Source organism: Xenopus tropicalis, chromosome 4 (genome assembly GCF_000004195.4).
Source record: "Xenopus tropicalis strain Nigerian chromosome 4, UCB_Xtro_10.0, whole genome shotgun sequence".
In the NCBI taxonomy this organism is placed as follows: domain Eukaryota; kingdom Metazoa; phylum Chordata; class Amphibia; order Anura; family Pipidae; genus Xenopus; species Xenopus tropicalis.
The window spans coordinates 88,523,902-88,812,259 of NC_030680.2; the positions used below are offsets into that span (position 1 = coordinate 88,523,902).

At 39.4% G+C, this 288,358-nt stretch overlaps 3 protein-coding genes across 13 annotated transcripts; 1 reads left to right on the forward strand and 2 right to left on the reverse strand.

Annotated features, from left to right (window-relative positions):
- Nucleotides 1-939: 939 nt before the first annotated feature.
- Nucleotides 940-14,160, reverse strand: med8 (mediator complex subunit 8; the record flags this gene model as incomplete). Its single annotated transcript, NM_001016614.3, is given in 8 exon segments — nucleotides 940-1,165; nucleotides 1,166-7,737; nucleotides 7,855-8,100; nucleotides 9,225-9,306; nucleotides 9,384-9,524; nucleotides 9,601-9,745; nucleotides 11,035-11,153; nucleotides 14,096-14,160. Coding segments are annotated over 7 exon segments (804 nt in total).
- A 61-nt stretch (nucleotides 14,161-14,221) lies between these two features.
- On the forward strand, nucleotides 14,222-128,028 carry szt2 (SZT2, KICSTOR complex subunit). Of its 7 annotated transcripts, none has more exons than XM_031900918.1 (74): nucleotides 14,222-14,337; nucleotides 27,474-27,599; nucleotides 28,279-28,452; nucleotides 28,833-29,003; nucleotides 29,208-29,339; nucleotides 30,462-30,600; nucleotides 30,803-30,909; nucleotides 33,603-33,813; nucleotides 34,224-34,394; nucleotides 37,876-38,101; nucleotides 38,962-39,091; nucleotides 39,177-39,319; nucleotides 41,071-41,223; nucleotides 42,381-42,495; nucleotides 42,660-42,865; nucleotides 44,007-44,237; nucleotides 45,517-45,595; nucleotides 45,693-45,784; nucleotides 45,898-46,069; nucleotides 46,153-46,267; nucleotides 46,354-46,467; nucleotides 52,475-52,666; nucleotides 52,761-52,846; nucleotides 54,737-54,872; nucleotides 55,677-55,808; nucleotides 56,048-56,231; nucleotides 57,505-57,561; nucleotides 66,270-66,382; nucleotides 67,446-67,716; nucleotides 67,794-67,941; nucleotides 68,428-68,520; nucleotides 68,823-68,907; nucleotides 70,815-71,084; nucleotides 72,671-72,809; nucleotides 73,025-73,141; nucleotides 73,309-73,372; nucleotides 73,602-73,787; nucleotides 75,006-75,254; nucleotides 78,972-79,182; nucleotides 79,421-79,492; nucleotides 80,013-80,151; nucleotides 80,861-80,963; nucleotides 82,908-83,034; nucleotides 83,770-83,925; nucleotides 90,780-90,882; nucleotides 93,201-93,318; nucleotides 93,398-93,509; nucleotides 100,202-100,320; nucleotides 100,438-100,602; nucleotides 101,205-101,283; nucleotides 101,404-101,583; nucleotides 102,310-102,495; nucleotides 103,094-103,257; nucleotides 103,531-103,691; nucleotides 103,775-103,872; nucleotides 108,800-108,932; nucleotides 110,975-111,102; nucleotides 111,231-111,293; nucleotides 112,667-112,797; nucleotides 112,953-113,135; nucleotides 113,326-113,587; nucleotides 114,489-114,568; nucleotides 114,678-114,800; nucleotides 116,638-116,840; nucleotides 119,312-119,390; nucleotides 120,161-120,241; nucleotides 120,330-120,404; nucleotides 121,171-121,230; nucleotides 122,179-122,576; nucleotides 122,867-122,989; nucleotides 123,760-124,204; nucleotides 125,522-125,638; nucleotides 125,814-125,882; nucleotides 127,493-128,028. In XM_031900918.1, exons 1-74 carry the CDS (start codon nucleotides 14,314-14,316, stop codon nucleotides 127,634-127,636), a joined length of 10,743 nt encoding a protein of 3,580 aa, XP_031756778.1. In that variant the 5' UTR covers nucleotides 14,222-14,313; the 3' UTR covers nucleotides 127,637-128,028. The 7 variants fall into 7 exon arrangements, with proteins under 7 accessions (XP_031756778.1, XP_012817023.2, XP_031756779.1 ...); XM_012961569.2 differs by having other exon boundaries at nucleotides 83,773-83,925; XM_031900919.1 differs by having other exon boundaries at nucleotides 68,826-68,907.
- Nucleotides 128,029-128,739: 711 nt separating this feature from the next.
- Nucleotides 128,740-138,796, reverse strand: hyi (hydroxypyruvate isomerase (putative)). Of its 5 annotated transcripts, none has more exons than XM_012960564.3 (9): nucleotides 138,648-138,796; nucleotides 137,668-138,020; nucleotides 136,600-136,711; nucleotides 135,763-135,877; nucleotides 135,602-135,680; nucleotides 133,669-133,718; nucleotides 133,447-133,516; nucleotides 130,426-130,560; nucleotides 128,740-128,921 (listed from the first exon to the last, which is right to left on the reverse strand). In XM_012960564.3, exons 2-9 carry the CDS (start codon nucleotides 137,855-137,857, stop codon nucleotides 128,848-128,850), a joined length of 825 nt encoding a protein of 274 aa, XP_012816018.1. In that variant the 5' UTR covers nucleotides 137,858-138,020; nucleotides 138,648-138,796; the 3' UTR covers nucleotides 128,740-128,847.
- Between the last annotated feature and the right edge of the window lie 149,562 nt (nucleotides 138,797-288,358).

Consider the following 288,358-nt stretch of genomic DNA (forward strand, 5'->3'; position numbering starts at 1 on the left):
TAAAAGTAAGTCTAAAGGCATTCCTTTTAAGTACTTACTGCATATCTAAATTCCAGGTCCCTGCTTGCTTTAAAATATATATTCCTTGCTATATTTACTACTGACAGTAGATCCTACTGTAACACCCTAGGTGATACAAGACAATAAGGCAGAATCACCTGCCCTCCCCTCTTCACAATCATGCTTATTAGGTAGTACTCTACTGGTACATGACATCTATATGCAAACATTCATGTAGTCCTTAACTTCATCTTAATTGTGTCTGAAGATGCCCAGACAGAGGCTCGTCTCTTCATATCTTGGTGGGTATACCCAAGAGTTCTGGACTTCTAGAAAAAAGTATTCAGTATCTGGCTAAACAGCCAATCCAATGTAGATTTGCCCAAGAAACAATCCAATTTAGGCCATAACGATCTATCAACTCCATTAGACCAATGCATTTCCACATATCATATCCAGCAAACATATAAACTACTAGTTAGTATACCCAAAAATTAGTTCATTATAAGTGTAACTCATTTACTAATTTATGTATTTCTGTCTTACTACAAGTGGCGTTGTAAACAGTAAGGAAAAGGAGCTGTATACTTGTATGGTGTTATTTTGCATATTTGACACATATTTAGGGCATAACCACTGCATCAAAAGGTGAAATACAGTATAGAATTTCACAAAGAGAAATGCTGTCACCTAATTTGAGTACAAGAGTTCACCTCTTAATAACTATGCCTTAATAACTTTAGCCCATTGGGGATTTTTAGGACAGCTTATACCACTTCCTGACTATGGTGGTACATACTGTGATGCATTGCCCTTTGTTGGCATATTAAAGTTCCATACTTTTGAATTGTAAGACAGTAAATGCAATCATTTCTTATGCATATGCTATTTACTGGATTTGCACCCAGGTGAGTGAAAGAGAATGGCAAACAATTTGGATTTTTTTTTTAATAAAAAAGTGTAATGCACTGAATCATAGCACTTTGCAGGATTCCAATTCAGTCGATTCCTGAGCACTAGACAGATCCAATGCTATATCAAGTCACTTTAAAGCTCTTTCCAACCAACTGAAAATGAGAATTCTTTTTCAGATGATGCAATTTTCTTAGATTTTGCCTACATTTTATATGCAAATTAGGGTTCAGATATGGTGTATCCCTAACAAAGGTAATGTTAAAGCATCAGGAAATATTTTATGTCAAAATTATAAAGCTCATGCAAAGACATGTTTTGATATATTTAAAAAATAGTTTAATTTCAGGTGCCAGTATATCTTTAAAAGTCCAGTAGTAAATAGGCAGCTATGGAGTTCCACGCCTAAATGCGTTGAATATTTACCATCTGATACACTCTAAATTGCCTATGAAGATTCTCATTCATCCAGGTCATGATATACAGCAGGGGTCCCCAACCTTTTTTTACCCATAAGAAACATTTAAATATAAAAAAAAGTTGGGGAGCAACTCAAGCATAAAAAAAAGTTCTGAGAGGTGACTAATGAAGGCGGTTATTTGGTAGCCCCATGTGGACTGGCATACTACAAAAGGCTCTGTTTGGCAGTACACATGGTCTTTATGCCGCCAAAACTTGGCTTCAAGTTAGATTTAAAAATAATCACCTGCATTGAGGCCAGTGGGAGCAACATCAAAGGGGTTGGTGAGCAACATGTTGCTCACAAGCCACTGGTTGGGGATCACTGATATATAGTTTCTAGTAGAATTAAGTCTAAAACAATTGGACTTTTCTGAGTTTTCTTTAAAACATTTCACCACTCATCCAAGTGGCTTCTTCAGTTCACCTGAGTGGTAGGGAATTCCCCAGCATTTAAACCCTTGAGAGCAGTACAGTCACAGACATCCAATCACAATGGTTCCATTGAACTTATTCAGTTAGGTGTTGGCTGAAACTCACAGGTGTAAGAAGGTATGATCCAGTCGCAATGGATGAAACAAAATGGACAGAACAATGCATACATTGGCTATACACATAGAGACCAGATAGAATGATTAAATACCATATAAAGTAATATTTTTCTAGAAAAATGCATTGCTTCTCAACTGGGTGGGTGGAATGGTGGCACGATGGCTAGCACTGCTACCTTGCACTCCTAGGTTCAATTCCAGCCAGGGCACTTTCTGCAAGGAGTTATGTGGGCTTCCTCCCAAACATCAAAAACAAACAGGTAGGTTAATTGGCTCCTAATAAAACTGGCCATAGTGTGAATGAAAGAAACTTGGAATGTAAACACTACTGAGGCAGGGACTGATGTGAGTCATATAGGATTACTGTAAAGCTCTAGCACAATAATGCCCATATGTATGAGGTAAGAACACATCATAAAGCATATTTGATAGAATACTGTAATTATAGTCATACACACGCTGATATAATCATATGAAACAGAATTTTGTATGATTGTTCGGACCGTGTGTGGGCTCTGAATTATTGTCCGACAATTTTCGCATCATGGCGATTGGACAGGTTAGAAAATTTCTGTTGGATAACAGTAATATCTATGCATGTATTGCCCATAGTGTGAATGAAAGAAACTTGGAATGTAAACACTACTGAGGCAGGGACTGATATGAGTCATATAGGATTACTGTAAAGCTCTAGCACAATAATGCCCCTATGTATGAGGTAACAACACATCATAAAGCATATTTAAAAGAATACTGTAATTATAGTCATACACACGCTGATATAATCATATGAAACAGAATTTTGTATGATTGTTCGGACCGTGTGTGGGCTCTGAATTATTGTCCTACAATTTTCGCATTATGGTGATTGGACAGGTTAGAAAATTTCTGTTGGATAACAATAATATCTATGAATGTATTGCCGTTCTAATGATATCCACGGGTGACCTACAATGTATTTCCAGGACACAACTTTTTTATGATGTTTTTTTAAGAATTACGGCGACTACCCCATCTGTCTACACCATAAGACAACTAAAATCTTAACGCGTATGGCCATCTTAAAAAACCTGGAACATTCAAAGCAGAGACCCATAAAAATAATGGATTCCACAGTACATTTTGAATAGATAAGACATGGGCTTTTCTAGATGTTGAATTTATCTTAGAAAAAGGGGGGCAGTTTTTCCACTTTCTTGCTGCACTAAAGTAGGTGAAGTGTATGTGCAGATCTATTGTGCCAGACATAGAACAAAGAATGAAGAGAATGTTGAAAAACAGGCGTAGACACCACAGATTCAAAGCTAAATAAAATAGCAGTTATTGACTATGAAAGCAATCAAAATATTACAGGGAGATCACATTGTGACATTGCTGGTTAACTGGTACAGAAATGTGCCCCTTTAAAACATTTTGTGTGTGGCATTGCTGGTTTACAACTGACAGGTTAAAAAAGCTTTTTTTCTTAGAGTCTGATTAGGATATGCTAAGTATGTGTATCAGGAAGTATTGCACATGCTTTTTCAGAATGTGCACTGAAAACAATTTTATACAAATGAATTGCTCAAAGCACTGTTCAGATATTTCTGGAATTTCAATATAGAGACTGATATAACAATAAGAAATATGTAATATTTATCTGTAACCTTTCAGTGAGGCAAAGGTAATAACTAAAATTTGGCCACAGAGGGTTGACTTATAACGCAAAAGTCTAAAACCATTGGCTTTATGTTGTCTGTTATAAAAGGCATAGCCGATATAAGTATTTGGGGACTTTTGCAAATACAGGATGGAATTTGTCATTATAGTACACTTATGAGGTGATTTATCAACACTCGAGTCTGATTTTTTTCACAATTCAAGTTTTTTTAGTGCTAAAATTCTTCCAATTCAAGTTATGGTACAAAGAGTCGAATGTCTGGTATTTATTAAATGCAAAACATGAATTCACAAACTTGAAAATTGATAAACTCACTTGAATGACTATAAAGGGTCATTTATGTTTAAAGATGCAGTGTGTTATGCAAAGTGTTCTGATTTCAGAAAATGGCCATAGGCATCTGTGCTCCATTTTGGAGTGCAGAGACCTGTGACTAGCCCCTTGAAGAGAAGCACTAAAATAAATAAAAAGCCCATAAACAAAAGACAAAAAAATAGGACTATGGGGTTTGCCAACCATGCAGTGGTATCCTTTAAAATTATGGTTCTTAAAGGGATTCAGTCACATGAAAACACTTTATTCACCAGCAGAATCATACATTAAAAACATTTTTCTAAATATTTTTTTTTTTATATTTAAAGGGGTGCTACTGTTTCTGCAATAACATTGTAGTCACTCTTTATATGTATGCAAGCTAATCAGTAGCAGTATAGCCAACATGGACTGGATATAGTGTAAATGCTACAGACTGACCAGGTGGCCCTGGCTAATCAAGAACCCTGAAAGCCTGGCTAGTCAGTCTACAGGAGAGACATAGAGAGGTCTGTGAGTGGCAGCTGATCTAAGCCTGTGGGTGAGCAGCACAAACCCGAATGCAAAAGAGCCTGAAGTGCTGTGTATATGTGGATATTAAGTATATAAACAACACGCTACTTTACTATATGTAGAAATGCCACTTCATCAGCACCCAGCCCAGCTCCATTCCTTTACTTTCCCTTTGCACATGTTTGCTGTTAAGGGGTGTGGCCTCATGACATGGGGCAGCAAATCAGCTTTCACCTGCTTTGTTATTCACGCATTTCTGTGTCACTGACACAGACCCGGAAACTAGAGATTCTGGAGATTGGGGGGGCTGCTTCAATAATTAGGCATAACTAAAACTGTTTGTCTAGACTTTATATTTTCAATATTGTAAAAAAAATTTCATGATTGTTCCCCTTTAATTTTGAAATTTGATGTGACAAATTAGACATGTTCTTAGTCTTTAAACTTCAGTCACCCTTTACTGCTCCATTGCAAGTTGGAGTGATGTCACACACTCCTTCCCTCCCCAGCAACACATCAGCAGAACACTGGGGAGGTAACAATATAACAGCTCCTTGACACCTACATTGTAAAAAAAAAAGTCATGTCTAGTCATGACTTCTCTAACTACATTAAGTAGGGGAAACAATTGCTTATCTGAAAGCACTTGCATTGTGAAGTGCTGGCTCTTTCGGAAAGCACAGAATCAGGCACAATGACCCGAGATGGCTGCTTACACACTATTATTACAACTAAAAAAAATAATTTGTTATTTATACAACTTGAAAATATTAAAAAGGCTCATTTGGTCATTTATGTTTAAGAATGCAGTGTGTACTTGATAAAGGCTACTGGATTAGCTGAAACTAATTAAACAACCTGTTGTTTTCACAATAAGCCCTGAGAGTGTGGATTCCTTCTCTGTTATGGAACTAAAAAAATAAAATTTATTGGTTCAAGTATAACATTTTAAATGGTAGAATTAATTATTTGCAAAGTATATGGTATAATTTAGTGATAAAAATGACAGCATAAAAATCACGACAGACTCCCCCTAAGGAAAAAAGATGTTATTAAGTTGTAACAAAGAATTTAATTCTAGAACTGTATAGATAGACCTAGTCTACAACGGCTACCAATACATCCATATGTTGATGCCACTATATTGTATGGATACAACAAATCCCATATTCGGTTTTGGGATTCAGCTGAATCTGAGCCATTTTTTGTCAAGATCCTGGCCAAACCAAATACGAACCCTATTTAAAGAAAAAAATTTGCTTCATGCCCGTTGGCAATTTCCAGCAGTGCTGAGGGTTCGGATTAAGCCAAATACAAAACAGGTGGGTTCAGTGCATCCCTATTATACTGTGTTCGGGATCATGCATAAATTCGGTGTAGGGTGTGTGGGGTGCCAATTGTGAAACTGCAATTATGTTAACCAAACATCTGACATTGTCTAATTCCCTATGGCAGTGTTTCTCAAAGCTGCAGTTGTGCATGAGTAGCTCTGCAATGCCCTCTACATTTTACTGCATAAACAAATGCATATTGTGTATGACGTGCATCTATACAATGAACAGAATGAGGTGTTGAACATAGCATTGAGAGATGACTGCTCCTTTACAGGCATAAAAACAACAAAAATAAAACTACATAAAGGCTTGCCAGCTAATCCATATAATGACAACTGCAGCAAATAAGCACAATAACTAAAGGCTAAGTAAGTGCATAAAGCTATCAATGTGACACAAAAAACCTGAATAACTAGTTGTATGGGGTAACACAAGATTGTTCAGTATTACTTTGTAAAGTTAAAGCGATACTGTCCTGATTTTTATGCTATACTTTTTATTTCTAAATTATACAAATAATTCACTTTACCATTTAAAATTTTATTTTTGAACCAACAAATGTATTTTTTTTTTAGTTGTAATTGGGTGTGTAGGCAGCTATCTCAGTGCATTGTGCCTGAGTCTCAGGAGCCAGCGATACACATTAGAACTGCTTTCAGGTAACCTATTGTTTCTCCTTCTCACATGTAACTGGGGGAGTCACAAGCCGGACTTCGATTTCTTGCTATTGAATGCTATTCTGATACCTCCTGGGAGCGGATATCTTGCTACCTTCCCATGGTTCTGCCGATTGTCTTCTGGGAGGGGGGCTATATCACTCCAACTTGCAGTGCAGCAGTGTGACTGAAGTTTATCAGAAAACAAGTCACATGGCTGTAGCACTCTGGGAAATGAAGAATATGTCTAGCCCCATGTGAAATTTCAAAATTAAATATAAAAAATGTGTTTTTGAAAAACAGATTTCAATGCAGAATTCTGCTGGAAAAGCTCTATTAACTGATGTGTTTTGAAAAAAAACATGTTTTCCCATGACAGTATTCCTTTAAGCTAAAAGGGTGGACCCATTGCTCGTGTGTAGACAAGTTATAAGATAAGCTGCTCATAAATGATACTGAACTCCACCCAAACTCTTTTAGTTTCATAAAGGAAATTTTAATTCCATGCCCTATTCCTATATACATTAATACATCTTGATGGTTTTAAAGTGTTAAATATTTTCTATTGAAAAGTTAGACGTCTATTCATTTTTTCATTCTATGCATTGCTCGATCTGTGTCTTGAAACAATTTAGCAGAAGCCAACTAATTAACACCTGTGAAGAAGCATGCAAACCATTGTGGAAACTTGAGTTTTGGTTGGAAGAGAGATGACAAAACCACAGAGTACAGGTATGGGATCCGTTATCCAGAATTCCGTTAGCCACAAAGCTTATAACTACAGAAAGTCTTTCTCCTATATCCCTTATCCGGAATACCCTTGGTCCCAAGCATTCTGGATAATGGGTTCTATACCTGTACTAGAAAGTTGTTTATAAACCTTTTAATTTTGAGGATAGTGCGAGTTTATATTTCTATCAAGCATGCCCTTGCAGTCATATACAAAAACCTAATATCTGCTCACCTTACAAAAAATATTTTATTTTGCAATTTTAGTGCTGCAATATCAGCAAAAATGACATCTATGCACATAAATAAAAATCCCACAAAAAAAAAAAAAAAATTAAGCTCAAGTGTTATATTTGTATTTTTACAAGAACATGAGTGATTTTTCACTAATGCTGTAATATGTAATATCGAACAATTCTGAAAATTGTCCAGCCCAAGCACGCAAACCTCAACAGATGTCAAAGAAATAATCCAATATGAAGCCAATGAAACTGTGGTAGGTAATATTTCCTTGTAGTCCTGTTAGTGTCCCATCAGAACAGGCTTTCATCGCTGATATGGGTGCATTGAGGCAGATTTAATGTTGGTTTTAATACTGCTGGGCATCTTACCTGTTTAATGACATTAAAAGATAATTTACATAAAGGAATGTGGTCAAAGTAAAATGAATACATACAAAAAGAGAATATCCATTACTAAAATAGGTAAACCATGTAAATAGCACCTACCTGGCTGGCTGCCCTGTGACATTGATACTCCAGCCATGTGTTGTTGCTGTTGGTTTGGTGGCAATGACATTGGAACCTGCATACCTGTAGCATTTGGAAGCATGCTGCTGGCTCCTGTCTGTCCTGGAGCCATAGGACCACCTTGTCCTGGTGGGCGACGATTTGAAAGTCCTTTTCCAAATGCCACAGCAGCTACAAGTGCATTTGTGTCGGTAGGATTAAATGTTTGCTTGTTCTGTCTTAAACCTAGATTAAGAAATTACACATGTACAATGTGACCAAAACATGAAGTTACAGAAAAATATAATTCTGTGATACACATTATTTCTACACTACAAGTATGGGATCCATTAGATAGTTTGTAGTCAATAAAGGTGTTAAAGGGATGGGTCACCTTTTGCCGCCTTCTACTGCTTCTTTTCACCTTCAAATGAGGGTCACTGACCCCAGCAGTCAAAAACTATTGCTCGGTGAGGATACAGTTTTATTGTTAATTATTATTACTTATCTCTCCATTCAGCCCCTCTACTATTCATATATCAGCCCAGTAAAGTGTCTGCCAATATTATAAGTGCAGAAGATCAGTGAATAGCTAACTGCAAATTGTTTGCTGTGTGCTAATGGACCAGGGCAAACTTTGTCCATGTTTACATAACTCCATTTTCTCCCTTAAGCTTTGTAAGAAACACATATATGAAATATTTAACACACATATACAATCATTTCATATTTTACATATTGCAGAGAAACATGGCATTAGAGATGCCTTGTTTGACTAATTGTTGATTGGTACTAACCCTAACACAAACCCAACCCGGCCTCCTGGAATTCCCTATATACCTGCACCCAACCTGCTTTTACCGAAGGGGGTGAGCATAGAACAGCGTGAGTATATAAATTAAATGTACCCGTGCCATTTGATTAGGACAGTTTGTTGGTGAAGGCTAGCAAGGAGGAGCAGTGGCAAGGATCCTGACCCCTAGAAACTAAAAGACACCTATCAATCTTAACTGTTTCCCCCACTGAAGGTGTGGCCTAAAAAAACTTGCAAATAATAATATTTCTTTAGGTAAATTCCCACAGAATAGGATATGTTCCCGGTGCTGGCACATAATAAGTGTGCTAGGGCACATCCGCACTACTGCAGTATGTCTGATATTTGCCCAAAGTGTGGACACTGGCTTTAATAAAAAAAAGAACTAGTATAGAGTACTTTATATACTGGTAGATAATTGACATTTTCTTATGAATGCTGATTTAATGCAGAGCACTATTTATATAAACAATTCTCTGGTACTGCACAGAGTCCAGAGAGAACTATAGCAAACTCAACATGTCATAGCAGCTATCAACCCAAACCAAATACTCACTTCCAAGTTCAGACTCCCTCTCTTCTTTGCTAATTTTGTCTAACAGATTGGAACACATTTTGTTCATACTCTGAACTTGTTTCTAGAGAAAATAAAACCAAATCAGCAATATGGACAATGTGGCAAAAACCAATAAAAATGCTTAGAGGGGAACTATACCTGTGCAGCCTCAGAGGTGATACGGGCTGCTTCAGCACTTAGCTGTTTTTCTAGCTCTTCCACATCAGGGTCTGGTTTTGTTCTCAGGTGATCTGGTACCACTTCATGGCTAAATACTGGAACCCTACCTTCTGTCAGACGCTGTAGGCAAGGAAAGGTATGACAGCCAAAGTTTGTACAAGATTTGTCATCAAAAGCAGTTATTTCATAAACTTACCATGATCTCCTCATCTCTGTCCGGAGACAAAAGAAGTGGAATGATGACCTGGTTTCTTAGAAGAGGTGTCTTCTCGTTTTTAAGCACTTTGTTCAGTGTGTTCAATTGCCCAGACAGAAGTGCAAAACTATCAAGTACAGATGGCCTAAAAAAGATATACTAATCAGACAGAAACTGGCACATGTGGCTGAGACACACAAAAACAGGAATAATTCAGTCCATACGAATCCTGCCTTACTGACGGATTTTAGATTAACATTACAATTATTATATATTCTGCATTAGGAGTATAAGGAGATTTAAAATTCGCTTTCCATGGCTGCATAAGCAAACCCGCTGAATCGAAGGAAATGTGCAGTTCCTGTTTTGGTTGTAGAAACAAAAATAAAATAGAAGGCAAAAAAAATTAGACTTTAAAGAGACACATTTTCTGTTGCTTATATGACAAGAATTAAAAAGCAAAAAAAAGATTGTAAGCTTAAAAATCAAGGCCCTATGATACATTTATGCCAATAATTATCACTGTTTGTACTGAATCAAGGATGGGACAAACACTCTGATATTGATTCAGCAGAAAGAAGCCCAAAAGATTCTATTCCCTTTAGAAAAAAATGCAGAATAGTGGAAGTAATAAACACAGAAGCATTTTCAGGCCAAAACTGGCCCCTGACAGGTGGATTCCACTGCTCTCTGCAAACACTTGGGGGACTCAGATTTTATTGGCGTTTCCTTGTTGGTGGGAAAATGTCAGTTTCTGATTGGTACCACAACAGACTCGGTGTTTCCAAGATGGTTTTGTTGATTTATGCTGTTGTCTGGCAATATGCAGCATGGCAAGATCAAGATCACTGACTGCAAAGTAGTTTTATAAGAGACACAGCAGATGAGATTTCAGGTTAGCCGCTGGTCACAGGAGTGGGGGGGGGGGGGGGTGTTGAGGGTTACAACTGGGCTCTAAGCCTTTCCTTCTTAAATTTCACTGGGTATTCAGTTTATGTTGGCCAATAATTTTTTGTGTTCATCAAACAGTGAACTGCCCTACCTGAAAAACCAAACGTTTAACATTAAAATGTGTTTTATTATTGGGTACATTCACCCACAAATTTACTTTTTAACTTGCAGACATTTGCAACTGCTTTTCCAGTGTGATCCAACCATCCCAATCAATGCAGAATCTGTGATTATTTCTGACAGAGGGATTCCAAACCATCTGTGGCTAAATAATATTGGGCATATCTGGCATATGTTGTTATGCCAGATAAAGCACTGTTAGTAGCCTTTGCCAAGTGCTTGCTGTCCAGTGGGAGTATTTGAAATAACTCATGTGCCTCATCTGTAATGTTCTAATTTTGAGGCAAACCTCTCCTTTAACATAGAAAATAGTCTTCACTGCCAAATGTGTTCAATACTTTAAAAATATCTGCTTTAACACACCATGTCAGTCGGTCATACTCATTTTCAAGTTTGTGGATAAAGCCAACCAAAGAGTTTTTGATGTCAGAAACTTGAGATATAAGGGCATCCAGGCAAGCCTCAAGCTGCTTCTCTTCTCTCTGTAGGAAAAACAAAATTTGTATTCAGTCATATAAGTCGTATTCAGTCATACGAGTCTTAAAGTAGCCCTACAACAAGCAGAGAAAAGAGCTTTAGGGGAGATTAGTTGCCCGTAGTTAATCTTAGCTACCACGGGCAACTACTCTCCCTAAAATACCTTTGCACCAGCAATAAAGTGAATCGCTGGAGAAAAGGCATACGTGTCACTTAATTTTCCAAAGTTGCATGAAGTTTCCTGCAGGAGATTTAACCTCAGGCAACTAATCTCCCCGTGGGCCTTCATCCTAAGGTTATTGGCCCACGGGGAGATTAGTCATCCGCGATAAATCTCTGCTACTGCAACTAATCTGCCCAAAAAGCCTTTCCACCAGCAATAAAGTGAATTGCTGGTGGAAAGGCCTATGCATTGCTTTGTTTTTTTTGAAGTTGTGCAAACTTGCCTGCAGGGCTGATTATTAAATTCTGTTGTTAGCTGCACTGGTTTCAGAGCTGCCATGTAGTAATATAAGGGTATTACTATTACCCTTATATCTTGACATTTATATTCTCTATATACAGAATATTGAGTCAGCATCTAAACTCAGTAATGGACAGCAGCACATGTGCTGGGAATCAGCAGAAAAGAAGATGCAATTGCAAAAAATGTTTATGGCAGTTTTACTGTCCATATTAATCATAATTAAGAACTTCTTATGTAAGCTGCCATATGTCTACCACTAACTTTGCAGAAGGATGTAAGCTTAATGGCAGCAGTAGTATTAAAGATTGTCCATGTGATTGGTTATTGTTATAAGTAATGGAAAGCAGCAGAGCAGGAAAATTAATTTGTGCAATTTTGCAATATTTGGTGCAAATTAATGGCAACTTCTGACACAGACCTTAAGTGAAATTTGGTGGACTGACTCAAATAGTTGATGGCCCAATGCGAAAAGTACTGAAGCGCAACAATGTAATAGATTGTTGGTACAGGTATCGGACCCTTATCCAGAAACCCATTATCCAGAAAGTTCAGAATTATGGAAAGCCCATCTCCCATAGACTACATTGTAATCAAATAATTCACATAATTCCTTTTTCTCTGTAATAAAACAAACTGTACCTTTTACTTGATTCCAACTAAGATATAATTAATCCGTATTGGAGGCAAAACAATCCTACTGGGTTTAATTACTGTTTAAATAATTTTTTTAGTAGACTTAAGGTAGGAGATTCAAATTACGGAAAGACCCCCTATCCGGAAAACCCCAGGTCCCAAGCATTCTGGATAATGGGTCCCATACCTGTATAGGTAACAGCAGTCAGCATGTCAGAAGAAAAAGAGAAGTGAAAATTAAACTGAATGAAATTAGATGTCAGTTTGATGCTGTTAGTGATAAATTTCTGTTAGAAGAAGTAGAAATGAGCAGACTAAGAGAAAGAATATGTACACATTTCCATATCTACCATAGGTCTGCTGCAAATTTGACAGTGAAATTGCATGAGAACTGGGAGAGTAACAAAGAAATGGGTCCAATTCATAACAGCAGTATAGGGGGTGGGAGGAGGATAAGGTTGGACTCTCGCCTAATCATTATTATAAATTTATTTTTCCTTTTGTTCTGAGCCTGATGTCTGGGTTTATTTTCTGGGATTGTCCATTTTTAAGTCTAGTTGAATTGTTGAATGTGTTGGCTTTCAGTCCATGTAGTTCATGGGGACCATATCTTTTTCGTATGAATAAACCTTTTTTTAACCTTTGTTTTTATGCCTTTTTTAACCTCTGGCAAATGTTTAAGCTGTGAAGCACCCATCCAAAAAGAATATTATATGGTAGTTTGCACTCTTAATTATTGAAAGCAACAGGAGTGTAGAAAGGATCTAAGGTTTTTTTTTTAAATTATTATAAGCAGGAGAAGGTGTTGCATCAGTTGGATTGTTAGTGCATTTTTAAATAGCTGCCATAGATTTGTAGTTCTACAGTGGAATTGCAAAAGAACAGAGTGAATTTAGTGAAATTAGCAGAGAGTTCCAGTAGTCCAGGCGAGATATTATAAGAGAGTGAATAAGAATTTTGGCAGCATCTTGGGTGATCAATGATTGTATTTTGGAACTATTTCTTAGGTGAAAGTGACATGATTTGATAAGTGACTGGATTTCAAATGTAATTTCAGGATCACTGCCTTCTCCACCAAATAACAGACTATATCTTTCTGTAAAATACTAAGGGGCACATTTACTTTCCCATGAACGGGCCGAATGCGTCCGATTGCGTTTTTTTCGTAATGATCGGTATTTGGCGATTTTTCGGAAAATTATCGCAACTTTTTCATTGCCATTCCGAATGTTGCGCAAAATCTGGCGATTTTTTCGTAGCGTTAAAACTTACGCGAAAAGTCGCGCTTTTTTTGTAGCCATTCCGAAAGTTGCGCAAAATGTTGCGATTTTTTCGTAGCGTTCGGATTCATTCAAGCTTCAGTATGGGCCAGATTGGAGCTGCAGGGAGCCATTGAGTCCTATGGGAGGCTTCCAAAATCATGCTAAGTCTGAAAGTTTCGGCCGCCGCTTCCGAGCGCTCAATACGAAAAAGTCGCGACAAGATACGAGCGCATCGTAATGGCTACGAAAAACTCGCAAATCGTATTGGTAACGAAAAAGTCGCGACAATTTCCGAAAAGTCGTAAAGGCGCCGAAAAAAACCGCAAAAAATACGAAAAAGTTGCAAAATGTTCGTTTTCCAATCGGAATTTTTCCAATTCGGATTCGAATTCGTGGGTTAGTAAATCAGCCCCTAAATGTCAGTTGTACTACTCATTGCAGACACAAAAGGTCTACTTTACGGACGGAGTAGCGTTATTTGATAAGAACAGCTACTAAATATTTACATACAAATTAGCGAAAACAATTCCACTCCGCCTTTGCACTAACATAAACATTAATGAAACACGTCTTATGTCAATCTTACCTGCATTTTCACGTTTTCCGCCAAATCCCTCTCCTTAGGGCTATAAAGATTCCGGTCACTTCTTCCACGTTCAGACGGAGCACTTCCGGGTAAGAGCTCGCCTCTGGAAAAAAAAGAGTAATTCCGGGTCAGAGGGGGTAGGACTTGTGTACTCCAGTCTCGAATGCCTATCCGCCCCCCAGACCCGAAGACAGGGGTGGGGGGAAACTTCTGGGGACATGGCAGAAAAAGGAGATACAGAGGTACAAAGAGGGGATTGTGTACATATTAAGTACATGCGAAAGTATACGCCGCTATTTGTAGCCGGTCTGTTGTAGCCACTCCTTCCTTAAAGTGACGGCCACACATTACACGTCTGTACCTGAGTAAGCCCCCTTTGGCTGATTCCGAACATCCTAGGGATTATTAAACTGTGGCTTGCTAGCAGTTACACTATAAGTCACTGCACCAAGCTATGGGAACATGCATAGAGCTGCTGTTCCGAGAAAAGCAGAGTTTTTATTGTAGTTTGGAGAAATCAGTCATATGTTGTCTCAGGACATCCTGTTGTGTGGCTTCTGCTTGCTCTTGGAGCAGGCAATTTGTCCCCACTTGAGATGTGCGACCCTTAAGTTTCTTATGAACCAAATGGATGTTTTGCCGAACTTCCTATGCTCTTAATGAAATATCTGTATTGTGTCATGCAAATACTAAGGCAGATAACACATGCATGTTTATATATACAACTCATGTGGAAGCATTTTACCAACATTTGATCATTTTTTTTTGCTGTGGAAATCAAAGTAAAGCCGGCTATACGCCATAAAATCTGCTTGTTTGCCAAGGTTGTCAAACCAGCGTATCTTTCCCCCAATATGCCCAGCTAAGGTGAGTGATATTGGGCTAATCCAGTTGATTGGCCACAGGCAATCAGCTGACGCAGTCCTTGAATCAAACCTGACTATCAATGTCTGGTGGATTTTCTGGGAGATATCAGTTGGGTAGGCCCAATGGAAGGCCCCATGGCTGAGCTGCCGAATCAGTCTGAAGGGCCTAAATCTGCAGTTTAAGGGCTGTGACAGACGGGGAGATTAGTCGCTGCATGACAAATCTCCCCGATATGCCTTCCCACTGGCTAGAATGTAAATCGCTGATGGGATGGCATATGCGGCGCCAAAATCAGCGAAGTTTCCTCTCAATGCAACTTCAACAATTTTGGCAAATCGCTGCACCGCGTGTGCCATCCCACCGGTGATTTACGTTCTAGCCAGTGGGATGGCATATCGGGGAGATTAGTCGCCCGTGACAAGGGAGATTTCCACGTGATTTCCAAAGGGAGACATCCACGTGTGTATGATCACTTTTAGAATGGCATTCAGAAGTTCAAATATTCCTACGTATGAATAGATAAATGGAGTATGGTTTTACCCTCAAAAATACTGCTAACAAAAGCAATTTTCCTCCAGGTTTGCCTGCTCAGATGTGGCTTGAAGCCATGTAATGTTATGGTTACATTGTAGCAAGTTTTCTATTAAAATCTTAATTTAAAAGTTTTTGATTTTTGCTTGCGTTGTGTGCCATTTTTTATTTTTTTATTTTTTATAATGGACATCTGTGGGAAAGAATTGCTTGGCAGACAGATCTTTTAACCTGCAGGGGAAAAAAATATCAGAAAAAAACCCTATTTTCCCAAGAAAAAGAGGATGAAAACTGTTAGTAAATCAGTTGCTACTGTTTAGTCATTTTACTACCTTTGAAATCACCCCATGGTATCTCAAGTTGTAGGGTATGCTTTATTTGTGTACCTGTACATATATATCTCACTATTGTTTGTTCATGTATGATATTTACATACTGTCTGTACCAGACACCATAAATCTATTGATATATCTTTCCAATATTAGTCTGTATTCCTCCCTTCTTATTACTAAATAGTAGGGCCAAATGATCGAATTACAACAAGGGGCATAGGCTTTGTTGGATTGGGGACCACATAAACAAGCCAATGCTGTCCCCGATCCGATGGAAATCAAACCTGCCTGGTTGAAATCTGCACAGTCTTTTAGGCCAGATCTCATTCAGGTAGGCCGAATTGGCAACTAAAATCTTCCTGTGTATGGCCACCTTTAAAGAGATGGGGGGCGGGCGCCTGTATTTGACATGCCTGACATGCCCTTTTGGTTTACTTACTCCGTTTCACAACACATTCTACTTAGGTGCACATTTTTTTGTACTGTGCGCATTTTTTTCGACTTTTTTGTTAATTTGAGCAACTTTTTCGTACTTTACGACAATTTACGCAACAATTTGTGCAACAAAATTGTATTTGTTGAACCAAGTACGAAAGTTCTGGATTCTTTAAAGCTTCGTTATCGTGACTTTCCGTTTTTTTTTTTTTGAAGCTTAAGGGTGAATTTTCAGCCTCCGTTTATCCATAGGCTGAGAATCTTCACTGTGGCATCAGCCTTAGTTTTGTAATACTGATGCTCAAAAGCAAGCTGTTATTTAGATTACAGGGGAACTTCACACAAACACAACAATTAAAAAAAAATATGCAGCCTTTTCTTGATTTTCAATGTAATAATATGGGTTGGAACAGTACTTAAAGGAGAATGCAAAATTTAAAAAGCATACTGCCCAATAGTCCTCCTATTGTTTAGTAAAAACACCACACTTTTGGCTCATCTAATCAAATATTTACTCAGTCACACTTACTTCACATTTTTTATCTGTTTTCTAGAACAGGCAGCCATCTGTAAAAAGGTATTCTCCCTTCCTTTCCCTCCTTGCTTCATACTGTGCATGTGTTTCATTCCCTCCCCCCCCCTGTGGCAGATCCGCTTCTGATTGGCTGGTGGGCATGTGTAGCTCAAAACAGGAGACAGGATCAAGTTACGCACATGTGCAGTGCTACTGAAGGCTGCCGCTGGCAGCCTACAGGAAGGGGAGAAAGATTTCAGTGATGTCACTGTAGTCTTCACACTGCTGTTGGCTGCCAGCACCATATCTCAGAGAAGCAAGCAGGGATCTGGGAATTTAGATATGCAGTAAGTACTTAAAAATAATGCCTTTAGACTTACTTTCAATTTATATTAACCTTTCCTTGTCCTTTAAGCCTAGCCCCCTTTTCTCCTGTTGAACTGGCTGACTACTTTGAGACACAAAAAATGTAACATTAGTCGACATGATGTCAGTAAGGAAAGGAACATTGCAGTGTGGTGTATTTAGATCCTGCATGCTGTCTGTAAGCTGTGGAGAAGTTGTTACAATTTGTAATATCAGTGTTTTAGTCCCTTCTCCCCTTTAGGACTTCAAGGATGCAGAAAGAGTAGAACAATTTTGCAGCTGGATTTTAGCATATATAAATGATACCTGTTTATACTTTTGAAAGAACATATTACAGTGATATTTATATTAAGGGTTTCTGTGTTGTGTGGGGCACTTAACATATTTTGGTTTGGAAGCTGGAGTTCCCCTTTAAACCGAGGAAGAAGATCAAAGGAAATTTATTGAAGCATCTTGTTTTCATTTGCCGTCCTGGTTTTAGTTTGGAACAAATAATTTTTTATCCTGGCTTATAATTTTTAAAATAATGATGCATTTGCCTGCCTCAAAAACATACTGATTTGAGAGACTGCTGTAAAGATCCCCATACACGGGGCGATAGTAGCTGCTGATATCGGTCCCTTGGACCGATTCGGCAGCCTATCAGCCTGTGTAGGGGCAGAAACGAGGGGCCTGCCTGACCGATATCTGACCTAAAATTGCCCAGATATCAATCGGCCAGGTTAGAAAATTCAGTCGGATCGGGGACCGCATCGGCTCGTTGATGTGGTCCCCGAACCGACTGCCCAATTGCCTGGGGCCAAACGATCAAATTATTTATTTTTTTAATCTACAAGTTTCCTGATATCGCCCACCCGTAGGTGTATGGGGACCTTTACAGCCAAAATGTTACCTTTTACATTTTATTAATCCTTTTGTTCAAAATAAGACCTGTGAGTGCAGCTTTCCTTTGACACTTGGGATAAGGGAGACTTTTACTATCTCAAATGTTTATCACAGAATAAATAGCTGTAAGAAAATTTGACATTACTTGACTTTGACTTTGAGTTTGCTACACATCTATAGATTTGCACTTATCTAAACTCAAACTTATACCCCTGAACATTGTAGATCTATTTTAAAATATATTATATAAAATAGCTCATATGTAAAACGAGTTTCATCGAAACAAACCATTTTCATAAAATGGTACATTTTAGTAGTATGTGCCATTGGGTATTCTTAAATAGAAAATTATCATTTTAAGTACTAAGGACTCCCTGGGATCATTTGATTCATGGTGCACACAAACAAACCAAGGGCACACATACTGCTAGGCCCCATCAGCCAATTCATGGACAGAGTTCTGTCTTTTACTTTCATACAACTTCCTGTTACAGTTTAGAGCTGCGTTATTTCTGGTCAGGTGATCTCTGAGGGAGCACACAGCCCATCACTAAATGGTGGTTCAAGAAAAAGGATGCAACAGGGCAATATTTATTGTTATGTGTATTAAATAGCCTATCTATTGGTTTAGTATTCATTCTGGGAGTACAATTTTCCTTTAAAGGACAAAGAAATTAATATTCACAGGAGGTGACCAGTTTATCAAACGCCCCAGGGGAATAAAATTGATTTTTTTTTTTTTTTTTTTTTTTTTAGAACAAGCTCGTGCTCTTTTTCTGTGGAGCTTAGGGTATGTTCTGTTGGAGCACAGCTCCCATACATTTCCCATATTCCCAATTTTAGATTTTACTATTATTGGCAATTTGTTCCCAAAGAAATTGCCCTGGCTGGGCATTGGCTTGGGGTAGAAAGCATGCAAAGTTAGCAGTTTTATTCAATTGTTATCCATCTAATTGAAATGTATTTAAATTATAGGTGTGCCTTGAGACATGGGCTTAAAATTGCAATGCAAATTCTAAAAACTGGTTCTAAACAAATCAGAGGACTAACTACCCATTGAGGCAATAAGCCGCTGATACCCTCAAAATAAAACATGGAGGTATGGCTGGTATTGATGAATGTTTTTGTTTAGCAGAGCCCTAATGAAAGAGATCAGGTGTTAAGGTTGGGGTGGGGCATTGGACATCCAGGGCAGAGCTTGGGATGTGTTGGTGGGGCAATGGGATGTGTTGGTGGGGCAATGACATAACAAGGGATCATACTGTTAGAGCTTTGTTGATGTGAAAACTGGATTGTGTGGTTAAAAACCAAACAGGTGGCAACTATACATGGGATTTATTATCCAGAATGCTTGAGACCTATGTTAGTCTGTGAAAATGATTCTTTCTGTAATGTGGAGCACTGTGGTTTAAAGCTACTACAAAAAATTCAAACAAAAAAAATGTTTTTAATTTGACCACAGAATGCATGGCTCACTGGTATTGCATAAGCTGCTACTTGAAAGCTGTCTGTGCCTTTTTTGTGGAGATGTAGCTGAATTGTGCAAATTAATTAGTGACTTATTAAGAATATGTGATTTATCTTGTTATCATTCGATAGCACAATTTTACTTTTTCACTTAAGAGGTAAATGCATTCCAGCGAAGTGGTAATAATAAATCCAAATACTGTGTTGTGTCGTGCATTGTCCTCAGGCATAATAAAGAATACAGCATACAAGTATATTGAATGCTGTTCTATTTCATGAGAGGGCTACTGGCAATATTCTATTTACTTGTGATAAAGACTTAGAGAATCTAAACTATAAATGTGTTCAATGTGGGGAATGGGTCGGTCACATTTTATTTTTGTGCCAAAAAAGCTGTTGAATGGTCTGTGTGAGACCACTGCAATATTCAGCAAGCAGCACACATCACAACATCACCAGGCCAATCATTGCATGCTCTCATGGTAAACAACCATTTTGCCTTAAAGTGATGGTTTAAGTTGACTTTTAATATTGTATAGAATGCCCTATTCCTAGCAACTTTTTTTATTTGGTCGTTATTGTTTATTTTTTTATAGGTTTTTAATTACTTGCCTTCCTTTTCTTCATCTCTTCAGCTTTCAAATGGGAATCACTGACCCCATCAGCTACTGTGAGCTTACATTATTACTAATATATAGTACTTTTTATTTTTATTTAGCCCCCCTCCTATTCATATTCCAGTCTCTCATTCAAACCACTGCCTGGGTGCAGGAACATGTAGGAGGCATAGGGCTGAATTTTCAGCAATCACTTTTCCGCTTGCCGAAATATCTGCCCTACGCCTCGTGTGGCATTAGCCTTAAAGGACAATGAAAGGTTAATATAAATTAAAAGTAAATCTAAGACTATTGGGCAGTATGCTTTTTAAATTTTGACTTGCATTCTCCTTTAAGGAAATATGGCTCCCATTGTCATAGCCTTACTTTGTTATGAACTAAGCACATCTGGCCAGAAGGGATGACTTTGGCGTAGTTGGCCAGCTTGAAGTACTGAATATTGCAATGTATGGACAAACAATCCCTCTTTTGGGTCTGGGGGGGAAGGCATTTCTTAGTAGCTGAATGCACAGAAATGTCCTAATGTCCTATTTCTACATATTGATAATGGGTGAGTGCAGAGGATCTTTTGCGGTTGTTTATATGTATTTTGTGGTCACAGCCTCATTGCACCCCCGCCTAATGGTTTACAATTTAGTGGTTGAGCACAACTTTCCCTTTTTCTTGTGTTATGGATTTTTTTATCATTACAGAAAAAAGGAAATCATTTTTAAATACCAAAATTATTTGCTTAAATGGACTTGGTTTTCTGGGTAAGGAATCCCATATCTGTTCTTATTATTAAGAAAATATTAAAAATGCATAATCTACTGCAACTATTCTGTATTTTCTTTCAGTAAACACAAGACAAGACTTTAACCTTTGAATATTTATTCAGATTTATTTACATATATCCAGATTTTATTGCCTTTCTTGTGAAATCTGTTAATGCTTAGGAAGAGAATGACGTGTCCAGTTCAGCCAGTTCTTTCTCTATGGGAACAGCAGGTGTATGACAGCAAGTAACATAACATGGCCATACACAATCTTTTCCTTATCATAGGACCAAGCTTATCCTAAAACGATTGTTTTGTGTAATGGATTTGTTCATTTGAAAACTGTGGGTAGCTACCTGCTTGACCCTGCAAACAGTTGGACAATGGATACATTACATTGTTAAAAGTTTTCAAACCTGCCTGATCGATTTTCTGACAGATGAAAAATCTCTAGATGTACGATCGTTGAGTGCCCACTAACCTTCCGATAATTCTACTGATTTTTTGGATAGCACTCAAATTTGTCTTTAGGAAGAGAAAAATCTTAGCGTGTATGGCCACCTATAGACACATTTAGATAGGAGATGATGAGGACAATACCACATGGGCTACCCTATGTTTTCCAGAAGCTGCAATACATTGCAATTACATATACTTGTGGTAGGTGTTGTTTGATTAGTTGCTCCTGAATAGACTGTATATATAAGCCACGTTAAGAATCTTGCCTCAGGTGACGTCGCCCACAAGTTACCAGAGCGAGCAAAAAGCCATTCCTGGTAACTTTAAGAGCCAAAACTCCAGTTATCAAATCAAAATTTTGGCTCTTATAGCTATCAGTGTTGACCTGTCAACCAGAGGGCTAAACAGAACTACTTTTTAAAATTAATAAATATTCTATTATTTTATGTCCTGTCACAAGAATTAAGATTGATAGTACGACTGGTTGTCGCCATATACTAGCAGATTTTAGCTTCTGATTCTCCTCCTTCATTTAGGCAGTCGGCAGCTATCTGCCCATGTATGGGGCACTTGGATGGTCCTATCTGGCCAAAATTTGGGCAAGCGATGATTGATGTGGTCCTCACCCCAGTAGCCTGTATTGCTGTTATTGTGATCAGTCTGGTATTGCCAACCTCAGTGTATAGCTAGTTTAGTTCAGTGCAGAGTTTGCCATATGTATTTATATTTGGAACAGGAGTTCCTTAGTGCTTACCTCGGTAGCTGATGCAATAACGACTTGAGGGGAGACTCACACTTAGGGGGGCATTTACTAATCCACGAACGCTCTGAACGTTCGTTCGGATACCGCAAGCGTATTTTCGGCGACTTTTTCGTACTTTGCAACAAAATGTGTGTGATAAAATCGTATTGTCGCGCCGAGTACGAAAGTTTTGGATTTATTCAAGCTTCGTTATCGTGACTTTCCTCAGGCCAGGTTGGAGCTGCACAGTGCCATTGATTCCTATGGGAGGCTTCCAAAATCATGCACAGAAGGAGTCGGAAAGGTTTTCCTGCATTTTACAATCGTTCGGTATGAAAATTTCCCGATACGATATTATCGTGACTAATATGAATTTTTCGGAAGCTTATTCGTGATATTTGTGATCTTAAGAAATTATTGTATCCAATCCGAATTTATCCCATTCGGGATTCGAACTCGTGTTTTCATGAATGTGCCCCTTAGGGTTTGGGCCCAATAGGTGGATTGTCTGTCTGTGTATAAGCGATTGTAATTGCTAACCTGAAACCCCTGGCCCACCGGCCAGTATGTATGCAAGTGTTCCTCTATCTCCTTCTATCTTCGTGCATGCGCGGTAGAGCGAAAAGCTGAACTTGAACAAAAAAAGCTGGCTTTTCTGTTCAACTGCGCATGCACTGGTCCCGGGGACACCTGCAAAAGCAGAAGGTAGAGGCTCATCTGCATTTTCCCTGGGCTGGTGCACCGGCTGGGGTTTCAGGTAAGTGATTACAGTTACTGCCGGGTGCTTAACATTTGGCAACCCCTAGTGATTTAACCTTTCCTTCTCCTTTAAAATGAATATAAATTGCATTGTTCCATTCAGTTTCAATGAAGCTCAAAATTTTTTTTTCCATCTGATACTTATTGGAAAATAGAGTTTGAAAATGCAAATTTGAATACTGATAAATGTGCTCCGTTGAACTTTACTGTTACTAAAAAGGATTTGGTTTAGACAGGAAAAGTATTTTCTTGTGCTTTCTGCTTCTCTTCTGCGTCCATAATGTCAATAACACTTGCTAATTAGTAATGTTGAAACTGTTGGCAGAAGAACATTTTAGTGTTCTTCAGTTAAGTTTTTTTTTTTTTACCACATCGATTCTTACTGGGAGACGGGTTCAAGGTACTAGAGGTAACGTTAAGTGTTTACAGAGTGAGGTGACGCCAGTCAGTAGTATAATGTTTGCAGTGCAATGCCCTGTATGCTCTTGGTTTCTTCTAAATGGTAACCTGTGCGGCTAGGTACTCTACAGTGAAGAACATTGTGCCCTAACACAGTATAAAGTATATTAACTGCTTCTGAAGCAATTCAAGGCTGTTCATTCAAAGAGAATTTTCATTGGCATATTGGGATCAGGATGGGATACATGTGTATCCAGGAAGACTACTTCTTACTGGACATGTGTGCAGTCCCCATGATTGAGAGGTATAAATACATATTATATTTAACCTAAAGAGCCAAGCTTCTTGTATAAAACTTAATGAATCTGAGATTGCAGCAGCATTTTCTTTAGTCAATGACTGCTTTTCTTTTTGCCTAGCCCCACAGCTCCAACAGAATGTAAAGTGTAACCAGGAAAATCCCAGGATGTCACTGCAAATGTCCACACTGTGTGTAGATCTGACTAGATCTTCGGAAGTCAGTTCTTTAAATGACAAATGCAGATAATTTGATTCTGAATAATCTTTTTTTTATTTTAGTAATAAGCAGTCAGGTAATCAAAACATTTTTTCAACCCTATTTATAAAACCAACTTATGTGGAATTCCTTATATGCAGATCTTAGGGGACCTGAAAAGAGCATAGCCATACATTTTACATGCAGTGTGTAAACAAGCTATTATTTAAATCATGGAGACAGCGTGTAGCAGTCATAGTGTGAGAGAGCTAAGACCTACATATATGCATTGGACTGGGGTCCCTGACACAGTTTTGTTTTGAATCTGAAGCTGCGATATTTGGCAGGCACACCAGTGTACTGATGTTACAGGATCGTTGTGCCCTCTCCCCCAGGAAGGAAAATTTTCTCATTAAAAAAGGAGCATGGACATCAAACTGTTCGATGCAGGAAAGTTCCTCAGGACCAAAGCCCTATCAATATATAGGATACTGTAAGAATCCTGTGGAGAGTCTATAGTCCTAATCATCCACAATGACAGGAGCAGGTGATTATTGCATGGAATAATCGATTAGATATAGCAAGCTTTTCAAGGGACCCATGAAACATATTGGAATGTACATTTCATGAGTTGGAGATGGATAGCAGCAGGACACTGATCTCATTGATAGTAAAGGGACCAATACTTTTGGGACCTAGTTTAGGAAATAGAAAATGGCTGTTTTTAGTGGACATTTTTCCCAGGTAATTTTCTGTAGTACTCCAGATGTCAATGCTGTCATTAGCAGTAGGAACACAAGAAATTATAAAGTCCCAGGGAAAGGACAAAGGATGCTGGCCATAAACACAGAGGAATGGTAATATTTCTGTGCATCAACTCCCCAGTGCCTAGTACAGGTATGGGATCCCTTATCCGGAAACCCGTTATCCAGAAAGCTCAGAATTACGGAAAGCCCGTCTCCCATAGAGTCCATTTTAATCAAATAATTTAGAATTTTAAAACTGATTTCCTTTTTCTCTGTAGTAATAAAACAGTACCTTGTAATTGATCCAATCTGAGATATAAATAATCCTTATTGTATGCAAAACAATCGATTGGGTTTAATTAACATTTTGTTGATTTTTTAGTAGACTTAAGGTATGGAGATCCAAATTACGGAAAGACCCCTTATCCGGAATACCCTTGGTCCCGAGCATTCTGGATAATGGGTCCTATACCTGTACTTACAAAAGTTTCAAATCAGGCAGGGTCTCTCTCTTTTTTTATTATCTACCTGATGGGGAGCTTTTCTTTGTAAGTACTAGGCACTGGGGAGTTGTTTGCATGAGGGGCAGGTTTGACCTATTTCTTGCCACTGAGACTTATTACTGGTGAGCGTGGTATTGGGTCACTGTATGGAATGTGTGTGGGTTTGATTTGGTGTGATTTCACACATTGATGGCAGGATTTTTAAGCCAATTTTTTAGATAGTGATCAGAGTTATAGTGGTTCAGGAATCTAATATATAATCCAGTATTCCACGTGTGTGTGTATATATATATATATATATATATTTTATTTTTTTCAGATTTTATGTTATTACACCTACTCATGGTGTGCATGGAGTTATATTTTAATGAGGAACTTTGTCTTGGACAATCCAAGAAGGGAAGGTGCATCTTTATGGTCATACTTTTTTTTCTTTTGCAAAATAATAGGTTCATATAATTATGATCTTGCACACCTTCTTGATTAATTTTAGTCTTTGTCATTGTGGTGGTGCTCACCTTTTGTGGTAATAGTATAATTAACTTTATATAAGGCTGGTCAGTCCAGTGGGTTAAAAAAAAGTCCTTACAATACAAGAAGGAAATGTTTTTTAGGGAGACCAGACTGGTTGAATGTCCTTTGAGAGAACATGACTATTTAAATAAAGTAAGGGTGTGACCGTATATTACCAAGAAACCAAATTAGATCCTCTGCTGCCCCCACCTGTAAAACAACAAAAAAGAAGGAACTGTTGATATAGTTTATTGGAATATTATATACAAGTATGGGACCTGTTATCCAGAACCTGGAGCTTTCCGGATAAGGGGTCTTTCTATAATTTTGGATCTCCATAACTTGTCTGCTAAAAATCATTTAAATATTTAACAAACCCAATAGGCTTGTTTTGCCTCCAGTAAGGATACCTTATATAAAACTTGATAGTTGGGATTAAGTACAATGTTCTGTTTTATTATTACAATAAGAGAGACCTGGAGCGGTTTGCAAAGGTAAAGTGGTGAGAGGTGTAAGAAGCTTATTAATTGTCATAGGAAGCGACTGATTTCAGTTATTTTTTCCAAATGGTGTGCAACCAAATATTAAGTTAAGGGTGCCAATAATTTTGTCCAGCCCATTTTTGGAGTTTTGTGTGACATTATGTCCAATTTGCTTTTTTTCCTCCCTTTTTTGTTCTGTTCCAATACACACAAAGGGAATAAACATGTGTATAGCAAAACAGGTGTTACTGCAATACTTTTCTGTGAGAAATACTTGATTTTCTGGAAAACATTTCTGGGGTGCCAACAATTTTGGCCATGACTGTAAAATATAATATATATATATATATATATATATATATATATATATATATGAGTGAGTGCAGAGGACCTATTGTCTTTGTATGAGTTTTGTGACCATATCCTAATTGCACCCCAACTTAATGGTTTAAAATGTATTGCTATATGTAGAAGGGGACCCCCACACAAAATATATAGGGTTCACTTACCCCCAAAGATGCAGTGAGCAAAGTGCAATTTCCTTTGCAATTGCCATGTTTTCTTCCTCAGTACAGCGTTTTCTCCCAGAATGCAAGTGTCATTGCGGCCATAAGTGGTGTTTGCGCCTAATGCAGTTGTGCTGCAACTGATATCATTTCTTTAGATTTGCGAAAATTAACGCAACTCCTTAAAGGAAAAGTAACACTAAAAATTTTAAACTAAAAAATCTATTCTATCCTCCCCCAATAATTGCCCTATCCTGAAAACCATTTGTTATTTTGAATGCTTTAGTAGAAAATACCTGTAAAAAACTTGGCTTCCTGTCATTTGAACAAAGGCAATACAGCGATGCCAGGGAAAGTATCAGGAGATGCATCAACTATGCGGCGATCGGTTGATCGAGCCTAGCCTGATTTCTGTATAGGAAGGAGTCAGGCTAGACTCGCTTAGTTGATCGCTGCATAAGAAAGAGGAGAAATAGATGGAAGAATAGATGCTAGCTTGTAAATAAAAGAGACTAGGAGAATAAAGAGGTTGGGCGAGGAAAGGAGGAATAATAGTTTGGAGGGTGGGCCTAGGGTCCAAGGTTTTCTGGAGGGCCCCTGGGTTTCCAGTCCGACGCTGTTTTCTTCTAAAGCATTCAAAATAACAAATGGTTTTCAGAATAGGGCAATTATTTGGGGAGGGTAGAATAGATTTTTTAGTTAAAAATTTTTAGTGTTACTTTTCTTTTAAGGCAGGCATAATCAATGTTAGTGTAGGGTGGAGGGTGTGACACTAGATAAATGCCAGTGTTGTGTGACCTTTATCAGAACCTGATAAAATTAGCAATATATTAGAATATATATACAGTTAAGTGGATTTTACTATTTGTGTCTTATACTTTGTTCAGTTCATGTAATTTCCTGTTTGTCTTTGGCCATATCTGATTTTACTTGCACGTTTTCCAATCAGATAATTGTGGAATAAAATTTTTTTATGTAATACTTTTCATCTGTAATATTTTTAGTTGGAGGAAGCTGGCCAGGTCTTCCTGCTGATGAAGAAAGATTACCGCATCTCTCGAAATGTTCGTCTTGCTTGGTTTCTTTCACACCTTCATCAGCCCATATTGCCTGTTCCAGAGTCTGAGTTGGTAGGTATGCGGAATGCAATGGAGGGCTTGCCATTATGTTTATTGTAGAATTTGGTTAAGAACTGGTCTTAACTTGCAAGACATTTGTGAAAATACATTTGGAATTTTTTTATTGATGTGCTGATATTCCCAATGCTAATTGTGGTAATATGATGTTATGTATCCCAGATGGGTGAGACGTTTACTGCAATTTATAAGCTGGGGCTGTCTTGTTGCATTCATCATAAAGCCTCTTAATGTCATTTAAGTGATATCATCTGAGACACCAGCTAGTTAACCCTGTAGGCAGAGAACATAATACATGGTTAGCCGCTTGTCAAATATAGCTATGTAAAATAGGGCTATACTTCAACTTTTGTCTTTTTTTGTGAAGGAATAGTGTTCTAAAACTGCTGCTAACAGCAGCATCCAATGTCCCCTGCAATGCACAAACAAGGTAAGCATTCTGGGAGCTGTTTTTGGACCATAATTGAGGTTTAGATGTAATGTCATTGTTCAAAGACATCTGCAATCAGGAACAAAAAAGTAAATTTTCCTGAATACAGTGAATACAACTAACAATGCATTTAATGTTTATTTTACCCTGCACTTACCTCTGATGTTTTGTTTATTCATTTACTATAACCATCTCTCTTTTAATTATTCTCTTGTTTTTTTTTGCTGTCCATTCTGGTTTTAGGGCTTGCATGACAGTGAACTTGAAGTAGTGAGCATTGTTCCTCATGGCTGGCAACCTGATGATTCTTTTCAGCCTGGTCCATTCCTTTTGGTACCATCCACATCGGTCACATTTCTGGCAAGACAGTATCGTTTTGTAATAGAGCTGGACCTTAGCCCTTCAACAGGAATTGTGGTAATTAGCTTTTTTCAATCATCAAGCCTGACAAACTATAAGCAAGGAATTATGGTTGTAACAGCTTTAAATGTGTAAGTAATATTTTATAGCATCCACACACTCATAGATATATTTATAAAATTATGAGCAGCAGCATTTGTTCTTAGATGGGGAAACTTTTTTATTGGTTCACAAAAACACAGTCATCCTCTGAGTTATGGGGGAGAAGTTTCTGCAGTGTCTGGCACAAGGGTAGGCAGCATAATCTATCTTCACAGCTGTTAACAGCTGTTAACTGTGACAACACTTTGCACAGTTATTATTATTAAACACCAGTGGCCATTTATTCTGTGCAAGTCTATGAGCAAATCCTTAGATGTTTTCTTTGTTCTGAATAGGATGACTCTACTGGGGAGATAATTTTTGATGAGATCTTTCATTCCTTATCACGTTGTCTTGTGGGCCTTCTAAGACCTTTTCGAATTCCGGGATCCAACACACTTTTCCGTCCTGAAATATTTGTTACTATACAGGCATATTCTTCCATCATAGGACTTCAGAGCCATCAGGTAATAATTTTATCATAGTGATTATTTGAAAATACATGCATTAAGCATAGTTTTCAGATACTTGGACCGGTTTATTCCTAATATATACCTGATATTCATTCATACAGGCTGTAAGGAAATTTGTCTAGACTAGCTTGCATATCCTGAAGGCAAAAAATGGACTGAAAATGAACTGAAACATGCTTTTGTCTTCCTTTTTCTCAGGTATTGGTTCAGGGTTGCCAACTAGAAGAACACAAGTTACAGAAATTTCTGCAGCAGGTCTACCATCAACTGGGTGCTTTTGAGAATAAAGTTGCAGAGATACTACAGCAGCAGCATCGATCGCTTACTCAGGTAGTTTTGTTCTAAACACATTTTTTTCTGCTAAATGTGACTCTTGTGTCAAATAGAACTTTTCCAAACACATATTCTAGAACTCACTTACATATTGGACTATGCAAGCCTGATGGTGAAGCATACTAAGTGGCTAATTAGAGGGGAAACTTGTGATATGGCTTATTATTACTTGAAAAAGGGAATAGTTCCTGAAACATGGTGTGATAAGCATGTTTCTACACTGTCTTTTGGAAGTGATACCACACTGTGGATGGTGTGTGTTTGAAAAACGCAAGGAAAAATAAGTGGCAGCTTGGGTTCCACTCAACTATCTGTTAACTCACTTGGGTAGCAAATTTAAAGGGAGGAGTATAGGGAATGTACAGGGCTAAATTAAAAAAAGGGGTGCTAGGCAACACTGTAAAGCAAAAGAAAAACTATGAAACTAGGAGATGACCAACCTGAGTTGCCTTGACATCCTTCTCCTAAAGGAGAACTAAACCCTAAAACTAGTATAGAAATGACAATAATGATCCAGGCCTTTAAAGTTCTCACTGGGCTAACCATCTTGGATTTTTTTTTAGAAGTGTCAGGGACCCTGAACTCATTGTGCTCTGGCATCTGAGTTTAGGGGTTGTCTCAAATTATTAAAGGAGAAAAATCTGAAATAATTAGTAGTATCAACCTTATATTGTGATTTATTCTATCCATAAAGTATATTGCAAGTTGATTCTTAAGTTGAGGCAACTTACAGCATTTTGACATACTTAACAGTTCTTTTACATGTATTTGCACGTAGAAATAGTGGAAAGTATCCAGGATGCAACAGTTTTTGGTCCATGCTGGATTGCTTAAATCAACTACCCACAGCTAAAGATCTACTGGTAGAGCACAATCTGCTTTTTGGCCATCCCTGTTCTACATGCAGCCAAGCACAGCAGCAAGAAATAACAAGGCTTGCCACATTTCTTGTACATATACTTGTACTGTTGCCCAGCATGCAGCATGGCTGCTATATTATGGGAGGTACTCTTAGTTCTGCTGCCACACCTTATAAAAATCGCATGCACTCTTTGTGAATACTCATTGTCTCTTGAAACATCATCACTAAACTCCTGCATGTGTTTGTATCATTTTTAGGATTGTATTCTTCCATATGGAAATCAAACATCTGGACGAAAAATTGGGGTTTCCATGGTAACGGCTGATATTGGGCTTGTTAGTATGATCCGACAAGGGATTCTAGCCCTACAGTTATTACCAGCAAACTCTAGTGCAGGTAAATCTTGCTCACAAATGTTATACAAACATCAATTTGCCATATGCTTCTTTAATTATTCTAACTACACTGAAATTGTAAGGGCTAACTTAATTTGTTGCAGGTTTTGCTTTTTTGTGTATATCTCCCCTACTATATAATGTATAATGCAGCTAATCTTGCAAATCAAATATGCAGTCTATATATTGCTGTTAATTTACAGGAATAATTGTTATAACTGATGGAGTAACCAGTGTCCCAGATGTTGCAGTATGTGAGACACTCTTGAATCAACTACGCAGCAGTACCATTGCATGTTCTTTTGTGCAGGTAAATACCATCAGTTTTTAATTCAGCTTTAGCTTTTATTTTATGTTATGATCTAATCCATTGCTGTCCAACTTTTGTGGTACGGAGGGCCAGAATGTTTCTGGCCTACATGGTGGAGGGCTGCTTATAAATGTTTTGACCATTGCCCTTTTTTAAACCGCACCCACTTCAAAGCACACCTATGTTATCACAAGAGCTTTTAAAACCATACCCACATTAATGGTGGTAGTGCAGCAAAACCCAAAATGGTTGCTGCTCATGTAGGGATATCACCCTTTCGTTCATATGTGAAAAAATTATATCATATTAAGACATACCCTTGAATCCATATGCCTTCTGCTCCCCGTGTGGATAACATGGCTCCCCCAACCCATAATTACATTCCATAGGGACCATGTAATGACTATTTCCAAATGCTAACAAACCCCTGCCAGGTTTACCCCCTACAGTCAGCATAGGGCAGGCAGAGTATGGCACACACAGGTGGTACCCTGCCTGCCCTACCCTGCCTGTATGTGCCATACTCTGCCTGTCCTATGATGCCTTTGTGTGCCATACTCTGCCTGCTCTATGATGCCTGTGTGTGCCATACTCTGCCTGCCCTATGCTGCCTGTGTGTGCCAGGGGGGACAATGTGGGGGCTTACAGTCTAAACCTAAGGTGTGAACAATGCAGGGGGTAAAACAATGCAGGCCCTAAAAGGTGTAAACAGTACAGGGTATTACATGTAGAGTATGAGCAATGCAGGAGGCCAGTTAATCTCCATACTGATCCTATTTAAGGCTTACACAAAATGTAAACGTCACAGCAGCCAAACGGGTGGGGGGCCATACAGAGTGGGGTTGCAAGACAGATGCGGTCCAAGGGCCATCAGTGGGAGAATTATATAGGTGATAATATATAGGTGATAATTTAGAAGACTGGGATGATCAAAGCTTGATTTGGGCTACAGCCAAACCAGCCATGCAGGGTCAGATGGAACAAAAAAAAAAGACCTTTTATGAGAAATATCTTTTACTACACAAAACTAAAACTAAACAAAAAAACAAAAACTAAACTAACAAAACCATTCAAAACTACCGACTTGCCAGCAGAGAAAATAAAATACGCAAAGACAAAAAAACTTTAACTGAACAGATCAGTTCAGCCACAATACGTATACAAAGACTGGCCACCTACTTTTCCCTTCAAATAATCTAAAACCTATATTACATACTTAGGATCAAAGTGCCAAGACATCAGTTGAACATCCGTCAATCGATAGACACCATACAAGAAGAAACAGTGAAATGTCAAAAATCAACTCTCACCTTTGTAGGGCAAATACATTTTATAGAAATGTTCCTATTCCCAAAATTATTACCAAACTCCAAATCATGACATACTGCATTAAATCCTTTATCTGGAATAACAAATGTCTAAGGATCAATATGTGGAGTCAGTTGGTAAAATTTCCCAATTTATTGAAATACAATGAAGCTGTGTTACTACATTTAGCAGGGGACTGGCTTTTCTGCAAAAATCTATACACTACTGTAGAACTAGATCAATACTTGATCTAGGGTCTTTCCCTCGATTTTCTCCTTCACTCTTCCCTGTATGTTTTTTCCCTGAGCCATCCAAGAACATCCTTTGGTCATAAGTACTTACTTAGTAAGGATGGGATTCATTTAAATGTAGTTTATCCTGTATATACTTCAGTTTAACTAACCTGGCTTATAGTTTTAAATTTCCTGTAGGGAAAAAAAATGTGATTCTCTGTACTTGGCAGTATCATAATTTACAAATTATCAAAGATAGTACTAGTCCTTCTTTATAGTATTCCCTATGGAACTTGTTTGTAAATTTTCTTTTCTAGCCAAATACTCTCTTTACCCTTACAAACAACACATTTCACGACATAAGTACTTTAACAATCAACAGATAATGAGAAAAAAGAACCCTATCAATTATCGCTGGCCGAATCATACAACAAAGAAAACTATTTTGCAAATCTATCAAATTATTTAGAATTCAATATCCATCAATAACCCTGACACCCGCATTAAAGGAACAGTAACACCAAAAAATGAAAGTGTATAAAAGTAACTAAAATATAATGTGCTGCTGCCCTGCACTGGTAAAAGTTGTGTGTTTACTTCAGAAAGTCTACTATAATTTATATAAATAAGCTGCTGTGTAGCCATGGGGGCAGCCATTCAAAGGAGAAAAGGCACAGGCACATAGCAGATAACAGATAAAACACTATTGTATTCTACAGAACTTATCTGTTATCTGCAATGTAACCTGTGCATTTTCTCCTTTTTTCCAGCTTGAATGGCTGCCCCCGTGGCTACACAGCAGCTTATTATATAAATTATAGTAGTGTTACTGTATCAAACACACCAGTTTTACCAGTGCAGGGCAACAGTGCATTATATTTTTATTACTTTTAAAGCTCTTTCATTTTTTGGTGTTACTGTTCCTTTAACTAGATGGACCTTTCTAATTCTAAAACAAAGATGCTACCAAAATACTCCAATACCATACCCGCATTATGAAAGTTTAACTGGTAGTAAATACCACAAAATGTATACATATAATAATCAGATGTGTGAAATATAGCATTTGAATTTTCTCCAATAAATGTTTATGTATAATCTATTTTATGTTTACATATATTAATTCCTGTAATGTGCTTTTGGTTATTGCAGGTTGGAGGGGTGTACTCCTATGACTGCAGCTTTGGCTATGTTCCCAATGTAGAGCTGATGAAATTTATTGCTATGGCAACTTTGGGTTCATATTTATCTTCCTGCCCCGAATTAGAGGCAGCAGTCTTGGACATGAATGTTTATCATAAAGCTTTCCTCCTGTACTCTTTTCTGCGAACAGGGGATGCTCTGAATCCTGACTATTACTGTGGTGAGTAATATGATGATGGTGCAAGCATAAGTCATTTGTAAAAAAAAAAAACCCAAAAAACTTGCCTTAAAATATGCTCATAAACAGCAAAGATTTCAGTGGAATAAAAGCAACAACATTTATTGGCTCAAATCAACAAAAGCATAACTCATATAAAAAGCATACTATACCAAACAATGACCAGGTGCATCCTAATCTCCTAACGCGTTTCACACCATGTGGCGCTTCATCAGAGGAGGTCAAATATGTTCCATTCTTTTTTCCACCATAACAGAATTATATGAATATAAAAAAAAAATGTAATAATCTTCTATGTAAGTGAATATAGAAGATGCATGTAATATATAAATATTATACAAAGTACATAATTAATTTAATATCATACTTAATTATGTTTTATGTGTTGGCAGGTTCTCAGCACAAACTGTTTAATGAGCACCTGGTCTCAGCAAGCAGTAATCCTGCTTTAGCTCTGCGGCGCCGGAAACATGTTGAGAAGGAGGTGCATGCTGACCTTGTGAGTGTGGTGTCTGTGAGGCTCAGGGAAGGATACAACATCCGTGAGATTCGCATAGCTAAAGGTTAAAGTCTTCACTTATTTAGCCAAGTCTATTAAAATTGTAATTTAGGTGCACTTCACAACAAAGCATGCAGTGATAAACAGCAGGCTCAGCTCTCATAAAAAAAAACAAATGATGTTGCTTATGGTACATGACACAGTTATTTTGATGCATGTTTTTTTTCCTTTTAATACATAGCAAGCTTTTTTCTGCATCATGTTTTTCTGTTTTGAGACCTAGATGTTGTAGACTTTAGCAGTGTTTATAGGTATCTTGGGGCAGGCAGACTTGATCCCCAGTTTGTAATTGCTGGTATCACTGGAACTAGGGCAAAGACCATAGCTACTTAGCAGCAGAGTCCATCAACTTCAACCCTTCCAAGTAATCCCAGCACACACAAGCTTATTTTGACCTATCTATACACTCACATACATAAACTATATATACCAACATCAATACTAATTGTAGATTTTAGTATCACTATAGCTGTGGATACTATGCTTGTTCAAGAACTCATCCAAGCCCCTCTTAAAGGCATTAACAGAATCTGCCATTACAACATCATTAGGGGGCTGATTTACTAATCCACGAACGGTGCGATGGCGTCTGAATGCGGTTTTTTTCATAATGATCGGTATTTTGCGATTTTTTCGTAAATTGTTGCGACTTTTTTGTAGCCATTAGGACTGTTTCGCAAAATGTTGCGACTTTTTCGTAGCGCTACGACTTGCGCGAATTGTCGCGACTTTTTTGTAGCCTTCGCGCCGAGTACGAAAGTTCCGGATTCATTCAAGCTTCAGTATTGTGACTTTTCTTGGGCCAGGTTGGAGCTGCAGAGTGCCATTGAGTCCTATGGGAAGCTTCCAAAATCATGCAAGCTCTGAAGGTTTTGCGACAATTCGTGCAAGTCGTAACGGCAACGAAAAAATCGCAAAAAAAACAAAAAAAGTCTCAAAATGTTCGGTTTCCAATCCGAATTTTTCTCATTCGGATTCGTGGATTAGTAAATCAGCCCCAATGAATGTGTGATAATATTAGAGGTTAATGTCAAAATGACATAGCTGCCTATACACTAACCTGCTACTGCAGACATCCCCGGTTGGAACTTTCATTTAGGTCAACAGGTGAATGATTGACTTCATTAAATTTTTATCTGGTGAACAAATACTTTTTTCAGTTTTCACATGGTTCAATGTAAGTAACCATTAACCATGTGTGGCCAGCACATTCCTTTTGATATGACAACAGGTCTTTTTTTACTATTCTAATTCAGAACAGTTATAGTTAATGTGTATCAGAATAGCACTCAATAGTAAGAAATCCGAGTCCGGCTTGAGACTCCTCCAGACTGAGATGGCTACCTACACACCAATATTACAGCAAAAAAAAAATAAAAAATACATTTGTTGGTTCAAGAATAACATTTTAAATGGTAGAGTGAATTATTTGCTATGTAAACAGTGTAATTTAGAAATAAAAAGTATACCATAAAAATCATGACAGAATCCTTAAGAGGGTGGTAGGAATATATTGGGAGGTTTAGACTGAGATCTCAACTGAGTTCCCATTCAACATCAGCAATTGCCTTTTTATTTCCAAAAAGAGTAGATCATTTTCTTTGCCTTGCTAGTTTACATTTTGAAGGGCTGTGCAAAGCAGCCTTTACTTTAAATACTGATATCAAACTGGGGTCCAGATGAAGGGTCAGATAAATAATTTTAAGAAATTTCAGTGGCACATAACTGGCCCTAAGGCTTGATATATTTTTTTGTTTAACATAACATAATCTAATTTTAATTCAGTCTACGGACACTTGGTATTCAGCTTTCTATAGAGAAAGAGCTGATCAACATTGCTAAAGGGAATATTTAATACTGAACCTTTTGTTATGTAAATGTTTATATGTTATTTTACCCCTTTAATCATTACCATTTGGTTCATTAGATAAGGCTAATGTTTGTCAATTGTAGCATCTGTTCCATAAAAGGCAGTAAAGCTGAATAGAATGAGAAACAAACTGCATTTAATTGTAACAGCCCAGTGAGACTAAACATGCTGAGCTGCAACAGAAAAGCAATAGGGACAAAGATGAAACAAGTTTACTCTTTAAAAAAAAGAAAAAAAAAAAAGAAAAACAAAACTGAGGAATATAAAAAATGTAAATCTTTTTAAATGTATTCTTTTGTGGTGTACCATTTGAAAGCAATGAGGGACATATTTATTAGTGGTTAAAATGGAGTCACAGTTCGCCAGAGAGAATTTTTTTTTTTATAATCTCTTTATTTATCAATTTTTCCTTTTTTACATTAATTAGTAACAATATCAGTGACATGGGTTACAGTACATTTTAGTAAGAAGCGTTGACTAGTGTCAATGTCTATAGATAGTATTCTTTGGCCAGAGAGAAATTTAAAGAATAAGTAAACCTTATATCAGGGGTCCCCAAACGTTTTTTTTTAACCAGTGAGCCACATTCAAATGTAAAAAGAGTTGGGGAGCTACACAAGCATGTTGTGTCAAATATGGGCTGTGACTGGCTATTAGGTAGCTCCGATATGTACTGGCAGCCAATAGGAGGTTCTGTTTGTCAGTACATTTGTTTTTTTTATACAACCAAAACTTGCCTCCAAGCCAACAACTTAAAATTTGTTTAGATGCTATTGGGAGCAACATCCAAGGGGTTGGTGAGCAATTGTTGCTTACAAGCCAATGGTTGGGGATCACTGCTTTTATTTTAAAATCCCTTAAACTCAGTAAACAGCCCCTAAAATGACATACCGCTCTCCCTACATTAACTCTGGTGTCCTTTCTAAGATAAATGCTGAATGCAGAAATCAGTGACTTCCTTATCTAGCATGAAACTCTGCCCTTTTAGTATACTGAGCCTTCCGCCTTAGAATAGGAAGCTGGTAACATGCTTGCTGCCTTCTACTCCAATGGAAATCAATCAGGCATGTGTAGTTGGCAGCTCTTTCACCAGTTTCCTATTCAATGGAGGAGAAATGGATGGTATACTAAAGGGGGGCAGAACGTCATGCTAGATAAAGAATTTACTGATTTCTGCAGCATGTTTCAGCTTCTGTCATCAGACTCAATATGGGAAGAGAGTTATGTCATTTTGGGGGCTTTTTAAGGGATCAGTTCACTTGGAGGGTGTTTTTAGGGCAAAAAAATACACCCCTAAATATAATATGCAATCTGAAATAGATCTATAAAAATCTTTTGAAACAAAATGTTTACAACCCAAAATATTTACAACCATAATTAGAAGGTTTTTTTTTACTTTTAGTGATTGTGCCCCCTAATGGTTGCAAAACCCTATGCTCATTCTCACTTGACAGCATTTCTACAGGATGTCCTCATTGGTGCCTTGCTAACCAGCAACTAAGTGTGAACTGTTACAACAAATACTTGTTTCTGTCATGATATCATAAAAGAACAAAATTTTTCTGCTGATCTGATCTGGAAGGAGGCATTTTAAATATTTCCTTTTCACTAAAAGGTATGCTAGAGGTGAAGTTGGTACTTTTGTGGAAACATAACATGCGTGTTGAGTACCTAGCAGCAGCTTCATGGCCCCTGGATGCATCGAAGCGCAACACATTAGTAGAGGTTGTGATGGAAGGAAGTTATGACATACTTCACGATATCAGTTGTACGTTAAAGAAGCCCATCACCAGCATGTATCGAACTAGCGTCATCAGGCGCTTTTGGAATACTCTTCAGAGGTACAGCGTATACTTGTAATGTTAGTTGAGATCTTCTTTGTAACAATGTTAATTTAAAACCAAGCCAAGGATTTTAATTGGTGAATTCCAAACTGCTTGAGAATAAGTGTTGATATAACATTGTTAAGTTATGATTTCATGTTAAATCATATACCCTTGAGATGATCAAAACAAATCCAAACCCTTGTTTTACTTGGGCAGTATTCTTTATGTTTTGTTTATTTCAAATATTCTGCTCTTAGGACATCATAGACTATTCCTTTCCTGTATAGTTAAAGATTATATTGTGGAAAAAAAATAAATAAAATAAATAAATATATATATATATATATATATATATATATATATATATATATATATATATATACACATACACACACACATATATATATATATATATATACTGCAGAAAATTACCTTTAATTCTGCACCCAGGCACCCTAAATCCTGCTGATACGTGAGTGCCTGATCCATTTGGATATATATAATACATATACATATATATATAATATTGTGAAAGTACTATTTGCCATACCAGAATAAAATATGAAAATTGTCTTTTGGTGATAGTAAATTATTTTACCGTTCTACCCAGAGTGATTGATATGCCTAGATAGATACATAGATGGATGGATAGTTCAGGATTTCAGGATTGTTTTTGATCAACAAAATGTACTTCTCGCGTATAACACAAACTGTTCTCAGTATCCTTTAACCTGTTACTTTAATAAATAAAAAATATCAAAATATATATTTTTGATAGTAATGCTACTGTATATAGAATGCTTTTTCACATGTTTTAGAGTCAGTTTGCCTGGTAAGTCGCAAACTAACTTTCTGCTTTTTTATTTGTTGTACAGTATTAGTCAGACAGATCAAATGCTGGTTCACCTAAAGTCATTTGACAGTGTACCTGAGCACTTCAAGATCCCTGAGAGCACCAAAAATGGAGTCCCGCTCTTTTACATTCCTCCAGGATCTACAACCCCTGTAAGCGGTCAGGTTCCAGTCCATAATCTGCAGTGATTTTAGTCCAATTCAGCAAGCTTAATTTATTTATATTCCTCCTTTGCAGGTGTTATCTCTGCAGCACAATGGCTCTGATTCCAGCCATTCCCAGTTTGCTGCCTATTGGAAACCAATCTTATCAATGGATGCCAACTTCTGGCAACGCTGGTTGCATGTGCATCGTATTGTGTTGCTCCTCGAGCATGACATGTAAGTGAAAACACTGTGGAACTCGCGAATGTTTCTGAAACAGTAACATTATTATTCCTTCCTAAGGGGGCCCCCTAATGACCTAATAAAATTATTTTAGTCTGAAGCTGGTGACCAATCTGTGAATGTCACATATGTCACAAGTTAAACAGAATACATGGAAGTGGTGAAAATGTTTTATATCTGCAGTTGTGGCTTTCAGAATTTACAGGGGCCACATATACGCATAAAAGGTTGCTACACATGCCCTTTTGATTACTATTTGTGTAAAATGTTTAGCTCACTTAGTTTCCATAGTTAACTAACCTGCCACCACTGGAAATCTCTTTTTCCATACAACCATTATTTCAACTTACTAAACATTTTATGTGGCCATCATGTGTCAATTGCTGTTGTGGCAAACACCATTCCCTTCACAAGAGAACATTTATGTAGTACAACATGCCAAACATATATCAAATTTTAAGACAATGAAAGCATGCAAATCTGGGAACTTTTTGAGAGCAACAATTTTCAGTTATGGGAAAAGTGAATTCCTGTTAAAATGGGTACAGTCTGAGTTATGGTAATAGCTATTGTTGTATGCCTTGTTGACATGTTATACTTTCATACTGCATGGTTCAGATTTGATGCTGAGGTTTCTGTACAGGTATGGGATCCCTTATCTGGAAACCCGTTATCCAGAAAGTTCCGAAATTACGGAAAGCCTTTCTCCCTTAGACTCCATTTTAATCAATTAATTTAAAATTTTAAAACTCATTTTCTTTTTCTCTGTAGTAATAAAACAATACCTTGTAATTGATCCAAACTAAAGGTCCCCATACACGAGGCGATTTCACTCGTTGTGCGACGAACGATTATATCGACAAACGATCGTATGGCGATCGGGTTTCCATACGATATGCCATCCACGGGCAACGATAATTTGCAAAAGATTTCATCGTATCATTATCGTAAAATACGCACGATCGTACATCTACGTACGATCCAATGTCGTGGCGGAAGCGGTATTTATTTATTTATGTTCGTTGACTTCCGCTGCTGGCAATCATGACATGCGCAGAGAACAATAGTTCGAAGACAAATGTCTGACACTCACACCAACTGGCAGATTTTATCGTTAAACGACTAAAATTTTTAAACCTGCCCGATCGATTTTGGGGACGATAATGTCGGGTCGATTAGTGGGCCGACGATCATTCTCACACCATCAACTATACGATAACTTAACGATAGTATCGGATAGTTCGGGAATTGGACGTTTGACAGTAAAAAATCGGCCCGTGTATGGGGGCCTTAAGTTATAAATAATCCTTATTGGATGCAAAACAATCCTATTGGGTTTAATTAATGTTTTATTGATTTCTTTAATGGACTTAAGGTATGGAGATCCAAATTATGGAAAGACCCCTTATCCGGAATATTCTTGGTCCCGAGCATTCTGGATAATGGCTCCTATATTATTATATAATATATTGTATTATGTTTCTATATTATGTAGAGTAGATATACCCTAAATCTTTTTCATTGTAGTTGTCTCTCTTGCTCATTTAAATTTATATGACACAGTTTGTTTTAGGTACCACACTACATGACCAGTGAGTCAAAAAAAAATTAACTTGATTTTTATTTTGTTTAATGGTCTCTTTATTTTATCACTTTGTAATGTGGTACAATTGATGGCTTGTTTCTATTTCAGGAATAACTTGACAGTAATTTTAAACAATATTTAAATCACTCCTGTGTTTCAGGCCTCTTCCAAAACACATCCACACACCTGGAAATAATGGGAGATATAGCACTGTTTTATGCCGTATCTCTCACACTGCCCTCACTTCCCTTCTGCGAGACTGGAGCAGCTTTGTGCTTGTGGAAGGATATTCATATGTCAAACTGATGTTAAGGTAACTCAGCCTTAGATTAGAAGTATGGCAAGGAAAGTATGTCTTGCACATTCAAAAACACATTTTTCAAGATAAGTACTATTTACTAGTTATTTAAGTATATCTAGTACGTTTACAGCACTGTTATTTAGGTATATCTAGTACGTTTACAGTACCATTATTTAGGCATATCTAGTACGTTTACAGTACTATTATTTAGCTATATCTAGTACATTTATATTTGTTATTCTAGGCACAGCACTTTCAATGCTCTGGACCAAAAATGCTTGCATACGCAGTTTCAGGCAGAAATATTCTACACGTGTACCTGAGCGTATTCAAAGCTTTCAGGTGCAGGCACAAGTAGGAGGTTTTCACTGTAGCGGGCGGATTTTCAAGTGGTTTTTGGCTTCCCGAGAATACGCCACACTTGGCATTAGTCTAAACTTTCCAAGCTCACACTGGCAGCATACCCCTAATAAAGTATGAGTTTAAGAATAGGGCTAATATTTTAATCATGAATAATCAGTGGTTTGTTAATTGTTGAGCAAATCGAAATTGAACCTACTTAATTTTTGGTTCTTGCAAGGTAGATACATAGATTACCACTATACATCCCCTTCACTCTTTGTTGTTACTGTTTTGTAAGCAGGAGTCCATTATACAGGGGGATTATCTGTGGACTGGTGATCTAATTATCTGCCTTGCAAGGGTCAAACATGGAGTAAACCTCATTCTACCTGTTAGCTCACAAAATAATGAAAAATTATTTTTCATGATTAAAACCATAAACAAAAAAACTGTATGTTCAGCAAAAGCACTATTCATAAGGCTGATGCTGAACATGGGATATATTGCCCCTTTAAGAGATATTGCTTCTTTAAACTGGTTTATCAGCATTCATTTAATGATTTAATTGTAAATGGCTGCAACAATCTACTTATGCTTTCTGAAACCTGTTCTCAGACCTCGCCATTAGCGTGTATTTTTTAGATATCTGCAATGGTGCTCTGTTGAAGGTAAATTAATAAATTATTCTGATTGATCCATTTGTTTTTCTCTTTGCATATCTAGAAAACATGCACTGCTGGAGATCTTTAAATATAGCATTAATTAGAAAAAAAAACGTGTCTTACTTTACAATCTCATGATACCAAATGTTTTTTTCGTTTTGTTAGTGATGTAAATCATACACCATCCTCGTTTTGTGTAGTCCGGATAATTTGGAAAGCCCCTTGCATGGTTCTCCGACTAGGATTTCCCCTTGGAACTCCAGCAAACAGCAGGAACAAGGTAAATTAGAAACAATTTGTCCTTTAGTCATAGATAGTGAACAGCCATTGTCAATTTTATTTGTAGCTTTATGCACAATAGCACTTACAATATTGGTAAGAGTTTACCAAGCATATCATAACTATCCCTTGCATTTAATATTTTTAAATTGTGCACTATTACAGATAGTGGAAGAGCTGAGAGGCCGGATCCTTCAGCTTCGCTTTCCACATAGAGTGCAGAGTAAAGAAACTACACCACGGGTAAAAAGAAAAATGTTTGGAATCAGCTCTCCATCCAAGTCTCCACCACCACAGTTGCCATCCCCTGCTTTTTCTGACCGATCCTGCCTTGTTCTTTTGCACAAGCCCCTAGAGAAGTTACTCATCAAGTAAGTATTTAAATTTTTGTAGCCATTGGCTTTATGCTGTCAGCACGTGGGTACACGGTGTAATGTCAATGTGGAAAAGTTAAGCTAGACTAAAGGTTTTTAGAAGTACATGGAGGGGGATAAAAAAGACCCTCTTATTTAAAGGGGTAGTTCACCTTTGTTCCCATATTTTATAGCTTTTCCTGAAAATATAAAGTTTGTAATTAGCTTCAGTTATTTTTTTGCCCTCTATTTGAGATAAAGAGGATTAAAATATCAGTGCTTACACTTTCCCTCGCAATTCTGCTAGATGCAACAGCTAACACGTTGGCTGTCGCAATGGAATGTCACAATCTTCTACTGTGAATTCAAAAACTTAACGCATGAGCATGGCAGAACCTTGTCAGCCTGCCTTTTTTAATGAGCACATGCATTGGTGTTGCCTAATATAACCTATAGTAGCTATGTGAATAGGCCTCTTAGGCCCATGCAGTCCCCAAATAATTAAAGCCAATAACTGTGTTTTGTATAAAAGAGAAGCTGTTGAATGTCGAAAATTTAAACTAGTGAACTAAACTTTAACAAATAGCGCTTATTTGAGTGTCATTATATTTTGCTTGCATTTATATTCTATTATTGTTTTTATGTGCAAGTAGTACTTTACAAATAAAAATATACATATACAGTGTGAAACTAAACAGTAATCATTATACAATTAGAGGAAAATAATCTACTGTTTCTGAGAGCAAATTCAACTGCCAAACCTGTCAGATATATGTAATAATATATGTAAGACAATATATGTAAGGACACATTCATAAAAATATGATGAAAGTTAAAAAATGCTGTAGTACCAAGGGCAAAATATTTGTATTGTCTAAGATCAGATCCAGCTGTCTTAATAATAATTCAATTCCCTTTGCGTTTGTAAAAACTCATTATATCAGTAAAAGAGGCAGATGCAACATTTCAGCCATTTATTTGAACTGTTTTTTATTAATGGTTGCATTAAGTGAAAAAATACAACAGGAACTGATTTTTTACTGAGCTATTATAGCTATTGCTCAATTAGAATTTTAGTAAATCTGCTCCTTATTGATCTGTTTTGGTCACCTGATGATAGTATTTTAAACACACTTATTTTTTTTTTTTTTTTTAATAGATATGATAAATTGCCTTTGGATTACCGAACCCCATTTATCCTGAATCTTGAGAGTTTGGCACAGCATAACTCAGTGCCTGGACCTCTAACAGCTAATCGTTCAGCATCATCTACACTTGCATCACTTTCCCGTTACTTTTACCAACAGAGATGGATATGGTGTGTTCAGTCAGGTCTTGCATCATCTGTTCCTACCCCAGCAATGGCACAGATTTTGTCAACACTTACAGAGTAAGTTCTTTAGTTTTATGCAAATTATATTGCTCTATAACTATGAGTAGTGCTCAAACAACATGTACAGAATTCCTGATCTGATATTGTAGAAGGTTTGCTTTGCCAAATGAATGTACATTGAGTTCAGCAAAAGGAGAACGTAATTTTAATATGACTGTATTGTGCTGGATACTTAAAGAGATACTGTCATGATTTTATAGTATACTTTTTATTTCTAAATTACACTTTTTTTTTTATTTTATTCTTGAACCAACAAATGTATTTTTTAGTTGTAATATTGGTGTGTAGGCAGCTACACATTAGAACTGCTATTCTGATATCTACTGGGAGCTGCCATCTTGCTACCTTCCCATTGTTCTGCTGATCGGCTGCTGGGGGGGAAAGGGAGGGGCGTGATATCACTCCAGCTTGCATCCCAGCAGTAAAATGTCACTGAATTTAATCAGAGCACAAGTCACATGATTGTGGCACCCTGGGAAATGAAGAAAATGGCTAGCCCCATGTGAAATTTCAAAATTAAATATAAAAAACATATTTTTGTGTTTTTAAAAAACACTGGTGGAGAAGCTGTATTAACTGATGCATTTTGAAAAAAACATGTTTTCCCATGACAGTATTCCTTTAATGACAGGATATTTGGTCACAAATTATTTTGGCAAGTGCATGTTTTGCATAAAAACACCTGCGCTCAGATTTTTATATTCAAATTTTAATTCAATTTGGTATAGTTAGATGGAGGTTTCAATATCTGACTAAATCCAAAATTTATGGGTTTGGTGCATCCCTTTGTTTCTTTACATCAAATTTTAAATAAACACAAAGCACAATGGCAGTTGTAATGTGAAATTGATTTAAGCTGGCCATATAAAAAGAAGTTTGGGCAGGTCACCAAACAAACAGATCTTATCCAGGGCCTGTTGGGACTTTCTTCCTAGCACAAACAATACCTGAGCAGCTTGCGATTAGATCATGGAGATAACTCTTTTAGACTCCTAAATGGGCTAACAGGCTTCCAACTTTTTTAGGAGAGGTCAAGTAAACAGCCAAGTCTGTCTGTGTGTAAAAAAAAAATATAATATATAAGAATAATAAAGTATAAATAGTGTATGAATGTACTAGTTAATTTTTAAGCCCAGTTGTCTGCTAACTTGTATGCTTATGTGCCTTGGTGTAGAATTACAGTATGTTACTCAGGCCTAATGACAATGAAGAGATGACAAAAAGAAAAAGTTAAATTACATTAGTAGATGTAAGTTCAGATTTATGCTACTTACAGAATCCGCCTCTCAGAGGGATTCCATTTTGCTTCTACTGGAGAAGGAATTATTAACATGGTTTTAGAAGTTCCGATTCAGGTGAGACAGTCTAATTTTGCTTTATTTGAAAAAGTGTATGTTTTATTAATAAAAGTGCTTTAGTTGATTGCTGTATTTTGTTGTGGTCTAAATGCAGAGTGATTCTGTAAGTGAAGGCAGTATAGAAAAGCACAGTTGTATCATCCAATACATTCTGTTTCCACCACACGTGACCTCTACAAAAGACAGGTAAGTGCCTTCCTCATAGCTGTCCCTTTTTCTTTACATTCCATTAATAGCTCAAATACATTTTAATGGTCTAAATAAATTACTAAGTTAATAAATAAATTGCGTTTACTTAGTTTCTCAACTGATGAGGATAATGATACTGAAGTAGAAGCTATTGAACAGGACACAGAACTGCATCTGGTTTCTGAGTGTTGGGTGGAGCCACAAAGCGGGCGTGTAATGGGTAACAATGAATGCTGGAAGGAACATTTACAAGGGTTGACATATTCTGAAATACCTCAAGCAGTAAGTATGCATGGCAGCTGTCAATTCATGTGCATCTTTACACTAATGAGATAATGAGAAAAACAATATTCATTATTTTTCAGTTGTTTCCCAGAGATCAAAGCTGCATCAGTATCATGCTAACATTTGAGTATATAATTCAGCTTTGCCAGAATAAAGATGGTGGCTCCCCCATCATGGGGAAACCAGAGAGTACAGGTAAAAATCTGTTGTTGTCTAGAGGCAAATGGCTATATACTGGCTACATTTAAACAGAGTCTTTGCTAATTTGATGTCTTTTGCAGATCATGCAGAGAACAGTGGCCTGTGTATACATGAAGTCCCCTTTCATTTTGATCTGATGAAACTTCTTCCAAAATGTCAACAGATTGAGATGCTCTTTCTCACCCTCAGCAGAGGTAATTACATAATACTACAGTTGTGGTTCAGAGAGCTACACCTTTAAAATGACCAGTGCAGAAACAATGCTGGCTTAAATATTGGTCTATATTAATTCCTCTTTCATTTCAGGGGGACACAGGCACTGATGGGTTAGCTCCACCTTCCGGGAGGAAAGGACACTAAATGAACTGTGACAGCCCTCCCAGGGGGCCCGGCTGCCACTCCCAGCAGGCTACACCCCCCTGTGGGGGCTGGAACTTCCCAGTTCTTTTAGTGTCCTCATGGGAGGAGGACACAACTCCCCCTTGGGAGTTTCTTTCTTTCTTTCTTTCTTTCTTTCTTTCTTTCTTTCTTTCTTTCTTTCTTTCTTTCTTTATTATTTATTCCTTATTCATTAATTACTTTCCCTTACAGGACTCTGGGGCAGGAACTACGGTTCAGTCCCCAGATGCGTGTGGAGCTCTGGAAAAGGGCAGGAGCTTCGGCTCAGTCCCTTAAGCTCCTGTCCCCACACAACTCTCCCCTTATGGGAGAGGAGTACAGGGGCTGACAGACTGCCGGTCTCCATCCACGGATGGCCCCTACAGCTGCAGGTACCGGTAAGGTAAGCCAGCTTCTGTGGCTGCGCTTACGGAGGTGCGACCCCTGCACCTTGAGGGAGAAGTGGGAGCACGTCACTCGCACACCATGGCGGCGCACAACAGCGCGCTCTCTCTACCCGGAAGTAGGCGCCAATAGCGCCCGCCCCTCTCTATCTTCGCACAGACGCCGCGGGATTAAACATCTACCGCCCTTCCCGCATTTAACGAGCGGCACATTCAAACAGCGCGCTCTCTCTACCCGGAAGTAGGCGCCGTTAGCGCCCGCCCCTCTCTGTCTTCGCGCCTTCTTTCCGACCGCGCTCCAATCTGCACGCCTACCTTCTTACCAGTGCGACTTAACCTGCTGCCCTGCACACAGGTCCTGAGTCTCCCTCCAGGCTACACTCCTCTCCATCAGGGAAGGGGTCACCAGATTCTCTGACTTCTCTGCTCCATAACAGGTCAGCACTGCTTCTTGGCAATTATACCTGCTCACATACACATTGTTTGTGTCAGCTCCGGTGCTCAGCCCCTACTACACCATATCTCTGCCATCTAGTTTTATTATGGCAGATCCTTCCAAGCAGGGCCCCAGGTTGCGCTCTGCACAGGCAACTTTCAAGAACCCTGCTACAGCGCGGGGTTACCTTCCTTGCTTGCGCCCGTTGTTGCGCTAGACTCCCCACTGGACATGCTGAGTCCTTATGTGCCTCATGCACACATCCTGCTCCTCCAGTGCCTTCTGTCCCTCCTGATGTTTCAGGACCCTCGGCCTCCATGCCTGAACCTCCATGGGCCCGCCTCCCTACAGGGCCTTGCCAGACTGCCTGACTCTCTGGACAAACTGGTTAACCAATTAGTCTCCCAGCCTCCTCCAGGCTCCCTGGGCAAGCGCAAGGCTCTAACCATTCCTTCAATTCCGGACTCTGACGAAGAGTCGGAACTTGCAGAGGAAGGGCAGCTTTCAGAGGGTTCTTCCGAAGAGGACACCCCTCAGACTAGCACTGAGTCCCCTTCTCCATCTGACATCGATGGCTTAATTGATGCTGTCCTAACAATGCTCAATGTGTCCGCCCCTACCACTGCAGATCCATCCAAGGATCTCTTTAAAAGACAGAAAAAGACCTCTAGAGTCTTCCCTTCACACGACCAACTTTTCTCTGTTGTCAGGGATGAATGGGCTTTTCCGGATCGTAAGACCAACACCTCCCGGCGTTTTTCCCTCCTTTACCCTTTTCCCAAGGAGGACATGGATCTTTGGTCCGTTTCACCTACTGTAGACCCTCCCATCTCCAGACTATCCAAGTCTACCACCATTCCTGTCCCTGACGCCGCGGGATTTAAAGATCCCATAGACAAGAGACTTGAGGGGTTCTGCAAATCCATCTTCTTCGCTTCTGGCTCTGCTCTAAGACCGACTTTTGCCACGGCCTGGGTCAGTCACGCCTGCGAGGTCTGGGCAGACCAACTTATTCAAGCTGTCCTTGATGGCTCTGACCAATCCATGATCCTACAACTCACCGAACAGATCAAGGAGGCCTCTCAATTCCTCTGTCAGGCGTCCCTTGATTCGGCCAAAATGATTGCTAGGGCCTCTTCCACATCAATAGCCGCAAGACGGTTCCTTTGGCTCAAACATTGGTCTGCGGACCTCACCTCTAAAAAATCCCTGGTCTCCATCCCATTTCTGGAGAAGGTTCTCTTTGGCTCAGAGCTGGACAAGATCATTAGCCAAGCCATTGGAGGCAAAAGCACCCTTCTCCCTCAGAACAAGACAAAGCCTCAGAACACAAATCGATGCTTCTCCCGTTTTCGCTCCTTTCGTCCCAAACAAACCAAGCAGTCTTCCTCGGACAAGCCTTCACCCTTTAGGGGGAGGGGCAAGAGGCCCACTTGGCCCTCAGGCAAGCAGGGTCAAAAGCCCTCCTCAGACAAGTCCACAACCGCCTGAAGGTGTGTCCACCCCCGGAACGATAGGAGTAGGCGGACGTCTCCTCCTGTTCCGGGAGGTGTGGGATCACCCATTCACAGATTCCTGGGTGAAGGAGATTCTTTCTCAGGGCTACACCATAGAGTTCTTGCGACCGCCCCCCTCAAGATTCCTGCCCTCTCCTCCCCCCGCCAACCCCTCTCGCCGAGCAGCCTTCTGGAGGGCCATCTTTTCCCTCCAAGAAGCGGGAGTCATAGTTCCTGTACCAAGAGAGGAGGAATGTCAAGGATTCTATTCCATCCTTTTCTGCGTCCCCAAAAAGGACAGAGGCGTCCGACCCATCCTGGACCTCAAAAAGCTCAACCGCTGCGTCAGGCGATTCACCTTCCGGATGGAGTCCATCCGCTCGGTCATTGCAGCAATGGAACCCGGGGAGTTTCTTTCCTCCATAGATATCAAGGACGCCTACCTACATGTTCCCATTCACAGGGCCCATCATCGGTTCCTCCGATTCGCCGTCCTAGGAAAACACTTCCAGTTCGTTGCCCTGCCCTTCGGTCTTGCAACCACTCCCCGGGTATTTACCAAAGTGCTGGCCCCAATCATGGCACTCCTTCGGTCTCAGGGAATCTCAATCACTCCCTATCTGGACGACCTGCTCATCAAGGCTCCCACCTTTCACCAGAACCTTTCCGCTCTCAACCAGGTGATCCAGACTCTGCAGTCCCACGGATGGATCATCAACCTCAAGAAGTCATCTCTGACACCCTCTCAGGAAATGACCTTCCTGGGCACGGTGTTCAACACCCAGCGATGCCTCACCCTGCTCCCGCCGGACAAGGTCCAGGCCCTTCTCCTCCGAGCACAATCTCTCACCACTGCTCCCAGGGTCTTCCTCAGGACCTGCATGCAATTTCTGGGCTCCATGGTTTCAGCCATAGACACGGTCCCCTTTGCCCAATTCCACACCCGACCCCTCCAACGGGCCATCCTCAGCCATTGGGATCCTGATCACCCCGACCTGGACTCCCAGATAGTCCTCCCCCTCTCGGCGAGGAAATCCCTATCCTGGTGGACCCAGCCAACACGACTCTCACAGGGCAAGCCCTTCCCCTCGCACAACTGGACCATCCTCACCACGGATGCCAGTCTTCGGGGTTGGGGTGCAGTCTGCCAGGAACAGGTGTCCCAGGGCAGGTGGCTCCCACAGGAATCATCCCTTCCAATAAATGTCCTAGAACTACAAGCCATTCGCCTGGCTCTACTTCATTGAACAAATCTTCTCAGGGGCAAGCCCATCAGAATCCAGACAGACAATGCCACTGCGGTAGCATATGTCAATCATCAAGGGGGCACTCGCAGCAAGGGGGCAATGCAGGAGGCCGCCCACATCCTTGCCTGGGCAGAGGAGAATGTCCTAGCCATATCTGCAATCCACATCCCAGGAGTGGACAATTGGACAGCGGACTTTCTCAGCAGAGAGACCCTAGACCAAGGGGAGTGGGCACTTCACCCACAGGTCTTCCAGAATCTGACCTCAATTTGGGGGACCCCAGAGGTCGATCTTATGGCATCCCGCCACAACTCCAAGCTCCCCCGCTTCATCTCTCGGTCCAGGGACCCAGTCGCCGTAGGAGTAGATGCGATCACAGCCCCCTGGCCCTACCAGTTCGTTTACATCTTCCCTCCTCTCCCACTTCTCCCCTAAATCCTCAAAAGGGTCAAGAGGGAGAGGGTCAAGACCATCCTCATCGCACCACACTGGCCCCGGAGAGCCTGGTTTGCAGACCTAATCAACCTCTCCGAAGCTGCTCCCATTCGTCTGCCAGACCGGCCAGACCTCCTAAGCCAGGGCCCAGTGTTCCACCAGAATTCTCAGCTGTTCCGTTTAACGGCCTGGCTCTTGAAACCCTAGTTCTACGCCAGCAAGGGTTCGGGGACAGCGTTATCACCACCATGATCGCAGCCAGAAAACCTTCCTCTTCAAGGATCTACTATCGTACCTGGCGAACCTACATCTCCTGGTGCTCAGCCCACGGTCTCCCTCCCCAGCACTTCAACATAGCCCACATCCTGGGCTTCCTCCAACAGGGTCTCGACAAGGGCCTCCGCCTGGCGTCCCTAAAGACCCAAGTTTCGGCCCTTTCTGTACTATTCCAACGCCAGATCGCATTAAACACCCACATCAGGACCTTCCTTCAGGGCGTGGCCCACGTAGCCCCTCCCATCCGCCCACCCACTCCAGGGTGGGACCTCAACCTTGTCCTCTCTGTCCTCCAGGGGCCCCCCTTCGAGCCCCTTGCCACGACATCCGAGACCCTCCTCACATGGAAAACCGCCTTCCTTCTTGCCATCACCTCGGCCAGAAGAGTCTCAGAGCTCTCAGCTCTGTCCTGCCAATCCCCGTTCCTTGTATTTCACCAGGACAAGGCCGTCCTTAGGCCCACCCCCGCGTTCCTGCCCAAGGTGGTCTTGGCCTTCCATCTAAACCTGGACATTGTTGTTCCGTCCTTCTGTCCTCACCCCAAAAATTCCAAGGAGACAGCACTCCATTCCCTGGATGTAGTCAGGGCTCTCAAATTCTACATCCAAAGATCAGCAACCTTCAGGAGGTCGGATGCCCTCCTCATCATCACCTCAGGCCCCCGCAAGGGCTTACGGGCCACCAAAACCACCCTTGCGAGGTGGATCAGAGGCACCATCACCAGAGCCTACCAGATCGCAGGCAAGCCCTCTCCTCTCAGAGTCACAGCCCACTCGACCAGATCCCTAGCTGCCTCATGGGTAGCAAAGAACCTTGCCTCTGTGGATCAGATTTGCAAGGCCGCCACCTGGTCCTCCATCCACACCTTCACACGCTTCTACCAGGTGCATGTAGCATCCTCAGCGGAGACCGCCTTTGGCAGAAAGGTACTCCAGGCAGCAGTACGGGCTCAGACATAAAATAGTTTCCCACCCTATCTATCTCGGGACTGCTTTTAGACGTCCCATCAGTGCCTGTGTCCCCCTGAAATGAAAGAGGAAGAGGGATTTTTGTCTTACCTGTAAAATCCTTTTCTCTCTTCATTGAAAGGGGGACACAGGCACGCCCCCCCTTCTAGTCTCTGCCTGCCAAGTAACGATTCCTTGGAACGTGACCGGTGCCTCAGTCTTCCTCGGCCCTCCTGGGAGGGAGTCTCCCACTCCCTGACTCCAGGAAACCCGGTCCCCGCAGGGTCCGGTGTACATAGTTGCCAAGACACAGTTCATAGACCTTGGCCCACCATTATAGTTCTTGTTTCTTCTTCTACTGTTCTACTACTTTGGGAAGTTCCAGCCCCCACAGGGGGGTGTAGCCTGCTGGGAGAGGCAGCTGGGCCCCCTGGGAGGGCTGTCACAGTTCTTTTAGTGTCCTTTCCTCCCGGAAGGTGGAGTTAACCCATCAGTGCCTGTGTCCCCCTTTCAATGAAGAGAGAAAAGGATTTTACAGGTAAGACAAAAATCCCTCTTTGTCACTTTTCTTATGCTTTAAAGGTGAAACTGAGGAGACTACATCAGAAGCTTCACTTTCCAATGATATGCTACTCAGCCTTTTCCACAGCTGCCTGCTAAACGATATCAATGATCGCGAGATTCCTCTTTATGAACAAGATCACTTGGCTTTCATGGAGCAGGTTTTGCAGCGAGACCGCCAGGGTCATCCTTCTCCATTCTCTGTCCCACAAGGTATGTGTCTTTTACTGATGACTGGACTTGTACTAAAGCTCTTTTTGATTTAACTTTACTCTCCTTAATGCCTGTGCTACTGGTTTCCCTGCAGAGGATCTTTTGAGCAGTTCATTGACTCCTGAGTCACCTCAGGCCAATAGCCAATATGAGATTTCCAACTCTACAAGCTCCTTACAGGTAATACTGTGTCATCTATATATATTCTGATCGCTTTGTAATTCCCAGGATGAACCACTGCTGTGACTTATTTTTTTTCTATACCTCTCATGCTCAGTTATTTATCATTGACACATGAAAAAAATGGTTTTAGTGTTAATTTTTTACCTCAAGTGACCAAATGGCCATGTGCCTAAAAACTTTGTAAAATGTTAAGGTAAATAAAATAATGTTCACTTATCAATTTTATTTAATTTCATGGTTATTTCTTCCCTATAAGCATGTTTGTCTTGTATTATAATTCCAACATACTAGCAGTCATAAGGGGTTGAGACAATAGGTTAAAATAAGCTAATTTTCACATGCGCTTCCATAAGAATCTGACACAATTGTGCCATTCTGGAAGATGTCACTTTTGGAGCTTAAAATAATTTTTTCCCAAATCTTTAGCACAAGTTTGCTGTGTTCATTTACAAAGCCCCCTGTGGGAACTTTGGAGCTACCACCACCATCTTTTGCTTAGAAAAGCACCACATAAGTAGGCAATATTTTCCCCCCTCTATTTTCTTTTATTAAGTCATGTTCTAGGTTTGTTTATTTTTTTACAAAGTTCACCACTTGAAGCACAAAGGTATAAAAATAAAGGGGGGGGGGGGATTCATATCCACAATTTACATATGTTTTTTTTATCATTATCTTGATTTGTAAATTGCTGAACATTTAACATTTTGAATAGGGAAGAGATATAAAAATCCATAGTTTACAGGTGCATTTTTGCATGTCTGCTAAAGGAATATATTTTAGGATCATATAAAATACAGGGAATAGATACTGGTTAAATAGAAATATTTCTGGCATATAAAATATCTAATCTAAATTACAGAAAGAGCTGCAGTTGTATGCAATTATGTTTTAAATAATGAACTTGTCAAGAATGCAAAAGAACATAGTAAAGTGTGTGACTGTATAAATAATATATCTGTGAATGCAGTTATATAGAATAAATGTAGAATAAATGTTATTTTATTATGCTACTTGAAGTGGGCCATATAAAGCTAATTTCTGATAAAAAAAAAATCAATCAAATCAATAAAAAACAAACAAAAAAAAAAACACATACACACGATAGACAGTACAGGTATGGGACCTGTTATCAAGAATACTTTAGACCTGGGGTTTTCCATGTAAGGGGTCTTTGCTTATATTGGATCTTCATACCTTAAGTCTACTAAAAAATCATTTAAGCATTAAGCATTAAAGCCAATAGGATTGTTTTTTCTCCAATAAGGATTAATTATAACTTAGTTTCCATCAGGTACAAGCTACTGTTATTGCAGAGGAAAAGGAACTCATTTTTAAAAATTACAATTATTTGCTTATAATGGAGTCTGTGGGAGATGGCCTTTCCATAATTCAGAACTTTCTGGATAATAAGTCTCCGGATAATGGATCCTACCCTGTACGATTAGCGTTTTAGCTCCTGTGAACCATGCCATATCTGTTTCTTTGCTCCCTTGAGCTAAAAAGCTGCATCCTTTCTTTGCCCCCAAGTTAGCAGGTCCCTGTTGTAGTCTTAAATCTTAGCTGATATGGGAACATCGGATGTTTTAAAAAAAACTCTTGTAATTTTAATTTATGGTGCCTATTTTTTTTAGCTTTTGAATGTTATTGTTGCCATGGTGCTAAAATCTTTCACATGCTATAAAAACCTTGTACAGACAATCTTAATTGGATTTCTGTATATGATATGAACAAACTAAGAGAATTTGCTACTGCTTACAATGCCCCTCTTCCAAAATGTCTTTAGACCCAGCAAAGTAAATGATTGCTTGAAGTAATCCACTGTATCATGCATTATAGTTTATGCTACTTATATTTTTAAAACTGTAACTGGTATTTTGTTTCTTTTAGAGTCCATGTCCCTCAGAGTTAAATAAGGGGAACAGAATGTCTTCTAGCACTGAGCCCTCGCCAAAATGGCGCTGTTATGCCCGATTGGTAAATCCACAGCATTTACTGCTAACTTTTCTTCCTGCAACATTCTCAGGTATATTGCAGATTTCATTCGGTATTAAAACAATTCCTTCCTTGACCATCATCTGATAGGTGCTTGGTTAGGTATGACTCGAACAGGTTAAAATCCTCATCAGCTAAGGACTTCATTGGGTTGTTGGATTGTAGATATGTGGTTTTGATGCTGCAAAGGCTGCTGTGTTATCTGATCATTGGCCTGGTAGCTGAACGATTTAAAAATCCTTATTTGGCTGTCTTCTGAAGTGACTAGGCAAAAAGCGATCTCTCCAAATGAGCAACTTCTACTTCATACAGCTAGCTAAAACTGTATATTCTTTATCTAGCATTGGTGCATTTTCAAGGCAATATATGGACTCAAATTTCCATATTCACTGCAAACTGGTTGAGTATTGTGCCCATTGAAGTGATTTGCGAACAGGGAAATATTGTAAAACTGTGAATAAGGAAAAGTTGGCTTTATACTTAATAAACAACAGTTGGTCTATCATGCGAATGACAGTTTAAGCTTAACTTCGTGAAAATAAGAAAACTGTGATACCTAATCAGTTAAAAAATATATTTCTACATGCAGGGTAATGTCTAATACAATATTTAGGCAAAGGAGGCACAAATTGATAATGTATTAGCTTACTGACTATCAGTAACTTTGACTTAAAGCATGCATCTGTACCAAAAATGTGCAACCATGCAACAGAGGAATATTTACAGTGAGAAAGATGCCATTCTGAGTGAAAATCAGACTTTGTATTGTCCACGAACTGACTTTTTTATTCTTATTGAAAAAATGATTGGGATTGTTATTATTATTTTATTACAGATTTACAGAAGCTGACAACGCCCCATGAACTCTCACAATTAGCAGAGGGCAATTCATTGTGTAATACCTCTCAGCAAGAAAGTGCTCCTTCAAGCATCACAATCTTACCAGGCAGCATCCCATGTGTGTTGGGTAAGGCAAGCTGTAAAAGTAATGAAAATGAGGGACATTAGATATGTAATGTCATAGTAAGGGACTGAATGACATCAGCACTGTGGAACACCACCATACTGAAGTTAAAAATACTGTTGGGTGTGTAAATTATTTAAATAACAAGACTTTAGGATATTTGAAGAACTTTTTGTACCTATGTGACAACAACATCATAAAATTCCATTGCTGTTTTCTAATTTTCTGTGTGCATGGTATAGTTCAAGATAAAGAGAAACGGAGAGAACCTTACAATTCCTTCAGTCGCCAATCATCCACTCAAGATTCAAGTTCGAGTCGCAGACTACCCTGTCCAGTTTATGTTTATAATTGTCCTCTTGAGGCTCTTCGTGAGCAGTTAGTCAACAATCGAAACCAACAACTCTGCTGTGATGTGTTTTTCAGGTGAGTTGGTGACTTCAAGTTATCCCTTGAATCTATTTAATTTTTCTGACATTTTCTTAATTTACATTTACTCTTTTCTTTTTCTTTGGGATTCTAGCGAGCAGGTGGTGAAGGACATTTGCCACTTTTTTGAAAGGGAAAAATGAATTTGTTGTTGCATTACACACCTGTTAAACAGAATAAAATTGCCGTTAAGAGTGTAAAATTTTTTTTACTACTACCTCCTGAGTAGCACCAACTGTTCCACTTCTGGCTGATTTTCCAGGTGGTGCAGAAGAGCTGGTTGCTCTCAGTGCTTTGCATTGTACAATGCAAGGTAAACAGCAGCTAGGCAGGTCTGGCAGGAGACTGCGTATTTTACCCAGTGTGAAAGCAGAGATGAAAAAATCTAACCATATCCTTCTGGACAAGAACCAATAGAATCTACCCACTACTCACTTGTAACACAGATTGGTCAAGACAAACAAATCCTGTACATTATTGGGCCCTGGATGTGGTAATTTTCCAGACAGGTCTGCACCAGCCCCTATGTGAATGTATTGTTAGCCCCAAGATGTGCTCTTTCTAGACCACCCTAATTAAGTCACTATTACGTTATATGATCAGCTTTAAAAGAAAGCTAAGCCCACTTAACTAACACAGGGCTTCTGCACTGGTCCCTCTTCCAAACTTGCCAAACCCTCACTCTCCGAAACAACACTGATCCTTTGTAGCAATTATCGTTAGGCAGAGTTGTGCAATATGGTTGGTGATCACCATGTTCAGCCGCATTGCCTTTGCGTTGATTACAAACCAGGAGCAGTCACTCTAGAAGCCAGATTTGCATCTAGCACACTTCTTTTCAACAATCAGTGCCAAGGAGCAAGGGAGTGGAAGTAAAGCTGTCAAATGTATATTCCATCAGGCAGATACAAAGAGAAAATACAAATTGAAGGTTTATATGTTTTGATTTCAGTCATATGCATCACTTAAAATTACTTATCATTTGCTGCTCATTTAGAAATGCAATTATCATTTTAAATTCTACTCAATTTATATATCAAAAAATAAATTGCTATTTACGTCCAAGGCCATGGTATCTTAAAATATTTGAATCAGAACTGGTGCTTTTACAATTATTCTTCAAAGCTATCAGTCTTTACATATTATTACCACACTAAAATGCATTGGTATTGCTTGACAGTTAATGTATGTTCTTGCTGTAAAGACAGGTGCTCAGAGTCCAATATCTTTATTGACTCAGGGGCTGCTAACTCTGTGCTCTCTTTCTCAGTGAGTTTAGACTACAGGACTCTGTATCCAGGGTGATCTATCAAGAATTGAAAACCAGGTAGTATAACAGCAAATGCCGCTTTGCTAAGACAGGAAAGGTGCTGGGGAAAGAAGGGAAGCTGGGTGAGAAGGAGTTAACTAAGAGGAGTTGAGCAAAATCGCTGCTTGCGCTGCATGTGCTCATCGTGTTACTGGTGTTTTGGGAATAGTAAGCAGCCAAATTACAAATGGTAATTGTTTTGTCAGGAAGCTGCTTCTGAATGGTGGCTGGCGTGTTTCATGGTGTCCTTTTTGTCAGATAGGTGATATCAGGGTTTGATGTGATTTGGTATGCAGGCCCCTTCTGTGAATACCCAGTGTGAAGGAGTGAATTAAGCTAAAAAATTTTTGTTTGTTTGTTTGTCTTTAAATGTTAATTTTACTGGCCAGTAATTCATTAATTCAGTAATTTATTATTTGTGTAAATAGCTATGTGTATAATCGGTATATATATGTGGTATATATGTGTGGAAAGTACAAACTGTGCAACAGTATTAGCTTTGGGTTACAAACTGAGGCCTACTTTGTTTGGAACATGTGCCTCAGCTGTGCTGGAAGTATGTTTTAAATCGTGCTGAAACTACTGCTTATAGAAAGCTAGGTTTACCATAAGTGTATATAAAAGTGAGTGCATAAAACTACTTTGTTTCTATACATAACATTGCAATTGCATGTATAAAGTAAAGTTGAATAAAGCACTTACCTGGAGCTCTCAGAGAAGCCACTTCCTAAAGGGGTGGGCAGCCTCTCTGAATGAATATTTATAGAGTAGATGCTGACCACCGGGGGCAGCATAGAGCAGTTTGGAGGCTATAAAAGCTGCAGACTGGTTTCTTTTGGGAGTCTGTGTTAAGCCTTTGTAAAAGGTAGTTATAGAGCTCCAGGAGTGTGCTTGACCCCCTGCTGGTACAAGTTGGTATTGCACCATTGAAAAAACTGTTTTTCTTCTGCATGTGATAAAAAATAAAGCACAATTTCCACTCAAGATCTGTCTGGCTACTGAACCTGCACACGCCCAGTGACATTATGGTGGCAGCAGTGGGATAGTAAAGTGCCGCAAAAGGCAGTGCCAGGGTAACAGATGTGGAAAAAGAAAGCCTGGAGAGAATCCCCAAAAATTACCCAGAAGCAAAAACCAGGTGCAAAAGTGAATACAAGGTCACAAGCGGGAGTAAAACTGCTAGGCGAGTGGAAGAAACCTGCAAGGAAAGTCAGAATGTCCAAGCAGGAAGATGATCCTTCTTCCAGAGGCCCTTCACATGATTTCCCTGAGGAAAAGGAGGAAATAACTAGTGAAGCAGAACTTCTGACTGGTGCCACAGGGATAACTACTGCTGAGCCTACAGTGAAACCAAAGACACATATTGCAAAGGTTTTTATAACAGAACAGGAAGAGCAGCCAGAGCCAGAGACTTCTGCATCTTCACCTCCTTCAGGTTTAGATGAACTTCTGAAATGGATGGTTCTGAAGCAAATAGAATCAGACCAGAAGCATAAGGTGGAGGAGCAAAGATGGCGGCAAGATGAAGCTAAAAGGCGAGAGGAGGAGCAAAGGAGATTTCAACAAGAGGTACGGGAGCACCGTGAGGAAATGCTCAGGCTACAACAGATGCAGCACAAGCAGCTTGCAGAAATACTTCAAGCCTGGAAAGAGCAGAGTCCAAAACCTCAAGAGACTACAAGTCTTAAAGATCTCCGTCTGACTAAATTGACTGCTGAGGATGATATTGAATCCTATATCACCATGTTTGAAAGAGTTGCCAAAACATGCCTTTGGCCCAAAGACCAATGGGTGGTACGCCTTGCTCCGTATTTAACTGGCAAAGCACAAAAAGCATACAGCAGTTTAAATGCCAGAGATGCTCAGGATTATGACTATGTAAAAGATGCCATATTTCACCGGTATGAGCTAAATGTTGAAACCTTCAGACAAAGATTCAGAGCCTACAGGTACAGCAACTTTGATGGTCCTCGGGAGGCATATGCCCAGCTGCATGAACTGCTCTTAAAATGGATCCAGCCAGAAAGGAAAACTGGTGAGCAAATCCTTGAAATGATTGCACTGGAGCAATTTATTGAAATCCTACCTGATAAAGTAAAGTTATGGGTACAGGAGCATCGTCCTGAAACAAGTACAAAAGCCATTTCTCTAGCAGAGGACTTTTTGCTAGCCAGAAGGGAAGCTGAGCAAAGAATTACTGTGCGAAACAAACCCCTTCTGCAAAAAGAGCCGCAGCTCAGAGTAAATCCTCAAGACCGTGGAGATCCAAAATGCCACAACTGTGGGAGAGTTGGACATATTGCGAGATTTTGCCGTAAAACACAAAGCAAATGTAACCCTTCTAATGTTGTTGGAGACAATGGTGGTTTCCTAGTTGAAGCATGTGTAAATGGCCAGAAAATACAAGCCCTACTGGATAGTGGAAGTCCCCAGACACTTCTTAAAGCTGGACTGCTGAGAAATCTTCATATTTTGGGAAACACCACTATAACATGTGTCCATGGAGACAAGAGAAAACATGCCTTAGCCAAAATACAAGTTAAAATTGGAAAGACTGTCCACAGAGTGATTACAGGACTGGTTTCCAAGTTGCCTTATCCATTGATTATTGGGAGAGACTTTCCTAATTTTCTAAGTTTGTTGCCACGTCAGAAAACTGAGCGACCTGTGGTAGCAGTGACTACGCGGGCACAAGCAAAGAAGGCTGATGCCAGTGAAGGAACCTGGGAGAAACTTTTTCCTTTTTCTTCAGATTTGTTTAAAGGACAAGGTAAGCCTGGTAAGACTAAAAGGGAAAAAAGACTTTTAAAGGCTCAATGGAAAACTGAACACAGTGAGCCCAAAAAAGACTTTCCTGCTACAGCCAATTGGGACATTGACATTGAAAAAGCTCAGAGAAAAGACAGCAGTCTGCTGCCATTATTTAAAAAGGTTGTAAGTAATTCTGAAATATCTGATGAACAGCCTTGCTATGTTTTACAAAATCGTATCCTTATGAGGGTAAGACAAAACAAAAAATTGGGAGTAACACAAGAGCAAGTGATGGTTCCAAAAATGTTTAGAGAGGAAATAATTCGTTTAGCACATGAAACACCATGGTCTGGTCATATGGGTAGAGAGAAAACCCTGAATAGAATTTTATACAGATTTTTTTGGCCAGGTATTCATCAACAAGTTGCTGAATACTGCAGTTCTTGTCCTGTATGTCAGAAAACTGCACCTGTTAAGCAAAGTGACAAAGCTCCCCTGATCCCAATCCCAGCTGTGGGTAAAGCTTTTGACAGGGTAGCAATGGATATAGTAGGTCCCCTAGAAAAGAGTAGTAAGGGTAATCAGTATATACTTGTTGTTTGTGATTACGCAACTAGATACCCTGAGGCCATACCCCTAAGAAACATTACAGCCAAAACTGTGGCAGATACTCTTATTAAAATATTCAGCTCTCTTGGTATTCCCAAGGAAATCTTAACTGACCAGGGAACAAATTTTACCTCAAGTCTTTTGAAGGAGCTGTATGTACTACTTGGAGTAAAAGCACTAAGAACTGCTCCTTATCATCCCCAAACAGATGGTTTAGTAGAGAGGATGAACCAGACTTTAAAGCGTATGCTTAAAAAATTTGTGGAGGATGACCCTAAACATTGGGATAGGTGGTTACCCTACCTTCTTTTTGCCTATAGAGAGGTCCCCCAAGCCTCTACTGGTTATTCACCTTTTGAATTACTTTATGGAAGGCAACCTAGGGGTATCCTTGATGTAATTCGTGAAAACTGGGTAAGTGATGAGCACAGTCCTCAGAGTGTCATTGATTACATTGATTGTATGAGACAGAAATTGTCCAAAATGTCAGAGATGGCACAGCAAAATTTAGCTGATGCTCAGGTTAATCAAAGTACCTGGTATAACAAACGTTCAAGGGAACAAACATTTAAACCAGGGGAAAAAGTCCTACTTTTACTTCCCAGTCAGCAGAACAAATTAATGGCTAAGTGGCAGGGTCCATTTCAAATCTTAAGACAAGTGGGTCCAGTAGATTATGAAATACAGATTCCAGGTAGAAGGAACAAAAAGATATATCATGTAAATCTCCTTAGAAAGTGGAAGGAGAGGAAAGAAAATTTTTCCTTGATGGTATTGCAGGAATGTTCCCCTGATATGGCTGAGGAAGCATATCAGAGACTGGACAAAGAGAGCTCTGAAGCCTGTAAAATTAATTTATCTTCTGAGCTAATTCTAGATGAACAGAAAGAATTGTGCACGTTACTTGACAAATACAGTGATATTTTTGTTACAACACCCGGAAGAACTAATCTTATTGAGCATGTCATTGACACGGGTGATGCCAAACCTATTCGTCAGCAACCCTATAGGACCCCTGAAAAATACAAACAAATTGTTAAACAGGAGGTTGTGCAGATGTTAGAACTTGGTGTAATTGAACCTTCTGTAAGTAACTGGTGTTCACCAGTGGTGTTGGTTCCGAAAAAAGATGGTTCTATTCGTTTTTGTGTTGATTTTAGGAAAATAAATCTCATATCTAAATTTGACTCATACCCAATGCCACGCATTGATGAGTTAATTGACCAGCTGGGTGGAGCTAAATTTATCTCTACCATTGACCTGTCAAAAGGTTACTGGCAAATACCTTTAGATCCAGAGTCAAGAGAGAAAACAGCTTTTGCAACAAGCCAGGGGCTCTTCCAATTTGTAACCATGCCATTTGGTCTTCATGGGGCTCCTGCAACTTTTCAGCGTCTTATGGACCGCATCCTTAGAGGGCATGATGCCTACTGTGCAGCCTACTTAGATGATGTGGTGATATTCAGCTCAGATTGGCAAAGTCACCTTCAGCATCTAGATACTGTACTGTCTCTCATAAAGTCTGCTGGTCTTACAATCAACCCAAAAAAGTGTGCTCTAGCTTTTACAGAAACTAGATATTTGGGTTATATTCTAGGAAATGGAGAGGTAAAGCCTGACACAACCAAAATTAGAGCCATTGCTGAAATTCTTCCACCAAAAACAAAGAAAGAGGTACGTTCTTTCTTAGGTTTGGTTGGCTATTATAGGAGGTTCCTGCCAAATTTCTCTGAAATTGCTGCTCCTTTAACCAATCTTACTAAAAAGAATTGCAAAGACCAGGTTATATGGAGTCCACAATGTGAAGAAGCTTTTCAGAAGCTTAAAAACATGCTCTGTACTGAACCAGTTCTCAAGAGTCCTAAGTTTGAGCAAAAGTTCATAGTACAAACTGATGCATCTGAGAATGGTTTAGGTGCTGTGCTGAGCCAAGAAATTGATGGAGAAGAGCACCCTGTGCTCTACATAAGCCGCAAACTATTTCCTAGAGAAACTAGGTATAGTGTGATTGAAAAAGAATGTTTAGCAATAAAGTGGGCACTAGAGTCATTAAGATGTTATCTTCTAGGCCAAGAGTTTTCCTTAGTGACTGATCACCACCCACTTATATGGATAAACAGAATGAAGGATAAAAATGCAAGAGTTACAAGATGGTACCTTGCAATGCAGCCATTTAGGTTTACAATTCACCATCGGCCGGGTAGTCAACACCATAATGCTGACTATTTATCTAGATATGGTGCAGAAACTGAAAGTGAAAAATAAGCCTTCTTAAGGAAACTCAGTACTGAAAAATTCCCTTATTTTTTCTTGAAGAAGGTAACCTTCTTCTTAAGGAGGGGGATATGTGAAGGAGTGAATTAAGCTAAAAAATTTTTGTTTGTTTGTTTGTCTTTAAATGTTAATTTTACTGGCCAGTAATTCATTAATTCAGTAATTTATTATTTGTGTAAATAGCTATGTGTATAATCGGTATATATATGTGGTATATATGTGTGGAAAGTACAAACTGTGCAACAGTATTAGCTTTGGGTTACAAACTGAGGCCTACTTTGTTTGGAACATGTGCCTCAGCTGTGCTGGAAGTATGTTTTAAATCGTGCTGAAACTACTGCTTATAGAAAGCTAGGTTTACCATAAGTGTATATAAAAGTGAGTGCATAAAACTACTTTGTTTCTATACATAACATTGCAATTGCATGTATAAAGTAAAGTTGAATAAAGCACTTACCTGGAGCTCTCAGAGAAGCCACTTCCTAAAGGGGTGGGCAGCCTCTCTGAATGAATATTTATAGAGTAGATGCTGACCACCGGGGGCAGCATAGAGCAGTTTGGAGGCTATAAAAGCTGCAGACTGGTTTCTTTTGGGAGTCTGTGTTAAGCCTTTGTAAAAGGTAGTTATAGAGCTCCAGGAGTGTGCTTGACCCCCTGCTGGTACAAGTTGGTATTGCACCATTGAAAAAACTGTTTTTCTTCTGCATGTGATAAAAAATAAAGCACAATTTCCACTCAAGATCTGTCTGGCTACTGAACCTGCACACGCCCAGTGACACCCAGTGATATATCTCTGGGCAGTTTAGCTATCAGTTTACAATTCTGACTTGCACCTGTCATTAAAAACAAACCTTGACAAGCAAAAACAACAGGCAGTTTAAGTTAATAAAAAGTAAAAATAGTAAAGATAAGTATACTTAACAAGCAAATAGAACAATCAATTAAAACCGCACATGCACATACTGGAAGAAAAAAAATCTGCATCTGTTGTCTATTATTTACCAACAGGGTCTTAAAAGTTGTGCAATGCACTCAGACCATAGAAGGCATGAGAAATGACAGTGGGCCAGATACTTGCCTCAAATGACAGTGGGCCAGATACTTGGCTCAAATGGCAGCGGGCCAGATACTTGCCTCAAATGGCAGCGGGCCAGATACTTGCCTCAAATGGCAGCGAGCCAGATACTTGCCTCAAATGGCAGCGGGCCAGATACTTGCCTCAAATGGCAGCGAGCCAGATACTTGCCTCAAATGGCAGCGGGCCAGATACTTGCCTCAAATGACAGCGGGCCAGATACTTGCCTCAAATGGCAGCGAGCCAGATACTTGCCTCAAATGACAGCGGGCCAGATACTTGCCTCAAATGGCAGCGGAGCTAGATGCTTGCCTCAAATGACAGTGGGCTAGATACTTGCCTCAAATGACAGTGGATCATATACTTGCCTCAAATGACAGTGGGCCAACTGTAGGCTTTGCAAGGATTCACGTGTGCTCCCCTCAGTAAAGCGCAAGACAGTAATGAATCAGTATTGTCTCTTATCGATACACATATTTGTCCGAAACCTCTGATGCTCAAAGCTTTAGAATCTTTAGGTTTTGGTTAAACAGCACAAGAAAGTGTTCCATCCTGTTCTTTTGTAAATCTTAAATACACAGTTTTCACCAAATTGGGCTCTCAAAAAAAAAAAAAAAGAAAATTTCTAAATAAGTAATAATGGAGACTTTTTTGAGACTTGTTTTACATGAAAGCTTTATGTATCTAGTAAAGACTACACTTTAAAAGCAGAAGTTGTTTCCCTTTTCAGTACAACCACAATACAATTTCTCAATTAGACCTGAGTTGCTTTTTTTAAACAACTGTCCAGTGTTGTTGAAGAAACCAGCCTGTAATTTTCAATGGATGTACTGTTTAGGGATGCACCAAATCCATTATTTTGGAATTCGGGCCAACCCCAAATCCTTCCTGAAAGATTCAGGCGAATACTGACCCGAATCCTAACTTGCATATGTAAATTAGGAAAAGAAAGGGTTAAAGATAACCACATGCTGTGAGCATAGTTACAAATTTTCAACTTCTGTATTTATGTGACAAAAAGTCATGTGATTTTAAGGATTTGCATTCGGTTCAGCCAGGAGAATGGATTCGGCCAAATTCAAATCCTGCTGAAAAAGGCCAAATGCTGAACCAAATCCTGGATTCGGTTCATCCCTAGTACTGTTACTGTTATTCTTTATGCAGTGCTTCAACCATTTATCCATTCCTCTAGAAAAAAGAAGTTTGCAAAACTTATTTACCTTATTTTATACATGAAATATAATACAAACATCTCTTGTTATTTAAAAATGAAAGCAATTCATTTTTTTGTGACAGTACTGTACTGAAACGCAGATTTTCTGTTATAATAATAGTCTTTTAACATTTAAATACATATTACTGGAACTGCTAGAGAAAATGTATGTTAAGGCTTTTGCTGTCATTTAAGACTAATGTACATTACATGTCCTGTTTTAATGAACACAGGGACAATTTATATTATGTTAAAGATCCCTAGAACAGCAATAGGTATGTACAAAAGGAATTATAATTTTCAGGTGAATTTAATTTTTTCATTAGGTGATGAGATAACATATGTATTGCCAGAGTAAACCTTAGGCTGATGCCACACGGGTGTATTCTCTGCAGGCCGAAAAACGCTTGCCGAGAATACGCGCGCTACTGTGCCCTTACCCTACCTTGTGCCTGCACCCGAATGAATGAAATACGCTAGGGTTCAGGCACATGTAGCCGATATGCACCAAAAAACGTAAGACTTGCCGAGAATACGCCCGTGTGGCATCAGCCTTAACTGCTGCTTTTATAATTATTTTTTTACACACATATGCTCCATGCACTCTTGCCACTCTGCTACTTGGGTTTTCAATATAATTTGGGTCATATTATTTGTTGTGTTTGTTGCTAATGGAATTTTGTACTGTATGTTGAGCTGCATCCTTTTTTATTATGTATAGTGTGATTATATGCTTATTATAGGAAAGGACCCTTAATTAAGTTGTTTTACTTTTAAATTTGTTGGCAACATTAATTTCTACAGGTCTCAGTCACAGGAACGTCCACCAGCAGCTCCCTTTATACACCTCAAGCAAAAGGAACCAGTTCACTATTGCAGTTTACTGCAGGAACATTATCATCAGTGCTATGTAAAAGGTTAGAATTGACATGAAAATTTTTTTTTTATGAAAATGGTTTATTTAGATCAGTGATCCCCAACCAGTGGCTCGGGGGCAACATGTTGCTCACTAGCCCTTGGATGTTGCTCTCCGTTCCCCAAACTAGGGAGATATTTTTGAATTCCTGACTTGATGGCAAGTTTTGGTTAAATAAAAACAAGATTTACTACCAAATAAAGCCCCCAGTAAGCTGATAGTGTGCATAGAGGCTGCCTAATAGCCAGTCTTAGCCCCTATTTGGCACCTCCATAAACTTTTATGATGCTTGTGTTGCTCTCCGGGTCTTTTTACAGTGACTGTGGCTCACGAGTAAGAAAGGTTGGGGATCCCTGATTTAGATGAAGCAGGGTTTTACATATGAGCTTGTTTATGCAATATATTTTTATAAAGACATATGTTGTTGGGGGTATAGTTTTCCTTTAAGACAGCAGGCATATCTCATATGTATTAATGTAGAAAACTAATGGAACAGTAGAATGTGCAGTATGTTTGTACAATTTAGTCTCTTATTAAAAAGGATATATAGTTATAGAAAAGTGTGCTGGTTTTGCATTCGTTTTGAGGGTAAGGCCAGTTTATCATATGTAAAGAGATGCAGTCAGGTGCGTATATTTTTTTTAATAAAACCGCTTATTCTCCTACTTGCAGATTATACAAAAAGGTAATCTGATCCTCTTACTAGGAGGTCTGCTGGCACATTTTTGTTACTTCAGAATGTGTTAACCCTAGAACACTCTGCAGTGACTCACAAGTGGGCAACCAGCCCTTTTAGCACAAGACTCATAGCACATTCTTGTTTAACATGCATGTGACAGAACATGTGTTTATTAATAATTAGTACAAAAAAAGTAACGTGAATGTAAAATTACCACAGTATAATAGCAAATTCAGCACACTTTTTTCAAATACATTAATGATTGCACCTGCTTCTATTCAAGATACATGATAGATGTTTTTTTTTCAATAACCTTGGTTTGTATTCTTTTTGACTTTTCATAACTTTTTATATTTTGCTTTTTCCACATTTCTTCTTTGGTCAGGCTTATTTAAGGCCCTGCAGCAATCACTTGGTGTATCACACCAAGATCTGTTAACTGCTGTGGATTATTGTGAGGAACAACTGCAAGAAATAGATATCACAAACTTTCTCATGACACTTTGTGGACATCTGCGCAACTTCCGCGAGTCCCTCACAGTGAGCAGGTCCTCACTTAGTGGTCAGCGGCAAAAGGCTAGTTTCCGTATTGGTAGCTTAGAACAGGAGGATGAAATGGGTACTAGAAATGCAGCAAACCAGCACTCGGAGTCCAGGTACAGAAGTTAAAAAACTGAATAGGCACACCCATTATATTACACTGTAACCTAACCCAAGTTTTTTTTTAACTTAGTGTGGATATGGAAGAAGGCAGTGAGCAGGAATTAAAAACCATGTTTGCTGTGGAACCCAGCAACAGTACAAGTGCTGAATTCCATCTGCCCCTGTTAGAGACTGGCCAGCCATGTGAAGTTTCTTCTGGCCTTCACCTGGCCATTCAGGTATTTTTTTTTTCTTTGTCCAGTTGTTTTCTTAAAAATTAATAGTTCCATGCAGTGATAGATGATAAACCCAACTGTTTGTCAAGCTGTATCCATAAATGTTTGTGTTATTCTTTGCCATGAGACAAGGTGAGAATCTTTCATCAGGCGGCAGGTAGGGTTGCCACTTTTTCTGATAAAAAGCCTTCCAATATGTTTTTCTTTTTTTTCTATTAATAACATTGTGGTCAAGCACCACTTTTACTGTCAAAATACCAAACAGATGACAACCCTAGTGACAGGCAAAAAGCCACCTCTGGTAATTACATTTTTTTAAAATGGAAATTACAGTTCAGAGCGCACAATTGTGGCATTGGGGATGCAGCCTCATACATCAGCCGCCGCTGGGGCACCCCTGACTGTTCATGGGATGTTTTTTATTGTATTATTTGCTTAATGCCATTCAGATTAATTGTATTAACTTGCTTGTTTCTACTTCTTTTTTAGGATAAATTTCTTGCAGTTGGAAGTCTTCATTTTAAGACTGTGCCATCCAACCCACATTATTTTTTCTACTGCCCTTCATCACCAAAGAAAGAGGTAATGCTACTGAAGATTGTCTACACTTGCACTGCAATTAGTTAAAAAGGTCAAAAATGTTTTTGAGTAATTACACCAACTATTGTTGATCCATATAGGTGGCAGTACAATATGTGCTGGTTTTATTCAAATATTTTACCTTAATTGTATTTTTAAATGCCATTTTTTCCACACATTTTACCATTTCCTTTGTTATATTTCACATGCTAGCACTCCGGATACATGCTGCATTAAGGTATAGTTAAGATTGTATTCTTTAAGAAATTAGTAACTTATACATTATTGTATCATTTGTCTATTAGCAGGAGGATCTCCTTGTCGAAAATACTGAAAGGAAGCCCAGCGAGGATATGGAGGTTTCAGAAGCAGAGCAGGCAGTTGAAGAAGGTAGGAATTCTTTAACTCTAATTTAATTGGTGAATTAGATATAAAAATACAGCAAGCCAGGTTCCCGCATCACGCACTGTCTAACATGAGGGTCCAAGCATTGCGAGTAAAGAATCCCTTTTCTCCTAACCCCTCCCCATTTTTTTTCTTAGTCCTGTGCTTTGTTTTGCAGTTTCATTCCCTGGCATTTACAGCCTACATCCTCACTGCACTCCCTTGCTGTGTTTTCCCATTTTTTTTTCCTCATTACCCAGACCCCTACTTAGTCTTTCCACTGCTGTGTTCTCCTTGTCTTCATCCTTAGTATGTAGACTCCTGCTTCCTCTGTCTGCTTTTAGTTCTGTTGTTGCAAATACTCAGCTCAGATGTCATTAGTACTTTACATTTTATTACTGGCAATGCTATATTAAATTTTCGGGGATATCTCCTTCCTCGGGCACAATTTTTACCCGGGTAAGGGGTATTCCCTGTGAAACTCTGCACTGAATTGCCCCCTGTAAAAACATATATTAATTAAAGGCTTTTCACTAAGTTACTGGTGCTTAAAAGAATAATATATCCCTCTATTGTCATGTACCAATTTACTTGGAATTATGCAGAATAGGTGCAAAAACACTGAACTTCCAAACAATAAATATACATATATATACAGCAGACATATCTGGTTCCATAGACTAAAAGTAAGCCATATTACTTGTATAAACCATTTCCTAACTCTTTTAGAATCATAGTGTAATGCAACCCTTCCCTTACCACATTCCATTAGGAAGGTATGGATGTGGTATTCATGCACCTGTTAGCTTAAAAGGGGCTGCAGAACTGGTCCCTGCAGCACAGGCAGACCATTATAGTTTCCTTTTAGTGTGTGGCTTGTCTGTGTAAAAAAAGAATACATTATATTTATTTTTGAAGTTCAGTTTATACACCTTTAATCCCAACTAAATGAGCACATGTCAAAAACAGGGGTATAATTTTCCTTAAATATTGTATGCAAGCTTTGTCCTTACTTATTCATTCTACACCTCCAATTTTAAGCAGATCAGCATATGCACTATGAGCCCTGTAGTCTATTCCTCTGCTTACCAGGCTGGAATTTGACTCTGGGCAGTGCAGATCAGAGGCTGTGTGTAAGGGCTGTTGCCCCTCAAGGCAACTTCCGCGATTTTGGGAAATTGCAGCACCGGGTATGCCATCCCACCATGATTTACATTTTCGCCGGTGGGATGGTATTTCAGGGAGATTAGTTGCCCGAGACAAGGGAGATTTGTTGCGGGCGACTAATCTCCCCCGTGTACCACAGCCCTAAAGGTGGCCATACACGTGGCGATCCGACGATGTTTCGTACGACCATCGGTCGCACGAAACATCGTAAGATCCGCCACACACCATTCAGGGCTGAATCGGCAGGTAAGGAGGTAGAAACAATAGGATTTCTACCTCCTTCTGCCGATTCAGCTCTGAAGGGAGAATTTTGGTCAGGCGCCTTCTATGGCGCCCGATCAAAATTTTCAAACTTGTCCGATCGGCGAGTCGTCCGATATCGGCAGCTTCCTGCGATATCGGTCGACTCGCCGACATGCCATACACGCACCAAACATCGTTTCGTACGATAATATCGGTGCGTGTATGGCCACCTTAAGTGTTGGAGCAGGTAGCAGGGGTATCTGTCTGCCTTTTGTGTCAGGGCAGTGTCATATTCATTTACTTCTTATCTCTAATCTATGCAGCCAATCAATGTAGTCTTGCCACTTAAAGTGTCACTTGTGCTGATACCAACATTCTATTTACTGTGTGAACCTCTGCCCACACTCCTAACATTGTTATATTCTATATTAACCATGTGCCTGCAGAGATAGTCTAATACTTTTTTTTCAGACACAGTGTAAATGGAAATGCTTACTTTGCAGGTAATACATCAACAGGAGGTATAGCAACAGAGAGTGATCCAGACCTGGAGGTTGAATATCGAGAGCATTCTGATAATGCAGACTCGATGTCTGAATCAGAGACTGTGAACCAAGATGAGGACTCTTTTAGTGTTCTAGGAGGAGAGTCACTGAATGGACAAGATCTCTCTGAGAATGAAATGCCTCCTCTTTTTGTGCACCTCATATGCTCAGTTTCCCACAAAAACCAGCATGGATCTATGCCTGTTCTGACACTACCAACATGTCTAGGTAAGTTGGTGCTTCAGAATTTTTCCACTTACCAGGACCAAAACATGAAAAAAATGCACTGCTTTATTCTACCTATTTGAAATTAATTGATTCAAAACTTGATTGTATGAAAGAGCAAAACGCTATAATGGGAAAGACTCAGAATCTAATATTCATGTGGCAGAACAGGCTATGTTAAAGTCTGCATCTCTGTACATGAACAGAGCAGTAAATATAAGAAAATATACTACTTCTTTAAAGAGGCATTATGCCTAGCTTGGTGAATAGGGCTAATGACACTGTTTACCTATTTTAATTACAATAAAATCTATGGTATTATTTCCTTTGCAAAGCAGGAAAGCTGAAACTTTTCCATGTTTGGTCCTTGCAAAGTAGATAATTAAATCTGTAGTATTTTTTATTTAAGGAATTAAGGTTATGTTTTAGTTCAAAGGTATTTTTTGTGGTGAGATAGATCCTGTTTCAGTGTTATTTGAAGGATATAAACTTTAGCTTTATGTATTTTAACACTATTATTTATACAGGAATGGGATCGGTTTTTTTGAAAACCTGTTATTAAGAAAGCTCTGAATTATGGGATGACCATCTCCCATGGACTCCATTTTAATCAAATAATTAATTTTTTAAAAAATTGATTTCCTTTTTATCTGTAATAATAGAACAGTACCTTGTACTTAATCACAACTAAAATAGAATTAATCCTCATTGGATGGAAAACAGTCCTGTTGGGTTTAAAATAATCCTGTTTTGTTGAAATAATTTTTAGTAGACTAAGGGGCACGTTTATCAATGTACGAATTAGTATGATTACAAAAAAATCGTATTTTTTCGAATTCATAGAACTGTACGTATTTTCTAGGGGTTTTTCATTAATTTCCGCAACTTTTTTGTGCTACAAAATCGTATTTGTTGCAACGAGTACGAAAGTTTTGTTATACATTCCAGCTTCGGTATCGTGACTTTCCTTAGCCCAGGCTGGAACTTCAGAGTGCCATTGAGTCATATGGGAGGCTTCCAAAATCATGCACTGAAGGATCAAAGTCAGAAATTTTTTCACGCTCACGTTGGGGTATGAAAATTTCGTAACTTTCAGATCGTAGCACAATATTTTCGTACGACCATGATACGATTTTGTGTGCAATTAACGCACATCAGAAATTTTTGTATTTAATCCGAATTTTTTGCAATCATACTGATAATGATCCGAAATTCGACTTTGATAAATCTGCCCCTTAAAGTATGGAGATTCAAATTATGGAAAGATCCCTTATCTGGAAGATCCCAAGTCCCCATCATCCTGGATAACAGGTCCTATACCTGTACAAATAAATATAATAAACATAATAATATACATAATATTCTGCACTTTAGAAAATTGTTTGTATCGGAAAATTTTTATAAAATATTTATAAAATATTATTAACATCCCACAAGGCCAGGTGGGGGGATATATAAACAATTTCCAGACAGAAAAGTAAACATAAAGCAGGATTTCATTACAAAATAAAATATTTGTAAAGAAGTTTCTCCTGTGTTACATGCATAAGATGCTACTTCTTTGACATCTGTGTAATGATGGTGTGTAGGTGAAGTTATAGGCTGTCTTGAGAACAGAGACTCGCTTAAGACCATAGCCCTGGAAGATCTAAATGTGATGCTGGATATATACATACTTACTTTACCACTTGAGTTTGATGGTGTAAATGAAGAATCACAGCACACTCGGTAAGGACTCTTTGTCTTTTTATACCTCTTCTTTTTCCCCGGTGTTTCTTTTTCCACAATGTTATTAACAGTGTTTAGTTTCCATGCTGAGTATATCTTACAGGTCCACATATATTGATATCTCATTTTTTCCCCAATCACTATTTATATTCTTTTCTGATTTACTGTTCATTTGGTGAAAACTATTCCAAATTTCACATTATTGTCATGTGCAGGTACACCTCAGAGAGTAGTGTGTCCTTTCCACGGTCTCCAGGGCAGCCATCTTCATATCGTTCTGATGAGGAGATTCCTCCTGCTCTTGAGCGCTTCCCTTCCAATGTAGATCAAAGGTAGTCAGACATTTATGTTTTGAAACTACACAAGTGTACACTATGTCAATACGTATTAATTATTAAATAATTAATTAATTTGCTCTAGTGCAGTAACCCATACCAGCAATTCAGAGGTTCATAAACCACAAGGTATTAGGAATGTGTGTTGCTTCTTTGCTCCACAGATACTCTGCTCTCTCCAGGCTTCCTGTAGAACACCGACAGGCAATTGAGGCTACAATGAATGAGGTGTGTTCTTTATACTTCAGTTGTTGCCATGCAATAGATATTGTGAGTCTTTTTAGCTATTGGCTAACTTTTCACTTCTGGTATATGTCCCTGGTAGCTCCTTGAGGTTGTTAAGTATTCTGGGGTTGCAAAAAAATTACTGTAAATCCATTGGTGTACATTTCTGCTGCTTCCATGTTACAGGTTTTTAATCGTTTCTAATCTTTAACTGTTGTTGCCTGTGTTTTAGATTCGATGGCTTCTTGAGGATGAGCTGGTGTCTGCACTTCGTCACTCTGGTGTCATTAGTAAGTCTGTCTTGCAGAAAGTTGTTTCTCACATCTGTGAGTCAGAGGGAAGGCAACATTGCTACAGAGAACTTGTGCAGCTTCAGTTTGTATTTGGACCAGAACATTCCTTACAGAAGTTTAAAGAGGTACATCTTTGCTTTTGCTTTGTGATGAAAATGCTTAACATTTTTGCTAAAAATTGACAGTTATATTTTGTATATATTGAGTTTCAACTTCAGGACTTTACGTTTTGATCACATTGTGATTTTTTGAAATAAATATTAATAAGAGAAGTAGAGAGGGATTATAGGAGTAAGGATCATAAGGGATCAAAATCTTAAACCTTGCAAAAAGTGTAAAATTAAGGAATAGTCCCCTGGTCAAAGAACAGTTATTAAACAGTATTCAGGTGGTGAGTGAACAGGAATTCTGCTGTGCACAGTAGGAACCGTAGTATTTGGAAGAGGATAAAACAATTATAGTGTGTTTAAGGCACTGGAGAACTGAAAAGGCAATAATAAAATATGATTTAAATGACATATTTAGATACTGATATTTTATTTAATGAATAAGGGCAAGGAGTTAGAAAAAAAAAAAAAGGGATTTCATGTTTAATAGGAAAGGGGTGGGGAATTACATAAGTGCATAACACTACTGGAACAGCACTAGTTGAGGATACATTTAGTGTCACAGAATTGCTGTACTATTAGTCATGTATAGCAGCTAAATAACAAAAAGGCTAGACCACCTTAATGGTCACTGGCTTTAATAACTCTTTAACTGTCGACTCTTGAAGCCATTTTCATATGTTCCTTATACTTGATCATCCTCCATTATGTTCACAGTGCTCTGAACATCTTTATTTTGAGCCACTAGTTCCTATAGAAACCAAGTTATTCTTGAAAATCTAGTGGGTTTGGTATGCAAATCTGCTGCAAACTAAAAGCAGTGATATTTCAGTATTTATGGCAAAATTGATGAGATTTCACCTGAATAAAATGGATTGAAGATTTTTTGCACAAGCATGGGAGTGGAGTGTGCATTTGTTGCAGCTGAGTACACATTGAGCACCTCCCTACAAGTAACCTTGATACTATTAATAAGAAAGGAATTATTCATTTATTGCATATTTATGCCAATGTCTCATTAACTGATACCAGGTGTAAGTTTAGCAGTGAGCCATTGGTTGCCCCAGACTCAGAAGAGGAAATATTCCAACAATTTCCCAGGTTTCACAGGAACCTGTTCCTGTGGCTCCAGCCTGTGTCTTTCTTGCATTTTCTTTTTCATTTAATTTTTTAAATAGTTTTCTTTGTTTTAATTTTATATTTTTAGCTCTATGTGGTTTCCCTTTTTTTCAATAGGAATTTCGTCATCTCTCCATTTCTGGATACCAACTTAATGAGGAAGAAGAAGACTATTATTATGTTTCATTAAGTCGTCTTCACACTCATCTTGTTGAAAACACTACCTCTAGAAATGCTACTAATCAGGCTGAGACAGCCTCTGACAGAAAGCAATGGCAGGACCCCGAAGCCAGCACAGCTGTTGAAAGTATGGAGGAAGACACTGGGCCAAAAATACAGTACAAAGAATGTCATGCAGAAGATAAGGTAAGTATCTCAGGAAGAGGTCACGAATAAACCGTAGCTAACATCTTTGAGAAGATAATAGAAGCATCACTTAGTGACTTATAGTTAGTGTTCAAATATTCTGATGAGAAAATAATATGCTCTTGTTAATTATCACTGAAAAGTGCTCAGGCTAGTATATTAATGCACCAGGGCACAACAAGCTGGAATTTGCTGACAATTTGTAAATGAGTACAATATGTACAAGCATGTATGATAACTAACTTATGATATAATGGGTAGTTTTGAAATATGGCTCATTTAGGAGTGTGCCCTAGTGAGGGTAGATCAACATTTGGGGCTTGTTCATAAATGTAATTTAGAAGATCAAGTGTAGCAGCGGCATAATTAGAAGATGCTGGGCCCTCAGGCCTCAACAAAATAATTTCAAGTCCCCTGAATATATTAAAACAGCTTAATAGTTTCCCCCACAGACCCTCTGTATCATCTGGGACCCCAGCAGTTACAGAGTCTTCTTCCACTGAACTGAAGTGACATACCTGAGATACTTGGGCAGTGACGATAGTGGCACTGCAGATCTTTATTTAATTTACACATCTGCTTTTTTTCTTACCATAACTTTGGAATATTAGAGCACCAGGATGTGACCCCTTAAATAGACAAGACTAGCATTTATCTTGTTTGCAACCAAGTGATGCCTTTTAATGTAAACCTATCTTTTAGTTGGATTTTAAATACAAGCAAGTATGTTAAAATAATGTGAGCATCATGGGGAAAACTAATGAAAACATCCTTACTAATTGCAACTTAAACAGCACTATTGTAGTATAGTCAATGAGTCAGACATACCAGGGATATGCATAAATGAGCACTATAGAATTGAGACATATGGTATTCCACAGCTGCAAAAGGTTACTGGCATGGAGACAGGTCAAGCATCAAAATCAAACAAAATTCAATCGATGCAAAAATCATAATTGTGATAAAGAACACGGCCTAATTTTTTTAACATTGATATATTTCCAGTCCCCAATAACCACACACTTTTCTCCTAATGGTAGAAATCTTGATAAAACATTTTAATATTCTATTTGGATGGAAATATTTTGTACTTGTAAATGTTTTTAGCAACACTTGAATCTTAATAAAAGTGACATTTTACATTTTTAACCAGACGTAAAAAATTAATCTCTCACTAAATGAAAAATATATATAGTCTTGGTGCTTAGGTCCTAAACCCATCAATAGTACAGGTATAGGACCCGTTATCCAGAATGCTCGGGACCAAGGGTATTCCGGATAAGGGGTCTTTCCATAATTTGGATCTCCGTACCTTAAGTCTACTAAAAAATCAATAAAACATTAATCAAACCCAATAGGATTTTTTGCATCCAATAAGGATTATTTATATCTTAATTGGGATCAATTACAAGGTACTGTTTTATTACTACAGAGAAAAAGGAAATCAGTTTTAAAATTCTGAATTATTTGATTAAAATGGACTCTATGGGAGACAGGCTTTCTGTATTTGTAGCTTTCTGGATAACTGGTTTCCGGGTAAGGGATCCCATACCTGTACCTTTAATAGAAGATTTAATCTAACGATAATGCTAATTAAACCTCTTTAAATTCCCAGCACTAAAAGACATTGCACGTTCTGCTCTTACAGCAGTGCTGGATGTGTCACAAGATGCGATGAGTCACATTTGAGCATGTGTGTTGTGTGATAACGCACATGCTTTTTTGCGATAAATAAGTACCGATTCATCAAAGTCATTTCTCATGCGTTAAAACACATATCGCATGTGCAAAAAAAAAGCACTATCGCATGCGTTATTTACCTCGTATTGCGTTAATTCTTGCATAGATATAATACGAACGCATGATTCACAAACACATATGAAGCATTAAATGCGCTAAATATTGCATTAGTCTGTGCAAAAATGAACACTACTTGGGGCAGGCGGTACTTAAAGAAAATTGTGTTTGTGAGCTTTTGGCAACACAACATGGACTTTACAGTGGGATTTTTTCAAGTATGTGTTGGCCCTAGAGTGATGCATCCTCCAGTTTTCAGGGAAATGGTATTTTTCAGTAAATGAAAGTAATGGCTACGTGCGTTAAATCGTGCGCTAATATAGCACGCAGCGAAATATATCGCACGCTGCAGAAAATAACGCAAGAAAAACGCTCATCGCGAGTTAAATAACGCAAAGAACATTGCATCTAAATTATGACGCCTGTCCTTTTAGTGAATCGTGTGTTAAGTCGCAAAAAATAAGAAGCGATAAAATGTTTTAACGGCCCCAATAGGTGATGGTTGATACAGTGTATGAAAGACACCCTTTTGTAAAATATTAGAAAATTAGAATGTCACTCTGATTCTCATGACCATAACAACTCCCAAAACCATAAACTAAAGGGGTAGTTTAACTTCTAAACACTTTTTTCACTTTCTCCTAAAACTGAAGTTTAAACTTTAATACTCGTCTCTATGGTGTTTCTGGCAGCTCAGTAATCTAGTCAGGCTCTGAACTGTGCTGAACCGGGATATTTACTGTCCAGGTAAATACTGTGTTCTAATTCTTGTCCATTTGCAGATTCATCTTACTCCCTTATTAGCTACATATGCCACACTAGCAGCATTAAGGATGTCATAGTCCTGTTTAGAAAAATGCAGTCATTCCTGTCATTTGCTGTGTTTATGAAAGACCGTCAAATACATTTCATATTAGTATCACAATAGCCTCGGATACTATGCTTGTTCAAGAACTCATCCAGGCCCCTCTTAAAGGCATTAACAGAATGTGCCATTACAACATCACGAGAAAGGGCATTCCACAACCTTACTGCCCTCACCATGAAAAATCACCTACGCTGCTTCAAATGGAAGCTCCGTTCCTCTAATCTAAGGGGTGGCCTCTGGTGCGTTGATTGTTTTTATGGGAAAAAAAGAACACCCCTTATCTGCCTATAATCCCCTCTAATGTACTTGTATAGTAGTAATCATGTCCCCTCGCAAGCGCCTCTTTTCCAGAGAAAACAACTCCAACCTCGACAGTCTAACGTCATAGCTTAAATCTTCCATCTCTTTTACCAGTTTAGTTGCACATCTCTGCACTCTCTCCAGCTCATTATTATCCTTCTTAAAGGACAAATTCACCAGCGCACGCGCATTAGAGTAAAGAGCCGACTTCTCTGTTAAAGTTCGGCTTTTTCACTCTACTGTGCATGCGTGCGTGAGCAAAGCAGGAAGGAGAAGCGCTGCAGCTACCCTGGGCTGGTGTTGTTCTCTCCGAACAGGGGCACCAGCCCGGGGTAAAAGGTAGGCGATTTAAGTCACTTGGGGGGTGCCTAACATTTTGGCATCTCCAAGTGACTTTGCCTTTCCTTCTCCTTTAAGGACTGGAGCCCAAAACTGCACCGCATACTCAAGGTGAGGCCTTACCAGGGACCTATAAAGAGGCAAAATTATGTTTTCATCCCTTGAGTCAATGCCCTTTTTTATACAAGAAAACACTTTGCTTTAGTTTACTTTAGTAGCCACAGAATGACACTGCCTGGAATTAGACAACTTTGTATCTACAAAAACCCCCAGATCCTTCTCCATTAAGGATACCCCCAACAAACTACCATTCAGTAGATAGTTCGCGTTTATATTATTTCTACCAAAGTGCATAACTTTGCACTTGTCTACATGAACCCTCACAACTATTGATTTCTATATTTCTCTTAAAGATATCTGAACCCTCTACTGAATGGGGAAAGACAGCCTTGGAGGTCACTGAAAGTGATGTGTCTTCAGAGATATCTGGAGTTTTTAACATGGAACAGGGTAACAGAATTCAAGTGGAAGCTTCTCCCAGTGAAAGAGTGCCCACGCCACCTAAAACATCATCTAGTGTCAGTCTCCCTGAGTCAGTGCAGTCTGGAAACATCAACAGTACAGGTATTTCAATGTTCTTTCTTCTTGCTTCTCACTTGTTGCTTCTCACATGTTTTTTTCTTTTTAGATTCACTCTTAATAGCTTTGTTTGTCACTATTGCTTTTCATTAAAGATGACATTTCTACATATATTTTGATCTAAACGATGTTTTCCTTTCCATCAATAAAATATTAAATTGGTACTTATGCTCATATACCAGTCTATACATTGTATTATTTTTTTTTCTTCTTCCAACATGAGCATCCCGCCAAAGACCCAGCCGTGTCCAGAGTTTAGTCTCAAGTCATGGCAGTATAGAATCTGATCACCTGGGTGAGAGAGAATAATCTACAGAATAAAAATATATGTGTGTGGTGCAGTCATTGTACATTGTCAGTATGGGCAAGTGTGTATTCATATAGCAGAAGAGTAAAGTAAATATAGAGTTCATTGTACAAGTGATTACTTGTAAGTAAAAAATTGGGGATACTACTTATGCTATTGAGATGTTGGCTTCATACCAGCTTACATAGACAGGGTAAAAATAAATGATTTAAAAAAAAAAAAAAAAAAAAAAAAAAATGATGTTAATACATGCACTAAGCTTGACTTACCAAAATGTGTTTGAGGCACTATTTAAGAGCCTAAAAAAGGGTCCACAAGCTTTGAATTGTTCTGCTTTTCTCAATTAAATCTTGGTGAATTAAGACAGCTGTTTGTGTTGCACCTGTAGTACTGTATATGGCATTAACGTATTATTTTACAATCATTTTGTTATTTTTAGTCTATCTGTATTTGTCTTTGAAATTGCATAAATAGGATTCAGGTATGCAATTAATAATTCTATCCATAGGGTACGATGGCGGAAGCAGTGACTCAGAATGTGAGGATGCTCTAATAAGTGAGCAGGATTCACGCTGCCCATTGATGCCGGATTTTTGGCTCATTGTGAAGATTCACCAGGACAGAATTGAAGTCTGTACTCATGCCAGGTATCTCACTTAAAACTTTTAGAATTGGAAGGCTTTCATGAAACAAGGCTATCACCTTGTGTTAGAGAGAACTATATGCAATGAGCCTTTCTGAAATTCCATAGAGATTTTTTCAGAACATTTACAGTTTTCATTTACAGAGTTTGTATACCATGGATTAAACAGCAAGTTTAGCATTATACAGTAAAGTAGCATCAGAAAAGTGTTCACTGCATGATCCCCCTAATTTATTCCCTGCATACCTTATAACAGCACATTTTAGGGTAGATGCACACTTGATGCTTAGACCCCCGACCCCATCCAGAACTGCAGGCTCAGTTCATTTTTACCTGTTTTGACCAGCTACATAATTTGACCCACAACTGCTTTATCTGTAACCTATTCTGCTATCTGCTTGCCACCATAAAACCTGCTCAGTCATACAAGGGTATGGTTAGGCAACAAGTGAGGCAAAGAAAAGCTTACTTTGAGACATGTTGGCCTGCACCCATATCCACATCTGTAGTTCTTCTTTGCAATCTACCAAATGCCATCATTCTTGGTTGTAACCTACAGATTCCCAAACCTCTGTCGGACTCGACCATGTTGGGCAAATGTACAAATTATATCTAATTGCCATAGGGCAGTATATCTTTTTCTGGCAAGGGACTGTTTGATGTCTTTCAATATAAAATGATATCTTTGATTTTGGATGGTTTTCTCATTACAGTACTGACCCTGCTCCAAAAGGGGGAGAGGAAATTAAAGAGAGCCTACGTCTACATCAGTTTGTGGTGAGGAAAGTGGGTGAAATCTGTCGGGTTGTAAACCAGGTAAATTTTCATCTTCTGTATTTTTTAGTGCAGAAATAAAGTAGTGATCATGTGCTACTTTAAAAATACACATTTACCTTTTTTTTAACTACTGTTATTGTCTAGTTTGCTACCTCAAACACAGGTCCCACCCAGATTTATATTTGTATTATATTAAATATTGAGCTAAACCTAATCCCATTGAATAACAGGAATAACAAATCTAAAAATGCTTCTCAGCCTCTTGTTTTTACTGTTCACGCATCAACTGCAATGCATATGCCCACTATCTAGGAAGCATGTCCTCATCTCAAAAATTGTCTTTTCACCAATTACTATTAACAGGGATCTGAGCTTTACTGGAATGTAAATGACATTACTTGTCCACATGTTAGGGATCATTTCTCACCCATGCAGGTCTGACAAGTTTTCAAAAATATAGGAATTTTTATAGAAAACATCTACTATCTGTTAAAAAATAAATTTTAGTGCTATGAATTGTATACCAAGGCATAAATTCATAAAAATTGATTATAAAATGGTAACTGTAACTCAAGTGTATTGTTTTTAAAGTTTGCTTGGAGTAAAGCAATAAAAGCCTCAAGTGGATGCAGCCAACTGCAGAGTTGATTAATTAGTTTGGTTTATGAGAAAATTATATTTTAAATTTAATTATCCTTGTCTTTGTATTGTGCATCCACCAAACTTTCCTTTCGTTGCAATAAGAGAATCACAGAAAAGAAAATCCATAGCCCTATATTTACTATAATCTAATCCCCTAATCCCCTGTGTGTCTCGGTCAGTGAAAATTTACTTCATAAACATGTTCTTGAATGCATTATGGTACTGCTATATACACTAGGTGGGTGGAGTTATTATAGAGCGATCTACGATATCCATACATTGCATTCAAGACTTTTGAACATACATGGCCACAAAACAGAAAAAGGAAACAATAAGCACCTATTAGATATAGGCACTCTGTGCATTCACTGTTATGGAACTCAGCCAGCTCAACTGCCTGCCACACCCACTATCTCTCCCTCTATATCTGTGGTGCCCCCTAGCTCTGATGTCCTTTCTTTTCAATATATGCACTAAGCACAAGGTTTAAGGCTAAAGAAAACAGCTAAAAAAAATGGGAAATATACCTTTTATTAGGATCTGAAGTCCATTAAAAAATGCACTGTAGTTGATCAGCTGTGAGATCATTTCATCATTCAGTATTTATTTACATAGATCAGACTAATATACAGTGTACTTACAAAGCTAGTGTAGTGTTCAGTGTTGTACTGGGTTAGCCTTAGATCAAAGCAGGCAAATATAGAGTAATACCTTTTATTGGCTAATTTAGGAGATTATAAAATGTGAGCTTTCCCTGCTTCTGAACCTAAATTGTCTTGAAGGATTATCGTTTATAATGTACTAAACTGTGCAATAAAAGGTTTCACTTTCACTTTTTATTTTTCTGCAAGTATCAATCAGACTTCATAGTTAAGGTGGTCTTAAACCTTAATTCCAATTCTGTTAAGCATGTGGTAAGGGGTGCTAGGTAATAGTTGCCACAAGGTGGATACATGGTGTCAATGAATAATTTTATGATGTGTAAATAGGGTCCGAAAGCCATTTATAAAATATCCCTAAATACCTTGGATTTTAATACACTAAACCTTCCGCAAAGCAAATATTTGCACTACAGTTAAATTCTTGTTTAAGTGGGTTTTGTTAGCTTTGTGAGAGTAGGTTTTTTATTTGTCTGTGTCTTAGGAAACCTAATTTAGAATTACAGAGTTGTAGGCAATATTTGCTAATTTTGGATTTTTTGGGACAGGTCTTTGAAATATGAATTTAAGATTTTATATATTAAAGTAAATATCAGGATAAAATACTTCCTGAGTTTCTTGATTATTGTTCAAAGTGATGAAGCAACAAAAACTTTATCTATTGTACTTCCCCCACCTCCAGCGACTGCTGCTGCAGGATCTCCATGATACACATTTATGCAATACTCTGCTGGTTGCTGAGAGTGAAGAGGACATTTGGAAGAGTGAAAGCCCTTATGCCACTTATCGACGTACCCTTGTTAATGAAGGTGAAAATTAAGTTGTTTTTTTGCATTAAGAAACAACAGTCCCAACCAAGAGTAAGAGAATTTTAGGGAAATACAATAAAAGCATAAGATTTTATATATGAAATAAGAAACAATTGTTTGTCTTGCACTTATTTGTTCCAATAACAACTTACTAAACAATAATATGATGTAGCTGACCTTTACTGGTATTTGGTATCAGACCTTTTGTGTCCGTTGGCAGAGAATATTGCTATAACAAGAGGAACCTCGCACAAGAAAAAAAGCGGGTGCGAGAGAATAGTTGGCAGAGAATAGTCATTTCATAGATAATTATACAATCTATCTTTGCAGTAGAAAAAAAGGACATTTTTAGCATTTTCAAACTTTATAGAAAGTAGATCATTTGTAAGGTTCTTCATTTGTCCTGCATTCTGCTGTGTGAGCAGGTATTGGGGGTTATGCACAAAATCACAGGTAGCCCAGAGTTCTCTATTTGGGCCCCCTGTATTTACACCACTGACTTTTTCTTTAAATATTTTTTTAAATATATGCTCATTGCCATTCTTTTATATGCTTAAAAATGTACAGTAGCAGCATGTATAATTCATTGGTAAGCTTCCATAGTACAGCGTTAAGCATCACAAAGTTGTAGTAACGTTTGTTCTGTATATGGAATTTTAATTATAATTTAGTATTTTTCCTTTATTCATTACATTTGTTTAATTAAAAGAATGAACTAACTTGGATTTTACCCAGCAGATTACACAGGGGAGGATAGCTACCAGCCAAGAGATTATCTAGCAGCCACCATGCACTTTATTCCTGGACATTTTGCTTGTGATGTGGTGTGGAGCACGGTTATCCAAATTCATCCACGCCTCAAGATGGGACCCAATATGGGTGTATCCAGAGGTAATTACAAGAAACAGTAAATTTTAATTATTATTAATAATATGATATGCAAAAGGTTATGTGTCTTTGTTACCCAACAATCCGGTTCACTTCTGTGAACAAAATATCTGACCCCAGGATGCATGGTATTTCAGCTTGATAATGTAATCTGGTAAGCCATATGTTGAGGAATCCCCACTATTAGAATAATTAGAATGCACAATTAGAATGCAGAGCATATACCTTAACTTATCCTGACTACATTAGGCAGAGACTATAGGCAGTTTCCTCATTAAGAGAAATATGCAGAGAAACACCTTTAGAGAATGGGATACAGCAAGTTATTGGCTCTAGAACCGTGGTTCCTGAATTGTGTGGCTCTTCCCCCCCCCCCTCCCCCACAAAAGCCCAAAGCAGTGGAAGCAAGGCCCATAATGTAATAAAGTCTTGATAGCAACATTTGTGGGTAACATTATTCCTCTTTCATTTCAGGGGGACACAGGCACTGATGGGTTAACTCCACCTTCCGGGAGGAAAGGACACTAAAAGAACTGTGACAGCCCTCCCAGGGGGCCCGGCTGCCTCTCCCAGCAGGCTACACCCCCCTGTGGGGGCTGGAACTTCCCCAGTTCTTTTAGTGTCCTCATGGGAAGAGGACATAACTCCCCTTTGGGAGTTCCTTATTTATTTCATTTATTCTTATTTATTTATTTATTACTTATTTTATTATTTTCCTTTCCTTTACAGGTCTCTGGGGCAGGAACTACGGTTCAGTCCCCAGACGTGTGTGGAGCTCTGGAAAAGGGCGGGAGCTTCGGCTCAGTCCCTTAAGCTCCTGTCCCACACGACTCTCCCCTTAAGGGAGAGGAGCAAGGGGCTGATTAGCCCCTCTGCCAGACTGCCGGTCTCCATCCACGGATGGCCCCTACAGCTGCAGATACCGATAAGGTAAGCCAGCTTCTGCGGCTGCGCTTACGGAGGTGCGACCCCTGCACCTTGAGGGAGAAGGGGAGCACGTCACTCGCTCACCATAGCGGTGCACAGACGCCGCGGGATTAAACACCATCCCGCTTTTTAACGAGCGGCACATACAGACAGCGCGCTCTCCCTACCCGGAAGTAGGCGCCATTAGCGCCCGCCCCTTCTCTTCTTCGCGCCTTTCTCTCTTCCGACCGCGCTCCCCAACTGCCGCCTCCCCTCACTCCAGCGCGACTTAACCTGTTGCCCTGCACACCAGGTCCAGAGTCTCCCTCCAGGCTACACTCTCCCCAGATCATCCATCAGGGAAGGGGCCACCAATTCGACTGCTCTGCTGCATAGCCAGGTCAGCACTGCTTCTTGGCAATTATACCTGCTCACACACACGTTGTTTGTGTCAGCTCAGGTGCTCAGCTCCTTCTGCACTATATCTCTGCCATCTAAATTTTATTATGGCAGATCCTTCCAAGGAGGGCCCAAGGTTGCGCTCTGCACAGGCAACTTCCAAGAACCCTGCTACAGCGCGGGTTACCTTACTTGCTTGCGCCCGTTGTTGCGCTAGACTCCCCACTGGACATGCTGAGTCCTTATGTGCCTCATGCACACATCCTGCTCCTCCAGTGCCTTCTGTCTCTCCTGATGTTTCAGGACCCTTGGGCTCGCGAATTAGCTAATTCGCTCGCCTCCCTACAGGGCCTTGCCAGACTGCCAGACTCTCTGGACAAACTGGTTAACCAATTAGTCTCCCAGCCTCCACCAGGCTCCCTGGGCAAGCGCAAGGCTCTAACCATTCCTTCAATTCCGGACTCTGACGAAGAGTCGGAACTTGCAGAGGAAGGGCAGCTTTCAGAGGGTTCTTCCGATGAGGACACCCCTCAGACCAACACTGAGTCTCCTTCCCCATCTGATATTGAGGGCTTAATTGATGCTGTCCTAACAACGCTCAATGTTTCCGCTCCTACCACTGCAGATCCATCCAAGGATCTCTTTAAAAGACAGAAAAAGACCTCTAGAGTCTTCCCCTCACACGACCAACTTTTCTCTGTTGTCAAGGATGAATGGGCCTTTCCGGATCGTAAGACCAACACCTCCCGGCGTTTTTTCCTCCTTTACCCTTTTCCCAAGGAGGACATGGATCTTTGGTCCGTTTCACCTATTGTAGACCCTCCCATCTACAGTCTATCCAAGTCTACCACCATTCCTGTCCCTGACGCCGCAGGATTTAAAGATCCCATAGACAAAAGACTTGAGGGGTTCTGCAAATCCATCTTCTTCGCCTCTGGCTCTGCTCTAAGACCCACCTTTGCCACGGCCTGGGTCAGTCGCGCCTGCGAGGTTTGGGCAGACCAACTTATTCAAGCTGTCCTTGATGGCTCTGACCAATCCATGATCCTACAACTCACCGAACAGATCAAGGAGGCCTCCCAATTCCTCTGTCAGGCATCCCTTGATTCGGCCAAGATGATTGCCAGGGCCTCTTCCACATCAATAGCCGCACGACGGTTCCTTTGGCTCAAACACTGGTCTGCGGACCTCACCTCTAAAAAATCCCTGGTCTCCATCCCCTTTCTGGGGAAGGTTCTCTTTGGCTCAGAGCTGGACAAGATCATCAGCCAAGCCACTGGAGGCAAAAGCACCCTTCTCCCTCAGAACAAGACAAAGCCTCAGAACACAAATCGACGCTTCTCCCGTTTTCGCTCCTTTCGTCCCAAACAAACCAAGCAGTCTTCCTCGGACAAACCTTCATCCTTTAGGGGGAGGGGCAAGAGGCCCACCTGGTCCTCAGGCAAGCAGGGTCAAAAGCCCTCCTCAGACAAGTCCACAACCGCCTGAAGGCGTGTCCACCCCCGGAACGATAGGCGTAGGCGGACGTCTCCTCCTGTTCCGGGAGGTGTGGGACCACCCATTCACAGATTCCTGGGTGAAGGAGATTCTTTCTCAGGGCTACACCATAGAGTTCTTGCGACCGCCCCCCTCAAGATTCCTGCCCTCTCCTCCCCCCGCCAACCCCTCTCGCCGAGCAGCCTTCTGGAGGGCCATCTTTTCCCTCCAAGAAGCGGGAGTCATAGTTCCTGTACCAAGAGAGGAGGAGCGTCAAGGATTCTATTCCATCCTTTTCTGCGTCCCCAAAAAGGACGGAGGTGTCCAACCCATACTGGACCTCAAAAAGCTCAACCGCTGCGTCAGGCGATTCCATCCGCTCGGTCATTGCAGCAATGGAACCCGGGGAGTTTCTTTCCTCCATAGATATCAAGGACGCCTACCTACATGTTCCCATTCACAGGGCCCATCATCGGTTCCTCCGATTCGCCGTCCTAGGAAATCACTTCCAGTTCGTAGCTCTGCCCTTCAGTCTTGCAACAGCTCCCCGGGTATTTACCAAAGTGCTGGCCCCAATCATGGCACTCCTTCGGTCGCAGGGAATCTCAATCACTCCCTTTCTGGACGACCTGCTCATCAAGGCCCCCACCTTTCACCAGAACCTTTACGCTCTCAACCAGGTGATCCAGACCCTGCAGTCCCACGGATGGATCATCAACCTCAAGAAGTCATCTCTGACACCCTCTCAGGAAATGACCTTCCTGGGCACGGTGTTCAACACCCAGCGATGCCTCACCCTGCTCCCGCCGGACAAGGTCCAGGCCCTTCTCCTCCGAGCACAATCCCTCACTACCGCTCCCAGGGTTTCCCTCAGGACCTGCATGCAAGTCCTGGGCTCCATGGTTTCAGCCATAGACACGGTCCCATTTGCCCAATTTCACACCCGACCCCTCCAACGGGCCATCCTCAGCCAGTGGGATCCCGAACACCCCGACCTGGACTCCCAGATAGTCCTCCCCCTCTCGGCGAGGAATTCCTTGTCCTGGTGGATCCAGCCAACACGACTCTCACAGGGCAAGCCCTTCCCCTCGCACAACTGGACCATCCTCACCACGGATGCCAGTCTTCGGGGTTGGGGTGCAGTCTGCCAGGAACAGGTGTCCCAGGGCAGGTGGCTTCCATAGGAATCATCCCTTCCAATAAATGTCCTAGAGCTACGAGCCATTCGCCTGGCTCTACTTCATTGGACAAATCTTCTCCGGGGCAAGCCCATCAGAATTCAGACAGACAATGCCACTGCGGTGGCATATGTCAATCATCAAGGGGGCACTCGCAGCAAGGGGGCAATGCAGGAGGCCGCCCACATCCTTGCCTGGGCAGAGGAGAATGTCCCAGCCATATCTGCAATCCACATCCCAGGAGTGGACAATTGGACAGCGGACTTTCTCAGCAGAGAGACCCTAGACCAAGGGGAGTGGGCACTTCACCCACAGGTCTTCCAGAATCTGACCTCAATTTGGGGGACCCCAGAGGTCGATCTTATGGCATCACGCCACAACTCCAAGCTCCCTCGCTTCATCTCTCGGTCCAGGGATCCAGTCGCCGTAGGAGTAGATGCGATCACAGCCCCCTGGCCCTACCAGTTTGTTTACATCTTCCCTCCTCTTCCACTTCTCCCCAAGATCCTCAAAAGGGTCAAGAGGGAGAGGGTCAAGACCATCCTCATCGCACCACACTGGCCCCGGAGAGCCTGGTTCGCAGACCTAATCAACCTCTCCGATGCCGCTCCCATTCGTCTGCCAGACCGGCCAGACCTCCTAAGCCAGGGTCCAGTGTTCCACCAGAATTCTCAGCTGTTCCGTTTAACGGCCTGGCTCTTGAGACCCTAGTTCTCCGCCAGCAGGGGTTCGGGGACAGCGTTATCACCACCATGATCGCAGCCAGAAAACCTTCCTCTTCAAGGATCTACTATCGTACCTGGCGAACCTACATCTCCTGGTGCTCAGCCCACGGTCTCCCTCCCCAGCACTTCAACATAGCCCACATCCTGGGCTTCCTCCAACAGGGTCTCGACAAGGGCCTCCGCCTGGCGTCCCTAAAGACCCAAGTTTCACCAGGACAAGGCCGTCCTTAGGCCCACCCCCGCGTTCCTGCCCAAGGTGGTCTCGGCCTTCCATCTAAACCAGGACATTGTTGTTCCGTCCTTCTGTCCTCACCCCAAAAATTCCAAGGAGACAGCGCTCCATTCCCTGGATGTAGTCAGGGCTCTCAAATTCTACATCCAAAGATCAGCAACCTTCAGGAGGTCGGATGCCCTCCTCATCATCCCGTTAGGCCCCCGCAAGGGCTTACGGGCCACCAAAACCACCCTTGCGAGGTGGATCAGAGGCACCATCACCAAAGCCTACCAGATCGCAGGCAAGCCCTCTCCTCTCAGAGTCACAGCCCACTCGACCAGATCCCTAGCCGCCTCATGGGCAGCAAAGAACCTTGCCTCTGTGGATCAGATTTGCAAGGCCGCCACCTGGGCCTCTATCCACACCTTCACACGCTTCTACCAGGTGCACGTAGCATCCTCAGCGGAGGCCGCCTTTGGCAGAAAGGTACTCCAGGCAGCTGGGAGAGGCAGCCGGGCCCCCTGGGAGGGCTGTCACAGTTCTTTTAGTGTCCTTTCCTCCCGGAAGGTGGAGTTAACCCATCAGTGCCTGTCCCCCCCTTTCAATGAAGAGAGAAAAGGATTTTACAGGTAAGACAAAAATCCCTCTTTTCTGCTTTGTATATACTAGCAGTGTAGAACTGGAAAACCAAGGGCCCACCAGAGAACCCGATATGAAGGGCCCACCAGCTAGAGGGACAGTGTCCATCCAGAACATTTTTATCCCCATGCCGTTTACAGCTCAAACTGTGTATATTCGCTCTTGCTCTACCATTTACACTGTGCAAATTCTTTCTGAGAAACTCCCCCTGTAAGTCCTGTATAAGTCCTGAGAAACTCCCCCTGTAAGTCCTGTCTCCCTGTATTCTTTTGCTTACCTGAGGCAATAAATTTGGCCTCAGTTATATTTTGACCCCATCAAAGACTCCTAAACTAACTCTCTCCTATCTTTCTCACTGCTGGATATCATTGAAAGACAAGTAGAGCCTGGAAAAGGTAGAAATTGTTAATGCTCTGGCCTCCATAAATGGAAAAGGCAGGCCTGTCTGTCTGTTATAACTATATTGAAGTTTCTCTTTATGGCCATATTTTTACAGGTTATTTTGTTAAAAGCTACTTACAAAAACAGTGGTTTAGCAGTGGTTATTCCCTATATGTAAGGTAAACATCACATAATGCTATAATATTAAATATAGGAGCTGCACAAAGATATATGACATAAGATTGTTCAGTGTATAGGTAGGAAACAACAAGGAGAAAGCCGACAGTTTCTGGGAGCAAGATAAGCTCACGCTGTCAGAAATGAAACACCACATTTTTACTTAAAAGCATGATTTTTCTCTTTCAATTTATCTAGTGCATTCTGTGGTGTAAATCATTAGAGGCTTTAACTACCTTAGGAAAAAATATTTCATAGTAATACTCAGCACTACATAAAGACACACATTTGCATGGGGTGTGGATATAGAGTGTTGTGTTTGATATGTACTGTTAGTTTTTCTATAGGGCTACTGTATATATGCTGCAACTTAGAGGTTGATGAGAGCTAAGTAAATTGAAAAAAAAAATTGCCTTAGTTGGAACACTCAGTGGGAAGTCTCTGTAAGTTATGTCAATGCCTCACCTTTTGTTGAGAACATTTATTGTTTGGGACAAGAAGCTGCACACAACCCTAGCATAATCATGGGAATGCCAAGCTTCAGGTGGAGTGGAGTGAAGGCTGCTACCATTGGACTTGGCAGTGGCAAAGTGTTATCTTAAGTGATAATTCTTGCATCACCATCTGACAGTCTGACAGATCAATTTTGGTTTTGCGTTGAGCAGAAAATTAGAAGCATTAATGCCTTCCTATTATACACTCAGTTTTTAAATAAAGAGTTCTTATTGCCTATTAGTGACTTATACCTATGTTTGTTTTCAGCTATCCAGTCCTTGCGTTCTGTGCTAAGTGCCTTCTCTGTTGGGAACCGGAAAAATATGTTTGTTTACCAGGAACGCACTACAAAATCTGTCTTTTACCTTAGGTATGCATAATTGGTGATTTTCTTACTCTGAATATAATTATATTCTTAGACTGAACTTACTACATTTATTGTGCAGCTAAAGGGCAGTAGCACAGCATGTGTTTTCTTCTCTTTTGTCAATATGGCATCAGTAAAAAAAAAAAACAAATAAAAACAAAAACACATACAGTTAATAGTGTTGCATGTACATTTGTGCTGCAGGTTGTAGCTGTACCATCTGGCCAACAAATACTGGATTAGACAGTATAAGTCTCTTGTCTTTTTTTTTTCCATACAGTCAAACCTTGATGCACTATGCTAAATACAATATTGAAATGTACTCCTGTTTTTAAATGTCATATGAACCCACAACAAATGTAACTATTATATGAATTAATGGGGGAACCCTTCCCACTAAGAAAAAAAAGCAGAACTAAAGTACAAATAATACACTTTAACTATATAGATATGTTCACTATTCTGTACAGTCAGTAGAGTGTTTTTTGTGCAGTGCTCTCATATTCCCCTGTTTCATTCATTCATTCATTGCACACAGTGCTCACAGAATCCCCCAGTCAGAGCAAGTAGAACACTGTTACAGCTGCAAGAAGCTGCAGAAGAAGCCTTCAGATGTCGATATGATGCAGATGTTAATCTAATTATGCTTTGTAGTCTTTTTCTTTGTTAAAATCTCATGTGATTTTTAACTCCCAGCCTGTAGTCACTAGCACACATCTGTATTATATTGCTAAATCATGTTCTGTATTCTGAATTTTGTTTCCATTTTTTGGTGAGTTTAAAACAACACTCTTGTTAGGAATATGAACTTATCTGATCTGAGTGCTAAATTATTGCTTTGATAGGCTTGCCTTTTTTCATTCACAGTAAAACAACACCCTCTCTTTCAAAAGGCAAAAGTGACCTATCAAAGAATCTTATTAAATTGTCCTATGCATATTATTACGTTTCCATTATATATATATATATATATATATATATATATATATATATATATTTACCTTGTACCATGCTACTGTGATGTTTTGCTCAGTCATCTACTGAGCACCTCAATAAGAAAAAATGTTTACAGGAAAAAGTGGGGGAGTAAAATATATGAATCTGCCCATTCATTGACTAATGTAAGCTAGCATGTGTGTGTGCCCTTGGTTTGTGTGTGACCACAATGCCTCATACAATCAGGAGAGATAGACTTAAGTACTCAAAGGGACAGTGTACACCCAAAAACACCTTTTATTAAAATTAGCACAAAAAATTTAACTTGTGCATTTTGCCTGTTCCTATAACTATTTTTGCCATTATAAAGCACTCATAGAACTTTTTTCCCCCTTCTCTCTTCCTTTATAAACTGAATAATTTGTTCTAAGATCCTTAGCTACAAGCTGCAGCCTTTGAGAAGTTCATTATCATAGGGATTCTCAGTGGAATTGTTTTTTCAGCTTCACCTCTGCCAAACCATGAATTGACAGGAAGTTCTGAACTGAAACTGGTTTAATTTTCTTGTTTAGTGCCAGAAATAAAAAAAAAATATAAATTTCCTAAATAAAAGATATAGTATGAACGCTATGTTCAGCACAAGCCCTATAAAGCTCAATAAATAACCCCTAATTGGCAGAGAATAGTCATGAGTTACGTTACTAGTGTAGTCATCAGTCAGTAGAATTTGTTTTACTGCTGAGTGATTCTAATACAATGAGATATTAATAGTAAAAAAAACTGCATCAGCTCAATATCTTGTTAACAGGTTAGGCTAAGTTAAACAAAGCACTATTTATATGTTTACTTAGTTATTGTCTGTCTAAAAACAAATTCATTTATATGACTAAATAAAACAGTAACATTTTGTGTGTGCATACCATTAAATGGAGAATTAAAAAGGGGTCATTATATAAGGGGTCATTCACACTTTACTGCTGAGCTGCAAGTTGGAGTGATATCATTCCCCTCCCTTTTCCCCCCCAGCAGTCCGGCTTGGGACTCCTCGAAACAATAAGATGGCTGCTTACACACCAATATTACAACTAAAAAAAAATACATTTATTGGTTCAAGAATAAAATTTTAAATTATAGAGTTAATTATTTGCTATGTAAACAGTGTAATTTAGAAATAAATAGTACACTATAAAAATCATGACAACATCCCTTTAAAAGCAAACATCATATTGGTTGCTATTGGTTACTTCTTCTGGGCAAGCGTAGTTCCTTTTATTACATATTTATTACAGCTTTTCAAACAAAGCTGACACTTAATTCAGTAGCTTTCATACAGCTCTTCTGTAAGAATGTCTGTTAGGTCTTCTCACTTTGCTCTTTTCCCATAGGCTTACTGAGACCTCCTGCAATGGAAGATTGTGGGATACAGATTTATCTCAGTCAATGATGTCTCGCCCGTTGGGGCTTTATCGTAGTCAGGAACCCATCTCATCTGAAGATATTATGGTAAACAGTTTGTATTTAATGATGGACTTTAAAACAATGCTCTTGATTCTAACATCTTTGTCTCTCACTTGATTTATAGGGTAGCCGTATGTCCTTGGACATGCAGTCCTCTAGAAGTTCAGACTCTCCACGTCCAGTTGGACAGACAGACAAACAGATATTGCTGCTCGTTCATGGAGTTGGGGAAGCAGGTGGAATATCTCAATATGCACATATTCCTTTTCTTATGTGAAGTTTGTGAATTATAAGTAGATATATTTCAGATAGATAAAAATCAGATAGGAAAAATTGAAAAATATTGGATGCTATTTATTGGGCCTGGGTTGGCACAATTCCACACAATTCACAGTAGTATTTTTAACATTAATTCACAGTAGCATTTTTAACATTAATTTTACTAACTTCACTGAACAGAAATTAATTCTGAAATGTGTAAAGTGTAAAGTATAAGGTGACGGGCCAAAATGTTGTACAGGTATAGGACCCATTATCCAGAATGCTCGGGACCAAGGGTATTCCGGATAAGGGATCTTTCTGTAATTTGGATCTCCATACCTTAAGTGTACTAAAAAATCAATAAAACATTAATTAAACCCCATAGGATTGTTTTGCCCCCAATAAGGATTAATTGTATCTTAGTTGGGATCAGTTACAAGGTACTGTTTTATTATTACAGAGAAAAAGGAAATCAGTTTTAAAATTCTAAATTATTTGATTAAAATGGAGTCTATGGGAGACGGGCTTTCCGTAATTCGGAGCTTTCTGGATAATGGGTTTCCGGATAAGGGATCCCATACCTGTACTAACAAAAGTAATAGTGCATATATGCCTTTTAAAATTGAAACTGAAAGCTGGATAAAGGCCATACCAGTGTTATTGAAACCAAACACTTTCTTTTGTTTTAGCCTAACTGGTAGTAGACTGATCAAAACTCATTACTGATTAAATGTTATGGGCAACTGCATTTGAAATATTTATCACCTATCAATCAAAGATCTATGCTCTCTGTGTCCCCTCTTTTAATAACTCAGACAGAGAGAGAGAGACTGTCAAGAGTAACATATTGCTTTTGTACATGGTTGCACTTGCCTGCCTTTATATACTGTGAACTTTTGTTTTAAAGAATTAATTTTGGCTTGTTATTGTGAATGTGTGTGAATTACAGTTCGGTATATAAAGTTATTTAATCCAGTATTTCTCACACAATAGCTTGGGGGACACAGGGACAATGGGTATAGCTCCACCTGCAGGAGGCAGGACACTAGGGAAAAATAAAAAAAAATGCTCCTCCCTCTCAGCTATACCCCACAGCGCAGCCAAATGTAGATCAGTTTTTTCTCCTAGTGTTAGGAGGTAGGACCAGGCTTAGTATGCCTGCATCTAGGTTTAAAAGTCCAGGATTAGCCTGGATACTCGGGGGCTGACTGAAGACCTCAGGAAGTAGGTCCCTTACAGATCTCCCCCCACCGCTGGATTTCCCCTGGGGCCACTAAGTCACTTCGGTGCGGGCCACCTAGCAGCATTCCTACCCTCTTGAGGGATAGAAGGCTAGCCAGAGGAGCGCTCAGCACTGCTACGGACCGCATCGGTAAGTAGGCAGGTCCGGAGCAGCGCCGGCGGGACCCTCGGGTCCCCCCCCCCCCCTCACCATGCGGCCAACCGGGTATCTCTAACCCGAAGCGCCGGGGGCCCCCACATCCGTTTTTAAATTAGGCGCGCACAGGCTACTGCGCTCCCATTGGCCAATACTTCCTGCTCTCTCAGGAACAGGAGCCGTTTCGCGCCCTCCGTCATACCGCCCGCCCACTTCCGCCGCCTCTCTTCGCGCCCTTCTGCTCTGCACTGGCGCAGCTCCCGGGGAGAACTCAGTGTCGCAGGCCTTGCGACTCCTCACTCCTGCTCTGCGGACAGCGGGTGCCTCCACCTGTAGGTAGGCTCTCCTTTCTCCTGCCTTTTCCCCGCAGCGCAGTTTCAAAGGGGGGATTTTTTCTACTTCTGGGCACTACCGGGGCATCATTCAGCCTAATAGTTAGGCTAATATGGCGGAGGGCAGCAAACAGTTATTCCCCCGGGGCCCAGCCTCTTCGGCTAATATCAAATTCCTGGCCTGCGCCAAATGCAAAAAGCGTTTGCCATCTGGGCACAAGGAACCAGTTTGTGAGGCATGTAAGCCCCCTGAATCTGCTTCTACAGCTCCTCAGCCCCAGGCCTTGGATTCTGCTGAGCCCTCAGGCTCTGCCATCCCTCAACCAACAGACCAAGCCCAGCTGGGCCCCCCTGCCACTAACCAGTTTGCCCCTGATTGGGCCCTACAACTTTCTAGCGGTATTCCCAGACTCGCGGATTCCCTTAATAAGTTATTGGCTAAGCTAGACGCTCCTAAATCCTCTTCACACAAGCGTCATGCACCTCCTTCATCTGATGAGGAGAGTGACAATCCCTTCACGGCAGATTCTCCCACTCAGCCAGATCTATCCCTAAGTGAGGGAGAGCCTTCTGGAGACTCAGATACGTTAGGCGAAGACCTACCCAAATCTTCATCTGAGGAAATTGAGGCCCTTATTGCCTCAGTTATAGAAACTCTCAATCTAGGGGATTCCAATAATCCTTCCGACACTTCCAAACTTCTTTTCAAGAGGCACAAGAAACAATCCGTATGCTTCCCTTCACACGCACAATTAGATAATATTGTGCAATCTGAATGGGATAATCCCGAGAGGCGTTCACAGTCCAACAAGCGCTTCCAACGTCTCTATCCCTTTCCGCAGGAAACCATGGACACCTGGTCTTCACCACCGGTCGTTGATGCTCCGGTGTCACGCCTTTCCAAAAACACGGCCCTTCCTGTCCCTGATGCGTCTTCCTTTAAGGACGCTATGGACAAGAAAATCGAGGGTTTTCTGCGCTCTGCCTTCGCGGCTTCTGGGACAGCCTTGCGTCCTACTTTCGCCGCCGCCTGGGTCAGCAGGGCAATTCAGTCCTGGTCCCAAACACTTCTGGACAGCATCCTCTCGGGAGTCCCTAGACAGGAACTCATCCCTATGATCTCCCAGATCAAGGAAGCTAACTCCTTCATCTGCGAAGCAACACTTGATGCTGCCCAACTAACCTGTAGGGCTTCAGCCCTTACAGTAGCCGCTCGCAGATCACTTTGGCTAAAACTCTGGTCCGCGGACCTCTCTTCCAAAAAATCCCTAACTTCCCTCCCCTTCAAGGGTAAGTTACTTTTCGGTCCAGAATTGGACAAAATCATAAGCCAGGCCACAGGTGGGAAGAGTACCTTCCTCCCACAGAACAAGTCCCGGCCTTCCTTTCGCAGGGGGAGATTTTTTCGTGGCTCCGGATACAGATCCACCAAGCCTTCTGATTCCTCGCAACCATCATCCTCCCGCGGTAAATTCAACAACAAGCCTCGCCCCGCCTGGCAGCCCCGAAAACCCACTCACAAGCAGACGGACAAGTCCACTTCTGCATGACTGTCCGTCAGTCCCATTGCTGCAAACCCCCGTCGGCGGCAGGTTGCAGCACTTCCGTGCACAGTGGCAGGCTCATGCTCAAGACTCCTGGGTCTGCGAGGTCATAACACGAGGTTACCACCTCGAGTTCACAGCCCCCCCTCCTCATCGCTTTTTCATGTCCAGAACTCCCGGGGACCCTCTTCTACTCCAGGCCTTCCAGACGGCAATCCAAGACCTGCTGGCGGCCGAAGTAATCTCCCCGGTCCCCCAGGCAGAGAGATTTCAGGGATATTATTCCAACCTGTTCCTCGTTCCCAAGAAGGACCGGTCCTTCCGACCGATCCTCGATCTCAAGGGCATAAACAAATTCATCCGTTACACCAAGTTCAAAATGGAATCTCTGCGATCGGTTATTGCGGCCATGGGACCACAGGAATTTCTCACCGCGCTGGACGTAAAAGATGCCTATCTTCACGTCCCCATCGCCCCTCGCCATCAGAGATACTTGCGATTTGCCTACCGCAACCTCCACTTCCAATTCACGGCTCTGCCGTTCGGCCTCTCGTCAGCCCCACGTGTCTTCACGAAGATCATGGCGGTCACTGCTGCAGTCATCAGGTCCAGGGGGATCTCGATCACCCCCTACTTGGACGACCTACTCATAAAAGCCCCGTCCTTCCAGACAGCGGAGGAGCACCTCCGACTGTCCATGAACATCTTACAGGACTTCGGCTGGAAGATAAACCTCGCCAAATCATCTCTCCGTCCGAGCCAGGTGATGACCTTTCTAGGTTTGACTTTCGATACCGGAGCGCAGAGACTCTTCCTTCCCCAAGAGAAGGTCCTTCGCATTCAGGCCCTGGTTCGGCTGCTTCTTTCGTTACCTCAACCATCTCTCCGGTTCTGCATGAAGGTACTCGGATCGATGGTATCCTCCATCGAGGCTGTACCATTCGCCCAATTCCATCTCCGACCGCTACAGTGGAATATCCTCTCGGTATGGCACAGGAACAGGAGCCTCTCCCAGCAGACCCCGCTCTCCTCAAAGACCAAGGCCTCCCTGCGGTGGTGGCTCAACTCCGACAATCTCACTCGCGGCCGCTCACTCGCAGACCCTACCTGGCGCATCCTCACGACCGATGCCAGCCTATCCGGCTGGGGAGCAGTCCTGGAGGGACGGATAGCCCAGGGTTCCTGGTCCCGTTCGGAATCCCTGCTCCCCATCAATATCCTCGAACTTCGGGCCATCCGTCTTGCACTGATACACTGGCAGACTCTCCTCAACGGGCAGTCGATCCGCGTTCAAACGGACAATGCCACCGCAGTGGCCTACATCAACCACCAGGGCGGGACGAGGAGCCGTCAAGCCTTCACAGAGGCCAGTCACATCTTCAGGTGGGCGGAACTTCATCACACCCTTCTCTCGGCCATTTACATTCCCGGTGTGGACAACTGGGAGGCCGATTACCTCAGTCGGCAAACGATGGACCCGGGGGAGTGGTCACTCAAGACCAGCGTGTTCCAAGCACTCACGCAAAGGTGGGGCACACCAGAGGTGGACCTGATGGCCTCTCGTATCAACCACCAACTACCTCGATACCTGTCGCGATCCAGGGACCCTCGGGCCGAGGCAACGGACGCCATGACGACACCATGGTCCTTCAACCTGGCGTATATCTTTCCTCCTCTGCCCATGCTTCCCCGAGTCATCAAAAAGATCAAACGGGAAAGAGTGAGGACCATTCTCGTCGCCCCCTACTGGCCGCGCCGGACCTGGTTCTCAGACCTTCTGTCCCTGTCTCAAGAAGAACCGTGGCATCTACCTCACGATCCGGACATTCTTTCCCAGGGTCCCTTCCTCCACCCAAACCCAAGGTCTCTGCATTTGACGGCGTGGCTACTGAATCCCTGATCCTCAGAAGAAAAGGGTTCTCGGAACCCGTGATCAAAACCCTCCTAGCGGCACGGAAGCCTATATCCTCTCAGGCCTACCACAGGGTCTGGAGAATCTACCGGGACTGGTGTTCCCAAGAACATGTTCCATTTCAGACCTTTTCGCTACCAGCTATACTGAGCTTCCTTCAAGCTGGCCTTGACAAGGGTCTAGCCCTGGGTTCGCTCAAGGCTCAAATTTCGGCTCTTTCGGTTCTCTTCCAGGAGCGTCTTGCCCTTCTGCCGGACATCAGGACCTTCATGCAGGGCGTCACGCACATCAGACCTCCCTTTCGCTATCCTTGCGCTCCGTGGGACCTGAACATCGTCCTAAGCGCACTACAGGAGCCCCCGTTTGAGCCCCTCGCCTCCATTCCCATCATTTGGCTCACTCGTAAGGTAGCCTTCCTTCTGGCCATTTCATCAGCTCGACGCGTGTCCGAGCTGAGTGCGCTCTCCTGCAAATCCCCCTTTCTCATCTTCCACCTGGACAAGGCAGTACTGCGTACCGTACCGTCCTTCCTTCCTAAGGTGGTGACCAAGTTTCACATTAACCAGGAACTCACCATTCCCTCCTTCTGCCCTAATCCCAAATCTCCAAGGGAAGTCGCTCTCCATTCATTAGATGCAGTACGTGCTCTCAAATACTACGTCCACCGCACGGAGGAAATCCGCAAGTCTGATGCCCTCCTGGTCATTCCCACGGGCACCCGTCTCGGGCAACCTGCCTCTAAGACCACCATCTCTCGATGGCTCAGAGAAACTATTCGAAGAGCATACATATCCAAGGGGAAACAGACCCCTCAATTGATCAAGGCCCATTCCACTAGATCTGTCAGTACCTCTTGGGCTTTCAGAAACCAGGCCTCAGCTGAGCAACTGTGCAAAGCTGCCACGTGGACCTCCATCCACTCCTTTGTTAAGTTCTACAAATTTGACGCCTTTGCTGCATCTGACGCACGCTTTGGTCGCAAGGTGCTGCAAGCAGCGGCAGTCTAACTCCGACTCCGCTTCCTGCCCACCTCTTATTAAGCTCAGGGGACTGCTTTGGTATGTCCCCATTGTCCCTGTGTCCCCCAAGCTATTGTGTGAGAAAAGGAGATTTTGTGTTACTCACCGTTAAATCTCTTTCTCCTCAATGGCTTGGGGGACACAGGGCTTCCCTCCCCCGGAAGCGGATTCCTCTTTGCGCCATCTGCCATGTTATTTATGTTACATTGTTATATTGTTCATTGGTTACTCTGGTTACCTCTTTGTTAGACAAAACTGATCTACATTTGGCTGCGCTGTGGGGTATAGCTGAGAGGGAGGAGCATTTTTTTTTATTTTTCCCTAGTGTCCTGCCTCCTGCAGGTGGAGCTATACCCATTGTCCCTGTGTCCCCCAAGCCATTGAGGAGAAAGAGATTTAACGGTGAGTAACACAAAATCTCCTTTTTAGTGAATCCTTTGCTCCCAAAACACATTACACATAAGCTTTGTTTGGTGTTACAGGTTCGGAGATTACTGATGATCTTGTGAAGGTTTTGAGGAAGCGTCTTGATGAAACTACTTTAGATATTATTACATTAATGCTTCAGAGGAATTGCAAGCTTACTCCAGCAGATGTAGAGGTAAGGCAACTTATTGCCAAGGAATGTCAGATAAAAACATCCCAGGATTTTTCTTCTATACAGACTTAAGTTTTAGAAAGTCAAGTTGCTTCTCTCAAAAAATTTCTTCTTATCTAGTTTATTCAACCCAGGGGAACACCACCTACTGAAGTCCTTCAGTTTACAATTCCACAGTCGTCTTTGCCATGCCTTCAAGCAATGGCATACTATCTGCGACAGAACCTTCTTATTTTCCTGCATACTCCAAAATACACAGACAGTAATGGAGAACATCATTTCCAGGTGATTTTGATTTTTTTATAGATTTACTTGTTATTGAAACTTTATAATTTGCTTATAATGTGTGCATAGCTTGTGCTATATACTTTAATGTGTTTGTGGCAAATGTCTACCTTTTCTTTCTCTTTCTATATATGACTATTTGGAAGTGCTGTCCATTGTGGCTACCTGTGGAAATGAAAATCATATTTGTATGTTTGCTGTACATGGCTGTTGTCATTGTTCACTTAAAGTAGATAGATAAGTCAGTTGCTCAAGTGTTTGCATTCCTGTAATTGTGAGATACCTGTTCTGAGTTTACTTGTAACTCTGGCAATGGCTATCTTGTAGCATCTGTAGGTACACTATACCATATTAGAACCAATGCAGGGTTATATATGTTTTCTGTGAAAAGTGTAATCTATTGGTTCTGTCTCTTTTGCCTTTCTTTTCTTCTGTGTATGCTATTTTGTAGGCTTTATTAAAACAGGTTGTTCTAAACACTTTAAGTACTATCAGTTTGCTGTGGTAACATACATTTCAGTATAATGTTTGCTATGAGGACTTTAGCAATGTACACATTTCCTTTTTTTAATCATACAAATTAATTCTTCCTTTGTTTTTAGCATTACTATCACAGCTCACTCCCTGACCTGGATCTTTTCTTGTATAATAAACCCGGAGGGCAAGGCACAGGTGGCAAAGGTAAAGCTGGACTGTATTTATTGTACTGCTAAAGATTTATTAGAAGTTCTACACTGCATATTACCTAAAGCAATTGTGAGTGCTGGTCTGATTTTTTTTTTTTTTTTTGCTTTCTCCTAGGCATTGCATGCATTGCTCTTTCTTTTGTGGATCAACATGGGACCTTAGTAACACAAGCATATGGGGAGAGAACAGGGCCACCTATTATGTGCCCAGCTCCTTACCTGCTAAGTCCAGACAAATTTGAGTCTCTTACTGATGTCAACAGATTTAATCCTGAATCCAGTACTGCGCTCTCAGGTAGTTTCTCCATATTTCCTGATCATTTTTACAAAGGTTCCAGTTATACTGTAATCACTGATATAATAGGGGACCCTTTTATTTCTTTAGAAAGTTAGAAAACTGTGTTTCAATTTCCAACAAGTTGGATTTACCAGATCTGTAGCATAGACATGGGATATTTAAGAGTCCACCTAAATGCAAAACCACACAAAAAGACCTGTTTGGACAAGACATCCCAGCATCCCCATTCAAGGATAAGGGGGCCTCCTGGATGTTGCATTTTATAAAATTTGACACATTTACTTTAGCTAAAGTCAAGAGAGTTAATTCCTGTGAAGGCCTGGGGTGGTTCTTCTTGAAAATGCATGATTTTTAGGCCGATCTCTGCTCCAGGTAGCTGCACTCAGGCTGAAGCTGTGCCTGTCAGTGCAGCTACACAGGGCTGCGGAAGACAATGATCCTCTTCTCTCCACCTGCCTACAAAAGACACAGGCAGAGAAGTGAAACCAATGTAAGCTGAGCTATTGGTTCTGCACTCAGTGAAAAATGGGATTTTTATACATACTGTTAAAACCAGTTTTCCATTGCACTCCATACTAGCTGCTTGACCATGTGTGGTCTTAGTTGGAAGATTTCTTCCTCATCGGACAGGTAGTTGGCGAACAGATTTATACAAAAGAATAATTTTGCCAATTCTTTTTGCTATATTCTTATACTTATATTCTTCTTACTGTACTGTTACAGAAACCCTTATACTGGTTCGATTTGATGTTTGGGAAAAGGGAAACATCAGTTCATTACAGTTATCCGAGCGTCTTGGCAACTCTTTGCGTCATGCACTCTGTGATGTTATCATAGAGTTCTACATCCTGCAGCTGCCTCTTTGCATTGACTCAATAAGCCAAGAAGGTCCCAAAGCTGCTAATAATGGTATAGTACTAAAATTTATGGTTTATGGTCTGGGAGTTTTTTTTTTTCTTTCTTTACAGGGGATCTCTAACCAAAAACACTAAATAAATTCTTACCTTATTCATTAAAAAAAACATTTTCAATGGTTTCATTACAAGCTGTTCTTTTATGCTCTCTGATTTTGATTCAAAAGCAAGTAGCAGGTCTGGCTTCTGCTTCCTTGTTTCAGGAGTAGGAGCCTTTAGCACTAAAAAAAAAAAAAAACAGCTAACGCCGTTGGAAGTTTGTAATCAATGTACATTTAAGATTTGCTAAGAATTACAGTCAAATACCGATTTTACTCTCCTGCATTTTATGTAGTTTTTTTCAGTCTCCTCAAATTCCAATGCATCCAGTGCATCTCCTTGATTTTAAATGGCGCTATGCCTCATTTTATGCCATTATTTCAAAACCTTAATTAGGGTTTTTTGTCCCCTGAAAAAAACGTAATATAAGGGTTTAACTGTCAATTTTCTGTCTTTATGCAAAGGAGATTTTTTAATTTTGTGACATACACACACACACACACATTTTTTTAATTGTTTTTTTTAATTTTTTTTAATCTTAATTCTTGTTTCAGGAAAAGGCCCATCCCAGTCAATGCCAGAAATGAAAGGACTGATGCAATCATCTAGCAAGTCTCGTCCTTCTCCTATAAACATCCCTTCCTCTGTCTCACCTGGCAGCCCAGATCCATGCACTCCACCCAGTAAAACTGGGCGTAGGAGTTTTTGGGATATGCTGGTAAAAGAAACTCAGATAAAAATGAACAAAAATTATATTTTTGGGATATTATTAAAAAAAAAAATAAATTAAACATTTATTATGTTATTTAGAATATTTAGTGACAAGTACTACCAGTTACCAATAAAAAATACGAGGCTAGATTTTTTTTTTAGTGGTGTGGTAGTTGTACACAAATATATCATAAACCTGTACTTAAAAGAGAAGTGTAAAGTTAAATGCAAAGTCTGCCTTATGATGACCATTAAAATGTTATTGCTTTCTGTATTTTAGAGTAAGTCAGACAGTGGGGAGCTGGGACCACCAAAAACAACTGATGATATTGTTAGTGAACGCACAGAAGAACCACGTACTCGGAGGAGGCACAAGACAGAAAGCCTTAAAGTGCCAGCTTTCACTGACAGACATGGAATAGGAGTGGAACATGCACAGAGGTAACTCACACTGGCACAGCAGCCAAAACAGCTAACAAAACAGTTACCTCAGTAGCATTAACTGCATACAATTTCCTTTATAGAAAACGGCAGTCACAGCTAGAAGAAGGGGAGATAGGATCTCTGCATTACTTGTACAGTCACACCTGTTTACAGTGGATGAACTTCATGAATCAGCTAGGTTTGTTGAAGAAAATATATTATATTTTGCTTTGCATGTATATTGCTAGAACTCTAAGTGTAAATTTCTCATATATACCCCAATACCCCACAAGTTTCTTACTAACTTGTGTAGACTATTCATCAGTGGATTAATGCCTTCCATCTAGCAAGTTGATAGAACCTTTTTTTTTTTTTGCTAACCCAAGCTTGGTCTGCGTGCATGGAGAAAATGTACTCTTTTTCTTTGTGTCTTTTTCTGATGCTCTTTTGCCTGCTGCCTTTACAATCAGAATCCCAGATGATTTGTTTCTCCATCAGAGAGATGCTCACTCTAGCTTTTATGAATCTTTTTGCCTTCCATTGAGGTACTAGCTGCCAGTGAGCTCGAATTCTCCCTGGAATGGGACATACACAAAAGACAAGGAGAAAACAGAGGCTGTGCACTAATTCTTTTTGTTGCCTTTTCATTTATGACTTTTAATCTATAATTTTAAAAATTAGGAGGCAAAGCACTTTAAAGTATTACTGTCATGGGAAAACGTTTTTTTTTTTTTTTTTTTTTTTTTTTCCAAAAGGCATCAGTTAATAGAGCTTCTCCAGCAGAATCTTGCATTGAAAAATCCAAGTAAAAAAGCTATTCTACCCTGCACCAATAACTGCCATATCCTGCAAACCACTTAGTATTTTAAATGCTTTAATAGAAAATACCTGCTAAAACTTGGCTTCCTGTCAATTGAAGTACGGCAATACGGCAAAGGAAGGAGCTGCATCCACCATGCGACGATCGATTGATCGAGCCTAGCCTGACTCCTTCCTATACAGAAAAAAGGCTAGGCTCAATCAATCGATCGTCGCATAGTGATTGCTGCTCCTTCCTTCACTGTATCGCCATACTTCAATTGACAGGAAGCCAAGTTTTAGCAGGTATTTTCTATGAAAGCATTTAAAATATTAAGTGGGTTGCAGGATAGGGCAGTTATTGGTGCAGGGTATAATTGCTTTTTTACTTAAAAAATGTTAGTGTTACTTTTCCTTTAACTGCTGCGCTGCAAGTTGGAGTGATATCACCCCCCCCTCCCACAGCCAATCAGCAGAACAATGGAAAGGCAGCAAGATGGCAGTTACCAGTAGATATCAGAATAGCACTCAATAGTAAGAAATCCAAGTCTGGTTTGCGACTCCTCCAGTTACATGTGAGTAGGAGAAACAATAGGTTACCTGAAAGCATTTCTAATGTGTAGCACAATATCTCTTTAAGGTTAATAGCATGGAAAACAAAAAACAAATGTTAATGCTTTATACTATTTATTATATTGATTTTGCTTTTTCATAAATTACAATACAGGCCTTTTCAAAATCAGTATTACAATGCTTGGGAAAGATTCTTGAAATAGAGACAAGTCACCACAGTCATCTTTCTGTGAACTTCTTGTTGTGAGATTGTTTGGCATATGGGGAGAAAAACATTTATATGACATTTTAGGACTGAGCTATGCTTCAGATTCACAAATTTAAGCATTGATTGAAGTAACCAAAGCAAGGAGATTTGTCAGTTAATATAAATGTTCCAAATATGAAACATTTGTGCATAGCAAACTATTTATACAGTTCACCACATTGGAGCAAATGTTTCACCAAATGATGTTTGTTTGATTATGGGGCCAAAATTGTTTTATGTGCAGTTGTGCCCAGTGCATTAAAACAGCCAATTGCACATTCACCTGGTGGTTGCAGTAACTGTAGAGTACCCCTGCATAAACAGGTATAGTTATGCACAATTTGTAAATGAAGGCTAAACAACAGAACAGGGCTGAGTCCAACTAAGCAGAGGTGAAAGGAAGGGCTTTAGATGCAAGTATCTTTAATGAACTGCATGGATTTGCATGGTGAATGCAGCTAGTTGTGCAACCACAATTGCACTGCAACTTGTGGTTCACATTTAAGCACATTTGAAAAGAAGGAAAGATGACTAGACAAAAAGAGAGCAGCAAAAGGTAACTAGAAAGGGAAGTTTGAGAACAAACTTCATGTTGGGTTGAAAAACATGACGTAGCTGAATGGGCTCTGCCCACTTTCTCTGACCTTGGACCACACTTATATAGTAAAAACCACTGTGCAAAGTTTGGGGACCCTGGTTTTAATAGTGTCTGAATGGCAGCAATTTAAATTTCCCCACTGAAAGTCAACGAGGGACATCTGATTGGCGGTTGGTGGCTCCACCCCCTTTTTATAATCTGGAACTGCAGTTACCCAGTGAATAACTCTGCAAAGTTTAGGGACCCGAGGATTAATAGTTAAAGAACGGCAGCATTTTAAATTTAATTTTATTTTTGAACAGCAGTCCCCCAGTGACCAACTTTGCAAATTTTGGGGACTCGCGCATAAAAATTGTGTGACTGACAGCATTTTACACTTCACCATTGAAAGTAAATAGGTGAAATGTTATTGGCTGTTGGTGGCCCCACCCACTTTTTTCTAACTTTGAACGGCAAATACCCAGTGACTAACTCTGGAAACTTTAACAACCCTGGAATTAATATTTAAATAATGGCATCAATTTAAATATAAACCAATGAAATCTAATGGGTGGAAATGGATTTGCTGTTGGTGGCTCCTCCCACTTGTTCTACCCCTGAATATGTAGTCATCCAGTGACTGACTGTGCAAAGTTTGGGAACCCTGACATAAATAGTGTGAGAGAGGCAACATTTTAAATGTAAACAAAAAAAAAAAATCAATAGGTGAAGTCTGATTGGGTGTTGGTGGCTCCACCCACTTTTTAAAACCTAAAAATGCAGTCCCCTAGTGACCCTGGTGTTAATACTGTAAGAATGGCAGCAGGTTGAATTTCCCCATTGAAAATCAATAGTTAAAATCTGATTGGCTGTTGGTGGCTCCACCCACTTTTTCTACCTCTGAACCGCAGTTACCAGGTGAATACCTCTGTAAAGTTTGGAGACCTTAGTATTAATATTTAAAGAATGGCAGCAGTTTCAATTTAAACATATGAAGTGTATAGGTGAAATCTGATTGGTTGTTGTTGGCCCCGCCCACTTTTCTAAACTTGGAACATAGTCACCTAGTGACAAACTGCAAAGTTTGCGGACCCTGACATTAAACATGTGAGAATGGCAGCAGTTAAAATTTCCCCACTGAAAACAATGAAAGAAATGTGATTGGCTTTTGGCGGCCCCATCCACTTTTTCTAACCTCGAGTACGAAGTCATGCAGTGACTGACTGTGCAAAGTTTGGGAACCCTGGCATCAAACCAATAAAATTCAATAGGTGAAATCTGATTGTCTGTTGGTGGCCCCGCCCACTTTTTCAACACTAAAACTGCAGTCCTCTAGTGACCAACTGTGAAAAGTTTGGGGGCCCTGTGGTTAATACTGTGAGAATGGCAGCAGGCAGAATTTCCCCATTTAAAGTCAATAGGTAAAATCTGATTGGCTGTTGGTGGCTCTGCCCACTTTTTCTTACCTTGAACCACAGTTACCTGGTGCCTAACCCTGCAAAGTTTGGGGACCCTGGTGTTATTACTGTGAGAATGGCAGCAGGTTGGATTTCAACGTGAATAGTGAAAATCTGATTGACTGTTCAAAGCTCCGCCCACTTTTGGGCATCCAACAATCATCATATTTTCATTCAGGCTGACCCCATGACTATGTGATTCAAGTTTGGGGAATGTAGCCTCAAAGCTGTAAGATTGGCAGCAGTTTCAATTTCCTCATAAAAGTCAATGCGTAAAATTTGATTGGCTGTTGTTGGCCCCTCCCACTTTGCGGTCTTCTTAAAAAAAAAACTTGACTGCGTAGTCATCCAGTGACTGACTGTGCAAAGTTTGGGAACTCTGGCATCAAACCAATAAAAATCAATAGGTGAAATTTGATTGGCTGTTGTGGGCTCCGCCCACTTTTCAAATTTAAAACTGCAGCCCCCTAGTGACCAAGTGTAAAAAGTTTGGCAACCCTGGTATTATTACTGTGAGAATGACAACAGGTTGAATTTCCACCAAATAAATAGGTAAAATCTGATTTACTGTTCACAGCTCCGCCCACTTTTGGGAATCCAATAATCATCCTATTTTCATTCAGGCTGACCCCATGACTATGTGTAAGCTGTAAGATTGGCAGCAGTTTCAATTTCCCCATTTAAGTCAATGGGTGAAATTTGATTGGCTGTTGATGGCCCCTCCCACTTTGGGGTCATCCAACAAATGTTGCTGTTTCATTTGGGGTGACCCCATTATTATGTTATTCAAGTTTGGGGAGTGTAGCTTCAAAGCTGTAAGTGTGGCAGCAGTTTCAATTTCCCCATTAAAGTCAATGGGTGAAATTTTATTGGCTGTTGCTGGCCCCTCCCACTTTGGGGTCATCCAAAAAATGTTGCTGTTTCATTCAGGGTGACTGTATTATTATGTTATTCATTTTGGGGGGTGTAGATTCAAAGCTGTAAGTGTGGCAGCAGTTTGAAAATCTTCCCTGTCAAAGTCAATGGGAAAATTGGGGGGCTCGAAGCTGCGCCACAAAAAGACGGGGGGCCGGATCGCTTAGAAAAGCACAAGCAACCTGCTCTGCTATAGGGCAAAGATGTGTGGGGAGTTTGGGTGTTGTACCCCTAAAACTGTAGGAGGAGTAGCATTTAGAAAATGGGGGGCACTAAGAAGAAGAAGCGGAAGAATAAGCCAAAGTCAAAGAACAGTATGTTGGGGTTTTCAACCCAACACAATAAGCAGACCAAAGGTGATAAGAAAGTCAGTAACCTAGATATCTACTTTTATTTGTATGGGAATAAGACTAAACTGAAACATTAGTATTATTCAAAGAAATAACAATTTCTGTTAATTATTTTCTCTCTAGTGTTCCTGCTTTAAACCAAACAAACCAGTGATTTGGCAGTATCCCTTTGCCATAAATGTGTAAAATGTTGGCTCTGTATTTTGCAGGATGTCCATCAGTACAGCTTTGCTCAGCTCAGACTGTCTCACGCTTTCTCCTTCCATCTGTTCTTCTGGAACTCTTCAGTATTATTACATCCTTGGCAAGTGACACCAGTGTGAGGGTCTTTGAAAAACTTAAGTATGTTTTAAAATAAATCTTTTGGGTTCAAGGGGTAATGGCTTAAGGGGGTAATTCACCTGTAAAGAGATTCTGTCACCAGAAGTGAAACCTTTTGTTACATCTATCATAACATTGTCTTTGCATGCGTTTAATAATTTTGCCAGTATTTGCCTGATGCTTTTACATTCCCTATCTGATCCCCCATGTTCCTCTATGAGGGGGCAGCCATATTTGTGCAGCAGGAGTCCATTAACATTACAAGCTACAACTGACAGGTTGAGAAGGAACAGTCAGGTTGACAAAACAGTCAGGTTTAGGAACTTCAAGTAACAATTATCTACAAAAGCAGCCCTATCAGCGAAAAAATAATCAACATAACCTATAGGGAACTTTTAATGTACATTAATATTTTGAAGAGTTTTTTTATATGTCAGTATCACTTTAAGTTAACTTTTTGTATGGTATAATTCCTAGCAATGTGTCAACTCTTCATTTTTTATTTTATATAGTTTTCTCTTTAATTATTTGCCTGCCTCTTACCAGCTTACCAGCTCTTACCTCTTACCCCAATTGGGGTCACCAAGCCACCTCAGCCAAAAAAACAATTGCTTTGTGAGGCTACAATGTTATTGTTACTTTTTATTACTTATCTTTATTTTAAGACCCTGCCCAGTTCATATTACAGTCTTTCATTCAAACTACTGCCAGGTTGCTAGGGTGAACTGGACCCTAGCAACCAGATAGGTGCTGAAACTGGAGAGCTGCTATTTTTATTAAAAACAATAAAAATACAAAATGAAGATCAATTGCATAATATCTCAGAATTGCACTCTCTACCTCATAATAATAATTAATTTAATAACCCCTTTAAAGGCAAGGAGATATGTTGTATATGGCTACACAGATAACACATTTTTGTAACTTACTAAAGGGCACCTATCACCTTAAATTTGCTTCCCTCACCAGAGTTTTGGGCTAGTAAAGCCTGCACTGTGGTTGGGGGAATAATAGTTTCTTTAATAAAAAACAAACAGTCCCCCAGACAGCTAGGCCACCATGTTATTTAGTGTGCATGCGCATAATACGCAAGACTCCCCGCTCACTGTAGAGGGGGGCTATATTTTTTTAAAAAAAGACTATTGTTTCACCCAACCAGAGTGCAGGCTCTATTAGCCAGCACCTCTGGTGGAAGAAGTAATTTTAGGTTGATTGGTACCCTTTAATTGCAGGAAAGAATTAGTTACAATTTTTAGAAGGCTCATTTATTAAATGTTTTTAAAATGTAAATGATTAAAAGACATAATCACTACTAAAAACAGCATATAAAATGATCATGTGTAATATAAAAAAATTATAAATCAGGGCTGTCCAGCTGGAGACCCGCAGGTTGGATGTGTCCCTCCAAAGGATTTTTATGACCCCTAGTCTGCTTAAAGGACAAGGAAAGGCAAAGCCACTTGGGGGTGCCAAAATGTTAGGCACCCCCAAGTGACTTTAATCGCCTACCTTGTACCCCAGGCTGGTGCCCCTGTTAGGAGAAAACAGCACCAGCCCGGGGGAACCTGGGGCGATGCGCTTCCTCCTTCCTGCTTCGTTAAGCTGTGACTGTGAGTCAGGTGCATGCGCAGTAGAGTGAAAAGCCGACTTCTCTGTTAAAGTTCCACTATTCACTCTACTGCGCATGCGCGCGTGGCGATAAAGGAAGAAGGAAGTGCTACAGGTGCCCCGGGCTGGTGCTGTTCTCTCCAAACAGGGGCACCAGCCCGGGATAAAAGGTAAGCGATTCAAGTCACTTGGGGGTGCCTAACATTTTGCCTTTCCATGCCCTTTAAAGGCTTCATAGATTTCACTGTATGAGATAATCATTTTTAATTCAATCCTACCCTCAAACATGTTGAGATGAGAAATAATTATATATATATATATATATATATTTATTTGTAAAAGGAGATGCTATACAGCTGTGTTTCAGTTTCTTAAGGCTTAAGTGAAAGTTTTGTGACCTTGCTAGTTTTCTTATTAACTATTTAAAATTGTTTTTTTTTTTTTTTTTTTGCCAGTGGCTCTGAAGGGCCTGTGTTTGTGCCATATTCCCCAACTCAGCATAGCCCACCACACCCTGCATCTGCCCGAGAACTCATTCTGTTAGGACGTAACTTCCATCAGTGGCGGTACAACACTGAGCAAGGTAATTCGATGTTAGGAAATATGGTAATTTAGCCATATTTCTTTCCATGGCTATTATCAAAGTTATAAAATGAGTTGTGCAGTGATGACGACTGCCCTTGTTATTGAGAGGTTTTCCTTTGCTCCCAGTGTATACAAGTGATGATGATGTTGGTGATGATAATGATGATGAGGGAATCAAGATGAAAAAGTGTAAGTTATCTCACAATATATAGAGTTCTATGCACGGAAAGCAGCAAGAGGATTTCCTTACTATTAAACACTATAAAGGCATAATATAACACACAAGGTGATGGTTGTCATATTTCACAATCCTTGGTGTCTGCATTTATGATAACTTACCCTCTTAATCACTGGTGGAGGGGACAGTGTATTGTGAAGACTTTATTACAGGACCCATTGGCATAATAATAAAAGCAATAAGGCATACTTGATTTATATTCCACAGTTCAAATTGCCTCCCTGTGTTAAATTCAGTTCTTCTGCATTTACAAGTCATCGCAGTTCTTGGTATGAAGATGGCAAAGGGAAAAAATAAAGTAGAAGATTTTCTCTTGTTCAGTCCATTGGGGCTGTCTGTGCCCAACCAGCCCAATGATTTGTTTTAACTTACTTCCTCTTTTAAATAAATGCTATGATCAGTATCCTGTTTGCTTTTGGGAATGTCTTTAATTAATAAAAATAAAGGTATGACCTATTAAATGCATTGATAGTGAGGTTGCATCACATATAGGTCATCTACATTGGGGAAATCAATCATGTTTTTGTATTGTGCAATGCTTAAGCAATAATTTATCATTGTTTTATCAATTCCTAGGGTTTTAAATTGAAGAATGTATTTCCTACTCTGGAACAATTCATTCCAGTGTAGAATATGATTTTCTGAATCAATTCTTGCTTTCTCACTGCATGCAATATGCATCTGGGAGGAAAGATTTGGATCACTGCTGCTGAGCTGCACTAATACCCAGAGGAAATCTTTGTGCTTAACTGCTTTTTGGCCAGCATACTGGGTGAATTCTTGCTAAAGCTGCATAACTGTCATAAACGAAAATGATAGTGGGTTTCCATTCTACATTAACATTTCATATTTAATAGAGGCAATTTTCTTATCATTCTAAGACACCGCTGGAGATGTTTCTTAAATTTTACTTTCATCAGACCACATGGAATTACTTTATTTTTTAATTTGGCTGAGGCAAATCAGACCTTAAGTTTGTTTAGTTTGTTGTCATATTACATTACATGTTGACATTTTTACATTTTATCAGGTCATCATGGACAGGGAAGAGGACAGGAAGAAGTAGCTATTTTTTTGTTTTGGTGTATTTCCCATTTCCATAAGTGAACTCTATCACTGGTTGAACTGCCCCCAATACACTCTATAGTATTTTTTCTAGTAAAATGTTATTTTCACTACTGCATAATTATTGGCCTGCTGGGTAAAACCACCTTATTTTTAAGAGCTAGAATTAAATTCACTAGTCACAGATTAAAAAGGTACTTGGTCCTGTAAGGAACCGTTTTTCTTCCTATGACACTCATTTTGTACTTTTTTCTTTTAGCACAAAAAGGTTTTCAACGTTTTGAAGCAATGGAACTTTCCACTACAGATAGACCGGTAGAACTTTCGCCTTCGGGGCGTGGTTCAGTCCCCAGACAAAGGTTCCTTTTAATTGAGATCCAGGACAAAAAGGTGTTAAGTTATTTCATAAAAAAGTTGTGCAACATTCAGTGAGCTAATATTTGCTGTTTGCTTTCTTATAGCCTTCATTGATTGCCATTTATCTTATTTATTTTCATTTTTGCCCTGATTATTTTACTAATGTTTTTATAATCTTACCTCAACAGTTGACCTTGTACACATATAACTGGTCTCCTGATTTGGGTGCTTCTCTGAGTCGTTCTCTAGTGCGGCTGATTCAGTGGCAGAATGCACGAGCTCATGTTGTGCACTGTCTGCTAAACCAAAAACTAGGACTTTTTCACAACTACTGCTTCTCAGACACTCCTTGGCATGAAGATAGCAAGCAGGTACTGTAGCTTGGGAAGTGTTAACAAGTTACCACATTTTAGAAAAAGTGGGTTCTGTATCTTTTGTACCTGCACACAGTTTCCATGTCTTAGTGGTTTATAATTATATCACCAGCAAATTGCCTTATCGGTGTAAAAGCAATTATTTAACTACCTCCCTTGTTTCTTGCATGTATCTTTTTCCCCTAAGGATCCAAATCCTTTCTTAAACTCTACACTAGAAGTGGATGCGCTTATCCGAAGTTCCACGCCACCTCCATACAAAGAGCAGACTAGGCTGGGCACGGCAGGGCGTAGTCTGCCATCCTTGCATTTTCCTCCAGACATGGTACCTTTTGATGAGGTTCTTAGGGATGTCATGCCAACAAAACCTATGCACCCTCCATCTGAGTTGGACACTGTGTCAAGACATGGAGCTCAGTTTCTGGAGATTAAAAGCACTGAAAGAAAAGGTCAGACGTGAATTTAACACCATTGATACCTTAATAACATATAAACAGAGTTGTTATTGCAAGTTATGTTGTCTGTTGTTTATTATAATATTTCTATATAATTTGCATTATTATCTGTAATATAAATTAAGAAGCCTCCTGAATGGGGATTATTTACAATCGATATCTGAAATTAGTGAGGCTCATAGTACACAAATTGATTACTCTTCACATTATTGTGAATTTCTTGTGAAAAGTTTTGCAATCATGGACTAGTGTTGGATTCTTTCTCATTTTAGTTACAAGAATCCTACAAAACAACAGTCATTTTTTTGTGAAAAATAGGCCTCATTACCATGCTAAGGCAAATTATATTCCCTATATTCCCTTTTAATACACTTCACTTTATTGTTTATGTCACACAGTAACATCTGCCATTACAACTTCTTCAGGTCTCCCAACAAAGGCAGAGTAAACCATACTGGTTAATTTCTCTTTTAAACACAGACAATAACATCTTGCATCCGTATTACACTGTTTTAATATAATAATATATAATAAAATATTTAAAAATCTGAAACCAAGGTAAATGAGACATGGTTAATATTAGTAACTAGCAAGATTGTAATCATTTTGCTGACAGACAGAAAAGCAAAAAAAAAATAAAAAATTCTAGGTATTACACATGAAAAGTTTGGGGAGATAAAAAAGGTTAATAAAAGCAGAGAAACTTTGCACTTTAAAAAAAAAAAAAAGTTGCCATTATTTAGACTGTGTAAACCTTGCATCCTTTTTGATACATAAAAAAACAATTATTTTGTAAATTTTATACCTTTTTCAATAGTAAGTTATATTTCTACTTATATAACATATTGCAAGTAGGCCTATAATGAGAACATTTGTATCATTTTCCTTTCTTTAGAGGTAGAAAAGCAGGTGAAGATTGAAAATCTGTTTGTGACATGGCAGCAGAGATCTGCTCAATCCAACATGCCAATCAGTGTGAGTGCAATTAAATTTAATTAAGTTTCCTGGATTTGCTAGATTTTTAGACTTCTGTTAGCTTTCTGTGACTTTTTGCTGAACTATTCTATTTTCTATATAAATGCAGGCAGCAGATTTGGATACTCTGAAGCAATCAGCCCGACTAGTTCATTACTGTGCCACTCCTCTTCTATTTGATCCTTCTTTTCAAGCACAAATACAGAATGATCAGGGTTGGAGCGAAGGCAAGGTAGGATGGGAAACTATAATGCAAGAAAACTTTAAGGGTTTTATAGGGCTCATTTATGACTACTAAGTGCAGTTGCAGTCTTACAAGTTTACCGCAGTAAGTTGCTCAAAAAATCCCATTTTGCCATTATGCCATTAATTGTTAGAAGGCTGCCTTGCATTTAGGCATAATTGCATTTATCACCACTCAATATATCCTGCCCCTTTTGTGAACCTTGTGCCTAATGACACTGGAAAACCCTGGAGCTCCAGGGTTTTAAAGCAGCCTGGCTCAAAAGAAGCATTACACTTGTGCCTAGAGAATATGGCCCAGAACCTTATTATGACACCCAACTGTAACAGATTTGATTCGATGAGTAATTGTGCGCATTTTAATGCATTGACAGCAATTGCATCAGACAGTCCCACTTCAAGATGACGATAACACTGGAATTATGGGGGAAAAACTCAGTTGTAGTAAAATACATGTTGAAATTGCACTCTGCTGAGCTCTTATGCCTAATGTCTAGCATCATTGCTTTTCTTGCAAATTAAATGGTGGTGTTTACTAGGAAATGTACAGTATTTGGTATATTCCCCTATGCATGACTGAATTTCCTATATGAGAGGGCAAATTTTACTGTAAAAAATAGACAAAGCAGCAACAAGGTGTTATCGGGCAAAGCAAACCCTGCAGAAGTGGATTGCAAATAAGTAGAAGACAACATGTAACTTGGTACAGGTATGGTGAAAATCAAACGGGTTGGGATTTATTTGGTGTTTAAATGTTTGTTTTTCTGTAGATATATATTTAGGTATGGTGATCCAAATAATGGAAACACCCCTTATCTGGAAAACCCCAGGTCCCACACATTCTGGGTAATAGATCCCCTACCTGTAATAGTTGTGTATTAGTAGTTAGTAAGGCCAAAGAAATATACACATCCCCATCAGTTATTTTTTCTCACCATAAAGGTTATCAAACTGGTTTCACTGGTTTGTGGCTTAGCTTCATACTATACATGGTTCTCTCAGACATCCACTAAATAGCTATTAGTAAAGGAAAATGCATCTGTTAAGTTAAAAAACATATTTGGTTACATCATCTGTATCATCATATCACAAACGGGGATCCTTCTCGTATGATCTTACAATCAAATAGGATATAAGCTGAGGTGCCCCGTCCATGTGGTGCCCCAGATTAAATTACAGGCAATATATCTACTTTGTGGTCTGAGTTACTAGGCAGTCTTTAAAGTGGCGAAATAAGTTAAGCTCACATTTTCTGTAGAGTTAGTAATTCTCCTTTGGAAAAGGTTTTACCAATAATAATGTGATTAAGTTTGCAATGCAATTATGTATGGATTGATTCCTTTAAAGGAGAAGGAAAGGCAAAGTCACTTGGGGAGTGCCAAAATGTTAGGTACCCCCAAGTGACTTAATCGCTTACCTTTTACCCCGGGCTGGTGCCCCTGTACAGAGAGAACAGCACCAGTAAGCTTTATCAGGTCCATGTAAATACAGCCATAAGCACCTACAGTAATGCTGCACTGAGTCCTCTATCAAAAGAAACACAGGATTTCTTGTCTACTTTTTTGTAAACATGTTATTAGGGTATCTGACTTCCTCTTTCCCATTTGTTGTTGGTTTGTCACGACCACAGTCAATGTAATGATAGAATAATAGTGGTAGAGGTTGTCATTCCCAACTGAATCACGTCTCATGTCATGTCTGTACATAAACGGCAGTCATTTGCCTATGAACAATTTTGTGTCCAAGATTGATCTAGGTCAAACCGTTATCAAATTATCCATCGTTTGATTAGCATATGATCATGGGGATGTATATTTTGTATCCAGAAGCGGCACCGGTCCAATGATTCTGGCACTTCAGGGAGAGATCGCAGTCACAGTTGTGACTCAGCAGAAATGCCAGCAAGCAAAGCAAAGGAGGACCCATGGTTGCAAGAGTTGTGTACTGCATTCATGCAGCAATACATACAGTATCTTCAAAGCACTGGCTTCATCCTGGTGCAATTACGACCTGCTTCTCCTGCCCGCAGGTGAGCCTATGCCCTTTATATGCTGTTGGCCATTACATTCAAGCAGAGTCCAGGTATGGAGTGTGATTTAAAATAAGTCCTGAAATTTCAAGTAAACAGAACAAAACAGCCCCCACCAGCCCAATAAATAGTGACTATGGTACCTTACAGCAGCCCCTCTGGCATTTGCCAGAATCCACAGATTGCTAGTTCAGGGCTGTAAATTTGCATCTGAAACTAAAATTGCTGCATATTCAAACTACTGCATTAATAAAGTGGTCATATAAGTAAAAGGTGCTTATAAGTAGTAGTAAATGCTGATCCCAATTTCTAATATCTTTTGTTTATATTAACTATATCTTCACTATATCTTAACATTAGCAGCCAATCCTACAAGATCAAATGGTTTCACACTTCCTTTTTTTTTTTTTTACTAAAAAAGACCCATTAATCCCATGTTGCACTCTTGCATGCATAACGGCACAACTCCATTGGGTCACAGGGGAAAGTTTTACACTGCATCAGTGCCACAAAGCATTTCCTATTTCACAGACTGTATGAAAGTATAGTAGTGTAGGCTAGCTTAGAGCAGGTATATCTTTCTAACAGAGGAATGGACTGTTACCAAATATATGAGAGCTTGTTCACTGGTATTTTGTACGCTTTATGCTGCCATAAGTAATTTTGGATAACGTTGTTCACTCTGACAGATCAAACGCCTGTTTCAGTCCACATAACATTGGTCCCCTTCCCTTTTAATTACACTCCTGTTATGGCCATCCAAAAAAGTGGTAAAACTCTTACCCATGCTCAGCTCTCTGCTATAAACATAGTAATATGAAGACAGTAATAAACAAAACAGCTGCATGTCCAGCATTTTTTATAGTAGCGTAGATACTATGCCTTTAAGGTAGGATTTATACATATCACTTAACAATTTTTTAGATAATAGTATAGCTTGCCGAATTGAAAGGTAATTTCATGCTAATTCAGCCACTGGGGTGCAGTTTTGCTGAAGATATTTCATTATCTCCAGTAGTTTAGCCACTTCCACACATTCTAATGATGTCAAAGAATTACAGTTAGAGTGGATGACTAAGTTCTCAAAAATAAAAAAACCCACTCACTTCCAATATCCATCCTGTGCAAACCAGCATTTTAGCCATCAGCAGTCTTAGAAAAATCTATCGAAAAGGTTCAGTTTTTCTGACTGCCCTGTTTTAGCTCAAGAAATAACATAATGCATAGTTTTTCTTTATTAAAATATCAGGGTAAAGCATTTTCAGTACACGCCCTGCATATGTGTGTATTTTGTATTGTTACACTACATAATGCTAGTATATACAATTGCATTACAAGTCCAACTGGTTTATTAAAAAAAATTGGAAAAATAACACAATGACAGTTTTCCCTAATTGTTTTTGTTAGATTTTAAAGCTTTAGTGTTATTCATGAGAATATCTCAAACATTTTCCACACACGCCCTGCTTCTTGAACTCACTGACTCTGTGTCCCGGCCAAACCGAATCCCAATTAGCATAAATTAGCATATGCTATGCACCCCATTGGGGTGGGTTTGGGGGTTCGCCCGAACCCCAAAAAACCCTAGTAATATTACATAATGCTACATAATGTAATGTAATTGTATATACAGTTATTGTATAAGTCCACCTGGTTTATTAAGAAAATGGAAAAATGACATGATTACAGTTTTCTCATTAATTGTTTTTGTTTGATTTTAAAACTTTAGTGCTATTCAGGAGAATATCTCATATATTTCAGTCTCTTGTTCTAGGTATCCATAACCTTCCAGCAGTTAGTTAAATAAAGATGGCAGATTCTGTTAATGCCTTTAAGAGTGGCTTTGATGATTTTTTGACTAAGCATAGTATCCAAGGCTATTTTGATCTTAAAGGGGTAGTTCACCTTTCAGTTAACTTTTAGTATGTTATAGAATGGCCACTTATAAACCGCTTTTCAATAAGTTGTTTGCTATAGTTTTTTAATTATTTGCTGTCTTCTGCTCCTTGCAGCTTTCAAATGGGGATCACTGACCGCAGCCTCCAGATAACTATTGTTGCGTGAGGCTACATTTTTATTCTTATTGTGAATTTTCATAACTTATTTTTGTATTCAGGTCCTCTCCTATTAATATATCAGTCTCTCATTCAAACCACTCCTTGGTTGCTAAGTTACTTTGGACCGGAGCAACCAGATAGCTCCTAAAACTCCAAAATGGAGAGCTGCTAAACAAAAATTGAAATAATTAAAAAACTACAAATAATAAAAAATGAAGACCAATTGCAAAATGCCTCAGAATACTACTCTCTTCATCATACTAAAAGTTAATTCAAAGGTGAACAACCCCTTTACGATCTACAATTAATTAGCAGGTATAGTAATAGCGTTTATATGTGGTTCGTTTGAAGGGGTTGAACTTGATGGACTTTGGTCTTCTAACCCAACTTTGTAACTATGTTGTTTTTCTTCAGTACTGCTCGGATTAGAGCACTAGCATCACTAGTTCCTGAGAGCAGAGCTGCCAAACCAAAGAATGAGGGTAGTCCCAAGGTAAGCTCTCCCTGTTTTCTGTTGGAGGCAGAGAAGCCTCCAATCCTGATGGCTCAAAGCTATGGTGACAGGCAGTTATTATTACAAATGATGATAGCTAGAATGTACACTTTCACACATAGGAGCTGATAAATCAGGACAAATTTAAATCTATTACAGCAAATACCCCTGGATTGCTGGCACACGTGGCTTCTAAACAGCATATTAGAAAAAGGTTTCTGAAATTTTGCAAAAATTTGATTCCACATCATGGCATCATCATATAACATTATTATGTGACTGATACCAATATTTAATGACCATTGTTTAGGTCCCTGTATACACTGTAAGAGTTTTGGTGCAATTCAGTATAGATATAAATGAAATAAATATATACAGATATAATTATACATTGCTCAGCTATGCATTGCTACAAATGGTTTGTTGTTATTGCACATTGCATTTTTATTTGTGGCAATGGGTGGTTTATGAGAAATGTGAATTAGGTTTTTTTGTAGAACAAATCATGGGTAGTTTAGAAACATGCCTGACTGATATACATGCGTACTTCCTACAGGCATTCTTATGCCACATGTGACATGTCCCCTTCGTATGCTTCTCTTTAGGATGAAAGACCCTGAGTACAAACTAGTTTATCCTTAACTGTGAATCCTGAGTACAAGAATATAACTGCTATTCAGCCTTTGTCCAACCTTCCAGAGAGACATTGTGCACAAGGATGTCAGGCTGAAATGTGGCAAACTAACCAAAACTATTTCCATATTTTCTAGAGTGGAAGTTCTACAGTGACCATTTATCACCTGCAAAGGGCACTTCCTGGTGGCATTGTGCTAATGGAGCTCTCATTTCAGGTTTAACCTTAATATTTGAACTTAATGTTGACTGGTTGAGTCTGCAAAGATTGGAGATTTAATCAATATCCATATCTCCTATTTACAGGGCTGCTATTTTTGTGTGAAGCAATATGCCCTAGAATGCTCCCGTATACCTATGGGCCAATCTGTTAATTCTCAGGTAACTTTACTCTAAATGTACATATATTTTCATACTTTGGTTTCCACTTCAATTTTGCCCTCTTGCTGTTACTTTCTTTTACAGATTTATGTGGTGTAGTTTTTGGCTCTTTCCCATAATAGGAACCATTTTGCTTTGGAAAATGTTCTGAATAGCTTTCAGCTGTCTTACTGTAGAGAGAGACAGCTTCTTGAAACCAATATTACCTTAGTACTTTATTAAATAATGAATGACTTGGTGCCATCTTGTTCAGTCACTGTACCAAATGAATTAGCACTCTTACTCACTAACATTATGAGAAGGGGCTGGATGAGACATACATCTTCCAGTGAACCCATGATAAGGGTTTATTATAGTTTGACAATTCCGTTTTTTATTTCTGTTGAGTGGAGTGCAAGAGTTATTAACCATTCCTGCTACAGGTAATGTCAGTATAGCTGAAATCTTACCCTTGGAATTACCAGATAATTACTGCTGATATAACTTGTTTTTATTTTACTCTTTGTCATTCACATAATGTGTTGCTACTCATCTAAAAAGACATTGTTCCCTATATTCTAATGATCATTACTATAATGGAATGTCACATCAAGACTATTGTTCCATTGCTCCTGCTGTGAATTTGTAGCATTGTTATCCTGAAGTCAAGATGCTTGACTAAAAGATGAAATTTTCCTTTGTGGTGTTGGATTAGCTTATTCTGTCCCCTGCTAATAGAAAGGCCCTAGTCCCTTTTTGTACACATTGAATATCCTCTTTTTGTCAGGGAGCCATTTCGATCCGAGTTCATAGCAAGAGTTCCCCTGAATCTTCTTCTGAGTCTGCGGTATGTTCTCTGTGCTCCAGCATAAACTTTTTCTGTTTGTTCACCATTATGGGTATCCAGTATGCTGTCCTAGCAGACCTTCTTTATTTTTTGCACTTTTAATTTCACAGTATATGTTGGCTTTATACTTAGCGCTACCTGCTTGTCTCACGCAATAGCCTAGTTTAACCGGCAAGTGGACTTACTAACCCTCAGATGTCATGCTGCTATGCTATACCTATAGCAGTACCTATATTCTATATTATACTACTATCTTTAAATTTACTCTGCCTTTAGTACCACATTCTGTGCTTTCCCTGCTTTTAATATAGTTCAGCAGTTTCCACAATGGCATCTGTTTCTTACGTATCTTATATATTATTATTCCTGTTGCTTTATTTCCTTTTCAACATTTTTAATTTGGAGGCATTCAGGTGCTGGTTTGATTTCCTAACTCCCTCTAGTACTGAAAACGTGGTACTCGTGGTGTGAAGTTATTGGTGCAGGGTTGCATTCACATGTTAGACAGTTTTGGTGCTGGCTGGTGTAATAGATCAATGTAAAGAAATAGAAGCTCATTTGTTCTTTCACTTCTAGATTTATCATTCTAGTTATGAAATCTAGACAAAAATGCGCTTTTGTGGTATATTCTGTTGTAGGTAAAACTTTTGTTGGTGTGTGGAAGAGGTGGCTTTGTAATTGCCTGATAGATTTCCTATAATGTATTTAGGATTGAATACTGCTTGGTGGCCCACTGGTCAGATATGCTGACCAGTGCAGATGTGCTTTGCTGTCTAATATGGTGTTGGTGGATCAAATGTATTTCTCTACGGTTTGGTTGTTGTGCCTCTGGTTTGGCACTTTTGTTTTAAAATAATCTAGATATATTGTCTTGTTTTTTGTTTTTACTGCTGACTGTTCTTCATGCCATCATAGTGTCACCTCCCTTTATTTTCTTTCTCTCTGCAGCTTTCAATGCTGTTTACAGAAGAGTGTGATAAAGTTCGGGATCTGATGCATGTTCATTCATTCAGCTACGACTTTCACCTTAGAGTTGTACATCAGTATCTGCTGGGCTCCAGCATGTCCCTGCGTCAGGGCTATGATCTTGCAAGTTTTCTTCAACTCTTCATCTCCCAGCATCCCGATATCCCAAAGTATGGACGCAACCATGTGTATCAAGGAACATTGTCTCTTGCCACAGGGATGATTGCTGCGCATCAGTTGTACAACTACATAGCAGATCATGCAAGTACTTATCACATGAAACCACTACGCATGATTCGACCATCAACTCCTGCAAACAATGGAAAGAAATGTGTTACTGGAGATCAGAATGAGTATGGATTAGTTTCCATCTGGAACAGGTAATGTTCAAATGACCTTTTTGGTCAGGAAGGAAATTTTCCCCTTTTACTATGTTACATGCTGCTACTGCATAGGATTTCTAGAGATTGAACATGATGATTTCATTTTTCCTAATTTCTAATCAGGCATCTCATACAAACGTTATTAAAGCAAGACTGTTTCACCATTATAGAAGTACTAAAGTATTCCCTTTTGTACAATTACCTGTTTGTGGATGCTTTTCATGCAGTCAATTTAATATGTTACCCATAAATATACACAATGTTATTGACCCTCTGTTACTGTGCAGCTCGGGGTCATATATAGATTCAGAGGGGCTCCGTCACCACGATGACTTTGATGTGTCACTTCTGGTGTGCCACAATGCTTTGCCATTTGAGGAGCAATCTGAACAAGAGAGACAAACACTGAGGTAAGAAACAATAACAGCATTTAATATAACAGTAAGTATTACTAGTAAGTATTAAGACCATTTATTACATTGAACCCCTAATATAAGTTTTAGTTAATTAAACACTGAAAGCAGTAACTACCAGTATTAACATTTCTAGAAGCAAATCTTATGATATACATTAAATTGGGGATCGACAAAATGTTGAAAATCTATACTTTTTTGTAATTGTTTCCATGTTCCCATTGAAGTTAAACATAGCAGTTTGGTGTGTATATATATATATATATATATATATATATATATATATATATATATATATATATATATATGAGACATAGACATACTGAAGAAACAGGGAATAATGCAAGGGAGTAATATAAACATATTAGATTACACAAGAGGGGAACAAGACTGTCGGCTAAGTGCTTTTATACAAGTTATGCAGTTCTAAGGAGATATTCTTTATGTACTTAGATTATTTTATAAAAGATGAACTTACATATTTTTGGTTTCAATAAATCACAAGTGACATTCAGAAGGATTTTACAGATTATTTGTGGCTCTTGTGTATTATACATTTATTACCTGCTAAAGTCACCAGTGCAATGCGCTACAAAAAGGACCTTACACTGCATTTTCAAGTAAAATAAAATAGCTGTACATTTGCTGGAAATATATGAGGCCAAGAAACTGGTGGGGATTGGCAGACATCTCAGCATTATGTACAAATATCTGCATTCTTCCTTTATTGGTATAACTTTTTCCTCTCTCAACATTTGTCACATTAGACTGCAATTTTACATCATTATGACCAGCCAGAGGGAATTATTCCCACGTCTTACAGCGGATATGCGGCGCTTCCGAAAACCACCAAGGCTACAGAGGGATGCCCAGGAGCTCGATGGTGTCCAAGAACTTGCAAAATGTCAAAGAATGGAGATAGAGAATCAAGAAGACACTGGAGAACAAAACAGAATGGCTGCGGGGAACTTTTATAACCCCCACCTGTTCCCATTGCTAGCCTCAGAAGTTGCTACAGCACAGAGACAGTTGGTTGACATGGTGCAACTTGCAAAATGTCATTGCCGCAGGGATAACTTGTGGAAGCGACTTTATCTTTTGGAGCCACTTGCTTCAGATAAATTGAAATTAGGTAAACTTAGCTCTAATGAACTGCAAGAACTGTTAGAAGCTGTGCATGGAAGGAGTGTGGCTGAGATTGATCCACAGCTGGTAAGGAGTTGTTTTAGTGTTTGACTAACTAAACCTTTCTCAAGTCTGTCTTTCTATTCATTCACATATCATTCTGTGATCATTTGTAGAGCAACAGTTAATATAATTCAGTATAGGAGAACAATCTAATTTTTTCATTTACAGTTCTTTGTCAGTCTTTGTTACAAACAATACCTAATTTGGGGCCAAATACTTTTTCTTAAAGGTACAGTAACACTAAAAAATAAAAATGTATCAAAGTAATAAAACTATAAGGTACTGTTGAACTGAAATTGCAGCACTCCAATTTCATAGTCATAAAACTGCCTTTATTTCACATATGGCACAGACATAGCAACATTTCGGACCTCCTGGTCCTTTCTCAAGCTAACAAAGAATCATTTAAGACACCTGCAGCTCACTTATACACAGCAGCTTATTTATATAAACTATAGTAGTGTTCCTGAAGCAAATACACCAATTTTACTAATACAGAGCAACACTACATTATATTTTAATCACTTTAAAAAAAATTTTGGTGTTACTGTTCCTTTGAAGGGATACTGACTTTGGAATCTATCATAACATTGTCTTTGCATGTGCTTTATAGTTTTGCTGTAAAAGTATTTTCCCCATGCTTTTACAATACTTATCTGATCCCCATTGTTCCACTACAAGGGGGCTGCCATATTTGTGCTGCAGTAGTCTGTTAGTGTTAGAAAATCTAACTGATAGGTTAAGAAGGGACAGTCAAGTCAGAAAAACAGTCAGGTTTAGAAACTTCAAGTAACTACTACTCACAATAGGCGCTCCATCAGCGAAAAACGATCAACATGACCTATAAAGTATTGTCTATGTGATAGCTATCATCTATATATATATATATATATATATATATATATATATATATATATATATATATATAGAAATATAGGAACAGGTCAAAGCAGGCACTCACGTATAATGAAGTAATAATTTGCCTGGGTGCAGTATAAAGTGAGCATACAAAATTAGAAAGAATATGCCGCACACTCAGGTCTTAGATGCAAAAAACACAAAAAATTTTTATTTGGATCAAGGACTGACGTTTCGGCCACACAAGCAGCCTTTCTCTATATATAGATATATATAGATTGAGCTCATGTTGTAAAAAGAGCTATACTGGTGTTCCATAATGTTGTTGGAATTCATATCATTATTCATTTTATTTTCCAGTACATGGGTCTGCATTTTGTAGTGTAGTAACTGCTATTTTAGCCAAAGAAAGTTGAATTGTTCTCTGCAACATTGCACTCTTTGAACCATGATCAGTTAACGGTCATTATCTCTGTTATACAGGACTTCCTTTTATCTATGAGTGTTCAGTGGTATCAGAGCCTTATTAAAGTTCTTCTCAGTAGATTTCCCCAGAGCTGTCGACATTTCCATAGTCCAGACACTGGCACCCAATATTTGGTAAGCATAATCTTCTGTGTCCATTTTTATTCAGCTACTTGTTCACATACTGCTTCATCACCTGTCAATGCTTCATCATGTGTGGCTAACACAGTAATCATAATACTCTTAATTATATTTAAAAATATGTAATTTTCTTCAATTATATTTATAAAAGTATTTTTGTGTCATGTAGGTGGTACTTAATCAAAAGTTTACAGACTGCTTTGTTCTGGTGTTCCTGGACTCCCATTCTAGTAAAACTGTAAGTTATTTATAATTCCCCTTGATCTTTTGTCAGTTTTTAATAACAGTGTGCAATGAACATTCAAGAAAGATGTTAGGGAAATAAGTACATGGTCCTTGGAATATTTAAAGTTCAGTAAATAACAGCATAACTATACAAGAAGCTGTCATTCAGCTGAAGATTCCTACCGCGGCTTTTATTAGATGCTTTGTTACATTTTGTGTCCACAGGACTCACTGTGGTGATAATAAGCACCTATTCATGATTAAGCTGTATATTTGCTAATATGCTGCTTTCAACCCTGTTGGCCTCTTGTCTGGCCTCATGAAAATATATAGACATAATACTAACACTAAATATATTTCGCTCTGACAAGTGCTACCAGAGTTGTGATTACAAAATCTTTTCCCTTTTTATTTTACATCCACAGTTTAATCAAAAAGCAGTTTTAATCTCACTACATCTTTGGTCAAACAGCCAAATATCAGGGCAAATTTGAAGCAGATTTTAAAAGGATTTTTTTAAATAAGCATATATAAATGGCATATTCGGTTTTGCATCTACATGAATTTAGGTGATTAGCAATAATATAGCATATGAGGACCTATAATAATATAATATATATAATATAATAATAGCAATCAACAAAAGTAGCCAAGTCAGAGCTAGAGGTTGCTGCGGGTTACTGGACTGGAATAAAACTTTATTGTTACTTCAAGGAAGGACTTTGTTTCCTTTTTGTTTATATTATCTTGCATGTAGCTAGACCATACTCATTATGTAGGCAAGTAAAACCAACCATAATTTTTGTAATATTTTGTGATAAAAAGAACCACACCAAGGTCCACTGGGAGGTGTAATACTTTGTTGTCATTGATTGCAGTATCATCTTCCTTATTGCTCCTAGACTTTTATATCTATTAAAGTGAGCCCAGTAGATGTTTTCTTTGGAGTCCTCATTGGACTTTGCCTTTGTGTCTGGTAATTAAGCAATGCTTTCACTTGCTTTTAATAGAAGGCAGTAGGAAACATTCCTGACGTATATTTTCCATCTCTCCCAATTACTAGAGATAACAGAAATATCTTTCTAGTCTTGCATTTTTTTCAAGCTTACCAACCAATTAAATTGGGGATCACGATTGCTATACTATTCCCTTTCTACTCTTCATATGACCAATGTTATATAAAGGCTTTTACACACTGTCTAGGGTTTGTTCAATAGGGAGGTTTGCTGTGCATTTTCCATAAAGTCATGGCAATACAGTTCAACTATAAATGTGTTACAAATTGTGCAATATTTTAGTTGTTGTTTAATAACTTCCGTAAACAAGTCTGAAAATCCCATTGTATAAGGACCACATTGGCACTTGATGCAGTTAGAGCTCTGTTATGACCCAATCGTTAGCCCAGGGCCCTAACACGCCGATCTTTGCTTGAAATGACCAGCTATATGCTACACCAAATCAGGCTGATCCAATTGTTTGGTGACCTTGTCCAAATGACATTTGTGAATATTTAGATCTGTATTTCATCATGTGTTCTATGTACTTTTGTGAAATCTGAATTTAAAACATTTATGGTCCTTATCAGTTTTACAATTGTCTGCATATTCTTTGTAATTGTGACAGAGCCTAAAGGTTGTGTTCAGAGAACCATTCCCAGAACAGCCGCAGAACAGTGAGAGCCCATTACCTCAGCTGGTTTCAACTTACCACCACCTGGAGTCTGTTATTAACACTGCTTGCTTCAATCTATGGAGTGGCTTGCTATGACAGCAGGATGCTGTCTGGTTTACTCATACCCCAAAATAAATGTGAAAAACTCAAAAGAATTTGCTAGCATATCGGAATAGTAGCTGGAAACTGCAGAATTATTTCTTTGACATTTAATGAAAGCACATGACAGAAACAAGACAGGAGATAAATGAGAGCCCATCAGGCAATGGAGTGCCCTTAATAAATGAATGGGCCTTCAGAATGCTAGAACCTCCCTTGTGTGTAGCAAATTATTACATGGATTTCAGCTCTGTTGGAGCAATGCCTTCGACTAGACTGTTAGTATGAAAAACAAAACCAGCAACAATAACAAATATGGAAGGAATTATGTAAATGATATGTAAATTTGAGATCATAATTATTAAATAAAATATTTTGAATTTGTACAACCTTGGCTTCTAAGTCTTTATTGTATTTGTTTTTAGCAACAGGTATGGGATCCATTGTCCGTAAACCCATTATCCAGAAAGTTCTGAAGTACGGGAAGACCATCTCCCATAGACTCAATTAAATGCAAATAATCCTACATTTTTGAAAGTGACTTCCTTTTTTTCTGTAATAATAAAACAGCAGCTTGTACTTGATCCCATCTAAGATAATATTCTTATTGAAGGAAAAATAACCCTATTGGGTTTAATGTTTAAATGGTTTTAGTAGACTTAAGGTATGAAGATCCAAATTCCAGAAAGAAACCTAATCCGGAAAACCCTAGGTCCCAAGCATTCTGGATAACAGGTCAAATACCTGGATATATTTATTGAATTTTAGGCACCCCCGTGTACTACATGTTTATAGAACCAGTAGTAAAAAAAACAAAACAGTTATTTCAACCAAGTGCATGTAAAGAAAATGTACTCTTTGAACAAAAATGTATTGTAGTGTGTATCTTGTGTTTATCTGTCTAAATCAGGTCAATTCAACTAGAGACCCATGGACTAGATGTGGACCTCCAAGTGATATATTTATGAGCCCCAGTATAGCCAAGATCTCTAAAGGCCTGTTAATATAACGTTGATTTATCATTATTTGCACCCCAAAACATGCAAAATAGAGGATAATTATCCCACAACATAGAAAAATGTACACAGAACTTGTCTAAATACCCTCTATTTTATCAGCAGAACTTTTATTATTCTTGTTCAGAAATTTACAGACAACTCATATGTATGTGCCTTCTGCATTTGTCTTCTGGAACCTAATCCTGGGCCTTAATTTGTTTTGTTATCAACATGACAGTACTTGAGATACTTTTTCATCCAGCCAAGTCCTTTCGCAGTGTCACCTAAAAAGGTATATTGCTCATTACTAAATGAAGAATGGAATATAATATGTCAAGAGTCAACCCTGTTGATTTCGCGCCCTGCCTGAGAGTAATCTTAGACTATTCCCTTATCCTTCTCAAATCATATTAATACTACAGCCAAAACCTGATGCTTTTTTTTTCCTGTCTTTCTCTGTGTCCTTTCCTACCTACGTACTGTTGCAACCTACTACTAACCAGTCTTCTACCTTTCTCCCCTGCAATCAGTCTTAAAGGAGAAAGAAAGGCTAAGTCACTTGGGGGTGCCAAAATGTTAGGCACCCCCAAGTGACTTAAATTGCCTACCTTGTACCCCGGGCTGGTGTCCCTGTTCATAGAGAACAGCACCAGCCCGGGGTAGCTGCGAGAGCTTCCTGCTTCGCTTGCGCGCATGCGCAGTAGAGTGCGATTGTCCCGGGAATTTGCCAGCAGCGCCAATACAGAAGGAGGAAGCGCTCGCCACAAGTACCCCAGGCTGGTGCAATTTTCTCCTAACAGGGGCACCAGCTCGGGGTACAAGGTATGCGATTAAAGTCACTTGGGGGTGCCTAACATTTTGGCACCCCCAAGTGACTTAGCTATTCCTTGTCCTTTAAACTCTGCTGCTAGAATATTCCTGCTCTCTCTTAAGAGGGAACCTGTCGATCTTATAAAAATATTTATCATGACTGTGTATTGGGCAAAGAATAGCATGCAACATCCTCCAATCCTTTCACTTCTCTCTCCTCTCCTACTTAAGGAACACATTCTCATCCTCTTAAAATCAGATCCTATGTTTTGAAGCACTGGGAAAATATCTTGGCCAGACTTAAGAATCAATACCCAAACCTTCATGCATATCAGCAAAAGACTATTTGCTTTTGTAGCTACCCTAACTAGAAGGTAATTTAGCATGAGAATAAGCTTAGGCTAAGGGGCACCCTAAACAAAGGCTGGTCCCCCAAAAGGGGACTTACAACAAAAAAGTTCTTATGGCACATTCCTAACAAGAGAATACATTTGAATGCTTTAAGGGAATACTTTTGTTATATTCAACAGGAGGAAAAGCTATATAAACAAAAAAAGTATTAATGCAAATAAATGCTTTAGGCTTGATAACTAACATAACATTTGTGCAAAATTAATTTAACTAAACATACATTTACATTAACTCAGCATCAAATGTAGCATAAAATTAGCATTAATATAACAGTATAAACATAAATGTTATATTCATTTAATATGTGTTCATATTCTGTTATGCAGATGTTATGTTTGGCTGTTATATTATTCCTTTATGGTATGTGATATTATTATTATGTTATAAACATAGCAAGCATAACACATGATAAACAAACATAACAATAACAGCAATAACCTAAGATGAATTTAACATAATATTAACATTAGCACTGACAAATATAACCAAGAAATATAACTGTGCATACATACTGTATGTAGAGTATACTATACTATAGAGTGCTATTGGGGGTTAGGCTGTACTTACCCTGAGGTTTGTATTCACAGCCTACATATCCCTGGTATCCAAGCTCCTGCAGTAGGTCAAATAGATACATGAAGTTCAGCTCCCCTGGGCTGTCTGGCTCATTTCGATGAGGAACTTGTGCTATCTGTACATGACCTGCACATATAGATAAGGTATAAAAACATTGTATATATCTAAAATCAGTATACAATATATTAACTCCCATAAATATTACTCACATATTTTTGTTTTTGCTCTGTGATCTGTTATTTCTTTTTTAGTCCTTCAAGCTTGGCAGATCACTTGTGGCTCGATTCCTCCATATATATCTCATATACAATGTTGGTTCAGCTAGGTTGTTGCTCTTTACCCCTTTTTGGTGCTTAATTCTCACAAAGAACATTGGTTCTTGGAACTATTTCAGCTATTACCCCCATTAAAATAAAGGTGAATGTTTTACAGTGATCTCTACTGCCTGTGAGCTTGAGTTTATGGCAGATGTTATTCAGTATTCTCCCCAGAAAATATGGCAGATGAGGAGAACATTAAGAGAGTGGATGAAAATAAATAATTATGCGTCTCCCCCAACTCTACAGGGCCAGATCCACTAATTACTTTAGCTGAGATTTACAGTTCTTAATTCAGGAAATTTAAGTTCCAACTGTATCTATTCCTACTTCTATTCTGATAGTTGATTTACCATTGTCCATGTCTACAAATTCAGTAAAGGGCAAAATATTGTTACCCAGGAACTAAAGGGTAAAATATATTGAATGGGGCAATCTAAGGGAACTCATCAAATTTTTCTTATATATCCCCTAACCACTATCTCCACTTTTTCATCTTTTAGTATTTTCAGTGAATTACCGTATTTTTCGCCCTATAAGACGCTCCGGAATATAAGACGCACCCAATTTTAAAGGAGGAAAATCTAGAAAAAAAAGTTTCTGAACCAAATACTGTAGTAAAATATTTTATATCAACTGTATAAAGTTAATTGTCTCTGGGCTCGCACATAATGAGGCTTCCTCCAGGGCCCCCCCTCAAGCATCCTTCAGCTTCCCCCAGGGCCCCCCCAAGCATCCTTCAGCTTCCCCCAGGCCCCCCCCCAAGTATCCTTTAGCTTCCCCCAGGCCCCCCCCAAGTATCCTTCAGCTTCCCCCAGGGCCCCCCCAAGTATCCTTCAGCTTCCCCCAGGGCCCCCCCAAGTATCCTTCAGCTTTCCCAAGTATTCTTCAGCTTCCCCCAGGGCCCCCCCAAGTATCCTTCAGCTTCCCACAGGGCCCCCCCAAGTATCCTTCAGCTCTCCCCAGGCCCCCCCCCAAGTATCCTTCAGCTTCCCCCAGGGCCCCCCCAAGTATCCTTCAGCTTCCCCCAGGGCCCCCCCAAGTATCCTTCAGCGTCCCCCAGGGCCTCCAAGCATCCTCCAGGTCCCCCACGGCACTCCCAGCATTCTTCAGCTTCCCCCAGGGCCCCCAAGCACCTTCCATTTCCCCCCTAACCTACCCCCAGCGGCCTCTGGCTCCCGTGATGTCTTCCTCTCTGTGCCGCGGCTCCCAGCTGCTTCTGTGCTTTTATAAGGTTGCGCCCTGTGCGTGTGACGTCAGTACGCACGGGCGCAACCTTATAAAAGCGAGGATGCGGCAGAGAGCCGCGGCACAGAGAGGAAGATACTTCGCCGTATAAGACGCACCAACTTTTTCCCCCCAGTTTTGGGGAAGAAAAGGTGCGTCTTATATGGTGAAAAATACGGTATTCGAAAACTTTTTTTTTTTTTTTTTACAAATGTCCATTGTTTGCTGCTTACCCCCCTCCTGTTAAACATACAACTACAATCCACATAAAGTGGTAGCATCACAATAACTACCTTTCTAAGTCACCTAAGTCACCTTTCTACTTTAGACAACCGTTAATAGTAATATAAAGATATATTTCATTTTCTTCCCTTTCACTACAGGCTCAATGGCAAAGGGAAACAAAAGAAAGAATAATTTGTATCCTGGTTCAAACTACTGTAGTTGGAATAAACTGCTGCCACTCTTAAAAGCCATAGGGAATGCTACGTGTTAAAGGGATTCTGTCACATTCATCATTTATATATAATTTATATCATATTAAAGGAGAAGGAAAGGCTAGTAAAGAGTTAATCTCAAGCTGCAGGCATACCTTCAGTTCTCTCAATAGTGCCCTTAAGTCTCCCCATATTTCACCTGTTCAGATGATCAGAAGCCAAACAGGAAGAAAAAACGCTGAGCTCTGTAAAGAAAGTTCCCATAATGCCTCACTCCTGCACAGACATGCAGACCTAGTGAACATGCTCAGTTAGTTAGACTATGAGTCAGCTTCCTGCTGATTGGCTCAGATCCACATTTCTAAAGGGGGGGGAGTGAGCGCTTAGCATTCTTGAGGGAGGGGGGAGCAGGAAAGAGCAGAGAACAGAAAGCTGCGTGTCTCTGGCAGAGGAATTACAGACACAACTAATCTTTTTTCAGAGAAGTCTGTGAGTGCTTATGGCTGTATTTACATAGACCTTTCTGATAAAGCTTACTTAGTTTTTACCTTTCTTTCTCCTTTAAACAAACAAACATTAGTACTGTGACTTCCAAGAATAATGTCACTGCATGAAAAATACAGTAGGAGGCAGGGAGGACTTTAGCACCCAAATACATTATATAGATTTAGAGGCAAAATGTTCTGCCAACCCAGTCCCAGTCCCCACCCCTAACCTTTCAAGAAGCAGGTTACCTAAAGCCTTGGGAAGGTTTCAGCATTGAACAGATCAAAATGAACTCAAAAATTGTTTGAATTGATAATGAAATGCCAGTTTAACCTTTTTCAGTGTCATTATATAAGCAGGGGTGAAAATGATCTGCAACCAGTCCTGCATATTGTTACATATCCAGCCCTGCTTCAAAGGTCATTTTAAGTACTAAAAAACATGTTATTTTATATAATTGATTTTACACATATAGGCAAAAAGTTCCTTTATGTTCATTGAGAAATAGATTTAAGATATATACAGTATAGTTCCATAAAGCTCACCAATTAAAGGAAAATAAGTCTTAATATTCTGTGTCAGGTTACCGCCCATGATCTGCCAATGGTACAGGTCCTGTTATATGAAATACTATGATGAGCAATTAAGTTATAAACAATTCAAACAAAGAATTACAACTTCAAATCAGTAGTAGCTTTGATGGAATATAAAAATATATTTTTCTAGAGAAACAATCACAAACAATGTATTTTGAGGTCAGTACTTACCATCTGAAGCTTTAAATTTGGTCTTTTCACTTTCTGCAGTATTGAGGCAGCTAAAAAATAACATGCTGTTAGCAAGCACAGAATTAAAGAAACATTGCCTACTGTCTTAGTCCATATAGCTACTGTGCCATTTCTTATAAGCATTTGTCATAACCAGGCACTTAGGTTATTTACCCCCGAACTCCACCTACTCCAAGGCTCCGGCACACGTGTGCATTGCTTTGCCCTAAAGTGAAAGGTTTTTGATGTGTATATGCACCCGAATGCTGAACACTGTGCCAGACATTGTGCAAAGAGGGCTGCCTCGGGAATTAAGGGTAGGCAGAGTAGGCAGGAGCCTAGGGCACAGTGTCGGGGAAGGGGGCACAGTTTGTATACATGTACTCCAAACTATACAAGGACCACTCAACAATTTACAGTTGAGTATAAATCCTTCTGCATTCTACGGGCTATGCTCTGCCATGAAATGCTGGTGCCACACTGTGTTATGAAATACTGGTATGGGTCCCTTAATGTGACTGCCTTAAAATGCTGGTGCAGGTTGCCACAATGTATCTATCTGGATGTGCTGATGGCCAGAATGTGTCAACGCTGTGTAATGTAATGAACTGCAGTGGGCCACAATGTGTCTGCCTTCAAATGCTGGAGCAGGGGGCCGCTATGTGTCTGACTTCTATGTTATAAAAAGGGTAAATCCAACTTTCCAAATTAAAATTTACATTTTTTAAAAAAAAAATATATTTTTTTTTGCATTTTTACCCCCTTTAACCACTGCTTTATCAGAACAGTTCCTAGTATACATTTACAAGATGAGTATAAGCTTTGTATTGATTTTCTTAGTGAGATATATAGAATAAAATAGTAGTAGCAACTTCTTTTGGCCATTAGAACCAAAGGACAGCTTGCAACTTTATTTAACAGCCTGAGGCATTTTATTCCCATCAGGTACATATGCATAGGCCTATGACTATGTAACTGAAACAATACAAATAAAGGACTTGGGGGCTTAAAGGAAAACTATACCCCCAAACAATGTAGGTCTCTATAAAAAATATATTGCATACACTAGCTTATATGTAAAACCCTGCTTCATCTAAATAAACCATTTTCATAAAAAAATACTTTTTTTTAGTAGTATGTGCTATTGGGTACTCCTAAATAGAAAATTGCCATTTTAAGAATTAAGGGCCGCCTCCTAGGATTCACAGTGCACACAAACAAGCCAAGGCACACATACATGCTAGGCCACATCAGCCAATTAATGGACAGGGTTCTGCCTTTTGCTTCCACACTTCTTCCTGTTACAGTTAGAGCTGCATTATTTCTGGTCATGTGATCTCTGAGGGAGCACACAGCCCATCACTAAATGGTGATTCAAGGGAAAGGAGTAAAGAGCAATATTTACTGATATACAGTATGTATTCCCTTATGTTAAGGCCACTTAACATAATATAAACCATCTGTTGGTTAAGTATTCATTCTGGGGGTATAGTTTTCATTTAAAGAACCCAAGTCATAAAGGTTCTATGATGAGCAATATTATTGATAAAGTCTTGCACAGTACTACTCTTATTTCCTATATGGGATTCTCTTATGCAGTGTATAAGTAAATGGAGAATGACTCAGATTTTTTTTGTTAAATGTTGCAGTTTTCATAAGTTAAGTCTAAAAAATTTTCGTGATTTTTCCCACGTGGACTTTTTTATTGCAGATTTCTTAGTTAATATAAGACATTCATGGAAACAAGTTTGTTAGTTTTTGCAAATCTGCCCCCACAACTTGGAAGGAAGAATGCAATGTTCTATGATGAGTTTATTCTATTGCTGTCTAGGCAAATATTTCCATGACAAAATGTAAGGATATTTCAGCGAGGTAGACACTACTATTGTAAGAAAAACTTGGCCCAACTGATTCTTTTGCTTTACCGACTTACCATGTTGAGGTGTGTTCAGGAAATAGCGAGGTTCACTGATTAGGGAGTTTATAGGTTCCAGAAGTCCCACCATTCCAGCCTGTGTGAATATTTTATTTGAAGTTATAAACATATTTTACTCGCTTTATATACTATAAAATATATATCCAAAACTCACACACCTGTGCAAGGATGTCTGCTGCATACTGGAGGTTTTCAATAAATGTCTCCTCCATCTCTTCCTCAATATTTTGTCGTTCCAAACCAAGTGGCACTCGTCCTGCCATGATATGAATTCTAAAACATAACAAAGAGAGTTAATTTTATAAGACATCCACTCTGGCATACGCAAAACTATAATATAAATCGAAGCTATGCTTTCAGAATAAATACTTAACCAACAGATAATGTATCATAAAAAGCGGCCGATTATACTATCTCACCATATTACTATTAAGTAAATATTGCCCTTTTACATCTTTTGCATTGAGCCACCATTTTGTGATGGTCTTACTGTAAATTGTTCTTACTTGTGCAGCAACCTACAGCTATTAGTAGTATTTTATTTTTTAGCCAGCTGGAGAAAGTACAATGAAAGCAAATGCTGCCCAGGTGCAAATTTGCCCAGTATTCATAAATGAGTTCCCCACTGTGTTATGCTGCACTCTGTGTTAAATGCATCAAGAATAAATCCTATGACACCTAAGTGTTATAATCAACCCATGGCCAATCATTTGTATAGGTATTTGAATTCCAATGTGATTTCTAATATTACATTTTGGGAGTACATTAACAAGGGATAACTGAAATAGATGAATTTACTGTAGGTATGTGACCTGAATAGATAGATAGAGCGTTCTCTAAAAGAGATTATACAGTCTATACAATCAGTTTAAAATATTTTCTTGAATTTGCAACTCTGTGACAACAGAGAGGGGCAAATACAGGAATATATTTCTCTGTACTCTTCAATAGATATGTAATCTACAGTATGGTATTTAATAAGCATTAGCATGTACCTGTCACATCCTAAATCACTGGCCCACCTGACAGCTTCATTGAGACCTGTTCGGAATTCATCTTGCCTGCCAGGCACAGCAGCAAGGCCAAGTTCACCAGCTTCTATGTTACCTGCACACAGAGAATATATTCAGTCCAGTTGTCTGACAGATACATGTCCATTTGCAGGACTCACGTGACAGTTGCTGTCAAAGCACTTATTATAAGATCATGTGTACAAGCATTGCTGGTACTGTGTGTAGCTTCCGAATGAACTTATGTTACATGTGAAAGTCTATGTGAAAAGTCTGTGTTACCAAAATAAAATCATATTTCATTGGTGAACATATCATTAACGTGTATGGATGTCTGCATTAAAAGAAAGCAGATCTGTGACTAATAATTAGAAGATGGTGCTAGAACAGGAATGCAGAAATTAAAGTAATTAGCATTACTTTAATGAAAAGTAATTAGAGGAGGTGAGGAAGGCCACTACCCCCCCCCCCCACACTTGTCACCTGGGGCACAGTTGGGCACTTGCCTTGGGGACTTGGTCCGGCACTGCATAAATTATTCATATATAGTCATATTTTGACAGGACCTTTAGATTGTAAGGTCTATTGAGCAAGGACATTCTTTTCCTCTCCTATTGATTAATATTTGTATCTAATTTGTTTGATGCATAGACCTTGCATACACCCCAGTGCTGCAGTATATGTTAGCTTTACCTTTTAGTACAATGTAGTGAACTTATGAGAATTTTCAGTTGGTCTTCATTTTTTATTACTTGTGGTTTTTTATTTATCTTTTTGTTTAGCCACTCTCCAGTTTGTAATTCCAGCACCTAATTGGTTGCTAGGGGACAATTTATCTTAGCAACCAGGCTGGAATATGAATAGGAAATGTCTGAACTGAGAGAAAAGTAATAAAAATAACAATACAACTCGCAGATAGTTTCTTGGCCAGTTACTACAGAAGTGCATCTAAATTAGAATATTCGGGACACAGTACAACGCGAAGGCGCCTTCCAACCCAGGGGCTAGGTGATCTAAAGCTATTCAGTACAATATGATTAAAGCCAATTGTACCTGGTGGGGTGTTGAGTAGGACCAGACTAGTGTTGTGATTGTTTAGTGCCGCCTTAAAAAGAGTCCTATCGGAAGCGTAGGGCCAGGCCACCTCAACCGCTCGGAAGCCGCTCTGAGACGCAGCCTCAATACGGCCCGGAAAATCAGGCACGTCCTGAAACAGCCAAGAAATATTGGCCGAAAAATGCATGGTATTCACCGGGAAACTTCGCTATATTGCAGCCCGAAAGCAAGGCGGTATTACAGGCAAAGAGAGGCCGAGGATACGCCCACCGTGCTAGATCGGGAGCAGGAGGCAGGCGGGGTGTGCAGGCACAGGGGTAATGGAAGTCTGAGTCTTTTCCGGACACGGCCTGTTAAAGGAACAGTAACACAAAAAAATAACTTTAAACATATCAGTCTTTTTAAAACTAAACTTAAAGACTACCTTTTGGAGCACTCACCCAGCACTTGATCTGGGAACTGGCACTTATATTGTAATGTCACCCACTGTGACCTATAGCACTTACATTTGCCCATTTGTGTCTGTTAGTTACCCTCCCATATAGATTGTAAGCTCTACGGGGCAGGGACCTCCTTCATCTTGTGTTTCTGACTCTTATTGCAACTGTACCTTGTATTTATTGTATTTATTGTTGTACTTTGTATTTATCCATTATCTATAACCCCCTGTTTGTATTAATGTATTCTACTGTACAGCGCTGCGTACATTAGTAGTGCTTTATAAATAAAGATATACATACATACATATCCATTCTAAATATTTTATTAATATATGTAGCGTTTAAAAAAAATGCAATATTCTACAGGGTTTTAAAATAAATCACATTACCAGTACTTTACTGTGCAGAGCTTGAAAGGGCGACTTCCGGTTTAATCCGGAAGTTAAATGCCGCATTCTTCAGAGTCTGTTGTGAGTGATTTATGGGCTGTTAGCAGTTGGGGCATGGAGAGGGAGAGGAGAGGGATCAAAGACATACCGTTCCTTCTGTCCAGCTAAGTCTGCATCGCTGTTTGAAGTAGCGCTGTGTGTGCCTGCATTAGGAGAGGAAGGGGGGTGGAGGGGGGAGTTGAACGGAAGCGTGGTGCAAGACTTGGGAGTAAACGGCAGCCTGTTCTCTATAAATCAATGCTAAAGTAAGATTTCTAAAAAAAACACTGCTGCTATTGAAATTTCTGTATGATATATTTGATAATCAAAGTGTATAGAAGGGATATTTTGAATGTTAAAAAATTGTGTTACAGTTCCTTTAACTTCGCAGGAATGGGCACCGTTGTGATTAATGAAACACTCGCCTGTTACTGAGTAACTTTTTAGGGGGCAAACAGAAGTGTAACCAGCCATGGGAAGTGTTTGGCCGCTCTTTAGCAAGGCTGCCAGCTTGGCATTTCTGCTGCCCCACCTGTTCTGCTCTAAATAACACTGACAGTGTGCAACTCGCTCTACAGGTACGGGGCGCCCTGCGGCCTCCACAGTTGCCGGTATTATGGGACGTGGAGATTCCATTTCTGTGATTTGCTATTAGAGATTACAAACGGAATGTAACCTTACTGCTACATTAAACAGCTAACAACCATTATTATACATTTTTCTCCAATGTTACTAGTTTGGGTTAAAGGGGAACTCCGCCCAAACTTGACAAGCTTTTTGAAAAGTAAACATCATTTTAAACATTTTGCAATATATATCAATTAAAACACATGCAGCCTTTTCATGATTTTTAGTGTAATAAAATGGTTTTTAACAGTTACGTAAGCCTAGCACCCTGTTCACCTACTGATCGACAGTAGTTGACTGTCCTAGTCCTGCATCTTCCAGATCCCACAATTCCATGCGTGATGTCAATAAGAAAAGGAACATAACAGTACATACATTGTGGGTAATCTAGTTCCTGCATGCTGTCTGCCTTCAAAAGATCTCTAAAAACACACTTATTTAAAGAAGCTTACCCTCATTTAGTTTAACATAACCTCAGTAGGCTGCTAAAAGCAATACCCTGTGCTACATCTCCTACGTTGCTTAATTCTGATCTTGCCCATTCCCACATCTTGTGTCTCAACCCTTTCTCCATAGGGCTGTGACACACGGGGAGGTTAGTTGTCGTGCGACAAATCTTCCTTGTCGCGGGCAACTAATATCCCCAAAATGCCATCCTACCGGCTAGAATGTAAATCACCGGTGGGATGGCGTACGCGGTGGTGCAATTTGCCGAAGTCGCCTTGAGAGGAAACTTCGGCAACTTCAGCAAATTGCGCCACTGCGTATGCCATCCCATCATTTGAAATCCTGGCAGAAAAGGAGGGACTAAATCACTGATTTTACAAATTTGTTGCGTGGCGACTAATCTCCCTGTGTCACAGCCCTTATAGATTATAAGCTCTTTTGGGCAGGGCCCTCTTATTGTATCTTTATTGGTTGCTTTGTATGTAACTCTGTATATTCAGTGTATGAAACACACTTATTATACAGCGCTGCGGAATATGTTGGTGCTTTATAGCTGCCTTCCAGCTCTTAGTCCACTTATAAATAGGCCCAGATTTGTTGGAAGGCCACAAAGGCTCGGGCCTTGGGCAGAGCGATTTTAGGGGCGGCATGCTGCCCAGCCACATTTGTTTTGGGGAAATAGGTGAGCAGGAGATTTGTTGACCTTCCCTGTGTGCCAATTCCTCAGTGCTCCGGGACCAGAGGAGGAGGGGCAGTGGGGGACTGGTGGGAAATTGATGAGAGAGGAGCTACTGAGCATGTGTACTAACGCGGGGAGTGCACAAACTGTAATCCGGGGCTGCTTATAAACCTGGCATTTCGTTTGCATTGGTCCTAAAAGTACAAGCAAAGCAAAAGGCTATATAAAGCAAGGCAACTGTAAGAATCAAATTACAGGGGTCTTGACTGAGCGGGGTGCCTATTTATGGAGTAGCTACTAGAGTTTTAATCTCTTGCTGCCTCCAACTGCTACTAGTAGCCCAGTGTCTTCCTGTTTTCAGAGTTATATCTGTAATATCACACATGGATTAAATGGAGCATATATCCCCATCTGAGATGTGTCACCATTTTGCTCTGGTAATGGCGATCTTTTAGGGAGTAACTTCTGTTATGTATCAATATACAGTAGGGGGAACATAATAACAGACATATTTATGCAAACAGCAGTTTTTAATGGAAAGCCAATAAAAAATTGGTGCTGTTGCATACTTCTACAGGTGCAATTAGTTTGAAGTGTTTAGCTTATAGTGCTATTTATAATTCAGTACTTTTTATATGATTGTTTGCTCCTGCTTCTAAAAGAATAGTATACTGTATCAAGTAAAGGTCCCCATACACGGTCCCTTGTATAGGGCACAGCTAAAAAAGGCGATATGCGACTTCCTGTTAAAACCGGAAGTTAGTTTCCTCCTTTTTCCAGCGTGAGGAGAGTGCTTTAAAAGTTATTTATAGGGTTTTTTTTGTATTGGTTAGGGAGAGGGTTGGGCAACGAGGACCTCTTATCTCCTGCTCTGTTTGTATTTCTGTGTGAGCAGAGCACGCCTGGCATTGTATGGGGAGAGGGAGGGGGAAGCTGCCCAGCAGTGTGTCAAACAAAGTGCTGCAGCCTGAGCCCTGAGAATACCTGGTAATGGTCCTTATTTAAAATCTACTTATGCTATTAACATTTCTGTATTTTAAATATGCTAAAAAAAGTGTGTAGAAGGCATAAGTTAATATAAAAAAATTGTGTTACTGGTCCTTTAAGGTAGGGGATCGTGATCAAATTTGTTGTCCTATTGTAATGGCTGCACATAAAAAGCTGTTAAGTTCCATTAATATTTGTGGTTATTCACAGGCAAAATTATGCCGACCCGCAGTTGGTTTTAAACTAAGCCATTTCCATATCTAGGGTTCTTTAAGTGTTGCAGAACAAAAGTGTTCTAATTAGGCCCAGCTGAAATAACTGTGTACAAAATCAATTTCTGGGCTTTCTCTTTTAGCAAAATAAACTAGGTGGCATGCTGTGCTAAGAAGAATATTGTTAATGCACTGGTGAGGCAGCAAATGACCTCCTCCTAAATTGTAGCCTTCCTGATGAACAGGTACACTCACTAAAATACATTAGAGAGGTGTGGAGCCCAGCATTATAGGCACTGGAAATAAATATTCTGATTTAAAACAAGCCAGGTAAACATATGTTTATTTATTATCACTCATACACTCTGTTTTGGGGTGTCCAGCTGATCCTTTGTAAAAGTTGATTCCCCTCCAGCCCCCATGATAATTGAACCTTTTATACTTCTCCTTGACATTGCTTTTTCCCATAAACAAAGGAAGGAGGAGTGTTTTTTTTCAAGCTGGCCAAATATGGACTCATTGTTTCATACATCTTAATCACATTTTTTAGTTTGGCACATCTATATGCAGTTTGATCAATTAAACTTGGATTCATTGCAGCCAAAACTAAAAACTAGGTCAACAGATGGCTCTCTCTTTGCATGGTGTCACTGGACGACCCAGAAATACAGAGAAATCACTGGCTATCCATGTGTGGCCTGTAAGTTGATCAGCTGCAAATCCCAGAATACAACCCATGGTGCTTTTGCAGCATATGTAGCAGTAAGAGATGCTTAATTTATTTAACCATTAAAACACTCCAGTTATATAGGGCTTCTTAAGCAGCCTTTACCATGCCTGCATGTGAAATAAACCTGTCACTTCCAGGTTAATAGTAGTTCTAATCTCAAAAACACATGCAAATTTGAAATTATGTTTTGTAACAGATTAGGAAACACAGCAGTCTTGCCTAAAAATGTATGGCAAAGTGTGCATTTGATGTGCATGATGTGGACTGCAAGGGGATTCATAATGCAAATAGGGTTAATATTCCCTCTCAGTCAGGTAACTAAGAGGCAGCTGAAAGAGGAGCTGCGTATAGAGGTGAAAGGGGTGTGCTCCAATACCTATGGGGACACTCAGAGTAAAAGGTCTCTCTGAGCAGGGCACAGAGGATAAAGTTACCCTGGATGGTGAGAGTGCCAGAGAGGGGACAAACTTTGTATAAGTTTGTTGAAACTGCTGATGAACTTTGTTCCGATGATCTTTATGATAGGCAGAATTTGCCCGAAATAAACCTGTGTTTTTGCAAGAAGATGTGATCTCTCTGTCTCTATACTCCAGTTCGTCGGCTTATCTGCCCACAGTAGCTAATCCACCCCCAAATGTGTACAGGCAGACAGCATGTCACAGTTTGTTTAGTTTTACTTTTGACCTCTACTTTTCCAAAACGTGTGTGCTGGTAATTAATTGTAAGCACGTTGGGCCCAGCACTTAAAACTTTCTTCCCCTAATGCAGGCATTTTCTATTCACATTAATGGACAATAGGCTCTCTCTAGTCAACACCTGCGTAATAGGGGGATTGCTTGCCTGGTACAGGTGATTGATCCCCACATGACAAGACCAGTGTCTGCTGTAGGTCAGCTATGGCAAATATGTTATGCTGCTGGCTAATCCTGTCAGAAGCAGCAGAGCAGAGAGAAGGGATGGCAACAGACAAAATGGATGGTAGAATGACATGCAGAACAATCAATACAAATGCAATCAGGCACGAGGATGTACAGACATGCAGCACAGGAGAATGTAGAGTTTACTTTAGAGGCTTCCTGAAATGTGGAATTTCTGAATAAGTTTGATTACAAACAGACAGTGAACAGATTGGGATGCATGTAGATCTGCCTCTCACTTTGTTCTTCTGATACCTTTCCACTTGACAATGCCATTTCTTATTTCCTCACTGTGTGCATGTGTTTGACTCCATTTTACTTCCCAATTGTGACAAGCAACACCAAACATCTGTTTTACTGTTTTATCAGCTCATAATCATATGCTACTTTCACACTTATACACCTGACATTGTTTAACAGGCACAAACTCTAATAAGCCTTGACTGTTTCAGTCCCTGATGACACGAAGTACTGAGAGATGCCGTGATTCTCCAAAGTCAAGTTATAACCCTGTGAATAGTATGATGGAAAGGATTGAAAGAAATAAAGAACATATGAAAAATGCTTACAAGTTGCTTAAAATATATTTTGACAGTTTTGTATGTTCTCTGCCAGTTTCACTCAGATTATTATTCCTAGAATATAGCATAACAAATACATATTTACTGAAACATATTGTACATATCCTAAGTGTATAATAAATTAAACTTTAATAATTTTTATAAAAGTGGGGAAAGGTTATATAATCTATATATGCGGAACAATATAAACGTTGGTGTTGTTCATTTACTAACATAAATGTTACATGGTGCCATTGCAGTTTCCTATAACAAAAGATCAACATTAAAGGGCTTGAAAATATTAAAGTAATGGTTTTTTTTCATGGAATGTAAAAGTCTCCTCCTGGTTCAAAATCCAGGTTGAAAAAATGTCTGAATTGTTAATACCCAAATGGAATTTGCATTGAGGATTAACAGTTTAGATGGTGTTAGTTCTTAATACTGCTGCTAAGCTGCACTGATCACTAATACCCATTAAAACTTTAAAGCAGATAGCTTTAGACTATATGACTTTAATGGTTCAATATCACATAAACCTGTCTCTTGGTTTTGACCAGTCTATTATAGGACTGTTGAACTGGAGCCCATAATCTAGATAAGGCCTCTAGTCTGCTAAAGGATTCTAAAGACTTCTTGTATGACATAATTTTAATATAGCTTGACTCTTAAAAAAAATGCTAAATGACTTTATGTAAAAAGCTGAAGAGCACTAGAAAACTGCAAGTTAAAAAAGATACCTGATTATTTTGGGTAACTGGTTCGGTTAGCACCTATGTTGGTGAAAGGGTCTTGACCTTTTTATAGAGAGCCGTTTCCAGTGAAGTTAAGAACTGTTTTTACCCCATGTGTCTGCTGTAAATACAGAGCATCTTATTTTCCCTTATATGGGGACCCTCTGGCCCCTAGGGCCAAACTAATGGATTAGCCCAATATCACCCACCTGGAGTGGGCATATCGGGGAAAAGATCCGCTCTTGTGGCGACCTCACCAAACAAGGAGATCTTATAGTGTGTGGCCTACTTTACAACTCCTGTATTTTGTTGGTTCATTTTTATTAACATACAAAAAGAAAAAGGGATTGATCAATGCACATTCCCTGGTCCCCTGTTTCATAAGTAAATTGTCTGTTAGTTTCATGCTAGTGCATACAGTATATTAACAAAAAACAGGGGTTTTTAGTTACAAAATTATGATCATAAGATTGGTAAGCCACCATACCACATCAAGGTAAACCCCGTATGGTGGTCCTATCTATTTACCTCTGGTCATATTTTTCAAAGGCTGGCACTCCCGTGCACTATTGCCATTCATTTTTATTAAGCATAGCTTCAGTGTGCTTTCTATATGATTCTGGATTTTTTATTAAATGAATATTACAGTTTTCCTTGAGTATTTACACTTTCATTTATTAAGGGGCAGATTTATCAGAGTTCTACTTTTCGTGGTTCTAGAGTTTTTTGAACTACTAAACTTATTTCCACTAAAACCAGGAAGGTCTAGTTATTTATTAAAAGATCCGAATGAAAAAAAGCACAAACAAATCTGCCACTGACTTCTACATGACTTCAACAGCTTTTAAAAGGCATATTTTTTCTTTTGGATTTTTTACAATTTTATCACATAATAGCAAGAAATTGTGGGGGGGGGGGGGTTTCCTGCGAAAAGCTCATATTTTTGCACGAAAAAATACAAATCGTGATAAAAATTTGAATGTTAGTAAATGCCCCCCTAAGTTTTGCCAAAAATAGTAGAAAACGGGTTTAGCATTGGATAGGGCAGTGGGTCCCCCCTTTAGGGGACCCTAGTGCTCTGCTTTTGGATCCCCAGTGATCCCCAACCAGTGCCTCGTGAGCAACATGTTGCTCGTCAACCCTTTGGATGTTGCTCCCAGTGGCCTCAAAGCAGGTGCTTATTTTTGAATTCCTAGTTAGGAGGCAAGTTTTGGTTGCATATAAACCCAGTGTAATTACCAAACAGAGCCTTCTGTAGGTTTCCAGTCAACATAGGGGCTACCAAATAGCCAATTATAGCTCTCATTGGAACTTCCAGCTACTTTTTTCATGGTTGTGTTGCTCTCCTAAACTTTTTCCATTTGAATGTGGCTCACGGGTTTAAAAGGTTGGGGACCCCTTTATTGGAAGGTGATTCCACAGAATAGCTGTGTATTTGCTGGCATTTATCTTGCTGTGTAAGCATTTTTCGTCTATGTTTTTCCTTTCAGTCTGAAAAACCATGCCCATTCTCTGACACTGCAGTGGCAGTATAAACGAAACTAAGCCACTGGTTTTGGCAGACATTCCTTACCAAGCACTGATTTTGATAAGTACAATTGACTACTGCAACTCTGTGTGGCTTATGTCACATGCAGAATCCATCCTAAGCACAAGTGGGTATTAACAGAGGCACTGTATGATTCCCACCACACCCCTAAGCCTTGGAGTCTTCATACCTTTGACCTGTTTCAGGCCTCTGCATGAACAGTGTGCAAGAAGTATTACTTTTGCAAATTGCAACATTGATATGAGTACCACATACAGCATAACATATACCATCAGTGTGAAAAACGGCAACCTGTACAGAAAATGTTTGGATACATGTTGCTTTCGATAGACTGATGGGGACAAATGAGATCTCTAAAGTAATGTGTATGATGACCTATTCAAGCACTGTGACCTCTGAGGAAAATAGGTTGTGTGCTGACATAGCAACTGCTTATTCTCCTCTATCCTAATAGTTAAACCATTAGCAGAAATAACCAGAACTGATTGAGGACGAGGGCTGTGTTTTCCCTCTGCTTGTCACTGAACAGTAAGCACTAACATCCATCATACCGAGCAACCTGGTAGGTCACAATGTTTCTATGGTGACTGGAAGAACAGTAAGGGCCTGTCTTCCAGTTTATTAGCTATTCATTTTTGTCTTTTTCAGTGCCTAGTTTCCTCCTCTGCTATATTTATAAATATGACATGACCAATTCTACAGAAATTTATAGAGGTGCAGAAATGTTACTTGAACACTACTGGGAAGCTTTTTAACCTTTGCAAAGAATTGAAATTGTTCTGAGAGCAGAAAAAAATTCAGAGTACCTCAACACTCACTCTTCTCCGAACTCAGCAAGTCACAGAAATGTGTTTGTAACTTTGGTTAGTGTACTTGTTGCCCATAAACACTTATCTGTGAATGCCCAGCCCTGTTTTCCAGGTGTGTAAATGGCTATTGTTGGTCCCTCACCTGACTCTAGCCACACAGTAAAAATATTTCATGTAGATCAGATTTCTGACTGAACTGTGTGTCTTATTTGTGTGTGTGCTTGTGTCTCCCAGGCAGCATAAATATTCAGCTAAGATAGAAAATGAAATTGACTGATCAAATCTGGAGTATGTATTAGGTCAAAGGATGGACTTTCACAGTGGATACACTTGGGGAGGTACAAGAGGCCCTGTATGTGGTGGGGGGAGGACATTATTTAAAACAGAGGTATGGGGGGGGGGGGAATAATTCCAACAACATACATTACACACCAGTACTGTATTAAATAACAAACTCCAAGATGTGGGGTGCTTCTGAAGTAATGAGGCCCTGACCAGCTTCCAACTCAGTGCTGTACTTGTGTGTATATGTATTGCAGAAAATTATATTTTATTACTTACAGGGTGCAGAGCACAGTTTGCACTATCCAGTGGTGCAGGAGCAAGTGGCCACTGCTGCTCATGCCCCATTGGCAAATTAGCCTGAGTACTTTGTTCTATGAGTTGCACAGCAATTTCATGTTACTGTTGTATCGTATACCAACAGATGGCAGTAAATGTCCATTTTTCTGCTGCAGTGGTTTAAAATGACAGTGTGCTACCATGCGCTTAAGAATCTGCTGTTAGTAAAAGAAGCCGTGATATTAGAGAAAACAAAAACAGTATCCTGAAGGATAATCTGTGTCCTGAAAAGCACAGCACTGTTACTGTTGGCATATTAAATTACAAATGATCCAACTCATTACAATGGAATTATGCCATAGTCAATGACAGAAAAACCAAATGAAAACACTACAAAAGCCAAAACACCCAACCAAATCTGGTTTTAGACTGGGTCTGTTGTAGTTCAACAGAGAACCTCTAGGAACATTCACTATTAGAAATGAAATGGCATTGGTTGGATTTGGTTTGGCTGTAGTGCTAGGATTCGAGCAAATCTGAACATGAACCATGCTCTTTGGTGGTCTTTGCTGTGAAGAGAATATCAAGCTGTGCTACTGTGGTTTTTATGGACAGGTATGCAGACTTGATAGTATTGGAGGTCGTCTGTGGTGCAGTTCGGAAGACCTTTGGGGGCCTGGGGATTTAAAAGGAGTTTAGTTCTCCTTTAACTTAAGAAATATTTGTGGTGTATGGTAAAATATCCATTTTAAACATATTAAAGGGTTTTAATTTCAGGATATGTATATATTTTGGTGGTTCATTTACTACTAGGCTAGGCATGCCAGGCATAAAATTGTTATGCATTGTATTTGGCCTGTTTTAAACTATACTTATGTGGTACTTAGGCATTCTGTATATGCATTTATACTGATATTTTTTTTTGGTATTTCACGCATACTGAGCCTCAATTACTTCTTTCATCCACTGTTATTATCTCTTCTGTTTTCAGAAGCAGATTCTATTATGAATCAACCCTGGAGGGATAATAAAGAACTGCATCTGAAATATGAGGCTGAAGTTGTCTTTTTACCCGAGATGTTGTTCTCTTCTTATTGAAACCATTAATAGAGAAAATAGAAGACTATTTTGTCTGTTGTTTACATAGTACTCCTTTTGGCCCAGGCAGTACCTTCCAGGTGCCCACTCTGGCAAATAGTACAGAAAAGGAGAATTTAATACATTTAGAAACTTGTAAGGCATGTAAACACTCTTTATTTTTTCATACTATACATTTTTAATGCTCTTTTTAAAAAATATATGCAACATGGCTAATTACTAATAAGCCCTGCAGGAGAGTGGAGACCTGTTGGGTAACTACAGAAGAAGCAAACTATCTGGATGGGGGGGCTGGGGTACAGGGGACCCTATATTCATAAAACCTGCAATTTCATGTTGGTGGGGGTTGCAGGTCACCTGCAATTACCCCAAGCACAAAATCACAGAAGGGCAGAGGCTTCCAGACCAGTTTTTCATGGGGATGCCCCGGCCCCCAAATTTATGCCCCTGGTGGAGACAACACTGTTTTTTATGCAACTATACATAGCATTAAGAGCAGGCAGAGTTTGGCACACACAGGCAGCATAGGGCAGGCAGTACATACAGTGACACAATGCCCGGCACTGCTCCTACAGTCTGTCTGAGGTGTGAACAGGTGAACAATGTGGGGGGCTTACAGTCTGAGCTGAGGTGTGAACAATGTATGGGTGAACAATGCAGGGACTAAAAAGTGTGAACAGTACAGGGGATTATATGTTTAAACAATACAGGGGATTACAACCTGAACCTGAGGTGTTAACAATGCAGGGGGCAGTTAATCTCAGTACTGATACCATTTAAAGTTTACACAAAGGTAAGCAGTCACAGCAGCCAGACAGGTGGGGGGGCCACACAGAGGGAGGCCCCAGGTCAGATGCGGCGCACGGGCCACCAGTAGTGCAGCATGGGTCCAGGTGATTAACATGAAAGTCTACAGAGAGACAATGTAAACTGTTTTGCTGCCTCCTGCCATGCTATAAATTGTGTGAGTGGATAACCATTTCAATACGCCATGTGCCATAGTTTAGAGGCTTTGTGCTCAATACCACCACGGTCAGATATATGCTGGGTGCGGCACTGGGTGGTGCCCCGTCCCATTCTTTTTGGCTTTCTGCCCCAGCACCTCCCCTTGGAAACTTTGTGCTCAAGATACATGCCAAATTACCCTTATGGTAATCTGCCACTGTTAATGATTTAGAGTCTGTGTGTAAGCAAAACAGAGACCTTTTCCGCACACCCTTTGGCTCTCCTAAATAATTAAGCGCCTGTTGCACACTGCTGGAGGGATCGGCACCCTCCCAAAACCAAACTAGGGAACAAGCCCTTAAAAAACTTCATTGCGGAGGTGCAACGTTTCGGGGCAAAGTAACCCCTTTATCATGCTTGTCTCCGCTTGTCTCAAATAAATATAAATATATCTTTTACCTCAAGTGAATTTCCCTGACAGTTAAAATAGGGAGAAAAACCAGGACCAGTGCAAAATTGCATACAGATGCTATTTGTGATTTTGCAAAAAAATGTATATTACCTAAAATGTCATAGAACTCAATGAGAAATGTATCTTTAGCCTTTAAGGATTCATTTAGGAATTCTGAAAAACTGTTTCCCCCAATAATTTTGTACTAACTTTCAACTTGCTTCAAAATGCATGACAAATAATGTGATCCACAGCTTTTCCTGCATCATTATGCAACTATGGTTCACCTTTAAGTTAACTTTTAGTATGTTATAGAATAGACAATTCTAAGCAACTTTTTATTTGGTCTTTATTTTTTATTGTATAGATGTTGAATTATTTGCCTTCTTCTTCTGCCTCTTTGCAGCTTTTAAATGGGGGTCACTGACAACAGCAGCCAAAAAACTATGACATTTTTTATTACTTACCTTTGTATTCAGGCCCTCTTCTATTCATATTCCAGTCTCTCATTCAAATCAGTGCCTATGTTGCTAAAGTGATCTGGACCCTAGCAACCAGATAGCTGCTGAAATTCCAAACTGGATAGCTGCTACATTTAAAACTAAATATTTTGAAAATTACAAATAATAATAAAAAAATGAAGACCAATTGCAAATTATCTTAGAATATCACTCTCTACATTATACTAAAAGTTAATTTAAAGGTGGACCACCCCTTTAACTCATTTGTCATTTTTTTTTTTAATATTTGCAAAATCACTAATTGGGACAAAAATTGCAGCCGTGATTAGGTGCCATTAGTTGCCACTAGCTGGTTTTTTTAATTAAATGTGCCACTTATTGTATATTCTCTCTTTCCTATTAGCTATTGTGTTTTAATCTGCATATTTAGCAACAGTATAGGCACATGTTCTATTATCTGGTAACCATTTTAATCAAATAATTCACAGTTTTTCCTTTTTTTCTCTGTAATGATAAAACAGTACCTTGTACTTGCTCCCAAATAAGATATAACTAATCTTTATTGGAGGCAAAACCATCCTATTGGGTTTATTTAATGTTTAAATTATTTTGTTAGTTATGGAGATTCAAATTATGGAAAGATCTCTTATCTGGAAAACCCCAGGTCCTGAACATTCTGGTCCCATACCTGTGTTAAGGCATATTGTATTATACGAGAAAACATGGCCAATAAAATAATTCTTTCAGAATATAACATTTTAGAATTGAAAGAATCCTCTTATTCTCTTCCCTGTAATGTTTAACTCTAAGCAACACTTCATGCATCCAATAGGGATACTGGCGATGATATTAAAGAAAAAAAGCTGACATCCTTTCATCCATTCTTAAGCTGCAATAGTCTGTGATGCTGCTCAGTGATAGCTAAGATTTTTTTTCCCTGACGCACTGGACTTGTGACAAGAAATGAGGTAAAGTAGAAATAGAAGGATAAATGCATTTACCAGCAACTACCCTTCATAGCTCACCCTCTCCCACCCAGGCTTCTCTCTGCAAACTGATTCATCCGCTTATTTCGTCTCTCCCTTTATAGCCTTATGTCTCTGATTACTTCAGCCCCTCTCTCATATAAATATATGTGTATGTAAGATTTTACTGTCAGAGATAGCCACTTTTTCTTTCTTTCTATATGTGCTCTCTACCAAGATGAAAGCTTAATAAAGTGCTGCAGTCAAGTGGACTTGGGATTAGTTCTCAATGTATAGAGTGTGTCGGTCTGATGTAGATCTCTGAAAAGCTCTCTGCATTATTTGTAAGTAAACACTTCCACTGCTAGAGAGGAGCATGGCTTGTTCTTGGCTGTAGTTAGTTATACCCATCCTCCCAGGGACTGTGTGCCAATATTCAGGATACAGATTATAAAACCCAACAGAAACACAACATTTGCTCACCAGAGAAAGCCTCCAGCCTATTTCATATGCCCCTATCCTTCAAAGTACTTTCTTCTGAGACTAAGGGACAGAGTTTCTCAAATTCCACCTGGAGAATCCTGAAAGATTCCCAGCAGTTTCATTTGTTTCATATTTGCTAGACACTTTCAGGTCAGTCAAAAAACATATTTATTAAAGCAGATAAATGTGCCAACTAGCCATAATGTCTTCCATGGCTTTGAGCTCAATTGATTTGTAAATGCCTTATAAATAAATGTGGGGATCTCTTAAACTTTTTAATGTGTCTTGGTCTTTTTGTTTCTGTTGTTGTATCAGATAACCTATTCTGGAATTCAGTTTAATATTCCATCCTCATTTTCTTACATTTATGTCTCCACCACCCTCTTCCCAGTCATATCACTGAAATATGTTTCTTTTCATGTAGTCTTGTAGTATCAGGGATTTTATATGAGTAATGATTTACAATATATGGTTTATAGTGAATTAAACCTTTGAATAAATTAAAATCAGGGGATTTTGGGAGAGCGATTAGAGTTCAATGCCCCTGAACAACACATGGCATTAACACAATCAAGACCTGGCTGAAGAGATACAAACTTAATGATTTCACTGCTAGAACTGTTTTCAGTATTGCACAGGTCAGCACTTGGGGCTGGATGTCTCCTCAGAAAACCTCAACCTTGAGTCGGAAGCTTTGCCTTTGACCCATGAATGAGTGACAGAAATTGAGGATCGTTGTTATTGGGAACTTGAAGGTCATGGACTGAAGGTTGTGGGGCTCCCTGATTGTATTGGGATGGCTATATGTGTCAAGTTAGGTTATTCTATTTATTCCATCTTACGTATGTTCTGCATTCCAAGCTGTACATCACATGTTTTAACCTCTACTCATGTTCTCATTATTCTGTCTTTGTTTACAAACAGTCTGTCCAAATACAGACTTGATCATATAACAACTAACGATCATATAACTCAAAATGTGCTAATTTACAGATGCAAATGCAGTGTGCAACAACATTTCTCCATGTTTTTTTTGCAGCCTTTCCCTCCCACAATTTTAGCATAATTGAAGCCATGAGGGGCAATTGCTGGATAGTATCACATTCAGGATATTGCCATTTCCAGTGCTCAGTGTTAAAATTATGTCGGCAGGTGTTTTTTTAGGTGCAAATCTGCTGCGCCTATAGATGCAGCCTACTATAGGAGTTACCTTCAAGATGGCAGTCTATAGGCACCCTTGCCAATGATTTTTCTGTACAGACTTGATGGGTGCATCTTTAGGTGAAAGTACCTCTAGTAAAAGGCATCAAAATACTCAACAACTGTATCCATTTTTGTGCAACCCCAATGAGCCCTACTGTCTCCTGTACTTAATGTATCTATTTACTAATGATAAACACACTGAAAGATAGAGTAATGGTGCACAAGGAGCATGTTTGCATTGTTTCAATAATATAACAGTTAACTTTTTATTGGATATACATTTAAAAAAAGATTTTGCAAGAATAGATTTTCTTGTCTTAGGGTGCATGTCAATTAGCTGCTTTGGTGTCAGTCTATTAACCCTGCTTGTGCCAGTACACATCTTCAGCCTTGGATTGTTACCTGTCAACATCTATTGCTAAGAGAAGGATTCAAACTTACACTTGTTATTGGGATTTTAGGGAATATGTGGGTACCATCCAATATATAAGGAGGTGGCTGATGTCCCACCATTATCTTACAAATATAACAAATGGGAAATTAGATAATAGTGTATACATAATAGTGTAATATACTGTATCTATTGTTTTATAGGATAAAAGATTGAATTATCTATTGTAAAATAGCTCATGCCTTTAACATGTAAAACAAAGTGCAACAAATGTGGAAATGTGGCAATATAGGCACAGAGATACAATGGGAATATTACTTGCATTTGTTGTTATATATTAAATACATCAAGCAACATTATTCCACTCAACGAATGTCTCATTTTCCTAACTGTAATAACTTCAAAATGATAGTCAGTGCATTCAAGAATGACCCGTGCTAGCTGATTAGGAACTACACTTTTACATTTTGTTTCAAGGACTAAAAACTACTGCTAAATCTCAAAAAGAAGTGTAAAGAAGTATTGCCAGAGCAGCCCACACAGTGGTTCTCACGGCTCACAAAGTGCCACTATACTATAAACACAACAGACTTAAAAAGCCCCCCCCCCCCAAAAAAAAATTACCTGAAATAACACTGTAATTTCCACACATTTAGTTAAAAGCATTAGAACAAAACAAATGTAAAAGCAGTGCTCTGAGAAAATAACAATGATGTTATATACAAAATAACCGATGTGAATGCAGTTAACTGAAAAAAAAAAAGCTAACAAACAGGAGAGTACCAAAACCAGGAAAATAAAAGCATATAATCAGCCCCCCACTGCGGAAATACAATTGTTTTCATTGTTGCAAAAATTAAACATGGAAAACAATTACAATGCAATGTGTATATGCCCTGTGTGTAAGTGTAAGTGTGTATCTCTGAGTACTGTGATACTTCATATTTGCTTGATGTAGAGCAGTGCTGTCCAACTGGCGGCCCGCGGGCCGCATGCGGCCCGCGACCCCCCTCTGTGTGGCCCCCCACCTGTCTGGCTGCTTTGATGGCTTACCTTTGAGTAAGCATTAAATGGTATCAGTACTGAGATTAACTGGCCCCCTGCATGGTTCTCACCTCAGATTCATGCTGTAATCCCTCTGTATTGTTTAAAAATGTAATCCCCTATGTTTTTCACACCTTTTAGTTTCTGCATTGTTCAACCCCTGCAGTGTTCACACCTCAGGCTCAGACTGTAGTCACTCCCATTGTTCACTTCTTCACACCTCAGACATAGGTACTGTAGGCAGAGTATGGCACATACAGCCAGCATAGGGCAGGTAGAGTATGGCACACACAGGCAGCATAGGTCAGGGTGGGTATGGCACACAGGAAGGGTAGGGCAGGCAGAGTATGGCACACACAGTCAGGGTAGGGCAGGCAGAGTATGGCACACACAGGCAGCATAGGGCAGGCAGAGTATGGCACACACAGGAAGGGTAGGGCAGGCAGAGTATGGCACACACAGTAAGGGTAGGGCAGGCAGAGTATGGCACACACAGTAAGGGTAGGGCAGGCAGAGTATGTCACACACAGTAAGGGTAGGGCAGGCAGAGTATGGCACACACAGTCAGGGTAGGGCAGGCAGAGTATGGCACACACAGTCAGGGTAGGGCAGGCAGAGTATGGCACACACAGGCAGGTTAGGACAGGCAGAGTATGGCACACACAGACAGCATAGGACAGGCAGAGTGCTGCCTGTGTGTGCCATACTCTGCTTGCCCTATGCTGCTTGTGGGAGGTGAACCTGGCAGGGGTTTGTTGTGGGAGTTTGTTAGCAGTTGGAAATAGCCATTAAATGGTCCCAAAGGTGTGTAATTATGTACTGGGGGTTGCTCTGCTATCCACAGGGGAGGAGGAGGCATATGGAATTTAAGGGTATATCTTAACATGACATAATTCTTTCACATATGAATGATGGTTGATATCCCCACAGTAAGGACCAAGCATTTGGGATTTTGCTGTGCTACCACCATTGTGATAAAATGGGTGTGGTTTGAAGTGGGTGTGGTTTCAAAAAGGGGAGTGGTCAAAACTGGCTTCCATTAGCGGCCCTCCACCATGTATGCTAGAGAAATTTCGGCCCTCGGCACCGTAGAAGTTGGACAGCACTGATGTAGAGTATAAAAGGCTGCTTTACCAAGATAAAAAATGGGTATTGCTCTTGGAGCTTTCACCCCTATAAAAGCAACATAGAGCAAGGATCAGCCTGTGACACCAATGCTTTGGTCAGGAGATACTGACCTAAGCACTGTGACATGCATAGAGGTACAGGTATGGGATCCATTATCCGGGAAACCCGTATTACAGAAAGGCCATCTCCCATTGACTCCATTGTAATTAAATAATTCATTTTTTTTAAATTATTCCCTTTTTCTCTGTAATAATAAAACAGTACCTTGTACTGGATCACAACTAAAATATAATTATTCCTTATAAGAGGCACAACAATCCAGTTGTGTTTATTTAACACATATATGTCAAACACAAGGCCCGGGGGCCAAATCGGGCCCACCTGGCTGTTTTATGTGGCCCTTGTTGAGTGTGTCTGACCATCCAGCCTGATCAATTACCATTTTCCTCACATAGTAACTAAGACTAAGGGGTATATTTATCATGCTGTGTAAAAAGTGGGTGAAGCATTACCAGTAATGTTGCCCAAGGCATCCAATCAGCAATTAGATTTCAACAGTAGCAAAGCATCTATTGGCTGCAATGAGCAACATCAACATGTCTTACTCCACTTTTTACACATTGTGACAAATATACCCCTTATTATCTTACTAAGTATATTAATAACAAATTTGGCCCACGACTTAGCCTGTGTTTTAGATTTCGGCCCCCTTATGTGATTGAGTTTGACACCCCTGAATTAACACTTAAATATTTTTAGTAGATAAAGTATGGAAATCCCAATTATAGAAATACCCCTTATCCAGAAAACCCCAGGTCCCAAGCACTCTGGGTAACAGGTACCTGTACTAGTCTATGATATATCCTTCCAAATGAAAATAGTTAGGGCCACCAACTACCTTGATGTGGTATGGTGACTTGTCAATTTTTGGAACCGTTTTTTCTAACTCTTTTTTTAATGTTTCAAGCTGTTTTGGCCAGTCACACGTTCATTACAGTTTACTTATTCTGTAGTTTTCCTTGGAGCATCCCACAACCCCTTGCATATTGCAGTGTGGCTTGTCCATCATAGATAAATAGTGAACAAAAAAGTATCTTAAGACACAACAAGTGTCTTAAGTGGCAAAGAGGCCTGCCCAGGATATGCAGACCCTGCTAATATGCTAGCTGCAGAGAAAGTGGCATCATCCAGATGCATACAAACTACAGGTATGGGATCCGTTATCTGGAAACCCATTATCCAGAAAGTTCAGAATTCTGGGAAGGTCATCTCCCATGGACTCCATTATAATGCAAAATTGTAAAAATGATTTCCTTTTTCTCTGTTAAAACAAGGCAGTAGATTGTGGTTGATCCTTACTAAGATATAATGAATCCTTATTGGTGGCAAAATAATCCTGTTGAGCTTTATTGATGTTTAAATGATTTTTTTGTAGACATAAATTATAGAGATCCAAATTATGGAAAACCCAAAGTCCTGAGCGGTGTATCAGGAAAACTACTTGTGTGCCTAGGTGAAAGTAAACCTTCCTGCTTGTAACCATTTCTATTTCATGGTCAGTAACTATCTCTGTATGGAAACAAAGTGGAGAAATATGGAAGGACAGATTATAGTACGTATTTAAAGAAAAGAGACTAGATAGAGTGCGAAGAGGAGGAAAATTAGTTTGGAGATTGGACCCATGCTGTTAGGTTTTCTGCCATTCCAGTCTGACAATGGCCATCAGACTTAGGGGCACATTTACTAATCCACGAACGTCCGAAAAGCGTACAAATTCGTTTTTTTCGTTATGACCGTTTCTTGTGTGATTTTTTCGTCGCCGCCGCGACTTTTTCGCAAAATAATCGTACTGTCGCGGCGAGTACGAAAGTTTTGGATTCATTCAAGCTTCAGTATTGTGACTTTCCTTGGGCCAGGTTGGAGCTGCAGAGTGCCATTGAGTCCTATGGGAGGCTTCCAAAATCATGCAAAGTCGCAAAGGTTTGCCCGCCGTTTACGAGCGATCAATACGAAAAAGTTGCGACAATTCGCGGAAAAGTCGTAACGGCGACGAAAAAGTTGCCACAATTCACGGAAAAGTTGCGACGGCGACGAAAAAGTTGCAAAAAAGTCGCAGAATGTTCGTTTCCAATACGATTTTTTCCCATTCGGGATTCGAATTCGTGGATTAGTAAATGTGCCCCTAAATATATGGGAACATGATGTAAAAGAGTGAGCAACTGGTGCACCATGTTCAGACTTCACCAACATATCAATGTAACAACAATCTATACTTCAGGTGAGAAAGTCATTGCTGCAGCCTGTTACAATATTTTGGCTTCAGTATCAACTGAGTCAATATTCACTTTGGCCTGTTATGTTTATATTATTTCTTATACGCCTTGGCCTCAGATGGACTTGAATGAAATGAAAGTGAATAATACTCACCTAGTAATTTAGCAAAACACTGTCGGTGGGTCATGGAACAGGAATAATCATAGATAATTAAAAGGTACAATTGCAAACATATTTATTTTTGACACTTTTTCTAGTTGTGCATACAGACACATTTTAAAAGCAGCTCTTCTTAAAGGGTTAGTTCACCTTTAAGTTAAAGGAACAGTAACACCAAAAAATGAAAGAGCTTTAAAGTAATAAAAATATAATGCACTGTTGCCCTGCACTGGTAAAACTGGTGTGTTTGCTACAGTAACACTACTATAATTTATATAATAAGCTGCTGTGTAGCCACGGGGGAAGCCATTCAAGCTGGAAAAAAGGAGAAAAGGCACAGGTTACATAGCAGATAACAGATAAGCTCTGTAGAATACAATAGTGTTTTATCTGTTATCTGCTATGTGCCTGTGCCTTTTCTCCTTTAAATGGCTGCCTCCATGGCTACATAGCAGCTTATTTATATAAACTATAGTAGACTTTCTGAAGTAAACACACAACTTTTACCAGTGCAGGGCAGCAGCACATTATATTTTAGTTACTTTTATACACTTTCATTTTTTGGTGTTACTGTTCCTTTAACTTTTAGCATGTTATACAATGATCAGTTCTTAGCATTTTTTCAATTGGTATTCATTATTTATTTTGTATAGTATATCAATTATTTGCTTTCTTGTTCTGACTGTTTCCAGCTTTCAAATGGCAGCCAAAAACATTTCCTCTGTGACGCCACAATTTTATTGTTATTGTTACTTTTGATCACTTATCCTTCTATTCAGGCCCCCTCCTATGTATAATTCAGTCTCTCACTCAAACCTCTGTCTGGTTACTAGGGCAACTTAGACCCTAGCAACGAGATAGCTGCTGAAATTCCAAACTGGAGAGTTGCTGCACAAAAAGCTTCAAAAACATCAAATAATAAAAAAGAAAGACCAACTGCAGTTGTCTCAGAATATTACTCTCTATATCATTATAAAAGTTCATTTCAAGACAACCCCTTTAAGCTTGTCTTCCTTCCTAACTTCTTTTCAAAACAAAGAAGCTTAAGAAAAATATTACCAGTCCACAGAAAACCCATCCATATAATAAATTCCCCATTTCTAAACCTGAGACGCATGCTGCAGCAAACATGCCTTTAATTTTTTTTGTTATTCTTTAATGTTGTTATTCTTTGTTAATGTCACTCTTTGAGAGCAGATTTTGTGGTGTTACTGCATCCCAAATGTCTGTAATACTAAATCAATATTTCTGAATTTCTATAACGCTCCATGTAGAGAAATGTATTTGCGCAAAGATGACTGGTTGTTTCCGATTAATGCAGGTGTGTATCATCAAATATTCTGTCAGAAGTAGTTTTGCTGTCAGTTCTTATCAGTAGATTTAGGGGCTGATTTATTACAGACTGGTATTTTTAGCGAGTAGTAATGATGGTTACCGCTTGGCAAAGAAATACTGATCCTGTCAGATTAATAAGCTCTACCAACAAATAGTTCCAAAGTGGAAAATAGCTTTTGCACATTGTCAATCACCCTGTTAACTTGCATTGCATGAATTTTAACTCAGTGTGTGTACATTTTTGGGGATTAACAATTATTGGGTTGGAACAGGCTACACAATGGAAGGGTGTTGAACTGCTCAAAGCAGTAAAAAAATGTTGCCAATTGACACATGGATCTGCTCTGATCAATGAGTGAACTGTATAAGCAATTTATGTCTTGGAAAAATGTTTATAAATCAGTTGCCTTGTTTCTAATTGTAGAAAATCTTATGAGTTGATATTGTCGTTTCAAGTTCTGTAAAATGTGTAATCAAGGTTGGTGTAGGGTTGTGCCTTATAAGCATGCGGGGCACCTAACTAGATGTGTGACCAGTAGCTTCATTTCCTTTACACTATAGGTTTCTTTTTCTTAAGGGAAGGCTGTATGCCTACAGCAAAAAGCAGATGCAACTGCCCATTTTTCTGCACTTTCCACACTGCCATCCTTGTTACTTTAATTGCTGCAGGTCTCTGAGTCTCTCAGGGCACTGAGGCCTACGGCTGCCCCAGTAAATATAGTGCTGTTGCACTATATTAGAAGCACAAAGGCACCCCTCTACTCCCCAACCTGTTCTCTAATTTTTACTCTTAATCAGTAAATGACCCCCTTATGTGTGCCTCCAGCTGAGTTCAACAGTTTTTGTTTAGTGCATACAGATATCTCTGAACTCATGGATAGATCTTGATAGATGGTGTTATCATATCTGATAAATGGTATGCTTACTATGTTTTTTAGTTCGTATTCTAACACATAACAATACCTGTGCCCCTTAAGCTTATTATCAATCTAAGTGAATTATTCTTTTATTTAGAAGTATTTAATCCTGCAAATGAAGGCAACACACAGACAAATTTAGTAAAGGTTTTTCCTTGTTTAGATTAAAGAAAATAGTGCATTTTTTCACTGTTTCTCACCGAATCTGAAAACATTGTTAAATCATTGTTACTTGATCCTCGTGAATTTTATTCCCAAAGTTAGCTTGCTAGCTCTGACCATGTGAGATTCTATAAAAATCAATGGAGAAATCTTTCTTTCCTGTCCTTCCGCATGGCAGTGGGCACTAATGGGTTAACCCCCCCGCAATGCGGACTGACAGGAAGACCAATAAAACCAATCTTCCCTCCCCCTACCTCATCTCTTTTTTTCCTGTCCTCGCATCGGACGGTACCCCCGTGTATTCCGGTGGGGATCTTCCTCTCTCTGCCCCACTGAAGCTGCCGGTGCTAGTTAGCCGGCGGATGCCTGGGACAGGCATGATTGACGCAGTAAGACACGTCGGTGCAGTAAGACGTCTATGGCGCGGTAATTCGCTTCAGCGTTCGGACGCCAAGGAGAATTCGCGGGTTTGCGCATGCGCGGAAAGACGCGCGAGATTTAAAAAACCCGGAAGTAACTATGGCTGGCGCTTAGCGTTTGGATTCTTCTGCATCCGGACCGAGCCGTGGCGATTTGGGAGAGCCTGCATGTAAGGTCTAAGGGATGTGGGTGTTATGCAATGGCTTAATATGTGTATGCTTACAACTATTGCATATTCTTGTTTATGGTTACAGTGACCATGAGTTCCAGAAGCCATAGGTCCCGTTCTTCTTCTGGGGGGTAAGTTACAGTAGAGAGAGTGCTGTACATGTGAATACATGGTGGTGACTGCTTCTGTTATTTTAGTAGATCATCCAGGAGACACAGAGGAAGTCATCACTCCAGGAAGGCCATTGAATTGGAATGCTCCGTCTGTAGTAATCCGGCTATGCACAACAAAAAAGTGTGCCAAGTGTGCTGGGAGGCCATGTCCGGTAAAAGAATGGATGAACAATGGGCCTCTATGAAGGATTGGTTTAAAGAGTCCATGGCTAAGTCAGTAAAGGACTTAGTGGGCACAGTGACGGAAAGCGTTCTGCATAAAGTGTCTTCATCTACAGCTGGAGTGAAGCCTATAAGTGAAGAAGCCTTGCAACTTCAGCAGCCAGCATCCTTACACAGTCAGTCGGATAGTTCAGATCAGGAAGAACTTATAGTTCTAGATGAAGAAAATACTTTTGATACTGATATGGTGGAGCCGCTGATTAAGGCTATGCGTAAGGTGTTGGACCTGGAGGATCCGGAACAAGAGGCAAAACAGGATAAGATGTTTAAAGCTTCCTCTAAAAAGGCTTTGGTTTTTCCCGTACATGAAGTTTTGGGAAATTTGGTCAAAGAGGAGTGGAAAACTCCAGACAAGAAATTTTTCATATCGAGAAGATTCAAAAGAATGTACCCTTACGCTGAGAGTGAGGTAAATCGCTGGACTAACCCACCTAAGGTAGACGCGGCGATCACTCGGGTGGCCCGTAAAACCACGCTACCAGTGGATGAGGGTGTGTCCCTTAAGGATCCTGTGGAAAGGAGACAGGATACTGTATTGAAGAAAGCTTACTCAGTCTCAGGCCTGCTGTGTAAACCTTCAATTGGAGTCACATGTGTGGCCAAGGCAGCTAAGATATGGCTGCAAGAGCTGGAGAGCCAGCTTCAAGGTGGAGCAGACAAAGATGAACTAATCCACACGGTGGATGATCTTAAGGTAGCAGTGGATTACATTACTGAGGCGTCGATGGATACGCTAAAGTTAGCAGCTAGGAATATGGGATACGCAGTAGCTGCTAGAAGGATGTTATGGTTAAAACATTGGCAAGCTGACACCCCGTCCAAATTTAATCTCTGTGCGCTTCCTTTTGAAGGTGACTTACTTTTTGGTCCAAAGCTAGACAGCATTATTTCTAAGGCTTCGGCAGGCAAAAGCTCTTTCTTGCCGCAAGAACGGAGGGAAAGACGTCAGCCTGGCAGGACGGATAGACAGTCTTTTAGGGAGACAAAGGCTTACAGGCCGGGAAGGCCATATAACAGACAGCCCTTTTGGAGGAGTCGAGTGCAGAATCAGGGCAAGAAGGACTCCAAACAAGAAAAACCTAAGTCGTTCTGATGGTGTCGGTGCCCAGCAGTCACCAGTAGGGGCAAGGTTGCTCCAGTTTCAGGCTGCCTGGGCAAACACCACATTAGACAGGTGGGTGTTAGAGGTAATTTCTCGAGGCTATCACTTGGAGTTTGTGAGGAAACCGAACAGAGATATTTTTCGGATTTCAAGCTGGCCAAGAACTTTAGAAGCACGTTCGGCTATGGCAAACATCATATCAGACCTCATTTTAAAAAAAGTAATCTCGGCAGTGCCAAAAGATCAAAGAAGACAGGGAATCTACTCCCCCTTATTCCTCAGGAAGAAAGCATCGGGAGAATTTCGTGCTATCCTAGATCTCAGATATCTCAACAAATTCTTGAAAGTGAAATCGTTCAAAATGGAGACGCTGAAGGTTATTGGCCAAAGTTTGTGTCAGGACGATTGGTTGGTGAAGATCGACCTTCGGGATGCGTATCTTCACGTTCCCATTGGAATAGCCCACCAGAAATTTCTCCGGTTTTCAGTGCTGGGGAAGCATTATCAATATCGAGCCCTGCCATTTGGACTAGCGTCTTCTCCGAGAACGTTTTCGAAGGTTTTGGCTCCGGTGATAGCCCGTCTACGTCTGCAAGGGGTGCAAATCTTCAGCTATCTGGACGATCTGTTGTTAAAAGCACCAAGCGTGCAGGAGCTGTATCGACATCTACAACTGGCATTGAGGGTATTAACAGAACATGGGTGGTTAGTAAACCACCAGAAGTCCCAGTTGATACCAACGCAACAGATGGTGTTTTTAGGAATTTGCATAGATACTCGTCGGATGAAATTCTTCCTCCCACAGAACAAGGTGGAGGATATTGTGCATCTTGTCAGCAGTTTGATGAAGTTCAAAGTTACGACGGCCCAGTTATGCCAACAGCTGTTGGGGAAATTGGTAGCAACAAAGGAGGCTGTCAATTGGGCAATGATCCATCTTCGTCCCTTACAGTTCGAGTTCCTGCGACAGTGGGACAGAGGGAAGCAACATCAACTTATTGCCCTATCACAGGAAGTTTTGGACAGCTTAACCTGGTGGTTGAACCAGGGGAATCTAGTGCAAGGCCGATCAAGTGCCCATGGTGGAAAATAGTGACCACGGATGCCAGCAGCATTGGTTGGGGAGCCCATACTGGTCATATGACGAGACAAGGGTATTGGCCTCCAGAAGCGGTGACATGGTCATCGAATTTCAGGGAACTGAGTGCAGTACTTCAGGCGCTGCACGGGTTCGAACAGTCTCTCCAGGGGTCAGCAATCTTAGTCCAATCCGACAACTTAACGACAGTAAGTTACATCAAGAAGCAGGGAGGCACACGCAGCAGAAGGCTGTTGGAGTTAGCTCTTCAAATCTTCAAATGGGCAGAAGTCAATCTGGTGGATCTGTCGGCGTCCTATATCCCAGGGCACCAGAATATTTGGGCGGACAGACTGAGTCGAGAGAACCTCCATCCAGGGGAATGGGAACTGTCTCAACAGATGTTCCGGTTGCTGGTGAATCTTTGGGGGGTTCCCCAAATAGACCTTATGGCTACGGTCAAGAACAGGAAAGTCAAAGCTTTTTGTTCACGGTTCCCAGAAAAACAAGCACTGTTCTGGGATGCATTCAGTCAGGAATGGAAGTTCGACCTGGCTTACATATTTCCTCCATTCCCGCTTATTCCCAGAGTATTGGAGAAGATCCGGGCAGACCAAGTCACGCTCATAGCAGTGTTACCTTGGTGGCCAAGGAGGCCTTGGTTCACGCAGCTATTCGCAATGGCAATAGCCAAACCTGTCAGGCTACCGTATTGTCAGAAGATGCTGACTCAAGGCAAGAGATGGCATCCGAACCCTCGCAGCTGGGCTTTGACGGGGTGGCTTTTGAGCGGCAAGAACTAACTAGATTGGGTTTACTAGACTCTTCTGTCCACACATTGTTAGCCTCAAGGAAGCCAACTACTGAACACACTTATCACAGAATTTGGGAAAAGTTCAGAGAGTGGTGTTTGCAGTCTGCAGTCTCATTTTCTTCACCTTCTGAGTCGACAATAGTAAATTTTCTTCAGTCAGGCTTGGAGAAGGATCTTAGTCTTGCCACGCTGAAAGTACAAATATCAGCTTTGTCAGCACTGACTAAAGTTAAGTGGGCTGACCAGCCGCTGGTGTCCAGATTTCTTCAAGGGGTGAAAAGGCTAAAACCGCAGGTTAGGCCGGTGGTGCCATCCTGGGACTTAAACTTAGTTCTTCAGGCTCTGGTGGAACCACCGTTTGAGCCGCTGGAGTCCATTCCTATGGAATTGCTGTCAATGAAGGCAGCTTTCCTCATTGCAATAACATCAGCAAGAAGAGTGGTTGAAATCCAAGCACTGTTGAGAAGTGACCCGTATCTGAAGATACACCAGGATAAAGTGGTGTTAAGACTATCGGAGAAGTTCCTCCCTAAAGTAGTTTCATCCTTCCATGCCAGTAGGGAAGTTGTTTTGCCAGCATTTTTTCCCAACCCCTCTAATGAGGAGGAAACTAAATGGCATAAACTGGATTTAGTGAGGTGCATTTCAATTTATTTGAGTAGAACAGAGGAGTTCAGGAAATGTGACAACCTTCTCCTCCTCTTCAAAGGACCAGCTATCGGTAATCAAGCTTCAAAGCGTACTATAGCGAGATGGATTACTGGCTGCATCAAGAAAGCGTATCAGCTCAGGTCTTTGCAGGCTCCTCCAGTTAAGGCTCATTCTACCAGAGCGGTAGCAACGTCTTGGGCTTTCAGAGCTCAAGCTACTCCGGAGGAAATTTGCAATGCTGCTGCATGGTCCTCAGTGTCGACTTTTTCTCGATTCTATAAATTAGACATTTTTGCGGCCGAGAAGGCTTCTTTTGGACATAAAGTCCTTTCTTCTGTTGTGTCAATCTAATAAATGTAGCAAACTCCCTCCCGGGTTTGTAGTTACTGCTGGGGCATGTCCCATTAGTGCCCACTGCCATGCGGAAGGACAGGAAAAGGGGAAAATTTTATCCAACTTACCGTAATTTTCCTTTCCTGACTGAAGCATGGCAGTGGGTATATTTTCCCTCCCCGTTTGCTATTGCCGAAGCTCGGACATTGTAAGAGATGAGGTAGGGGGAGGGAAGATTGGTTTTATTGGTCTTCCTGTCAGTCCGCATTGCGGGGGGGTTAACCCATTAGTGCCCACTGCCATGCTTCAGTCAGGAAAGGAAAATTACGGTAAGTTGGATAAAATTTTCCCCTTTTGTTTTTTTGTTTTATTTGGGCAGCATTTTTTCGGATGTTAAGGAAAGTGAGTCAGTTTTCATGTTTTTTTTTTTACATTTACAAAGTAGATTTTGGAGTTATGGGAAAAATGTTGATGCAAATCCCCTGAACTAGATTTGTTGATATTAAAGGAGTGGACTTGCAAACAATTAAAGGATTGACAACATTTTCTCACTTTTCAAGACAAACACCAAATAATATTCAGGCCCCACCAGGCAGCGCAAATAGCGTCATAGTCGTATACATCATGCCATTACTTGTGGAGGAAGGCAGAGGCAGAAGGATGTTCATCATAATAGTGATAGTAAAAGCAGAAATTGATGGAACAGTAAAAGATGAATTAACTGTAAGGGCAAAGACTTTTTATATCCACTGTAAAACCAGAAAATACCCTACCATAGACAATACTGAGAATTGCCTCTGCTAAAACACATGTAGAGACAATTATCAGTAAATGATCTGCATTGTCTATTTTAGTAGCCACAACAAATAGCTGCTACTAGTAGCTCTGTGTGTCTTCACCCTAAAGGTGCCCATACACGTAAAGATCCACTTGCTTGGCGAGGTCGCCAAGTGAGCGGATCTTCTCCCGATATCCTCACCTATGGGTGGGCGATATCGGGGAAAATGTAGGCTAATTCGATCGTTTTGCCCCAGGGCCATTATAATGGGGGTAATCGGTTCGGGGACCGCATCAACGAGCCAATGTGGCCCCCGATCCAACTAAATCTTTTAACCTCCCTGATCGATATCTGGCCAATTTCAGGCCACATGTCGGTTGGGCATGCCCCTCGTTCCTGCCCCTACACGGGCCGATAAGCTGCCGAATCGGTCCAAGGGGGCGATATCGGTAGCTACAATAGGCCCATGTATGGCCACCTTTAGGCTACTTACACACAAGAAAAATCACAAAAGCCATATATTTTGTTTTTTCTAAATAAATGCCTAGTCGGCTTTTGAAAAACCAGAGTAACACTAAGAAAATTTATAATGCTTTAGCCAATACAAGCATTGATGAGGGACACTACTAATGTATTTCTTTAACATTGGAAGCTGAAGGATTCATTAATAACTTGGTTTTCAGTTAGATTCCAAACATCTTCAAGTGATTAAGAAACATAATCTTTACTCTACCTTGGGATTTCAGAACTAGCTTGTCGTCTGGCATTTGCCACCCCTGGATTTCTGACTTGTTCTCGAAATTACCCTCTATCTGAGGGCAAGAAATCTTGTATATGTGATATGGACTTCTTCTTTAATAGACACAACAAGAAAAAAAAAAGAAGGGAAATCAAATTAGATATAGGTATAATCGATGTGTAATGTATATAACTGGGGAACCTACATCTCACTATTTGCATTTTAGGTATAAAATATCATGCTGTGAGCTCATTCTGAAATGTAACTACAATGACAATGTTCTAACAATATTTACGGATGTAGAAGGAGAAATCCTTTGAAAACCTGAGATAAAGAGACCTGAAGAGGATGACAATGGACAGAAGATGAGCTGGGAAACTCGGCTGCTCTGCTTTTGTAGCTGAGGTTTTCAAAAAGGGGCACCTTTCTTTGTAATAGACTGTGTGGGGAGGGAGAGGTAAGGAGGGGTGATGGAGGGTAGTTGAAGGGGGGCGTTGTACCTAGAGGGGTTTAATTCTCTTTTAACGTACCTCTTTAGAGTGATATTCTGCTTAGACCAGGTCAGTGGGTTGCAAACTGGCTTTCCTAGCCAAGTAGCAAAATGGCACCAATCCCCAAGTTTATAAAGAAGTTATTCCACTTCAGTACAGATCAATGCTGCATTCTTTCATAGCTAAACTGGATGCTTTGCAGACCACATTTCCTTATCCTCCCAGTGCTAGATAAAGACAGGAAGGACCTGTGACAAGCCTCCTGAACCTGCCTCCCAGTCCCTTCTATTCCAATTCCCCTTTTCCTCTATCCCTGATCCAAATGCCTTGCCTGAGAGAAGTAGGATCCATCCATCCACTTAAATCAGAAACTAGCTGCCAATGGCCTGTGGCTGCAGGTAGGGAAGGGAAAGATTCATTTGTAGAGTGATGGAGATAAATAGCCTCACAATTCAGACTAAACAGGAACCACAGTAGAATTGTAATGTTATTTTATTTTAAATAAATGTTAATTAGATATATTAATAAAAATGGTAATATTATATTAATCTTAATATTTACTATATCATATATTATTCTATTTTTATTTACTTTAAGGTTATTCTTGTAAAAATGTCACATGTATTTAACATTTTTTACTAAAACCCTATTTTTGTAATGCTGAATTCCTCATCCCTTCCTTACTTCTGATTGATTATACAGCAAAACCGATGATGGGGATGTAGAACAGTTTCACCTGCAGTAAATGCAGACTAATAAAAAGTTCAACTGTCACCATCTGTATTATTGACATAGCTCAGCCCTCCAGGGCCAGTCTGGGACATACAGTTTTGGGAAATCACGGTGACAAGTAGTGAAAAAGGCCACATAGCTAATTCACTGCTGCTGAGATTAAATCCTCTGCAGTAAGGATTATCTTTAACCCTATTCTTTCTCTGCTGGGTTCATTACATATACAACATATCCCCATACTTTAGTTACATTGTCACAAATTCTTTGCGTGTCAGCATCCCATCAACTTAATCCTACTTTTAGCAGACCTTGTTAAATGCACTGACAAACTTATCAGCTATTCTTCTGCATCTGAACATGTCTAGCTGTTCATTTCAATAAAGGGAGCTACTTGATTAATTTAAGAGAGGCACCTAAAAGCCACTTCCCTCCTTTATGCATGTTTTAATTATTGTCAATCTTCCTTCCACAATTAAGTGCCACCTACTAGATGTGTTAAGACTTTCAAACTACTGAAAATCAAAGCAAGTCCTATTCTTATCTATGGGTAATAGAATTTGGATCTCAGGAAAAAAGGGGGTTGTGGTGTGATTGATGCCATCACTCAGTTTTTGTATTAGCTTCTTATCAGGATAAAGGCACAGTGACAAATTTATTAACCCTAGCCACCCTGACACAATAAGAAATTCAGAACAATATACAAATAGCAATTTCAGGTTAAAATTAGACAGAGGCGTTATTAAGGAGCTGGAAATGGGGTTAGAAAAACAGTAGATTAGTGATAAAATAAGCTGGTTTTATAAAAATTATATATAGTTTTAAATATTCAACATCATTCCACAGCCCCATATTTTATCAGTAATTTTTGCTTTATATATGCCTATATTTTAAAAAACATATACTGTATTATTTTGTTCAGTGACTAGGTAATATTGTTCGAATTGAAGTGGGAGATTTAGAATGCTATGACTTGTCAACATACTTTTGTTTAATCTCAAAAATATATATGGTTTTTGTTATTTCTTGAGCTAAACATGGCTAACTGGGAAACTGAAGCTACTCCATGTTTGCTCTTTCTAACAAACAGTGGTAACAAAGGTAAAGGGAGGGGGTTGTATAATGGTAATTTAATTATTTGCCTTGCAAGGACCAAACATGGAGTAGCTTTAGTTTCCCTGTTTGCCCTGTTTAGCTCAAATAACAGAATCCATAGATTTTTTTTGTGATTAAAACTACAGGCAAAAAGTGCAGTGGCTTGCAAAAGTATTCGGCCCCTTTGAACTTTTCCACATTTTGTCACATTACAGCCACAAACAAATCAATTTTACTGGAATTCCACGTGAAAGACCAATACAAAATGGTGTACACGTGAGAAGTGGAAGGAAAATCATACATGATTCCAAACATTTTTTACAAATAAATAACTGCAAAGTGGGGTGTGCGTAATTATTCAGCCCCCTTTGGTCTGAGTGCAGTCAGTTGCCCATAGACATTGCCTGATGAGTGCTAATGACTAAATAGAGTGCACCTGTGTGTAATCTAATGTCAGTACAAATACAGCTTGCTCTGTGACAGCCTCAGAGGTTGTCTAAGAGAATATTGGGAGCAACAACACCATGAAGTCCAAAGAACACACCAGACAGGTCAGGGATAAAGTTATTGAGAAATTTAAAGCAGGCTTAGGCTACAAAAAGATTTCCAAAGCCTTGAACATCCCACGGAGCACTGTTCAAGCGATCATTCAGAAATGGAAGGAGTATGGCACAACTGTAAACCTACCAAGACAAGACCGTCCACCTAAACTCACAGGCCAAACAAGGAGAGCGCTGATCAGAAATGCAGCCAAGAGACCCATGGTGACTCTGGATGAGCTGCAGAGATCTACAGCTCAGGTGGGGGAATCTGTCCATAGGACAACTATTAGTCGTGCACTGCACAAAGTTGGCCTTTATGGAATAGTGGCAGGAAGAAAGCCATTGTTAACAGAAAACCATAAGAAGTCCCGTTTGCAGTTTGCCACAAGCCATGTGGGGGACACAGCAAACATGTGGAAGAAGGTGCTCTGGTCAGATGAGACCAAAATGGAACTTTTTGGCCAAAATGCAAAACGCTATGTGTGGCGGAAAACTAACACTGCACATCACTCTGAACACACCATCCCCACTGTCAAATATGGTGGTGGCAGCATCATGCTCTGGGGGTGCTTCTCTTCAGCAGGGACAGGGAAGCTGCTCAGAGTTGATGGGAAGATGGATGGAGCCAAATACAGGGCAATCTTGGAAGAAAACCTCTTGGAGTCTGCAAAAGACTTGAGACTGGGGCGGAGGTTCACCTTCCAGCAGGACAACGACCCTAAACATAAAGCCAGGGCAAAAATGGAATGGTTTAAAACAAAACATATCCATGTGTTAGAATGGCCCAGTCAAAGTCCAGATCTAAATCCAATGGAGAATCTGTGGCAAGATCTGAAAACTGCTGTTCACAAACGCTGTGCATCTAATCTGACTGAGCTGGAGCTGTTTTGCAAAGAAGAATGGGCAAGGATTTCAGTCTCTAGATGTGCAAAGCTGGTAGAGACATACCCTAAACGCCTGGCAGCTGTAATTGCAGCAAAAGGTGGTTCTACAAAGTATTGACTCGGGGCTGAATAATTATGCACACCCCACTTTGCAGTTATTTATTTGTAAAAAATGTTTGGAATCATGTATGATTTTCGTTCCACTTCTCACGTGTACACCACTTTGTATTGGTCTTTCACGTGGAATTCCAATAAAATTGATTCATGTTTGTGGCTGTAATGTGACAAAATGTGGAAAAGTTCAATGAATACTTTTGCAAGCCACTGTATGTTCACAAATCGGTGCATTCCCTCTTTGGACTTAAGCAGTAGTCAGTGAATGCAAGCCACGCTCTATGGTTCTGAATACTTACATCCAGTTTACACTGCCTTATTGTTCCAAAGTGAGGAGGAACTCTCCTTTGGATAAGCCTAAAGGCTAGGCACCATGGAAATATGTAGACATTTCCCCTAAAAATATTAATACTTGATTTATTCTGTGTGCTGTCAATTATTTATGTATCGAATTATTCTTGTTTAAAGAAAAGGTGCTTATAGGGGTAATTTCCATAAAATTAACTATAAAAATAATATAATAATACTATGTTAGTATGGGGTTAAAATAGTAGACTGGTATATTCCAAGACAATGTGGATCTTATTTATTTATTGCTTCTTTTAAGTAATTTACATTTTTGTTGTGCTGTCAGGCTTGAACATATAATTGCTATCTGGTTTCTAGGGCTTAATTACCCTAGTAACCAGGCAGATAGTTTGAAGTCAGAATGAAATATTATAAGTAGAGGCCCCAAATAGAAAGATTAGCAATAAGAATAACAATACCACAGAAATATCATGGATGTTCTGTTTTGGTTGCCAGGGTCTCAGCAGACAGCATAAATATATATGTTAATGCAGTGTTTTTACTGCTATATGTAACCCAAACTGGAATTTCAGTAGTTATAAATAATTAAAGGCTGTCTGCTTTTCAGAAAATATGTATAAAGCCTAAGTAAAAAAAGCTCTTGCATTTATTATTAGGATGGCTTGAATAAGAACAGATATGTGCTGCCTTTTCACTGAATTATTCACTGTGGTCCTAAAGCAGCTAAGAAATGTTGTGGTCCTGTAGGAAAAGGTGAAAAAATGGAAATTTGTTTTTGTGGGCATTTTTAGCTGTAGCTGACATACAAGAACTACGATGTTTGACTAAGGCACCAGGCCCCTACTAAGGGGCACATTTACAAAAGCACGAACGCTCGAGCGTTCATGCGAACGATCTGAGCATATTTTCGCCGTTTTTTTCGGGTGTCCGCACGATTTTTTCGTACAGCGCACGACTTTTTCGTACGGCGCACGACTTTTTCGGACGTTTGCACGAAAAAATCGGAAAGGTTTTATCGTTGTTTACAATTGTTCAGTACGAAAATTTTGTGACTTTCGGATCGTCAATACGATATTATCGTAACTAATACGATTTTTTCGTAAGCATTTTCGTGATATTTTCGATCTTCCGAAATTTTCGTTTCCAATGCGATTTTTTCCCATTCGTGATTCGGATTCGTGGATTAGTAAATGTGCCCCTAAGTGTTTCATCCCTTGCCTTGTTCTCAACAAGCAACATAGTGTACACTAGGGTTTGTATACTAATGTATACTAATAAACTGAATATTTCAGTTTATGGGTAAGAGCGATATAAATATACCACTCACCAGGTCTAAGTCCAGCTAAACACCTGAGCGATTAAGGGACATTACATATGAGGGAGTTGCATGCCAAGAAGCACCAAAATATTCTAGAGCCAGGTTGTGACTTGACATGCAATTATGTTTGGGGTTTCATTCATTTTGGCAGTTGCCTAATTCATGTGTATATTTTAACAGAATAACAGATATACTTTCTTGATAGTCAGGTAATTACCCGTGTCATTTCATCAGAACTGGGTGATTGAGTGATTGATTCATTAAGTTCCCGTTAAAAGCACAGCATTGTGTTAAACTTGCCCAGTCCAAGTGTATAGGGGGACCAGCATCAATATTTTTTGCATTATTATGAATTGTTAGAAGTATGTAAAGAGATCTTTAAGGATTAGTAGTTGTTTTTTTGCCATCATTATTGCGAATGCTTTAAAAATCTGCCTGAAACACTGCACTAGATGAGCAGTTACAAATGATGAGCGAATCTGTCCCGTTTTGCTTCGCCGTAAAATGCGTGAATTGACAAGAAAATTCTCAATACAGAGAAAAATCCGCGAAACACGTCACTTGTGTCATTTTTTTAATGCGACAGCGACTTTATTTACGCGCAACAAAGTTTTCAACGTAATTTTTTGCTGAAGTTTCGCAAAACAATTTGTTAATGGCAAAATGCATACATTTGCTGCGAATCCATGCCTGGCGAAAAAATTGGCTCATCACTAGTTACAAGCTTGACCATAACTATAAAATTGGAATTTTATAGGGAAAAATATAATTTCTCAAATTATTAATAAATCATTCCTATAAGCCCTTTCCCTGGTAGAGGTTACAGTTTAAGATTCCTATCACATAAACACGTCAGGAGCCAAAGAAACGCTCTATGTTTTTGAGGTGTGAAAGACAACAAGGGGAACCTGAAATAATCCCACACAAAAAAGGGGAGAGAATACAAATTTTGTTGAACATGTTATGACTATTATAACAAACTAGTACTCTACTATTATGACAAGTAGAACAGTTACATAGTTAATTATGGTTGGAAAAAAGACAATAGTCTGTACATATACAGACCTATGAAAATATTCACATATTTAAAAATATATATACAACTAACTATACTGAACAAGATCCCCTACTATCAGTCTGTAATACCCTCTAATGTAGATAAGTAATGTAAAGGGGCTTTTCTTCAGAGAAAACAACCTCAACCGTAACAGCCTTTTTATATAGTGTAATCTTTTATTCTAGTTTAGTTTAGTTGAATGTTTTATTAGTATCCTTCTTAATGGAAAACTATACCCCCAACAATGCAACTATAAAAACTATACCCCCAACAATGAAACTATAAAAACTATACCCCCAACAATGAAACTATAAAAACTATACCCCCAACAATGAAACTATAAAAACTATACCCCCAACAATGAAACTATAAAAATTATACCCCCAACAATGCAACTATAAAAACTATACCCCCAACAATGCAACTATAAAAACTATACCCCCAACAATGCAACTATAAAAACTATACCCCCAACAATGCAACTATAAAAACTATACCCCCAACAAGCTCATATGTAAAACCCTGCTTTATCTAAATAAACCATTTTCATAAAAATATACTTTTTTAGTACAGTAGTATGTGCTACTGGGTTCTCCTAAATAGAAAATTGCAATTGTAAGAATTAAGGGCCGCCCCTGGGATCATAGGATTCACAGTGCACACAAACAAGCCAAGGCACACATACATGCTAGGCCATATCAGCCAATTAATGGACAGAGTTCTGTCTTTTGCTTCCACACTACTTCCTGTTACAGTTAGAGCTGCATTATTTATTTATTTAGTGCATAACTTGAATCGTTTTCTACCGCAGTGCAGACCCTTTAATTTAATTACATTCAACCTTATTTGCCAGTTTGCCCAGTTCACCAATTTAGATAAACTTCTCTGCAAAGCAGCAACATCCTGCATGGAACAATGCTAACCTCAAAGCCATTAATTAAACAAATCAAAATGCAAGGAACCGAGAACAGACCCCTGCAGTACCTCACAAAACTGGTCCAATTAGAAAATGTTCCACTGCTCTTTGTAATCTATGCTTCAGTCAGTTCTCTTTCCAAAAACAAATATGTTCCAGGCCAATTCTACTTAATGTTATAAGTAACCTTCTGTATGGTACTGTATCCAATGCTTTAGCAAATCTTAGGTAGGTTTCATCCACTGCCACTACAATTTCTAGGTTTCTGGACACCCCCTTATAGAAGGCAATTACATTTGTCCTGAAAGATTTATTGCACACTAAACAATGCTGGCACAAGCTTATAGTATTGTGATTTGAAATGCCACTCCTATACCTTGTCTCCTTTTTACCCCCTCCAAAAGCTTTCCTATCTCTGATGTCAAACTAACACGCCTATAGTTTTTCAAAGTGGAATCTATTAATATTACATAATTTAATCAGTAACCTTCAGTGTACTACTGTATCAAATACTTTAACAAAATCTAAGTAGATCCCATCCACTGCCACTCCAATGTCTAGGTTTATTGTTACCTTCTCATAGAAGGCAATGAAATATGTTTGGCAAGATCTATTGCACATAAAACTGCTGGCACAAACACATTAGCAATTCACTAATTTCTCGGCACCATGCCAGATAACAAAGAATCCTAGGCACATATGAGAGTGTTCCTGCTTATTAACATAACAGACTAATGCGGCAGCCAATCACAGACAGAACATACTTGTTAGATGGTTTACTTTAGATGTGCTTTTCTGTCCTCTGGATCAACTAGCAGTGAGGTTTAATTTACACAACAAGTTTGAACGCGATGGATGCATTTGTTTTTTCAACCTAAATTAATATGTGCTTTGTATTAAATATTTGTAAATATAATGCTAATTTTAATTAGGTTTAGGCTTGCTTTCTAGATTTTTTACAGCAACTGAGGGGAAGTGTACAAATCACAGAGGAATTACATGCTTGTGATCCAAGATTTTTTATTTGACAATAAAATATCAAATTTTTTTGAATTGTTATGCAACTACAGACTATTCTTTTATCACGAGAAGTTAATTTAGCTTGCTACATATAAGTCTACTATTTATTTCTCTCCGAAGTTGGAGGAAGGGGATTTAGGAGAGGAACCTCTCTATTCTTAGACAGCTAAAACATTTTTGTAAAGAGTTTTAGTTAAATATAACAGAAAAAGCAAAAAAGGTGTGAAAAGAAAGTTGTGCTCACCACCCAATTTTAAACCATTAGGTAGGGGATGCAAACGAGGCTGTGACCACCAAATTCATATGGCCAGAGACAAGAGGTCCTCTGCACTCACCCATTGCCAATATATATAGGACATTAAAGGACATGTAAAGCCTACATTTACCTGCAATGTATATCAGATGGGCATGTCTCCCCCACCCAAATGGCATCATTTGTACTGGAGAGGAGGTTAGGAGAAAAAAATTGAAGCAGACAGCTAGAGCTGAGTTTCTATGGGAACCAGCAATGCCATCACTTCACTGGCTGCTAGACTGGGGGGCGTGTTTAGTAATCTGAGCTTAGAACAACTGAGCATGCCCGCAAGCCAGAAGTCAAAGCTAATTCCAAGGGGGGGGGGGGGCAAGGAAATATAAGTGATTAAGGAGATGCTGCAGCCTTACTATTAACCTCTGGACAACCAGTGTGGCAGGTATTGAAAGATTTCAAAGAGGCTGTTCACTGATTACATTTTTGTGAGGTTTACATGTCCTTTAAGACATTCTATGCATCGAGCTACCAACCTCCCCTTTAAACAAAATAGAGATTGCAATATATTCAAGCTGCTGCTTTAATATACATTTTACACAGGGAGTAAAGGTGGTCATATACTGGATGATTTCTTTGTTTGTTGAGGTTGCCAAGCAAGCGGCTCTTCTTCCGATATGCCCACCTAAAGGTGGATGATATTGGGCTAATTCAATCGTTACAACGGCGGGCATAAGAGCCAATGCGGTCCCTGATCCGACGGAAAAATCAAACCTGCCTGATCGAGATATGGCCAATTTTAGTCTTTAGGCTATATTGCTTTCACAACTAACCCTTCAATCATGTACGTCAACTCACTAGCATTTGAGATACAGAATTCATACTGTTCCATTGTGTTTTACATAATTATGCTGATGAGGTTCTTTAAATAGTGTCATAGCTTAATATAGGGGTAATATTTCCTACCTTATCATCAGCAAAATTCATACTAGGTTAAGCCATAATTAAATCACGTAATCCCACAAAATATTTACCCTGTGAGCAAACAAACCAGCTAACAGCTCTCATCTGTATAATTAATTACTGTAATTAATGCCAGGAAGACAGCTGCTGTTGATATCTTCTACTGCCTAGTACCCTGCCGAGGTAGGAGTCTCATAGGGGAGTGACCACGGAAGTGTAACAGGGAATGAAGTAAAACTGGCAGAAGTATTGGGAGATGAAGATATTACAATGTGGCATTGACTGAGAGCTGATTGTGTCTAGAATAAGTTATTAAAAAGGTTTATTCTGCAATGGCCAGCTGTATAAATATCTATCCAAATGTAGTTTTTTGCCATATTCAATGAAACAAGGAGTTTGAATGATACACCATCATTTTCTATACATAACAATACTATGATCTATGCATACACAGAATTTTCCTTATTTTTTTTTCTTATAACCTTGCATTCTGTACATTTCTGCATTCAGTATAGGGGTCCCCAACCGTTTTTTTTACCCATGAGCCACATTCAAATGTAAAGGATAGTGATGAGCAAAATTCTTCGGCAGACATGGATTTGTGTAAAATTTCCATGTTTTGCCATTGGTAACACAAGCATGGAAAACTGTGACTGGCTATTTGGTAGCCCCTATGTGGACTGGCAGCCTACAGGTGGCTCTGTTTGGCAGTGCCACTGTTTTTTATGCAACCAAAACTTGCTTCCAAGCCAGGAATTCAAAAATAAGTACTTTCTTTGAGGCCACTGGGAGCAACATCCAAGGGCTTGTCGAGCAACATGATGCTCCAGAGATGTTTAGTGTTTAGCTGGGGGTGGATCTTCCTCTTTGACCTGTATCTGTTGAACCAGGTAGATGTTCCACTAAGCCAGGGACCAACAAGGCCCCAGAAGTGTTCTGCCCTAGAGGGACCAGTACCTCTAGTAAAGTCAGGGAGCAGAGACCCTGTAAACAAGGATTAGTAAGTGCAGGATATCTTTTGTTATAGGAAAGTGGGATAGTCAGCTTTAGTTAACAAGAGCAGCTTTTTGGCTCCAACCAGGAGAGATAGCTGGGAGTATTCTGATTTACAGCCTCCACTGCCTTAGTGAAGGGACCACAGTAGTGACACGTGTATCAGGCATAGTCTTCGTCCTGACCCACGTCTCCTGTTTGGGATCCAGTCCATTAAGCGGAATTGCTTACCAACTACTCTCCACAGTGGTGCATCTGTACATTGCTTGCGCTGCATTGAACCTGTCATTTCATTCTCTACCTCGGTATTGTATAACCCTGCCTTGATTTGTCTTGGACAATAAAATATTTATGTTTGAGTTTGTTCTAAAAGAACACCTGGCATCCTTCTTTTACATCATTAATACATTGTGCAATGGGAGACGTAGTTTAACAACACCCTCCATACAAACACATTAGGGTACACACTTTCATATAGCGAAGGCCCATCCTTTGAAAAGAGAGATTAGTGTATCCCATGCTCTAACCCAGTGCTGTCCAACTTCAGAGGGACAAAATATTTCTGACCTACGTGGTGGAGGGGCAATAATGGAAGCCAGCTTTGACCACTCCCCTTTTTTAAACTGCACCCACTTCAAATCACATATTAAGACACACCCTTAAATCAATATGTCTCCTCCTACCCTGCGGATAGCACAGCAACCCCATATAATGGCCATATAATTTCCAAATGCAAATAAACTTCCAGAACAAACCCCTGCCAGGTTTACCTCCCACAGGCATCATAGGGTAGGCAGAGTATGGCACACACAGGCAGCACAGGGCAGGCAGAGTAAGGCACACACAGGCAGCATAGGGTAGGCAGAGTATGGCACACACAGGCAGCACAGGGCAGGCAGAGTAAGGCACACACAGGCAGCTTAGGACAGGCAGAGTATGGCACACACAGGCAGCATAGGGCAGGCAGAGTATGGCACACACAGGCAGCACAGGGCAGGCAGAGTATGGCACACACAGGCAGCATAGGGCCGGCAGTGTATGGCACACACAGGCAGCACAGGGCAGTCAGAGTAAGGCACACACAGGCAGCATAGGGCCGGCAGTGTATGGCACACACAGGCAGCACAGGGCAGGCAGAGTAAGGCACACACAGGCAGCATAGGGCAGGCAGAGTATGGCACAAACAGGCAGCATAGGGCAGGCAGAGTATGGCACACACAGGCAGCATAGGGCAGGCAGAGTATGGCACACACAGGCAGCATAGGGCAGGCAGAGTATGGCACACACAGGCAGCACAGGACAGGCGGAGTAAGGCACACACAAGCAGCATAGGGCAGGCAGAGTATGGTACACACAGGCAGCATTGGGCAGACAGAATATGGCACACACAGGCAGCATTGGACAGGCAGAGTATGGCACACACAGGCAGCACAGGGCAGGCAGAGTATGGCACACACAGGCAGCACAGGGCAGGCAGAGTATGACACACACAGGCAGCACAGGGCAGGCAGAGTATGGCACACACAGGCAGCATAGGGCAGGCAGAGTATGGCACACACAGGCAGCACAGGACAGGCAGATTAAGGCACACACAGGCAGCACAGGGCAGGCAGAGTAAGGCACACATAGGCAGCATAGGGCAGGCAGAGTATGGCACACACAGGCAGCACAGGACAGGCAGAGTATGGCACACACAGGCAGCATAGGGCAGGCAGAGTATGACACACACAGGCAGCACAGGACAGGCAGAGTATGGCACACACAGGCAGCATTGGGCAGGCAGAGTATGGCACACACAGGCAGCACAGGACAGGCAGAGTATGGCACACACAGGCAGCATTGGGCAGACAGAATATGGCACACACAGGCAGCATAGGGCAGGCAGAGTATGACACACACAGGCAGCACAGGACAGGCAGACTATGGCACACACAGGCAGCACAGGGCAGGCAGAGTATGACACACAGGCAGCATAGGGCAGGCAGAGTATGGCACACAGGCAGCATAGGGCAGGCAGAGTATGGCACACACAGGCAGCATTGGGCAGGCAGAGTATGGCACACACAGGCAGCACAGGACAGGCAGAGTAAGGCACACACAGGCAGCATAGGGCAGGCAGTGTATGGCACACACAGGCAGCATTGGGCAGACAGAATATGGCACACACAGGCAGCATTGTACAGGCAGAGTATGGCACACACAGGCAGCATAGGGCAGGCAGATTATGGCACACACAGGCAGCACAGGGCAGGCAGAGTAAGGCACACAGAGGCAGCATAGGGCCAGCAGAGTATGGCACACACAGGCACCATAGGGCAGGCAAAGTATGGCACACAGACAGGCAGCATAGGGCAGGCAGAATGTAGCACACACAGGCAGCATAGGGCAGGCAGAGTATGGCACACAAACAGGCAGCATAGGGCAGGCAGAATGTAGCACACACAGGCAGCACAGGGCAGGCAGAATGTAGCACACACAGGCAGCACAGGGCAGGCAGATTATGGCACACACAGGCAGGGTAAGGCAGTGAACACTGCAGGTGGTGAACAATGCACGGATAAAAAGGTGTGAACAGTACAGGGGATTACATGTTTAAAAACACAAAGATTTACAGCCTGAATCTGAGGTGTGAACAATGCAGGCGACCAGTTAATCTCAATACTGATACCATTTAAATCTTACACAAAGGTAAGTAGTCACAGCAGCCAGACAGGTGGGGGGGGGGGGGGGGGGCGCAGGACGGGCCACCAGTTGGACAGCAGTGCTCTAACATATCACTTGCTGGATGTGTCTGTATTACAGCCAAAAATGGTTTACATTATTGTCAATTCAATAACACTTTACTAGGTGTCAAGAAAATGTTCCTGACAGCCAGGTAATTATTGCTAACTAGGAATATGGATTCCCCTGTTTGATCTTTCATAAATCTGCTCCTAAGTTAACATAAATACACACAAACTATATGTGCACCATATACTTTATATATTTATTAAACACCTTAAGAGCAGAGCTGCATTGTATCACGAAATGATATACACCGTGTACAGAACTCACATCAGAATGTGCAAATTTATGGCCAGGTGGAAACAGATGCTCTGCTAACTGCTCCCATGCCCACCATAAGAACTGCAAAACAATCTTAAAATCAATTTCCTGTGCATGCCAAAAGACTTTGTATTTCATATAGGAGAATAAAATAGATCAAAACTGTGCAGTTAAAAATCAGAGATCGCTCACTTTATTGAAGGAAAAAAGGATATTAAGCGAAGTAGGCAGTTTGCAGGGGAGCAATAACTGGAATGTATCTTTAGAGTAACTATTTTATTTTAAGTGCCTTAACTTATTAAGCCAATCACATCAGTTACTTTTGCATCTCTAACGCATTGTCAGGAGGTCTGCCTCTGCACTGATTCTTTGTGTGGCTACTTTACTACATGTAAACGCATCTCTGTCGTGAATTAGAAAGACATGTACTTTGGAAAGTGTAGAGCATAGGATTGAATAATTGAAAAGGCAGGGAAATAAGTTACTTTGATGGGGGCTGCAAGGCTTGCAGTTGGAATTGAACAATTAAGTATAACAGTACAATAAAGGGGCAGTTCACCAAAGGAGAGGGTCTGAATAGAAAGAAACTAACAATACATTTGTAGCCTCACTGAGCAATAGTGGTTGTCTGCCGGGGTCAGTGACCCCCATCTGAAAGCTGAAAAGAGGCAAAAGAGAAAAGGAAATAATCCAAAAGCTATTACTAAATAAAAAAGACTTATTGAATAGTTGCTAAGAATACCAAAGGTAAACTACCCCACAAAGCCTTAAAGCTATGATTTGGGCAGAGCACTAACCCATTTAAATAGAACACAGTGCAGCAACCAAACATGTTGAAAAGCACATATGTCAGAAGCCTATCACAACAGGACTTCAACACTCCCCTAAAGGATAAAAAAAAGTGAATCACACAATGAAATAAAAATGAACCAAATTGCATGGATAATAATGCTTCATTTCTTACTTTAGCAGAGCAGAGGGGAGTGATACGTCAACTGTCATGCAAAACCACTGGCCAGATACTAGTGCAAGTTTGCCACATGCCTTAATGGGCAAATTGCATTGATCTAATTGATTGCCAATCACCCAGATTGCTTGGTCTATGCATTTCTGGCATGGGTGATGTCCCATTACATGAGTCAAATAAGGTGGTTGTCAGCTTAATTGTGACTTATGTTTGGTAGGCTGATCGGCCAAGCTGGTCACTAAATAATGCCATGCCTTCACAGTCAATTGTACTGTTAAATGTGAAATTGAAACTACATGAAAAATCTGTATTTGTGTGGCTAGCAATATATAGGGGTGTTTATCAAGCTGCTAATAACACGAGTGAAAGCCAGTGGCCATAGAAGACATAACATTATCCTTCGGAGCTTTTAATAGATTCTTCTTTTATCTATAGAACTGGGGATAATTTTGTAACTTTGGGAATAATATGAATAATATGTATTCTGAGAAGTAATGAAAGAGCAGAACTAGCTTCTCAGATTGGTCTTTTATTTTTGCCAAAGGGCATGGCAAAGAGCCATAAAACATGTTGTGCATATAAACTGCCAGTTTAAAAAGCTAGTTCTGCTCATGCATTTACTCTCAGAATACATATTTGTTTGGTTAGTGGTTACACCTGTGACAGGGGGGCTGGAGAAGATTGTGTTTAGTTACCTTGCTGGCTTGTGTATGGCACAGAACACCTTACCCTCATTCCATTGTGAGAAGCACCCTCCTTACCTTCCCCATCTGTTCGTATTTGTATGTGATCTCTATACACACCCTTCTATTTTACAGTGCTGTGGATTATGTTAGTGCTTTAGAAATGCTTCTTAATAATAACAGTAATGTGAATAATACAGAACACTATTGTAATGATGGTTTTATGTGGTATAGTACAGCTTAAATAAAAGGTTCATTGTGAAATAACACAATTGCTGAAGAAAGAGACTGCTTCCATTTGACAAACCTGTTTCTGCACCCTCCCATTTAGAATCCTCATACCAACAAAGATGAATAATTCTGTATTGGCCACAGGACAGAAATGGGTAATACTGTATTGAAATCGACAACTTCAAGATATGTATTTATATTGCACAGGTTGAAATAAGCAGTTTTAAATCAACTACAACTGTAGAAGATCATTACTAGTCCAGGCAACAAATGGCAATACACAAAGAATGCAATCAACCCAATTCATGGTAAAACTAGGGGGTATGTTTACTAACACTGGAGATAAATATCACCAGTGATGTTGCCCATAGCAACCGATCAGAAATCAATAAGAAATTAGATTTGAACAGTCACCTACACGATAGAAAACAAAGGCAAAAGTCTAATTGGTTGATGCGACCAACATCACTGGTGATATTTATCTGTTAATAAACACGCCTTCCTTAGTGCATTCCTACAAATGATCACATCTACTATATGACTATGGAAATCAGCTCCTACATTTGCTTCTGCCTAGCCTTACAAGTTGTGCCCACTAGTCAGCCCTTCAACTGGTTATCCCCCTCCTCTCCCACAGACACACCAACTAACATATCAGCTGGTCTTCTTAACTGACTGCTCTTTCTGCCAGGCACTGTAAGTTAACTGGGAATTCCTAACAGTATCTTGAATTCAGTATCTCAAATGATTAAAGGCTGAAGTGTGTGGTTGAAGGATAAATTGTGACAGCAGTATTGCCAGGACAAATAACAGCCCCGGGAAGCAGAGGGTCATGTTCAGAACAGACCTGACAGATGCATGGATCACTGCTTACTGCTTTACCAATTATCCTAAAGCAGATTTGGCCACAGAGCCCATTTATACACCTTACCCAGGTTGATGCATTAAGGCAGCACTTTCTACTTCCCTTACTAAATCCCTATAATAAAATTTGCATCTAGTATTTATTATATTTACTAAGAATCAAATCCATAATCCTGTCGGTGCTAGTGCATTTGCCTTTCATACCTACTTTTGGAGAGGTAGATGCTGAATGGTGAGAGAATGCACAGTTTGCCCACAGAGATTCATGTATTCTATTATAATATGTGCCCATCATGGGGTTTCAGGTTGGCAGTGAGACATGAAGAGGTACATTATCATGTGGGCACATGGCTTACTTATATGCACTGCTGCTTTCAGTACTGAGTTGAGTTTTGACCAGGGAACTATCTAAAGTCAACCTCTATGATTTCCTTATGTCTGCATAGATTTGCACCCACACGCCAAACCTTTCAGGCAGGTTAATGGTCTCTTGATGAAACTGACCCTAGTGGGTTTGTTGTATGAGTGTTATATAGGGAAATAAGACTGTGCTTCTCACAGGGACAGGGACTGTTATGATTGATGAGCAATCTCTGTAAAATTCTGAAGAGCATCTCATCACCACATAAAATAAAAAGAAAAAATAGTTCTAAGCTGAAATGGAATGGAAGTGAACAGCATGTTAAGACAGCTTACCACACCATACTGTATATAAAGGACAAAGGGCAGATAGTCATGCCCTTTCTTGATGGGCAGACGACAACCAATGGAAGCCAAATGTTTCAAGGACAGTAAAATAGAGTGGATTCCTGGCATTGCTGACAGATGGATGTTAATAGCTCTTATGTTTTACAGCATATGAACAGATGATTTTGTTTATTAGATGAGTGGATAGACCCCAACGTACTGTTTCTTCAAGTGTACTCCTACTCTTTCCCTGGTGTATGAGAATTCGGGTTGTCTGGCTATGATAGAGTCTGAGTAGAATCAAGGAATTCACCCCACCCCCATCCTACAATTATTTTTTTTACATCTGTAGTCTGCGTAACTGAGAGAATAGACTTTGTGCTCTCTATTGTTTTACAGAACTGCCAATGATTTATTTTGTAACCCTTTTAAATGAAACCTTGAAGTTCACCTAATAATTATGGCAGTAGTGAAGCAGCACCCAATGTGCCAGGACCTGAATGGGCCCAATGGGCATAGCGATATGCATTTTTATATGCAAGAAATGAAAAATGTAATTTATAGGTGCTATCACACATTACCATATGAAGGGTTTGAGTTATAAAAATGAAGGGACAGTAAATGAACGTAGTGAGTCAGATTTGATTTGACTCTAATTTCCTTCACTTCTTGAAACAATCTGAGGATTCATATTGAAGGGTGTATTATTTAGCATAAATTTTGATGAAAGTCTGCTGTCATGTGCAAACAAGTGGTACTTGAACCAAATAAGTGGATAATAGTTCTTAGAAAAGGAGTATACAGTTAAGCAGCAAAGGCAGAAAACACAGACTTGAGACTTGACAAGGAAAGTTTTAATGACTGGGGTTGCCATTTTGTTATGTTCTGCCATAGTAATTATACTTGTTAACTTCAAACCCCAGACTGGGGCTCCTCTTTGCTGAAAACTGCACCGGTCGGGTGTACTATGGTAGGGAGCACCACACTGCCATCTTGCTGCCAGGCCCTGCAATCCTCAGTACTGTCCCGGGCGGTACACATGTGTATTAGAGCAAGTATTATGGACTGAAAGCTCTGTTGTGCATGCTTACAAACCAGAGCAGCAGTGATAATTGCAGAAACTGGAATCAGGATTCGGCCCTCTCTACAAGAGTACTCCAGGCGGGTGCAGTTTTCAGCTATAAGGAGCATACATATGTTATGGTCCTGTAACATGATTGAACCATCCTGGATGGCTATTATTTATAAGATGGGCACACCATTAGTTATAAATATCCCTCACTGCCCAAAACTCACCCTCCTATTATTACTTTTGGGTAACCAAGCACAGTAGGCTTAAGTTATTAGTGAACTACAGCCCTTTTTCCAAGTACTAACCATTAGGAAAGAAGCAAACTTCCCTGCTATGGTTGTATACCAACTAAACAATGCCTAATGTAGAATGCATTATTGTTGAATTTTTGTACACTGTTCCCTGTACAGTGTGCTTTATTTAATCACTGTATAATGATCATTGTATGTTAATGCTGCTACAAGTTTCCTCTCTTGTGCGTTCTTGTGCAAGCTTTTTTATACCATGATCTATAACAGTAAGGCTGAGGGCACACAGGATGCGCAGTTCACTTCTCTCCAACTTTGTTATGTACAAAGGCGGAGAGAAACAGGTACACTCCTGTGTGTAGCTTCACCAACAGCATTGGCCAGAGTGCAACTACAGAGCAAAGATTGGCTAAAAAATGGATGGTTTTGTGTTTTTTGACCCAGTCTTCATCCCGTGAAACTGCACTTAGTCCAGCATGGTGCCTGTCAGTGGAGCTACACATAGGAGCAGTTCTGCTTCTCTCCAAAGTGGATTGTACACCCTGAGTGCCCTCAGGGTGTCTATGGTGGTCTTCCTAAGGAACTCCTTAAACAGAGAAGTGATGAGTGGTACAGACTGTGCTGAGAACCCTCAACCATGTAATTATGCACTTGGCATTGCCAGTCATGCTGCTCAGAAACTGTCCATTTACTAATTAATTACGTTAACCAGTTGGCTGGGATGTGGTCATGGTTATTGGAATTGCTCAGCCTTGCTCCCGCCCCATGTTTTATTTGACCCTTGAACCATTTATATCCAAAATGCATTTGCCCCAGCAGTGTCTGCCCATACACGAGGCAAGGCAAAAAAGTGGAAAAAAGTGACACAGTGTAACTTTAAGAGATGAATCTCTGTATTTTATCTAGAAATTTATGTTGAAGTGTAAAGAACACAGAAATCTGAATTTGATTTCAAAAGCACTGTGGACCCGACAAGGAAGAACTTGAACATATGCACAATCCCTCTAAAGGCGGAAAGGGGTGGGGTGATGAGTGGTGCCAGGCTAGGATTAAAAAAGGAAGGAAGGTTAAAACGAAGTAAGCTTTATAAGAAAGGTCTATGTTAATAAAGCCATAAAAACTCACAGTAAACCTGCGGGGATTTCTTTTCTTCTTTTGTGTACATGTGTCCTTTAGTATAGACTTCCTTCTCTCAGAAAAATCCTTCAGCAGTCTGCACAGTCCTTTTTCTCTGTAATAATAAAACAATACCTTGTACTTGATGTAACTAAGCTGTATAAATACATACTGGAGGCAAAACAATTCTGTTGGAATTTTTTGTTTAAACTTTTTTTTAAATGGTATGATGGTCGAAATTATAGAAGCCCCCCCACTCTTTCCTAAAAACCTCAGGTCCCATGTATTCTGGTTAATAGATCCCATGCCCGTTTTTGGTTATGGTATGGGATCCCTTATCCGGAAACCTATTTTCCAGAAAGTTCCGAATTACGGAAAGGCCCCGTAGACTACGTTAAGCAAATAATTCAAATTTTTAAAAATGATTTCCTGTTTCCCTGTAGTAATAAAACAGTACCTTGTACTTGATCCCAACTGAGATATAATTAATCCTTATTGAAGGCAAAACAAGCCTATTGGGTTTATTCAATATTTAAATGATTTTTAACAGGCTTAAATTATGGAGATCCAAATTATGGAAAGATCCCTTATCCGTAAAACCCCAGGCCCCCAACATTCTGGATAATAGGTCCCATACCTATGTACAGGTCTCCTTATTCTTGTTTTTGGAGACCCAAAACATTTTAAACCTTCAGCCTGCAAGGGCACAATTAGTAGTGGGCCTAACTGGCCAGGGAGGCCATGCATGTGCAATGACAATGTGACGGGGGACAAGGACCATTGATGAGATGGAGGTGAGGGGACAAGGGCTTGGACTAGGGGAAGGCAGACAGCGGGATAGCAGGTACGTACCTGGCGCCCCCACTGTTGCACCCTAGGCATGTGCCTCTCCTGCATACACCTAGTTCTGACCCTGCTTGTAGTTGTCTGCTTAGCAGAAGTGCAGATTTCAAAACATATTTATTTAAAATTAGATTTTTGAGCACTGGCTACATTTTTTTCTTGGGGTTATTTATTCCCCAGGATACTCAGATCTCTTTAATCTGATTGGCCACCTCATCTAAACCAGCAATACCACAGATTTATTAGGATGGACTTGAATTGGATGTATTCATGTTACTATTTAAACTATAAAAACTGTAAACAAGTATAATATTTTTTATACAGTTATGAATGTGTTGTTGTAAGTTATATTTTAATTATGAAAAGACAATGGGCCTACATATTCTAGCAGACAGATATTTTAGTGAATCCTTTGTGTGGCCACAAGAGGGAAATCTTTACAAAAAACACACATTGTGCTCCAATGAGCATAGGCACAAATCTCCTTCTTCAGGAAAGTCGTTGGCATTTCCACTTACAAAAATTATTTACCACTGACCATCCTCGTGTTATTTCTTCCGTGGCAGAATGCCTGCGGTGTTTTTATATAAATTAAGAAGCATTCCTGGCATACTCCTACTCAGCCTTTCTGCATGGCAAGATTTGATCGTATTAAGTACTCTATTCTTGTTTTTCCTCCATGAATGCATGACACATAATTAGATAGATGAGTTTAATAGAGCTTGCAGGTGTACTGTACATTTGCAAGGGGGGAAAGAAGGAATAAGACTGATTTTGTATTTGTTTGATGCACACAGGTTCCTTCAGAATGTTGTAATATGTTTGTAAGACAATATTTATGTGCATTTGTAGCTCATGTATATCTTGGTATAATATAAAGCACTGAATAGTTTGGTGCTTGGACAAAGCTGGGAAAAGGAAAGCACACAGGGAGGCTTTGTTACGCAGTAACAAATCTCAGATACAACCCGGTTGGCTTTTATATTTATAGAGTTCAGTATGCTTCACTGCTTGCATTACATTCCACAGAGGTGGGCTGTCAGTAATTATTTTATATGGCAGAAGCCTTAGTCGGAGCCATGATTGGGCACTTCAGACGCCTGAATGGTGTGGGATTTTTATTGCTCAGAGCTAGAGAAAGAACTGATTACATGAGTCCATGTAGCTGTTTTCCCCTACACATCGCTAGAGAGTAATGAGTGATCAGATTCTAAGAGCTTTAATCAGCTGTGAATCATCTTCAAACAGCCTCTTCAACAGAGCTATATTCTGCTCCCCAGAAGAGATCTAATTTAACACCTACCCTTACAGAGAGGCCTGCAGCTATGTGCTCCATTAGCAGAGAGAGCTGTCAACAAACAGTCATCTATTTACATGGATCAAGCCTGTTGAGGCTTCCCATCAGTCTCTCTGGTCCTACAGCACAATATCTTGTTCTAATAAAGCAAGCTAAATGGATAAGAAACAGCCGCACCTCTGTGCCAGCGAGACAATCTTCCCTAAGTAACAAATATACCATTACATACATTGCACTTCTGCAGAACTGCAATTAAAAAGCACTCAAAGTAAAATGCTCATAAAAGAGCATTACATGGTTATGCGATAGTTATTGCAAAGTGCATAAGAGATATTTCTAGAGTGAGAATGAGAATATCAGAGATAGAAATGTGCCTGAGGAGTACAGCGTGGGGGCACTGCTGGTCTGAAACCTGCCCACAAGGCACCAGGGCTGCCACCTTCTCTGAACACTCACATCCTTCTGCCAGCGATTGTTTATCTCTTTCTCCTTCTTCCTCAGCCTAAGGCAGTCATTTTGCCTCCACCATGCTTTCCTTCATCTCATGCTGAGTCTGTGACAACGGATTCTTTGTGCTTTATGCAAATGCATTTAATCACTTAAGGAGAAATAAGGAGCTTTCCAGGTTTCTATATGGCACAAAGGAAGTTTCAGTGTAGCTGTGTGCAGAACAGTAGGCAGACATATCATTTTTATGATATTTTTTTCAAGTATTTGAATGGCTAATTATATATATATTTATTTATTTACACATACATAGAGCAAATTGAATCAAGCAGTTAAAGGTAACATATAGGACAAAAATTCTTTTAGTAGGGTATTCTGAAGCAAAAGCTATAATTAGGGTTCCCATTTTTTAAACTGAAAAAGTATATTGCGGTGTACAATGTTGGGGTCTTGAGTTCAATTCTATCCAGGGCAGTTATCTGCAAGGAATGGCTGAGTGGGTTTCCTCTGGTTTCACTTCACACAAAAAATGCAGGCTTTGATAAAATAGTGTGAGATTTACTGGGGCAGGGAATAATGTGAATGGCAAACAATCTTTTTACTGTCACTATATAAAGGGTTGTTATAATAATAAGTGGGATATCTTAATTGTTTTATAAAACAGAAAGTCCTTGTTTATTAAATTGTATAAGTGTAATTCCCAACTTCTGTAATGTTTGCATAACTCCAACAGTTATGGAACATTTATTGGCTTATCAGTTTTCGAGTTTGTGAATTCAACTTGAAACTCAAATTTTTTGAGTTTACAAAAAAATTTGAGTTCGCAAATATGGCTTGACTTTGCATGGGACAACTCCCATTGACTTCTATGGAAACTCTCAAGCTTTTAGATGGCAAATTTTTACATTTTGGGTTTTTGCACTAAATACCAGAAATTCAAGTTTTTGAAACATAATTCAAATTAGTTTTTTCAGCGCTAAAGAACTCGAATCGTGAACAAAAATCAAACTCAAGCATTGATAAATCTGCCCCTTAGTAATACTGTTGATACTGTATATTTTAGTGAGTACTGTAAAAAACATTTTTTGCCTAGATCTACACTGTCTTTATGGGGAAAATAGTAGAAGATAAATGATGGGCTACTAATCTTGTCTTAAACCTGCACAATATAATCCATAATATAAGATGTACAGTGGATTAGTGTCAGGTTCAGTGCACAGTCCATGCAATGACAGCATGAGTTTGTATGTTATCTAGTAATCACAATGAGCACCCTGACTCTGCAGTTATCTTGGCTTTCTACTTTTATAATCTTCTCTAGCCACTTACTGTATAGCTTATATCTTTCTTAAACTCCTTTGTTGTGTCTCTTTCCCTTTCACTGGCCTTCTTGTACTATTTTTCTAATATATCTTTCTCTGGAACTTTCAGACCTTCTTAAAAGCCAGTATCCTAACTGTATGATTTGCATTTAATAGTGTACAATATAGATATTTTTAAGGGAGCTATAAGTATGTATAGTTGCAGGCAGTTGCTATTTCAAAAGTAAGCTGTGATTAAAACATAAGCAGTATAAGCATGTGCACTTTATAGAAAGCTTAAGCGCTAAAAACTACTTATCAGAAGGTGCAATTAGGTGGTGGCTCTGAGAGGAGAGTGGAGGTGTCGCTAGGAATATACACTTCACATCACCATCAAAACATCAAGAATCACTCCATAAACTTCCAGTGTGTATATCAATCTGTGTACTGATTTTAGGCAAATGCGTATCCCATTTTAAAATTGTGGTGTAAAAAGCAGTGGGCACTTTGAAAATGTGCTGTAAATAAGACAATCAACATTGCCTCTTCATACATTTTTTCATCACTCCAATAACAAGTCCTTTCCACAGATCTTTCCATCAGTCGATTTATTGTCTAGTTTTTCCTATTATGTCAGACCTTGTTCAGTTAGATTATTAATATTCAGAGCTGCCTTTCCTCCTGACTCAGATGTCCATAAACTCTCCCACTGTTCAGTTCCATGATCAACACTTTTGACTGCCCTGCCTATGCTACCTATTTTATAATATAGTTCCCCGTATTTTCCCCTTCATTTTCTACTCTCTTTCCTTAGAGCATTGTAGAATAACATCAATGTAAAGGTTAGTATCAGAGGAAAAAGACTGGAAGAATTTTCAGTTTAAATGGGAACTCAAGTGCACATCTTACAAAACCTAGGAAACTGATCTACAGATATTGCAATCAATACAAATCTCACCTGCAGAGTTTACTGTGCTTAGAGCAAAACTGCATACAGGGGAAATTGAACCAAACATTTTTCGATCAACAGGAAGACTAACTCAACCAGTTGATAAGCACTGGGAAAAGTAGAATACACTATTTGCAAATATAACTCCCTCTGACCTGAAGAGCAAGCAGTGTACATAAGGGGATCTGAAAAGCAGAGCTTGGGTGCAACAGGAGGATGGAGTCCCATAGATTTTAGCTAATACAGTAACTGAACTGTGAACTTATATATATATATATATGAACAAATATCTGGAGTAATTATAAATCTGATTAATGAGTAAAGGAATAACAAGCTACCTGAAAATTCCCACCATGATAAAGAGGTGGTATAGCAAAATAGTGTGGTCTTAACTTCTGGTTTTACCATGCCATGGCTTCTTGACATTGGACATTCATCATGTGTGATCCTCTGGCATTTAGAGAGTGCTGGGATGTAATATACATGTTTATGTGCATGTGGCTGTGCACAGCAGTAAAATATGATAGGGACACCACTACAGTTTTTTTCATGTATTATCTGTATTAATTAAGCAATGGAAATGTGGGTTAAGTGGTTCAGACACCAAATCTAAAACAAAATATATTAAAGCTAAAGCAAGATACACTAATAAGTTCAATGCTGTACCCCAAAGTTAGTATTGAATGTAGTAATCCCCTTTATAGTGTTCTTATACACCTGCCTTTTAGGTAAAGTGGGATTACTTTAGTCTAGGGGGCTGATTTACTAACCCACGAATCCGACCCGAATTGGAAAAGTTCCGACTTGAAAACGAACATTTTGCGACTTTTTCGTATGTTTTGCGATTTTTTCGGATTCTTTACGAATTTTTCGTTACCAATACGATTTTTGCGTAAAAACGCGAGTTTTTCGTATCCATTACGAAAGTTGCGTAAAAAGTTGCGCATTTTTCGTACCGTTAAAACTTACGCGAAAAGTTGCGCATTTTTCGTAGCGTTAAAACTTACGCGAAAAGTTGCACATTTTTCGTAGCGTTAAAACTTAACGCTACGAAAAATGCGCAACTTTTCGCGTAAGTTTTAACGCTACGAAAAATGCGCAACTTTTTACGCAACTTTCGTAATGGATACGAAAACTCGCGTTTTTACGCAAAAATCGTATTGGTAACGAAAAATTCGTAAAGAATCCGAAAAAATCGCAAAACATACGAAAAAATCGCAAAATACCGATCATTACGAAAAAAACGCAATCGGACTCCATTCGACCCGTTCGTGGGTAAGTAAATCAGCCCCTAGGTCTAGGGTGGGTCCAGTTTTCTAGTGTTCTGCACCTACTTAATAACTTAAACACTCCCAGTTCAGTGTTTATGGACTTATGTGAATGCCATAAAATTACATTGGAGTATTAAGATCCAAATAGACAATCTGATCACATTGGAACTAATTGTGACAAATTGTGATTGATAAAGGTAGAATGGGGTGGCTACATGGTGGCAAGAACCTGGAGCTACTGAGACTTGGAAAAGAGTAGAAAAGACATGGTTTATAAAATCACATTTGTATTGTGTTATTGTGAATATTATAGATGTGTTTTATTTAACAGGATGTTAAAAGTGTATCTATTTAAACTTAAAGCTCAAAAGATTGGTGGGCTGTGATTTAAACTGCACACATATAAATATATACATATAAATATATATACAGTGGTGTGAAAAACTATTTGCCCCCTTCCTGATTTCTTATTCTTTTGCATGTTTGTCACACTTAAATGTTTCTGCTCATCAAAAACCGTTAACTATTAGTCAAAGATAACATAATTGAACACAAAATGCAGTTTTTAAATGAAGGTTTACGTTATTAAGGGAGAAAAAAAACTCCAAATCTACATGGCCCTGTGTGAAAAAGTGATTGCCCCCCTTGTTAAAAAATAACTTAACTGTGGTTTATCAATTTCAATTTTCAATTTCAATATCAATTTCTGTAGTCACCCCCAGGCCTGATTACTGCCACACCTGTTTCAATCAAGAAATCACTTAAATAGGAGCTACCTGACACAGAGAAGTAGACCAAAAGCACCTCAAAAGCTAGACATCATGCCAAGATCCAAAGAAATTCAGGAACAAATGAGAACAAAAGTAATTGAGATCTATCAGTCTGGTAAAGGTTATAAAGCCATTTCTAAAGCTTTGGGACTCCAGCGAACCACAGTGAGAGCCATTATCCACAAATGGCAAAAACATGGAACAGTGGTGAACCTTCCCAGGAGTGGCCGGCCGACCAAAATTACCCCAAGAGCGCAGAGACAACTCATCCGAGAGGCCACAAAAGACCCCAGGACAACATCTAAAGAACTGCAGGCCTCACTTGCCTCAATTAAGGTCAGTGTTCACGACTCCACCATAAGAAAGAGACTGGGCAAAAACGGCCTGCATGGCAGATTTCCAAGGGGCAAACCACTTTTAAGCAAAAAGAACATTATGGCTCGTCTCAATTTTGCTAAAAAACATCTCAATGATTGCCAAGACTTTTGAGAAAATACCTTGTGGACTGACGAGACAAAAGTTGAACTTTTTGGAAGGTGCATGTCCCGTTACATCTGGCGTAAAAGTAACACAGCATTTCAGAAAAAGAACATCATACCAACAGTAAAATATGGTGGTGGTAGTGTGATGGTCTGGGGTTGTTTTGCTGCTTCAGGACCTGGAAGGCTTGCTGTGATAGATGGAACCATGAATTCTACTGTCTACCAAAAAATCCTGAAGGAGAATGTCCGGCCATCTGTTCGTCAACTCAAGCTGAAGCGATCTTGGGTGCTGCAGCAGGACAATGACCCAAAACACACCAGCAAATCCACCTCTGAATGGCTGAAGAAAAACAAAATGAAGACTTTGGAATGGCCTAGTCAAAGTCCTGACCTGAATCCTATTGAGATGTTGTGGCATGACCTTAAAAAGGCGGTTCATGCTAGAAAACCCTCAAATAAAGCTGAATTACAACAATTCTGCAAAGATGAGTGGGCCAAAATTCCTCCAGAGCGCTGTAAAAGACTCGTTGCAAGTTATCGCAAACGCTTGATTGCTGCTAAGGGTGGCCCAACCAGTTATTAGGTTCAGGGGGCAATTACTTTTTCACACAGGGCCATGTAGGTTTGGATTTTTTTTCTCCCTAAATAATAAAAACCCTCATTTAAAAACTGCATTTTGTGTTTACTTGTGTTATCTTTGACTAATAGTTAAATGTGTTTGATGATCAGAAACATTTTGTGCGACAAACATGCAAAAGAATAAGAAATCAGGAAGGGGGCAAATAGTTTTTCACACCACTGTATATAGACACACATACACCAAGTGACCATGATGGTCTGTGACTATGCAAAGGTTTCTCATATTTCACTGGAAAAGGGTCAGTTTTTATGTCATATAATAAATCTTGAGGATAACTTCAGATTTGCCGTTTTAATGGTGCTGCATTGTTTGTGAGAGTTCGATCTAATTTTTTTTATATACAATACATACAATGACCTTTGTAATATACATATCATCCAAAATTGCATCACTCGTGAACAATTGTTGGTGTGTATGTGAGAATCGCTGTGAACATATAAAGAGAAAAGTACTATTTAGTTCAAGTAAAAGATAAGAGATCCTATGTATAAATGGAAGACTGTCTAAAGATGCCCTGCTAATATTTAAAAAATAAATGGTGGGCATCCAGCACATGCAATGTAACCAGCCCACCCAACACTGGCTCATACTGTCCTTGTATAACCCAATGCCTGTCATTTTTTGCAGCTATGTAAATAATGTAATGTAAGCTAGTCCTATATGACTAGAGTCCTTAAATAAGACAAAGTATTGTGTTTACACATAAATAATTAGATGGTAAGGAAATTTCAATAATCAAAATAATTACTTTTGGGAAGAGGCCCTCCCTATCGGCCTGAGAGAAAATCTTTGCCTAATCCAATGCAACCTAACATTGATGGGAGAACAATTAATATGTTGGTTTCTCCTAATTAGAGAATTACTTTGGTATCTGTGTTATTGGAAAGCTTAACGCTGCAAGCAAACCTAAAGGTGAATTCAATGAATATACTGACAACCAAGCAATTTGCAGACAACCACATCTGACATTTGAATTTTGTTTTACACATCAGCATAAATATTATCGCATAATAACAACACAAGGACAATGTCTGTTAGCATTTTCATTTAAAAGTGTAAAAGAAGATCATTTAAATAAAATATACTTTGGGCCTGAGTTATGGTTATAGAGAGCACATGTGAGTTATCTGTACTCATAGGGGCACATTTACTAACCCACAAATCCGAATCCGAATTGGAAAAATTCCGATTGGAAAACGAACATTTTGCGACTTTTTCGTATTTTTTGCGTTTTTTTCGGCGCCTTTACGACTTTTTTGGAAAGTGTCGCGACTTTTTCGTTACCAATACGATTTGTGCGAAAAAACGCGAGTTTTTCGTAGCCATTACGATGCGCTCGTATCTTGTCGCGACTTTTTCGTATTGAGCGCTCGTAAGCGGCGGGCGAAACTTTCAGACTTAGCATGATTTTGGAAGCCTCCCATAGGACTCAATGGCACCCTACTGAAGCTTGAATGAATCCGAATCTTTTGTACTCGGGGCGAAGGCTACGAAAAAGTCGCGACTTTTCGCGCAAGTAGTAATGCTACGAAAAAATCGCCAGATTTTGCGCAACATTCTGAATGGCAACGAAAAAGTCGCGACAATTTTCTGAAAAATCGCCAAATACCGATCATTACAAAAAAAACGCAATCGGACGCACTCGGCCCATTCGTGAGTAAGTAAATGTGCCCCATAGTAACACAGTAAAACATGTGCAATCATAAATCCAACCCATGGCCAGTTCTCTTATCATCTTCAGGTATGGTTCCATTGTGGAACTATGCCTACAATGAAATTATTCAATGTTTATGGCTGAGCAGTAATTTACAGAATAAGGCTATATACAGCTTTCATGTATTAGTATAACTGGTCATTCTTTGCATTTTAGTACTACAGGTATTATTAATAGTTACATTAAAATTATTTTATTTCCAGTTCTCTTCGATACATGCAGTTCTCAACATAACTGAGCTTACATTCAAATCTTTTGAACAGAATCATAATTTTAAGATAATAAAGCTTATGAGGTATGAAGAATACAATATGGAGTTGTAGAGAGTGAAATCTTAGCTTATGTTGTACTGCAACTCTCTTCTCATTTTGATACATGCTGACAGGTACCATCCCATTCAAGACAATTTGTGTCTGACTTATCTCATTTGTGTAATCAACATCTTTTTATAAGAAAAGCTAAGGTGGCTTAGTGCAACTATTTAGGGAAGCCTGTCTATGAATTCTGTGCCCTGCCATTGTGATCCAAGTCAAGCCATGAAGCTATATTATCATGCCTCCCACTGTGCCAGAACAGTATAGTGTGCAGAGTTATGTAATATGACTGTATGGGAGATATATTTTGGTCCTAACCATTAAATATGATTTTTTTTCTTAAACAGAAAATAAACGCAGGTACAGTGTTCCAATTTAGGCCCTGAATAAACTCCCAAAAACTAAATAAGTTTATCCAGAAGTACCCGACAATGCTTCTTTTGAGAATACTGGTAGCACTTCAAGTTCAATCTAATGAATGGGCTTTGTCCTGTAGTGGTGCTGGGAGCAGTTTTAGTAAACGTTTTGTGCTACCTATACATCAAATTGACTAGCCCTGACATATATCATGTTTTACATGTTAGCATGGGAGAAAACAGGTAAAATATTATATTCAATTAGCATTGAACGTAAAAAAAACATCAATAGGATTTTTTGCTATCAACATTGATGCACGCAGTTTAGTTAAGATCAAGAAAAATGCATTGTTTTATTTTTACAGAGAAAAAAAATCAATTAAATAACTGTTCAAAAAGCACTTCATGAAACATTCCTTTTCCATATCTTAAAGATTTCTTGATAATGGGCATTCTCATAATAGATTCCATATGGCTACAATATATCTGTATCTTTAATATGCGAAAGCAAAGGAAAATGTATGCAATGCATATGCTCAAAAATGGACAGAGCTGAAACATCATCAATTCTAATAGGAACCTGGTGTACAATATGACCTGAATGTGTATCATTTAAAAATGATTGCCACAGTTTTATTTATTACACTTATGTGTGAAGTGCCATCATGCACTGGAAGGGGAAACAGTGGTTCTAACAAGATAAAATATTGTTGGTACTTATTTCTAATGTACCAAGACATTCTACAGAGTTGTACAATTTATACATAGGGGATGTCAGCCAAAAGAACGAAAGGAGGAACAGAAGGTGTTTTGGAATCATTAAGGATGAATTTATGTCCACACTAACTCCCCGCTGATTGGATACATTCTTACAGGTTGTTACAAAATGAACCATAATTGAAAAACACATTATTTTAAATGTTTATTTTATGTTTTTGGTTGGTATGTTTTAATGGCTGTGTTAATTGCTATAGAATAAGACCCACATTCTGCCGAGGCTCATTATTTTTCAAGCAGCTATAATACTGCAAGGAAACAATATGTATAAAAGCAGCATATAAAGAGTTAAGTATTTACTTACAAAACCTAATTATTATATGCAGCCCTTCAGTGAGAATTGTAGTAGCTGCTTTAGGACAACCATGTATAACATGGATAAGAAATCTTTATTTTCTGGCCATTTTATCAGGCTTTTGCAAGAAGGAATAGACCTATGTGATCTTTTAATTTTTTTTTTTTGCAATATTGCCATTGTTTAGTATTTGGGGTATATTTGCTAAACTAAACATTTGATTTATTATGTTCTTTATATACTTCATTAACTTAATTTCCATCTAATAAGAATCTGTTCACATTTAAACTCACTAACTCCCTCTATCAATTTCCACCACCCTAGACACACATATGACCTGAAAAATCTAGATATGTGACATTCTTTACTCCTTTTGATTATCCCATTTCAACTATCTTTGGTACTAATTTGGCTACCACTGTTAATTGTAGCACACTCACTACTTCTGAAAATGAGTTTGCTCATTCCAATCAACATACGTAAGACCCAAACTAATCTAGCTTTGTTACATGCCTCAAACTGGAGTTCTCCAAACATGGCCATGAACTAATGAGCACATCTAAAGCACATGCTAGTCAGAAGTAGACATAGGTTAGAAATGTTGTAAATTATGTTTTGTGCTTAAAAACAACCACAGCCATTTAGCAGAGAATGTCTGTGCCCCCAAAGATGCCCCCAAATGCTCTGTGCTGCTTTCAGTTACTGGGCTTAAGGACCTTCATATTCCTTCCACACTTCACACAAACCCCACCAAAACCCATCTATTTATATTTTTCCTGTCAGCAGAAATCTTTACCTCTCTCCACTTGGTAACTTCCTTCCCATATTTTTGCTTAGTTTAACTCTTAACTATTTAAGCACTTAGTATACAACAGACCACAATTTTTTCTCTCTAGAAAAAAGGCTTGCTTGACTCCTACTATCTGGTTTTCAGCCTCAACATTTCACATAATCTGCTCTAACACAACTCAGCAATGACCAGTTACTTGCAACTCTTAACAATGAAGATCACCTTCTTCTTCACTAGTCATTCTTGTGGCTGTTTGGCTCTGTCCTTAGACCCTTTATTATTCTTTGTGCACTTCCTTAGCTAATTAATAAATTGATATGGTATCCATAATTACCTATATGTTTACCTATGATCTTTAAACTTGGGTCCTTTTTCTGCTTGGCAGTGATTTCTACATAGATGCCTCAGTAATACCTAAAATTAAACTACAGAAAGACAGAAATGGTCTTCCCCCACCCAGACATCCCAGAAATGTGTATTTCATTAAACATCTCCACCCCCTCTCATCTGTAATTATGCTTTCACCATCACTCTTCATGTCACCTAACTAAATCATGTTACAATCATTTGTAAAATATTTGTGGAACATGATCATTTATCATGCCACCAAAATGTACTCTCTCATCATGTCACTTATTGACTACTTCTCCACCCCTTCATAGACCATCACACCTCCAGTGTATAATAAATGCAGATGCCAGGCTCATATATGTTGCCAAACACTTCCTCTACCATGGCATTCTGCTATTTCCTACTCTGGTTTCCGCTATCAGTGACATATCTATGGGGGCCTGGGAAAAGGTTTTCTCTGGGCTCCTAGCATGCACAAAATCACCTGTCCACGGCCACAGAGTCTGCTTCCTCTGTAGTTGCACCCACTGTCCACGACTGTTTAAAGGACAATGAAAGGTAAATATAAATTAAAAGTAAGTCTAAAGGCATTCTTTTTAAGTACTCCCTGCTTGCTTCTCTGAGATATGGTGCTGGCAGCCTACAGCAGTATGAAGACTACAGTGACATCACTGAAATCTCTCTTCACTTCCTGTAGGTGCCAGCGGCAGCTTTCCTATTCTCTGAGCATGTGTGTAACTTGATCCTGTCTCCTGTTCTGAGCTACACATGCCCACCAGCCAATCAGAAGCGGATCTGGCAGAGGGAAGCGGGGGAGGGAATGAAACACATGTGCAGTATGAAGCAAGGAGGGAAAGGAAGAGAGAATACCTTTTTAGAGATGGCTGTCTGTTCTAGAAAATGTGAAGTAAGTGTGACTGAGTAAATATTTGATTAGGTGAGCCAAAAGTGTGGCGTTTTTACTAAACAATAGGAGGACTATTGGGCAGTATGCTTTTTAAATTTTGACTTGCATTCTCCTTTATGATAAAATTGAATTAATTGGCCATTATGTTCTAACCAGTTCCATTTAACCCCACCCTATGACTGTAATAATATTGGTATTCACAAACCACGTATTTTTCTCACATATGTCACTCTTCAACAACTCACTCATTAGGGCTTGGGACCTGATTTGGAACGCAGACAAAAAGACGTAAGCAGCACTGAGTGTGACTATATGGAAGTGCAAGGAGCGCATTTTGACTCAAGTACTTTGATGAAAGTGATTTTATACGCAACTGACTGTGGACAGATTGCAGGGCCTACAACTGCACTGTGTAATAGAGCCCTATATTCTCTTTATGTGCATTCACTACTAGAGACTTCACTAAAGTCTTCTCTTGAATTTCTAGCCTCACTTTACAGGAATAACTAAAATACAAAAAGAAAAAGGGATTGATCAATGCACATTCCCTGGTCCCCTGTTTCATAAGTAAATTGTCTGTTAGTTTCATGCTAGTGCATACAGTATATTGACAAAAAACAGGGGTTTTTAGTTACAAAATTATGATCATAAGATTGGTAAGCCACCATACCACGTCTATTTACCTCTGGTCATATTTTTCAAAGGCTGGCACTCCCGTGCACTATTGCCATTCTTGACCTGGGGGCTGGTTTGAGTCAGAGGGCTTAGTCACTTCCATGCCTTTTGCTTATATAGAGAGAGATTGCCTGGTTTCACAGGCCTAATCCTCCCCCGCTTGCGGCTTGTAGAGGAGAAGACTGCCCATTAACCAACACCCATTCTTTTTAAAGGCATAAGACCACCATTAAAGGGACGGGTGTGGGGGTGCTGAACCCACATGGAAGTTTGGCCATTCTTCCTGCAGAATTAAATCTGCTAAAATACATAAATACACAAAAAGGTTGTGGGAGCACTCCAAGGCTAAATAAAGTATACAAATACAATGGAAGTGCAACTGATCTGGCCAAATTAATTACAAACATACAAAAAGAAAAAGGGATTGATCAATGCACATTCCCTGGTCCCCTGTTTCATACACCTTTTTGTGTATAACTAAAATACAGGTTGACATGATACCATAGGTCCAACCCACTACCAGTTATATTATCAGTACACTTTCATTGGACATTGTTGACCTTTGCTTCTCCTTACTAGCCAATTCCCATATAAAGATCCCTCAGTACTTCCCACACAGAAGTAATTTGCTCCTAACAACATATGTTTAGTTAATGCAAACGAATATAATTCTCTTTAGTGTAGCCTGAGCACAATACATTTTTCTATTCTGATTTTGATCTTTTCAGCTTCAGTCTTGGATCTGACAAAGCTATAATAGGAATCCTAACAATCTGCTGTCTTTCTTTCAGATACAGTTTCTTAGTCACTAACATCACAATCACTTTATTCTGTCTTACAGTTTGCCATGGGCTCCTTAACTCTGACCTTTAACTTCTAGCATTGACTGGAACTTCTCACACAGGCCTGGATGTATTAAAAAAGGAACACACTAAGGAGATTATTAAGTATATTTAGTTTTAAACCCTTAGGTTGCTTATAATAACACATTGGCTGGGCAATAGTAAGACCTAGCTTTTCTAAATGCTTAAAGGGTGGTCCACCTTTAAGTTAACTTTTAGTATGTTGTGAAATGTCATATTCCTATCAACTTTGCATTTAATTATTTTTTCTTCATACTTTTTAAGTTATTTGCCCATCTCTCCCATGTTTTTTAGCTTTCAAATGAGGTTCAATGGCCCCAGTAGGCAAAAATCTTGCTATTTAAGGCTACAATTGTATTTGTTATTGTTACTTTTTGTTACTTATCTTCCTATTCCGTCCCACTCCTGTACTTGTTTTAGTCTTTTATCCAAACTACTGCCTGGTTGCTAGGGAAATATGACTTAAGCAACCAGATAGCTACTGAAATACCATACTAAAGACCTGCTGAACAAAAAAGCTAAGTCACTGAAAAAACATACAAAATTAAGACCAGTTGTAAACTGTCTCAAAATATTAATGTCTACATCATACTAAAGGTAATTTAATAATGAACAACCCCTTTAAAATAGCTCTAAAATAAAATTACCCTTTAAATAAGCAATCCTTGTTTTACCCAAAGTTTCTGCATAAAATCTAAGGCCATCCACCCAATTTGCAACAACTTAATTCTGATTATAATTTGAAGAATTTATCTTTTTCTGCTTTTAAGAATTGTTGGTCTGCAGACTTTTCTTCATGTTAACTGCTGCTCATTTTGTCACATTTTCCTGCTTTCATTGTCACAAAAATGCAAAATCCCACCTGAGATCATTGAATTCAAAGCTTAAGAATTTTGTCTACACAAATGTGATTGATTAATTACCTTTGCCCATTCCACCCCAGGATTTTTGTGGCCTCCAGTCTTTTTAAAGGCTCCATAGATTTCACTCTATGATATCATTTTAATCCAGCCCTTCAGCATGCTATATGAGATATAATTGACCCTCTACATGTAATACGACTCTACATGTAATATAGACTATATATGCCTGCTTGTCACATACTTTCTTCAAGAACACCATCAAGACATCACTTTGCTTGTATGCACTTGAGTGGGTGGCAGGCGGTGAAGTTCCTGACCGTGTTGCCTAAGGTGCACGGCCATCTTGGCCCTGGCAGTGATCCTGAATAAAATGCAAAGTCTTATTGAAATGACATTTCTTAAATCTGTTATTAAATTACTATTATTTATTTATTATTGCACATTAAGGGGCAGCAAGCAGCAAGAAAATCAGAAAATCAGTTAAAGGATGTTAATTGGTGCAAACAACTACTAACAGGAGGAAATGATTCCGTCACTCAGTAATAAATAGACTGTTGTTGTGTTAGGGAGTTAATATGCGCTAAACTGACCCTGCTTTATAATCAAGCAATCAATACAATGCTTATCACCATGACTTGCACAGTACATTTTGTCATGTTAACATGCTTTTATTTAATCCTTTGCTTCACACAACAACATATATTTTATATTAGCAATATTTTTGACAGATCCTGTATAAAGTTTGATAAAAGGTTTATGGGGGACAGAAACAAAATGTCATTATATGACCAAATTAAGATGAATGAAAAACAAGCAAAATGAGGGCTGACTATTATACAATTTGTAATAAATAGAATTCTAATGCAAACTATATATACACCATATTGTATACTAATGAACCATCATTAACAAAAAGCCACTGCTCCATGTGCGGCAGGTACAGGGCAGTACATGGGCTCTAAGGGGTTTTGTGGCCCTAAGTAGTCTTGCACTTGTGCCTTAGGCAATTGTAAATTACCCATACCTAACCCCTACATAATCTCTAAAGTTCATTTGGCAAAAAGAAAAGTTTCCATAATGGACCCCTGTAAGTATTTAAACTGCATGAAACAGTATAGACATTGGGAGAGTAGAAAAGATTAAAGCAATAAATAAATGCCTTAAAAAATAGACATATTAAAGTACAGCGCTTATGGATCAGGGTTTATCATTTGATTTATACAGTACTGCAAGTTAATATACCTAAACATCCAGAGGAGGCCCTCTTAAATAAGACACGATCTCGAGAGCACAACATATTTTAATTACGCATATATTTACAGCTACAAAACAAGTGATAACAAAGGCTTGGTTATCCCCTCATTTATCCTTTTCGGAAATGAAGGCAAGAATAGATACAGTTATAGAGAAACTAACTAGTATACTACGGGTATGGGATCCCTCATCCGGAAACCCATTATCCAGAAAACTCTGAATTACTGAAAACCCGTTTCCCATAGAGTCCATTTTAATCAAATAATTCAGAATTTTAAAACTGATTTCCTTTTTCTCTGTAGTAATAAAACAGTACCTTGTAACTGATCCCAACTAAGATATAAATCATTAATCATAGATATTAAATCATTATTGGATACAAAACAATCCTATTGGGTTTAATTAATGTTTTATTGGTTTTTTAGTAGACTTAAGTTATGGAGATCCAAATTACATAAAACTCCAGAATACCCTTGGCCCCGAGCATTCTGGTTACCGGATCCTATACCTGTACTAGATAAACAGAAACAATTTGTGAAGGTCTGGGACCCATGGATTCAGTATTGTTATCCGAATGGTTTTGGCAATTTAGCATTAACCTACTAAAGTATTTTTAATTGAATATGTTTCGTTAAGTGTACTTGATGGGCAATGTAAGTGTCGTATGTATAGTGCAGCAACTAGGCGGCATACCTAAAAATGTTTTTCCTTTTACCTTTTCCAGTTACAAATTCCCTCCCCCCTGGCCCTGAACCTTCCCTATTACTCCCTTCTATTGACAGCCCTCACCTCCCTATCCTTTTTCCCCCTTACCCCCCATATGCTAATGGATATGTTGGAAAGATTCCACAGAATATAGACAAAATGGAAAGCGGATACATACGGTAAATGTAATATCATGAAACATTGATACTAATATTGTATAAGTGGAAAAGTATAATAAACCATCTTTTTCCTTTCTGTACACGTTTATAAGATGAAAAAATCCTTAAAAAAACTACCGAAACATAAAAAATAGACATTTTATTGTAAAAAAAAAAGAGAACTGCTGTATTTTCTTACAACCTGTTTTTTGTTGTACATGTGAGCTGTACCTGGCCTTATCTGTTACTTTGTGATTTTTAAGATTTTTTTTTCATGCCTTGACATGAGATTTTAAAACTCAATTAAGCATAAAATTGTACAACTTTAGATATATTGTTGCAGTTTTTAAATGAATTATTTATAACATTAAAATTACATCATTTGACCATTTATGACAAAAACAGTCCTAATTTAGCTCAGTATGGATTGCGTTATGCCTTGTGATTATATGTACACCTCAAGTCTATGTAATAATTTTAAATAGAGAAGTAATAAAATAAGAGTGAACAGAAAACATAACTCTGTAACCATGGAGATATATCTATATTAACTGAGATTTTTTTACTGAAACTTTGTGTGAAAAAAAAATTATTATTATTATTTTAAATGTAAAATGTAAATCTCACCACTTGTGTATTTTTAGGCATTAACCTATATAAAAGTGCACTGCACACCTTGAACAGACAGTAAGTACAAAGCTAGCTTCATGTGTTGCGCTACCAGCCATGCTAAGGGAATTTCATGCAAACAGACCTCATGGGACAACAAGCTCTAGAACACCTACATCAAGATTGGTGAAATTAGCCTTTTGTATAGACTGGCAGTATAGACTGGTATAAACTTCAGACTGGTATAGACAGGCAGTATAGACTGGTATAAACTTCAGACTAGTATAGACAGGCAGTATAGACTGGTATAGACTTCAGACTGGTATAGACAGGCAGTATAGACTGGTATAAACTTCAGACTAGTATAGACTGGCAGTATAGACTGGTATAAACTTCAGACTAGTATTGACAGACAGTATAGACTGGTATAAACTTCAGACTGGTATAGACAGGCAGTATAAACTGGTATAGACTTCAGACTGGTGTAGACTGGCAGTATAGACTGGTATAGACTTCAGACTGGTATAGACTGGCAGTATAGACTTCAGACTGGTATAGACTGGCAGTATAGACTTCAGACTGGTATAGACTGGCAGTATAGACTGGTATAGACTTGCTGTTTAGTATATAAACTAAATTATAGTTGTTTTACTTTTTGTCTAAATAAAAAATGAAGACAATATGCTAAATGAAAGGCTAGGGATAAACAAGCGACTAGTGTGGAATTATGTACTGCAATGTTGCTAGAACTCATTTCACATTCCCAGTGTAGTAATGCGAGGGAAACAAAGTACTTTTTTACACGTCTATAGCATCTTTTATAAAGGACATTCTGTGCTGACTCCCCAGTGTTGACTCCACTGTTTTCTGTGCTTTGCTAAACGTGACCTTGTTTTTTGGAATGGCAGCAGGGCCATACCTTTTGCAAAAAATAAATCATTTTTCCCTGTTGACTTGTAATATGTGTAATAGCACACAATTGCATCAATGCGCATTTTTTGAATGATTATGAGATTTGAATAACTTACCCATAGCTATTAACATTGTGGCCAATGGCAAGACAGTTTAGACATTTTGTTGCCTGCGGTTTACTGCATGTGGCAAAATGCCCAGTGTGTCATTGTCCTAACATTGCTCCACTTGTTTTGTATATTGATCTGACTTTTCCGTCCTTCTTTTAATGTAATAATTTGATCAGCATTCACATGAGTAATCCTGCTATACTGCTAATACATTATCCACTGTTCATAATGACATCAAACTGAAAGCAATAAAAAGCAATTTTTATCCTTTCTGCTGAGGATTTCTTTAAGTTCATAGGCCTTATTGCTTTGTAACAATCTGAATCTGCTATGATACTCAGTGGGATAACATATATACGGGACATTCTGTGCTGACTCCCCAGTGTTGACTCCACTGTTTTCTGTGCTTTGGTAAATGTAACCTTGTTTTATGTAATGCCATGAGAAAGTACGACCTGCAAACAGAGGGGTAAATGTATGTAGTATGTAGCATTATCAAGAAAAAGGAATGTATTTGTGTTTATTTTTTATTTATAGTCATCTTTTTATTTTGATGTTTTACTATTTAGAAAGTTTTAAAGCCACTTATTTTTTATCTATATTGGAAGAATCAGGTATAAACCAGTAATATACAAAAAAAAAGGTGTATTTTTTTCTGAAACATTTTAAAGAAAGGCTAAGCACTACTGTGGGCTCCATAGGTGGTTCATATATCTGCACCTCCATACTCAGTGTGAGCATTATTTTGGATACAGTTACTCATTATTTTCTGAATGTCCTTTATTGTGCTATCACTATACTGTTGCTTTACTTATATTTGTTTTGTGTGGGTGGACACATCGGGTTTCTTACAGGCACTGTGTGTGGATATTAATCAGGTTGTCTATGGTCTATGTTTGATTTTTGCTTATGATGCTGACACGGTATATTGCTTAGATGTTGAGATCCATTGAAGTTTGGAGACACATCTGTAAAACTTACAAAAAAGAAAAAAAACCTTTCCGCCATGGCAGCTTTGATCCATCATCGCTAAATAATTTACCAGAACAATTTAACATACTGAAGCATATGGAGAGATTAGATGGCATAAGCAAAATGTTCTGGAGCAGAGGTAACCACTCTTATTTATTTCAAACATGCCATTCTGAAACAGGAAAAAAGTGAAAATAAATGTATGATTTATTACACATCAGCAAAAATAACTGTTACTAAAATGGCTTTCGTTGGGCATGCAAAACTGATAGTTGACATATCTCTAAGATTATTAATCACTGCTGACATAAATTCAATTACAGCAGTGAGCCAAAGGGATTCAGATATGTAGAAAAGACCTCAACTATACTTTGGTTCTCAAAGGCAATGGCATAGTGTCTTAGATCATTTTCTGTATATGTGGTAATGCTAGATTTCTTAAATATATTTATATCTGTAAATAACAAATATTGAGAAGCAGGGGTATAGAAAGGCCCATATAGCATATCGAAGAAATGTTACACTAAGAAGGTTAGAGAGGGAATCTGCAAGGGTGTGGTCAGTACTTTGCCCAGTACAAAGGGTATATCCTTGTGGTATAATTAAAAGTACGTAATGGTGGTTTCCAGGGCCCTGGCATTATAAGTCCCTGTAAATCTGTACCATGTGCAACCCTGATGTCTGCCCTGCCAGGATACATCTAAAAAGATGTAATTTTGCCTTCCAAAATGAATGTAAATATTGCAAGGGTTGTTGTTGTTCTCTTTTTCTTTACCCTGTTCCTTTAGGGCTCTGGCACACGGGAAGACTAGTCGCCCGCGACAAATCTCCATGTTCGCGGGTGACTAATCTCCACGAAATGCCATCCCACCGGCGAGAATGTAAATCGCTGGTGGGATGGCATACGTGGCACCGCAATTTCCCCAAAATCGCGGAAGATTCCTCTCAAGGCAACTTCTGCGATTTTGGGGAAATCACGGCGCCGCGTATGCCATCCTACCGGTGACTTACATTCTCACTGGTGGGATGGCATTTCGGGCAGATTAGTTGCCCGCGACACAGGAGATTTGTCACGGGCGCCTAATCTCCCCGTGTGCCAGAGCCCTTACAGCTTTGTGTCCAGTCACACAGGCCTATTAATCAAGCCGTGTAAAATGATTTACACTACAAAAATAGTATACCTCCCAACTGTCCCGATATTTGCGCAACCGTCCCTCTTTTGAAAGCTCAACCCGCAGTCCCGGATTCTTACTGAAAAGTCCCTCATTTCCCTTTGATCTCCTGCACTGAACGCTAAAAACGATACGTTTCTCAAACTTAATTAATAAGTAGGTTTTGGCAGAGGGCCCGGAAAGTTAACAAGCCACACCTGCACTGAGATACAATTGTAACTAATAAGCTAAACAGGTCTCTTGGGGGAACTGAGACTTGCAGCTTAAAGGGCAATTTCAGCTTTTTTAACAAAACTGTAGTAACACATAAAACAAGACTCCAAAACCCCCAGAAATGTGTTAAAACTTTAAATATCCTGCCAAATTTACTTAAACGGGAGTGGTATTTATGAGGTGTGGTCGCAAAAATGGGCGTGGTCAAAAACATATTTTTGTCCCTCTTTCCATTTTCAAAATGTTGGGAGGTATGAAATAGTGTAAGAAATAGGAAAAAATAAAATGGTGTATTTATAAAGATGTGTTTTCTTCATACACAGGATTTAACAATGTGACTTCGCCATCCCGTGTGGCAAAACACATGTGGTGCTTCATTTTCCTCAAGACGAAACTTTAGGCGACTTTGGAAAACAAAGCACTGTGTATGCGTTGCCAATGGGAAAGCATCTCGGGTAAATTATTTGCTTGCTGTAGCAAACTAATTTCAACAAATTTCCCTGTGTGCTATCAGCCTAAATGGCACAGGTTAAATAACAGATAAGCTCTATAGAATACCATTATATTCTACATGGATAATATGCTATCTGCTATGTAACCCGAGCCTTTTCCCTTTGGAATGGCTGCCCCCATGGCTACACAGCAGCTTATTTATATCAACTATAGTAGGGTTTCCGATGCAAACAGATCAGTTTTACCAGTGCAGGGCAACAGTACATTATATTTTAATTAATGTTCTTTTCCTTTAAGAAAAGATACCTCAGTAAACATTTAATTGGGTTTGACACTCTATGTTTATGACCAATAACGTTTTATATAAGAATAGTTAAGAATGGCTTACATTCTGGAGAGTGAAGGAGAACAAGAGATCCATACGGTACAGGACGGTGGCATTCCTTTATACATAAACAGATGGAATCCAAATGTGGCGGTGCCAGACTGGATAAATTAACATGTGATTAAATGTGCGGAAATATAAAATATGAACAATTCCAAATTAAAATACATCTTTGGCATAACACTAGTATAGCCTGGGGCACAGAAAGCATGTGTCTGAAAATATTTCTCTCTAACTGTAATCTGTTGACTTCATAAACCAAGATTTCATTTACTGCACATACACGGCTCAATCCTAAACTGAATAGTAATTCCTTAGGTTAATCTGGTGTCATTCATTTGGAATATTTTTAGAACCGGAAGCATGTTAGTGATCAGACTGGCAGACTGACAGAATTTATTTCAATGTGGACGTATACAGGGTATATAATCATTCTTCAGGGGACTGTGCTGCTGCTATATCTTGGGGGAATAGGTTGAGTCATAGCAGCATGTATTGATGTTAATGTCACACATCCAGAAACATCTGTGCCTTGTGAATCGTTATTCAATGCCCTTGGTGCTTACTGTACTTGAATTAGTGGTGAACTAGAAATAGGTGGGAGAAAGACCTTCCAGGGGGGAACTAATTCACATGAATTCCAGTGTAACCCAGATAGGAAATGCATTTTTATATTTCAGTAAAATTAACAATTGTTCAGTGTACTGTTCTCTTTAGGGCTTTTTTTTTAGAGCATATTTATGACAAGGAAGGCAGGGTGCAAAGAAAGAAAGAAAGGGCACAATCCGCCATGCACCCTGCCTTCTATTCTATTCTAAGTTCTGTAGGTCTCTGTACACTGCTATTAGAGGTTGTGTCCATGTGTCCGTAACTATCATTGGGAGTCAAACATTTGTGCCAGAGGTTGTGTAAAGAGAAAGCTTCATACTTCAAATGAAAATATTATAGAAAAAAGGACGATGTGAGCCAAAATCAGAGGTGTGAAAATGACACTTTAAACAATTAGGAATTAGGCAGATACAGTCATGGCTAATATTGGCACCTTTGCACTTTTTATAAACAACTCACAGATGCTACTATAAACTGATCTATAACAACATAAGTTTAAAGCTGACAAAGCTTTTAAGGTTACAGAACTTTGCTACTTCATTTCAACGTATTATATCCTTTTGGATCTAAACAACTTACATTGACCAACTTATTAATACCCTGGGCTTAATATTTGGTAGCACAATCTCTGGATAAAATAAAAATCGATAACTATAGTCATGAATGAGCTTTTTATATCTCTTGCCTGCCTGTTAAAGCAGACCGGCATTTAGCCTTAAGCCATACGTACAGTAGGTGCTTTTTAAAGTGTACTTTATGTCATTGATCTGTTGGAATATCCATTACCTGCAGTAGGTTAAATATTCTGTGCCATGCACAGTTTAAATGCGCCCAGTGCTAGAGGCAGCAAAACAAACCCAAAAGAGTGAATCTCCTTCATGTTTGATTATAGGAATGATTGTATAATCATTAAAAGCTTCATTTTGTTTCTGTAAAAAAAGAGATGTTGTGTTTTACCTAAAAGCTTTAATTCTGTCTCATCTAACTATAACGCAGGGGTCCCCAACCTTTTTAAGCTACGAGCAACATTTAAATATAAAAAAGGTTGGGGAGCAACACAAGCATTAAAAAAGGTCCTGAGGGTGACCAAAAAAGTCTGTAATTGGATATTTTGTAGCCCCTATATAGACTGGCAGCCTACAGGAGTCTCTGTTTGGTAGTACACATGGTCTTTATGGCTCTAAAACGTGCTTCCAAGTTAGAAATTCAAGAATGAAGACCTGCTTTGAGGCCTCTGAGAGCACCATAAAAGGGGGTGAAGCTTGAGAGCCACTGGTTGGGGATCACTGCTATAAGGCATGCTCACAGGAAGATGTGTTTTGGTGAGCTCCAGTGTAACTTGGCCTTTCCTATGTTTAGCGCTGTCAATCTGACTGCCATGTCAACCGTCAACCGGGGGAAATGCGGCTTCCATAAATCCCCCCCCCCCCGATGTCTGGTATCATGTGCAAAATTGCAAATGCAAAAAATTACATCACCGAGCACTTACTGTGCATGTACAACTCAAATTTGTCACAGGGCTTTACGAGACTTCAGAAAAACTGAAAGAATTCTGCTGGGGGGGGGGGGCAACGGGCCAGAGCCTTCAAAATTGGGTAACTCCTAAAGAAAGGGGGGGGGGGGTTTAAAGGAACAAAAACACCAAAAAATGAATGCGTTTTAAAGTTTATAAAATATAATGCTACCCTGCACTGATAAAAGTTGTGTATTTTCTTCAGAAATAAGTAAGTCGCTGTGTAGTCATGGGGGCAGATAACAGATAAACTCTGTATATAGAATATAATTGCATGCTTTCTTTTGGCAAAGGCCAATTGATAATTAAATTATTTATTAGCAATTACATAATGCAGTATGGGAGTTTTTGGGGTATGCTTAAAAAATATGCTCTTATTCAAACCATTAAAAAAAAAAAACCCATTAAATGCACTTATTCAAATCTAAGCTGAACATGCCACTGGCAGCTCGACAGGTAAAGAATCCAGTCTAGCCTCAGCATGGTTTGGTCTAGAACCTACTTCCAACTCCTTCCCTATTTCTGGACTTTTGTCTGGTGTTCCTGCTTGTGTAAGTTGTTCCTTGCCTAGAACTGTGATCATCTGATATTTCAGGTCTTTGCGTCCTTGATCTGCTTGTGACCTTATTGTACTACTGCTATTTAATTTCACCTCCAGCTCCTGCTGCCTTCAGTTCCCAGCACCCACAGAGACTCTCAGCACTCACCTAGGGTTCAGAGCAGCCCCAGACTTTGTTATTTCTTGCTTTCTTTGGAACACTATCTTAATCTCCATTTAACTGATTTTCCAGTATCTCTTCTTTCTCTGGAGGTGAGTTTCAGTTTTCTTCCTGCAAAAGAGACTTATTAGATACATGCTCTACCAGCCTTCAGACTCATTTAGTCTGAATTATCATTAGTGGCTCTCTGCAAGTTTTGAGCCAGACATATAATGAAGGACCAGCATTATCACCATGAACTATTTTTCATGTTGTCGCATTTTTATGTATTTCTTTTGGAAAATGGAAATAACTGCTACAGCAGATCCACATTCTATATGCTAAATTAAATATGTAGTAAAATTTGACTACAGTCATTTTATGTTATTTTAATATTATATGTCCTTTTTTTATGTAATTATACTTACCCTTTATTTTCCTATACCTGTGAAAAAATACAATAAAAAGTAAACTGAAAAAAAAAATTAAATATGTAGTGTCCCGGTTAATTTTGACCTTGTAAATTCTGTACATGCAATGGAATATTGTGACCATGATGCCAAATTTTTATTCAACTTTGCAAATATATTTGAGTAATTAATTTAGGAATATAGCATCCCAACTGTAATGATAAGCTGGGACTGCTTTGTGTGTGGGTTAGTTATGTAAATTCTGTGCTGTACAAAGAACTGTAATGTACTCTCTAGATATTCCAAACCAGTTAGGGGTCATTTAGAGAATAAAATGCCCTCTTGATGTCAGTCATTAACATTATAGGACATGGTGATGGAGTGAAGTTAGTAAACATTTTTTTGTTTGTTTGATAACCCTTAAATGTTAATTACCTTCACTAGCCAGTAATCTATGTAAATAGCTATATTTATAATCTGTATATATTTTTTTATATGTATGTGTAATAAGTGGAAACTTTGCAACAGTAATAGCTTTGGTTAAAGGAACAGTCACACCAAAAAAATATAATGCACTGTTTCCCTGCACTGGTAAAAGTTGTGTGTTTGCTACAGAAACACTACTATAGTTTATATAAATAATCAGCTGTGTAGCCACGGGGCAGCCATTCATGCTGGAAAAAAAGGAGAAAAGACACAGGTTACATAGCAGATAACAGATAACCTCTGTAGATTACAATAGTGTTTTATCTGTTATCTGCTAAGTAACCTGTGCCCTTTCTCCTTTGAATGGCTGCCCCTGTGGCTACACAGCAGCTTTGTTTATATAAACTTTCTGAGGCAAACAAACCAGTTGTACCAGTGCAGGGCAGCAGTGCATTTTATTCTAATTACTTTTATACACTTTCATTTCTTGGTGTTACTGTTCCTTTAACAAACTGAGGCCTAGGTATGTATGTCCCTAAGCTGTACTGGAAGTTTGTAGTAAATGGTGCTCAAATAATTGTATAATGAAAGCTGCTTTTCCATAAGGTGCGTACAAGTGCGTGCATAGAAAACTGTTTTTATAAAGAACATTGCACTTACTTGTACAAATGTTAAATTAAAGAAGTACTCACCTAGAGCTTCCAGAGAAGCCATTTGCTATAGGGGAGGGCAGCCTCTCTGAATGAATAGTTCAATTGCAGATGCTGACCACCTGGTGGCAGCATAGAACAGTGTGGAGCCTATAAAAGGCAGCAGGCTGGATTCTTTTAGTAGTGTTTTAGCCTTTGTTACAGGCAGTTTTAGTGCTCCAGGGTTGTGCTTGCAGGGTTAATATTGGGCCCCCTGCTGAGGAAATTGTGCACTGCACCTTTGCAAATATATTTGTGTTTTTTCTGCATTTGGAATAAATATAGCATCATCCAAAAACCTCTTCAAAAGCACGCCGAACAGCCATGATATGTAGTAAAACTCTTTATTCATATCCTCACACCTGGACGCCTGACGCGTTTCATGCACATGCGCACTTAATCATAGGCTTACAATTAGATGGAGACACATGATATATATAGCCTGTTAATTAGTGACATCACACATTTGTAAAATAAACATAAAAGAAAAAAGGAGAGAACAAAACAAAGTATATTTACAATCACAGCAAAATCATTTGGAGGGTACATAGCAATTAACATCATGCACAGAATTCAAGCCATTTGGTTGGCGTGTGCCTAAAATAAAAATCCATTTCACCTCCTTATGTAAAAGTTTGGTCCAAATGTCACTGCACCGTTCATCTGGAAATACCCTATCAATTACTTGTATTTGTAACAAAGTCGCATTGCCATTGGCAATCGGATTGTTTCTATTCTTTGCAACAATGTGTCCAATGTGCTCTTGCATGGTAGATTTAAGTGAACGAATTGTGCAGCCCACATACTAAAGAGAGCAACCTGCACATGTCAGTAAATAAACTACAAACCGTGTGTTGCAATTGGCATAAAAACGCATATTGAACAGTCAATTGGTTACAGTGCTTTTAAAACTAGAAGAGCGCTTTATATGAGTGCATGTAATGCATCTCTGTGCCTGCAGGGATAAGTCCCCTTAATAGTGAGCCACGTGGGTTTCTTAAGTTCAGGTTTCAAAACTCTTGGGGATAAATACATTTATTTCCCAAAGTGGGAGAAATAATTTCCCAAAGTGGGAGCCCTACGTGAAACAAACTTACAACCATTTGCTATAATGGGGGAAAGCTGGGGATTGTTATGAACAACCGGAAGCAGACTCTGAATAACATTTCTGATCTTATAGAATTGTCGGCTATAAGTTGTCACAAAAGTGGGGACATTTTCTTTTTTACTGTTGGACCCTTTCCTATTCATACCTCCAATAGGGACTCCACTAGTCACAGACACCTTGCCCAACAGGGCAGATCTCTCCATATTTAGCATCTTGTTGCTTTATCTGTCCTCCCAGCTGCTTTTCTCCTCTCTCCTGAGTCTCCTGTGCCTTTTGAAATAAAAAGCTTACTTACTATTGCTGAATCTTGTTTTGGGCTTCTTTCTTTGTAAAGGGAACAACCTCTTTGTTTCCTGCTGTGCACATTATTCTTTTTGTAATATAGATATACATGTAAACTTCTTCCAGTTTATAAAAAAACGAAAGGGTGGCAATGGGGAAATTAACTTAAATATGCTTTATAATGTGCTGGACAGTAGCAATATTTAGTAAGATGTAATTTCTTTTCAAGTTGTGTAATGTTTTAGTTCTGTATCTGGTATTTTATTATCTAATTGCTAGGGTGAGTAATAAGGTAGTTTAACTGTTAAGTTTTCCTGTAAACTACTTTTCCATGTCTTGTACGTGGGAATTTGCTTGACATTATATCAGTTTGTCCTGTAAAAAATTATCTAAATGGAATGTGACAACATGTCCTTTCTAATCATTTCAGTGGAAAAGTCACGTAGTTGTCTATACCAGGTTGCGCAGAAATACTCTGCTCCCCTACAATATAACAATTTCACTGCCAGTGACATCAGCAACATTTGACAATGTAGTATTATATATCTACTGCAGACCTGCATGTTGCTTGGGGAATTGGAAAGAAAATCTCCCAACATCTGTTATATTATTCTGTAAGCGTTTCCCTCAATTGCCTCTTGGTCTCTGAGTTAAAAGCAGTTGTGGACACTGCTCTAGGTAAACTGCTTTCTATCCCTCTGCATCCCCAGACTAATAAAAGATTTCTTCTCCCATAAATCATCATGGAGCCAAGCACAATAGTTGTCACTCTCGGAACAGCAGAGTTTCTGCAGTCATCTGTCAGTAGCTCAGGTTTTTATTATTACTGAGAAGTTGAGCAAAGCTTTCTCTAATTGATTAATCAATATCCTTAATTGAGTTGCGGTTGTTTAATGGATAAGCTTGACTTGGACTTGCTGTATTTCCTGCATTCATTGACCTGTGCACTTTAACCACAGAGAGCTGCTTTTGCAAGTTTGCACGGTATCTGCAGGCAGTCTAAAGGGCATCTACGCAACTGGCTTTAATTATACCCTGCAGGCCTGACAGGAGCAATTTAAAAAGAAATGCCCAACCCTCTCTTATTCTGTTTATGAATTTAATCAAAGATAATAGTTTGGATTTTGTTCTGGAGCTGCAAAGCATAACATTGGTCTGATCTGGAGCTTTCTACTTATGCATTAAGGATTCTGGGTGCCATCTAGTAAATTCAGATTTTCTCCAAACTGTCTTCTATATTATATGTATCATTTCATTTACTGCCCCGAAAAGAACTCAGGCACTATTATGCAGTCTTGCCTGGCAGCTCACTGGTCCTTTTCCTTTAATATGGTTCCTATTTGGTACAGCTGTCTCATCTGTATTACAGTTTTACTTGTTTGCTCAAGTACAAGCTTGGAGATGTAGAACAGCTATAGCATTTTAAAAGATTTCTCAAGCTTTGATCAAAGCTGTCGTTATGAGAGGCTGACAAGAGAGCTAAGGGGTAAATTAATCATTTCAGTTTAGACATGGCAGCATTCAGGGCTGGGCAGGAGGGAACAATCTCTGTGCCAAATTTTGACCCAAACCCTTGTTATAAGAATGAATTTGAAAGTATGCCAGATTATTCTGTGCTGCATGAAAAAAGGCAATAAAAAATGACTTGGTATATAAGTCAAAGAATTCAAGTCATCAGTGTTGCTAAATGCCAAACGGGAGCAACAAAATAACTGGCATATAGTTAGTCCGCAAGATAGAAACAATCCAGACTCACATTGAAATAGCATAGTCAACCGTACTGAACCATACTTCTTTTCCTCTTATATGCCTGTGCTTTCCATCGTCTTCCTCTGACTATCCTATGTTTTTCATATTCTTTTTTCCACACCCTGTTTATTTCCTCTCTGAATTTATCTTCTGTTATTACCCACATTATCTGTGCCTTTACTCTTCTTCCTTGCCTGTGCCCTTTCCCCTCTCTTTTCACTTGCCTTTCCTTTAATCCCTTCTCCCACTTTGCTACCATGTGATTCTCAACCACATTTCACACTACTCTCTGCCCTTTACGTTTTCTGTTTTGCTGTTTGTCTATTTTGATAGTATATTGTACCTTCCCTTTGGCTGCTCTTATGTTCTTTTCCCAACTATACTTCAAGCCCTGAACACTGTTCTGATGGCTACACTTGTTTGCAATCTGGCATATTGCTGGGTTCCTTAGAGTTCTGGGGCTCAGTCCAATTATGTTTTACTGTTACTTTTCCCATGTTCTTCATTTCCCAGTGTTGCTGTTTACCTTTTACTCTTTATACCTTTCCCCTCCATTTGTTACTCCACCCAGTTTTCCTTCTGTTTGTCTATTTCACCTCATAGACAAACATTATTTTCAGTGCTAAAATACGAGGATCATTAACCTTTACTTGAAGGTAAAACAGTAGATCAAGAAGCACTATTCAAGCAGAAGTAAAACCTTATTATAAATATGGGTAGAAATGCTACGTTTTATATAGTGATTTCACTGTACCAACCCAGACGTTCAGCACTATTGTAACAGTAATATTCCAGACCTTCAAAGTTCTCCACAGGAGCCATCTTGAATCTTAGATGTTTTCAGTGTCAGTGACACTGCACATCCTAACTGTTCTCTGGGCTACTGCTGCTGAGAAGCTAAGCTTAGTGCTCATTGGAAATAATCAAGCAGAAAATAAGTTACATCTGTAATAGAAGCTGATTATTAAATTCTGATAAAGAATGAACTGGTTTATATGCTGCCATGTAATGTGAATCTAGTTTAATTACTAATCAGCCTTTTTAGGTGACATTTATATTCTATATATCTTTATTGTAAGTCAGTCCCTAAGCTCAGGTAAGTGACAGTAGCACTGAGCATGTAATGTGAATAAACAGAAAAAAGATGGGGAGTGACTAAGGATGAACATTCAGAGGGTCAGAGCTTTACTCCTAAAGGGATGTTGTGGCTCTGGGCTGGTACAGACACTTCTCCTTTAATGCAAAGCTATTATACATTATAGGATGACATGTTACTTTGTGCAGTATTAGCCTTGCATTATACTTTAATATTGCTGGTCATCCAACTCTGAAGCCCTGAAAATAGGCTTCAGCAGCAGGATAAATCAGTCTATGGTCTGTAAGCTACAGTGTCATATCATCCATTCTACTGAAGCCTATTAGATCTTCTCCCACACATCCATTCTTGCACACATATACACCCCCAGCTCATAGATCCCTTTGACATACTTGAGTTACATCTCCACCGCACACATACACTCAGACATGCTTACACATACCAATGATTAAAAACAATACAAAGAACAGTGTCCCTGCCGTCGCTAGCTTGTTCCCCACCAATCAGATCAACCATTTCTTTTTACCTCGGAACAATGCTAAAGGGGCACTGGAGAAGTAAAGGAAGGAAAATGAAATGAAATGAAAGGAAAAAAGAAACAAATATAACATGGTGCAGTATTTTAATACTTTTTTATAATTTGCAGCAACCCATAAGTTAAGCTTCAAAACAGCTGCCCAGAGCACACTGAGCATGTGAGTATCACTGACACTCCTAACAAAATCCAAGATGGGGAGCTCCTGGGACAACTTTAAAGGCCTGGATCATTAATACTATAGAGATGCTGAACCTTTAGGCAGGTGCTGTATTGCAAGTAACAGAAATGAAAAGTTATGCCAATATTTAGTACTTTGCAAATATCTCTAGTATAGTAAAGGAGCTCTTCTCTATACTGTAAATCTCGATAGGGCTCATTTATATCAGCAGACATAGTGAGTAAATTGTGCTTTTCCTTGTACTAAGTTGCTTCTAAAACCACTTTCATTAAAGGTACTTGCATCCAAATGTGCTCTAAATATTTCCATATAGTTGTACTCAGCGCTGATCAGTCCTTCCTGCCTTCCATTCAGAAACTGAGTACTACTCAATTTTGATGCACGCCGCTGTGGGAACCCTGAAGCTACCATCACCTCCTGACCAGGCGGTAGCTCCAGGGTTCCTTCAGGGCCTGAGGCAATTGCTGCAGTGCAGTTGCACCTAAAGAATCAGGCACAGATCTCATTTGCACGCTGAACACATGAACTCATGCGAACAAACACTGAAACTGATGCCAGGCAGACTGAAAATATTTAGCGCAACTGCATCTAAATTTACGCAGTTGAGTCAGACGCAGCCCAATTACATCTGATTCCGTGTCTGCATTGCCCCTGCAGCAATAATACATGATTCCTGGTAAAAACTAGTGCATTGTGGGGAAAAAACATGACTCTTGCGTCTAAAACTTTCCTCACTGCTTCAGGCTCAGAGGATGCACCCTCTTGTGTTTCAGAAAAAAAATATTCTCTGCTCTTTGCATTTAGAACTATGCCTATAAAGTGTGATAGGGATCAGGCACTCTAAAAATGGCAGTGGTCACTAGACAGCGAAAACTGGGATTAGGCAGTGGCAAAAAGCTGCAGGAATTGCAATATGGTTCTCAATGCATAACTTCCCAGGTTACTGACATCTGCCCAAATGTGAAAATCTTAACCTTTGGATTTAGACCCAAAATGTAGACCCCCATGCTGCACACATTAGTCTCTATGACTAGCATAGGTCTCCATGTTAGGTTAATTGCGGCTGCATGTCATGTTGCTACAACACAGCATTATATTCCGGATGGAGCTTTCCTTGCCTTTCATGTGGGTGTTTGCAATTACAAAGTCAATGACTATTGGATTCTTGAAAAGATTAGCTTTCAATGATGTGTTAAAACTGTGGAAGCAGAAGAAAATCTGTTAGGAAGCGATAGAGTTTGCTTAGGATATTGCTAATAATGATGTATAATCTCTGTAAAGCACTGCACAATATGTTGGTGCTATATAAATAAAGTATAATAATAATAAAGGTATGGTACAAAACAAATTCTGCTTATAAGGAACACTCTCTGGCATAGCTGCATTAGAACACAGTATATTCTGCTGAAATATTTCATTTGCACACAGCCTGCATATGTATATATATATATATATACAGTGGTGTGAAAAACTATTTGCCCCCTTCCTGATTTCTTATTCTTTTGCATGTTTGTCACACAAAATGTTTCTGATCATGAAACACATTTAACTATTAGTCAAAGATAACACAAGTAAACACAAAATGCAGTTTTTAAATGAGGGTTTTTATTATTTAGGGAGAAAAAAAATCCAAACCTACATGGCCCTGTGTGAAAAAGTAATTGCCCCCTGAACCTAATAACTGGTTGGGCCACCCTTAGCAGCAATAACTGCAATCAAGCGTTTGCGATAACTTGCAACGAGTCTTTTACAGCGCTCTGGAGGAATTTTGGCCCACTCATCTTTGCAGAATTTAAGTAATTCAGCTTTATTTGAGGGTTTTCTAGCATGAACCGCCTTTTTAAGGTCATGCCACAACATCTCAATAGGATTCAGGTCAGGACTTTGACTAGGCCACTCCAAAGTCTTCATTTTGTTTTTCTTCAGCCATTCAGAGGTGGATTTGCTGGTGTGTTTTGGGTCATTGTCCTGCTGCAGCACCCAAGATCGCTTCAGCTTGAGTTGACGAACAGATGGCTGGACATTCTCCTGCAGGATTTTTTGGTAGACAGTAGAATTCATGGTTCCATCTATCACAGCAAGCCTTCCAGGTCCTGAAGCAGCAAAACAACCCCAGACCATCACACTACCACCACCATATTTTACTGTTGGTATGATGTTCTTTTTCTGAAATGCTGTGTTACTTTTACGCCAGATGTAACGGGACACGCACCTTCCAAAAAGTTCAACTTTTGTCTCGTCGGTCCACAAGGTATTTTCCCAAAAGTCTTGGCAATCATTGAAATGTTTTTTAGCAAAATTGAGACGAGCCTTAATGTTCTTTTTGCTTAAAAGTGGTTTGCGCCTTGGAAATCTGCCATGCAGGCCGTTTTTGCCCAGTCTCTTTCTTATGGTGGAGTCGTGAACACTGCCCTTAATTGAGGCAAGTGAGGCCTGCAGTTTTTTAGATGTTGTCCTGGGGTCTTTTGTGGCCTCTCGGATGAGTTGTCTCTGCACTCTTGGGGTAATTTTGGTCGGCCGGCCACTCCTGGGAAGGTTCACCACTGTTCCATGTTTTGCCATTTGTGGATAATGGCTCTCACTGTGGTTCGCTGGAGTCCCAAAGCTTTAGAAATGGCTTTATAACCTTTACCAGACTGATAGATCTCAATTACTTTTGTTCTCATTTGTTCCTGAATTTCTTTGGATCTTGGCATGCTGTCTAGCTTTTGAGGTGCTTTTGGTCTACTTCTCTGTGTCAGGTAGCTCCTATTTATATGATTTTTTGATTGAAACAGGTGAGGCAGTAATCAGGCCTGGGGGTGACTACAGAAATTGAACTCAGGTATGATAAACTACAGTTAAGTTATTTTTTAACAATCACTTTTTCACACAGGGCCATGTAGATTTGGATTCTTTTTTCTCCCTTAATAACGTAAACCTTCATTTAAAAACTGCATTTTGTGTTCAATTATGTTATCTTTGACTAATAGTTAACAGTTTTTGATGAGCAGAAACATTTAAGTGTGACAAACATGCAAAAGAATAAGAAATCAGGAAGGGGGCAAATAGTTTTTCACACCACTGTATATATATATATAGGCTTGGAAAATCATTTTATTCCAAAGAAAACTCTAGCAGCAAAGCAATCTCACATCCATGGTGCAGTAGACAAGAAGGGATGAGGCGTGGAAATTAGATGCAGTGTTACAGCCACACAATACATGATATAGTGGAGATGTACCCCCTACTGTAATTTATCAGATTATAAGAAGTTGCCAAGGCGTTCCGTGACCAAATAAAGCCACCAGGCTGCAGGCTGAGGTGACTTCCAATTTCCTTATAACATTTCTCTCTCTGTGTGTGTGGATGCTACATTATCTGTTATATACACAAGTGGTTGTTTTGGAAAAGATACTAAAAGGGATTCTTTCATGATTTTTATGGTGTACTTTTTTTTCTAAATTACACTTTTACATAGCAAATAATTCACTCTACCATTTAAAATGTTATTCTGGAACCAACAAATGTATTTTTTTAGCTGTAATATTGGTGTGTAGGCAGCCATCTCAGTGTATTGAGTCCGAGTCTGAGCTTTCATAAAGAGCCATCGCTACACATTAGAACTGCTTTCAGTTAACCTATTGTTTCTCCTACTCCTATGTAACTGGAGGAGTCCCAAGCCAGACTTGGATTTCTTACTATTGAGTGCTATTCTGATATCTGCTGGGAGATGCTATCTTGCTACCTTCCCATGTTCTGCTGATCGGCTGCTGGGGGGGGAAAGGGAGGTAGGATATCACTCCAACTTGCAGCTCAGCAGTAAAGTGTAACTGAAGTTTATCAGAAAACAAGTCACATGGCTGTGGCACCCTGGGAAATTAATAATACGGCAAATATTTCAGAAATTTAAAACTGATTTCTTTTTTCTCTGTAGTAATGAATCAGTACCTTGTAATTGATCCCAACTAAGATATAAATAATCCTTAGTGGATGCAAAACAATCCTATTGGGTTTGATTAATGTTTTATTGATTTTTTAGTAGACAAGGTATGGAGATCCAAATTACGGGAAGACCCCTTATCCGGAATACCCGTGGTTCCGAGCATTCTGGATAACGAGTCCTATACCTGTATATAAAAATCTGTTTGTGTTTTTGAGAAACAGATTCCAATGCAGGATTCTGCTGGAGAAGCTCTATTAACTGATGCGTTTAAAAAAAAAAAAAAAAACATGTTTTCCCACGACAGTATTCCTTTAAAACACACAGTTACATCCATCTTGCCGGAATACATCTTTTAGCACATGTGCATGGCTACAACCCTTAATGCTCTGAAGTTTTCTCTCAAATGGGGGCAGCAATGGCAGCTTGAACATGCCCTCAATCTCTGCATCTGGCATCAGATCAGATTGTGTAGATTGTGATCTTTTTCTCACCCGCATATAAGGGCCATGACACACAGTGTATTTTGTCTAAAATACTTCAATTGTGTAATTGTGTGAAAATGCCTTTGTACGCAATTTGGTGCGATTATGCAATTTGAGTGTTTTATCAGAAGTGATTCTCAGTATTCCCAATGGCAATAAGAGACTGTATGTCATTGCGCTAAGGAAAGGCTGCAATTCCCATGATTCATTCAGAAGTTAGGGGTCAGTTTTTGCAGTTATTAGCCAATAATCTCTTCTTGGTGCCTTTGCACCTGGCAATATGGGATTCCTTTAAAGGAAAACTATACCCCTAGAACGAATACTTAACCAACAGATAGTTTATATTATGTTAAGTGACCTATTAAAGAATCTCACCAAACTGGAATATATATACAGTATATATATATCAGTAAATATTGCCCTTTTACATCCTTTCCCTTGAGCCACCATTAAGTGATGGTCTGTGTGCTCCCTCAGAGATCACCTGACCAGAAATAATGCAGCTCTAACTGTAACAGGAAGAATATGGAAGCAGAAGATAGAACTCTGTCCATTAATTGGCTGATGTGGCCTAGCATGTGTGTGTGCCTTGGCTTGTTTGTATGCACTGTGAATCCTATGATCCCAGGGGGTGGCCCATAATTCTTAAAATGGCAGTTTTCTATTTAGGGCTGTGACACACGGGGAGATTAGGCTAGAATGTAAATCGCCGGTGGGATGGCATACGCGGTGCAGCGATTTGCTGAAGTCACGGAAGTTGCCTTGAGAGGAAGCTCTCGATTTACATTCTAGCCGGTGGGATGGCATTTTGGGGAGATTAGTCGCCTGTGACAAGGGATATTTGTCATGCGGTGACTAATATCTCCGTGTGTCACAGCCTTTAAGAGTACCCAATAGCACATTCTATTAAAAACGTATATTTTTAAGAAAATGGTTTATTTAGATGAAGCAGGGTTTTACATATGAGCTGGTCTATTCAATATATTTTTATAGAGACCTACATTGTTTGGGAGTATAGTTTTCCTTTAAAGAACCGCCATACTGTATATGAAAAAATAACAACACTCAAAAATGCAATATGCAGCATAATATTCATATGAGGGTCATGGTGGTATTTAATATACAGTCAACTTTAACAACTTCATCTATATTCCACATACTAAACTCTGAAAACTGAATTCTGAACTCTGCTGTCCTGGAGTTAGAAAACATAACAGAGAACAGAGAAAGCATTGCATTGCGGTGACGTATGGCCAGAGAAATGGAGTAATGGCCCTAGAAATGGATTTTTCAGAGAGTATTATTTTCAAGGAAGAGATGATAACATAAAAGGTTCTTGTATATCCCAGTGATTCTCATGTAACTATTACATTGTATTATATTGTAGCTCAGGCCTTTTTAGAGCTACTTTCACAGCATTTAGGGTACCAACAGACACATACCACTGTTAAATATTATAATAATCATAATAATAATCTGGATTCTTGGTGGCATCTTAGTCACCTTGATGAATGGCAAGTAACAGGTCTGTGCCATCAACTGCACAATCATTATTGTTCCTGCAGCAAGAGTTAAATAGAGCAGAGGCTGAGTTTGATTCTGCTGCACAGTGAGCAGGGAGCAGATGCTTCAGTTAATCCAGCTAACAAACATTACAGGCAGAGCGACAGAAAAGGTGGAAAAACACTGCGTCGTTAATAAGTAGGGAGGTAGCGAGGGTTACCGGGTTGGAGTGATGCCAGGAATACTCTTGAGTTAACACAGTATTTACCAAAAGCAGCTTCTACCGGCAGTGCTGGCCTTTCAACCTTCATTTTCTCTATAAAGCTCCAGCTACTTGTAAGTGAAATGATCCATCCCTCTTGTAACATATAAACATGCTGGCATTTGTCTGTTAATTAAAGTTTAGAAAACCTGTTTAAAATGGATTAAATTATTAAACAGTGTCAAGAGATACCTACTGAGTTTGCTGCTAGGTTTTAGGAAACATCACTTGAATGCCTGGCACAGTGGGAGTGTTGGATTAAAGGCAAGCATAGGAAAGAAAATGTGATTTTGCTCACATTCAGGACAGAGTTGGGGGGGGGGGGGTTAAATATTTTTTTTTATTTTAGAACTTGTCCTAGTTTCATTTAAAACGCCACTGAATGACCTTGTGTTCTTTGTTTCGTAAATCAAAATGACCTTAACTGTGGGAAATCACCTCCCATTCTACTGAAAGGCAAATGATCACTTTATGGCACACTGTATTACTTGAAAATGCAGGAGTCAATATTCCCATGGGGTGCAGGTTCTTGCACCCCATGGGAACATGTGTACATGAATGTGTACATGCATTGTATGACAAAGGCAGGGGCATGGGAAGTGGCTGCTGGAGGTTAAGGAAGTCTTGAGCAGTTCTTCTTAAAGGAGATTTGGTGATAAAAACACAATGTATGGCCATTAAGTTATGCTGTGCGTTTTAACACTATCATTCAGATCTTTAAAATGTACCTGCTTTTGTGATTCTCCTGCTTTGCTGTAATGCCGGGAAGACTTTAAAGGCAGAACATATATGATTACATGCCTTGTCAAGGTTATTATTTATACATTTTTTTGTATCTAATACCAAATTGCATTTAAAATCTTTATTTAAGAGATATGCAGATAAATATTAGGCAATATTTACTTACCCAGAGTGCCAGCCCTGTAGCTTCTGTAGTCTGTGACATATCATTTATGGGATGTAAAGGTTTAAATGCTCCCCTGCCTGTTTCATCACAATACTTGATACATCAATAGGCTGACAAACGACTTAGTTACATCTAAGGACCTTGGGGGGTAATGTAATAAATGCTCTTAAGTTTGCATGTAGCATTTACCGGTCAGCTGATTCGTTGCTATGGGTTACATGTGGGCAGACTACATGTGGGCAGACTTTTTATTACATTGCCCTATTTATGTTGTATGTTATATTACATGCTTTGGAAAAAATACTGATAATTATTTAAAATATTAAGCATACATTTCTTTCATAATCTGAAACCAAATGTTGGAAAAGTTTTCAGTTTGGGTATAACCAGAATAAAAATGATGCTGAAACCCTAAGGATATGCATTGGATCAAAATTAATGAAGTGAAAGAAAGCCAAACACTCACTGATCTCTCCCCCCCCCCCCCCCTTTTTAATTTAGGAAGCTCATATGGCTCCTTCCAAGGTGCTTTGATTCCATTGGATCACATATAAAAAAAAAAGTAAAAGTCTCAGTCTACAGCATTTTATAACAACATCCAGGTTTGCCCATAAGAATTCTTTAGCAGCCAATGTTCATCTCAAATTGGTGACTGCTTGAACTAAAATGAAATCACTTATGAACATTCTTACTGTATATGTAGAAGAGGAAAATAAACCTCACAGCAAGTCTTTTTAAAACATTGCAAATGTTCTATATTTTTTACAACTATATGAACAAAATATCTTTAATAATACATTTTAAAATTATTTACTCTGATCTTTAATGTTTGAGCTTTGCAGACTTCTAACCTCTTTTAGGTACACATACATAATGAGAATTGCAAAAACTAAGGGGATGATTTACTAAGCCGCAATTTTTTCGAGATAGGCTTTTTGACACTAAAACCCGGAAAAGTCACAGACAAAACCCCCCGACAAGTCCAAACTCGAAAACACTCCAGCTATAACCTGTCAAAATCATGTAGTCAGTCAGTGGCAGATGTCCCTTTTACAACTTGAAGATCTTTTTTTTTGCTTTGTGGTTTTTGGGTAATAATCCAAAAAAAGTTATTGAGCAACAAGTCAAAAAAATCCAGACTTTATTCCGCTCGTGATTTTTCTCTCTTGGATCTTTTGATAAATGACTGACATTCATGGTTGTGAGTTCAGTTGTGCCTTTAAAAGAATCTGTCCCGTTTTGCTGAGAAATTTGTGAAACTACAGGAAAATTTGTGAAACTGTGAAAAATCCACAAAACGTGTTTGTTGCAAAACTTTTTTGACGCAACCGCACCTATTTTGATGCGACCACAACTTTTTTTGATGCGCAATTAATTTTTCCGAGGCAAATTTTCACAGAAGTTTTCATTGCAAATCAATGCCTGACGAAAAAATTCGCTCATCACTAGCTCATCTTTAAAAGGCCCCTTTACTTGAAGCACTAGAAATCTACTTTAAAGTAGCAATGACTCAGCCGTCATACTCACAGCTCCCTATCTTGTAATCTTATTATTTGGGCAGCTGTTTGAATGTCAGTGACACTGCCCATACTCAGGGTGATCCTGGCTGCTGGAGAGAAACTAAGCACAGGGGACTTTGATAACCATCAAAACAATAGCACAAACTGAGGTAACTTTGGTTCCTATGCTGCATGTAATGTGAATCTGAATACATCTCTAATTAGCCTTGAACTTTATATTATATACAGTATATTCTGTGTATTGTGTGTTGGTCTAGCTCTAGCTGTGTTTTTATGTATGTATGTATCTGTAGTCTTTAAGTTTAGTTTTAAAAAGACTGAGGGAAGAAATCAGGGAGAGCATTCCAAATGTAAGGGGCAGCAAGGCAGAAAGGTGTAAGGCAGGAGACAGCAATTGTAGTGGGGGGCGCAACCCACTACTACTTTATTTGTCTGTTGAACTTAAGCTATCCTTTACATATCGCTGGAGTGCTACTACCTGGTCCAGAAATGGCAAAGCAAATATGAGGCCAGTACAAGTCCTTGTTAAACCATTTAAAGGAATTTATATTATAATACAGGACATTAATAATAAAGTGATTACAGTTACATTTTATGATCACAGACTGCCAAGTTATACCAGCTACACCAGCATGTCATGGCACCACTGTTTGGAGGGTTAAAGGAGAAGGAAAGGTAAAAACTAAGTAAGCTTTATCAGAAAGGGCTATGTAAATACAGCCATAAGCACTCAAAATTCTGCTGAGTCCTCTATCTTTTTTGTAAAAATGTTCTTTGGGTATCTGACTTTCTCAGAAAAATCCTGTATTCCTGGGGCCAGAGCCTGTGTAGATGTCTCCTCTCTCCCCTCTCCTGCTCCCCCCTCCCATAAGAATTCATAAAACTCATTCCTTCTGCTTTAGGAATGTGTAATTTGCTAGAGCTGCAGCAGGAAGCTATGAACACCAAGCTACAAATGGCAGCTGCAATCTTACACAAACAGAGAAAGCTTATAGGGCTCTTTACTCAGGTATGATAAAGCTTTCTGCAGAATAAATATAGTGTTCTAGGTGGCACTAATGGGGCAAATCTATTGGCAGTAAAATGCCAAAATGACTTTCCTTCTCCTTTAAGCCTATAATGATTCAGTGCCCTGCACTGTAAGTTCAAGGATTCTACGCCAGGGAGCAATTATGGGAAATGAAAATAACTACATAATACATAAGAGCAACTACCGTAATAACTTGCAAAATCTATTATATATGTTATAGCTTTATAAATATGCTTACATGATTTCATCAGTTATAATTAGTACATAATGATGTCACTTGTGCCTCATAACCTCATTGAAACTTGGGTATTATAAAACAAATGTATCCCTTGTTCTATGCTTTTTTGTGGGATTGAACTCCTTCTATTATTTCTAATATCTTCCAATGAAACAAGTCATTTTTCCCTTTTATAAGGCATTTCCACTGAAGGCTGCACACATTATACACATTGTCACAGTTAAAGGGGTTGTTCACCTTTGAGTTAACATTTAGGGGCACATTTAATTCACGAATGCTCACGATTGGTCCAATCGTATTTTCCGCGACTTTTTCGACACTTGAACGACTTTTTCGGTGCTTACACAACTTTTTCGTATTTTTAGCGCAAAAAAATCGGATCGGTTTTGCCGCTGTTTACAATTGTTCAGTACGAAAATATCGTGACTTTCGGATCGCCAATACGATATTATCGTGACTAATACGATTTTTTCGGAAGCATTTTCGTGATATTTGCGATCTTCAGAAATTTTCATTTCCAATCCGAATCTTTCGAATTATCTTTGTTTTTTAAATTATTTCACTTTTTGTTTAGCAGCTGTTTCAGCAGTTATCTGGTTGCTAGAGTTGCCTTGGTGGGGTGCCCTGTGGTGGCAGCCCCAGTGGGCCTTACACCCCCCCAGTCCGACCCTACTGCCCAGTGCTGCAGGACTGTGTCATTTTAACTACCAACCAGAGAAAAATACACCCTCCTATTGCTGTAAATATAGTTAGATTGTGTCTGCTGTTGCTGCTGTAACAAAAGAGAGACAACCAAGAAACCTCAGTTCTGCCCTGTCAAGGCCAAGTAAGTCTACTTTTTTTAGACAGAAACAAATTGAATCCATGACACCTTTCAGCCATATTCAGTACTATTGATGTAGTGATGCCTGTAATCAGGCGGCATCCTAGCTCTCTTCTAACTTTGCTAAATGATCTTTACCTAGAGAAGCACATGTTATTGACACTGCATGTTTTTCTGCTCACAGTGTTGGCAGAGAAAGGCATTTTGATCATTTTAAGACATTTATCCATGAGACATGAGACAGTGATCGAAACACATTTGTGCTTCTGCTCTCAAACCAACCCAGAAAGAGCTAAACTAAATACTTATATAAGAATGCAGTGCCAGATTTTGCAATCCCGTAGTTAGTGTGTCAACTGTTATACTTCATTATAATAAAAGTTATTTTGCTTAAACTGCAAAAACCAAATGGATACTGTAAAAACAAGCTTTAATGTTTTTTTCAGGTTGTGAATTGAGCTGGTTATAGTTTGTTGTAAGAAATTATATGTTCTTTGATGATTATTTTTCCACATTTTGTGCCAGCAAAAACAGAACAAATCAAAAAGTCACAGCAAGGTCTTGCAGAAGCAGAGAGGTTGATTTGTGCTGAGTCTTACACATACGGAAAATGAAAGTTCAATTTGCCAAATAATATTTCTTGAAGTAAGAAAGCGTTTATCTTTCAGCAGACTAAAGTGTTCCAGAATAGAGTCCCGCACTCACCATGACACCTATATTCCATGTGTCACAGTATCCATTTCTAAATCAGCACAGTCCCACAGTTGTCCTGGAGCCAATCTGACTTCTCACTGGCTCATGATGGGGAAAGGTCTTATATGAGTTGCTGAACACCGCAAGCAGTAAACAAAATGTGAAAGAGAAAATATTTATAAAGATGTAACAGTTAATATAGTGCAGGTGCTTCCTTTTTGTAGGATTAATAGCAAAGTCAAACAAACCAGCAGTCCACTTCTGTATAATAAGTCGCCCTTTATAAAAAATATAACATAGATAGATAGATGATAGATAGATAGATAGATAGATAGATAGATACATAGATACATAGATACAGTAGATAGATAGCCACAGGGACCCTTACTTCCTTACACCATTCTTTGGAGTCAACCTTGGAGCTCTAAATTCAGGGGCTCTTAATGAGTAGCAGGTCTTTGTTAGAAACTCAGGAGGCATAATGGATAGACTCTTTCACAAGAAAATAACAAATGTAGATAATAAAAATAAGCAGTATAAGAAGCAAGCCAACAAGAGGCTACTGTATTTTAGATACAGACCAAAGTATGTACCTGTAAGTCTCTATAAGTTAAGTGAAAGTTTCACTTAACACTCACTGGTTCAATAGATATAGATAATTTGGTCAAGGTTTTAGTAGAAACCTCACACTAAGCTATATCACATTGTTTGCCTGTTTTTGCAACTTTTTGGACTATATTCTATCTGAGTTTTTCCTACAGCTCTTTCAGACAGGGACATTTTCCCACCTGTGTATTAAAACACCTAGCACTCAAATATTTAATCTGACTGGCTAATATATGATAACTATACCCATGATTGTGTTTATACTTTGCAAAGTAATCACCTCCCTTGGAAGTTTTCATTTTTTATTGCAAAGAACATTAAATCTCAGTGAATTTACTTTTGTTTTTTTTTACACTGATCAACTGATCAATCTTTACATTTTATTGGCATTGTAGATATAGGTACATAGGGTTGAAAAAGTCCATCAAATTCAACCCTTCTAAGTAACCCCAGCACCAGAAACCTATACTGACCTATCTATACACTCACATGCATAAACTATATATACTGACATCAATACTAACTGTAGATTTTAGTATTCCAGTAGCCTTGGATTCTATGCTTGTTCAAGAACTCATCCAGGCCCCTCTTAAAGGCATTAACAGAATCTGCCATTACAACATCACTAGGAAGGGCATTCCACAACCTCACTGCCCTCACTGTGAAAAACCACCTACGCTGCTTCAAATGGAAGCTCTGTTCCTCTAATCTAAAGGGGTGGCCAGACAGCCTTAACCACCTTTTCCCCATATCTGTTATTTTGTTTAACCAAGGCAGCTTAAAATATATGTAAGCAATATATAACCGGAGGATATTAGTGCTGTATTATGCAAATGTGTATTTCATTTCATTTTACAAACTCTGCTTAACATTTCCACATCTCCAAAATGGCATATGTTTCTCATATGGTTCATGGTAATCCTCTACACAGGATACAGTGTACTCTTCATAATAAAGAGAGGTGGCTGAGAGATTTATATAGCAAAGCCATTCTGCAAGCATATACAGTGTGTGCCTATTGCTGCTGAAAGTGAATAAAAATAAAAGCCACAATAATTGTATAACACAGAATCTGACAGACTTATCTATGAACTCAGCTAAATCTTATTTTCAGTGACTTACAGTGTAATAAACGTGTTATATTTTCAGCAAAAGCAGGTGTTGTAAAAACTTGTCAGTCTGTCACTATTTTTACTATGCATTTTAGTGTGTGTGCTCTGCAGCTTTATACTGTATGTATGCTCATTTGCTGATGACTTCAACTGCCACATAAAGCGTAAAACAAAACACAACATATTACAGATTGAATTATCAAGCAAGTGGAATGGAGGCAAAGAATTGCCAAGCAAGCTGTAACATTCACACATAACTGTACAAATATTTCCATCTCTTGATAGACTTAATAGTAATGATATTCATTATAACATATGAATCCCTTTTGACATCTGGGTTCATACGTAAACAGCCATCATCAAGGTATGGAACATTGTACCCATGTGCATTTTGAATTCTGTAACATGTTTTTTTCGCACATGAGCAATTTGTGTGTCACCATCAATGTTCTTTTCACTGTTTCTCATTTCAAAGAATCAACAATAAACAATCATCTCTGTGCATAGTGAAGCATTCTCCTGAATGTAATGTAGCATGTCACTGGCAGGTTGATTGCTACTATATGCTGGGTTAGGCTTGAGCTATATTGGACCCAGGTTATCGAACTAAAACTAAAATACAGTAACAAATATATGGTCTGACAGGATAAAGTAGGGTTTCTTATTGTTTTCAAATGGGGACCAGATAAGTCTTGGGGCAAGCTTGTAGTCTAAATCCAGTTTAAATTATGTATTTTGAGATCGTTAAAGAGAACCATGGAGACATATTGTACTGCATGGTGACCCACAGGTTAAGAACCTCTTGGCAAAAAATGTGCAACTGTTGGCCGAATGGTTAATCAGCCAGATCTAAAAACTACTGCTCTGCTATTCCCTGTATGACAAAGAAGCACATTTTCATGATCTATCAAAAAAATGGTGCTAATAGAATGCGATAAGACTTGTTGTCCTAAACTGATCCGTTTCCTTTCTTCTCTGACAGAGGTCATGTGTGCTATTTTGAGAGTCATAGTGAAAAAAACACCTTTTAAACTACCAATGTTTCATTGAATGAAAACCCTGCCAACTTCTGTAACCTTATTCAGAGGGCATCATGGATGCAACCACAGTACCTCTGTTTCTAATGTAAACCCAGTTAGGATTGCGAGCTTCATTAGGCCAATGACAGATTGTAATCTTATTACCAGCAAGCTGTATTGATAACAAAGTGAAGTCTCTGGCTGGCTATAGTGCAGGTAAAAATAAACTGAGCTTATGAAGTCAATAAAGGATATCAGTGCTCTGGCCCTGAGTTTGATTCTGGCCTAGGCAGTATTTGCAAGGAGTTTGTATGTTCTTCATGTATCTGCATGGGGTTCCTCCAGTTTCTACCACAACTCCAAAAACATACAGGCATGTTAAGTGACTCCTGATAAAATTGGCCCTGCTGTGTGCGATAGGAACCTTAGATTGTGAGCCTCACTGGGGAAAGGAATGTAAAGCTCTGTGGAAATGTGTTGGCACTATGTAAATACCAGGAAATAAATATTACCTACTAATATAGGTATATAATATAACTACTAAGCTTTTGTTTTATGCTGAAGATATGGAGATATGTTCTTTCTCACTTCCAACAAAGTTAATGCAAAAGTTTTTCTATGCTTCAGGAAGGCTAAAATTCTCTCCCTTATCTAAAACCAATGCCCTTCTGTGTTGTAATAATGCCCTTATTGGAAAACGTTTATTGCTTAGCTGGCTAGTAGACATAAAATGGCATCTTAGAGGGCATGACTTGCCAAAATAATGCAGTCATTGAAACACCGATCTGTAGTTTTCTCACTACTTGAAAAGGGAGCATTGCTTAATAAAAGAATATGTTGAATGCAATGTTCAACAATTGCTCTTTGGAGAGTTTCAGAGAGTTCCAAAGTTACTGTAATTAAATCTTGGAGGTGTAAGGTTTCAGTAGCAGTTTAGGATACAATGAACAGCACTGTAAGTAGCATTTCTACGTTCATTTTACAATATTTTGAAATATAATAAAATGACTATGAGGCTATTACAAATACACATTTTCATTAAGCATTCTTTATACATAGATAGTCATCAGTGGTAAGCACTTTTGTCACAGAATGGTACATTGCATGTTATATAAATCAGAGATAACCCAAAATCCCTAATTAGCCTGCAGTAGTTCAACAACTTCTTTAAATCCCCTACAAATCACACTCAAATTCCCCCCTGACCACCTCATCTTCATTCTTTAATTTTCTCTCAAGTTTAATTTGTACAAGGGAGATGTTTTTTTAATGTTATTCGTAAAAGTTGGCAGCTATGTCCATAATAGATCAGCACTAAAGCAGCCTCAGTCTTGAAAAGCCCATTGCCTCCCTGCAGAGCCGCTGAGTAAAGCAGATGGATAGGACACCAGGCCATGAAGAATGCCAGTGGCTTGCAAGAGAGTATACTTTGCAAGTTTATCTACAGTTCTTTCTTTTGTTACTGTTTAATATAAAATTGCTTCAAATGGTACCAGTTTTCACCACAACACAAATGAGAGCTTGGAGAGCAGAAGACGAATCTCTGGCACTGAGAAATTCCCTCTTTCATGATCCAAAGGTAAACTGGTCCACCAATTTAAAAGTCTACCATTATTGTAAGAGTAGAAGTATACTGTCATGTTTTTTTTATTATATTAAGCTTTCAGTGCTGACCTGATTCCTGACTGGCAGATTTGCCTATGACTGGGATCATTCCTTAACTAGCAATGTGCTATCATGATAGAATTGTAGTATATGTACTTAAGTGTCTTTGCTGTAGACTTTACAGTCTTTGGAAAGTTCATGGTTACATGGTCAGTACCACCAACATGTAAAAATACAGGTTTTTGAACATGGGATACCTAAGAATTACCACAAAAGGATTACCTCAGACATGGTCTGATTGGTATCAGCTCCCAGAGGGCATTCTCTCAGGTGGGCCCTTGCTTTCCTGTTGGCGGATGAATTAACCACACTGTATCTGACCACAAAACGGATCTTTCAAATAAATTGGTTCTTTAAACACTGTTTAAACTCTTTTATTAAGCAGATATTACACACTTTTAATTGGTGGGTGCTGATATAGATGGTACAAGATCATAAATCAGTAAGTGCTTTACACGGTCTCAGCTGTAGTGTTCACAACTGCCTTGGTGAACAATCCCCAGCATTAGGAGAAGCTCACTGTTGTGTATTACTACAAGAATCTTTTTATTCCTAAACCTGATAGCTTAAGTCCACACTGATCTTTCCTCTGATTCTTAGGGGCACATTTAGGAAGATTTCCCAAACTCTCACGTGGTTACTTCATCTAAATAGCCAGCTTTGTGCAAATTGGGTTTTTCTTTTCGGAACTCTCACGTGGTTTTGGGTTATGAATGCTTAAGTCCAAAGACTCAGGCATTCATAAATGTGCCCTTTAGAGTAAGATATTACAAATATTTCCTTGAACTTACCTCTCCTAGTGGAACTTTCTTCCATTCCAGGCCCTTCAGCACACCACCCCTTCCACTTTGTTGGATTAGCAATTTTTTTCTTTCAGGATTTGTCCACTCAAACAAGGTTCAAGAAGGTTACATTTTTTGGAAAAATGTCAGCATCTGAATATCTAAATACAAGGGGAAGCCTTTTTATAACTAAGCAAGTAATTAAAGTGAAATAATTAACCATCCATCAAAAAACATAAAAAGGTAAAGCTTCTTTCCTAAAGTTGTTAATTATATCCACTAACTGATTGTGGCATCTTGTCATTAATGCCATTGTATACACTGACTTCATTGACAGTGACTATAGTAACACTGTTTTGGAAACCAAAAATAATTGTAAATTATTCCCTAGAATTCCGCTAATCATATTATATCTTATACATATCATGCCTCGCAACCACAATCAGAAGACTGATGTCTTTTATCTCTCAAGAAATGGGGCACAAGTCATGCCCTTCAAAGTTCCACAAAACAGGACATACAGGGATCCATAAAACAAAATAATCGAAATAATGGCTTTCCACTTTCAGATCATAGTGTAATTTTATCATTTTAAATTATAGTCAATCAGTTCTTCATATTTCTAATACTGAAACCTTATTTTCTCAAGATATGTTCTTGGCTGCTTCATTCTATTTCCATCATTAATTTGAGAGTAATTAAAATGTACATCTGTGCATCATCTTGTTTATGAAAAACAGCAATATGTCGTTTTTTTGGCCAAGAACCCAGTGCATAAGATTTATGGTTTATGTTTTGTTATAGAATACATTTTTTTGATAAACTAGTGTGGCTGGACACATAAATAAACTATTGCTTGACTATAACCAGGAACTAACTGATATATCTACATATATTTTTTGGTGCAAAAAAAAAATCCATTTAAAGAAATATCACAATCAAAGTGTTTACATTATTTAAAGATTATAATAGTTGATTAAATGGTCTACAGTTTCTGGAAGCTGCAGATAAGGATATTGATATCTGAAGCAGAATGAACATTCAGTGATTATCTTTCTCAATTTATTCAACTAAAAGAGATGTTTCAAGAAAATAATGATTATATATGTAATTATATATTATACATATAAATAATGATTATATATGATCTCATTTACTTATTGGGGGATTATAAATATTCAATCATCTTTTTCATTTACCTTGCAAAGTCTGAACAGTACTGTCTGCTCATATCAGAAACTGACAGTGAACATTTTTGAGCAGTCTCCGTTCCCTTTGCCTCTAAGCAGCATGAAAGAGATGTATACCACTGGATAACACAATTTCTGACCTTGTAGCTTACTAGATCCCTTGCAGTTAGTTTTATGCCCCTTACACTCCACCGAGATATCATTAACTGCAGTTACTCTTCCCTACATCTATGGGTCACCTCTTTATTCCCACTATTCTTTACCTTTTATGCTACATTGACAAAGTTGATCTTCTACTACTAAACAGTTCTCTATTTATTTTATCTCCGGGGCATTTTCAGTTTTGTCTTTCTTTTTTATTAAATGGCTCAATCAGTATTTACTATTTCAATGCACTTCTTTTCTGTTCTCTTTTGAGGCAATGCAACATTCAGAAGTTTAAAAATTCCACTGGCCCTTCAAATGACATCATATACATTTCAGTTTTAGGTAGAGTTACATCTGTTATATTATTACACTGAAGGCCATTTAAACTTCTAACAACAGATTTGGCAAGAGTCAGTAACTTTCAGTGCTGACCTGAGGTTAAGGTCCTGTTTCTTAACATTGGGTCTCCAGTGTTGTTGCACTACCTCTACCAGCATACATGGAACCTTGATTAAAAGTTAAAAAATGCTGGAAGTTGTAGCCCAGCAACATCTAAGGATGCAAGGTAAAGGAACAGGAGCTTAAGAGTTTGTACCAATGAGCTAGTTTTTATCCTAAAGGAAAATTATACCCCCAGAATGAATACTTAACCAACATATAGTTTATATTATGTTAAGTGATCTATTAAAGAATCTTGCCAAACTGGAATATATATATCGGTGAATATTGCCCTTTTACATCCTTTCCCTTGATCCACCATTTAGTGATGGGCTGTGTGCTCCCTCAGAGATCACATGACCATAAATAATGCAGCTCTAACTGTAACAGGAAGTAGTGTGGGAGCAAAAGACAGAATTCTATCCATTAATTGGCTGGTGGGGCCTAGCATGTATGTGTGCCTTGGCTTGTTTGTATGTATGCACTGTGAATCCTATGATCCCAGGAGGCGGCCCTTAATTCTTAAAATGACAATTTTCTATTTAGGATTACCCAGTGGCACATACGACTAAAAAGGTATATTTTTATGAAAATCTGTTGGTTAAGTATTCATTCTGGGGGTATAGTTTTCCTTTAACAAGTGGGGCTCTTAATGAAAAATTAAGTAATTTTAAAATTCAATTTGTCTCTCTCCTTTCTCCTATTTAGGAAATAGCACCTATGTGCAACACAAATTTATTTTCAAAATTTCCACTGTTTACTAATACTTTGAAACCTATAAAGGTTTAGGTTATGTAATAAAAAATGAAGAGTTTGTTAGTAGTCTATCATCCATAGGAATCATTCAGAAGGTAACATTTTCGGATCTCTTATTTAAAAGCAAACATCTCATTGGTTTCTGAAGACTACTGCACTGGGGCAAATTGTGTACCTTTACTTACATATGGAGATTGTATTTTTTGTGCAAGCTTTTTAAGTTTTATGGGGGATTGTCATAAAGGTTGCATACTTGCACTGCGTTACTAAGAACACAAATGTGCATTATTTCAATGTAATATTCTTCATTTGACGGTTATTATTTGGTGAAAAGGTAACAACTTGCACAAACTATAATATGCAAATCTTTTTTTTTTTAATTGATAGGTGGGTTACTAAATCCTTTGTGTGGGTAATAAAACATATATTAATCACATGCAAGGAAAAATAGTTCCCGAAGAGGAAAAATCATTCTTATTTAAAATATTTTTCTTCCAATGCTTTTATAACATTACCCCATGAAAATGTTGTGCCTGGAGGTGGCATTAATCATTATATCCAGCGCAAAGATTGTTTTCATTCTGACAGCAATGTATGAATTATTGCATCGAAAAATTGCTAGAATTTACTGGGAAAACGCTTTGTGCTACAAATATTTAACTTCTAATTGACCTCTACTTGAAAGTCATGTTTGGAACTAAAAAACAAATCTGCTCAATTTTCATTCAAACAAAATTATCCTAATACACGCCAGATGGGAAAATTGGTTCTATTTGAAGTCACTGAAATGTTTTAGTTTCTTGTAGGAATGTAGTGTCTATGGTGACAACAAAACTATTATACATTATTAAGGCTTACATTATTAAAGGGGACCTGTTATCCAGGCACAAAAATAAAAATAATTTTCTAATAAACATGAAACCCAAATTCTGCCGTAAAGAAACCACTTTTACTTTACAATCTGCACCTCCTAGATGTCATTGCACTCATCATATTACCCTCTCTACACACTTTCTATAATTTTGCAGGCATCAGGGCATGAGCATTAGGCCCCCTATTCTGGCACATACTGTACACAAGATTTCAGGAAAATGCAAAGTTTGCCTTAATCAAAGTGTCTATAAAATGGTGTCTGACTGCTTACTGTGATTGTGAATTTCAATTTAATTAATTTATATAGAGTAAGTAAATTTTATTTGACTTGACTAAAAGACAGGTGACAGGTTTCTTTTAAGTGACTTCATGTACATTTCAACTCCTGGCAACAATATAGAGAATTGCTTCATAATGGCATGCTTATGAGTGTTGTCAAAGAACCAAGGGAGGCAGTAAGGGCACTGATAGTTTTCGGAGGAAAGGGTAAGGGTGCGATGGAGAAGTGAATATATGCAATAATAATAATATATGCAATAATGGAGAAACAAGTCTGGGGCCAAGAAAATGAATCTTTTGTGGCTGTAAGAGTTAATCTTGCAAGGATATCATAGGAAAATAATATGAATACTATCAGATGCTTTGCTTTGATTTTCTAACTGTTGGAATCTAATTGCTGATTGGTTGTCCTGGGCAACATCACCGGTAATGCTTCACTCCACTTTTTACAGCATGATAAATATATCCCTAAGTGTAAGGTAGGTGTAAATATGGAATTAATTTAATGTTAAGTGTTTATACAAAGGGTAAGCTATGGGACTGAATGCAGTTGAAAAAGTTTACATTTTAAAGGAGAAGGAAAGACTAAGTCACTTGGGGGTTCCAAAATGTTAGGTACCCCCAAGTGACTTTAATCGCTTACCTTCTACCCCGGGCTGGTGCCCCTGTTAGGAGAAAACAGCACCAGCCCGGGGTACCTGTAGCGAGCGCTTCCATCTTCCTGCTTTGTTTTGCCGGAAAATGCCGGGACCAGCGCATGCGAATTAGAGTTAAAAGCCGACTTCTCTGTTAAAGTTCGGCTTTTTCACTCTACTGCACACGCACGGAAGCAGGAAGAAGGAAGCGCTACAGGTACCCAGGGCTGGTGCAGTTCTCTCCGAACAGGGGCACCAGCTCGGGGTAAAAGGTAGGCGATTTAAGTCACTTGGGGGTGCCTAACATTTTGGCACCCCCAAGTAGGGATGTAGCGAACCTAAAAAAAAATGTTCGCGAACCCGTTCGCGAACTTTCGGCGGAAAGTGCGAACGTTCGCGAACTTTGCGAACCCCATAGACTTCAATGGGAAGGTGAACTTTAAAACCTAGAAAAGCCATCTCTGGCCAGAAAACTGATTTTAAAGTTGTTTAAAGGGTGCCATGACCTGGACAGTGGCATGCAGGAGGGGCATCAAGGGCAAAAATTTCTCTGAAAAATACGTTGTTGACACAGCGTTGCGTTTTGTGCTGTTAAGGGGAGAAAACACACTACATTCCTAAACTTATGTAATAAACTGCTTTAAAAAGTCCGGCATCTACATTCCAATCAAGTCGTGTAAAGGTTACGGCCGGTTCACACGCAAAGACAAAACGCAGCGTTTACTGCAACGAAAAAAAACGCAAAAAGCTTTAATGATACTGTCAAGTGTGCGAATATTAGTTTTTACTAGTTGCTTGTCACCTCCAGGACGTTCGTCCCGTCGGTGGGAATATTTCTGTAGTGGTGTGTTTAGCAGTCACCGTGCTTGTGCGCACGTGCATGGTCAGGCAGAGGTAATTCAATGTAGAGTAACGTGAACCAAAAAACACTGATTCTGCAGTGTGGGCCCAGGTTTGTCCTACCTTTTCGATCACCTGTGGTGACCATAAAAGATACGATTTTGCCGCAGTTGCAGAACCCTGAAAAATCAGGAATGTGTACATTCCTAAAAAATTATGGTTTTTTTGTTGCAGCCACTGAAGCACAGAGGACAGAAAAAATATCTCAGATAGATGGTATCATAACCATGCCCCAGGCAAACCCTTTCAAAGAACTAAGATAGGGTGACAACAAGCACAGAAGACATTAAAAACATCAAAGCTAGACGGTATAATAACCATGCCCCAGCCAAACCCTTTCAAAGAACTCAGATAGGGTGACAACAAGCACAGAAGACATTAAAAACATCAAAGCTAGATGGTATCATAACCATGCCCCAGCCAAACCCTTTCAAAGAACTCAGATAGGGTGACAAGCACAGAAGACATTAAAAACATCAAAGCTAGATGGTATCATAACCATGCCCCAGCCAAACCCTTTCAAAGAACTCATATAGGGTGACAAGCACAGTAGACATTAAAAACATCAAAGCTAGATGGTATCATAACCATGCCCCAGCCAAACCCTTTCAAAGAACTCAGATAGGGTGACAACAAGCACAGAAGACATTAAAAACATCAAAGCTAGATGGTATCATAACCATGCCCCAGCCAAACCCTTTCAAAGAACTCATATAGGGTGACAAGCACAGAAGACATTAAAAACATCAAAGCTAGATGGTATCATAACCATGCCCCAGCCAAACCCTTTCAAAGAACTCAGATAGGGTGACAAGCACAGAAGAGTAGAAGAGAGAAAAATTCAGGATTTACCTGTCCAAAAAGTTTGGCTTACAATTAAGCCAGTAGGATTTGCACCCTAGTTTGTACGGTGGTGGAGGAGGACGCTAAAGGACAGCTGTGTGTGGTGTCAAGCGGCGTGCAGAGAAGGACAGCTGCATGGGCAGTCAGAACAAGTCTTCCGGCGTGCAGTAACCCTCCGAGATCCATGCCTCATTCATTTTAATAAAGGTCAGGTAATCAACACTTTTGTGACCTAGGCGAGTTCTCTTCTCAGTTACAATCCCTCCTGCTGCACTAAAGGTCCTTTCTGAGAGGACACTTGAGGCAGGGCAAGACAACAGATTTATGGCAAATTGTGACAGCTCTGGCCACAGATCAAGCCTGCGCACCCAGTAGTCCAGGGGTTCATCGCTCCTCAGAGTGTCAATATCTGCAGTTAATGCCAGGTAGTCCGCTACCTGCCGGTCGAGGCGTTCTCTGAGGGTGGATCCAGAAGGGTCCTGGCGCTGCCTTGGACTGAAAAAACTTTGCATGTCTGACGTTACAGAATGGCCAAAGTGCATTGTCCTTGCAGGTGTGCTCGTGGGAGGATTACCGGCACCTCTGCCCCTGGAATGTGGAGTGACATCACCCTTAAAAGAATTGTACAACATGTTTTGCAGGCTGGTTTGGAAATGCAGCATCCTTTCGGACTTGTGGTACGTTGGTAACATTTCTGCCACTTTATGCTTGTAACGAGGGTCTAGTAGCGTTGCCACCCAGTACAGGTCCTTCTCCTTAAGCCTCTTGATACGGGGGTCCTTCAACAGGCATGACAGCATGAAAGACCCCATTCTCACAAGGTTGGATGCAGAGGTATCCATCTCCCCTTCCTCGTTATCAAGGACTACGTCCTCATCCACCACCGTCTCCTCCCCCCAGCCACGTACAAGACCAGGGCTCCACAAAAGGTGACCACAAGCCCCCTGGGAAGCCTGCTCCTGTTGGTCTTCTGCCTCCACAAAGCCACCTTCCTCCTCTGACTCCGCTTCTGACACCTCTCCCTGCGTTGCAGCAGGTGCCTGGGAACGTTCTGGTGATTCCGCCCAGAAATCAGGCTCTTTGTCACGCTGGTCTACAGCGTCATCTGTCACTCGTCGCACGGCACGCTCAAGAAAAAAAGCAAAGAGTATTAGGTCGCTGATGGTGCCTTCAGTGCGACTAACCATATTTGTGACCTCGTCAAAAGGGCGCATCAGCCTGCAGGCGTCGCGCATAAGCACCCAGTAACGGGGGAAAAAAATCCCCAGCTCTGCAGATCCAGTCCTACCACCCAGTTCAAACAGGTAATCATTGATGGCTCTTTGTTGTTGCAGCAGACGTTCAAACATGAGGAGTGTTGAATTCCAGCGAGTCTGGCTGTCGCAAATTAAACGCCTGACTGGCAAGTTGTGCCGCCGCTGAATGTCAGCAAGGCGTGCCATGGCTGTGTAGGAACGTCTGAAATGGCCAGACACCTTCCTGGACTGCCTGAGAATGTCCTGCAATCCTGGGTACTTCGAGACAAACCGTTGGACTATCAAATTTAAAACATGTGCCATGCAGGGCACATGTGTTAAATTGCCCAGTCTCAGTGCTGCCAACAGATTGCTTCCGTTGTCACACACCACTTTTCCAATTTTCAGTTGGTGTGGGGTCAGCCACCGATCGGCCTGTGAGTGCAGAGATGACAGGAGTACAGATCCGGTATGGTTTCTACTTTCCAGGCACGTCATGCCCAAGACAGCATGACAACGGCGTACCTGGCACGTCGAATAGCCTATGTGGAGCTGGGGGTGCACAGGTGTGGAGGAGGACACAGCAGCAGAGGAGGAAGAAGCCGAGGAAGAAGCCAAGTTAGAAGACGACTTAGAAGACGACTTAGAAGACGACTTAGAAGACGAGTTAGAAGACGAGTTAGAGAGCAAAGGAGGAGTAGAGGTGGTGGCAGACCCGCATGCAACCCGTGGCGGTGACACCAACTCCACTGTTGTTGAACCACGCATTCCCTGCTTCCCAGCCATCACCAGGTTCACCCAGTGGGCAGTGTAGGTGACATACCTGCCCTGACCATGCTTGGAGGACCATGTGTCAGTAGTCATATGGACCTTTGCCCCAACACTAAATGACAGAGATGCGGTGATTTGGCTCTGCACATGCTGGTACAGGTGTGGTATTCCCTTCTGTGAAAAAAAATTGCGGCTGGGTACCTTCCACCGCGGTGTCCCAATTGCTACAAATTGGTGGAAAGCCTCAGAGTCCACCAGCTGGTATGGTTAAAGCTGGCGGGCTAAGATGAGCAGGAACTGGAAGGCGGAGTGGAGGGTGGTTGAGACGGGTCAAGGACAGCAGAGGTAGAGCAGTAAGATGCTGGAGCAGAAGGAGGGTGGCTTAGCGTTTGGCTGCTGCCTTTGAGGTGTTGCTCCCATAGTGCTTTGTGTTTGGCGTTCATGTGCCTTCGCATAGCAGTTGTACCTAAGTGGGTGTTGGGCTTCCCAAGACTCAGTTTCTGACTGCACTCATTGCAAATTACAGCGCTTTTGTCAGAGGCACACACATTAAAAAAATGCCACACTGCTGAGCCTTTTGATGTGGGCTTTCTAGCAGTAACAGTAGAAGTTGGCGGGTGCGTTGGCTGGCTGACCACAGGTGCCGATTCATGTTGTTGCCCTACTGTTCCCTGGGAGCTGTCCCTGCTTCTTCTAAGTCTTAATCTCCTCCTGCCTCTCTGACTCTCTGTCTCTCCATCTGAACTATCCTCCTCTTGCTCTCTTCTTGTGGGCACCCACAAAATATCACTCTCCTCATCATCATTCTCCTCAGATGCATCAATTTCTTCTGACAGCTCACAGAAGACAGCAGCAGCGGGGACCTCATCACACCGTATGTCCATCTCTGTTGTGTTGCCTGCCTGAATTATGATATCTGGTGTAACGTCCGCATCTCCTTCATCTTCTTCTGGCAATAATGGTTGCGCATCACTCAGTTCAACAAACTCATGAGTAAATAACTCCTCTGACTCCAGTGAAGAAGGGGCGGCGGTGGTGGAGGAAGTGGTACGTGGGGTGCCCATAGCAAAGGAGGATGAGGATGTTGTGGCAAAGTTAGAAACAGTAGAGGATGGGGTGTGCTGTGTAAGCCAGTCAACTACCTCTTCAGCATTTTGGGAGTTCAGGGTAAGTGCCTTCGGAAAACTGGGCAATTTCCTAGGGCCACAGGATATCATAGCAGCACGGCCCCTAGTGCCTCTGCGTGGCGGCCTGCCTTTGCCTGGCATTTTTTTTATTTTTACAAAACAACAACAACTTGGGTGATGTTTCTGGACACGGAATTATTATTGTAATTTATTGGCACTTGGTTGCAGACACTGGGCAACAAGGCCTGCAAGGGCAACGTATACAGTAGTGGATACGGAATATTTTATTGCTGGTGGAAAACCGTCACTCAAGTGATGTTTCTGGACACGGAATTATTATTGTTATTTAGACAAATTGTGAAAAAGCTCACACAGCTAGGTGGCACTTGGTTGCAGACACCGGGCAACAAGGCCTGCAAGGGCAACGTATACAGTAGTGGATACGGAATATTTTATTGCTGGTGGAAAACCGTCACTCAAGTGATGTTTCTGGACACGGAATTATTATTGTTATTTAGACAAATTGTGAAAAAGCTCACACAGCTAGGTGGCACTTGGTTGCAGACACCGGGCAACAAGGCCTGCAAGGGCAACGTATACAGTAGTGGATACGGAATATTTTATTGCTGGTGGAAAACCGTCACTCAAGTGATGTTTCTGGACACGGAATTATTATTGTTATTTAGACAAATTGTGAAAAAGATCACACAGCTAGGTGGCACTTGGTTGCAGACACCGGGCAACAAGGCCTGCAAGGGCAACGTATACAGTAGTGGATACGGAATATTTTATTGCTGGTGGAAAACCGTCACTCAAGTGATGTTTCTGGACACGGAATTATTATTGTTATTTAGACAAATTGTGAAAAAGCTCACACAGCTAGGTGGCACTTGGTTGCAGACACCGGGCAACAAGGCCTGCAAGGGCAACGTATACAGTAGTGGATACGGAATATTTTATTGCTGGTGGAAAACCGTCACTCAAGTGATGTTTCTGGACACGGAATTATTATTGTTATTTAGACAAATTGTTATTTAGACAAAAAATACAGAGCAGTAGAAAGTAGATTACTAGCCAGAAAACCTACTTAAACTCTCCCTGAAATGAATGCACAGCTCCTATCCCCACACAAATACAGAGCAGTAGAAAGTAGATTACTAGCCAGAAATCCTACTTAAACTCTCCCTGAAATGAATGCACAGCTCCTATCCCCACACAAATACAGAGCAGTAGAAAGTAGATTACTAGCCAGAAATCCTACTTAAACTCTCCCTGAAATGAATGCACAGCTCCTATCCCCACACAAATACAGAGCAGTAGAAAGTAGATTACTAGCCAGAAATCCTACTTAAACTCTCCCTGAAATGAATGCACAGCTCCTATCCCCACACAAATACAGAGCAGTAGAAAGTAGATTACTTGCCAGAAATCCTACTTAAACTGTCCCTGAAATGAATGCACAGCTCCTATCCCCACACAAATACAGAGCAGTAGTAGATTACTAGCCAGAAATCCTACTTAAACTCTCCCTGAAATGAATGCACAGCTCCTATCCCCACACAAATACAGAGCAGTAGAAAGTAGATTACTAGCCAGAAATCCTACTTAAACTCTCCCTGAAATGAATGCACAGCTCCTATCCCCACACAAATACAGAGCAGTAGAAAGTAGATTACTTGCCAGAAATCCTACTTAAACTGTCCCTGAAATGAATGCACAGCTCCTATCCCCACACAAATACAGAGCAGTAGTAGATTACTAGCCAGAAATCCTACTTAAACTCTCCCTGAAATGAATGCACAGCTCCTATCCCCACACAAATACAGAGCAGTAGTAGATTACTAGCCAGAAATCCTACTTAAACTCTCCCTGAAATGAATGCACAGCTCCTATCCCCACACAAATACAGAGCAGTAGAAAGTAGATTACTAGCCAGAAATCCTACTTAAACTCTCCCTGAAATGAATGCACAGCTCCTATCCCCACACAAATACAGAGCAGTAGAAAGTAGATTACTTGCCAGAAATCCTACTTAAACTCTCCCTGAAATGAATGCACAGCTCCTATCCCCACACAAATACAGAGCAGTAGTAGATTACTAGCCAGAAATCCTACTTAAACTCTCCCTGAAATGAATGCACAGCTCCTATCCCCACACAAATACAGAGCAGTAGAAAGTAGATTACTAGCCAGAAATCCTACTTAAACTCTCCCTGAAATGAATGCACAGCTCCTATCCCCACACAAATACAGAGCAGTAGAAAGTAGATTACTTGCCAGAAATCCTACTTAAACTCTCCCTGAAATGAATGCACAGCTCCTATCCCCACACAAATACAGAGCAGTAGTAGATTACTAGCCAGAAATCCTACTTAAACTCTCCCTGAAATGAATGCACAGCTCCTATCCCCACACAAATACAGAGCAGTAGAAAGTAGATTACTAGCCAGAAATCCTACTTAAACTCTCCCTGAAATGAATGCACAGCTCCTATCCCCACACAAATACAGAGCAGTAGAAAGTAGATTACTTGCCAGAAATCCTACTTAAACTCTCCCTGAAATGAATGCACAGCTCCTATCCCCACACAAATACAGAGCAGTAGTAGATTACTAGCCAGAAATCCTACTTAAACTCTCCCTGAAATCAATCACAGCTTCTCTCCCTACACTATCTCTTCAAGCACACACAGGCAGAATGTAAAATGGCTGCTGGGCTTCGGTTTATATATGGAAGAGAGTGGTCCAAGGGGGGGGGGGTGGCCCAGGAGGGAGAGCTGCCTGATTGCCTGACATGTATCTGCTGGTCTGGGGTGAGAGGTCAAAATTTGGCGCCAGCTAAGGCGAACCCAAATGGCGAACATCGCCAAAAGTTCGCGAATTTGCGGACTTGCGAACACCCGATGTTCGCGCGAATTAGTTCGCCGGCGAACAGTTCGCTACATCCCTACCCCCAAGTGACTTTGCCTTTCCTTCTCTTTTAAAGGACCATCTTTTGTGTTGCACTGCTGCTACAAACTGTATTGCTTCAGTACTTGTAAAGTTATCAACATTGGTGTGGCTGACAAAAATCCCCCCAAAAAGTTGTCTACTTACATAGTTACATAGTTGAATTGAATTGAATTAGGAAATAAAAATATTACCATCCACACAAGTTTTGTAGATTGTGGGCAGGTTCGGCTTGAGATTTTCGGTTGGCCTCCACTTCTGCGACTTTATTATACCCCGCTTCTGCCCCCGGTAGCCTCTATTTATAGGCATGTGTCCGCTACTCTCTGGCCCCTTTATGATGCCAGAGACAGGGCAGTTTGCTTGCAGGTCTATGAATACAGGTAGGTTGCTGGGTCAGGTTGGCACAAATTGGGAGCACAGGGGGGTTAGGCTCAGGTTGCCTTTTTGTTGACCAACACATCACTAAAATTTAGTTAATACTATTAACATTTCTAATGGACAGCAGCTTGCCCTATAAAGAATGACCCATCTGCAACACATTTGCTACCTTTCTACAAATCTGGGCCTGGTCACACTTATATATGTACATAGACTTGAAAGTGTCTATACATGTAAGTGCAACATAGAAAGAGAGAAAAAGCTGTTACCAAGTGAAAACCTTAATGAGGACTCCTGGATATTCTCCAAGACTAAAATCTCTAAATAATAAAAGACTAAAAGACCATAATGAAATTCCTTGAAGGCGTACGCTGTGTCACAGATGGAAGTAAATGCATGGAGGGTAGTGCTGTCTCCATGTCCAGAGGGAGGTGTGAAGCTAGGGAAGGGAGCACAGCACCCCCCCTGTGTCTGCATCTCACTCTTGGCAGGTGGGGCCTAAACACTCACAAAACAATCTCTCTCTCTTCAGGGATCTGTGAATAAATAATGCTGCATATATATGCATATATATTCCCTCTCTTCCACATTACACACAAATTGACTTTGTCTCCTGTGCATTTAGTGGTATTTTTCATCTGTATGTATGTGTATATATATATATAGTCTACCCACGCATGCTGATACACATATTATGGACTAATATACTGTATATATCTTCATTCGTAAAAGCACAATAAAGACATACACATTGGTAATGATACAGATAGTTAAGCACTTAATTGCAAACAAATACAGATGTATGTACAGATGTATCTATCTATCTATCTATCTGTAATCTGTATGTCTATCTATCTATCTATCTATCTATCATCTTTAGCTATTATATCTATCTGTAGATATTAACCCCAGATGATTTAAACAAAGCAAGTAATATTGCGCAGCAATATTAATTTTGTCATGCAGATCCACCTAGCCTAAAGAATACATAAGAACCTCAATATATGAAGAAACCCTTATGTCATATAATTTTTGTTTTTTTTAATCCAAGAATAGTCCCAAACCTACAGCACTGTGGGTTACACCGCTATTGCTGCTGCCCTAATGTTAGTTTCATACCTATCCCACAAAAGTACTGTTTTCTCTCAGTGTGCAGACAAACGTATTAATTGAAATGCGCACTATATCTATATCAATCTGTGTATACAGGTGTACATTGTACATATACCAACAATGAATTACAGGTATTTAAAAATCATTTAAATATTGAATAAACCCAATAGGCTTGTTTTACACCCAGTAAAGATTAATTATATCTTAGTTGGGATCAAGTATAAGGTACTGTTTTATTATTACAGAGAAAAAGGAAATAATTTATAAAAATTTGAATTATTTGCTTTTAATGGAGTCTATGGGAGATGGCCTTCCTGTAATTCTGAACTTTCTGGATATTGGGTTTCTGGATAAGGGATCCCATACCTGTACTTTGACCCTTGTGCTGTATGGGCTGATTATAAATAAGCATCTCTAAAAAAATTGGAAAATTGAAATAATTAGCCCCCCCTATCCACTCCATTTACACTCCTATCCAGCCTCCTATCCACTTTCTGGTAAGCCCTGCCCCCTTTTCAGTCTTCAAATTGAAATTTTCTTGCCTCAATAGGCACAATAGTGCATCCCGGTAAACTGCATCCCAATCTGTCTATGTCAAACTAAAGTGTAATAAGAATAATCTATATGGTGCCCTGCTACAGCAGATTATTGCCATGAAAGGAATATATATTTAAATATAGCCAAGACAACCTAAACATCATCTGTTCCATAGAGCACAATTTATAATATGCTTTATGGAAGAACCAGCAGAATAGAGTTGCCTGTGGTTTGGAAAGAGCAGGAGGGTTGTTTGGACCATTAATCAAATAGAGCCTTGCATCCCCATGCAGGCAGCAAATACTGCATAACATCTTGGTTTGCATAATGTCATTTTTATTTCTAGAGAAGATTATCAGAAGCTAAAAATACTGTTAACTGTATACATACTTTCAGAGCAACAAATAGCCCAATGAAATATAAAGGGGAAATATATTAAGTATATTACAATGAAGGATTTGGGCATAGTTTACTTTAAATATAGGAACCAAAAAAACATTTCACAAGAAAAGGCTACATGTGCAGGACTACCTAAAAAAAAGTGTGTTTTATTGGCACAGAATGTTTCGAGCCACAATTGATCCTTTGTTGAGGGTAAGTGCAACACAGTGAAGCAGATGCTTAAATGCACAATACAACAGGTGAAAACACAGGGAGACACACCACCAACAAGACATACATAACCCAGTCACTCAAGGTGCACATAATGCTTCATCATTGGGAAAGTTAATACAAAACCTGGGGTTGTCAATACCATCAAGTCCAATAGTTGTGATGGCTGTGATTATGGACCTAGGCAGGGTTCAAAATCTGCAAATTTTGGAGAAGCAGGTAATTAAATACTTTTTAACGGATTAAAGCAAACATTTAATACCCCAATTGCTACTGACGCTTATTTTTCTTGGCATTTTCCCTCCAACCTAAGTTGATAACCTATTGGCCCTTTAATGGGGACAAAATGATAGCATACTCCATAAACATAATGGCTATTTGCTAATTTGGTCATTCAGAGCTGATAGCTCTGAAAATCCCCCATTTTGATCCGACTGTTGGCACCAGGGTCAAACAATCGGATCAGCCCAGTTCGGCAGACCTCCTGGGAAAAGAGAAAATTTTTATATATGTCCAAACCATTCCAGAGGCAATGGGTTAACATCTTATATGAAACCTAATGTTTAGATTGCTGCTGGATTTTCTTGTCCTAATAGAATTAATAAATTGATGATTGTGATAAGAAGCTTGGCTGGCTAATGGAATATAGTTCCACTGTTGTTTTAACATCTATAACTTGATTAAAAATGGATATATTAGAAACTGACCAGCACTAATAAGAAGTGCATTCAAAATAAATATACACAAAACTTAACTTAAGCATAATAGCAAAGTGGTCAAGAGCCACTAATTTCCATGGGCTTTCTTTGGTTTTGGTATACCTGAAAATTTTGTTCAAAAGGTCCCTGCTAGACAGATATATTTAAATGGGCAAAAATCAGTACTGAGGGTTTTCTCTTACCTTTTTAAGCTTTTTAAAAGAGATGCATGTAACTCAATTACATAGTACAGGTATGGGATCTGTTATCCGGAAACCCAGAAAGTTCCTAATTGTGGAATGGCTCCCATAGACTCCATTATAAGCAAATAATTCTAATTTTTGAAAATGATTTCCTTTTTCTCTGCAATAATAAAACAGAACATTGTACTTGACCCAAACAAAGATATAATTAATCCTTATTGCAGACAAAACAATCCTATTGGCTTTATTCCTTATTTGAATGATTTTTTTTAACAGACTTAAGCTATGGAGATCCAAATTACAGAAAGATCCCTTATCCGGAAAACCCCAGGTCCCGATCATTCTGTATAATTTTAGGTGTGACCTATCATGCCCTATTTTAGTGCATGGCATAGGCCCCAATGGCCCTGTGCCACAGTGTCTTTTGATGTTATTTTCAAAGTAGGCAACTATGTGCTGGTATGCTTTTTATGTGCCATTTTCTAGTTTCCAACCTTTCCATGACCATTTCTACTTTGTCTCTTTGTTCAATTTCTGCACTTTACAAGCTCTCAGTTGTGTTATTCATTTACATATCTGAAGCATATAATGATCTGTCCAACAAATGCTTTTCTTAAATTACATAAAGCAATTCCACATCTGGAAAAATAATTTCAAGACAATAAAATGCTTTCACGCCTACGAGCCTTTTTTCCTCCTTTAATAGATCAGCTTTTAAAAGTGGTTTCTGCCTGTTACTTGTCGTTGTTTATTTACGTGCTACTTGATCTGTCATTTTAAAGCGAATCTGTCATTTCTGAAAAATTGGGACAGGTTTACAGACGACAGAAAAGTAATTTATACTTTGTGCTTGCTTAATGGATAGAAAATTCCTATTTTCAATAGGAGGGGAAAGATGGGTATGATATCAAGGTGTCCTGTGCATGATAAATTAATAACTTTTACAATAATATTGGTAACCTACTGGAGCACTTTGTCAGTATGCTACCCTTCTGCGGCACTCACCTCATGGGACAGGGCACATATGAATCACTCCAGGGTAGTATAGGGGGATCAAATAATCAAAATAATATGAATCTAAAATATACAGGGGAATAAATTAACAGTACACTTAGGGGCACATTTACTAATCCACGAATCCGAATCCCGAATGGGAAAAAATTGGATTGGAAACGAACATTTTTTTCGACTTTTTTGTATTTTTGCGATTTTTTTTTACTGCCGTTACGACTTTTTCGAGAATTGTGGCGACTTTTTTGTATTGAGCGCTCGTAAATGGCGGGCAAACCTTTCTGACTTTGCATGATTTTGGAAGCCTCCCATAGGACTCAATGGCACTCTGCAGCTCCAACCTGGCCCAAGGAAAATCACAATACTGAAGCTTGAATGAATCCGAAACTTTTGTACTCGGCGCGACAGTATGATTTTTTCGCGACGGTGGTGAAAAATTTGCAACAATTTGCGAAAAAGTCGTGATGGCGGCGAAAAATTCGCGACAATTCGCGCAAAAAGTCGTGGCGGCGACAAGCAAGTCACGACAATTCACAAAAAAGTCATGCCGGCAACGGAAAAAAATGCAAAAATACCGGTCATTATGGAAAAAACGCATTTGGACACATTTCGTGGACTTTTGTGGATTAGTAAATGTGCCCCTAAGAGATGCCCCTGGCCATGATTTAAATGGCCTAGTCAGTAAATTACCAGCTAGGGCAAGCACAGGTATTAAAAATGTACTCCCTGGTAAATTTATAAATTCTCCCCCTTTTTGCTGTGGATTAGCCTTTATACTCACAGGCCCACTGCTGCCCTGCCCATTTCACCACCCACTCCACCCATTTACCAGTCACATACACCCTTTCCCCACCTGGTCTGCCCACTTCCCACCCCTTGTGTTATAGCCCAACCCGCAAATAACATCACAACCCACCCCTAACCTGAAGGCTGGCATTATAGAAGAAAGGGTGGCAGTCATAAGTATACTCCAAGGGCCACACTATCTAACTGTGCCAGGGAAAATGAGCTCACTACCTAATATCCTTTAAAATCAATCTTTAATACAATTAAATAATTCAAATAATAGTAAGCCCAACTGTAAAAAGTTAGTCACACCCAATAATTTAAACTTCCCATAAATAACCGTCTCTGTGGATCTTCGAGCAGTCTATTCGTTTACAAGGGCTCTAAGATCAAAATTAACTCATTATAGGTCTTCTAGCAACTTCAAATCACTTTTCAGGCAAGTCCAGCATTCAGAAGCTTTTCATTGTGACTAACAGCCCCTGTCAAAGCCCCTTGCACCCGGTCACTACTCCAGTGGGCTTCCTCATGGAGTTTTGGTTATTCAAGGCATCTGTTTTGTTTATTTGACACACTCTATCCTGTGTGTAGGGAACACACACTGGTGGACTCTCCACCTTAGCCTCCTTATGCTGTCTATCAGGTTGCTTTGCCACCAACTCAATAGCACTGGTGTCTCAGGTGTCCACCTCTACTTAGAAGGAGGTTAAGAGCAAGTGTTTTGCTTAGCCATTACACGGAACTAGATAAAGGACCAGATTGTTGCAATGTAATATGCAATATTGTCTTAAAAAGAACAGACCAGTAGTGACCTGTTTGATACTTGACAATATAATCATACTTTTCTAATTTCCAATACGATTAATTTTAATATTTAATAAGGTATATCATTGTCTGGGTGTGACTTTTATGTTTCCCTTTGCCTCATTTAGATGCCTCATAAAGACATTTTGACGCACTTGCACAGTGCACTGAAAATCTTCAGCGTTCAGATTCTTCACCTGTGTGTGATTCTGGAGACATAATGGCGCTAATGCATGGCACTGTTGGAACCCCGGAGCTACCGCTACCTACGGAGGTGACAACTGTGCACAGTTTTGCATGACCACAACTGCACTTAGCCAATGTATATGATCAATTTATTTCTAGATTGGTCTCTCTGATGAGACAATATGTCATTTGTCATATAGAAGGTAGAAAACCTTGCCCTCTAGTAGCCAAATAAAATTTGAATAAGCATAGATAAAATGTATTGTTTTCTAAATACATATTCAGAATAATTATTTTCTAAGAATTAATTTAGTAAGGTCTATAGCCAGTGCACAATTTTTGTGTGTGATATTAATATGATATAAAAGAGCCATGGGTAACCTGAAAATTATATCCTTATAAGTGGTGGTTAGTAATGTAAGCAGTTATAATTGGTGTTTAGTGTCACATGACTCACTAGAACTTATGTTTTATAGAAAGTACTACACCTCAGTTGTAAAATATGAGAATATTAGGAGTCAACTTGGATTTCCATTTTCTGTATAAAAGCACTTCGACTGCAGTCTTGTGCCTTTACGTGGTAATATTAAACTCCTCTTATATCCTTGTATTATTTTCTATATAATAACAACTTGGCATCCTGTGGAGCCTCTCTAAGGAACACTATTAAGCTGGAACTGGAGGTGAATCTATGTGATAAGAAACTCATAGAATTAATATTTTCATTGGAGGTTCATTTTGCAACTACACACGGGGGATTAGGCATATCCTGCATGAGGGAATGTAGAGATATATACAATTCTTTGTGTTACTCTTCCAAGATCAGATCAATGTTATTTCAGTGACAAATGCTGTTTGTTGCACTCTACTCTTTGTCATACTTTGTAATCCATATGTTTGGTGTTAGAGGACTTCAAAGCGTTGCCCTCCAATGCACAGGTCCTGTGTTGCTGTTAGCGGAGATGAAAGATATGTTACCATGGCAACAGCCTTAGGTATCCCTCCACTTATTCTATAACCTGCTGGAAATGTGATTATTATCAAAACTGAGTGAAGGAAGCAGTAAAGAGTGATTTCTGATATGTGCAACTACTGTACAGTATAATACAGATACAGAGAAGGATTAGTACTGGTTGTATAATTAACATCTCTTTCCCTTGGAGAGGCAGCTGGGCAGCAATTCACAGTAGCTAAAGTGTTAATGCATAACTGCATACGAATAAATCAAATCCCTATAAAATAAAGGTGGCAACCTATGCTTAAACATAAAATGTACAAATTCACAAACAAATTTTTTTCCATATTTAAAGAGATTCATAAATCCATTTTGGCTACTGTATCTTTATTGATATAACAAACATGAGGGCTTGTCTACAAATCCTACAGATGAAAGTAAAAGTGAAAGAGCTGTAAGGTATGCAAGTTTGGAAGCCTTAGGATCCATCCATTAATCAGTCTTGCCTGAGGGTTGTACCTCATTCTGCACCTTGTACCTGGTTACAAATATGAATCAAAAGGCAGAGCACAACGATATCGAATGCAAAGGAGCCACAGGCAGACAGTAAGTACAGGTGTGGGACCAGAATGCTTAGGACCTGGGGTTTTCCGGGTAAGGGGTCTTTCCGTAACTCATATCTCCTACCTTAAGTCTACTGAAAAAATTATTTAAACAGTAATTAAACCCAATAGGATAGTTTTGGCTCCAGTAAGGATTAATTATATCTTAGTTGGGATAAAGTACAAGGTACTGTTTTATCATTACAGAGAAAAGGAAATAAGTTTTAAAAATGTGAATTATTTGATTAAAATTGAATCTATGGGAGATGACCTTTCTGTAATTTGTAACTTTCTGGATAATGGGTTTCCAGATAAGGGGTCCAATACCTGTACAGGGCTCCCTAGCATCTTGCTGACATTGGCACTTCCTTGCTTGCACATCTGAATCTTGTGAGAATGCACCAGGTTGTTACATTACCAATGACATTACTGCTGGTCCATGACATCAACATCAGGGGTGGGCCAAGCCAACTGGGCACCCTAGGCATCCCGCCCCCCCCTTCCTCCCCCCCTGCGTGTGGAATAGGGGTAGGCAGGAGAGGCTGTTGGCTGGTGCCCCCCAACCATTGAGCCCTAGGCAGCTGCCTCTTCTGCCTACCCCTATTGCACACACGGGGGGGGGGTTGCCTAGGGTACCCAGTCGGCTTGGCCCACCCCTGATGTTGATGTCATGGACACCTGCTGGTGACACAAAATTCAAAAGGCTTACTCACGCCAATGGATACTGCCTATTCTATTGGGCACTACTATGCTAGTTAAAGATTCTCTGGCTGTTCATGAGCACTTATTGATTCTGTTTCTGGTATTGACTTTTGGCTTCTTCTAGACCCTGATTTGTATGCTGCCTGCTGTGATCATTGGACTCTGAGCCTCTGACTTCTGTTCCATGCTAAGGACACAGGCACCCACATGCCACCCAAAACCGCCCCTCGTAAATACAGCTCTGCTAAGTGCAGGAAGAACTGCAGATCTTTGCACTCTAAATTTTGGGCGGAAGCACAACCCATGAGGCAAGGTGCTTTGTGTAAATTTTTACACTTAGTTTAGTATGCTGTCTTGCCATTAGTAAATGGGCCCAGTGATCTATGATTTGTGTGTTAAAATAAAGATATACATACATACATATACTGTGTTCTTGTATACAGGAAAACCAATTATCCAGAAAACTTTGGAGTTATGGGAAGGTTATCTCCCATGGAATTCATTTTAATCAAGTAACTTTAAAGATTATTTCATTTTTCTCTGTAGTAATAACACTGTACCTTTTACTTGATCCTAACTGACCTGTGTAAATCTATACTGGTAGTAAAACAATCCTATTGGGTTAACTTAATGTTTAATTGATTATTAGCAGACTTAGGGACTGATTTATCAAAGTACGATCGCTTCAGAATACAAAAAAATTTTTTTTTAAGTTTTCATACATATTTTTCGTGAATTTTTAGTTAATTTGCGCAACTTTTTCATACTTTGCGACAAAAAGCACAACTTCCAAGTAAGAAAGTTTCGGATTCATTCAAGCTTCGGTATCGTGACTTTCCTTGGGCCAGGTTGGAACTGCAGAGTGCCATTGAGTCCTATGGGAGACTTTCCTTGGGCCAGGTTGGAGCTGCAGAGTGCCATTGAGCCCTATGGGAGACTTTCCTTGGGCCGGGTTGGAGCTGCAGAGTGCCATTGAGTCCTATGGGAGACTTTCCTTGGGCCAGGTTGGAGCTGCAGAGTGCCATTGAGTCCTATGGGAGACTTTCCTTGGGCCAGGTTGGAACTGCAGAGTGCCATTGAGTCCTAAGGGAGGCTTTTATCGTGACTAATATGATTTTTTCGTAAGCATTTTCGTTATATTTGTGATCATCAGAAATTATCGTATCTAATCCGAATTTTACCCATTTCGAGATTCGAACTTGTGCTTTGATGAATCAGCCCCATAAGGTATGGTTATCCAAAGGACAGAAAGATCCCTTTGGGACTCTATACAGGTATAGGATGCATTATCTAGAAACCCATTATTTAGCAAGCTCTGAATTACAGGATGGCCGTCTCACATAGAGTCTGTAATTCAGTTTTTTTTAAATGAGTTTGCTTTTCTCTGTTAAAATAAAACAGTAACTTGTACTTATTGGAGGCAAAACAATCCTGCTGGGTTTAATTAATGTTCAAATGGATTTTTAGCAAATTTATGATCCAACTTACAGAAGAGTACTTTATCCAGAAAGTCCCAGGTCTCAAGCATTCTGGATATCAGGTCCAATACCTGTACCATAAGTCTACAAAAGCATTTAAACATTAAATAAACCTTATAGGCTTTTTTTTTTTTACCACCGATATGGATTCATGAAGTTTAGTTACTATCAAATAAAAGGAAGTGTTTAGTTATTAATCTTATTATTAATCATTTTTAACAATTAGAATTATTTATGCAATTAGAATCTATGGGAGATGGCCTTCCTGTCATTTGGAACTTTGGATAATGTATGTGTAGGGACCCATAGGTATTAGAGTCCCTATGGCTTTAAATCCCTACTTCCTAGTTCCTAGTTCTGTTGCTGGGCAAAGCACCATGTATCTAGTTTATACTATATTGTGCCTTATTGGTTTACTACGGATGACCACTCCCCTTGCAGACTGATAAAGTGTCTTGCAAGGAGGAGGGCTTCCTCTTTGGCTGCCTTCTGACTCTCAGGTGACATCTCCATCGAGCCTGGGATCAGACTTGGCCCCAGTAAAAGCCATTTGCCCTAGAGTAGCCCCTTGGTACTCTAGTGAAAGTCGGGGACAGGGCCCCGTGAATGAGGTGAAGTTAGCAGAGGGATAGATCCTGTAACAGCACACTCTATATAGTGTGAGACAGTTAGGGCTATCTAGCATGAGCAGCAATCGCTCCACCATAGGAGATCTAAAAAGGGTTTAGCAATACCCAGGCTCTGTTTGCCTTACTGAAGGGACCGCAGTCAGACATAGGTATCAGGCAGTTTCTTCCCCTGATCCACCGTTGCTGTAGGGATTCGGCCCAGTACCAGGTGATCATCCTTAGGATTGCCTATATCTCCTTATCTACCTCCAACGTGGTGTTACTCTGCATTGCATAACTACAACTGTATTATCTGCTTCACCATCTACCTCAGTATTTGTGAGTATCACCCTGCATCATTCTGTGTGTAACAATAAATGTTAATAGTTGATCAGCAAAGAACCTTCTGGCGTCCTAATTACTAGCACTACACCATACAGCATCAGGGAGGTGTAGTTCAACACCATCCTCATCTCTAAAAACGCTCCTAAAAGTCATCTCCCACTTAGCGGAGGCCCATCCTGGGAAAGGGGGATCGCATGTAACACATGCTCTACCTAATACTAGTCTGGATTGACCCTTTACTGGCCAAACAGGTGTTACATATGTATATTTGTATGTATGTATATTTTGATTTATATAGCACTACATGTAGCGCTGAACAGCTAACAATAAATAAATAGAACTATTTTCTGCAATTTTTTTGTTAATTTCCGCAACTTTTTCTTAACAATTTGTGCAACAAAATCGTATTTGTTGCAACGAGTACGAAAGTTTTATTATTCATTCGAGCTTTGGTATATTGACTTTCCTTGGGCCAGGTTGGAACTGCAGAGTGCCATTGAGTCCTATGGGAGACTTTCCTTGGGCCAGGTTGGAGCTGCAGAGTGCCATTGAGTCCTATGGGTGGCTTCCAAAATCGGATACGAAAATACTTTCATATACTTTCATATACTTTTGGATCCTTTCGGATTATACCATGATATTTTTGTATTACTACAATGTGATTTTTTGCACAATTAACGTACACAGCGGAAATTTTCGTATTTGATCCAAATTTTTTCCTAAACATACTTTGTCACGAACGCCACCACAGAAGTACGTGACCAGGCGGGCAGCTGTAAGGGTTAACACATCAACTAAACAGTTTCTCGCTAACTTATGCAATCAACCCCAAACAGCCCCAACCCACCTAAACTTAATAACTGCCACCACCGCAAGTCTAGATGTTCTATTGCACACTGACGCTTCACAGAGGCAAATCACCCTAGACTTTCTAACTAAGCACTCCAGCAGACAATCCAGCAGACAATGCAAGTTAGTCTATAGACAGCACACAACTTTCCTGCAAGCAAACAAAGGGTTAAGCAGGCACACTTTCCTTCTAACTAGCAAGGGGTTCATTTAGAGCTCAAAGACAAACTTATTGAATTTTTATATTTAATAATCCAAAGTGGACAGTGCATATATTATATCAAAACAGTGAATGTTACAAAATGACATACAAGTTACAAAACAGTTATAAAATAAAAAGGGATAAAAAATGCAGAAACCTACATACATCACCAATAGAATGGTCCTATGTAATTCCTGAAATAGCAACATATACCTCCCAAAGCAGCTTTGCCCCCTAAGGCATACATCTTCCCAGTTGTCTGGGCCATTGATATACAGGTTACAAGATAGGTCACGCCCCCATCCAATGAGAAAGGTGGGGGCGGGTCACCATTTGGTGACTGGCTGTTCTGGTGACATTTTATTTTCCAGCTAGCCTCAAATACTCATGGGTATTCACCAGAATTATGGAACCATGAGTATTATGTGGGAAATGGAATTCTCTTTTCATAGATACCAAACACCCCAGGCCTAATGCATATTATTCTGGTTTTATCAGAATATTAGATAATCCCAAGATGGATCATCATAACATGGGAGTGTTTGGAGTCTGTGGGGAGCTCTAGCTACAAGCTAATGACTGGGGCCATGATTTTTATCTTTAGTAAAAGATATTTATTTTATGGGCCTAGAGAAATATTAGCTAAGAATCTTCCCTGAGATAGACCACCCCACTGTAGCACAGGTATGATAATGTAGTTACCTTATTGATTCCCTGTCTGGCTCTTCACACCTCCCAGTTCCCTAGCCAGACAGTGTGTCTTCAGTGTCTTTTAGGGGGTATTTGTGAATTACCCCCTACTGTGAAGGGTTTCCGTCAAATGTGGATTCTAAACAGACTTCTAAACTGAAAACTTAACCCTTCCTATGCTGGACCTTAATGCCCCAACATGATATACTTTTAAAAGTCCGAAATTTGGACTTTGATAAATTAGCCCTGTAGTCTTTGAGTTTAGCTCAGAAAAGACTGATGGAGGATTCTCTCTGGAGGAATTCAGGGATGGCTCTCCAGATGTAAGGGGCAGAATGGGAGAAAGGTTTAAGGCTGGAAACAGCAGTATTAGTGGGGGGTGAGAGAAGTTTAGGAACATACAGAGACACAAGAGGAGAGATGTAGTTAGTTGCAGGGGAATTTCAGTTTATCCCATGCTAGTAGGGTTTCCACATAATCAGGAAAAAAAACCACACTTCCCATATTTAAATTTTTCTTCCCTATTAATACCATAGGAATCAAGTATCATATTTATCAGACACTCTGTTGAAATACCAGCCAGGTGGCTGCCCAGTATTCCAATGTAACTTTAATGCATTTGCAACACTTTCCCATTCCATAAACCTCTGGAATGTCTGGCAGTTACACTTTGGGTTTATTTATCAATCTTTGAGTTTGTGAACTTATGTTTGATTTTCTAAATCGAATAAACTCGCATATTGAATGCTTGATTATTAATGTGGTAGACCCCTGCAAATAAAAAAACTCAAATACTTCAATTTTCATGTTTACATGAATGCAAACTAAACATATGGCTTGAAATTGCCAAGGACAACTCTCATTGACTTATAGAAACTCACAGGTTTTTATATGGTAAAGTTTTATATTCAAGTTTCGGTTGTTTGCACTACCAGACATTTGAGTTTTCAAATTATAACTCGAATTTAAGTTTTTTAAGCACAAAAAACTCAAATCAAAAAAAAAAATCTTGACCGTTGATAGATCAACCCCTTAATGAAAATGACCATAATTTCACTTACATTTTAAAAATACCATGAATCTCTGTTTCTATTCTGTGACTATTCTGTTTATTGGGTGCCATAAATACACAGGTAAATATATCATTGATATGTATTGTTCCCTAGCACAGTCAGACTGTAAGATCTTTGGTACAAGAACAAATATATTTTTCCTGCATGAGTCTGTGTATTCAGTGGATTCTATTAATATTAACTATGCAAAGCTCTGCATACCCAAGGGTATTGTATTAATATTCTTATACACAATTCAATATATTTATATGACGTAAGTGTGCAGGTTACTTATGGCTTGATATCTGGGACAGTAAGATAAAAAGCTTCAATGAAAAAATGGTCAGCTTAAATGTGAAGCTAGGAGATTTATCATATGCACTTAGAATAGAGATATAGTTGCAGGCTATGCTACTTTTAAGATTTAATAGACTGAACTTGCTTGGACTGACCCTGGACACCATTACATATTAAAGCCCCAGTCCAACACAGACAGCCCAATTAAGAGTCTGCAAATTGCAACTTTCCAAGTTGAAGAGAAATAATGCTGTAAAACATTTTTTGAACATTCTCCTTATCATCCCCTTAAAGTGACACTGATGCCTGAAATATGTATGTATATTTATGCACCATTTATGGACCCCCCCCCCCCAAAGCTGGTTGAGTTTGGAAGGTTCCAGCCAAGACCCAACCAGCTGCGTCTGTGTCAGTTCATTTTTTATTTTCCTGATAATTGCACTTAGGCCTAATTACCTGGGAAATGGTTAAATAGTGTATTCTTGTTACACATAGAAATGTTAGTTATTCTCTTACTTAAACTTGATGTAGAAATAAATTCTCAATGACTCAATGACTATTCTTTTTTTCTATTATCTGATTCAACAGTTTAATAAGTAGACTGTTACAACCTTCAGTACAATTAATATTTATGAAACACCTACAAGTGCTTGAGATCAGCACAATGAAGAATAAGGCAACACAATAAAATAATACCGCAAGAGAATAAAAGCTTATACTTAACTCCCACCTGTACCATTCATATACAGAATATTAGTTCAGTCATTTCCAAACCATTTCTTCCGTGCATGATGGGAATCTGGATATCTTCATAGGACTATACAGGGACAAGAAAATGAGCAGCTGACAGATAACCCTTCAGTTACCTATTTGCAGCCCTACTGGCATGTTCTTAACATCAACTGCTGATGGGCCAAGTGAATATGTTTGGGAAGAACGGTGTATGTATGTATCTATGTATATCTTTATTTATAAAGCGCTACTTATGTACGCAGCGCTGTACAGTAGAATTCATTAATACAGACGGGGGTTAAAAATAATGGATAAATACAAAATGGATAAATACAAAGTACAACAATAAATACAATAAATACAAGGTGCAGTTGCAATAAGAGTCAGAAACACAAGATGAAGGAGGTCCCTGCCCCGTAGAGCTTACAATCTATATTGAAGAACATTTGCATTTGATTACAAACATTACTTAAAAAGTCTGTAGAGAACAGTGCCAGACTAGCTAATTAAATGTAACCTTTAGTGATGAACGAATTGTTTCGCCAGGCATTGATTTGCAGTGAATGTCGCCCGCGTAAAATGTTAGTTTCGGTAATTTTTCACCATTCTGCAAATTTTTCAGCAGTTTCGCTGATTTTTCACCAAAGCCAAATGGGACAGATTTGCTCATCACTGGTAATCTTATTAAGAATAAAAAATAAACTTTGCCTTGGCATTATGTTAAAAGTTTGTTTATTGACAGGATAACTTGAGCTGGACATATTCATGTATTGCCAACTAAGTTAGGAAGAGCAAGTGAGGGTGGGGTGCAAAGGAGCCCTGTTTTTTTGTTTTCCTTTATATATGAGGAACTGGAAAACAGCTGCCTTTAAAAAGTTCTTGAGCAGGATGAAAGTTGTGTTGGCCTGAGATAGGCTTTACTGCTACTTCTGGGACTTTGGCCCCATCGCATTACAGCAAAATAGTCCCCGTGGCTCCCATGCTGTGGACCATTGAAGGAGAAGATGTGCACACATAAATACATCATAATGTGCAATTAAGAGATACATTTCCACTCATTCAGTGTACAAATAAGCCTGTGATCTGCAATCATTTGCTTGTCAGCAACATGTTGTGCACTAACCCATTGGATGTTGCTCTCAGTGGCCTCAAAGCAGATGCTCATTTTTGAATCCCTGGCTTGGTGGCAAGTTTTGGAGCCGTAAAGACTATGGGGCTGATTCACTAAAGGTTGATAACGCTTATCGCATGCTTTTTTGCGTTAAAAAGCATGCAATAATTAAGTCCCAATTCATCAGTCATTTCACATGCATTAAGATGCATATCGCATGCGCAAAAAAAGCGTTATTTACCTCGCATTGCGTTAATTCTCACATAGAAATACCGTAATACTAACGCATGATTCGCAAACACATATGAAGTGTTAAACGAGCTAAATATCGCATTAGTCTGTGCGAAGATTAACACCTACTTGGGGCAGCCGGTACTTAAATAAAATTGGGGTTTGTGAACTTTTATGATTCTTATGTTGCTCTCCAAGTATTTTTATATTTGACTGTGGCTCACAAGTAAGGAAGGTTGGGGACCCCTGCTTTACTGTAATCAGAGGCACAGATAGGCCAGTCTTTGTGGCTGAACAGGACATGTAAAGTATGAATATCTGATACCCCTTGCCCTCCAGTTATATACAAGATAGTATCACACTGATATTCATCTCCCACATACTGTATGCAGATGAGTATAAACCTAATACTTATTACTGCAGCTGATGGTTCACTACAAGCATCCTTCTTAGCAGTAAGACACATCATAAATGTATAAATGATATTATAGTCAAGTATGGATTCTTTGCATGAATTTACACCATTTATTAAAGGTATTGGGTGTAAACATGCTCTCCATACTTGCACATATTTTCATCAAGCTCCATTTAGAATGTCTAGGATGTTCAGAGCAATCGCAACCGCACCCATTGACAAAGGGGAAAAAGGAGCTTAGCCTACCTGAAAGGTGATGGTAGTCTCATGCTTCTCACTGTGGACTGTGTCAATAGGCACAATTAGATTTCACCTAAAAATTATGCACTGACATCATTTTAATGCTTTACTCTGGAAATGATGCAAAACAGCTTTATTATGGGTAAAAAACTTAAATGAGCTCTTGAAAGTAAAAAAAGTCATATTTCAAATGAAAGAGATATTCAAAAGATATTCTCAGCTATATATCAAAGTAATGGGTGTATCAATGTACATATATATATATATATATATATATATATATATATGTGTGTGTGTTGAACTCTGTTCAGGAATAGTAACAGATACAACAATATTCCTAACTTGCACTTGCTATAGATTACCTAGTACTTTCCAATATAGGCAAACAAAGCTATTGTATCTCTTTATTCTATGTCCAAAATATTATTCATATAGAAAAGATATTCTGCCCAAATTATACATCATTCATATTAGTGGCAGAGGAGCTAACAAATCTAAGTTGCTATTAAATTGAAACATAAAGGTAATTGTTTCAGGAACCAATTTACCTGCCTGTATGTTTTTGCAGTGTGGACACTGGAGTACCTGGAGAAAACACACACAGTCACCATCATGCCACCATACACGCCTAAATAGATTGTAGTTCACCAACTACAGTAGGTGCTTTATTTTTTTACTCAGTGTTGTTCCAGGTTAATAAATTAAATTAAACAACAAAGCAATGGACAACTCAATTTGGAAATGTTTGTATTGGTAGTTTTGGGGTTGAAAATACATGCTAATAACACTTTATAAAGGTGTTAAAGTTACAATTCTTTATTGTGTGGATTTGATTAAATACTGGCTAGTTTAATTGTGACTAGTTAATTGTGAAGTTACAATTTCTATGAAAAAGTAACCACAAAACATTTAGAAGCTAACCATTTTCAATTATATGTTATCCCTTGGAACTGGAAAATTACGTGTATTGAAATCAAAGGACCTTGACTTCTTCCCCTCTTCATTTCAGAAATCCTAGTCTTACATAAACCAGGCAGCAGGTGATTGCTTCAGCCTCTATGCTATGTTATCCAGACTTACTATCCATGCTATGTGTTTCTCAACACCAGAGATTTTTGCAGCAGTATTATTGTCTGAAGTAATTTAGCAAGCAATAAAAGGCTATGGCGTTAGGAATATAGTGTAGCTCTTTTCATACAAAAACAGACATTGAATGTCCTTTTCATATTGTTCAGTAATGCTTTTTCATTTCTGCTAAGCCTAGTCATACGGGCAATGCTTGGCATTCAGACACAGATAGAAAGATATAGATAGATAGACAGATAGATAGATAGATTCTAAATAGATGCTAGATAGATAGAGAAGAATGTATGGATAAGTGGATAGATAATTATGTAATTAATGTTTCTGCTCTTTATGAGATGGGTTTGCCATAAATGACAATGATGTGCAGTACATTAATAACAAGCCCATTTTAAAACCAATGCTAATTTATAGTTTCATCGAAAGCACATGGAAAATGCAGATTAGTTACTTAGATATATTTGCTATGAGATGGAAATAGAATATAAATGAATCAGATGAATTTGGATATTTGATTTGTATATTTACATACAGAGGTTAGAACAGTGATTTATTAAGAAATGTTGTGTACAATTTTGTTATATGCTCTGTTGAAAATGGGATAAATAAAAAATAAGAAAGAAAATTACGACATAAGTTAAACTTAACAAGAAAAGGGTCACAATTTATTTGGAAATATTTATTCCAGTCTTGGCAATTCCCACCCAAAGGGCAGTGTTACACCAGGAGATTAGTCGCCCCACGATAAATCTTTGTTGTCGCGGGCGACTAATCTCCCCGCAATGCCTTCCCACCGGCTGGAATGTAAATCGCTGGTAGGATGGCATACGCGCCAATATGATGTCCCGCATTCACCCCAAATTTCCTCTCAAGACAACTTTGGGCGACTGCGGGACATCGCAGCGACGCATATGCCATCCCACCGGCGATTTACATTCTAGCCGGTGGGATGGCATTGCAGGGAGATTAGTCACCCTCAATAACATAGATTTGTCATGGGGTGATTAATCTCCCTGTTTACCACTGCCCTAAAGAATAATAAATCCTGATATCAGTTAAGTAAAACACTTAACTTGCAAGAAAATCTTTAGAAGGGCCCGACATGTACAGGTACTTAGCTGCTGCCCACTCTTATGTGCATGCTGAAGTTATACACACCCTCTACAAATATTAGACAACAGGTGCGCAAAACTTCAGCAAGGAGAGCAGTGATAGAGGAAGCAGACCCAGCGGTCTGGGGGTCTTCCTCTACAGTTACGCCACTGCACAGGATTTAGAAAGACCTTAGGCCTTATTTGTGACCCCTGGGGCATAATTGTACGAGCATTAAGGGGTGCAAGAGCATGTCCCTTAGTTATCTTTCTAGGAGCACTTGCACTACCCTGATTGTTACATTACATTAACATTTATTTATAAAGCGTCAACATATTCCGCAGCGCTGTACAATATGTGGGTTACATACATTGGACATACAGAGTAACAAATAAAGCAATCAGTAACCGATACAAGAGGTGAAGAGGGCCCTGCCCAAAAGAGCTTACAATCTACAAGGAGAAAGGGTTGAGACACAAAGTGTGGGAATGGGCATGACCAGAGTTGTGAGAGGTGTGGCACAGGGTATTTCTAAGCTAGATTAGGGTAAGCCTCTCTAAATAAATGTGTTTTTAGAGATCTCTTGAAGGCAGAGAGATTGGGAGAAAGTCAGACAGTTTGTGGGAGCGAATTCCAGAGAAGGGGGGCAGCCCTTGCAAAGTCTTGAATGCGAGCGTGTGAGGAGGGAATGAGAGAGGAGTTGAGGAGCAGGTCAGTAGAGGAGCGTAACAAGCAGGTTGGATGGTATCTAGAGATGAGTTCAGAGATGTAGGGTGGGGCAGAGTTATGGACTGCTTTAAATGTGAGGGTCAATAGTTTGAATTTTATCCTGGATGGTAGGGGAAGCCAGTGCAGGGATTGGCAGAGTGGCACGGCAGAGGAGGAGCGGTTGGAGAGGTGTATGAGCCTGGCAGCAGTATTCATTATGGACTGGAGAGGGGACAGTCTTTGGAGGGGAAGGCCAATTAATAGGGAGTTACAGTAGTCCAAGCGAGATATTATAAGAGAGTGAATAAGAATTTTGGCAGCATCTTGGGTGATAAATGATCGGATTTTGGAGATATTTCTTAGGTGAAAGTGACATGATTTGATAAGTGATTGGATATGAGGGGTGAAGGACAGGGCAGAATCAAGGATAACCCCAAGGCACCGGGCCTGGGAAGATGGGGTGATGGTAGAATTGTTAACCGTTATAGATACCTCGGGAACAATGTGGGCGTTGGATGGGGGAAATTGTTGTCATTTTTTGTACTTTGCACGCTGCACTTGCATTTGCAAATGAGCCATTACGTTCCATTAAAAATGGAAACAGTTGTTGGCACATCATAAAAAGTCTGGTGTATAAATGCCAAAATGACATGTAAAAAGCTTGCAATGCAATTCAGTGAGCAGCCATTAACTTATACTAGTGCACCGAAGGAATAAGGAAAGTAAACATCCAACTGGTGGCTGCTGAGTGTGTCTCTGCATGCATAACCTTTAGACTGTCATTTTTCTTCCCCATTATAGGTGCTGAACTGAAGTATATTTTTCAGAGCTTTCTGTAGTCAAAGAACAGCTCACGGGAGGAAAAAGCTGCTCTGATGTGTTTTAGTCTGCAGTTGAATTTGTAGATAAATGCCGCTTACTCATATTTATTTATTAATATATCTTGGGTAGGCCCCTGAGATTTAGATTCCCTTAAAACTGTTTTCCTTCAGGATGCAGCCATGGCATCTTGATGGACTATAATGTATGTCTTGCCAAAAACTGGGGACTACAGTTTTCATGAGCAGTGTATACTTTATATGTGCTTTTACTTGTATTTACACTTGATAAAGCACTTTCCTGCTTGAAACACATCTTGTAAGTATATCCATTACTTCTACGGAAAATCTGCTTATACAAGCTGCTCTCATATTAAGTATATTATTTGTTATATACCTAACTAGTTTTAGCTACTTGAAACATAGCAGAATGGTCGGAAGTTACTCCTAACTACTGCTATGTCTGATGAAGTGACATCACATACTGCTAAAGCAGCAGTCCCTTATTTATGCAAATGGAGATTCATTACTGGCTGTGGTCAGTAATGGTGTACTATTAACTCGGAATGTATTGCATCTGAGTGAAGCATGTTAAAGAACAAATATCAGCTAAAATGAAGTACAATACTTTTTAAAGTATAAATAATGTATACTTGCTTGAATTAGCTTGAAGAATTCCTATCACATGTAGATTATTGCTCTGTCAGCTTGGAACTGTACTGTGGCTGGAGCACTAGTCTGTGTTAGTGTAATTCTGACTGTATGTGAATGGACCCTTTTTAAGGGAGATACCAAGACCATAAAATGCTACATGGGCTGTAGTACTGCAGAAATAAGGTTAAGACTTAAATAGTCATTATTGTAAAAAATGCACATTGTTTTTTCAAACAATTTTAGCTTTCTGCAAATTTAGCACAGATTTTGTGAAACCTGTAAAACGATATAGCGATCCACCAGTGAAAACATAATTGTACATTTTACAGTTTGAGAAAATCATTATATTCGCTCCAAAAAGTCCACCTCCATTAAAAAAATGTGCTATACACAGTTGAAATTTGCATAGCCTAATGCAAATTTTGGTTATTTATGCATTTTTCCATTTATCACTTTAATTAATTTCCAGCATTAATTACTAGAGCCCTTTATTTGCAGTTGATATTGTATCTCTGGGACAGAGCAGATCTGCTCTCAGCATCAGACTGGGCCCATTGCAAAGCTGAACGAACACAGATCTAATTTAATTAAGGTGAAAAGAACAGGGGAATTAAAGGTAAATCCAGAAGGGAGGAGGCAGAAAAGGTTTGAATAGGATATTCACTAGAACCAAATGGTATATGATGATGTTCTGTCGCTGAAAAATAGCAGTTACATTCACAAAGAACTGACAAATTGAACTTTGTCTCTTGACAGAGCTATCTATAAATACGCAAACAGGGCACATAATAGGGTACCAAAGAGCAGCAGGTATCAATAAAAAGACAAGAAGGATTGCAGGTATAGTATGACAAGAAGGCAACATTAGAGCAAGATGACATCCAGGGTTGAACTAGCCCACCAGGATACCAGGAAAAATCCCATTGGGCCCCGACCACTGCCACCTACCGACCACATATTGAATCCACATCCTGCAAGGCTAGTTATCAGCTAATTTAGATGCATGCTGCATAGCTGCTCATAGATCATTCATCTAAATTAGCTGCTAACTAGCTGTGCAGGATGTGGATTCAATATGTGGCCAATATTAAAGGGTTGAGGTGGAGATCCTACCAGAAAGCCAGTCCCCCTCAGCCATGGCAGTGGCTGGGTGGTGGGCCCTTGAGTCACATACCCAATGGGCCCAGCGCACCCAGTCAGATTCTGATGGCATTGGTAACATTTTCACTGTTGCCTAACTTGCAATTTCCATCAGCCACCAAAAGCAAAGGATTTTTTGGGGAACTGGCCAATAAATAAACATAAAAAGCAGAGATAAGGTTTAGAGCTGTTATCAATCTGCAAATTCATAAAAGAAAACAAATACAGGAATCTCTGTAGGTGGCATCACATCTATTCTGCAGAAATGCTATACACCAGTTACATTTTCCCCGCTTCTTATTTGCAAGCTGCAAGCAAACTGCTGCCATTTGTCATGTTGTTGGTAGTTTCCATGGATTTATGATCTTAAAAAGCACAAATTACATTTGTTATGAAAATATGATTTAATGGGCTGACTCCAGTAAACCTGCAAGGTTACAAGTAAAATCTGAACAGCATCCCCTAAATACTGTAGGAAAATAACATCATAGGTATTTGTGGTGATTCTATATGATACAGAACCATTAGTGAAGGTAAAAAAGGAAAATCACAAACAGTAATATTCATATTAAGGCTACTGTAGGTGCACACATGTGCCTGACTCAGTAGCTGCTATAGGACTAAACATTCTAGAATGCCTTCTTTAATTGAAATCAATATGTTTGCAAAACGAATCATCTTATGCATGGTTTGGGAACTTATTCATAGCTTTATTCATTTGTAGTTATTCCATTCCTAGCATCTATATATCCCATTTTAAATATAAGGACTTCCTCACAGGCCTCTGCTGTAAAAGAAGCATGTGAGCCAAGGTACAAAAAGCCTAAATAAGAATATTGCTAATTAACAAAATTATCTTTAACTTGACCGACAGATCTCAGGATTAGATTCAATCATCCAGGGCATATTTATGAATATTTAACAAAACTGTATTCACTATGGTATTAAGACTGGAGCAGTCCCATAGTGTTAAAACTTTTTTCATTCTTCACCCTTAACCAGTGGTCCAGAGGAAGTCAAAAAGCATGTGTTCTTACTACTGTGCCTTGAGGGGAACCGCAATACCTCTTAACACTGTTTTATATTTCGCTGATGCTCCTGAATAATTCATGAAGCCAACAGCTATAGGAAGCATACCTCAGAGAAAGAAAATTGGTGAACCATCAGTATACCTCAAGCCAGGCCAGCCAGTGATAGGGCAGAATATGCAGCGCTTACCTTACTCAGTGAGTATCAGGAATAAGTCAGCTAAGCATCTTGAGCCAACCAAAACGTTAGTGAGGGTCAGCACACTTACTTCCTCTGTGTAGGGCAACGGTGACTGGGTTAGGGCAAGGAAGGTTGCTTTAGTGTCAGGTCACAAGGGCGTCTGAGGAAGCAGAGTAGGAGGAAAGGATGTGGTACCTCAAGGTTCCTGAGATAATCATTACGTGGAGCTCTAGCTTATTAAAGGAGAAGGAAAGTCATTTTGGTATTTTACTGCCAATAGATTTGCCACATTAGTGCCACCTAGAAAAATAAATATATTTATTCTGCAGAAAGCATTAACATACCTGAATAAACAGTTTTAGAAGCTTTCTCTGTTTGCTTAAAATAGCAGCTGGCATTTCAAGAAGCTTCTTGCCTGCAGTGTAGCTGTTATAGCTGAGATCACACATTCCTAAGGGAGGGGGGAGGGAGTTCTTAGCATTCTGGTGGGAGGGGGGAGCAGGAGAGGGGAGAGAGGAGAGAACTGCACAGACTCTGGCCACAGGAATTAAGGATGTTTCTGAGAGAGGAAGTCAGACACTGGAACATCATGTTTACAAAAAAAGAGACAAGAAATCCTGTGTTTCTTTTGATAGAGGACTCTATGGGGCACATTTACTAACCCACGAACGGGCCGAATGCGTCCGATTGCGTTTTTTTCGTAATGATGGGTAATTTTGCGTTTTTTTCGGCGTCTTTACGATTTTTGCGTAAAAACGCGAGTTTTTCGGCATCTTTACTATTTTTGCATAAAAACGCGAGTTTTTCATAGCCATTACGAAAGTTGCGCAAAGTCGCGATTTTTTCGTAGCGTTAAAACTTGCGCGAAACGTCGCGCCTTTTAAGTTTTAACGCTACGAAAAAGGCGCGACTTTGCACGCAAGTGTTAACGCTACGAAAAAATCGCGACTTTGCGCAACTTTCGTAATGGCTACGAAAAACTCGCGTTTTTACGCAAAAATCGTAAAGACGCCGAAAAACTCGAGTTTTTATGCAAAAATCGTAAAGACGCCGAAAAAATCGCAAAAATACGAAAAAGTCGCAAAATGTTTGTTTCCAATCGGAATTTTTCCAATTCGTATTCAAAATCGTGTCTTAGTAAATCAGCCCCTATGAGTGCTTATGCCTGTATTTACATAGACCTTTCTGATAAAGCTTACTTAGTTTTTACCTTTCCTTCTCCTTTAAGTTCTAAAGTGTGTGCACTACCAATGTGTTATTGGTAAGGTTAAATCAACTCTTTACAAGTACCATAAACCCCATACATTTTGTGCCATTAGCAAGTGTTCTTTGTGAATCCTTGCAGTAGGATTCTTTGCACAGATGCACAGCATTGCAGATACCAGATCATCTAACAAACTTATAAACTAGGGGCACTTACAAATTAAATTAGCTGTTGCACTACCTGCAGACTGAAGTGAACACACTTTGATGAGGTAGAAAACATTTGTTAAATATCACTTTTTTACAAGCTAAATATTTCAGAGCAGTAAGACACAGGACTACATAGGCCCGTTGAGGATACATTTGGGTCTTGATTAGTGATGGGCGAAAAGTTTCGCCAGGCATGGATTCGCGGCGAATTTCCGCGTTTCGCCATTGGCGGATTGTTTCGCGAAACGGATGAAAAATTTCACCGCGGAAAAATTCGGGCGACGAAACAAGAGCCGCGCGACGAAACAAGAGCCGCGGGCGTCGAAACAAGAGCCGCGCGCGACGAAACAATAGCCGTGCGACAAAATAATAGCTGCGGGCGACGAAATAATAGCCGCGCGACAAAACAATAGCCGCGGGCGACGAAACAAGAGCCGCGCGACGAAATAATAGCCGCGCGACAAAACAATAGCCGCGGGCGACGAACCAAGAGCCGCGCGCGACGAAATAATAGCCGCGCGACGAAACAATAGCCGCGGGAGACGATACAATAGCCGCGCGACAAAATAATAGCCGCGGGCGACAATTTTTTTGTCGCACGACATTTTCGCCGTTTCGCGAATTTTTCGCCGTTTCGCGGATCTTTTCAAAGATTCGCGAATTTTTCGGCGAAGCGAAACGGAACAGATTCGCTCATCACTAGTCTTGATGTTTACACAGAGCTCTACCAGAAGTCCTGGAAGATATCTTAATTGTTAAGACATACTTTTGCCAGGACAGAAAAAATAAAGCTGGAGAATTGTATGCGGTTAATTAGATCTAGGCATCTATTTACAGCTGCAGATGGACACATAAGGGGGAAGTATGAGTAATGGAGGTGAAGCTATGAGTTTTAATCACTGCTGCGCAGACAAAGGGTGATTAGCGCATCTGCTGTGTACAGGTTCTCATAAACAAAATACTGTGATAGCAGTAATGCTTCATTCCTTTTTTTATTCCGATGACGTTGTTGATAGCAAGCCCACCACTATTTTAAAAGCAGTAAAAAGCCTTCAAGGTGGTGAGCTCTAGCGGCTGCAGTGCCTGTTTGAATATCACCTGCTCTCACTGCTCCTCTCACTGCTCCTCTCACTGCTCCTCTCACTAGTTAAACAGTTATCCCACGGTGAAATGAATCTTGCCACAGATTTTCAGAGGGAAATTCTACATAGCTCTCTATTTAGTTGGATTGTTGGGGCATACTTATCAAAGGAATAACTTGCACTTTCACCATCTGATAAATTTGTTCCTAAAAATCTCATACAAATGAAGATAGAAAGAGAGGAGTCATTTTATAGCACTTCAATATAAATGTTAATGCAGTGACAATGTTTTCACTAAGAAGGTTGGATGAACTTACATAAGGTCTCATTTAAAAAGTGAAGGGCAATGTTCAAAGTGCACAGCTCTAGGGGGTCCCATAATGTTTCCCATGATTCAGTCGGGGGATTGAGGCAATTGCACTTACACTTTAATGCAAACGAGACACAAATCTAACTCTAGTTGGTGTCATGTCTGCTGTTTTGTGTAAGAGTGATATGTGTATCCGACTCTTTTGCTGCATCTATGCCGTGCCTATTGATGCAGGCTGCTGTGGGAACACCAAAGCTACCATCCGGTTGGGTGGTGGTGAAGTTCCAGGGTTCCCCCAGAAGCTTTTGTCAAGAGGTGTAACAGCACTTCATTTGGAACAGGAGACAGGAGGAAGGCAGCGTAGCTAAGCTCAACTATACAGAAGAAAAACAAGTGCATGTTCCTTTAATGAATGAGTTTTTTTTACAAACCTTATTGTGGGGAAATTTAGGGGCCTGCAACTGTAGTGTGGCAAGTAAATGACCCCTATTGTGTTCTTAGAATGGAGAATGGAGTTGTACTTTGCTCTGGTTACATCTTTGCCTGTCTGCAACATTCAGAGGGTTGTGGGTGGTATGTTGTGCCCCCTGTAATGTGCTTTGTGTATAGGCCCTAAGGCCCACAATTATGCGATCCTTAGTTTTTCTGCGCTACCATGCAGGAGCTCCACTTTCTCCAGCTGTGCCCCAGATTCACTGATTTCTAAAGTAAAATTCTATTTTATGGCTATGCCAGAGTTAGAAAATGAATGTCTGCTAAACTAGTGATGCCTGGTGAAATTTAAGGGTGTAGAAATATGTGCTTTATGCTGTGGTGTTCACTTAAGATTAAAACACAAATGCAACTTTGTGTTAGGGGAGAAGGGTAGGGGGACCAAGATAAATGAGTCGAGGAAGATTTTGTCACTCTCAGAGACTGTTAAACAAACACCATTAACCTGGCAGACAGAGCAATTAACCTCAGGTCCCAAGAATCACAGTTGGTCCATCTGCCCAGCCTGAGACCACCTTTCCAGCATCTCTCTTCAGCTCTTGCAGCTTCTCTGCAGAATTTGCATATCTGAGCGGTTGAAATTAACAGCATTTGCATAATGGGAATGGATGGGACTTCATTAATTACAGAGTGGTTTTTTTTCCCTAGCGCTGATATTGTGCATGTAAAGCAGGCTAATGAAGCTATGTGCGGCTGAGGCATTACTAATAGCAGTGGGACAAAGGGACTGAATGTTTTTGTTTCCCTAAGCCCAGGGCAGTGCAATGCAATTGGCTAGGGGAGATGGCACACCGTCTGGAAGTAATTATGATGTGGCGCATTCAAGGAGATGTTACATGGGCACATATGATAACTTTTCATTAGGTGGCTTTGCATGGAAATATCAGCCCTAGTGAGGAGCCCAAACCAGCAACCTCAGCTACAACATTTAAACACGCAGCAGTCTTTATCTCTGTAAACTCACTTCAGTCTATAACTATTCAATATAAACGTAAGCTCTAACTTGTTGAACTATAACTCCAAGAAGTCACTCACAGTATCTGGAAGGCCACAGACTGGCCTTATCTCAACTTGAATATTTAACATTACTGAAACCTGTGGGTAGAGTAAAAACGAAACAGCTGCAGTGCTACGGCTTGCGACAAGCGTCCATATGTTCCAACAACTGTAACTAGTGAAAGAGCTGGTGATGGGGTGAAACAGCAAGTTTTTAATGTCATCAGATTAAAGTGGAACAGAGCAATCTGGTTTGAAAGCTAAAAATGAAAACAGTTCTTGCTAAATATGCACGTTTTAAATCAAGCTTTGCTCTTGATGGGTTATGCCAGATAAATGTAGAAATATCAGTTCTATTAGATGCAGACATATTAATATTCTATTAATGCCTTTAAGGGGGGGATTGAATGACTTTTCGGACAGGCATAATATCTATAATGTATTAGTATTTCTGCAACACTACCTTCAAAATGAAGTGAATCCATAGAAATTCTTTATGAACTGAAGAGCTATTAACGTGCCACTTAAGATAGGGGCATATGCCTTCTACAGTAGCATCCGTTTAGCTAAAACATATGCCTCTTTGGGCCATCTGCTCATTTGCTAAGTTAGATGCTGATGCTTGATTCTCAAGTACTTCAAACTGTGATAACTGCTTCCTGTTGCAAATGCATTTTCAATGTGCAAGACATTGCAGGCATTAATAATATTTAAACAAACACTTTTGTTGCTTTTTATTTTAGTATTTTTTTCTTGACGCCCACATTCACTTGGATCTTCAGCTGACATATTGAAACATATATTACTTGATGAACTGAGTTTTCAGCTTGAAATAAATTGGGACATCTTATGGTCAGAGCATGAAATGCAGAATTCTAAAAGTGTCCTCAATCCACATCTGCCTATGGCCTTGATGCAAAAGGATATTTCTCTATCACTCTGAAATGCCCTCTGTTCCTGTGAGGGAAAGTTAGCTAACTGCTGATGGTTAGGCAGGCTGATTGGCCAGCTGTAGCTCAACGCACACAAGGCATTTGCCTTTGGCCTCAGCATAACAGAAGCCCTTTAGGGTGTAAATAAGTAGACAAAAGACTAATTATGATGTTGAACACTTTATTATAATTATTAAGTGGGTTTCATACATTGGTCATACAGAGTAACATATAAAGCAACCAATAACTATTACAAGATGTAAAGAGGACCCTGCCCAAAAGAGCTTACAATCTACAAGGAGAAACACTTGTTATTTTTAGCATATACATCAGGTTATTCAGCCTGTGGCCCTCTAGCAACATCTCCCAGTATCCCAGCTCATGGCTGTTGAGGGATGCTAGCTGTTGGTAGGATGTTTAGAATTGCAGTAGTCCTATTCCCCTGGCTGCACATTGTGGGTATTAAAATAAAGCTTAACAATGTATACTTAATTACATGGTTTTAATGAACATTCAAATTTTGAAGAATCACTTAACAAGGAAAAGTAGTTTATGTAGCTAATAATAGCCCAACTGTCGGTGGCCTTGTAAGTGCCTGTACAGTATTCGGCCCAGTGTTTGACTAAAAATCACACAACAGCTTCTTCCGCTTGAGAAAAGGCAGATGATGTCCCTAAACATTGCCATGTGTTGTACCTTTGTATCCAAAAAAGGCAGTTTAACCACATAACAATTCGCCAAATAGTAAATGTAAATTGGGGGAATGTAATACATACCTGAAAATACTGGCAATGTGAGCAATTTTTCCTTACAACAATTTTTCTTTTGTACCTATTTTAATGCAGCAAAACCCCCGATTTTATGTTTCCCACTGGACTGTGTCAAAAGGGCATAAATTCAAGAAAAACATAAAATCCTAAAAAAAAAAAAAAAAAAACATTACAAAAAAGATGCCTTGTCTGTATGGGACCACAAAAAGGTGGCAATTCTGAGAAAACATAAAATCCAGGTATGTAAAATCAGGGTTCTACTGTATTCCTAAAAAGTAGCTAGCAGTTAGAAAGGAATACTATTATAAACTTCAAAAATGAATCACTCATCACCCTTTTTCTCCCCATACAGTAAAGTAAAAAAAAATCTTAGCTGATTGTGGTCTTCTTTCCGCCAACACTAGATATTTTACTATGCGTGTGTAGAGAAAGGAATTGGAATTGGTTTTAGGATTTTGCTAATTTATATCTCTCTACATGGAAGTAAAATGACCCTTTGGTAATCCTCCTATCAGGCAAGAGATTAATCGAAAAACAAGCTACTTGCAAATCTTAAAAGGGAACTCCAGCTTCTAAACTAAACCAAAAATTGTTAAAGAGCACCACATAACACAGAAACCCCTAATATACCTATCACTGTAATGTGTTTTTAAAAAGTATACATAAACACCAGTTTAACATGCTGAAATCCAGCTGCAAAACAATTCTTCTTTTTCTGCATCATTTGAAATCCTGGCAGGGGAGGAGGGACTTAAACATTTTATATAACAACATCTCCACAGCTTACAGACAACATGCAGGAGCTACATAACCCACAATACCTTGCATTGTAATGTTACTTTCCTTATTGACATTATGTGTACAGTGAATTGTGGGATTGGGAGGATGCAGGCTAAAAGCAGGCTGAGGACAGCTGACTAGTGTTACATTTTTTTGGAGTCTTAAAAAAAAAACCAGCTAGATCAGCAGTAGAATGGGAGGCTAGAGTAGACTAGAAAAGTAGCATAAAAATTATGTACATTTTACCAATGTATATGTAAATGTGCCCAAGCTCTAACAATAACTACGTTGCCTTTGCATGTAGCATAACCTTTTTTATCTATTGCTCTGCAACCTTTTCTCATTCATTTATTTGCGATTGTTCAGTAAGTTAAATGTATAAGAAAAATGTATGTGCATGTTCAAAGCTGTAGACATATTGACATGGCTCAAACACCATATTTTTTCCGAGACTGCTCTCTGTTGTTCCTTGCCAATGAAACAAATCCCCAAGGTGCCAGCCAGCCACTAAAAGCCTCTCTAAGAAGTTGTGAAGTTGTATGGCTGGTATAATGTAATACATGTTAAAATGACATGTGTTTGTTGATTGTTGTAATCTAAACAAAAGATTTCTTTAAATTCTAAGCAAACCCAAGCACTACTGTTTTATTTTAGCAATAACTCTTTAGAATACAACATCCTTATAAGCTTCAAAAATAATAGAGCTAAAATGATGATCAGCACAATGACTGCATGAATCATTAAACTGAACAAAAGGAAAAACAGATCCTTAGGGACTAAAATCAGAGAGCATTTTACGCCAAGACATTTTAGCATTCTTTTCAAAGTATGAGAAACTTGTAAAAATATAATTGCTTATTTATTAGGACTAGGCTGTTGCAGTTATTTGTAGAAGGTTCTATTGATGTCTCTCTACACAATATAACAGCCAAGCTTTAAATCAGGTCCAAACCTAGATGCATAGCGAGTCTTTATTCGTTCTCGCCCTTTTTTTTCAGTTGGGTTAGGCTAAAACCACCTTTTTTCTACTATCATTATTATCCAAAAAGGCAGAATGCATGGCCCTTGGGATGCTGTAGCTGAATGCAATAATATATATATGAAGTATAGGCAGTTTAATGTCACACCCTCATTATGTCAGAGGAAATGAAGGTTTGATAATATCAGTCATCATGCCTGTCAGGAACACGCCACTCTCAGACACACATGACACCGGGATTTGGAAACAAGGGGTTTCACTCAGTCACCTTTCACACAGGTTAGACTAACATCAGGCAACCCCTAACACACCACTCCCCCAAATAACTATCCACTGCCACCATCTATCATTAACAGGCGATAGAAACCTAATACACAAATATATCACACACTTCCTCTTACTGTTCTTAGGGTTAGCTGTCACTAATTCAATAAGCACTCTAGCAGCCAAAGGGTTAAATTACTGTTAAACACACTCTCCTGCTAGCAGTCAACTAGTTAATTAGCATTTACACAGAACTTGCCCTCCACAGTTACAGACATGAGGTTATAACATTCTAGGCCCAAACATTTATACCAGGTACGTGAGTCTAAGAGCCAAAGGACATAACTTATTAAATGTTATATTTACTATTACAAGGGTAAACACTGCATTTAAAATGATTTTACAAAAAGAGACATATACATACAAACAGTAAATAAAATAAAAGGGAATAAAACACAGAGAAACCCTATGTACGTTACTGAGTAAGGAATTTCCAAGTGTCCTCCTGGAGGTAAGAGTTTGAAAGCCTGGGCACACACCCCAACAGAAATTGGGACCTCCAAAATATGAGCTAAAGAGTACCTGGGTCTGTTGTCCTTTTTATTCCCCTGCTGGGACCCTCCCTCATTACCGTATGTATGAGGGGGGAGTGCCCAGGAACATGTCCCTAGGGACCCCCTGTAGAGAGCTGCACTTCTCATGCCATTTTCTTGTCATATATTATTGGTACTTGCCAGTGCCCAATATTATGAAAATATGGGCTTGCTTTAACCCATATGTGGGCGATCAGAATGATACCAAACATGGGGGGTGTCTCATGTCCCAGTCCTCCAGAAACTATCTCTCCTAACTGGTGGGTATAGGCTGTCCCTGTTTGTATCATTGGGAAGCATTGGACCTCCTCATAACCAATATATGATTTATGAGGATATGAACCCTAAAGCAAAGGAGATATAATCCATATTTTCTCCTAGCTGTTCCCTTCTGCTGTTCTTAGGTCCACAATTGCCTTTCTTTGATCAACAGATCAAAGAAACCAATGGACTCAGCTTCCCTGCCCCAACTGGTCTGGCTCCGAATTGTTTGATAAGTTTGTCACCTTCCACAGTCCCTTCATATTTAATTAATTAAGGGCCTCCTGTGGACACAAAAGCCAAATGCTGCCAAGTTTAACTCTTTACAATGCCAGGGCAATATTGCCCGGGCATGACAATGCCATTCTTATTCCGGCATTGCTTTTCATTATATTAGGGTGATCTTTCTGACAGAGAATCTTATCCTTCTCCTTCCAGTTAGTATGTTTTACATTTTTTTAATTTTACTAGTACAGGTATGGGATCCCTTATCCGGAAACCCGATATCCAGAAAGCTCCGAATTACGGAAAGGCCGTCTCCCATAGACTCCATTTTAATCAAATAATACGGGATGCAAAATAATCCTATTGGGTTTAATTAATGTTTTATTGATTTTAGTAGACTTAAGGTATGAAGATCCAAATTACGGAAAGACCCCTTATCCGGAATACCCTTGGTCCCGAGCATTCTGGATAATGGGTCCTATACCTGCATAACAGTATAATCTAGTATGCCAAGATTGAATGGTGAAATTGAGATTAGTTGGAGTGCACAGAATGGATTGCATCTTTGTTGGCACATCTAGAGCAAAGCACAGACTGCAATGGAGCACTGTAAGTATAAGGCACTGAAGGCTATTCTGTTTGCATCTGAAATACTCATAAGGGACCTGCATGTGGATTGCCAAAAGCTGCTCACATATTAGGGTTGATTCACAAAAGTGCGTTAATTTTTATTGCACGTTTTTTTTCCGTTAAAATAACTAAAGTGCGTTAATTTTTATTGCACTTTTTTTGCGTTAAAATAGACACGAAAATTAACACGTGATTCACTACAGTATTAATTCACTTTAGTGAATCGGCTCTATTGTGCCTTACATTTTGGGTGCTACTTGGGCCTGCTTGTGCACCATTCATTTTCATGTGCACATCTTTGCCTCTAATAACTGTGGGCATGTATACAAGTAAAGTGTATTTGTGCTCATATTTTTGCAACTTGCCTCAGTTACTAAATGTTGTCAGGCATGACTGGCCTATGTTGAAGCTCTGCTATATATTACCTTCAGAAATTATGGGTCCCAGTAAATCAACATGTCCCTATCCACTCAAAAAGGGACCATTTTTCAGCATTCCCCACCCTGTTTGAAATAGTACAGGCCCCTAACTGGGACCTATGACAAGAATTCCACCTGTCCAACCTAATGGCAGCATTATGTTTGTTCTTCTTGAACACTGCAGCACAAATTAGGTAAACCGATGAGTTAAGTAACTCATTTGCAGTTCATTTAGATTCAATACAAATTTCGTTAACATGTCATTCCACCTGTGCAAAACATCTTGATCATTACTAGCAGCAGTGGGAACCTTTTAATCATAAATGAATGTTGGATCTGCCAAGCCTGATAGATGGCTGTGTAGAAAAAAAAATCTTCCCGTGTCACATATTTTAGCTAATAAGATTTATAAGAGAGGGACTCACCTGGCTCAACCTCTGGGTCAGGAGCACAAGACAATATTTTGTCATGATGTTCCTTTATAAATGTCTCAAGATTCAAACTGGAGATCACTTGAACAGCACCCTTCAGAAGCTGACTACCAAGAGGTAAATTCCAAAGCACAAATAAAATCTGATAGCTGGTGCAATCACTAAGGAAGTCAGATTCGGAATATGCTTGAACCTCCAAATTTGGTTCTTTGATGCAAAAGTTAATATTTATCTATTTAAGGAATATAATTTTAATGTTTATTTATTATACATGGTTTGTTTATCTAGATATAAGTCATATGACCAGACAGAATAGTTAGTTCTGTATTTTTTAATGCTGAGAAGTACAAAAAAGTACTGTACTTTGATGAGCCCAGCAATTTATTTTATTATTAAATGCACCATAATGATAGGAATCAAGAATGCTAGAGGTTGGCAAAGATCTAAATGCAAGTGAGAATCACTTTAATGTCTGGGATTTTAAAGTATATGCCCCTTCCACAGTGCACAGTAAAACCTGACTTGAAAAGGTAGGAAATGTAGGGTTATAGCTGCTTCTTCCATTCCCTGGCACTTCTTTCTTTAGCCTGGTAATTAACCAGCAAGAAAGCAGTGTATATGTGGTCAACCATGTTCCACCCTGGTGCAGCCCCTTCCATGGCACAAATGTAGAATTTTCAGTCAGGTGCAACTGGAAAAAAGCATTACATGATAGCTGTAGGTTTAGAGAAGGAAGATAGTGCATTGTGGGCATAGGTTATAGATGATATGCATTTCTGTGTCTATGGACAACAGCTCTCTCAAGTGAAAATAATGATGAACTCCCATGTGGCTCAGTAATCATCAGTGTTATCACAAGTTAGAAGATACGTTTCTGCAATGACAGAAATCTTAATTTAACATCTATACTGTCACAGGGGGATATAGGTCCTGTCGGCATACTGACAACAGGGGATATTAGCCATCAGAAAACTTTTGCCTTTGCATGCACATTTATAGTGATTTCATATTGGCATTGTTTGGTCTAGGACAGGGGTGCCCAGACTTTTTCCCCCGGTGATCGACTTTTGACTCCTCCCCGCATACGTACGCGACGCATACCCAATAAACGGCAGCACTTCCGCATTTCCCGGCTTCAATGCGATCCACCAGAAATCCAGGGGGGATCGACTGGTGGACCACGATTGACGTTTTGGCCACCTCTGGTCTAGGAGAATGAAAAGAAAGGCTTGGCCTCATTTACTAATACAGGAGCAAAACATGTGCACTGTTGTTCCTGTTTACTAAGCCTTAGTGGTGCTATATATTTCTGCTGTGATCATTTAGATCCATACAGTTCTACATGTATTTTGTTTGCATATGATCAGTGTTAACAGCATCTTGTACGTTTGCACTGTGAACTGCATCTTTGAACATATTTCAACTTCTGATGTTACAAGTAATAAAATGGGCAATTCAATTAAAACATAACTAAAATAAATTACTAATAATATAAAAGCTAGGATAATTTAAGTGTTTCTTCATTGCCTACCTTTCCCAGTGTTAGTTTAAATTGTCTCCTCATAAGTTTCATGCCTCAGTAAAGAAAACATATAAGGATCTAGAGGCCAGCATATCACGGAAGAGTAATTGAAGGGGGAGATACAGTGTCTCTGCAATGAGGTAATCGGATGAGGCATTTTAGAAGCAGAAGCATGGCGCTGCCATGGTAACCAGGTCTGACATTTATACATAGCACAAGAAGCTAAGCAGTGCACGCAATTGGCTGGGTGGCTACAGCCTCTCAAAGGAACACAATCCAGGAAGAGACATCCTGAGAACAATCTGTTCTGAGACTATCTCTGGGGTAAAGTAGGCTCCATGTGGACTTGCATGAATGCTCGGTGATCAGCACAGCACATCCTTGGAGCAACCACGTGAAAGCACATCCAGGCATCGAAACTTTAATGCTGTATTTGTTATACTTGATATCACTGCAATTTCATTTGCTTTTCTGGGCTGTTTTTTTTAACATTTTGTATTCCATACTAATGAAAATTAATCATGTGGCATATGCTTTTAATGGTAGATATTTTTGTTATCAATATATCATACACCTCCATTCTATGTTTAGCCCTTTTTTCTCTTTTTGCCAACTCTTTCAGTTATCCATTTATTAACCTTGCTTTTCAATATGGTCATTATGCAGAAAGGTGGAGTGGTGTATTTGGGAAATATTTAGGCAAGGGTTTTAGTAATTTGTTCAGCCATTAGATAGCAGAATAAAAACAAATGTACATGGATACATTTAAAAAAATCACTACACGTTTGAAATTTGTTGTTGCTCTTTTTTATTTGCTGCTATTGTAATTTCAACAAAACTACAGGGTCTTGTATGTAAGCAGATGAGCAATGGGAAGTTTAATTATAAGAAGTCAGTAATGGCACTGCAGATGCTGCTTATTATATATGTAGTATCTTTACCCTACATTTCTGTCATCAGTTTCACCTTCTCCACCGTCTGATAACACTTTCTACTTCTACAAGTCTCTAGGGTTCCCTCTGTAAATCATAGATATCATGGTCTATGATGATGTGTGATGCAAAATCACAAGAGGCACCAGGAGTTTTTGAATTAAAAGATTACCTTTATCATGGTTGTCAACAGAGTAGAACAGATTTCTCAGTCTGGAGCAAGGGAGAGCATTTCTTAAGAACAGTTCAGAAATTTTCTTCCCACATGCTGATAGCAGTTGCTGTCTTCTATCTCTTGGGCCTGATGCCTAATATTTTGGCTAAGGCTGCTAATAATTGATGGGTGTGAACAATAATATCTGCAGGAGGCTTAGCTCATTTACTTGAAGCGCATATGCTCCACAAGTAGTCCCTGACTCAGCCTTACTGTCACTAAACAAGCGGGAGTTGATTTGAGCCTAGGAGTCAGGTTTATTGCACAGGATTGCCTAACAAATGTTTTTTTCTCAATAGATCTATCCTCTTATATGATATGCTATCTAATTTATGTCTTTACAAATACCAAACTAATCAACCAATTGCTTTAGAGTGGTCTTTTTTAGCTGGGAAAAACCAAGCTCTCAATTAAGGTGAAAGGGTGAGTTAGAAGGCTTGGATTCCCATATATCTGTATTATCTTTTTTAATTACCAAGAGGAGGTACAGTATATGCATTCAATGAATGAGATACACAGGCTTTTACCTAATGAAGTCAAGGGGTCTCCCTAAAGTTCATCTTCAGATTGACTTTTTATGGATGAACATTATGGTTTTCAAATTATTACATCCATTCTAGTCAGGATCTTTACATCTAACAACTAAAAATAAAAGAGGACATTTACTTATGCCCCTGCAACAAGCACAAAAGGGGGGGTGCAAAACTACAACATAGTGCTCATTCTCAAACCACTTGTGGTGAGGGCAGTAAATGACCTCTAGTATTTTTAGCTTCTGGATAGAGCACAGCACGGATAGGTGCAACACAGCCCTGTACTTGCCACCTGCCATAGGAGAGGCAGTAAGGACAGGGCTTCATAGTGTGATACCCCCCTGGGGCTCCATAATTTGCTAGGTGATGGGTACTACTTTTCAGGTATACTTCCCCTTTACATAGCCTGCTTTTAGTCCAGTATCTTTCCACTAAAAAAATGTCTATCCTGTAATTGTTTTCTATCCAGTCATTTATCTACAGCTACTACAGTTTGCAACCTACTTAACTTGAACTGAACTATGCTTAATGTAAGGCTTCTGGCTGCAGTTCAGTACTGCATTTGTAGGAAAACCTGTCTAAATCCAAAAAGCCCCCACGCTGTGGCAATTTTTGCTGTTATAGGTTAAATAATGCATGTGGAAAAAGGTGTGAAAGTGACCAACATTTTACTGACCTGAAAGGACATTTCCAGACCAGGGAGGACTGGATGGGCAGACTAGTGACAAAGTGTGTTGGACTATTTTGTAAAAGGCGGGTCAGTGACATGAAAGGGGACGATTATGATGTAAAGGGTGGGACTTGGTGCTAATTTACTGCCAAGTACATTGCAGGTAAACTTGTAATAACAGCCCTGGCCTTGGCTGCTAGGCTGGGAAATACAGATGGGGTAGCAACCCCATGCCAGATCATCTAAAATATCAGGACAATATAATAAGTGTGGTCAGGGGTGCCTCAGGCAACAACTGACTCACTGCCACCCCCCTCTTACCTCAAGCACTTAAACGGGGGCATTAGTAGAACTGAAATTACAGTTTACAAAAAATAAAAATGAATCTCTTTAAAGCTGAAGAGGTGGTTTTTTGACACTTTTGGTAAAGTACCCTCTCAGGCAAGGTTCCTTGTTTAAGAACTGTAATGATGACCTAGGGTACAGAATATTTAGCATGAGGTCCGGGTAACAATATATTTTGTTGAAAATAAATCTTTGTTATATAGGGTGTAGATTATATTATTCTTCAATACTACAGCTGTAGTTTCTTACCAGTTGTCTTGTTTAGTGCCACTCAGTCCTTGTTAGTGATTTCTGCTTGTGAGATCTGACTTGTGGGTTAAAATCTCCGCTTGTGCAGCAAACAGAAATAATCTTGAAGCTTACTAAAAATGAATAGCTGCAAACTTAGGATGCTTTGCATTTTACATTCATTATCTGTTTTTAGTCGTTTCTGAGATTAATTTTTTGGCTCAACTGATACAGTAAGTGCATAGAAAATGCAAAGATAGTTAGGGCTGCTGACACTCTGAGTATTCAAAAAACTTTTGAGCCAAAAGTCTGTTACAGGTGTGGAATTCCTTATCTGGAAGTATTTTATCCAGATCCAGAAAGTTCTGAATTACAGGAAGTCGATTTTAAGCAAATAGTTATTTAAAATAATCTTTTTCTTTGTAATAATAAAACAGTCCCTTGTACTTAATTCTACCTAAACTACATGAATCCATATTAGTGGATTTATTTAATGTTTAAATTAATTTTAAAAGACTTACAGTATGATAAGATCCCTTATATGGAACTCCAGATCCCAAGGATTCTAGATCCGATTAGAAGTTATTTGTCTAAAATTGATAACATATTTGAAAAGACAGTATTAAAAATAAATGTAGATTGCAAAAGTGCTCAGAGAAGCTCTTAAATAAGTTTACATTACTTTACTTTTTGGGGATTTAGATCCCCTTTAAGGTCCAGGGAACCTATTCTTATACTAGCTATATAAACTAATAAATATATAGCTAATAAACTCCACTGTCTTTATTTCCTCATGCAGTTTTTCTTAGTTAGGCATATACTGTTATGGATTTTCAGCACTGTTATTTTTGACACATGAAATAATTTTGCCATTTCTGTGACTGACGGACCTGCAATTCAGGCTTTATCTGACCTCTTTTAGAATTAGACCTCTCCTGTTGCTATAGAAACCTATATATATAAAACTGTTGATTTGCAGATGTCTTTTATAGTAGAAACACTGGTAATTAGTGCTGAACTGGATATGAAACACTTTTGTGTAGTTTAGAATTGTAGTTGCGTTACTTTAAAACATTATTATTTTAAAACATATGTCAAATGTGTCTACGTACATATGTATATTTTTTGAAACAGTGACTGGAAAATGTCTCTCCCAGGATGCTCTATGAGACACAGCAGCTGAGGAGAATAATATAAGCTCCAGTCAGAATGTAGCTCCCCATTTTCTTTTCTGCTAATTTATTGCACTGAGCTTAGTTAACGACACACTATATACTGTATAGATAGAATGTCGCAATATAAGGCTGATTGATTAAAACAACGGAGCGATTCTATTTCCGACAAATCCGGGTATCATATTCCCCACCCACAATTAGAAATTACATTCAGTGCAATGGGGAAATTGCAGCAACTTCCTGCTCAGTGGGTTTTACTTTCAGAGATAGTTCCAATAGTTTTGGATGGCAATGCTTTCTTTGTAAAATCGCTCGAAAAAATTGTCTCACAGCGATTCAGAGCAATAATCGATTTGAAGCAGTATTGTCGGTTTAGGTAGAGACAAAACGAGCGACTTGTCGCTGGAACTCACTTTTTAAAAATTGCAGTGACTAATCTTACTGTGGGACATTATCCTTAAGATGCAAGTCTCAGTTCCCCCAAGAGACCTGTTTATCTTATTAGTTACAATTATATCTAAATGCAGGTGTTACGTATTCTGAGCATTCTGCCAAAAGCCTACTTATCCATTTAAATTTGAGAAACATTGTATCTTTTTTGGTGTTCAAGGCAAGAGATCAAAGGGAAATGAGGGACTTTTTAAAAAGAATCCGGGATTGCTGGCTGAGCTGTTGAAGTAGGGACTGTCCCATGAACAGTTTTACCTATATTATAAATCTCATATGTTTTAAATGTAGCCTTACAGCAAAGAAGTGCAAGGTCCATCACCCTAGTCTAACCATATGGTATTGAGGATGCTGGGAGTCCACAGACCACTTGTTTGGCAACCCTGTATTAAAAAGATTTTTTTTTTCGCTATTTTTAGTGACCTGAATTCTGTTTAAATAAGTACATTTACATTGTGCAAAAGCAAGTGTATTAGTTGCAGGCAAAATTTGTCTAAGCTCAGTTTCTATAACTTAAAAGGGAAATGTTATAAGCTTTGTTTTGAACCGGCAAATAATATTTCAACACTGACTGTTTTAGATTTGTCCTAGGAAATTCCCCCAGGAAGCTGAGATGCTGAACATAGTGTATACTGTTTGATTAAATGTCCATGGTTCATTTGTAACTGTCCCAGTAGGTCACTATATAGGCAGATTGGGCATATTCATTGTGTATTTGTCTCCTTAACCTTGTAGAAGTTTTTCATACACATACAATGGGCTAAACATAGATAATACATGAAAGCCCTAAAATCTCAATTTGAGAAGGAAAAAAAAATACTAAGGGACAGATTTATTATGCTGTGTAAAAAATGGTGACAAAATTTGCGACACATCAGCAGGCTT

Excerpts from the sequence above, each read along its gene's own strand:
- szt2 (XM_031900918.1), top strand. The coding sequence starts at position 14,314 with ATGGCAGAAAAAGGAGATACAGAG. Across the intron at positions 45,596-45,692 it reads TTTTAGAAGTTCCGATTCAG|AGTGATTCTGTAAGTGAAGG; the intron begins GTGAGACAGTCT and ends GTCTAAATGCAG. Across the intron at positions 73,142-73,308 it reads CCTTCCAATGTAGATCAAAG|ATACTCTGCTCTCTCCAGGC; the intron begins GTAGTCAGACAT and ends TTTGCTCCACAG.
- hyi (XM_012960563.3), bottom strand. The coding sequence starts at position 138,565 with ATGCGGCATTTAACTTCCGGATTAAACCGGAAGTCGCCCTTTCAAGCT. Across the intron at positions 135,878-136,599 it reads AGTGATTTAGGATGTGACAG|AATTCATATCATGGCAGGAC; the intron begins GTACATGCTAAT and ends GTTATGTTTTAG. Across the intron at positions 128,922-130,425 it reads CTGTGAATACAAACCTCAGG|GTGACACTGCGAAAGGACTT; the intron begins GTAAGTACAGCC and ends ATACCTTTTTAG.